This window comes from Salarias fasciatus, chromosome 8, assembly GCF_902148845.1.
Source record: "Salarias fasciatus chromosome 8, fSalaFa1.1, whole genome shotgun sequence".
NCBI classification, from domain to species: Eukaryota; Metazoa; Chordata; class Actinopteri; order Blenniiformes; family Blenniidae; genus Salarias; species Salarias fasciatus.
In genome coordinates this window covers 17,377,681-17,643,705 of record NC_043752.1, presented here as the reverse complement: position 1 = coordinate 17,643,705, position 266,025 = coordinate 17,377,681, and the positions used below count along the sequence as shown (strand labels likewise).

The window sequence follows — 266,025 nt, the reverse complement described above, 5'->3', positions numbered from 1 at the left end:
AGTTAAAAAAAAAATAGCTACAGTTAAAGAATGGCATTTCTAACAAAATTTATGCAAAAATCATGTTTTGTTTTGTTTTTTTAAATAGATGTTTCAATGTACCTGCTAGCACCAAAATATAACATAAAATAAATCCAAGGGTTTCTCTGCATTAGGTCTTGGAACGATTCTGTTTCACTGAGTGGAATTCACTAATAGATTGGACATTAAATGTTAGGGTTTTTACTGTTTTTCTCAATCTTTTTTCATTTGTTTTGATTGTTCAATGTTTTCCTCTGGATCATAACACTCAAACTGTTCATGTAAAAATCATGTACATGTGAAAATATTGTAAAATAAAACCTAGAGCTGATGATTCCTGTACAGTACAGATGCCTGTGTTTTGATATAAGGTTTGCACGTACTGGAAGCTATACGTACCGGAACGGAAACATTCTTTTGTTTTTGCAACTTCCGCATCCTTCCTGCTTCATGCATGATTCAAGTACGATCTAAGCTCTTTAGAGCGTCTGACATTGAGGCGTCATATTACTCCTAATGCTGTACTCTCCAGACAGCTTATTGATCACTGAGGTAAAGTATGACGAGCCTGGAAATAAAGACGGGAAAATAGATTTTCCTGGCACCAGGAAAAAAAAGAAAAACTCTCGCAACAGAGGTTCAGAAATTCACCGAAACCGCTCTGGTCTCCAAAATCAATGGATCATCTGCTGGTAAGAGAGGGAGAAGAGGCGAAGAGGAGCATGAAAAGGGAGAAAAGCAAATCCACTGGTGATATTTGATCATGCAGCAGCAACACATCCGTGTTGTGTGTTGAATGCAAACTGTCAGTGCTCTGCTTTCTATTGTAAATCCCATCTTGTGCACATCAGCCATCAATCTATTATTAGACTCCACATAACTGGAAAGAATGTACAAACAATCCATATAAAGCATATTAAACTGTATCTCTATGGAAAGCTAATAATGATAACACAGAAAGCGCTCTCTTTTCAACTGACAAATTTAAAGAATCACAATAATGAACATTACTGTTGTTTAAGGTTTGTTATGAATGCCTGGATTCTGCCTTCAGGATTGATCCTCAGGAACAGAGAGTTCGTCTTAACAGGCGTTTTCACGGCTCAGTCACATTCCTGATTCAGACGCGTCTCTGGAGGAAACCTGTGCAAAGCAGACAAGTCGCAGCATGGACCGAGATTGAACCCCTGCCTCGAAGAACTCTCCCCGAACAGTAAATTATGGTGTGTTCAACATTTTCAAATTTAAAAATAGTAGCTATCTCCAGAAGTCCTGGGTGAAACAGAAAAACTATATTTTGGCTTGAAATTAAACCTCTCCCATCATGAGCTCAATCAAATGTCAGAATTAATAGTTTTATCCACTACACAACAGACATGTGTCAGAGTAAAGGAGGATTATTACTATTATAAATAAACTTCATTTATGTGTATTCTAGACGTTATTGACATCTTGAGCAAAACATTGTGTGGGGAGGATTGTTATTATTATTATATTATTAGGGACCGAGCCCCGGAGGGCAAGGTGGCCGCAGGCCACCTTGCCCGGAGGGCAAGGTCTCTATTGTTATTCGTTCGTTTGTCGTTCTCCTCTATTATTATTAGGGACCGAGCCCGAGGGCGAGGTGGCCTCAACTGAGGCCACCTTGCCTGAGGGCAAGGCCTCTATTGTTCTTCGTCCGTTTGTTTCCCCTATTATTATTATTTTACTGACGCACTCGAGCACTAATTTGACCCCCTAAACGTGCACGAAAACTCACCAAATTTGGCACGGACATCCGGACCGGTGGACCACTTGATATAATGAAAAAATTAACCCCATAACCCCATTTGCTCTCTAGCGCCACCTAGAAACAGTAAAATAGCCACAGCAACCATTAGGAATGTCGCAGAGACACCAAATCGATGTGGATGCGTTCGTCTCCTCGAGATCTAAAAATCTCTCATTGACAAAAATGTCCTAAACTCAACAGGAAGTCCACTATTTCCCTTTCAGTGTAAAATTTGGCAAAAAATGACTCCTCCTTTAAAAATTATCTGCTCCGAGACCGCTTGTCGTGGAGACGTCAGGGTGGTGCCAAATAAAAGAGGACAAGTGTCTCTCACAAAGTTGTTAAAAACTTTTTCAAAAGTCTCAGGGTGTGGATTTTATTAACCCTTAAAGTTTGAAGTCTGAAAACGCACTTGCAACACTACAATGGACAGTGCGACCCGCATGAATGTCGCAGAGAAATAAAATCAACATGGATGAGTTCGTCTCATCGAGCTCTAAAATTTACCAAGAGACATACCTATACCTAAATCCAACAGGAAGTCCGTTATTTCCTGTCAAATCAAATGTGCCTCAAAACACTTTTCACTCAAAAACCACTAATATGGACTGTTTCACCCTTCACAGTGTGGTACAGAGAAAAGAAACATATGCACGCGTTTGTCTCATCGAGATCTACAACTTACTCACTCCTACCCATGACCTAAATCAAACAGGAAGTCCATCATTCACACTTTCTGCTCAAAATTTTGCTCAAATTTTGCTCAAAAATCTCACCTTCTTCATCAATTAAGCCTCCCGTTTCAAAACTATAAGTCTGACTGCTCTGAAAAGCTCTACAGTGAAAGACAACTAAATTTCCTATCACTTTCTGACATTGTTTGCTCACTTTGGTCCACGGAAATGCATTTCCCCAGCTGTTTTGACCAAAGAGAAACTGTGTGTCTGCCGAGTCACACTCTAACATCATGTGACCTACTTATGCCATATATGGGCATTGAGCCTCAGGGCTGATCTGAGAGCTGCTGTAAAACATTCTGCATGTTGTCCCTGCTTTCCACAGTAGATGGCGCTCCGTGACCATAAATCACACGAGTGATGGATTGCTGCTCAAACAGGCAAATGAATGTATGGAATCACACTCACATGGATATATTGTGTTTGTAATGATCTAAATAGATGTCTCACCCTGCAGAAATATCTCTTCACACACAGCAGACACTTGAAATCAGTCTTTCAGCAGGTCACATGGGTCATGATCCATACTACAGTTTCACAACACAACCTTATTTAACTCAGATCACTTTGAAATGACCTTGAACACAATCAAAATGTTTTATTCCCCAGTTTGACTAAATGAACATCTTTAAGGTCAGAGAACATCAACATTCCGTTCCAGCTGTGAATACAGGAAATCATCTTCCTTTGTCAGGAACAAGTACATAATGGAACAGCATCTATGGAGAATGGTTCACTCAAACTGTCCTCAGTGAAGTACCAGAACTGTAAGCTGACCTGAGCTCCACGACAGAGGAAACGCCTCATTGATTTATAGACAGACAACATTTTACAGTCAACACTTAACACTTTATTGATCATCACAGGTTACCTCATCACAATGATTTATCTAAAAACTAACACACATTGTGAGTTAGATTAAATTCATTAGCTTAATTATAAATTGAAAGTTCAACTGAAAATTGAGAGGTAATCAGTAATCAAACTTTACTGTGTTTACATTCAGAAAGTAACCTACCCACACACCTAAAAAATCTTGTGTTGAAAATGTCAGTAAATTTAAGACTTTATACAATGCCCTGGAAACAATGCTCTCTAGCAACATCAAAGTAGTGGTGTGTCCTCCACAGTGCCCATGTCCAGGAAATAATGTCCACCAGGAACATCAAAGTGGTAGTGTGTCCTCCACAGTGCTATCAGCTGGACACACAGCAGCATCTTCAACCAGAAGGTTCACCTGGAGAGAACAAAGCAAACAGACACCTGCAGTAAACACCTTCACTGATTCTCCATTCAGGAGATTCAATGACACAGATTAGAGACACACAAGAGGAGAACAGAGGAGAGAGTCTGCTTGGCTGCTCAGATATGACCAATGTTTAAAACATGATGAAAACACCTCAGATTCACATTTTCTTCTCACTCCACCATCGCCATCTCAGAGACTCCATCAACAGTGAGCTCAGAGCACCAGTGATCATCATTGGTGTTTTCTTTTAAACTGGCATGCCTGAGACTGTCGGGCAGAGAGAGAGAGAGAGAGAGAGACAGAGAGAGAGAGAGAGAGAGAGAGAGAGAGAGAGAGAGAGAGAGAGAGAGACAGAGAGAGAGACAGAGACAGAGACAGAGACAGAGAACACAGCAACATTTGTACAAACAACATCTATAATATAACTACACGTCAGGCCAATCAAAACAACATTGTGTCAAATAACATATTTACAGTTCAGTTATTGCACTGAAACTCTTCCTGATCCTGATGTGTTCATTCAGAACATGTTGGAGATGAAAATTAATGTCTCATCAGTGACTGACTGTAAATCCTTTAAAAGACTGGAGTTCAATAACATTTTACACATCAAACCTCAGTGAAGACTGATGAACTCTGAAGCAAAACATCAGGAAGAAAAGAAGAAAAGGTGGATCACAGAGCACAGCTGGGACTGGCAAACAGAGACTGACATCTGGAACCAGGGAACCTGCAGCTGGAGACACATCTGGAACCACAGAGCACCAACTACAACACAGAGCCAAGCCTAGAACCACATTTGGAACCAAAGTTACACCTACAACCACAAAGACCAGGTCCAGGACCACAGAGGCACACCTGGAACAACACAGAAACAGAACCACAGAGAGACACCAAGAACTGCAGACAGTACAGAGCCATGATTCCACTGACATTAATTAATACATGATTTCATTGATCAAACGATATTCTCCACAGGTTCAACCTGGAACTTGTCAATAAGTTAAATATCAAAATATCTACAAGACCATCTCGTAATTCATACACAATAACTCATTTCATGTCATATCACAACAAATTTGTTAAAAAAAATTCAATAAATACACATGATACATAACAACAAGATTTGGAGTGGTAGACAAAGTGCTTTAACGGAAAACCCTCAACAGCAGCAGCGCCGCACAATGACTCAGTTTCCTGTATAAACCAGCTGATCAACAACAACAAACAGAAACAGTTGCTTCGGCCCACTGACACGTAGCTCAGTTTGACTCAATCAGTCCAATTCGTCCTCAAACATCCCCTCAACATCCTCAAACTCCACATCATCTAGCTCAAACCACCTGTCCAGCTCCTCCAGCTGCCCCTGGTCACCTCTAGCTCTGAAACTACACAGAATTCCTTCATGATCACTGAAGTACGTGGGCATCACTGCACATTCCACATCAAACCGTCTGCTTCTCACATAAACGTGATCAATCAGAGTCCCCTTCTCTGTGCTCGCTTGTGTCACCAGCTGATCAAATCCTTTGCTTCCCATTAATTTGCTGATTGATGACCCTGTTAAAATGTTCTCATTAAAATCTCCCATGACTACAATGGTGTCACTGATTGGATTAAGCCAATGCAGCAACCGCTGCAGGTTGTGTTTGAAGAGGGAATTTGGGTAACGTGGTGGACGATAAATTACTGCCATCACCATGTTGAATTTGTTCCACAGGCACACCAAACACTCCAGATCCAAATCACGTGCCTGCAGGATGTCACAGTCCGAATCTGCTAGCTTGTACAAACCAACTCCACCATGTTCTAAAGCCTGCAGCTCTAACAGTTTGGGGTGACTGCTGCTGTAACACAGAGCACGAGGGCGGCTGTGGAAAGAGTAGCCGTCAATCTGGACGCCGTCTAGTGAGGACTGTTCAGTGAGCCACGTCTCTGTGACAGCAATGCAGGTTGGCTGCAAATGCTGTGTGCAGGACACCAAATCTACCAGGTGGCGACTTAAATTTTGAACGTTCATTAGATACACCGACAGAGTGGGCGTGTCTAATGAAGGTTGTGGCTGTTCAATCAAAAATGGAGGCATCCTGTCCAAGGCCTCCTTGATGGTGTCCTTGCAGTAAATGGACTTCTCTTTAAAGTTCATGATGATGAGTCCAGACAAATCCCTCACACGACTCAGAGCTACGTAGGCCTGGCCAGGCGCAAACACCTTCTCCAAACACACCACGGCCCGGTCCACCGTCAGGCCCTGCACCTTATGGACGGTACACGCCCAGGCCAACTTCAGAGGGAACTGACGACGCAAACCTCCACGCTTGGTGGCCTTCTCCTCCACCGGATCGATGGCAGTAGAAAGCCGGCAGGCCACTGGAGCATGTGAGCGCTTTTTCCTCCTCTGGGAACCAATTTTCTCATCATCGAATTTGACATAAACTGTCTGAGGAAAGCTGTCACCCTGTCTCAACTGGATATGAGTGACTGTGCCACATGCTCCGTTGACCAGACCATCTTCCACGTCCACGTTCTTACACAGCATCACACGGGCATCCGGACCCAGACTCAGAGTCTCCTCTAAGGATGTGTCCAACGCCGCACTGTGATGCCCAGCCATCAACTCCAGCTTCCCCGTGCTCCTGTTGTTCATGAAGTCCTGAGCTTCAATGGTCACAGGATCGGGACACGTCCGACACAGCTGCTTCAAGTTGTGCTCATTCACTTTACGGTTAGTGGGGAAAATGTGCAAGGCTGAGCTCTCCTCGCCCGTCTCACAGCTCTTCAGGATGTGGACGTCACTCTCTAACATGGGGGTATCTCTGGAACGCACTCTCAACCTGTTGAGCAACTCAGCAAACACGCTGTCCTTCTGCCTCACCACCGTGGTCAGCTGCACCACACTGAAGTGGCACCATAGGTCCACACCCACCTGACTGCTATACAGAGGCTTCCCTTTAACGGGAGGCAACTGGTAGAAGTCTCCCACAGCGATCACACTGACGTTACCAAACGGGGAAAAGTCTCCAGTCTGCTTGATCTGCCTCAAGCGGCCATGGACATACGCCAACAGAAGGTGATCCACCATACTGATCTCATCAATGACTAGAATTTGGAGGTGACGGAATTTAGCGCGCAGAGAGTTTAGTTTATCTTCACCCAGAGGGATGTAAGGTAAACTACACTGTTTGCCGATGCTCAATGTGTGGTGAATTGTTGCTGCGTTTAAATTGTACGCAGCTATTCCAGTCGGAGCCGTTAACAAAACACAGATCTCGTCTGGTTGATCACAAAGTGTTGACAGCAGCCTCCCTGCCTCGTACTGGATGGCCCTGATTAAATGCGTTTTCCCCGACCCCGCCCCCCCAGTCAGAAAGACATGCAGAGGTGGTGGGTTTTCACCCCTCACCTTCTGCAGACACCACTGCCTCACCTGGTAGAAAACAGCCTGCTGTGTCTCATTCAGAGACCTAACTAGAGCTAAGCCCTCAGCACGAGACAACACCAGCCTGTTTCTCTCTAACTGGGCCACCTGTCGGCCACGTTCCTGCAGATCTGGAACGTTCTCCAGACCCTCCACCAACTGCTCACCTGCTATCTCTGTTGCCTGTTGCTCTCTCAACTCTTCAGCACACTCGTCGCGTTCCAGCTCCTGTTCAGGACACAGGTCCCCCCAAGCGTCTTCCTCAAGGCCGTGGACATGGTGTGCGATCTCCTCAGCACGCTCCAGGTTCTCAGGATCGATCTCAAACTGGGCCCTGTTCTCATCCACCACCACCTTGACTCTATGAACAGAGCCGTCGCCAAACGTCACCTCACCGTCGTTATAGAACTGTTCAAAGAGCTGGAAGCCCTCGGGCTTCAGCTCTGAGTCACTTCTATAAGGAAGGAACAACTGAAGCACACCCTGAAAATAAGCCTCCCGTTGTTTGTCCAAGTTGAAACGCATGTAGCGGACAACTGCAAACTGAGATCGTGTTCTCCTCAAGATGAAGCCCAATTCGTTCTTCAACTGGATTCTGTTTGGAGAAATTTCGTTCTTGGTGAGAACACGATACTCCGAGGCAAACGTGGCCATACACATGCCGTCAAACACACCACCATCAGGCCTGTTCCAGTACCTGTCCACTATGCTGGTCATCCACATGTCATCTGAGCTCAGATCATGTGATGACGCCCTCTCCTTCAGGACATGGAGGGGTAAACTCATCCTCACGATGTTGTCCCCTGTTGGAACAAACACCACCTTCCTGGAACACTCCTTCAGATGCATGTTGGTTAGCCTATACACCGCCTCCTGGGCACAAACGTCCCTGTTGTGTAAATATACACTGCCCAGCTTCTTCAGGGCTTCTCGAGCAGAGAGGTTTCCTTCTTTGGAGGCTTCTTTTTGGGCGTTGTTCAATAGTAGGCCAATTTCTCTCTCTGCTTTTGTAATATAGGAAATGATGTAAACAATTACAGCGTAGGCATCGGTGACAAAGCTAAGGTCCATGTTAGCGTTCCAGCACTTCAACAACTTCTTGCTATACTGGTTTACCCACACCTCCTTCAAGCCTCTCCTATACACAACCTTGGTCTTCTTCTCTAACCTCCTGTAGGCCGTTTCAAAGATATCCTGGTTGATGTGTTGACTGGCAAACAACTCCTCTACACTGTCAAACGGCTCCTCCTCCCTGATAGCTTTGCTCACAGACGCCAAAATCTCCTTTGCGACCTCCTTCTTCATCGGGTGATCCTTCTCAAAGCACTTACAGACCAGCTTGTTTTCTGAATCAGGATTCTTCTGGGCCTCCATCAGCTTCTGTTTGTCACAGCGACATTCCTTCATCTTACAGAGGAATGTACGCATAGTAGCAGGTTTTGGAAAATGGAAACGACATGTTGTTTTGTTCTTCCGACAAGACTTTGAGTGTCGTTTGGAATGTGTTTGAACCGACGACACAATGTCCAATAATGTGTCGTCGTCTGAGGGCAGCTCACACGTTACATACTTATCAATAAACTCGACCACCTCCTCATCTGTGTTCTGGTCAATTTTAGGAGCGCCCTCGATCCAGAACAAGCAGTGAACATGAGGAGAACCGCGCTGCTGAAACTCAACACGGTAGAAGTGATCGATGATTCTGCCAATTGGCTCAGAAGGAGACATGAGAACCTCTTTCAGAAAACAATGCCACCTGTAATCAAACATCCTGGCCGCAGTCACAGGATTACGCCTCAACAACTCACACCTGTCTGCCCACTCCAAATCCTCCACCGTCTGCACTCTGCCTTCCTGTTTCAGGATGCTGGTCAGAAGGTTCTGCCAGCGCAGATCTGCAGACGAAAACGAACAGAACCACGTCGGGATGCCTAACTGACGGACACAGGCAAAGATGTCCTTCTGCACAGACTGCCAGAACGCAGGAGTCCCTCTAATAGGCTTCAGAAACCGGAAACCATTGTCAAACTGCAACAACTGCTTCAGAGACTCCTCGTCCTGCAACATACTCTGGCTAATCTGCACCGAACCCTGATCACCTTTTCCCTTACGCAGCGCAACGGAAACACTGGACACCACCCTGTCCATCTCAGACATGAACTGAGCAAAAAAGATATACTCAACATTCTGAGAAAAACGGCCATCAGCGTGCATGATCCGGTTATTAAAATAACGCGACAACGTCAAAGCATGACTCCGCACATGATGGAAGGTCTTCTGTCCTAAAGGAAACAACACGGGGAAACACTTAGCTTCATTTGAATCATCAGAAAGCATCCGGACTGGACTGTTCCCCTCTGCAGGCGCTACATTGACTATGTCCTCAAAATACTGGTCTAGAGCCTCCTGACCAATATCAACAGGCATAAGACAAGTGTCCTGAAACATGCAGTGTTGCTGTCTGTCATGTAACATTTCATCTTGAATTATGTCTGCTGATTCCTCCTCAACAACAACTGCAGGCCTTTTATGAACCTCACCACCTTCCTGATGGGCTGCCTCGCCCTCTACAACAACCTGAACGTCAACCTTCTCCTTCACTGCCTCATCCTCACTGTCTGACTCAACCTCTTCCTCTTCCCCATCTTCCTGCCTACAAAATTCATTGACCCAGTCGTCATTGAACTCAATGTCTTTATAATAAACATTGGTTCTCTTTAAATAGTCTAGCGCCTGCCGGACACGTAGAGTATCCACAAACTGATACTCATAGTGTCCCTTGTAGGTCAACTTTCTCTTCAGCTTGACCTGTAAGAGAGAGCCTTCCATACTCGACCGCGGCAACACGTTCGTGGTCTGAACAATGTTGGCTGGAACACAGGTGACCGGTCCATGTACTCCATTCTGCCCTCCTTTTGGCAGTGCCAACATCTTCATAAACGGAATATGCAACGCAATCAGGTGCTGCTCTAAACTATGCAAGCATCCCAGTTCAGGTGGAATGGGATCAAGCTGCAGGTCATTGATCCAGCACTCAGCTGGAGTCTCACCTTTACTGATCTTAGAATGGCAGGTGTAGCAAATCCAAAGGTGTCCTCTAGAAGGAACCAGCTGACAGGGCTCAGCACACTCCTCACTGGCCTCTTTAACCTTGTCCCTGTGCTGCACGTCTTCTTGATATTTACGAACACTGGCCTCTTTAACCTTGTCCCTGTGCTGCACGTCTTCTTGATATTTACGAACACTGGCCTCTTTAACCTTGTCCCTGTGCTGCACGTCTTCTTGATATTTACGAACACTGGCCTCTTTAACCTTGTCCCTGTAAGATATATTTTTACTATAATGTTCAACAAGCCTAGAAATTTCCTTCTCTTTGAAAATCACATCTTCATGAAATCTCTTCCTGTAATGTACTCTCCGTTTCTTCTTGAGCAATTTACCAGTCTTCTCCTTTTTCCATTGTTCCTGCTTCTGACACTTTGACTCAAATGGTCTACCCTCATCAGAAACGCTTCTGTCATAAACCTCACATCCAACTCGTGAGCTATCGACATCCAAAACTAAAGCCTCCACCATCCTCGACCTCATGCTGTAACCAGTCACCTCACTCACTTTACAGTAGCCATAACAGCTCTCCAGTCCAGGCTCACAAACACAGACAACATTCTCAAAATGAGTCCCACCAATATTCTCCAAATAAATACACTGTGGCGACAACTGCTTCCTGCTACAACCGTACTTCAACCAGCGTCCATCGGTGAAGGTACACACACTAACTCCTAACCAGTCAGCTGTAACCTGAATTTCCACCTCTGTGGCCCAACTACCCACAAACCTCATCCTAGACTGCTGAATGTACTGGGAGACAGAGGAGAACTCAGATCTCAACAAGCCCTGGTACTGAGCTGCCTCTTTCTCCAGCTGTTTACAGACAGCCAGTCTGATCTTACGATGGTGCTTCTGAGAGCCACTCACAGCCTGAGAGATGGCTCTGAAGAAGCAGTTCCCATCAGCCACTACCTTCTCCTTCCTGCAAGGAACACCCAGCAAACCAACCCGGCTTGACGCAGAAGCACTGATCCGCTCAAAGTCAACATCAAACCTGCTACACAAAGTCCGACAAACATCAACATCAAGAGGACAGAAGACCAGCTCCTCGGTCCTCACAGCAGCTACAAACTCCACATCAGCGTTGAGCTCAGGAGCATCGTAGCGCTTTGATTTCTTTAACAAACGAGTGTAACGAGAAGTCCTACGCCTCCTGCCATCAGTAACAGTTGTTTCTGCAGTTGAACCACTGCTCACAACACTGGCAACAGTCTGAACAGAAACTCCAGACAGTGCTGGACTGGCAGCAACACCACTCTCAAAGACACAAGTGTCTACAGTAGCCTCAGCCAATGTTTTGCTCTCAGTTGCCTCAGGGGAATCTGGTGCTGGAGCAGAACTCGTCCCAGCGACGTAACTCTCCACAGAAACTTCAGACAGTGCTGGACTGGCAGCAACATCACTCTCAAAGACACAAGTACCTACATCACTCTCAAAGACACAAGTACCTGCAGGAGCCTGAGCCACAGTCCTGCACTCAGTTACCTCAGGGGACTGTGGTGCTGGAGCAGAACTCATCTCAGTGACGTGACTCTCCACAGAAACTTCAGACAGTGCTGGACTGGCAGCAACATCACTCTCAAAGACACAAGTACCTACAGGAGCCTCAGCCACAGTCCTGGACTCGGTGATCTCAGGGGACTGTGGTGGTGGAGAAGAACTCATCACAGTGACGTGACTCTCCACAGAAACACCAGACAGTGCTGGACTGGCAGCAACACCAACATCACTCTCAGACACACAAGAGCCTGCAGGAGCCTCAGCCGGTGATTTGCTCTCAGATGCCTCAGGAGACTGTGGTGCTGGAGCAGAACTCGTCTCAGCGACGTGACTCACCAGAGGACCAACAGACAGGGCTGGACCTGCACCCCCACCAATATGAATGCCACACAGCTCAAAGTACGGCTGGCCTGACCCTGAACTTAGGCTGTCAAACAACTGAGAGATGTAGTGTTCCAGGTCCTCAAAACTTGTAAACTGCAGAAGCACGCTGGTGCCTCTGGGGTCAAACAAGCCAACACCACTCCGTGGATGGCTGTCCACCACAGCAAAACGTCCGTCCTCGAAGATGATGGCAGACGTGTTGGAACACATTGTAAGCAGACATGCACTGTGTCCACGTTTAACAAAGACCTCCTTTAGTCCATCCGGCAGAGTGTACAACACACTGTTATCAACGCAGGCACCTTCAGACGTGTAATCACCTTCAGACATGTGCATACAACCTGACGCAGTGAAGCCAATAGTAAATTTCAGCACCTGACCATCCACCTTGATCTGATCTGGCAGGTCAGTCACAGACAGATAAGATGACCAAGGCTTGAAGCCAGGGCGGCTCATGACCCACTTGTAGAAACAATCACCCGAAACCAAAGCATCATCAAGCTCCTGCCTCCCCCACGAGAACACACTGCTCAAAGTGTGTCTGGCTAAGCTCAACCCCGCGATCGCCATGCACTGCTGCCCACCATCGATAAACCTCGAGCTGCCCTGATGGAAGGATCCCTGCACAGCCTTCAGAAGCCTGATCCCAGTCCTGACATCAACCACTGCTGCTGGCCTCGCTGCGCTCACACGAACCCCTGACTGGCCTGACCCGGAACTCTCAAGAACGGCACACTTAGCTTCGGGGATGAGGCGTCGCTCCGTCGGCACAGCAGGGCACGCTGCAGGAACCTCCTCCCCGACCGCCGCTGGAACCGGGCCTGCAGTCGGGGGCAACACCTCCTCCACCACCTCCTGGGTTGGTGCTTCCACCTGACACAAAAAGGAAGCAGAAAGTTTTACAGCGTATTCAAACTGAGAACCAATAAAGCAGGTCATCTACAAATAAGCTATTCAGTCTATAAAACCAAGAACCAACCTGGGGGACTGGTGGGCTGGGGCAAGAAGCAGACATGGGCTCACAAGCAGGTGAAGGAGTTGCCAACACCTGCAAAGTAAAGGACAACAGCTGTCAGTTAAGTTACTCTCTTTTTTTAATTTCAAAATGTCCAGCTTAAATGTCACAACCAATTCTACATCAAAGACACAAACATTCTACCCACCTTCTGCCTTCCCCCCCTGTGCCTCCTGCCAACACCTGCTGGCCGACGCACCACACGGGAGGTCTGAAGAAGAAGGAAAAAAAAACTCCTTTTCAACAACTGTCTTCCTGCTTGGTTAACCAGTGTCATCATGGAATAAGTGTGAAAGTTACCTGGCCAGCTGGCGGGACAGCAGGGCCGCCGTCAGAGCCAGAAGAAGGGGACACCTTCTCCATGGCGTCCAACATGGGCCCCCTGAACCACACCGGGTTGGGAGGGATCGCAGAGGATCCCTCCGCCGGGCGTGCAGCCTATGAAAAACAACACCAGACACAATTGATTAGAATTGCTTTGGGACTTGAGAAAACATGGCAAAAACTTTAAACAACACATGAACTCAGAAACACCTTACCTTGCCCCCCTGTCCAACCACACTCCACTCCCAGGGGTTCCTGTGACGGGGCACGGGGACGTGTCCCGTCACCACCAGCCTGGGAGCAACCCTGGCACGCTTTGGCGCAGGGGGACGCACCGGTGCCTGGGATGGAGGAGGCACCAGCTGCTGGAAAGCAGCCTCCCACAGCAGCTGGACCAAAACCTCCATCCCATGCGAGTCACTCAAGTGCACCTGAAAATGGAGCAAAGGAGACATTTTAGTCAACCAGTGTATCTAACTAAAAAGACCACAGAGTGGTCTGCATCACAGAACAACAAAACATGCTCTGCTTACCTGGTCAGGGCACCACAGCTCCAACCGGTGCAGGGGAAAGTGCTCTGCCACAGACACGTACGGGACACCTGAAGAGTGAGAACAGAACACACACCTTCAGTTATCAAATGTCGATTCAGAAAAAAACATTTGTGATGACTGACCACCATTACAACCACACACACCAACAAAACCTTAACATACCCATACGTGCTGCGACACGATGGTATTCCTGACGCAGCAGCTCCTGAAGGCCAGGCTCAATGTTCAGGCGTGGAGGGAAGTCCAGCACGAACACCTACAAAGACACATTTAGCCATGAAGTCAAATGGAGTGATGGAGAACAAGCTGCAGAAAAAACAGTCTCTTCACAGCAGCTGTGCATTCACAACAACAACAACACCAACACAACCAGCGAGAGCCTCCGTTTCCTGCCTGAAACCACGAGACAACGCTCTTGGTGTGAAGACAGGCCTGGGCCATCTGCAGTTCGACTTCTTCAGTACAGCATACCAGATGTACTGTGCTTTCACACGCCTGGGATGCTGCACTAAAGAAGTCAAACTGCAGATTGCACTGTTCTCCCACTTCCATTAGTGGGAAAATAGCGCCAAAACCTGTATAAATTAGCTGACAAGACACGCCACAGCAACATCATGTGACCAACAGTCTGAGGAAGATGGCTGACAGCCTATGAAACCGTCAAGTAAACAAATACCACACTAGTCTGTTTAAAAGAATTTCGTTTTGAATCCTCACGGCTGTAAACAGTCACACTTTAACAACCGTTCAGTTCTTCTTTTTAATGAAAAAAACGGTGCATCGCAAGATTTTATTATCTTGGTGCTAGATTTTTTTTCCCCCTTTTACTGCACTGTTAAGTTAAATTGTTCTTGTATTTTTCTAAGTTTACATTATTTAATTGCACTGCTATTTACTTGGTTTGTTCATAAAATATTAAACTATTCCATAGTTTTATTTTTCAGTACAGATGCTTTAAAACTGGTTTAAAAACAATATAACATGTCGTGATTATAATTGAAATACAATGATATGAAAAAAAAAATGTAATCACATTTATTGCTATTTCGCCCAGTCCTAGCTGAAACAACATTCATCAGCCTCCATCTTTAAACCCAAACTTCCTCCCCGTGGCTTCACAACATAAAGAGCTAATTTCTGCATCACTACTGACAACCACAAGTAGAAAATCAACCCACCTTGGGCCAGAAGCTGCAGGCCGTGGTCAAGAGAGCACTGAAGTCGAGACCTGCACTGTCCACAGTCCGGGACACAAGGTCGTTGCTGGGGGCGCACACACACACAGCATCTGGGGTCCAGGGCAGGTCAGCATGCAGGAGCTCCGTCCTCAGCTGGGAGCCCCCTGCACCTGGAACACACAGATAGGAGAAGCACAGAGGTCCCTCGGGCACAGCTACATACCCGTCCACCATGGCCCTCAGGTGCGAGTCTCCAACGACGAACACCATCTGCATTCACAGAGACATTGCTTTAGGTTAGAGACACCAGCTGTGAGTCCTTCCAGCAATTGCTGTCTGCATAAAAAAAATAACAACTCATACCTTCTTCTCCGGATCCCGGGCAGGAGTGACCAACTTGCGGGACTTCCCAGTCAGGACAGAAGTTGGCCATCTCCGCACACGGTGCCGAAAGCCTGTGCCACGCCCTGTTTAGGACAAAGGAAATAGACAGTGTTTGTCACTACATCACGTTTAACAAGTTTCATGGTGAAAAACATCACTCTTCAACTCTTTCTCCTCAATCTGGCAACGTTGCCACACAACACAACAACAGAGTCAAAGGTCAACAGTTAAACATCTCAGAACATTCTGACACTCACGGGCCACAAACTCCGGAACAGCAGGTGCAGGACTCCAGTCCTGGGGCTGCGCCAGCCTGCGTCTCGCCGCCTTAGCACGCCGATGACCCCGGGCTCTCGGCATCTGAAGAACAGAAAAAACCCAATTAGTTCAACAAAGACACCACAGTCAATGACCAGTGACGATTAATGATATTAAACCTGCGAAACCAGTGAATCCACTGATATTGATGATTCAACTTACCTTAGCAGCAGGAAAACCACTGAGCAGCGGTGTGAGAGTCTGTGTGTGTGTGTGTGTGTGTGTGTGTGTGTGCTGGAATATACACGTAAATGTGTTTAGATATGTTTGTGTAGTGTTCGATGTTGGGTGCAGCAGCAGATGATACTCAAATGCAAGAGAACCAGGAGAAGAACAAGCAGGAGAACCGTCTTCAGAACCAGCAAATCACACCAGACCGCGAAGTTGAGACCTGAAAAATAAGGACAGATTTCATTAAAATATTGTATATGCACTTTTTGTACATGTCAAACATTTTGCAAGTTTTACACAAACCCTTTACTGCACCATTTATTCTGTATTATTTACTTTATTTTCTCCTCTTTACATTTTTATGTTTAGTTTGGTTACACTACTGATCATTTTGTTCTTGTTCATAAAATATGTTCATAACTGCAACGCTGTATTTGTTACAAGACACTTCATTTCAACAAACACCAAAAAATATAAATACATTACAGTGTGTTTATTTAAAAAATAGTGGGCACGCTATTCCCCCTGACCCGTCCCGACCCGCGTCCACGCGCTCTGAAGCCGCTACGCCCCCACCCCCGGCCGATCTGCGGTGGGCTCCTCCAGCAGTCTAACCACCACGCTTAGCAAACCCTGAACACGGTTAACCGATAAGCTAACACCGCGAGCGGTTAGGAAGCCAGCTGGCCAGACGAAATATAGTAACCGATTGGGTTGCAAACGCCGGTAGCCGCTACAAAAACAAAAACAAACAAACACCGGAACCAGCCGGGAAGCTAACAACGCCATCGAACGAGAAGCTAATGCTAGCAAAACACGAGGAACGGACGGAGAGAAGCCGCAGCTCCCCGCGAGAGAACAACACGAGTGGCCGGTACTGCTGGCTAGGAAGATATCCAAGATACGTGTGGGCACGCCGCACGCGCTAAATTGTACAGCGCCCGGACAACGGAGAGGAGAGAAAGAAAAAAAAACTCTCCTACAGTCCGAAAACACCAGCGGAGTGAGCCGCGTTAGCAGAGACACCACACGCCCCCCGCCCCCAAGCAGGAGCACACCAGACTCCATTCATTTCATCAAGCTACACTGAAGATCTGATGAAATAAGTGGAGTTTGGTGTTCTCCTGCCTGTTTGGAACGAAAACCTGCAGCCACTCGGTCCTTTCTGACACGATTTCGACACCCTTGAGCTACATAAAGCTTAAATTAGGAATTACAATACGAACGGACTCGTCTTACCTCCAGCACAGTGCGAAATGGCGATTTCCTTCTTCTTCTTCTTCTTCTTCTTGTGGAGTTTTACTGGCGGTTGGCAAACAACTTTGAGGTGCACTACCGCCACCAACTGATAAGGAGTGTGAACATGGAACAGCTAAACTAAATCTGAATAAGGAAAGATAAACTTAAATCCGACGGACTAAACCCGTATCAATCAAAAACTGAAATAAAACTTTAAAACTACGGTTACTCGGATGCTGTTGTAAAAGTTCTATTAAATTAAATTCCATTTTGAGATTGCAGATGCTGTCTAACATATTCTTCCGTTCATAATCATATCTCTCACATTCCATGAATATGTGTTCTATTGTTTCTGGCTGTCCACAATAATCACAATTGCCTGAAATGTGTTTTCCAATCTTGAACAATGAAATATTTAATCCTGTATGCCCAAACCTTAACCTAGAGCAAACTGAATCAAACCTCCTATTTCCACATGTGCTCCTCATTGGCCCCACCTTCCCCTTAACCCTGTGGAACCACCGACCTCTTCTCTCTCTGTCCCATTCAGCCTGCCACTTCTCCTTTATTTTTAACTTAGCAATTGACTTTGCCTCCATCTTACTCAAGTTCATCTCAACATCCACCATAGATTTCCTAACCGATTGTTTTGCATGGTTATCCGCAGTCTCATTCCCTCTAACCCCTATGTGTGCCGGAACCCATAGGAACACCACCACTAGTCCCATCCCGATCACTCTGTACAATGCCTGTCGAAGTTCAATTAGAAGATCTGGTCTACTATCTGAATGACCACTTTTCAAACTGAGTAATACTGAACTTGAATCGGTGCATACTACTGCTCGCAGTGGTCGGTTCTCCTCAATCCATTCGATTGCTAACAAAATTGCCAACATTTCCCCCGTGTACACAGACACAAAATCACTAATCCTTTTCCCAATTTTAACATTAAACTCTGGAATTACAACAGCCACTCCCACTTTACCATTCACAATTTTGGAAGCATCAGTATATATTTGAACATGCCCCAAGTAGCTGTCTATATGATTTTGAACTGAATGCCTATTACATACAAAATCTTTATCATGTTTTCTTTCCATCAGATAATCATCTATATTGGCCTCAGGACAGACCCACGGAGGAAAGGTTGGCAAATGAAACACTGGACTAATCTGGATATCTCCTACCTGAAATTCTGCAGCAGATCGCAGGATATTCCACCCAAAACTCTTTGTCTGACTCTTCTCTTTCTCCCAACACGGCTCAAGAACCCCGAGTGTAGGATGATCACGCTTTTGCCCTTGTAAATTAAACAAATAAGTTAATGACAGTTGTTTCCTTCTTAAGTCAAGAGGCAACTGATCCATTTCAACTTGTAGTGCTGCCGTCGGGGTAGACTTAAAAGCCCCTGTGCATAATCTCAATGCTCGAGCTTGAACAACATCCAACTTTTTCAGATTTGTAACAGCCGCAGATCCATATACAACACTCCCATAGTCTAGCGTGGACCTAACCATTCCTGTATAAACTGCACTTAATGCCTTCCTATCAGCTCCCCAGTCATTTCCAGCTAGACACTGCATTACATTAACAACTTTTTTACACTTATCTACAACCTTTTTAATATGAGTAACCCATGTTATCCTCTCATCAAACCAGACCCCCAAATACTTAAAACTGCTTACTCTTTCCAGCTCTTGATTATAAAGTTTTAATTTAACATCTCCTACAATTTTTTTCCTTGTAAAAACCATAGTTTTGGTTTTCTCAACCGAAAATTTAAAGCCCCATTTGTATGACCACTCCTCTATCCTATCAACAGCTCCTTGTAGTTTCTTTACCAAAAAATCAATGTTCCTCCCCCTACTCCATATTGCTCCATCATCAGCGAAAAGTGAAAACCCCATACCATGATCCAGGTGCTTAAAAACATCATTTATTAAGACTGAAAACAATAATGGACTGACTATACTTCCCTGAGGGGTACCATTTTCAACCTCGAATACTTTAGAATACTTGTCACCAATTCGTACTTGAATTTTCCTCCCCGTTAAAAAATCTCTTATCCATCTGAACATTCTTCCACATACTCCCATTTTTCTTAGCTTAATAAGAAGTCCATCCACCCACATCATATCATAAGCTTTCTCAATATCAAAGAAAACTGCCACCACAGTTTCTTTATTGACTTGCGCTTTACGGATCTCATGCTCTAGACAAACAACTGGGTCCATTGAAGTCCTGCCCCTTCTAAATCCACTCTGGTAATTTGCAAGGAATCCTTTACTTTCCATATAATACATCAGTCTACTATTCACCATTTTCTCCATAGCTTTACAAACATTAGAAGTCAGTGCAATTGGCCTATAACTATCAGGCTTTGTGGGATCTTTTCCTGGTTTACAAATAGGAATCACCACAGCTGATTTCCAGTCCTTTGGAATATTCCCTTCGCTCCAAACTTTATTATATAACTCCAGCAAAACCTCTTTCGATTTCTCACTGAGATGTTCTAACATAGTATAACTCACATCATCCTTGCCTGGTGCCGATTTTTTTGCTGTTCGTAGGGCAAGATTAAGCTCTGCTTTAGTAAAAGGCATGTTTAGCAAGTCATCTTGATCTTCTTCAATCATGAGCAGCTCTCTATATTGATCTACTGTAGATTCCCTCCCAGACTTGCCAAGTTCATTAATATTTCCTGAACTATGAATTCTAGCAAATGCCTCTACGATTAAATCTGCTTTAAGCTGATCCTCCATTGCCACTATCACTCCATTATCAATTACAGGATAAGTAAAACTTTTCTTAACACCATTCATTCGCTTTATCATTGTCCATATCCTGTCAACTCGAGTTTCCCTGCCCACTGTATTGCAAAAGCTCCTCCAATACTCTTTCCGAACAGTTTTAATCACTCTCCTCACCTCTGCTTGTGTCCTTTGGTAACACACTAAATTCTGGAAACTATAATTCCTCTTCAATCGCCTAAATGCCTTGTTCCGTTCTTTAATTGCTGCACTGCACTCTTTTGACCACCAAGGCACAATTTTCTTTCTCTTGGGCATTCCCCCATATTTGCGCACAGAGATCCTAGCTGCATCAGTGACAGCCGTACACACAGAATCATTTAACTGGTCAACATCCACATTCAAATTAATTTCTGCCATCCCCTGATCAGAGATACACTTAAACTTCACCCAATCAGCTGATTTAAAAGACCACTTTTTAATACCATTAAAACAATTCATTTCCATATTAAAGCCAATCTCAATAAAAATAGGATAATGATCACTCCCAACTGAAGAGCCCTTAATTACTTCCCAATTACATACAGCAGCAAGATCATCCGACACAAGAGTTAAATCAATTACAGATTCTGATCCATTCCTTACATTTACTCGTGTACCAGAACCATTGTTAATGCACACCAATTTCTTATTTTCCATTATTTCCTCTATCACTAACCCATTATCATCAGTAAAATCTCCCCACACAGCACTATGGGCATTAAAATCCCCACACCACACCACCCTTCCAGTAAGAAGCACAGCCAATTCCTCTAGCGTTTCCACAGACAATTTCCTACAAGGATTATAAAAATTAATTATCTTAATGCGTTCCTCCCTTCCCCAAACCTCAACCATTATAAATTCTAAATCTGAACCTTTATTTAAACACCTATATTGTACTCCACCTTTAATAAATATTGCACATCCTCCACCTGTTCCACCAGCCCTATCCCTTCTCACACTATCGTAACCTTGAATAACAAAATCTAACTGTGGTTTCAGCCATGTTTCCTGGATGCAAATTATGTCAGGTTTATCCTCAAGCTCATTAACAAAGCCCTTAAATTCATGCCCGTTTGCCAATAAACTTCGAGCGTTCCACTGTAGAATGATCATCCATTACTTGGTCCAGCTGCATTCCCATCCTCCTCCAACTTTTTGTAAATATAATCCCAAGATACCCCCTTTGTGCCTAGATATTTTTCAGCCCCTTTGCACACTATCCTAACTCTTTCCGTTCTATTTTTCGCCTGACTCGCACAATTAATGACATATGCCATAAAAAGAAGCATGTTTTCACTAGATATCAGCACTTTATCTTTACCCAGGATTTGGTTGAGATCAGGACCTACTCCAGCCCTACTTCCTTGCCCGGCGTCCTGTTCTGACCTCGTTACCTGCACTTTCTTCACTGCTTCAGCATAACTGATGTTATTGAGAGTTTTCACATGCTGAATCTGAATAGCTCTCTTCCTGACTTCACATCCACTAAAAGTCACAGGGTGATCCCCACCACAGTTGCAACACTTGTGCTGTACATCTTTTGCACACTGCTCATAAGTGTGATTATCTCCACACTTAGGGCACCTCTGATTCCCTTTGCATGCTGCTGCTATGTGCCCGTACCGTTGACACTTGTAGCACCGAAGCGGAGGAGGCACATACGGCCTTACGGGGAAACTCATACATCCTATTTTAACTCGTTCTGGAATGACACTCTCTTTAAACTCAATCAAAATAGACAGACTTTCCATCCTTTGACCATCAACGGATCTCATTAACCTTCTCAATCTCTCCACTGTCCCACCCGTGATATTCTGTTTAAGTTTATCCAGATTCTCCCCAACAGGAACGCCAGTAATCACTCCTCGTGTCACTCGATCCGTACCCATCAATTTTCGCTCCACCACTGTCCTGCCACAAATGCTCTCAATGCGTAACGCTTTGTTCTTTTGCTCCACGGATTTACAGACAATCAACAAGCTTCCGTCTCTTAAGGTTTTAGCCATCTCCACATCATTAAGTTTCTTTTTTAACGCGCTCGACAAAGCAATCGGGCTAATATCAACACGTTCTCCCTCCGGAAACTTTAACAGAACCCTAAATTCGCCTTGCTCTATCCTTCTCCGAACTACTCTCTCCTCTTCCTCTGCACTGCTCTCTTCCAGATTCCTCTTACTAGTCTGATTACTGTCCCTTTTCCCACTCCTCTTCCCCACATTCCCACTTACTGGCGACCAATCTATTTCCTCATCCTCCTCATCCCCTACCTGAGACGCCATTCCAGTTCAGTCACAAATCAGTTTATGCCAACCGCCAGAAATATCGGGGAAAATCAGGGAAAAAAGACGAAAACAAAGTTTGAATCTGCCGCGTCTCGCACCACCTCCACCGAACTCCGTCGCTCCGTGACGTCATCCAGTACCTCGGAACCTACCCAATGGCGATTTCTTCTTCGTGGTTGGTGTTTGAAACGTGATTCTTCTTCGTCGGACCTTAACGGCAGCTTACCTCGCAGGCTGTTGCACTACTGCCACCTGCTGGTCATTTTTTCAGACCCTTACCAAGTCAGTACAGGAACACGGACTTAAACACAATGCCGATAAAAATGACAAAACATGAACTAGTGTTAGTGCGTCCCGTTTACAGTTTAGCAGTGACGTTTATTTTAATAAAAGTTTGGTTTCTACCTCGCGTGAAAGCAGATCATTACGGCGGAAATAAAACTGACTGAAAAAAATGCAGGCAGGACCGTTTTAAGAGACAGACAAACGCTAACAGTGGAAAGAGAAAAAAAGCTTTAAAAGTCTATAAAAAAGAGCAGAAACACACGAATCACCTCTTTTGTAACATGAAGTGGTCAATAAAGTCCACATATTTCTGTTTTTCTTGTTCTTTGTGTGGATTATTATCGTGATACTGGTATTCTTTGCAGCTAAAGTGATAATGTTCCTTAAATCCCTTATAAAAACCTTTAGTAAATAGTTCAAATTAAGTAAACAGCGCAGATAATCCAGCAAAAACTGCCACAGTCCAAACGTATGCATCCAGGCAAAGCTAGAAAGTACAGCATTTTGTCCAAAACATGTCTTGAAATAAGCAAATAATCCAAAATTAGACGCGCCACCGCGCGCGCACGCGGCGCGTCTCTCCGCGTGCGCGTCCGATAATAATCCATTTTTTTATCAGATAAAAACATCCAGACCGCTCACACCTCGCTGAGGATATCCAATATGGCGACTGATCGGTTTCCGTTGCTTATTCGTCATATTTCAACCAATCAAGTGACTCATCCCTCCCTCCGATGGCTAACCAGCCAACCGCTGCCGAAACTGATGGACCACGTCATCGGTCGTCATCACTCGTAATCAACGTATTCTGAGCCAATCACGTTGGTAGAAACGTTTGACTGACAGGGCTGGTAGCCAATGAGCTTGCTGAATGGCTGGCTGGCCCGCCAGCGGGGTTTTGGGACTTCTCAGACATCTGCTGAGGGATGCAGCTGCTGTCTGTCCCTGCTCCTCTCAATCTGAGGGCCTTATCCCACACTGAAGCCTATCTGAAGTGATTTTTTGAGTATTTTATGAGTTTTGGGAGTGAAAATAATGTAAAAACGGGCCAAAAACCAACATATACCATTGTACAGAGGGCATCCAGAGGGTATACAGAGGATGTCCAAAATTGACCCCGCCAGGGCATAATAGTACAAATACATGTGTGAAACACTCATTTCTTGTAGTACTGCTCTGACATTTTCACCTGAACTATGTAAGACCCCAGGCTTTAGCAAAATTGTGTTTTCAAGCTCGCACAGTGCTTCCACACTTATTTCCAGGTGTTTTATGAGGGAAAAAATTCAGGCGAGAATGAAATTCATCTTAATTCAGTGTGCTGCAACATAAATAAATCTGTGGCAGTAGCACCTAGAGTAATTCTGACTGCAATGGCCCCGAGCTTAAAGAGTTAAACATTTCACCAAATACAATTATATTGGTTACATTACATCAATTCAAAACACGAAAAACTGGGATAATTCATATTAAAGTGTAGTAACCAATTTTCACCACACGATGGCGTCGACTGCTTGCAAGCAGCATTATCTGCTGTGTAAACCCTTCCACAATGGTAAAGGACCACAGTGACAATGATGCTTGCCAAAGTGGAGCAGACATGACTATCAAAATAAGAGCCTCACACCCCTTCAAAATAAAAGTCACATTTTTGCTAAATATGACATTTTTAACAAAACACACAGATATTTTCAGGGTCAGCAGTGTTCATGGAAGCACATGTACAACTTTTCCAAAATAAAAGCGCAAAATTCCTTCGAGAGAAAAGCCCGTTTACAACAGAAAATGAGGTCAAGTCATGAAAATGAATGTTTATGTACTAACAAGGTTCCCAATGACTGAGACTTCAATGCTAACAGCTAAATGTTAGTGTATGAGAGATGCTAACAGCTACATGTCAGCGGATGACAGATGCTAACACCTTCATGTTAGTGTATGACAGATGCTAATATCTACATGTTAATGGATTGGAGATGCTAATAACTCCATGTTAGTGGGTGACAGATGCTAACAGCTACATGTTAGTGGATGGGACATACTAACAACTCCATGTTCGGTGACAGGGTGCTGGAAGTCTATGGAGGAGCAAGGTTCCCAGTGACCTGGACTTCGGTCATCAATGTACAAGGACGACCTCAGTCAGGCCACCTTGCCAGAGGGCGAGGTCCCGTCCAATGCCGCTTGCGGCTTTAATTATTATACTAACGCCCAAATAAACGCCAATTTGACCCCCTGAACATGCACGAAAACTCACCAAATTTGGCACGCATATCGTGACCGGCGAAAAATTTTATAAAATACAAAAACGAAAACCATCAGCTCTCTAGCGCCACCTATATCCCGAAAAACGTCTAAAACAGTCGCTACGGCCCGCAGGAATGTCGCAGAGAGATCAAACCAACACTCACGCGTTCGTCTCATCGAGATCTAAAATTCACGCGCTGACACCCCTCACCTAAATCCAACAGGAAGTCCGCCATTTCCGTTTCAAAGTAAAATTTTGATCAAAATCACTCCTCACGAAAAAATTATCTCCTCCGAGACCGTTTGTCGTGCAGACATAAGAGTCACACGACATGAAAGAGGACAAATTTCTCTACAAAAGTTGTGAACAACTTTGTCAAAAGTCTGACGGTGTGGATTTTATTAGCGTTCAAAGTTGGAAGTCTGAAATCCTGCCTTGCTCCGGCCCTCATCCGTTATAATGGGGAAAAAAGGAAAAAAGTCGCCTTTTTTCAGCACCTCGAACAAGTGGCGACTGCGGCTAAACCGTGACTCCTATCAACAAACCGAGCACACGTAAAGTTCCAGCAGGTTCTCCTGAACAAGATGATGTAACATAAGTGGGGAAAATATCATGTTATATGTATGTTTTCACAGGTATAAGTAGGTGTGCGCTCAGCATTTTTTTTGCTCTCAGTTATAATGGAGCCGGATGGGGAAAAATCTCGCGCTTCTCACAAACTGAGGCCGCTGCGGTCCAAACTAAAAGTCTGAATGCTCTGAAAGCCTCACCAACTGAAAGACAACTAATTTTCCTATCAAACATGATATTTTTTGTTCAGTTTTGCCAAACAGCAAAGGAACAAGGAGCAGTTGTTTCCCCAAAAAAGACTTTTATTTTATCCTCTCTCCACTCTAACTGAAATTACCATATATGGGCATACAATGCAGTTACACAGCTGACAGCAGCTGTCAATCAAACTCTGACACTCAGTGCCTTCATTCAGTGACTGTCAAAAGCAGATGGGAGAAGCTAACTACTCCTTGTTAGTGGATGGGAGATGCTAACAACTCCATGTTAGTGGATGGAACATGCTAACAACTCCATGTAAGTGGATGACTGATGCCACCAGCTACATGTTAATGGATGGAACATGCTAAGAACTCCATGTTAGTGGATGGGAGATGCTAACTACTCCATGTTAGTGGATGGGAGATGCTAGCTACTCCATGTTAGTGGATGGGAGATGCTAACTACACCATGTTAGTGGATGGGAGATGCTAACAGCTCCATGTTAGTGGATGGGAGATGCTAAGTACTCCATGTTAGTGGATGGGAGATGCTAACTACTCCATGTTAGTAGATGGCAGATGCTAACAACTCCATGTTAGTGGATGGGAGATGCTAACTACTCCATGTTAGTGGATGGGAGATGCTAACAACTACTTGTTAGTGGATGGGAGATGCTAACTACTCCATGTTAGTGGATGGGAGATGCTAACAACTCCATGTTAGTGGATGGGAGATGCTAACAACTCCATGTTAGTGGATGGAACATGCTAACAACTCCATGTTAGTGGATGGGAGATGCTAACTACTCCATGTTAGTGGATAGGAGATGCTAACAACTCCATGTTAGAGGATGGGAGATGCTAACTACTCCATGTTAGTGGATGGGAGATGCTAACAACTCCATGTTAGTGGATGGGAGATGCTAACAACTCCATGTTAGTGGATGGAACATGCTAACAACTCCATGTTAGTGGATGGGAGATGCTAACTACTCCATGTTAGTGGATGGGAGATGCTAACTACTCCATGTTAGTGGATGGGAGATGCTAACTACTCCATGTTAGTGGATGGGACATGCTAACTACTCCATGTTAGTGGATGGGAGATGCTAACAACTCTGTGTTAATGGAAGACAGATTCTAAAAGCTGCATGTTAGTGGGTGGACGTCTCAGTCGCTGGCTGGCGGGGAGGCTCGGTCCCGACCAATGCCGCTTGCGGCTTTAATTATTATTATTATTATTATTATTAGGGACCGAGCCCCGGAGGGCATGGTGGCCGCAGGCCACCATGCCCGTAGGGCAAGGTCTCTATTGTATTTCGTTCGTTTCTTCTTATTAGGGACCGAGCCCCGGAGGGCAAGGTGGCCGCAGGCCACCTTGCCCGTAGGGCAAGGTCTCTATTGTTATTCGTTCGTTTGTCGTTCTCCTCTATTATTATTATACTAACGCCCAAATAAACGCCAATTTGACCCCCTGAACATGCACGAAAACTCACCAAATTTGGCACGCACATCGTGACCGGCGAAAAATTTTATAAAATACAAAAACGAAAACCATCAGCTCTCTAGCGCCACCTATATCCCGAAAAACGTCTAAAACAGTCGCTACGGCCCGCAGGAATGTCGTAGAGAGATCAAACCAACACTCACGCGTTCGTCTCATCGAGATCTAAAATTCACACGCTCAGACCCCTCACCTAAATCCAACAGGAAGTCCGCCATTTCCCTTTCAAAGTAAAATTTTGATCAAAATCACTCCTCACGAAAAAATTATCTCCTCCGAGACCGTTTGTCGTGCAGACATAAGAGTCACACGACGTGAAAGAGGACAAATTTCTCTACAAAAGTTGTGAACAACTTTGTCAAAAGTCTAACGGTGTGGATTTTATTAGCGTTCAAAGTTGGAAGTCTGAAATCCTGCCTTGCACCGGCCCTCATCCGTTATAATGGGGAAAAAAGGAAAAAAGTCGCCTTTTTTCAGCACCTCGAACAAGTGGCGACTGCGGCTAAACTGTGACTCCTATCAACAAACCGAGCACACGTAAAGTTCCAGCATGTTGTCCTGAACAAGATGATGTAACATAAGTGGGGAAATATGATGATATATGCATGTTGACACAGGTAAGAATTGGGGTGCGCTTTGCATTTTTTTTGCTCTCAGTTATAATGGAGCCGGATGGGGAAAAATCTTGCGCTTCTCACAAACTGAGGCCTCTACGGTCCAAACTAAAAGTCTGACTGCTCTGAAAGCCTCACCAACTGAAAGACAACAAATTTTCCTATCAAACGTGATATTTTTTGTTCAGTTATGCCAAACAGCAAAGGAACAAGGAGCAGTTGTTTCCCCAAAAAAGACTTATATTTTCTCCTCTCTCCACTCTAACTCACATTACCATATATGGGCATGCATTGCAGTTACACAGCTGACAGCAGCTGTCAATCAAACTCTGACACTGATTGCCTTCATTCAGTGACTCTCAAAAGCAGATGGGAGAAGCTAACAAGTCCATGTAAGTGGATGGAACATGCTAACAACTCCATGTTAGTGGATGACTGATGCCACCAGCTCCATGTTAATGGATAGAACATGCTAAGAACTCCATGTTAGTGGATGGGAGATGCTAACTACTCCATGTTAATGGATGGGAGATGCTAACTACTCCATGTTAGTGGATGGGAGATGCTAACTACTCCATGTTTGTGGATGGGAGATGCTAACTACTCCGTGTTAGTGGATGGGAGATGCTAACTACTCCATGTTTGTGGATGGGAGATGCTAACTACCCCGTGTTAGTGGATGGGACATGCTAACAACTCCATCTTAGTGGATGGGACATGCTAACAGCTCCATGTTAGTGGATGGGAGATGCTAACAACTCATTGTTAGTGGATGGGAGATGCTAACTACTCCAAGTTAGCGGATGGAAGATGCTAACAATTCCATGTTAGTGGATGGGACATGCTAACTACTCAATGTTAGTGGATGGGAGATGCTAACAACTCCATGTTAGTGGATGGGAGATGCTAACAACTCCATGTTAGTGGATTACAGATGCTAACAGCTACATGTTAGTGAATGGGACATGCTAAAAACTCCATGTTAGTGGATGACAGATGCTAACAGCTCCATGTTAGTGGACTGGGCATGTAACAACTCCATTTTAGTGGATGACAGAAGCTAACAACTCCCATGTTAGTGTATGGACGTCTCAGTCGTGGGCTGGCGTGGAGGCTCGGTCCCGACCAATGCCGCTTGCGGCTTTAATTATTATACTAACGCCCAAATAAACGCCAATTTGACCCCCTGAACATGCACGAAAACTCACCAAATTTGGCACGCACATCGTGACCGGCGAAAAATTTTATAAAATACAAAAACGAAAACCATCAGCTCTCTAGCGCCACCTATATCCCGAAAAACGTCTAAAACAGTCGCTACGGCCCGCAGGAATGTCGTAGAGAGATCAAACCAACACTCACGCGTTCGTCTCATCGAGATCTAAAATTCACGCGCTCAGAACCCTCACCTAAATCCAACAGGAAGTCCGCTATTTCCCTTTCAAAGTAAAATTTTGATCAAAATCACTCCTCACGAAAAAATTATCTCCTCCGAGACCGTTTGTCGTGCAGACATAAGAGTCACACGACGTGAAAGAGGACAAATTTCTCTACAAAAGTTGTGAACAACTTTGTCAAAAGTCTGACGGTGTGGATTTTATTAGCGTTCAAAGTTGGAAGTCTGAAATCCTGCCTTGCTCCGGCCCCCATCCGTTACAATGGGGAAAAAAGGAAAAAAGTCGCCTTTTTTCAGCACCTCGAACAAGTGGCAACTGCGGCTAAACCGTGACTCCTATCAACAAACCGAGCACACGTAAAGTTCCAGCAGGTTCTCCTGAACAAGATGATGTAACATAAGTGGGGAAATATGATGATATATGCATGTTGACACAGGTAAGAATTGGGGTGCGCTCTGCATTTTTTTTGCTCTCAGTTATAATGGAGCCGGATGGGGAAAAATCTCGAGCTTCTCACAAACTGAGGCCTCTGCGGTCCAAACTAAAAGTCTGAATGCTCTGAAAGCCTCACCAACTGAAAGACAACTAATTTTCCTATCAAACGTGATATTTTTTGTTCAGTTTTGCCAAACAGGAAAGGTACAAGGAGCAGTTGTTTCGCAGAAGGAAACTGTAATTTTCTCCTCTCTCCACTCTAACTGAAATGACCATATATGGACATGCAGAGCAGTTACACAGCTGACAGCAGCTGTCAATCAAACTCTGACACTCAATGACTTCATTCAGTGACTCAGGAAAGCAGATGGCAAAAGCTAACTACTCCTTGTTAATGGATGGGAGATGCTAACGACTCCATATTAGTGGATGGAACATGCTAACAACTCCATGTTAGTGGATGACTGAAGCCACCAGCTCCATGTTAATGGATGGAACATGCTAAGAACTCCATGTTAGTGGATGGGAAATGCTAACTCCTCCATGTAGGGCAAGGTCTCTATTGTTATTCGTGTGTTTCTCCTTCTTCATTATTATACTGACCTACCAAGCAAACGCAAATTTGACCCCCTAAACATGCACGAAAACTCACCAAATTTGGCACACACATCGTGACCGGCGAAAAATTTTATAAAATACAAAAACGAAAACCATCGGCTCTCTAGCGCCACCTATATCTCAAAAAACGTCTATAACAGTCGCTACGGCCCACAGGAATGTCGTAGAGAGATCAAACCAACACTCACGCGTTCGTCTCATCAAGATCTACATTTCACACGCTGACACCTCTGACCTAAATCCAACAGGAAGTCCGCTATTTCCCTTTCAAAGTAAAATTTAGCTCAAAATCACTCCTCACGAAAAAATTATCTCCTCCGAGACCGTTTGTCGTACAGACATAAGAGTCACACGACATGAAAGAGGACAAATTTCTCTACAAAAGTTGTGAACAACTTTGTCAAAAGTCTAACGGTGTGGATTTTATTAGCGTTCAAAGTTGGAAGTCTGAAATCCTGCCTTGCTCCGGCCCTCATCCGTTATAATGGGGAAAAAAGGAAAAAAGTCGCCTTTTTTCAGCACCTCGAACAAGTGGCGACTGCGACTAAACCGTGACTCCTATCAACAAACCGAGCACATGGAAAGTTCCAGCAGGTTCTCCCGAACAAGATGATGTAACATAAGTGGGGAAAATATCATGTTATATGTATGTTTTCACAGGTAAGAAAAGGTGTGCGCTCTGCATTTTTTTTGTTCTCAGTTATAATGGAGCCGGATGGGGAAAAATCTCGCGCTTCTCACAAACTGAGGCCTCTGCGGTCCAAACTAAACGTCTGACTGCTCTGAAAGCCTCACCAAGTGAAAGAAAACAAATTTTCCTATCAAACGTGATATTTTTTGTTCAGTTTTGCCAAACAGCAAAGGAACAAGGACCAGTTGTTTCCCCAAAAAAGACTTTTATTTTCTCCTCTCTCCACTCTAACTGAAATGACCATATATGGGCATACATTGCAGTTACACAGCTGACAGCAGCTGTCAATCAAACTCTGACACTCAATGACTTCATTCAGTGACTGTCAAAAGCAGCTGGGAGAAGCTAACAACTCCATGTTAGTGGATGACTGATGCCACCAGCTCCATGTTAATGGATGGAACATGCTAACAACTCAATGTTAGTGGATGGGAGACGCTAACTACTCCATGTTAGTGGATGGGAGATGCTAAGTCCTCCATGTTAGTGGATGGGAGATGCTAACAGCTCCATGTTAGTGGATGGGAGATGCTAACTACTCCATGTTAGTGGATGGGAGATGCTAACAACTCCATGTAAGTGGATGGCAGACGCTAACTACTCCATGTTAGTGGATGGGAGAAGCTAACAACTGCATGTTAGTGGATGGGAGATGCTAACTACTCCATGTTAGCGGATGGAAGATGCTAAAAATTCCATGTTAGTGGATGGGAGATGCTAACTACTCAATGTTAGTGGATGGGAGATGCTAACTACTCCTTGTTAGCGGATGGAAGATGCTAACAATTCCATGTTAGTGGATGGGAGATGCTAACTACTCCATGTTAGTGGATGGGAGAAGCTAACAACTCCATGTTAGTGGATGGGAGATGCTAACTACTGCATGTTAGTGGATGGGAGATGCTAACTACTCCATGTTAGTGGATGGGACATGCTAACTACTCCATGTTAGTGGATGGGAGATGCTAACTACTCCATGTTAGTGGATGGGAGATGCTAACTACTCCATGTTAGTGGATGGGAGATGCTAACAGCTCCATGTTAGTGGATGGGAGATGCTAACTTCTCCATGTCAGTGGGTGGATGTCTCAGTCGCTGGCCGGCGGGGAGGCTCGGTCCCGACCAATGCCGCTTGCGGCTTTAATTATTATACTAACGTCCAAATAAACGCGAATTTGACCCCCTAAAGATGCACGAAAACTCACCAAATTTGGCACGCACATCATGACCGGCGAAAAATTTTATAAAATGGAAAAATTGACCCCATCTGCTCTCTAGCGCCACCTAGAAACAGTAAAATAGGCGCCACGGCCCGCAGGAATGTCGTAGAGAGATCAAACCAACACTCACGCGTTCGTCTCATCAAGATCAACATTTCACGCGCTGACACCCCTGACCTAAATCCAACAGGAAGTCCGCTATTTCCCTTTCAATGTAAAATTTGGCTCAAAATCACTCCTCACGAAAAAATTATCTCCTCCAAGACCGTTTGTCGCACAGACATAAGAGTCACACGACGTGAAAGAGGACAAATTTCTCTACAAAAGTTGTGAACAACTTTGTCAAAAGTCTAACGGTGTGGATTTTATTAGCATTCAAAGTTGGAAGTCTGAAATCCTGCCTTGCTCCGGCCCTCATCCGTTATAATGGGGAAAAAAGGAAAAAAGTCGCCTTTTTTCAGCACCTCGAACAAGTGGCGACTGAGGCTAAACCGTGACTCCTATCAACAAACCGAGCACATGGAAAGTTCCAGCAGGTTCTCCCGAACAAGATGATGTAACATAAGTGGGGAAAATATCATGTTATATGTATGTTTTCACAGGTAAGAAAAGGTGTGCGCTCTGCACTTTTTTTGTTCTCAGTTATAATGGAGCCGGATGGGGAAAAATCTCGCGCTTCTCACAAACTGAGGCCTCTGCGGTCCAAACTAAACGTCTGACTTCTCTGAAAGCCTCACCAACTGAAAGAAAACAAATTTTCCTATCAAACGTGATATTTTTTGTTCAGTTTTGCCAAACAGGAAAGGTACAAGGAGCAGTTGTTTCGCAGAAGGAAACTGTAATTTTCTCCTCTCTCCACTCTAACTGAAATGGCCATATATGGGCATGCAGAGCAGTTACACAGCTGACAGCAGCTGTCAATCAAACACTCAATGACTTCATTCAGTGACTCAGGAAAGCAGATGGCAAAAGCTAACTACTCCTTGTTAATGGATGGGAGATGCTAACGACTCCATGTTGGTGGATGGAACATGCTAACAACTCCATGTTAGCGGATGACTGAAGCCACCAGCTCCATGTTAATGGATGGAACATGCTTAGAACTCCATGTTAGTGGATGGGAGATGCTAACTCCTCCATGTTAGTGGATGACAGATGCTAGCTACTCTATGTTAGTGGATGGGAGATGCTAACTACTCCATGTTAGTGGATGGGAGATGCTAGCTACTCCATGTTAGTGGATGGGAGATGCTAACTACTCCATGTTAGTGGATGGGAGATGCTAACTCCTCCATGTTAGTGGATGACAGATGCTAGCTACTCTATGTTAGTGGATGGGAGATGCTAACTACTCCATGTTAGTGGATGGGAGATGCTAGCTACTCCATGTTAGTGGATGGGAGATGCTAACTACTCCATGTTAGTGGATGGGAGATGCTAACTACTCCATGTTAGTGGATGGGAGACACTAACTACTCCATGTTTGTGGATGGGAGACGCTAACTACTCCATGTTAGTGGATGGGAGATGCTAACTACTCCATGTTAGTGGATGGGAGATGCTAACAACTCCATGTTAGTGGATGGGAGATGCTAACTACTCAATGTTAGTGGATGGGAGATGCTAACTACTCCATGTTAGCGGATGGAAGATGCTAACAACTCCATGTTAGTGGATGGGAGATGCTAACTACTCCATGTTAGTGGATGGGAGATGCTAACAACTCCATGTTAGTGGATTACAGATGCTAACAGCTACATGTTAGTGAATGGGACATGCTAAAAACTCCATGTTAGTGGATGACAGATGCTAACAGCTCCATGTTAGTGGACTGGGCATGCTAACAACTCCATGTCAGTGGATGACAGATGCTAATAACAACTCCCATGTTAGTGTATGGACGTCTCAGTCGTGGGCTGGCGCGGAGGCTCGGTCCCGACCAATGCCGCTTGCGGCTTTAATTATTATTATTATTATTATTATTATTATAAATAAACTTGATATGTGTGTTAAACGTGAATGGATGTATGTGTATTTAGGTAGGTGTGTGTGGAGGAAACATGCTTCAATTTCTGGCAGAATCCTTCATGATGATGAACAGATGATGAACAGAATTTGCAGTTGAACTTCAAACTGGTTTACATGGTTTTGAACGTAATGGGTGGATTGTTCTCCCAGACCTGGCAACCCGGAAGTAGATCTTGCAGCCTTTGGAAATGGACTTCCTTTGCTTTTTCTTTTTTCTTTTCTTTTTTTCTTTTTTAATTCCTGCCTTCTGCTTTTAACTGTGGACAGGCTGTTTTTCGGGAGTTGTTTAAGTTAGACACCAATCTAAGTGAAGTTTGAGGGTTTTCTGCTGTTCAGAGAGATTACCTGAAGAGGTAGGCAACCAAACTTTGTTCCTTCAGCTTTTCTCAACATACCTTTATCTCATTCCTTTTTATTGCTTTTGAGGTGTTGACTAGAGTAACCATTAAACAGAATTTGTTAATAAAAATGAATGGGGTTAATAACAGAAAGCAAGTGCAACAAAGATTTATTTCAACACACAGGAGCAGAAATATTTACTTCACAATATATAATATATACAGTACAACAAGTATGAATAAACTCTTTAATATATAGAAAAGATAGCTTATAAGTGAAGGGATCAATTTATATAGTACAAAGCATGTTTTCGGGATGGATGGAAGTAAAGAATATATTGATAATATTGAAGCAAATGAATATAAAGCCCACCTAAAACATTATCACTTGTGTTTGACTTACAATTTTAATTAAGTTTTATGACTTTTTTCACGATATTCGGTCCAAATTCACATTTCTCCCCATTAAAGGAATATCAGATATTAAATTAATATGAAATTAGTGGGTTTCCTCTTACACACACACACACAGAGACACAGGTATATATATATGTATATATATATATATATATATATATATATGTGTGTGTGTGTGTGTGTGTGTGTATGTATGTATGTATATATTATCCCCAAATATGCTTATTTCCATTTTCAAAATACACTGTTTGCTGCACAGAAAAAAATGCTTTTTGTCCAGAACATTTCTGAGAAAGTTGCTGGTGTGTGAGTGGATGTGGTTACATTAGTTTGTGAATCTGCAAGGCAGAATATCAGTGGCAAAAGTCACATGACAGCGGTAAGAGCAGTTGCAGAATTGTTTTTGAACTGAAAAGCTTTTAGTTTGCGCTTGTGAAGGATATTTCTTTCTGTATTGAAGAAACATGTCTATTGGTTTGTGTAAAGTATGTATTTGTATTTGTTTCCGACCCATAATGTATTTATATATCTTACAGATTTGTTTCTAATTTGCAAAGCAAAATGCATTAGTTTGATAATGATGTTTAGTATTTTCAAACCACACTGAGTTTTTTTGTGAATGGTTGGGTGTGAGTAACTGATTACTGTTGCAAAGATGCAAAGCTCGTTAATTTTGACCCAATCAGAATGTAATCTAGTTTTGTATGGAAGTAAATCTGTGCCATCTGATTTTGAATTTGAATTTTTAGACCTGAATTATTTTTGCATCGAAATCTGACTTTGAATTTTAAAAGCGTTTGAATTTCCAGCACTGATTTCTTTTAACTGTGTAAAAAAATTCATTGCAAAAAAATTCAATGTCTAAAAAAATTCAGTGCAAAAAAAATTCAATGTCTAAAAAAATTCAGTGCAAAAAAATTCGACGTCTCGAAAAATTCGGTGTAAAAAAATTCGACGTCTCAAATTCAGTGTCCAAAATTCGGAGTCAGAAATTCGCAGGCAACATCCGGGTAACTACGTCCCTACGGAAGCCCTAAAAGGACAAGATTGATTTTTTTTTTTTTTTTCGGCGAACCGGAAATCACGGGCTTTCGCCAGACAGCGACGCTCCGCTGCCCCGGACCGCAGACAGAGGTGAGTTTGTGCTGTTAATGAGTTATTTTGTGCTGTTGCCCTTTCCTGAATAACTTATATGATGCACGCAAATCAAAACTATCTGTCCAGAATCTGCACAGTGCAGTAGCCATATTTTGCCTCCTAATACACGGACCTGTGTGTTCTCTTGCTGTTGTCTGTGTTTTAGAGCAGGACGAGCTGCAGCCTTCCAAAGAACGGCAACAACCTCACCAAATTCACCAGGTAGCTTTATGTAAATACTACTGTTTCCATGCTGTTTGATACATGCAGACAGACGTGGGACATGCGAGAAAAATAGTTGAGCAGTGATTTAAAAGCTGATGGTGACTATATCAAAGACAGCAAGCAAACTACTGGAGAAACTTGTTCCAGGAGTTCTAATCAGTGTTAAACTTCAGTGGAGACATGGTTGACAAAGGTTTCCTTCAGTTCTGCTTTCTTTTGTTGTCAGAGGAGGGTTATACCATGGATCCAGCTGAGGTAGCACCTGTCCAAGCCCTCAAGGATAAACCACCATCCACAGTGGGAGAACTGAGCAGAGTCCTCGGCTTCCTCTCCTACTACAGGGTTTATATCCCAGATTTCTCTAAAGTGGCAAAGCCATTGTACCAGCTACTCACCCTGCCTCCAGACAGAACCACACCACCTGCATCAAAACCAAAAGGAAAAAGGGTTAGTGCAAAGCATAAGGGCCGTCCACCACCCAGCTCACCCATCAGTTGGACTCAGAGCCACCAGGATGCTCTAAACAACTTGATCGACTGCCTGACTGAACCACCTATTTTGGGCTATCCTGATTTTTCTGAGCCATTCATCCTCCACTGTGATGCCTCTCAAGAGGGCCTGGGGGCTGTGTTATATCAGCCAAAAGAAGGCAAGATGAAAGTGATTGCATATGGTTCAAGAACATTAACACCCTCTGAAAAAAATTATCATATGCACTCTGGGAAGCTGGAATTTTTGGCCTTGAAGTGGTCAATTTGTGAGCGCTTCAGAGATTACCTTTATTACGCGCCACATTTCTTTGTGTACACGGACAATAACCCCCTAACTTATGTCCTCACAACAGCCAGACTGAATGCAACAGGCCATAGGTGGGTGGGTGAATTGGCGGACTTCAATTTCACAATCAGATACCGACCAGGCAAAAAGAATGCAGATGCTGATGGCCTCTCCCGACTACCCCTCGACATCAACAGGTACATGGCACAGTGCACAGCAGAAGTAAAGCAGGATGTAATCAGGGCTGCTGTAGAGAGTACAGTGTTGCAGAGAGAGAGCTCAGCTTGTGAGCTCACTGTTGTCAATCAGAGTGCCATCAGTCTTGTTCAAGATCCCACAGCGCTGTCTGCAGGAAAATCTCTCTCACCAGAAGAAATCAGGGTGAGCCAGGAAAAAGATGCTGTAATTGGTCGTGTTCTGCAAATCAAACAAAATGGCCTTCTGCCAAAAGGTCGTGCTTTGAAAACGGAACCACCTGAGGTCAGAATCCTGCTGCGACAATGGAGCAGATTGCATGTGGATAAGGATGGAGTTTTATACAGGAGCACCAATGGAAGGGATCAGCTCCTGCTCCCTAAAGAATACCATGACATTGTGTTCACAGAGCTCCACAAGGAAATGGGACATTTGGGAGTAGAGAGAACTCTAGGGCTGATCAGAGACCGGTTCTACTGGCCGAGAATGCAAAATGATGTTGAACACTTTGTGATGCACGCCTGTGAATGCCTAAAGAGAAAGCGGCCAAGCAAGACCACCAGAGCGCCACTGACTTCCATTACCACTACTTACCCTTTTGAACTGGTGTCTATTGACTTTTTACATCTTGAGACCTGCAAACATGGGTACGAGTACATCTTAGTGGTAATGGATCACTTTACACGCTTTGCACAGGCTTATGCAACTACAAACAAATCAGCAAAAACAGTGGTGGATAAGGTGTTCAACCATTTTGCTCTCAACTTTGGTTTTCCTGTCAGGATCCATCATGACATGGGAAGAGAATTTGAGAATCAGCTGTTCTCCCAACTGCAAAAGGTCTGTGGTATGCGTGGCTCTCACACAACTCCATACCATCCGCAAGGTAACGGACAAGTGGAACGCTTCAACAGAACCCTTTTGTCAATGCTGAGAACGCTGACTGATGCTGAAAAAGCAGATTGGAAGAACTCACTGAACAAAGTAGTCCACGCCTACAACTGCACTCGAAGCGAGGCTACTGGGTTCTCTCCTTACTATCTGTTGTTTGGCCGCACACCCAGACTCCCTGTGGACATTCTGTTCAACTTGACATCACAGGAACAGCAAATGAGCTATGAGGACTATGTGATGAAGTGGCAGTCCAGGATGAAAGAGGCCTATGAGATTGCATCAGCAGCAGCTCAAAAAGAAGCATCTCGAGGTAAAAGACACTATGACCAAAAGGTCTACGGAACCGAACTTCTTCCTGGCAACAGGGTTCTGCTCCGCAATCTCACTGAGAGAGGAGGGCCTGGAAAGCTTCGTTCACACTGGGAGGATGCAGTGTATGTGGTAGTGAGTCAAAAGAGCCCAGAAATCCCTGTGTATGACATCAAACCAGAGAGAGGTGGAAGAAGCCGCACAGTCCACAGAAACCTGCTGCTCCCATGTGACAGCTTACCTGTGACAGAAACAGAGAGAAAACAGCAGAACAAAAGAGAAAGAGGATTGAAACAAGACAAACGCAGAACCCAGCAACAGTCACAGTCTCAGGACACAAACAGTGAAAGTGAGGATGAAGGTGAAATCATGTGGACGTTTTCACACCGTCATAACCAGGGAAGTGAAGTGGATGCCCCAACTGTTGCAACTGAAGCCTCTGAACAAGTGGTGGGAGAACAGCAGGCAAGAGACTGTGAACCAGAGCTGCAGGATGTGAGAGGAGAGGAGGAGCTGGAGCTGCAAGCATCTCAAGATCATCATGACCTCCAGGAGCAACCAAGAGAGCAAACATCTGGTCAGGAGGCGCAGCATCAACCAATGGGAGACTCTGATACTGACCCAGAATCACCACCTCGTGCACAACACATCCATCCTCAGAGAGTGCGACGGCAGCCAAAGACACTGACCTATGATGAGTTGGGACGGCCTACCCTAAGACAAGTGGGTATAGACAGCGTTGAGGTGAGCGAACCAGTACACTGTTTCCAGAGTCTGTGGAGACCATGGACGCTCTCAGACATACCCACATTCTCATAACTCAAGCAGCAACTGTTAACAGACCAGAGACTGAGATTGGAAACTAGAAAAAGAATGTGGAAAAAAATGTAATAATACTCCTGAAGTGCATGTTGTAGTATTTATGAATGTAATGAACATTGTGGCGTTTGAAACTGTAAAGAGGAGGATAATGTGGTAGCAGACCAGAGTAAAATGTTGGCCGAAGATGGGGTCTGTTTACAGGAGTTAAGATATCCCAGCAGGGGAATGTTATTTACAGACATTGAAAACAAATGTTGGGTTTTCCTACACAAAATGTGTCATGGTCTATCAATTGTGCAGTACTTTGAGCAAATGTTATTAACATTAAATGTACTGTCAAGAATGTTTTTTGTATGGGCAAGGACCATCAGTGTGTGTGGAACCATAGTGATTTTCAAGAAGAGACACCAGTGCTGCAACAAAATATGCTTATGGAGTATTTAAAAAAAATGTATCAGCATTTTTTTTTCTTTTTGTAAGTAGGGAGGGGTGTGGCACCCTGGACATTCAGTTTGTTATTTTGATGTCCAGATTTGTAGTTTTGTTGATTGTCTTGCCCCCCCCACTTTTATTTTATTGCAATTGATTTCATTGTAAGCCTTGTGTCACTGCTCACCTGCTTGCTGTGGATCTCGGGCAATACTCAAATCTGCCAGTAGGAGGCAGCATGAGTATTCTTAGAGGAAAGTGGTGCTGTTGCTCAAACCCACAAAGAAGCCAGAACAGGAGCGGACTCGGGGCAGAGAGCAGCATATATGTTCCAAACATTTATTGTTTGTATTGCGTTTGCAGGTGAGTTAAGTGCACAAGTGCCATAGATATGTTTTGAGGAAGTCTACCCTTGCTTCACAGTGTTGTGTGTTATGTAGTTAATGTGTTTGAGATCAGTAGAGGGAGACTATCACTAGCATCAAGTGCTGATCTGGCCGTGTGTTATGTGTTTTCATGTTATGCTTTGTAGTATTATTGTTTAGTTTTGCATTATTTGTGTTAGAAAACTGAAAAAACCCACAAAGAAGCCAGAACAGGAGCGGACTCGGGGCAGAGAGCAGCATATATGTTCCAAACATTTATTGTTTGTATTGCGTTTGCAGAACCCCTGTATAAAAATAAATTCCATTGGCACGTGGACATCCGGTGTCATCCTTGTGCACGTGCAACACACATACAATAAGCATCAACAACTTAATAAAACATCAATATTATTTAGGAAAAGAGGAACATTTTACTCACCAAAATCCCGATTATTTGTAAACAAAATCAATCCTCCTTTCCTTCCTGAAAAAGAGTTCAATTGCTCTGTCTTATAGATTATCCGTGCATTTCAGTTCCATCAGCAGATCCTTCTCTATTGCCATCAAAGCCAGGGCTGAAATTCCAGCTTGCCCTGTGGTATTTCTGGCATAAGTTTTAATTCTCTTCAGGGCTTCTTCTTCCTCTTCTTCTTCTTCTTCTTCTTTGGAATAATTATAGGTGGCGACCAACAACTTAGGTGCATACCGCCACCTACTGCATCTCTTGGTGAATGTAAATCAGAAGCCCTGGATATGCTGTTGTCAGCTAGAAGGCGCTGAGTCGCCAACTCGAAATCTGATTCTCGACCATGGACATCCGGGGAACTAAGCACATTCGGGTATGCGCAGTCGTTAGCAACCAGTGTGAGGGGGCAAACAATCACAGACAGTGCTGCAAGCGAAGGGTTTCTGTGGTTTGTTCTTGCTCAGTATTTGTTACAGATTGAGAGATATAGATATATAAAAGATGGTGAATTGTTGTGCGTTAAATTGCACCAACAATGTAGTTCGACAGCCTCACTTGTCCTTTTATATGATACCAAGCGAGGCTACTGAACCAGAGAGGAGGAGAAAGCGGCTGTTATAAACAGAACCTCCGACAGCAAAACACCAGGAAAACTGTGGCTAAATCGGACTACACATATGTTTGTTCTGCACACTTTGTAACAGGTAAGAAAGGAAAGTTTAGAGCTGCCATTTCCATTTCTAGACTATATGGGTGGATGTGAGCTGAGCCTGTTAGCCTGTTAGCCTAGCATGCAGGACTGACTTTATGTATTACACACATATAAAGACATAAAGAGATACGTGTTTCCCCAAGTATCTCTGCCCATGGAGAGACAGTCTGGCGTGAGGATATGAGCCTGTTCCTTTAAGTGTGGTAACAAACAAGCGCTGGCAGGCGAGCTAACGCGAGCTTGTTAGCGTCCTCATTTTAATCAAACTGCGTTCGTCAAATAGATTTTTTTAAATAAACACCTTTTATAGCAACATTTGTACTTACCCAGAGCTTTTGATGAGGTAGTGGTTCACATCTGGGTACCCCAGACGAGGCCATTGTTTTGGATTATTTAGCCAGGAGCCAGCTGTGTGCTTGTATGGACACAAATCCAGTCCACGTTATAATCCGCACATTCACTACGCTGTGAAATATTAATGCAAAATTACCAGATTGAGTTATTTATGCGAAGATTGCTAAGATGGAACTACTTACTAAACATGGCGTCTGGGCGTAGTGATTTCAAAAGAAAAAGTAGTTCCTAGTATTTGCTTCAGTGTCGTAACGCTACAATATTATTTGTTGGTGTTCCACAGCGTGGTGAACGTGCGGATTATAACGTGTCCACCAAAGTGTTTTGGGGTTGTTGGATTGTGTATTTGATGAGTTTGACGAGGGGGAACAAAAATACCATCCACTTCCATTGTGTCCGTCCCGAAAACCTTCCCCGACTCACCTCTGAAAAAACAACAGCTCGCCCTCACAAAAAAAGTAAGTATGCTGTTCGAAATGACTAAGGAATTGCACTAAATGGGCCAATTTGCCAAAATGTTGAAGTATCACTTTAAACTTTGCCTTATATCTTGCTAAAAGCTTCAGGCTTCAGCCCATCCTGATACTGGTAAGCCATACCTGGCACCAGTGACCAATAATTAACTTGTACTGCAACACAACAGAACGCTAAAAGTTTTAATAACTGTGCAAGCCCTTACGGTCGCTACGGTCCCTTTCACGTTGTTTGCCCCTCCGGCCTGGTAACGAAGGAAGATCACGTGGTGCGTGACGTCACGCCGATATCAAGAATTAGTTGAAGCAACTGCCTGTTTGACACTTCACTTGACTTTACTGCGCCATCAGGAACAGACAGTGAAGGCCTCAGGCAGATTTCTTTGATCCTGGCAACAGATGATGCCTGAAATCTGATTGCTTAAATGATTTAATATGAAAAAAACATGTCTGGAAGCAGCGCAACCACGGGAAAACTATGAAAGGAACTGGAACATACCGTTTGGAATCATTTATTAAGTATCCATGGACAAAATAGAATTGACATCAGTCCGTAATTCAGATACTTTTTAGGCCAGCAGAGAAGGCCTTGCATGCCCTGACGGCCCACCACTGGTTAGATGTTCCTTTAGCACTGCATGCCCCCACCCCAGCCCCCCCACCCCCCAGATGCCCCCTCCATACTCGGAGTGTGGTAAACACCCTCCTTCATCCCCTCTGCCTTCAGTGCCTCATTTTCGCTGCCTTTACTCCCTGAGGTCGGCTGGTTTGGGTGAAGGGTTTCGTACTCGTTCTCCTTGCCGCGGCCTCCTCACATGGTCTCACACGGCGACCTCAGCACCACATCCTCATTGATTGACCCTAATGAAAGAGCCAAATGTGACTCGGTGTGAGAGCAGCGGCCTTCGGTTCATGCTGCAAAAGTGCCGAACGAGAGCGGATGTCTCACCCATCGCACTTCTTCTTCTGTACCACACGATGAACGCCACACAGCCAATCACAGTCCCAATCAGCAGCAGCACGACAACGACTGGAATTAAAACCGTCGAGGACTGAGCCAATAGGTCTGAAACAGAAGCATGTGAAAGGTTCCTCGAGTAAGTAAGATTTCCTTTTGGTTGACTGCCCTTGTCACAGGTGATACGGTGATGAGTAAAGGAATGATGGACTGAAACAGGCGCTCACAGACAGGTCTGCTGAGGAACGTTCTGCTGCCCCTCCCCACAGCTTGACAGCGGTACGTCCCGCTCTCCTCCGGCGTCTGACCAGGGCCCAGACGTTCCCACAACTGGCCGTTCCTCCTGTAGTACCGATAGGACATGCCGCTGGGACACAGCGGACAAGAGCAGGACATGTCTGGAGAGAGGTCCGCGGCTCTGGCACTGACTGAGACCGAAGGAAAGCGATCAGACTGACTTCACCGATACATCAAACATAGTACTGTGAAGAGTTGACCAAGCATAAATACCAGTCAGCAGATCTTGAGCATCCGAGGTTTCGCGGTAAGGCTCACCAGTGCCAGCCTTATATGTGAACGTTGCCTGACACTTGTAGCTTCCCTCTTTAGAATCTGTAATGTTCAAGATTTCAATGGTGTTGCTGTTGCCTTCTGCGATCACTTCGTCCCCTCGGTAGAAAAGGGTGCGGCTGATCTGCTTGGTGCCCCAGACGAGACACCGCAGAGTCACGTCTTGTCCGACGACGGCAGGCAGATGATAGATTTCCAGAGACACCTTCTTTTCTGAAAAGCGAGGCATTAAGTTGAATAGATACAGTTTGGCAGTGTGGCAGAGCTAGACGTCACAGAGAGCCGGCCCACCTGAGGTCCTCACGGTGATCTGGTTGCTTCTGCTCTCTTCGCTCTGGTCTGTACACCAGAACGTGGTCTCGAGTTCGAGCAGACCTCTGGGTTGAAACGTCAGACTGACGTCGTTTTCCCCCTCCAGCTTCAGGGGGATGATGTTCACCTTGTCCCCCCTGTAGACACGGCAGCTCCAGCCCCGCAGGCCGTCCTCGTGTTCGAGCTGCAGGATGACGCTGCTGTGCCTCTGCGCCACAGGCTGACCCGTCTTGATGCTGAGCGACGCCGTGGGGAGCAACTCTGAGACACAAACGCATCAGACCAATGACGTTAAACACGACCAATGAATGTTTTTAAGAGTTCTCACTCAGAGTTTTGTGATCTATTCACCCTGAACATGGACTTGCAGACCGTCACTCCTCTGCCCGTTGACCTCACATCGATAGGAGCCCGAGTTCTGGGGTTTGGCAGCTGGAATCTTCCAGAATTTCTTTGTCCATGTTTGTTCTTCATCGTTCATATACCACTTCACTGAGTTGTGGCTGCTGCTGCCGTCACACTGCAGATAAAACAGGTCCCCGGTGAAGACCTGCTTTAACGGGGGTGACATCGACACTGAAAAGGCAGGAAAACAAGATGGAGATATTTAGATGTTATCACCTAAAGTAACTCAAGAGTCTTGAGTTTCGTTGAGTTTCAGTTGGTGGGATTAAAATTTACCTTCTGGCTTCTGACATTTGACCAGGACTGTGATCGCTGCAAGACAAGAGGTTATTATTAAAATTCAACAAAGTTCATTATGGGGCCGAATAGAACACCAATAACAACATTATAGGTTCTAATATTGATTTTTGATTTATCGCTTTTGTTAGTAAACAGGCTTGTTTTGCTATTTAAATCCATCTCTATTAAACCTAAAACAAACTCAGTAAAAAAGATAGTTTTAACAATATGATTATTAGTTTTACCCATTGATTAAATCTTTTATCTTGTTATCATTATTAATTTCTCAAAAGTTGAAGATCAAATTAACATGGTGAGAATTCTACATATGGTCCACGGTTTGTCGTTTCCAAAGACATGATTTGATTTTTGAAGACAGTTTTTATTCTAACATTCAGATTATATGTGCCCTTTTTTTTTATGAGTTTGCTTTATTGCGTAATTTGAATTGTATCAGTGTTGCATGCACGCTCAAAATTTGATGAAACACAAATACTTGGTTTGATAAACTCCTCCTGTGGTGTTTACTTTAAATAATTATGAAAAAAATGCTTTTATGTGAAGTGAAATGTACATGAACAGTTAAAACCAATTTGACAAAGAAAAATAGAACTGCTACAGTCTAAAAGTTCAGCTGTAAGTTTATAAAACCAGAGTTGAGTCTGTCTTACCGGCCAGAAGAACCAGATGTTTTCCTCCCAACATCATCCAAAGTCGCTCGTCCAAAACAAAGTACGCAACAACTCATGCAAGAAGGAGTGGAGCACCAGAAGCTCGCTGCCAGTTTCTATTATCGAGGCATGTTGGGAAATATAGAGGCGGAGAATGATATAATGACGTAAGTGACATAATGCTTCCTCTCAGTGTCGGCCCAACAATCCCAGTGGCTCTCTGCAGTGTTTGATTCTGGCGCCCGCCCTCCTTCCCAACGCCTCAGTGTCATCTGAGCAGTGCTGGAGTTCTGTGTACAAATATCCCACTCAGTATCAGCTGCTTTATTTACGCCTTATATCTTTTGTTAAATCTTTCATATTTACTGAACTTGTCCAGGAAAAGTAACAAAATACAGCAGCAGGCACTGACTCAGTCAACCAGTAGGCCCGTTTAATGGATTTTACTTTGTGACTCAGCAAAAAATGGAAGAAGTGCAGATGTGCAGTAAAGGAGGTTTGGAAGAGGCTCTATGCAGCTGGTTTGTCGTGAACATGGAGCCGGCCCTGCTTCCTCTCTTCAGTCACACATCTCCTTCATGTCCTCTTGCAAGACAACCGAAGTGACGTTCACCGAGTGTTTCTTTGACTCTTTTCTTGGAACGAGAAGTGACTCGGCTTTCTCAAAACATCGATTCCACGAAACCAGGGAAGTCATTATGTATACTGAAGTACGGTAACATACTGCCAAGTTTGCCATCCACACCGATTGTTATGATGACTTTACAAAGAATTAAAAACTAAAAGTAAAGCTTTTAATGGCTGTTCTTCCCTTAAAAGTCCAATTTTACATTCTGCTGGGTGATTTGGGACTAACAGCTCTTTAGACTTTATAAGTTAAAAGAATGATTCTCTAAATTCTGTTCTGGGTTTAACAGGAATCCAGTGAAGAGAAGCCGATGTTGGTGCTGCTTACTGTGACTAACTCTCACATTTTCAACAAACTGAAGACTGTTCAGACAGCCTGATAACAGGGGATTACAACAATCTGCTCAGGAGGTAACACATGCATGGATTCATTTTCCAGCGTCATTCTGACTCGACATATTCCCGAGTTTAGAAATATTTTTCAGGTGAAAAATCCCAGTCCTGCAGACCTGTTTAATGTTTAAATTGAAGGATAATTTAGGGAAAACTCATTCAAGCCCCTGTTGAGTTCTTTCCATGTTGGACTAGTTGGAGGGTGAGTGACTGAAGTAGTGCCGGTCACTAAAATACACAGCATAAAACTAATAAAATAACTTAATGCTCCCAGAGTGGTTGAGATTAAAGACGGGATTTTTAGCACTTTTGCACCTTCGGGTCTTGGCTGGGACCGTAAAGGCGAAAAGGCCGATGGAAGACGTTCCAACTGAAAGTGAGGAACAGATCTGTGAAAGAGGAGTCCTCCAGACACCCCAATATGTAATGACATGTCAAGAAACTATGGGCCCAAGTGTGTGGGACGTGTGAGAGAACTGAGTGAGCGGTTTGGGTTCCCACAGGGGGAAGTTTGAGCGACTGGGCTCCTCCCCTACTAAGATGCATCCAACCACCACGGCCTCTGCTCTATACTACTCCCGCCCTCTCTGAAGTGTCGAACTCCACCTCTGCATCAGCTTCCCGCTGAAGGAGCGGTCTGTCAGACACTCCCAACACATCGGCGCTGGAGGGCACTACCTCCTGGATGAATGATGGAAGTGAAAACGGAACCAACAACCCGGCACCATCATTCACCCTCATTCTTCCAAAGCAACTCTCCTCAGGGCTCAAGCTACAAGCACCACCCTGAAGGGAACAGAGGATGGCAGGGTGAGGCTGGTGGACGGAGTGGACACTGGGTCCGTAGTTCCCACGTAAGGACTGTGGACATGGACGATGGCGTGGAGAGCCCTGCAGAGGAGCAGAGGGAAGGGGGAAATGGACACCAGGTCCCTCTGAATTCTCATCCGACTGATGGAGGAAGTACTGACTGACAGGGAGTCCATATGATTCACCAGATTTCACACCAAAACCGCTCACCAAGAAACAGGTTGTCTCATTCCCGGGAATGTGTTCCTGCTGTCAACAGTTTATTCCAAGTTATTGTGATTTTTATGGTCCCATTAGTTCTCTGACTCTGGACAGGTCTCTGACTGCATGTTTCCAGGTTTCCTGGACTCCAGATGCACTGGAAGCATCCCAGGCCCTGCAGTCTTTGTCCACTTTTCTGTCTCTCAACCTGTCGTTTCATTGGTTCTGATATTGATCAAACCGTGATGTTGTGGTTCTGATTGTTGTGGTAAAATGAAATACCAATGTTTTTTTGTGTTGACAGTTAAATGTTCTTTTCATATTAGCAGCTTGCTTCTTGATGCACTGTTTTGACCACCAGGCTCAGGTTGATTGGGATTCACGCCGAGAAAATGAATGGAGTTGAAGGTCAGGCTGATAACATGCAGCTTGTGGTTGGGGTTGTTTTCATAGCATCGTCTCTTCAGACTGTGCAGCCCCTCCTTTACACTCTCAGCAACTTTCCGAAGAATAAAAACAGTTTTTATCTCCTGCTCCAAGCTTCAATTAACAAACTATCCCATTCTGATGTGTTGAAGTCTCGGTGTATGTGCGTGTATGGTGTGTCTGAAGGGGGAATGGTACAGAATAATCCCTGAGATCAGCTCCTGTGTGAGGTAGTCCACCCTCCACCAGGCAACCGTGAAGATGTTCCTGCTCCTGATGATGCTGCTGCCCCAAATCACAGTGTGTCAGGTTCTTTCCCTTAAATAGTTAAACAAAATAGGAAAGGAACACAGAATGATTTAGGCAGAGTCTAAATTACTTGCAAAGAGAGGAAAACCCGTTTGTTCAATATAGCTCAATTCTTTTCCTCTGTCTTAATGCAGTTTCTCACAGCTTTTATTCAACAGATAAAGGGTGGGACTTACATATTTTTCCTTGGTAAAGATTGGTTTCAACATCCTGTTTTGGATGGAGACAATACAAGGAAAAGGACAAGACACTTCCTGTCATCATAGATAAGACAAACCCAATCATAATATCTCTAACACAGTGGCCCGCCGCTTCATCGCAGACACATCGTGGACCTGGCAAGACCCCAGGACAGCCTGTGGTGGAGAGCTGACCATGCGGTAACTGGAGGGTTACATGATGCCAGTTGTAGCGTTTGTGCTTTAATGCCTTATGCTAACCCCACTAACACTTTACTAATCCTTGTTCCTGTTCCTCTCCCGGTTTCTCTCTACACATTTCTGCGTGCAGGCAGGAATAGCACTGACACAGAGCTGCCACATCCTAATGCTTCTCCCTCTAACCCTGACCCTTAGCCTTAGCCTTAGCCTTAGCCTTAGCGTCTCCTTTTCAGCAGCATTCTGAGGAGGTGTCTTCCCTTAGCATGGTATCATTCTTAACCAGCATGAGATCCTCAAACTCTGAGGTCTTTTTGGGGTGCAGGGGCCACTCCTGAAGACTTTCTATGACTCTGTATTGGCCTCAGCCATTTTCTATGGAGTGGTCTGCTGGGGCAGCAGCATCTCAGCTGCTGACAGGAGGAAGCTCTGTCCTGGAGTGACCACTGGACACAGTGGGGGTGCTGGGAGGAAGGAGGATATTTTCATCCGTACTGGACAGGGTCTCCCTCCCCATGCAGGACACCCTGAGGGCCTTGGAGAGCTGTGTGAGTGACAGACATTCCAGGTGTGTGAAGGAGTGTTACCGAACGTCCTTCCTCCCTGCTGCCATCAGACTCAACAACCAGCAAGACCAAACACACTACACACTCGACCAGATGTCAATACAATCTTCACCTTAATTTATCACATGCAATCATCCATCATCCATTCAGCTCTGTGAAACTCTTGTGTATATATATTTTTGTTTCTCACATTTTTCTATTATATTGTACATATGTGTCTGTCTTAAATGTGTATTTAAATTATATTTAATTTATACCTGTCAGTGCATATGTTATTTATTTAATTATATCTGTCTTACATTAATATTTAAATTATATTTAATTCTGTCTGCTATTTATATCTGTTACTTAATTATATCTGTCCTAAATTTATATTTAAATTATATTTAATTTTTCTGTGTATGGTTGGGCTTTGAAGATTTTCACATTTCACATTTCTAATCTGTTTACACTTCTTTTTCTGTGCTGCTTTACGCATGCGCAATGCTCCGCGGAAGGATATACCGGAGCACAGCAGCAGAAGCCATAGACTCAGTCGCTGTGCGCCGGTATATCCTTCCGCGAGGCACTATGCTTGTGCACATCTGTGTGTATCAAAACGTTATTTTAACAGATTGAAAAGAAAACACGTCTTTTAAAATATTTTATAACCATTTGGATTTACTTCACGTGCTAATACGCCATCATCTGGACCACTGGAAGAAGTATTTTGCCCACTTTCGTCAGTCCGGCTCTGTCTCCTCTTCACCTCCAGCAGCTGAGCTAAGCTAACTACGATGCTAACAGCTGGGATCCAGCCGCTGGACACACAGACACAAAAAAGGTATTTATGAGCTTATCTCACTTTGTAAATGATAGGGATAGGGCGTGGGTCCAAAATCTTCAGAGTATTCTTTTAAGACGTAGGCAACCAAACTTTGTTCCTTTAACTTTTCTCAACATACCTTTATCTCATTCCTTTTTATTGTTTTTGATGTGTTGACGAGAGTAACCGTTAAACAGAATTTGTTAATAAACATGAATGGATTTAATAACAGAAAGCAAGTGCAACAAAGATTTATTTCAACACAAAGGAGCAGAAATATTTGCACAAGACAAACAGATGGACAAGTGCTTTTGCACTGTGCATTTATATTTTAATGACGACAGACAGAAACACATCTCAAAATACAGAATAATGAGTCAACTTCATGTCTGCAATTGTTTTAAGTTTAAAAAGTATGCATAAAAATGCTATTCAGAATCTCTGTACATTAACTTCACAATATATAATATATACAATCAGTGTGAATAAACTCTATAATATATAGAAAAGATAGCATTTAATGTGGAGGGATCAATTTATATAGTACAAAGCATGTTTTCAGGATGGATGGAAGTAAAGAATACATTGATAATATTGAAGCAAATGAATATAAAGCCCACCTAAAACATTATCACTTCTGTTTAACTTACATTTTTAATTAAGTTTTATGCTCGTTTTATTCTGGATATTCTGTCCGAATTCATATTTCTCCTCATTAAAGAAATATCAGATATTAAATTAATATAAAATTAGTGGGTTTCCTCATACACATGTATTTTTTTTAATCCCCAAATATATTTATTTCCATTTTCAAAATACACACTTTGCTGCAAAGATAAAAAAGGTTTTTGTCCAGAACATTTCTGAGAAAGTTTGCTGGTGTGTGAGTGGATGTGGTTACCTTAGTTTGTGAATCTGCAAGGCGGAATGTCAGTGCCAAAAGTCACACGACAGCGGTTAGAGCATGCTAAAAGTAGTGGCAGAATAGGTTTTGAACTGAAAATATTTTAGTTTGCACTTGTGAAGGATATTTTTTTGAAATATGTTTATTGGTTTGTGTAAAGCATGTATTTGTTTCTGACCCAGGATGCATTTATTTTACAGGTTTGTTTCTGCAAAGCAAAATGCATTAGTTTGAGAATGATGTTTAATATTTTCAAACCACACTGAGTTTTTTTGTGAATGGTTGGGTGTGAGTAACTGATTACTGTTGCAAAGATGCAAAGCTGGTTAATTTTGACCCAATCAGAATGTAATCTAGTTTTGTCACTGAGGCAGCTCATCGGGCTGACTGTCTGTTTTTCTTTGTGGTTTCAAGGCTCAGTCCGTTTGGTTCTTTCATTTGTTTCTGTCCTTCCTTCTCACCCTGGTCCCTCTCCTCCTGCTGCCCCATGCTTTTGTAGAGTGTGGCATTGACTCAGGATGCACCGGTACCGATTCCAGTCTGGGGTATCGGGTGTGATTTGATAAAAACGTGGAATCGGTGCATCGTTAGATGTTCTTCTAGCGCTTCACGTCGCCCTCCTCTCCCGATGCCCCCTCCGTACTGAGACTGTGGTAGATCCCCTCCTTCATTCCCTCTTTCTTCAGCGCTTCATACCCACCATCTGCTACGTTCTCAGCCTTCAGATCTTCCTGTGCGTCTCTTTCCCTTGATGCTTTACCCTGCCCCCCCACTCCCGATGCCCCCTCCATACCCAGAGTGTGGTAAACACCCTCCTTCATTCCCTCTCTCTTCAGCGCTTCATACCCACCATCTGCTACGTTCTCAGCCTTCAGATCTTCCTGTGCGTCTCTTTCCCTTGATGCTTCACCCTGGCCCCCCCCTCCCGATGCCCCCTCCATACTCAGAGTGTGGTAAACACCCTCCTTCATCCCCTCTGCCTTCAGTGCCTCATATTCGCCGCCTTTGCTCCCCGGGGCCGGCTGGTTTGGGTGAAGGGTTTCGTACTCGTCTTCCTTGCCGCGGACTCCCCGCATGGTCTCACACGGCGACCTCAGCGCCACGTCCTCATAGATTGACCCTAATGAAAGAGCCAAATGTGAATCGGCGTAAGAGCAACGGCCTTTGGTTCACAATTCAAAAGTGCCGAACAAGAGCGGATGACTCACCCATCGCACTTCTCCTTCTGTACCACATGATGAACGCCACACAGCCAATCACAATCCCAATCAGCAGCAGCACCACTACGACTGGAATTAAAACTGTCGAGGGCTGAGCCAATAGGTCTGAAACAGAAGCATGTGAAAGGTTCCTCGAGTAAGTAAGATTTCCTTTTGGTTGACTGCCCTTGTCACAGGTGATACGGTGATGAGTAAAGGGATGATGGACTGAAACAGGCGCTCACAGACAGGTCTGCTGAGGAACGTTCTGCTGCCCCTCCACACAGCTTGACAGCGGTACGTCCCGCTCTCCTCCGGCGTCTGACCAGGGCCCAGACGTTCCCACGACTGGCCGTTCTTCCTGTAGTACCGATAGGACATGCCGCTGGGACACAGCGGACAAGAGCAGGACATGTCTGGAGAGAGGTCCGCGGCTCTGGCACTGACTGAGACCAAAGGAAAGCGATCAGACTGACTTCACCGATACATCAAACATAGTACTGTGAAGAGTTGACCAAGCATAAATACCAGTCAGCAGATCTTGAGCATCAGAGGTTTCGCGGTAAGGCTCACCAGTGCCAGCCTTATATGTGAACGTTGCGTGACACTTGTATCTTCCCTCTTTAGAATCTGTAATGTTCAAGATTTCAATGGTGTTGCTGTTGCCTTCTGCGATCACTTCGTCCCCTCGGTAGAAGACGGTGCGGATGATCTGCTTGGTGCCCCAGACGAGACACCGCAGAGTCACGTCTTGTCCGACGACAGCAGGCAGATGATAGATTTCCAGAGACACCTTCTTTACTGAAAAGCGAGGCATTAAGTTGAATAGATACAGTTTGGCAGCGTGGCAGAGCTAGACGTCACAGAGAGCCGGCCCACCTGAGGTCCTCACGGTGATCTGGTTGCTTCTGCTCTCTTCGCTCTCGTCTGTACACCAGAACGTGGTCTCGAGTTCGAGCAGACTTCTGGGTTGAAACGTCAGACTGGCATCGTTTTCCCCCTCCAGGTTCAGGGTGATGATGTTCACCTTGTCCCCCCTGTAGACGCGGCAGCTCCAGCCCCGCAGGCCGTCCTCGTGTTCGAGCTGCAGGATGACGCTGCTGTGCCTCTGCGCCACAGGCTGACCCGTCTTGATGCTGAGCGACGCCGTGGGGAGCAACTCTGAGACACAAACGCATCACATGACCTTAAACACGACCGATGAATGTTTTAAAGAGTTCTAACTCAGAGTTCTGTGATATATTCACCCTGAACATGGACTTGCAGACCGTCACTCCTCTGCCCGTTGACCTCACATCGATAGGAGCCCGAGTTCTGGGGTTTGGCAGCCGGAATCTTCCAGGATTTCTTTGTCCATGCTTGTTCTTCATCGTTCATATACCACTTCACTGAGTTGTGGCTGCCGCTGGCATGACACTGCAGATAAAACAGGTCCCCGGTGAAGACCTGCTTTAACGGGGGTGACATCGACACTGAAAAGGCAGGAAAACAAGATGGAGATATTTAGATGTTATCACCTAAAGTAACTCAAGAGTCTTGAGTTTCGTTGAGTTTCAGTTGGTGGGATTAAAATTACCTTCTGGCTTCTGACATTTGACCAGGACTGTGATCGCTGCAAGACAAGAGGTTATTATTAAAATTCAACAAAGTTCATTATGGGGCCGACTAGAACACCAATAACAACATTATAGGTTCTAATATTGATTTTTGATTTATCGCTATTTTTAGTAAACAGGCTTGTTTTGCTATTTAAATCCATCTCTATTAAACCTAAAACAAACTCAGTAAAAAAGATAGTTTTAACAATGTGATAATTAGTTTTACCCATTGATTAAATCTTTTATCTTGTTCTCATTATTGATTTCTCAAAAGTTGAAAATCGAAGTAAAATGGTGATAATTCTACATATGGTCCACGGTTTGTCGTTTCCAAAGACATGATTAAAGTATGGATTTTTGAAGACAATTTTTATTCTAACATACAGATTATATGTGCCTTTTTTGTCAGTTTTCTTTATTCTGTAATTTGAATTGTGTCAGTGTTGCATGCACACTCAAATTTGATGAAACACAAATATTTGGTTTGATAAACTCCTCCTGTGGTGTTTACTTTAAATAATTATGAAAAAAATGCTTTTATGTGAATTGAAATGTACATGAACAGTTAAAACCACTTTGTCAAAGAAAAATAGAAGTGCTGCAGTCTAAAAGTTCAGCTGTAAGTTTATAAAACCCTGCAGAGGTGAGTCCGTCTTACCGGCCAGAAGAACCAGATGTTTTCCTCCCAACATCATCCAAAGTCGCTCGTCCAAAACAAAGTACGCAACAACTCATGCAAGAAGGAGTGGAGCACCAGAAGCTCGCAGCCAGTGTCTATTATCGAGGCATGTTGGGGAAGTTGGAGGCGGAGAGTGACAGCGGCAACATGAAGTTGCGAGAGTGAAACCCTTGATATAGCTTTTCTTCAGCGCGTAATGCTTCCTCTCAGTGTCGGCCCAACAATCCCAGTGGCTCTATGCAGTGTTTGATTCTGGCGCCCGCCCTCCTTCCCAACGCCTCAGTGTCATCTGAGCAGTGCTGGAGTTCTGTGTACAAACATCCCACTCAGTATCAGCTGCTTTATTTACGCCTTATATCTTTTGTTAAGCTTTCATATTGAACTTGTCCAGGAAAAGTAACAAAGTACAGCAGCAGACACTGACTCAGTCAACCCGTAGGCCCGTTTAATGGATTTTACTTTGTGACTCAGCAAAAAATGGAAGAAGTGCAGATGTGCAGTAAACGAGGTTTGGAAGAGGCTCTATGCAGCTGGTTTGTCGTGAACATGGAGCCGGCCCTGCTTCCTCTCTTCAGTCACACATCTCCTTCATGTCCTCTTGCAAGACAACCGAAGTGACGTTCACTGAGTGTTTCTTTGACTCTTTTCTTGGAACGAGAAGTGACTCGGCTTTCTCAAAAGATCGATTCCACTAAACCAGGGAAGTCATTATGTATACTGAAGTAATATACTGCCAGGTTTACCGTCCACACCGATTGTTATGATGACTTTACAAAGAATTAAAAACTAAAAGTAAAGCTTTTAATGGCTGTTCTTCCCTTAAAAGTCCAATTTTACGTTCTGCTGGGTGATTTGGGACTAACAGCTCTTTAGACTTTATAAGTTAAAAGAATGATTCTGTAATTTCTATTCAGGGTTTAACAAGAATCCAGTGAAGAGAAGCTAATGTTGGTGCTGCTTCCTGTGACTAACTCTCACATTTTCAACAAACTGAAGACTGTTCAGACAGCCTGATAACAGGGGATTACAATAGTCTGCTCAGGAGGGAACAGATGCATGGATTCACTTTCCAGCGTTATTCTGAGTCGACATATTCCCGAGTTTAGATATTCTTCTGGTGAAAAATCCCCGTCCTGCAGACCTGTTTAATGTTGGAGTTGAAGACTAAGTCCTGGTCCAAAGTAGGTTCCCAGTTCATCTCATTTGTCCTTACATGAGAATGGCCGAAGTTCCCAGAAACTAAATAACCTGAGTAGTTTGTTTGACTAATGGACAGTTTCTCCGATTAAAGCCGTTTTTAAAAGAGAGTAAACACAAAGCTCAACTTGAACTTCCTCATTTCCAAAGTGTGTTTTGCTGTGTCCTGTGTGTGAGGGAAACTTTAACGCTGACTGACTTTTTCTGCTTGTACATGACAGGTTGCAGGAGGAGTGTGTGTTTACACTGCTGCATGCTTCGACACACTGACTGCAATGAGCATCTCAGCATCAGGTTTTCTGCAGCGCACAGCCTTTACATTCAGGGTGTGGCCCGGTTCAGCCCTGAACGGCCTCTGGTGATTCTCGATTGTACGGCGCGTCTTGACCGTTTGTCAAATCATTGTACTCTCTAGGAATTTTCTTGAAATTCTTAAAACACTCCCACATAAACAAAACGCCTGAAGATTGCTTTATGTTATTGTGAAACTTGTTTTGCAATTGTTTTTAGAAACGGGTCATGGGTTCATCTTTGGGTTTTCAAAGAAAAAGGGCAGGAGATGCTTCATGAGAAATGAAAAAGAAGCCATTCGAGTCGCTCAGATCATCGGAAAGGCCTGGTGCAGGCACCAGGATGGGCTGGGTCCAGCTGTTGGTGGCTGTACTGGCGAAACGTGTGACTGAAAGAGGAAATAGCTGTTTGGTTTGAACGAGATATGTGGGAGCATTTTGTCAGCACACAGATGACTGTGATATCTTCACGCCATCAGACTCGTGTCTCCGTGTCATTCTTCACAGCCATTTATGAACACGCACGCCTTTTTGAGGGCGCCGAGACTTTCGCCATATGTGTTAAATGAGAGCCGAAGCAAACTTGTTTTGTGGTTCGTTGCTTCTCGTTTTTGCAGTTTGGGGTAAAAGCAGAACTTCAGAAGTGTATAAACTGTGAGCATCAGGCTCATAGTCTTCTGTTTCTAAAATAAGGAAACGGTTTCATTTTGAGAAAAACTCTGACTCAACATTCTCAGCAGCGCTGAATAAATGAGCTCTAATCCTCTTTCTGGATATGTTTTAGCTTTTTCTTCCTTTTTTTCTTAAGACGGTGTTCTTGCGCTGGTTATTCCTCTGCTCTCACTGAAATAATATCCACGGTTGCAGCCTTGGGGGGGCTTTCTTTCAGAGTTTAGATGCTTTCCTCGCAGTCCGCTGGGACTCTGAGTTTAATGAAGCATTATAGGAAACAGATGGATGAATAAATGGTTTGTGGAATCGCTGGAGCTGAATCACTTCCTCCAGTTGGCCACCAGAGCCCAGCATTGCATTGATTTTTCCGGATGGAACGGGCCGCGATGCCTTGAGTCTGTTTTCCGTTTAGGATCTTTACTGTAAGCAGATGTTTGATTGCACACCATAAGATCCATACGCACTTTTATTTAAAGATGGAATCAGAGCTGCACACATTACAGCAATGCTTCAGTCTGTGAACGCAGCTCTCACAAAGCCAGAGTCCTGAATGAATTGATCATAAGCATTGAAACATGTATGCGCTTCATGCTATAGTTGGGTTTATCGCAGTCCTTTGTGCTCCGCTGATTCAAACTCACAAATCAATACTTCCCCTCTTCGTCTCTTATCTCCTGCTTTGGTTTTTCTTTTGGATCCTGTCGATACCTCACCTAAAGCAAAGGGGCTGGAGGCTCCGGAGCACACGGAGAGGGGGAATAAAAGCGTGTTCCAGTATATTCTCATTACGGTTCGCTCCGCCTGCCCATTGACCCACTTTTCTCCTCTCGCCTTTGGCGGGGAAGGGGTTAATGCAGAAAGCAAGGAAGAAAGCAGGTTTCTCAGGGGGGGAAAAAAAGGACATTGGGCAGCAAAAGGAGTGAAAGAGCCAAGGTGGGATGAAAGTGCTGTGAAAATATACAGCATGGAGTGGTGCAGCATTAAAGGAGAACACCTACTGGAGCTCTTATCAAGAGTTGCAGTGCAGGTGTCACGTTATCCTTCAGAGGCTGATTATGGGAGGATTCATTTGCATCTCCTTTTAGCGGAGAGCGCCGTTGTGTGCATTAATGCATTTTAGCTGAAGCCTCCCTTCCTCCATCCGTCTCTTCGATGGGCCCTAAAAGCTGCCGTGAAGCAAGCATAAGGACGGATTTCTTTCCACTCAAACACTCCAGCTGGGCCGACCGGAGCAGAGATGTTATATAAACTCACCGGGATCCTCACAGACACCCAGCGTTCGAGGACGAGATATTCCACCTGCTGAGTGATTATTCCAGCGTTTCTACGTCAACATGTTGACCTTGTGGTTTAGCTTTTTAAATGTTGGAGTGTAGGATGGTTCACCTCTATGCTGACGACTTGCCGCTGCTCCACTTTCAGGTTTCACCTCTCCTCGTCTCGCAACTCGCCCTTCGCAGCGCACGCCATAACTTGTTTTACTAGTTTGGCCCATTGGGATGCAGACGGCGACGCCGTCGCTCCCCCTGCAATCAGGCTTCAGCAGGATTTATCAGAACAGGTGTTGAGGAGTCAGAGAGAGCGGGTTTCAATCACAAGACAAAGCAGGAGCCACGACACATGCATGCAGCTACAGCGGTGAAGAGCAGTCCACTGCAACACCACAGAAAAGTGGCAGCAATCATGGATGGATGGAAGTGTTTCCAGCCTGACATAACTTTGCAAATCGTTCCATAATCAAGGAGAAAAGTATGAAGAGGCAGTTTTTTCCAAAAGCGTTCAAACATTTGCTGCATTAGAAGGAAACTACTTGGAGAAGCGCCGATAGAGAATATAAACACACGAGGAGAGGAGGGTACTTTGGAAGTGATATTATTTTGTAAATGCAGGGGTGTCAAACTCATTTTACTATTTTAGATTCAGTCCAGTTTACTCTCGATTCATCCAGACAGCAAAATGAAAGAATAATACACTGAGGAATATTTGTTTTATTTGCACATAAAAAAGTGGAAATTCTGCATTCTGCTGTCTCTTTAGTTAGCTGTCCAGGAGAATCTGGCCTGGGAGTCGTCCACTCAGATCAGGGCTTGTTTGAATTCAGTTCTTGAATTAATGCAGGAGGCAGAACGGTCTGCACACGTTGATGGACGGCACTTCACATTTGTTCAGCTAAAGAACGCAAATGCGATTATAAATTCGCCACTGTGCAGACATCTGAGGCTTCTCTCTGCTGTAATATTTCACCGTCTGACTTTTGCCTTTGTGGAAAAATCTTAGTTTGATGAAGTGCAGAGGGACCTTGCTCTCGTCTCTCTCATCAGGAGCCGTAACTGTGTTGTATAAAAGTTCTCCTGTGAAACACTGCATCCCAGAAATGTCTCGCTTGTCTTTGAATTAAGCATCTATATGTCTCACTTTACTGTTTTTGTATTAACCCCAGCTCTGGTGCTCATAGAAAGAAGGCGTTTGTATCGTTTTAACCAGCAAAGCTGCTTGATTTACTGAACTAAACCTCGTGACGTTTCCATTCCTGTTTGATCATTTATCTCATTTTCAGATGTAAAACAGCAGATGAAGTTGAACTCATTCTGTTTATTCTCTAGTTGACTTTTGAACCAGCAAATATTGAACAGCTTGACGATGTAAAACACTGAAACAATAACGTTTCGTCTGTTAACATCTCAGTTTCAGAGGTAAACTCTGTCCTGCGGTGCGTATTGATGCTGTAATTCTCTGGCCATGTCTTTATTTAAGTGATATGAGCTCCGAGATACAAAGCAATTCCGATAACAGCTTGAACTAAATGAAATTATGTCAAGTAAATTAAATTTTATCCACATTATGAGCTTTAAAGTCACACGAGGCTCGAGTCTGTGTTCTTTCATGATGGCAGATATTTAGTTTTTATCATAGCCTTAATGTTTTACCATCTGCAGCAGTAATGTAATGGTCTTTCAGTCGCTCGCTTGATGTTTTTATGCGAAGCCGCTCTCGAGGTCATCAGAATTTATCGTCGGCGTGCAATCGGGGATTGTCAATTAGATTTATCGCGGTGGCATTACTGCCACGTAAAGTCACAAGGATTTAAACTTGATTATGTTTCACTCTCGTCATTAGAGGGTCTGTGGTTGTAAATCATGATGAATTGATGTGATTTGACTGGAGATGCTGAAAATAATTGTTGTTTTAACCATAATTTAACCAGCAGAAAGTGTGTCTGGTAAAGCAGCAAATATAACTAAAGCAATCAGACCAGAATGCATCAGTCACTGACAATGGATGGATTCATAGCTGCCACACCCGTCACCGTTTATCCCCCCTGCGCTGATAAATGATACATCAGTGGGGAAAGTCCCCACAGACTTCTGTTGTTTTTTTAATGGCGACCTGCCCGCATCAAGGAGAAAAAAAAGGGGGGACAGTAAGGTGGTCGCACGTCCACATCCACCCCGGCTCTGTGGGAATCGCACCGGAGCACCGGTGTGAGAGCGCCTGATTGATGCCGCGGCTGAAATAATGAACCGGAGAGCCCGGGATGCGGCGGAGCACCGAAAAGACAAAAAGACAGAGGGAGAGAAAGTAATGAAGAAAATTGGGGATAATTGAATAGGAGAGCACTTGGGCGCGAAAAAAAAAAAAGAGAGCAACTGACAGATGGATGGCGAAGAGTCAGTACACAGAGAGAGAGAGAGAGAGAGAGAGAGAGAGAGGGGGGGGGGGGGACGGGTGTGAAACAGAGAGAGGGAGGTAGAGGAGGAGAGAGAGGAGCTATACCAGGGCACAGAGTAGGTGAAAGTGTGTGTGAATGAAAACGAGAAACAGAGGCTGCACAGTGCGGCGGCTCAGGCTGCCTCCTGCCGATCCGCCCCGAACAAACGAGAAGGCTTCAAAATGTGATTCTAAAGGGGAAAGAGAAGCCAATCACTTTTTTTCTTTTCTTCATCTATAATTTATCAGCTGGATCTTTCTCTCATTTTTTTTTAAAGAAAAACAAAAAACAAAAAAAAAAAAAAAACAGATTTATTTTTTATGCTCTTTCTGGTTCATGAAGGAGGTCACTGCGGATACAACCAGGAGCAGCACAGCCTGATCTGCACTCTTCAAGGTATATTCCACTTTTTATTTCATGTTAATCAGTTGAATGAACTTGTCTTGCAGTCAATGTCATGTGAACTGTTCCTGATGCAGAAAAGAGGTGGAACCTCTGAACTTCAATTAAAGGAGAGTGGAGGGAAAGTGTGGTGCAGGTAGAGAAGGAATAAATGATGAGGAGCAAGGTGGAAATCACAGCTCTTGACAACAACACAAAAAAGTGTGAGAGAGACGGAGCCAGGGGGGAGTGTGTCCTCCGAGGTCTGATTCACATGTTTTATGTAGGTGGGGAGCAAGAGCAAAGTGGGACAGAATGAAAAAAAAAAGAAGAATCCAAAGACTGGAGTCTTCACAGAGAAGTCCTCAGTGCTGAATTTTACTACAGAGCAGCTTTCATGCTGGAAACTTAGCGCAGACAGCTGATGCACATAAGCTTTTTCTTATTTAAATCCCCCAGCATCTCTATTAAAGGATATGCTAATTTATTTTTCTTGTATGTAAATCAGGCCAATTATTTGTGGAAATGTGTTTGGATGCGATTCCTACTCAGAGTAACGCTGCTACACTTTTTTTTTTATTTTTTTGCCACAATGGGAGGCGATGCTGGACACGTTCATTCCTCTAAATGAGTTTTCATGCTGAATCCGGCTTTATGTCCATAATTGAATCCCTCGTGGCTAGTTTAGACTCTGGTTCATGTAGATTATTCCGTCTTCATTATGAATCTCAATTCTACGCTTGAGCGTTTTCCGGCTGCCTCCCTCACGGCCATGGAGCAGGTTCTGACCTGTTGTGTGGTTTGCGTGGAAGAAAACCTGCATTAATTAATGCAGATAACAAAAGTTTGAACTCACCTGTGAGTTTGGAGTCAAACCCCATTATGTGCTTATGTAAAGAGCACGTTTATATAATATCTATAATTAAACTGCCACCATAGTTTCAGCATTGTGCTGGAAGGGCTGAGAAGGTGAGCAGAGTCAAACGGGGGGCTAATCAACACCTCCGTTTCACACACGTCTTCTGCTGTGACTTGTCAAAATCATTATCTGCTCACAGCATTTACGGCGTGAAGCAGCAAAGCAGCAAAGAAGCGGAGACCCTCACATGGTGCCGGCACGCCCCAAAACCTCCTAATGTATTCCAGGCCCGGCTGAGAGAGAGGAGGGCTTCGCGGCCTCGCTCCAGCGCCGTGCTCAGCCTCTGTGCAGCTTCATCCTATACATCCACCGTAATTGACTCTGCACAGTTCTCCAAAGACAAGCCCCACACACACACACACACACACACACACACACACACACCACACACACACTCGCACTATGTAATGCACAATAAGCAATACTGGCTTAAAAGCATATTTGTTTCTATTGGAAAAATGCGCTGAAGGGATTTCATTTGGAAGAGGAATAAACGAAGAGAACGGGCAATTTGCAGCCGTGTGGGACCAGTAAGATTAATGGCTTCTTCAAAACACAAAAACAATTGATTACAGTGGAACAAAGGGAGCTGGATGACGTTATCGGTGCCAGAGAGGGACTGAGAGATTATGCGTAATGTGTGGGTAACGCCAGAAGAGAACGCGATCATGAAACAACTGAGTTAAAGATGAAACAAGTGAAATACACTGAAGTGAGCCGACAGCTTGTGTGTGTGTCAGAGGCTCTCTGATTCAGAGAAATCCCAAACAAAGCTGTCCACTCTTCTCCTTGCAGCATTGTGTTTCACTCCCTGCTCCTTCCTGCCTGTTCGGTCCTCTCCCGTCTCCGCAGGAGGAGCAGGAGTCGATGAACAGGCCGGTCGCTGTGGCAGATGTGACAGGACTGTGCAGGCCGGCGATTCTCCAGGGCTTCGCTACAGAGCGACCGTAGGACGAAAACCAGACGCGCTGAGAGAATATGTTCAGTGACAGCTCCGCTGCCGTGCAGGAATACTTCTATTAGCTGCAGGGCTGCAGCTGGAACGCTGAGGGAGAAATGCAGAAAACCCACAACAGAAACGTCCTTTAAATCAGCCCCACGGGAGTTTTAAACTGGGCTACTGCTGGAAGCAGCCCAGAAAACCCCAATATGAGCAAAACACACAAGTGTGCACCGACGTACACACACATGAACACACACACACACATATATTCATCAGCTCGTAATTTATGGACAAACAGCAAAATCCTTGAATTGATTTTATACAGACTTCCTCTCTCTGTTGTTTAGTTATGTGATAGAAAAAAAATCCTCGATAGGTAATGTTTGAATAATAATGTACATTACCATAATGAACTTTTGATTGTTTGTGAGTCTGATAGAGCCTCGTTGCTCTGCTCATTAAGAGGGATCTTAAGAGAAAAGCCGTTTCCCCTGACTCTGCAGGCTTTTCATTATTACATACAGGGAGATTTTCCCCCCAGGGGAAAGATCTGGAGAATCGCCGTAAGCCATGAAAAACAGGAGCCAGCACACTGCAACACATCCTCCGTTATGAAAAACTCCATCACCTTCAGCCACGCAATTTTCTGAGCGCCGGTTCAAATTAATGACTGAAAAATTCCGAGGCACTTTTCCTGCACAGATGGCTCTGCGAGCGGCGGCTGGATTTGAGACGCACTGATTAGAGGGACTTTATAAGAAAACATTACTGTGTGCTCGGCAGCTGTTCAGGCAGAACACAACTTTAAGTCGTGTAAATCCACCTTATCACATAATAACCAAAGCAATCCATCCTGCGATGAGGGAGACAAGAGAGAAGTTGACGATGGCTCGCCCTCAGGTCCCCGTATGACTCTTTCAACACATTAACGTCACTGTTTACCGATGTTATCCCACCTGGAACCCTTCAGCTGAGGATTTTTGGCTCACTTCAGGATGATAATGAGTTGCCGTGGATGTAATTACATCCAAACAGAAACGGGGGGAATAGAGAGTGCATATTGGATCCATTTGATAGCAATGATTTATAAAGAAGCTGCAGGTATTTTCAACCTATCTGCAGTGTTTCTAATGAGATTTGTTACAAAACTCTGTATTGGAAGTATAGAACTTTACCTCACAGTGTAAAAGTGAAAGTCTATAATTAAGATTGAATGGTTTTCCAGTCTGGGGAGCCGATTACACTCAATTACACGGACAGTGGACTCGCTGTAATTGGGCCCGACAGGCGTCGACATGGTCTTCACTCTGTCAGCCATGTCTAACAGCATTTATTAGTGTCTTGTTGACTTTTGTCTCTCAGTGTTACCTTTGTGTCACTGGATGTGCAAGGTAAGTGAAACTGTCAGTTGTCGAGAATCTATTTGTGGTTGTTTACCTGCAGTGGAATCCACCCCGGAGCTGTAAGCTTTGCGCTCATCTGCGTGTCTGTGGCCTGCTTTCATTGTACCCGAGGCCCGAGGCGTGTTTGGACACACATGAAAAGAAGACGATGCCCTTTGGAAAGCTACCTGACATGTGGAAGTGTGTGAATGTTGCATTCTGTTGGAAATGTTCTGACCTTGTGTCTCGTGTGCCTCCTCTTCCCTCCCTTTTTTCAGTCGTTGGAAACAGAGAGGAAAGCTGCTGCCTCTGAAATGTCTGTTTTTATCTGAGTGCGCTCGCTGTCCTGTCTCGCTGTCGCTGGTTCAAGACCCATTTATGTGACAAACTTAGGTTGTTTTTGAAAATTCATCGATTTTCTGTTTAGATGTTGCGTTTTTGTAGCAGATTCGTGTATTGGACTTGATTTTGGTCTGGTCACGTTGTGTCAGGTTATCCATATTTTGAGTTCTGAAAAGAGGAGGCTTCAGGATATTTAACCCTTCAGAGGACATTCAAGTCTCTTTCACTTTTAGACTGAAATCAGAGTCTTTCTTTACCTCTTATGTATAAAACAATGTTTTAAAAAATATATTACTGAATGAAATAATACAAAGTTCACAATTTAAAGATAAAAGATTTGATGGATTTCTAATTACATTTGTTGAAAAGTGTCATGTTTGCAACAGAGGAGCCTAAATGTGACTTACTTATGGTCACTGCTGCTTCTACCGGACTACAAATATGGAAGCTTTACCTTCATAAAGAGTTCGATGATACTTCAAAGCATGGTTGTAAGTATTAAAATGCTTTCTATGTATAGAAAATCAAATGTATAAACAGAATTATAGATCTCTTCTGAAACCTTTATGATCAAATGAATCATTGTAATGATCCAGGTTGGAAATGGGGACGTTTTTCCTCAGTTCGTTTTAAACTAACTCTTGTTCTTCAGTATTTTGTGGGAGATTGGCAGCAGGTTTCCAGGTCTGAGAGACGAAACTGACAGAATTCAAAACCACGTGCAATCCTCATTAGGTTCAACCGTTTTACAAGTCTTTTATAGTATTTACAGAATTGTGCTTCAAAAGCGTTTTTCCCCAAAGCAGTTCTTTGAACTGACTCGAATTAAGGCTTTCTGTAATAATGTACATCAAACAAAGCTTTACTGACGTGCCAGACTTTCAAATGATCCGTAGTGAGATGTTTAAGGAAACAGGCTGATCATCCGCATAGAATTCTTACTTCATTGGTAGATTTTCAATTTTATCAATGTAAAACTTGACTTGGCAGGAATTAATACGTTTTTATGTGATTTTAGAGAGTGTATTGATTGGTGTGGTACAGTGTGGCTCGCTGTGAACTCATCAGATGGTTAAAATCACACCACCGCATCGGGTTTCAGGGCGAGGGGGAAAGTCTGGAAGCGAGCAGAGGGGATGTTCACTCCTGAATCTGTGCTACATAGAGGCCTCCAAGTTTAGCCCGAGCGAGGCCCTCGGTGCTCGCTCCACCTGACCCAGTTCCACCCGCTCTGGGGGGGAAAGACAGCCCACTTTGATCTGCAGCAGCCCACCAGCCAGGCCCGGACTGACAGGTCTGGCACCTGACCGCGCTTCCCGCCGCAACCGCCTTTTCCAGGGAGGTTTTTTTTTTTTTTCTCTCGCCACACATGTAACGCACACGTGTTGTGAACGCCAGGCGAGCAGTGTGTGTAACCTGTGACGGGTCCCCCCTCTTAGAAATCAGATTAATAACGGGGGCCGTAGCGAGGTGGTGCTGTTAGCAGGGTTCGCAGATCAAAAGACGGGGATAATAGACGTGAAACGCAGAGCTGGAGATAATTATTTTAATCATCCTCTTACTAACTGATTAGCAGGGTTATCATTTTTGGTTTGATTAGCCTCAGATATGGAATTGATTAAAAAGCATCTGTCTGTGGCGGATAGGGGCGTTTTTGCCCCCGCTGAGGATTCTCCGAGCGCGCAGAGAATGGATTTACCTCCAGTATTGTTATCGTCCTGTAGAGTTAATCAAGGACCCCGTGATTGTCAATCAGGCGTTTGCATTTCATATGATTTTATCAGTCACAGATTTAATTACCGCCTGTCAAAGCAAATCTGGACCCGATGAATAATCCAGAGCCCCTCGATGCACAGCGAGTTTAATAAGCTTGTTTTCAATCAGAGAATGTAAACACTCAAATTTGAGATTTGCTTGTTAATATCCCCCTTCAGGCTTTAGTGCTGATGCTATATGAAACAGGGCAACACTTATTACCCTCCTGCGTCAGCGCACCGCCCCCACCCCAAGACCGAAACACCGCCGTTGCACCATTCATATAAAAGCAAGCGAGTCCCCTCTCCCCCCCATTAGTGACTCATCCCGTCCCTCTTATGCTGGAGCGGGACTCGAGTGCTCCTCGCTGTAACTTGTCACCGGCTGTTTGAACGAGGCTGAAGGGTGGAGACCCAGTCAAAGAGAGGGAGATAGAGGACACAACTTGGCCGCTCCACTTTTCGCAGGACGCAAAAGTGGGACAATCTGTTCCTTGGATGATCTCCAATTCTACTTTCCGGGGACCGATACACTGAAAATATATCTATACACATGCTCTGTCCTACATAGGAGGAGAGTGAGTGACTGAGCGAGAGAGAGAGAGAGGGAGGGAGAGAGAGAGAGAGAGGAGTAGAATCATGACATTTCTGGGTTTGTGATATAGTGTTTATTTGTTCATAATGAGTCTTACCAAAAAGCTGATAATTAGACTACACGTGCATAATTGCTTGTTTCCAAGCATAACAATCCAATTAAGCCACAAATAGAATGTACAAAAGTACCTGAGAGGGAGAAAAGACGAATGGAGGTGAGCGTGTTCACTGACCTCTCCGTTCAAACCTTTCCATCCATCCTTTCCTGCTTTCCAGGTGACGGAGGAGGCCATCCGTCTCTGTCCTCGTTATCGTGATTAATCAGTTCCCGATTCTTCATCTGAGTCTCACTCCATTTCCTTACTGTCAGCGGACCCACTTCTGACCAGATCCACTGAAATACTCCCTTCACGGCTTCTAATCATGAGACGTCGAGCTGCCGTGTCGGCTTCCCGGGGGCCGGCCGGCTCGCCACGCTGCTGTTTCTAATCTACGTCTGGAGGCCGCTGAAGTCCTCAATAAAGGAAAAATATTAATATTAAATCAATGAATTGTGGAGGCAGGGTTTCTCCCACAGTTCAGAAACGTGTGAGCGTGAACTTGCCTGTCTGTCTCTCCACATTTGTCCTGTGATGGACTAGTGATTCGTCCATGGCTTCACCTTTACTGAGCCTCGCTCGCCTCCCCCATAACCTTTGGCTGGAAGACGGGATGGATGGATGGACGCTCTGACGGGAGTCCTCTGGCCTCACAGTGTGAGACAGAAGACCTGGAGACACACAAGTCGTATTGAATCACGCTTTAAGTGAGTGTCAGACAGAGAGCCGGACAGAACTGTTGAGTCTGGAGGGTGAAATTCGTCCCTCTCTTCCTCCACGGTGCCCCCGACTCGCCCAGAGTCCGGCGCGGAGGCGACGGCCAGCGCAGGGAAGGGAAGCGCCAAGCAGCTGGCGAGGAGAGCCGGCGGAGTCTGAGCCTCACATTGTTGTCTCGGAGTGTAGGAGTTGAGTGGCGTGACGGGAGGGAGAAGACGAGACGGGCTTGACAGCCATCATGCCTGAGAAAACAAGATTCGGGAGGTGTGACTGGGTTGCCACCGCTATAATTCATTTAACACAAAACACTATTTGTCTTTTTTTATTTAACTTCTATCCTTACGTGACAGTATTTTTCTTTTTCAGGGGGGTTTCATTGTGAACCCTTCTCCCAGTCCTGATCCTCCCACCGCCCATCCTTCCCCTCGTTTTGATTACTCTGCTTTATGCAAACGGCGGCTCTCTCTCCTTCCCTCTTGTGTATTCCCCTTTTGCTTTTACATCCCAATTAGTTGGCTCCTGTCTCCTCTCCGCCTGTACTTCTCGCTCCTTACCTCGCGGAGTGCCGACTCAATGTTGTTCAATATTTGATGAGACTTTGTTCATAAATCACCCTCCTCTATTCCCCCCCCTGCTGTACTTGAATAACGGTTTTAATCTGAAAAAGCACGTGGCCGTTAACGCGCCGCTGTTTATCAGCTTTAGATTAACGAAGCTTTGGGCGCACTCTGAGCAGCGACAGGGGGCTGGTCCCGGCCTGTGCTGCACCTGCCATTAAATATATGCTGAATATGGATCTCAGACCGTTTTAAAATTAAACTCCTGAACTCTCCTACGGCTATAGATAAAAACTAATACCTTTGTGCATGTTGCCAGCAGTCGGAACATTTAAGGAAAAAACATTGTCTTCAGTTATATAGAAAATTATAGCAGCCAACCTGTAAAATATGTTCAAAAATGTCAAGACAGAAGGAACTTCAAAGACATTTTGCTTAGTTTTAAGACAAAACAGTCCTGAAGAACGACTCAGCCTGTTTGCTGATCTCTAATCACTTTGCTTGCTGTTGTGTCTCCCTGTGCGAGGCACTAATCGTAAAGTTGTATTCTCGTGGATATGCTCTTGATGAAGTGTTTGTTGGATGTGTGGCTGTTGGTCAGCTTCCTCATCTCTACATCATTATTATCTGTGTCACTTGCAGGCCACTGTACGCTGTGCCAGACACCTGTCGATGTCCTTGGTCCCCACTAGAGGTTGATAAGTCCAGTCTTAGATTGCTCATGCCTCCTTTAACCTTCACCTAGCGCCATGTTCTCTCACATCCTAATGATAAAAGCCTGGAGCCTCTGCATGTCGGCGATCTGTGACTGGAAAACTTTGGGTCCGTGTCCTGGTTTGAGTGGCGTCTCCATCAGTCCCATCTGCCCACCCCAGCGTCCTGACGCCCGCCACACTCCCGCCTCTGAGGCGAGGGGTGGGGATTCCCCGCGCCGTTCACCTTCACTGTTGCGGCAGTTGGCAAATGGTTCCGGTCTGCGTGGTGGCGAAGCCGCCGCGGCCAGACTTCACCGCAGTGACCGAACATACGGAGGCTCCACTTTGCCAAATCTGACACACAGTGAACCGACTGAACAACTTAAAGCAAAAATCCACCCTGAACACTTGTTTTTCAAAGCTCCTGCTGTTACTCTTGGTGTATTTTGTGTTTTTTTTTTAATTCTCCTGAAAGTGACGAACCCAGAGGCCTAATGTCAATATCGTATCGATCAAGATATTTTTCCTCTGAAAGTCACTCACGCAGCGGTAGTTATTCTGTTTCAGTGTCTTGATCTGAGGATCAGAGAGGCAGGGCTGCTTCTGAGTTTTTACCTCCTTTCAGGAGGGAAGTGATTGATTTCTTTAGAGGGAATATTTCTCTTAAAAAGACCCACAATCCTCTTTTTTTTTTTTTTTCGCCCTCCTCTCTGCGCTCGTCTCGCCTCAGCCAGTTACAGCAGACGGCTGCTCACACTGAGTCTGCATCTGTTGGAGGGTTTCTTCCCGTTAAAAGAAATTCTTCCCTCCAAACTGGTGCAAAGGTGCTGGAAATCCAACAAATGTTCTGTATGCACGGCCAAATTAAATATATTTTAATCTCGGGAAAAAAAACTAACTTAAATCAAATGTTTCCCAAACTCTGTAAAAACTAGAAAATCTATAAATTTGCTGTGCATTTGTGATGTTATACCTGAAATCCAAGTTTAATTTGCACAGTGTTATTCAAACCAATCATTATTCGGTGAATCATGCGGGAACGAGGGCCAGCTGAGGACACCTGCAACACCAGCTGGATGGCGATAAACAAGTGGCAGCAGCCAGCGGTGGACTTTTCCTTTAAGACGTTCACATTTAGCCGTTAGCCCTGGGCTGCACCTCAAACTGGGCTCCGCTCCATTATCGCAAAGTGGCAATGATCTTGACCTCATGTGACGCTGAAGCGCTCGTCCGACTCGCTCGCTCTTCTGCACGGAACCTGTGATGCCAATTCACAGGGTTTATATTTAGCCCGTCTTTCATCAGCCTGCTATTCCCCCATGCATTCCCAGTGGCTAAATCGAAAATGTGGACCAGCTCTGTGCTAATTCACACATGTGGACTTATTAGCATTGCCAGTGGCTAGAGTTTCTATTATTGCACGTGTCTTTTACATACTTGAATCTCACGCAGTTTAAGTGTAAAGTTGACTCTTGATGGAATAAGTGACCAAATGACCAAAGTTTACTCCCTTCTCTGCCTGTTTCCCACAGCATGGCTCTGAGGAGGAGGCCAGTCTCATGGGATAGCCATGTTTTGTCTCCATGACAGCTATATCACTCAGCCCTCACTGCAGTGACCCCTGCACAGCTAAGGATGCTGGGAAATAATGAGCACTTTTATCCCGGTCAGGATGACAAAGATGGGGAGGATGAGGAGGAGGAAGAGGAGCAGGGAACAGAGAACAGGAATGAAGAGGAAGGTGGACGTGAAACGGAGAATGGAGAGTTAGAGGGTCTGGAGGAGAAGGACATGACGGGAGGACGACAATCCTGGGAAGGGAAGGGCGGCGAGGTGATGAAGCCGGCCGCCATCGTGGTGGGACGGCAGAGGGTGGACCGGCCGCTGAGGCCGGGGAACCTGGCCAACCGGGGCATCAATTACATATCCAACCTGGCGTCGCTGCATCACCAGGCCGCCGCCAAGCAGCAGCAGCAGCAGCACCTCCTGGCGGCGAAGAGGCGAGCGCTGATGGAGCGCAGCATGACCACCGTCGCTCCGCTGGAGGAGAACTTCCTCACCATGATGGTGTTTCGCATCGGGATCCCCGACATCAAGCAAACAGTAAGTGCGGCGTCTTTCACATCACACGAAACCTTCTGCTCCAACACAACTGAATTCAGTCAACGTGTTAAAATGAAGCTCTGCAGAAAGACAGAAGAAGAAGAAGAATCACTTTAAAAGCAGCGTATCGTAACCAAGCCTCGCAAACAGATCGCAGACCGTCCGGATGAGGAAGCGGTTCAAGAAAAGTCCGTCTCAGAAAGAGAAAGCTTCAGTTTGACAAGTACAACTTCAGATAAAATCAAGTTTCACACCAGTCAAACACTTACAGTAGTCATGAAGGGACTTCATTATGTACTTTATTTATTCCTGTGTTTGTACAAGAAGGATGAGTTAAGATAGGATTTTCTCATATGCCATTTCTTACATATTTATGCAATCTTCCTAAAAGCAGCTCTCATGAGGAGCAAATCCTGATGATTTGTTTCCACGTTTACAGTCAGAGCCCCCCTTCGTGTTCCTGCTCTATTCAGCCTTTCTTTGCTCCCTTTGTGTCTTCAGGCCTGATTTACCTTTTCTCATAAATACTGAGAGCTGAATGCCCTCCAAACCATTTGAATGGTTGATTTTCTGTTTTTCAAATTAGTCCCTGAAGAAAGAGTGCTTCTTTATATTTGTGGTCTCACACATCCGGTGGAACAAGCCGATCCCCTTCATAAAAAGTGTTTTGTGTGAAATACCCGCCTGGTCCAGGCGAGAGTCCCCAGAGGACGGAGGAAAGCAGGCAGGCTTGTGAGGTATAACCTGCAGGTATTCAGTCAGACGGCAGCGTGCGTCTCTGTGCCCGAGGTCAGGCCGATCGTAATTAGTTTCCAAACCTGAAGTTTGTGTCAATTCGCACAGCTGCCGTCGGCTCGGCGGCGGCGGCGGCGGCAGCAAGGTGAGAATTGGCCGTCCCACACACGGCGCGTCCAGGTGAGAATGGGTGCCCACTGTAACGCCTCCCCCATCCCCGTTTCTGCGCTGCCAACTCCCTGAACATGGCCGACTGTTCTACATGTCAGCTAATCTGCCCTCAATACAGCAGTAATTGCTAATTATCTAATAGGGCTTTAATGAGTTTGGGGAGAGCTGCGGAAGAAGTCGGAGACTCTGGAAAAGGAAGGAGTGTGTGTAAGGCGTCTGTGTTGTTCTCGGGTCCCCGTCGGCCGCCGGCATCACCGACAGGCGCTCGGCGTCCCAAACCTCGCAGCCGAATTCTTACTGAGCGCAGTCAAAGGGAGGGCGTGAGCAGCCGGCGCCAGTTAGACAAACCGAGGGGCGAAATTAACGTGGCGGGGGGAGAGAGGTGGGGAACGAAGAAACAAAGAGGGGAATGAACGTCGCATAAATTCTTAATCCCGCTCAGTGAAGGTCTGAATGTTTCTCCTGAGCGGGGACGGGCGCTGCCGCAGCGATCCTGGGAAATCCCAGATTGTGTGAACCCAAACATTGGGGGGAGAAGTGTCACTGTAATATACAGTTTACATTACATTACACTGCCTTCCCAGGGAACAGCCTCTCCATCTCTTTCACACACACACACATGCACTTATTCACATCATATGGTTTACCTCCGCGGGACCACCAAGACATTGCTACGGCAACGGGTGCCTGCCTCCACTAATGAACCGGTTGCCATGCCAATACAGTTGGCTACACTATCAAATAGAGCATCCTGGTGGGGGTTAGGGGAGGGAGGGAGGGGAAGGGCGGGGGGGCTGCTGAGCTGTGCAATTTTAGGTACGGTCCTGTGAGAGACGGAACAAAAGCAGGGAGGCATGCATCCCGTTCGGTTAGCGGACAGAATCTCCACGCCGCCACAGCAACGGGAGAGAGAACGGAGAGAGACGAGGGCGCCGCGTGGAAGTGGAGGGAAACGGAAAGATATCTGGAAGCTTTCTGTGTACACAAATCACTGTGAAATCTAGTTTGGCGTGGCGCGTGCGCGCGGATAATACGTCAGAGGTATTTCTTTTCTTTGTGATCATTGAGCCACCAGAGAGAGTAACACACGCACACACACACACACACACACACACACACACACACCAATTTAAGACGCTGAATGAGTTTCCCCTGCAGACTAGTTACTTCATTTTCCTGTGGCTTATGATGCAAGTTTTAACATTTTCATCGAGAAAATGGAGAAAAGATAAATGTTTCCTCTTTAGGAGGGTTTTAAAAATATATGTTAGCTCTGCCCTGCGATCTCACAGCGAAGAAAGACTAAAGAGGCACATATGTCATCTTATTTCCATGCATGTGGCGGGTGATAAATTATTTAAAAGTGATGAATTCATATTCTGCTCACACCACTTTCTCATGCATCCATCACTCATCCCACATGACGGATCCTTGATAGTGAAATACAGTTGCAGGTAAATTCAACCAAAGTGACAAACCAGGCTCACTAACTCTTTAAAAGCAAAGTTTGAGTTAGACATGGTGAATATGTGGGTGAGTGTCTGATCTCCCGGTGGTGTGTGTGTGTGTGTGTGTGTGTGTGTGTGTGTGTGTGTGTGTGTGTGTGTGTGTGTGTGTGTGTGTGTGTGTGTGTGTGTGTGTGTCAGAGGTGTCTCCAGTTTGACCAGGACTGCACAGTGTGGAACGCCAAGCAGCAGATCATCTGCTCCCTCGGCGAGTCGCTGTGGGACGCGTACAACTACGGCCTCTTCCAGCCGGCCGGGGAAGGGCGCGATGCCAAGTTCCTGGAGGAGGAGCGGCCGCTGCGAGACTACTCGCAGTCCTTCGAGAAAGGGGTTCCTTACTTGGAGGTATGGTGGGGCCGAATGTGACTCAGTGCAGCATTACTCACTCTGGGAATTTAATATTCCATTAAAAATCCAGACTGTCGCAACAGTGAAGGTCAGATATGTTCAGATTTTCCCCCAAGGCCGATCACGGCCCAAGGTCAGACTTTCTGTGAACCATGCTTCGGTCCTAAATTTTATGTTTTTGGCACACGCACACAAAAAAAAGCACAATCTAATCAGACTTTTGCTGTCTTGATAGATATTCTCCAAGTAGAAAACTGCATTTACAGTTATTATGGCTAGTTTTCGAAACTTTGTTATGTGAAATCGAATAGTTATCAGGTACCTAAAGATTTTTTTTATTGCTCTGATTAAAAGCTGTTATCACTTCTGCCCTCCTACATCAAATCCAGCCCTCATCGACAGAGATACAAGTAGAAGCTGAAATGACCGCAGCAGTCTAATTAAGTTCAGAAAAAAAAATTCCCATTAAAGATTATTTTGCCTCAGCAGAGACAATAACTGCGACACTGTCTCTAACTCATTCTTAACTGAGTTAAACCACCTAAAAAAGGATTGGCTTGCAGAGAAACGGATCAAAAGTTTTGCCTTCATTAAAATCCCCTTGCTCAACACAGCAAATGAACTCTGTAAATGAAATCTTTACAAAACTGGATGGACTTAATTGCATTTTGTTCATTATGTAACCAGCAAATTGCATTATATTCCTCCTATCTTGGGTGATGGAGTTGTGAGATGGCAGGAAGTTCTCCTTGCTGTAATATGATTATCTCACAGTGCCCCCTGGTGGCCAGCCGCTGCCACTGCTGCCCGGCTGGGTGGGGCTGGAAAAACTATTCTGCACTCAAGAGTTTGGCTTGAAATCAAGAGTGTTTGCATTTTTGGCAGCGTTCCAGATGAGAGCATGTCTGTGTACTCGTGAGGCCTTGTAACTAAATCTCGCTTCGCAGCTGAACGTACAGCATGTGCAAACGGCCACGGACAGGGAAGTCGAGAGGACTTTCAAAAATAAGACCGTGACTGATTTGCATGAGTTAACATGTCAGAAAAAGACTGAAGCAGCTCCTCATCTGACCTGTCGTTGCCTTAAATAGCACAGCAGCAGCTTTTCTCCGGTATTCGTTCTTGGCTGGAGTTTGGACGTCTTGGTTTTTGAAGGCGATCCAAACATTTTCCAGAACATTTCCACGGTTCACGTCTGAGTTTGGGTCATCCGGTCGAACGGTTGCGGCGGACTCCATGCTGCTCTTGTCAAAAATAATTTCACTCCCGCCGGACACGTCTGTAATGCAAAGACTGATAAGAATCAAAACTTTTGATTGCCTGAAACTTTTTGGGCTCGAAGTTTCATTCTCGTTCCTTCACAACTGCCTGCATTTTTCACATAAGTGCTGCCATCTGCATCATTTCTGAATCCGTAATGTGGGGATACGCTTGGCTCGTTGTGTGTTGTAGTTTTTTATTGTCTGCATCGAGGGTTATTACTCTAATACCCGGGCCAATAAATCTCTCTGTGTTCCTGGGAAAATTAAGTCTCTCCCTTGACGTCTGAGACATGATGCAAGTCTCAGCTCTGCTTCTGGCAGCTGGAACCTCCACTTCCCCGTTTCCTCATTGTTCATCTCTTGATTTATATGCGATCACGATATTGTCCTGATGTGTAGACTACACATCCAGTCAGTCTGAACCACTTGAACTGAAGTACGCTCATTTTTTAAAAATGGATTACATTTCAGAACTCATCAGTTTGGACAAACAGCAGCATTAGTGATTTTTTTTTTTTTTTTTCATTTTAACAGCTGTTTTTTTTTAAATACTGTCAAAATAAAGTTTGTGAAATATTTACTAATAAGACACATTTGCCCTTTGGGTCACTGTACTTCCTAAGTAAGAATAACATTTACAGAAAGATAAAGTACTGCAATAAATACACATTTTTTAATAACTATCATATGAAACCTGCTTTCCCTGCTAAACGTCTTTATATCAGCCAGACTGGATGTCGTATCTGTGAAACGTATTTTGTATGTAGGAGTGAGCTGTACGTAGGCTCCCGCGGTGTAAATCGCCTTGTATGGACATGAAACGGTTTGCTGGGATTAAAATAAAACTGAACAAATATAAATATATATAAACGAGTTGATACACAGTCATTAGTTACCCAATACACAATCGTTAATATTTTATATTAGACTGGTGAAAAAGACCCATACAACAAACCGTCACTGTTATGTAGAAGCACTCACCACTACAGCAATGTGACCTGAATGTTCGGTCTCCTGCCCTATTATTATTCCTGTCATATTTATTTTCATACATCTTTTTCTGGTCTGCAGTTCAGGTATAAAACCAGAGTGTATAAACAGACCAACCTGGATGAAAAGGCTCTGTCCAAACTCAGCACAAAGGTACCGTTTTCCCACCTTATTGAACGCCGCGGTCTGTCGCCGTGTGATATTTCGCTCTATTCACCGACTGATTCCCATCTTTCGCTCACATTCAGGCCAGTCTGAAGAAATTTCTGGAGTATATTCAGACCGGAGCGGTGGAGAAAATAGTTAAAGTCCTCGATAAAGGTCTTGATCCAAATTTCCATGACCCTGACAGCGGAGGTGAGCTTCCTGATTTTCATCTCCTCAGATTCGTGACGAGCGGTTTTGGCTGATAATGTGAAATAACCTCCGCGTGTGTTCTCCCCCCCCCGTGCTCGACCCCGCCCTGCGGGTCAGAGACCCCGCTGTGCGTGGCCGTGCAGTCGGGCCTGTCGGCCGAGGGCATCAGGGTGCTGGTTCAGGGCGGCGCCCACCTGGACTTCAGGAGCAGGGACGGCTTCACCGCCGTGCACAAGGCTGTGCGCGCTCACAACCACGCTGGCCTGCTGGTAATAACCCCTCGACGTAACTGCGTTGGTATCATGTATGTTTTTCTGCTGAACCTTAGCAGATATTGACGGACATGAGCTTCGTTTCTCTGCCTCCCGCGTGTTTGCCAGACCCTGCTGTCCCTCGGCGCCTCTCCAGACTACAAGGACCGCTGTGGCCTGACGCCGCTGTACCACACTGTGCTGACCGGGGGCGACACCACCTGCTGTGAGACCCTGCTCTACTACCGGGCCAGGCTGGGGACGAGGGACGAGGCCGGCTGGGACGAGTCCCATCAGGTACTTCGTGTGTCTTTAACTCGCTATCTGCCCGTCCAGCGGCTGTGTCCTCTCATGTTTTCGTGTCGACCCTGAGCCTTTTCTCACGTCTGCCTTCCTCCATGTTCCCTCCTTCCTCCCCTCCTCCTCTCTTTCCATAGCACAGAGATGAAGAGGAGTTTGGAATGGAGGAAATCCATAAGGTACCCTCCACCTCTCCACCCCTCCACCTTTACCCGCCTCTCGCTGTAATGTTAATTATCGGAGGCGACTGGCCGCCTTGTTTTGCACAAACGTGAAGCCTGAGTCATCTGGAGACGAGTCCGGCTCAGAGGGAGCGTGGACTCGGCCTCTCTCCGTCTGTAGATCTGAGCGCGTTGCCTACATTATGTCTCTGTGACATTCTGGGAAATTTGCGTTTGTGCTTCGAGCCGGTTGTCATGGCATTTTATTTTGGTTTCGCCGTGCTCTGTGTTTTCCATCTTTACTTTGTATGGATCCTGTGATATTTTAGACCTTGCAGAGAAAATATGAGAAAACCTCTCAGACGGCTGAAAGCTTGTTGTTTACAGTTGGGTTGTTTTTTTTTTTATTTGCATCTTTCTCACCTCACTGCAGCATTTTCAGCCTAAAGAGTAACACTAAATTTATATGTGGATGTAAAAACAAACTCTTTAATTCCTTTTTAATTTCTTTTTCCACTTCATAATCTTTCACTACACCATCACCAACCACCATGTCTTTTTTTGAGCTGTGGAATACTAACTATTTGTGAATAAATCCCTTACTCTCTTGGCGTTACAAGGCCTGCCAGAATGGCTTTGCACAGCACTTGGAGCATCTGCTGTTTTATGGCGCAGACACCACTTCTCAGAATGCCTCAGGGAACACGGCGCTTCACATCTCTGCCCTGTACAACAAGGTGAGGCTGCTGTCCCGATTAAACCTGATCACCGCGCTAATGGCGGCTGTCTTTTCAGAGTTGTAACCGGTCACATGTCCCCCCTTTAATGACCAGGAAAGCTGCGTCCGCGTGCTTCTCTACAGGGGAGCGAACAAGGAGGCGAAGAACAAGCATGGCCAGACGCCCTTTCAGGTAAAGTGAACTCAAAATCACGGGAAATGAACTTTGAGAAGGGTTGTCCCCTTTTTGAAGAATGAAGAATTCGTTTGCTTGATTCCAGCTGGCTGTCATGTCGGGCCACTTTGAACTCGGGGAAATAATCAAAAACCACAAAGATTCAGACGTAGGTACGTTTTCCTCCAAGCCTGTGTCTCCTGAATGGGTGTGGTTTGTTCAGGTTTTTTTTTTTTTTCTCCAAAACATACCAATGTCCTTTTTCTTCACCTGCCATGCTTCCTAATTCTCCCTTTCTTCTGTCCCATCACATCGCCCCTCACCGTTTGACCTTTCACCTTGACCTCCTCCGCCGCCGCTCTCGTCCTCAGTGCCCTTTTTGGAATCGCCAAAGTTTGTCCCCAAGCGAAAAGAGAGTTCCCACACGCTGCCCCTCCCCGCGCTGCACTCCCACCCCCTCCTGCGCGCTAACAGCGATAACATCATGACCCAGTCCGACCCTCTGGTCCTGCCCAACAAGGCTGCCACCAATCCCCACCCGGGACAGGTACCGCCGGCCGCCGGCCGCCTGCTGAGCATCAGATGGGTTTTCCTCATGTTTCTGATGTGCTATCACACTCTGTCCCTGCAGGGTCAGCGCAGGGCCTCCATCGGTGTGAGAAGCTCCAGCAGCCCCAGGACTCGGACTCGCTCCCCCTCCAGAGGACGAGGAGGCCAGAGCGACACGGAGGAGCGGCACCGGCAGCCCCGCGGCCGGCAGGGGTGAGGCTGGAAGCTGAATATGGAGGGAGGCTCGCTCTGTGTGCGGAGGTCCTGTAAGGACATCACGAACGAACGCATCTCCAGTTACCATCAGCTGCACGCAAAGAGACGGCTATTTGTGTATCGGCCGCACACTGTCAACTACTGTAACGCCGGTAGGGTGTGAATGTGCTTTGTTTTGCACAACAAAGGAAAATCAAGGCGATATTCGCAGCCAGATATAAGATTTACAAATGTCAGGCGGAGGTGTAATCGCTCCGTGGCTTTAACTCGGTGATAAACGATACGAGTCCTCGGCTGCACCTGCCTCTCTGTGGCACTGCCGTCCGGCTCCGGCCTGCTTTCAGCTAAATGCCACTGTCAGCATGTTAGCAATCATACGGCGGGAAATGTGTGGATGTCTGCTGCGTTCGTTGTGTTTACTGTGTAATCCTGCGTTCTGCTGAATATAAAACCAAATACGAAGGGCACCTGAATCCATTTAGTTCATGATAATCATATAAGAACATCCCGGCGTTTGAGCCAGGACCCTTCATCACGTGACAAACAGGGCTAACCACTACACCACTGTGCAGCTGTGAAGGTCCAGTATTGGAATCGTTAGTGTCCAACATGCTGAATGCGAGACACTGAGTAAACACGCGCCTGCAGCGGGCTTCCTTACTGTCGAAGTGACTGATTGTCATGACTCAGACACAGACGGTCTCCGATGGAGCCTGACAGGCAGGACGTCGTCTTCCCGTGTTCAGCTGATCTGACGGTTCCTGTAAGACGCTCCTGTCCTCCTTCCTTCTCCCTCCGCAGCGCGACCTCCGCGGGCGGCGCCGGAGGTCAGATGAAGCGTATGTACAGCGCCGTACCGGGCCGGGTGTACGTGGCCACTCGTGCCCACTCGGCCAGCGGGGACAGAGAGCTCTCACTGAGCAAAGGAGACAAGGTTAAAGGTCAGGGACTTCTGCATGTCGTATAAAACTGTAAACAGAGTGATAAGAAGTAGAACAATGTAATCACCAGACTGTGTGTTTCCTCAGTGCTGAGTGTGGGAGAGGGGGGATACTGGGAGGGGACGGTGAAAGGACGCACCGGCTGGTTCCCCTCAGACTGTGTGCAGGAGGTGGCAGCTCCCGGCAAAGACAATCGATCAGGTGAGGCAACACCTCCACCGGCTGCACCCCGGCGTCGTGCTTCAGACTTCCTCTCCAGCACGTTTCTTCCTGGATTTATTTCATTTGCTCATTCTTGTGTGAAGGTGTTAGATAATGAGCTACCATTAGTTTTGCATACGCGATGTCAAAAGGTGTGTTAATGAGACACATATAAATATAGCACGCGGAGCGGAAGACAGGGCGCGCACGAAAATGGGTTACATATTTCCCGAGGCTGAAATTATCCTTTAAAAACGCTGTAACACCCGGCACATGTCACACTCGTGTTTACCAGCAGGCCCTTGCCTTCGGTTTTCACAGCTGCACCGTTCACGCACCGAGCAAACCATATGCCGCGCCGAGGACACAAAAACAGGGTGTAAATATATTTGATCCGTTTGCACGACGCGCCGAGGACCCAACACTTCTGCTCGGAGACAGGGAAGGTGTCATGACGGAAGCTGAGATCTTAAACCAGACATATGGTTTGCCTCCATGCCCCTTGCAGAGATGCGCAGCGAGAAAGCCAAACGGAAGCTTTTCCGGAACGTCACGGTCGGAGCGTACGACGGCACCGACGGCCCCAGGTAGGAAAACCTCTCACAGCCCCTGATCCATGGAAACGTGAGCGTGAGTCCTGCTACTCCACTGCTGCACTAAATCCAATGCCTCCAAGTGAAACTGTGTCCTCCTGAGTATAAAATGCAGTTTGTTCTGAGCTCTCTTCCACTTCTCCACATTTCTCCTTCTGGGATTAGAGATTATATTAATAAAAGATAGATAGCGAGACTGAATCTGATTGGCTGAGGCCGCTGATGTAGTTGTAGTTGTGGTCTGCTCTGTGTTTGGTACTGTCAGGCAGACGGAGTGGGCCGCCGTCGTCCCGTGGATAACAGGAGGCTCCTCTGTGTGCGAGCCCACTTGTTTCACCTTTTCCACTCTCGTGTACGCGCCTGCTTTCTGCTGATCCCGGGCGCCGCTTGTTCTCCATTGTTGTGCCCCAAAAAAAACCCACGTCAGCGCTTAAAAAAACACAAAGAGCAGCCATGTCATTTTCAGCTCTGCCCCTTTTGACTCCGCCAGACAGATGCACTTGTCTCTTTGATACTTCCGTCCTCTCTCTTCTCTTTTTTCTTGTGTACTCTGAGCACAATAACGCTGTAATGGAAGGAGGAGGGAGTTTCTCCTGCACTTTGGCGCTATCCGTGTGATGCTGCAGCCCAGCTCAGTGCCATGATGATATGCATGTTTTAGGGTTTGGCTCTTGTTTTTTTTTTGGTAAATGTTTGTGTCTTTGCATGTAGGTACATTATCCTGCTGATGAGTCACGAACAGACTGAAGCACCATTTGCAATCCCCTGGCTTTACAGTCTCTCGCACGCTATAGCTGGCGTTGCCCCCGTGGCGAGGGGCTTTTTGGCGTTAATGCATCTGTGTTCCACATGCAGATGGCGGCCGCTGGGGCTGGATTACCTGCGCTAAGTTGGCTAAGCGTGATCGCGGCGTGGTCGTGAAGAGCTCCTCAATTAAGAGCAAGGTGATCAGATGCGGGCTCTGCCGCTGCGGCGAGGCTTTTGGGAGAATGTCAACGACTGTTTCAGTGAGCGTGGAGTGTTGGCGGCCCTGTTTTTAGAGGAGAGGAGGGAGTGCGAGCCAAAGTTGGCAGATACGTATGCCTGTGCGTAGATCCAGGGTGGGAATCAGCTGTTAGCATATCTGTGATATACCGAGCGGTTGGGTACACGCCGCCTCTGTCTCCCTGTGCAGACTCACATTCATACCCATCCCCCGCCCGGCACATTCAGCTCTCCGTCTCCCCGTTTTTGCAATCAAGCCCTCCTTCTCTTATCCACCGACTCACACACCATTCACCCCCCCCCTCCCTCCCTCCATCTTTCTTTTGCATTGTCTTTCTCTTGTCTTGAAGTGTGTGCGCTGCAGACCGTCACCCTCTCTCTCCCTCTCGCTCCCCACCTCTCTCTCTCATGCCTCGCGCTCGCTCGCTCTCCTCCACTCTCGCGGCTCTCTCCGACTGAGCTCTCGCTGGAAGACCTAGAGGAGGAGGAGGAGGAGGAGGAGGAGGAGGAGGAGGAGGGAGGTGGTGGTGGTGGTGGAGAGCGCGTGAGAGAGAGAGGAGGGGGGGACATGGCAATGGGGGGATGCGGAGAGAGAGATTTCTCTCTCTCCCTCTCTTCTTCGTGGCCGTCACTGGGCCCCAGAAACAGGAGCGTGTGGTTCATTTACAGGTAGCGGCTGTTTCCTCATTCATTGGCTGGCTATGGATGTGAGGAGAGGACAATGGAGAGAGGGGAGAGGTAGATGATGCTATTGAGAGGCCGTGCCTTTTCAAAGACAGACTAATAAGCTATGTATTCTCTGCGTGCGTGTGTCTGTGTGTGCGAACGTCTTTCTGAAATGGGTATTTTTTCTCCTTTGCATGTGCATCTCTGTGGTACGGAAGTAGCTCTTGAATGGAGACTCTGCAGCATGTTTATTTCTGTGTCTTCCTCCCGTGTTTTTGAATGCAGTATAAGTGTGTGTGTATGTGTGTATGTGTGTATGTGTGTGTGTGTGTGTGTGTGTGTGTGTTAGTGCATGAAAGAGAGCACATATTGATGCATTTCAGTCAGACAGTGTGGGTGTATTTCGTTCTCTTTGAGTCATGATTTCTTTAAGCAGATATTTTTAATTCATCAGGACTTCCCATTTATCCCTGTCTTTTTTCTTTTTTTTTTTTTTTTTTTGAAAAATGCTTTTCTGTCCTGTGTCATATTTCTTGATGTATCTCCCTGTATCATTAAAAAATTGTGTGGTATTCTGACTGTGCAAAAGGATGAAAGTGAATATGTCAGTAAGTGGAAAGAGTGTGGTTTATGGATTTCTGTTGAGCTTTAATTTAAGACACCAGCCGTATATCTGCATCTGTCTGTCTGTACAAGCATTTATCTTGTCGTGTATTTGCATGCGACTCTACACTAAATAAAATATATGTGCCTCCCCACATCTGTGTGTGTGTCATAGTGCTTGACGAGGGAGTGTCTCTGCACTACATGTATTTTTTTTTTTTTTTTTTTTTTTGCCATCAGTCTTTTGCTCACATCTCCATCCACAACGTGCATCACTAACATCTGTCAAGTGCTGGACTAGTGATGTGTGGGTAGCGTCCCCACATCGCCGGTCTGTCCGCATGCCACGTTCAGCAGGTGAACAGTTAAAAAGCTGCCTTTTTTTTTTTTTTTTTTTTTTTTTTCCCAGTGATTGTGGTTAGAGGAGAGGATGACTCAGGAGGGTACATAATAACTCGAGTCTCTAGTAGGCTTACAGCTTCATTGCAGCCAGTTCAGAGAGAGCAGATCCTGCCAGCCAGCAGCGATTAACCAGAGACGTTTACGCATTTTCTGGCCCCCCTCGGCCGGGCTGAGGTGGGCCCTGGAGTGGCAGGGGAGGGAAGACGCTTCACGTGTGCAGAGGAAATCAGGTGTTATACTGTAAACCAGCCCTGAAAGTTGGCTGCCCCCCGAGGACTAACAGGGTGGCCATGTTTCCCCCTCGTACGAGTAGATGGATGACGAGCCCGATGGATCTGTCCTCCCACTCTGTGGTACTTTGATCCTCAGAGAGGGAAAGCATGATGGAGGACAGGGTGAGAGAAAAAGGAATGAGGTGTGAGGAGCAGATGGCTGGAAGGCGGTTGTGCGTTGGCGAAACAGTAACATTGATGGAGAACACACAAGGGACGGACCTCGGCTGGGGAAACTAGTGATCGTCTGTTCAGCGCTAAAGTTGCGGCTTGTCGTTGAAGTCTGGGTCTCAGGTCTGGAGGCCGCCGCTCGTGACTCTGTTGTTCGCCTGTGATTCCGCTGCCCAGATCCCTCTATTATGTGACCTGTTGGAGTAATTACACAAGCAGTGCCTGGCTCTGGAACCTCATTTTGTTCAGTGGTGGTTATTTTATTACCATCAGGGGTTCTAGAGGTGGCTGAGACCGAATGCAAGTTGGAGTGATGGTTTCTTTGCAACATATTTCAAAAGAAGTCTACCTATGCTCGCTGAAACCTTGAAGTGAACTGAAAGGTTTTTTGTGTTTCTGTTAGCCAGACAAAAGCCTGACTGCAGACCTCATAGCAAGGCGCTCAGTCCAAAGTTTAGCTGTATGGTACAGTGCATCCTGGACTTAGCGCCACTATTGGAGTTGTGGGTCGACTGACTCAAGCAGCGAAGGTAGAATCTGTGTGCAGCTTTGCAGCGAGCAATGCCTGGCACATTTAAGCCAGAGCCAAAAAAATCCCACTTACAGTTTCTACTTCTCACAAATGTCCTGGTTTGAATGCACATATAATTTAGCCAAATGTTATATTTAGAAGAGGGAAAAGTGACAGAAAAAAAACCTATCCCTTTGCAGTCTGTTCTTCAGTAAACCATAAGCAGCTGTTGTTTTAGTATTCAGACTTTCACTGTATATAAAGGAAATTTCTTGATTGGGCAACTCGTCCTGTTCGCTCACAGTGTAGTGCTTCTAGGAAATCCAGTGCTTTGAGTCGATTGCTGCTGGAGTGGCAGTTTGTGTTAATGGGAGCAGCACAAACCAGCTCAGGAATGAGCTGTCTACGAGAGAAATATCTGGAATTTCTCTCCAACCGTGCAGCATTGCTGAGGCCCCGGGCTCTCTCGCATCGGCATGGTGAATTGACATTGCTAGAAAGTCAAGTCCAGAAATGAGTCATGGATGTGGAGTCTATTTAACCAAGGCCTCTATTAGTGAGCAGCTTGGTCAGAAGTCTCAGACATGGTCACTGAATGATGGACGCAGCTTGTTTTGCAGCTTTTCCAGTGGTCTAAGATCTCCCCGAGCATTAGTCTCTGATTGTTGTTTCTAGTATCTGAGCAAGTAAAGCTGCTCGTGGGGGGAGATTAGAGGCCCGTCCAACTTCCTCCCGAACATAATTTGAAGTGTCATGTATGACCGGCAGTGGGGCGCAGGAGTGGGTGAAGCCATATTCTCGCGAACGCTGCCAGAGGCGGTGAACGCTAATGTGGCGATTTAGGTGCATTTGGAAGTTTCAGTGCATGTGCACATTTTTTTTCTAATGTGCTGCTCCTCCAGCCCTGGCACTCGTCAGCCGGAGCTGGATTAGTCCATAGTACGCCATGCCATCTCATTTACAATTCCTCCTGTTGTCACACTAACTGTATCCCTGCCATCGACCCCTTTGTGCACCGGCACTTTCTTTGCATGACTTTCTCCAGCCAGCCCATCTTTTGCTGCAGTGTGATTTCATAATGTGATGCAGTGTGGCTGTTTTCTACATTTAGAAAAAATGTATTATTTGCATGTCAATAAGACCGTTTTTGTTGTTGTTGTTGTTGCTGCTGCTGCTTGTGAAGTAATGCAGCTCTCCTCCTCTCCATTTGGCTCTCTTTTTTTACTCTGTCTTTCTTCATCCCCATTTTCTCTTCTCGTCTGCTCCCTCTTTACTCTCTAAGTGACTACATCATTAAGGAGAAGACAGTGCTCCTACAGAAGAAAGACAATGAGGGCTTTGGCTTCGTGCTTAGAGGAGCCAAAGGTGAGAATCTACTGCAAAATTCAGTCACGTCTCACCTCTGATCTTAAATGTCTTGTATCTGTTGTCCTAAACGTCCGTCGCCGTCCAGCTTCACCCACTGCCTTCCCTTTCTTCTGCAGCTCAAACTCCGATAGAGGAGTTCACTCCGACGCCAGCCTTCCCCGCGCTGCAGTACCTGGAGTCTGTGGATGAGGGGGGCGTGGCTTGGAGAGCAGGCCTGAGGATGGGGGATTTCCTCATCGAGGTCGGTGCACGGCGCACACGAACACACCGGCTAAACTAATGCTCCCATTATCAAAAGCAGAAAAACAAACGTTTCTCATCCATTGTTCCTCCTGGTTGCGGTGTGTGTTACTCATTTCCCTTGGTCGGACCGCTGGTTACAAAGTTTGGAAAACATCTCAGGAAGCAGTGCAGCATGTTTAGCCTCCTTTGCCTCCTTTAGAAGTGACTTTGCAAAAGTAGGAAAATAATGAAGATGTAAATCAGACAGGATGAATATAATGGTTTGCACCACATTTATTTACCCAAGAATATGATACTGATTCATGCCTGCCGTGGTTTTCCAGGTTATGATGCGAAGATTGTTTCATTGTAAATACTCTTTGTTCAAGAGTTAGATCCCAGTTCTGATCCAGAGAAGCGGTTCACCAGCAGTTCAAGCTGCAGCTCCTTTTTTCATTTTGTACCTTTAAAGCTTCCTGCATGCTGCTTGGAAAGCTTACTTCTGAAAGTGGTGATTGTCAAACCTCTGTTAGAGCTGACACATACTGCTAATTGGTATTCAACCTAATATGAGTCACTTATGGAGCTGCCTGAGCTTTTGTAACTGTGATTTACCTAAGTTTCTGCCTGACTCGCTGCTGCACCAGGTGCAAACCCAATAAAATAACATATATTTCGAATTAAACCTTCCAAAATATACCAAAAAGAGGAAAGCTGCATTGTTAAATGTGAACGAGGAGGGTCCAGATGATGTGTTTTTCTGGAAAGGCGTCCACTATTTGCAGTTTGAGTGGATTATTGCAGCACTTCTCGCCCTGCATTCAGTCCTTCTGCCTCTCGCCGTCCGTCAGGTGAACGGCCAGAACGTGGTGAAGGTTGGTCACCGGCAGGTGGTCAACATGATCCGACAGGGCGGCAACAGCCTCATGGTGAAAGTTGTGATGGTTGCCCGGAACCCTGAGCTGGAGGACACTGCTCGTAAAAGAGGTAGAAGTCAAACTTTCCTCCTATGTCATTTCCATCCTGTGTTTATGGTGTGACGATAAAGTTGATTGCGTGTTTACTTCACCCTAAAAGCCTGTTGCAGTGTGGTTGTCATTGGTGACTGCATGTTTATACAAGAATCTCAAACATTAAGTCTGCATTTGGCCGGCTTCCCTTGGCAGCTCCGCAGCAGACTAAAAGACTGACTCCTCCTGCCATTGCCCTGCGCTCCAAGTCCATGACATCAGAGCTGGAGGACATGGGTAAGAGGATACATTACACAAAAGCCTGAAACCCAACGCCTTTATCTGTTTATATTCACATCCCTGCAGCTATTCATTCCTGGGAGCCACACTGAAAAAGATTCTTATATTCTAAAAGATGTGACAATCTTGTGAGACGATTTGAGAAATGTTGCAGACGATCTCTCGCAAACTGCCTTGTGTTTGTCTTTTCACCAAATGTGCTGCGGACAGTGGACAAAGGTGGGAGCGTCATGGGTTTCTGTGGTCTCATGATCATTTCAGTCCCCCATCACCACCCCCTTCCTCACATCTGCATTCACACCATCACATGTGTCTGAGTATGTATTTCATCCTTTCATCTGCTCTCCATACTTCAGTGTGTAGTATTCCTGGTTACATCTAATTTCTGTTTCTCAAATTATGTATGCAACAGCTGCCTCTCCCTGGAAAAAGAAAGCAGGTGAATATTTTCCTTTATCGTTACCCTTATCAGCCCCTGAGCTTTAATTAAAAGTCAGCCTGTTTGATGCTCTTTTTTTTCTCCAATTGTTCCAGAATATGAGTCCGCTCAGGGTGCTGATAAGAAGAGGACAGTCTATCAGATGGCGTTAAGTAAGAAATCACTCTCTCTCCACTCTTGTCACATTTCAAGAGGGTGTTTAAACCTGGAGGGTACAGGAGGAGGCTCACCAAATTCCTCCTTTCATGTTTCTTAATTGTGCTTCATTTGACTACCTCTGTCTCTTAATGCCCTCTCTCTCTCTCTCTCTCTCTCTCTCTCTTCTCTGTCTCTGTTTCAGATAAACTGGATGAAATCTTGGCTGCTGCCCAGCACACCATTACACCAGACAACCAGGGCCAGAGAGGTCACGGCGGCAAGAGGGACCGGAGCAAGAGTATTGTTCCCAACCTCCCCAACGAGGTAGTACAGGAAATGCATGGAGTTGAAACAGCAGAAACTGTGGTTTGTGTTTGCACTGCAGACAGAATTACTGTATATTTTACAATATATCAGCAAATATGAAACAGCAGTTGATGACCCTCCATGTAATGAAGTGCAGATCAACATATTCAACAGAGGTACTCAGACGCTTTAGGACGGAGAATATTTATGTCCAGGATATGACTAATCCCAGAAAATATGTAGCTTTTGATAAAGAAACTTGAAGTCTACCTATTTTAGCTATGTTTCCTTCCCTCGCAATGCTTTAGAGAAAACTGACTGACAATGGACCACCCACACTCACCATTTGTCGAGCTGTGAGTCAGGTTGTGTCCATTCATGCCCTGCTGATACACAATCATGCTTACTGCTTATATCTATATGATATTTTTGTAGCTTGAGAGCTTTCATCAGTTAGATTACTTATTGGTAAATGCTTCGTCTTTTCTCTTTACTCTGCGTTTGCACACCTGTTAGCAACCATATGAGCAGCAGTCAGTGAGTCTGGTGCAGCCCGGACCCGGATTCGGCTACAACCAAGCTCACTTTCAACCAGGCCACGGTCCTCAGCATGCAGTCATGATGCGTCAAAAATCTATAGGTAACAGCCGGTTTCTGTGTAGAATCTGTGCAGGCTCAATGTTTCTGTCATTCTTCAAGAGGAGTTTTGACTGCTTATGTTTTGTGTTCAGGTGTAACAGAGGAGGAAAGGCAGTACCTTCACCCACCTGCCATGAAGTTGGCTCGCAGTCTGTCTGTACCAGGACCTGAAGAAATCCCCCCTCCCCCGAACACATCCGCCCCAGAGCCACCGTTATCCGCAGGTCCTCATCCTGGAAGAGGGCCCGCTATGCCCATACCACCTGTATCACAAACCCACTACCAGCTCCATTCTCAGCCGGGACATCCCACTCAAGCTGGGTGGGAGATCAGTGGACCCAGTGGGATGAATCAACCGGTCATGGTCCCCACCCTCCGCAGACAATCGGACGGACTGTGCATTCGAGAACCAGATGTGCCCAGAAGAGGTGGTGGCAAGATGGGAGGGTTGAGGAGAGGCTACAGCAGTGCCACACCGCCAACAAGTGCTAAGCCTAAGGCCCAACAAGCTCCCCAGCATCATCCACATGTGCCCAACCGGGAGCAGGCTGCAGCTGTGGGCAGGGGAATGGCGAGGAGGGGGGGTCGCGGGGCTTTGATGAAGCAGTCAAAAGTCGAAGATGGGCTGAGGCAACCTCGAGGAAAAGGAGGTGCAAACAAGGAGAAGAGCTCCATCCCAATCCCCACCATTATTGTCAAAGCACCCTCCACTAGCAGCAGTGGCCGAAGCAGCCAGGGTAGCAGCATGGAGGCTGAAGCATCGCAGGATCTGGAAGAGCACACACCTGAAGAGGCGAACGCAGACAGCCCCAACGCCAGCCTTCCATCACCGCTCAGCTCCGTGCCGCCTCAGCCCCCCACGTCCAGTACCTTGCCTCCAGCAAGTGTTGCTCCTTCTGTTTCCTCCCAGCAAAACCTCGACAATTTGGATTATACCTCAACCTATGGCACTGCGTTTGGAGGAGGGGGAGGAGGTGGAGGAGGAGCACGCAGAGAAAGGGAGCGTTTCAAAGAAATGAGGAGAAAGAGTGCGTCTTTCTACCTCTCCTCTGAGGAGGACATCCAAGGCGAGGCAGGGGGAGGAGCCGGAGAGGGAAGCCTACCTCCAGGAGTAAGAATTCAACCTTTGCAAGGCTCACAAATGGAAGTGCCAACTCCTCGACTTCGGCCTTCAAAGTCCATCGATGAAGGCATGTTTTCTGGAGACAACTACGTGAACTACTCCAGCAGCATGCCCCCCGCCTTCGGTTTGCCCGAGTATTCCTCCCCTGCATTCAGTCAGGATGGCCAGCCCAAATCGGCTCCTTCAATGTACGGCTCCCAGCCCACTACCACCTTTATCCACCCACTGACAGGGAAGGTTCTAGACCCATCGTCCCCACTTGGCTTGGCCCTTGCTGCGAGAGAGCGGGCACTTAAAGATGACCGCAGGACACGAAGAGACGAAAGACATTTTGGGCGGCAGATGTCCACAGCGGGAGCTTTTCCCACTCCTGTTCAGACCCCCACGCCTTCGCTTTTTGCCACACCAACACAATCAACCTACACCTCTCCGGTGTCACTCCACCTAACCTCCCCCACTACAACCACATCGCCGGCATCTCTTAGCCGGCCGCAGTCGCCCAGGATATTACGTTTGGGAGGAGGAGGTGGGGAGAGGATTGAAAGAGACAAGGAAGCAGGACCCAGAGAGGGTCTTAGAGTTCGCTTTTCCGAGGACAGAAACAGCCAGTATTCCTCTCAGTATTACCCACAAAGCCCCAGGGAGAGAGAAAAGGACATGTATGACAGCAGACCCGCTCCACCCATACAGCCCCCTCCCCCACCAGCTCAACCAGCCCCTCGCAGGCCTTCTTTTCTGCAGATGGACAGCGCTCCTAACACCAGCTACATTCCACAGTACACTGTCCCCACGGCCCCAGCACACACACACGAAGCTATGGGAGAAATGGGAGCTGGGGAGGGTGGAGGCCTGGGACTGATGGTTTTACCTCCACCAGCTCCCTCAATAGACGCAGATGACGAGTTTGTCTTTGCAGATCCATTACCTCCTCCTTTACAGTTTGCAAATGGTAAGAAGGATAGAGTCAAGGAGTTTGCTCAGCATCATCAACACCACAGTCAACATTCTACTTCTGCTGCTCCGCCTCCTGCACCACCTCTTGTGTCGTCCAAGTCCCCGAATGTCCCCCAGTCCTCATCACAGGGTGGAGACTCTGCTGCTTCGAGCCTTACTTCTTATGATAGTGAGGTGGCAAACCTCACACAGTCTGCCCTCTCGCCTTCTTACCCATCCCCACAGATATTCCCTCCTTCCTCCACCACCACCTCCACGACCTCTGCTGCTGCTCTGCCTGCCTCGTCGTTACACAGACCCCAGCCAATATCCCAGTCACAGTCCTTTTACGGTAATTCTGACCCCTCAGGAGGTGTTCACTCCGCAGCCCAGGACAGAGGTACGGCTGCTCTCACCACCACCATGACCTACGCCACCACCACTATGACCGCAAGTGCAGCTGCTACCACCACCACGACCTCTCCGGCTTCCTCCGACTACAGCGTGACCACAGCAGGGCCTAAATTTGCTCCCAGTACAGGGGGAAGGACCGCTGACCCCACTGCACATTACTCCGCTGTTACGTCCAAGAGCGGAGACTGGCAAGATGCCGTTGTGGACTCGGGGATTGAGGAGCTGGACAGTCATAGCAGCAGTGACCATCATTTAGAAATGCTGGGACTGAGTGGGTTGAGAGGAGAGAGGGGAGGGGCTGGAGGAGACGGCCGAGGCTGTGAAGCTGAGAGAAACAGCGAACATCAGGACCCGTGCACAACCTACTCAGGTGGGCAAACAGCTGAGGTTCACGCCACCAAAATGGCAAATCCTGTGTTTCCAAAGATGACTCACTACAAGGACGCGGGAGGGAGGGTCCCGCCTGTTGCACTTCGTAGGCAGAACAGCACCAATCCCGCACCTTTGCAGTTACACAGACAAAGTCTCCCAGAAGACCCGGGTTTTGACGGAGCTCTTATAGAAGAGAGGAAGCACAAGCAGAGCCGATCCAGAATGGAGGATGGCTTCAGCACTGCCCTCGCCGCCTGTTTAGAGAGACCCATGGACAATCGGTCCATCGGCTGGGGTGAGATGGAGGACCATGACCAGGGCCAGAGAGGGACTATAGTTGTGGAAGGCCGCAGGCTCCACTCACCTCTTTCGGGTGTTAAAGCTAGTATTATCAATGAGCTAAGCTCCAAGCTTCAACAAATGAGTGGCATGAAAAGCATGGATGACTGGAGCCACAGTCCAAAGTCACCAACCATGCACAGGTTTGTATGTTTTCATCATGACGTCCAAATAAAAGTTTCTATCTGGCTGCATCTTTCAACTCTTTCTTTATAATACAGATGCGTATTAAAGACCATCTCTTTTTTGTGTCTTTCAGATATTCAGCCGATTACACGGATGCGTTCAGCAGCCCCCCGACGGGCCGCTCCACCTCTCCCCTCCCCACCTCTTCCCCTCAGCATCGTCAGGTCCTCACCCCCAACCTGTCCGCCACCCCGTCCGTCTCGCCGTCTCCTCAAGTGCAGCGCAGCTGGACTCGATCCCCGTCTCCACAGATGCCTTCCTCTCCAGTTCATTCACATCCTCCCCACTCTCCGACCTACTGCCCGTACCCGACGTCACCAAAGCATCGGTCCAAGTTTCGCAGGCAGACTTTTGATTTTCAGTGCAGTCCCACGAAGGAGATGCGATCTTCAGTGTCCCGTCGCCGGGCTCCCAGCCCCCTGATCTATAACACTGAACAGCCAAACCCCAGTCCTCCCCGACCTTCCTCTCTCCCCATCCTACCCAGCACCCCGTCCTACAGCAACCCCTTTGAGTTTCCGGGGCCCCTCACTCCTCCGTCTCCTGGCCTGCCTTTAGGAGATGCCTACAAATCTTCAACCCCTCCTCTGTTTTCCCCATCGGGTATGACCAGTCCGAACCCCCTGCTAGTTTCTCGCTCTCTTTCTCCCACTCATTTTCTCTCTGGAGCCTCATCTCCGATGCATTTACCCCCAAGTCCTTCCTGTCTCAACTATCCCCACCTCAATCCTCCTCCACCCGCAAAACCATTCGCCATTAAGCCGCTGCCCTACTGGACCAAGTACGACGTGGCTGACTGGCTAGCTTATCTGAACCTGGGTGAACACAGAGAGCGTTTTATAGACAATGAGATCGATGGATCGCACCTGCCTTCGCTTACTAAGGACGACTTCTTGGACCTGGGAGTGACACGCGTGGGACATCGAATGAACATCGAGAGGGCGCTGAAGAAACTCACTGACAGGTGAGGGAGGACTAATAGACTCTGGAACATCTCAAGGCAATGGAGTCGGAAGGTCAAAGAGAAACCCCAGAATGATCGAGAGAGTCAAAGTGACTCATTACGTCAATCCAAGTTAGCTCAGTCACCCTCCTCCTCCATTAATCACATAGAGTTTGATAAGTTGACTCATCTTCCCTTCACCCCTTTCTCCTCCCCCTTATTAACCTCTCTTTTATCAACCCTGTTTAGTTTGCTTCATCTTTTCTTAATTTTCACTTGTTCTCATTCTTTGATTTGGCCTCCTTTTCTCCCCAGGCGATTCTCCTCTCCTTTGCATGTCACTACTTCTCCCCGAGACACAGACTGAGGGAGTGAAGGGGGGATTCAAAGATGAGAGAAAGGGGGACAAACAAATTGACAGAGATGAACTTTAACAGAAGACTGACGAGAGAAGAAAAGTGGACATCAACAGGCCGCATTGAACTAGCACTAAGGGATTCCTACGTGCAAAACTGGTTTGCAAATGTTGTTTTCCATGTAGAGGAAGCTGGTAAGAAAGTGATGGGATGACGATTGATCAAGAAAAAGCACGAGGAGAAAGCAAGAATTTCTAAAGATCACACGCTTGAACTGAAAATGTACTTTATAACTTTTCATGGACAGGCATTTAATTAACACCGTTTTGTGCTGTAAAAGAATAAACACACTTACACTCATATTCTCATACACACACACACACACACATTGACAGATGGATTATCACACCATCTGCTGCTTAGCAGCAATGAGAAAACTCAAGTCTGACTTCAAAGACAAGTTGAAATGTTGCTGCTTTTAAAGGGTGAGGCCCAAATAAATGTTACCGATTGTGGCTGCACCAGGAAGTCTGGTGAAGACGGCGCCTTAAGGGCCGCGTCCTAACGTCAGTCTTGTAGCTTTAAGCTGATCTGAGTATCGAGCGGCTGTGAGTCCCAGAGCCAAAGTCCAAAAGGATTTTGTTTGTAAATGACAATAGAAGAAAATGATAGACAATAGAATTGTTTTTTTTATATATATATTTGCCATATTCCCCAAAAGAATGCCCCAATAAGCTTTGTATGTATGTACTTTGCGAGCGCTTAATATATCTTACATGTTAAACGGGATTCACTATTAGTAGAACCATTTGTTTTGTACTAAGTGCTGATCGCAATCACTCATTCCAAACTGGTCAGGGTATTTATAATTGTTGAAATCAAGTTGTGAATAATGAGGATTTAAAAATATTAAGAAAATATTGTGAACTGAACCTTTGTTTTTCTTGACTATTCTAAAAAAGGGAGAGAAAATATTAAGAGTGGAATTGAAAAAGAGCATGTCATTTGAGATCATCTTTTCTTAGGCTTTATTGGTGTTTATGGCCACAGCAGAGGTGGAGGGATGGCTGCATCCTCTTTAACGCCATAATGTTGACGGCTCTCTCTCACACAGCAGGTGCAGTGATCAAAAAGGGCTTTTTACTGCTTCTCTGTCTGCCTGACTTCCTCAACCTTCAGCCTCTGTGAGTCAGTGTGTCTGATTTTGTGCGTGTGCGTCCGTCAGCCTGCCTTGGTAGTCAAATGCTTTTCCCCCGACTTACACCTTCCTCTTTCTAATGCCTTTTCCAAAACACATTTATAATAGCGAGAAAACTTATTTTTCCCCCCCAACAAGGTGACAATCCCAGTGTTTCAGTTTCACACTAACTCACAAAAAGAAATGCTCTGACCCACTTATAAAGATTTTGTTTTTTATTTTTCTGTGATAAAATTGCTGTTTTCGTTATGGACAGGTGAACATGAGCATCCTGGTTGGGTTTTTTTTTTTCTTTTAACATGCAACTTTAGCCATTTCCTGCAGTGAATTCAACTGTTAGGTAAAACACATCATATATAGCTCTGTATGTCATGATGATGATGATGGTGGTGATGATGATGACAATGATAACATAAAAATTATAGTATAATAAAGATTCTAATATTAAGTATGTAAAACATTTTTAAGAATCTCCGTCTTCCAACTAGTAATGGCAAATCCTTTGAAGCAATGTTTACTTTGGTTTTTCCTTTTGGGTTTTCTGTAAATGCTTTCTATACTGCTCGCCCTGTGGTGACCTCGGTGAAACTGACACTTAAGTTAATGCATATTTTTCACATGTGTGTTTCAGATTATGACCATTTATTCTCATGCTGAGCTGCCTCAGTGCTATCTCATGATGGATGATATTCAGGGAAGTGGAAGGACTGAGCAGTAGTGTAGAAAGCATTATTTACTATGATTTAAAAGAGTATTTTAGGTCTAGTGAATTGCATATTGAAAATGACTACATACAGTATAAGTATGCAGAAATAAAATACATATATAAATAAATCTATATATATATATATATATAAAAGATATATAAATTTGTTTAAAATAAATACAGTATTTACGAATAAACTATGATAGAGGTACAACTAAGGTGTTGAAATAAATGCTAAAATAAACTATGGCCCTGTCGTGATTCTCGTTTCTCCTTTAATTCCCTCGTCTGACAAATTCGCGTAATGATCCAATTCAAAGTGCTGTGTTTGAATTGAGTCATTTGGCAGCGGCTCGTCTCAGCCCTGCAGTGGTTTGAAGGCAACATTGTTTTTCGGGTCCTGAATTGTTTTCCCATCAGGCTCGGTGAGCTAATAGGACAAAAGTTTGGCGCTCTCGGGTAGGAAGAAGATGAGATGGCTTAATTCAAAGCAAGCAGTGGCTGCATTCATGCAGCAAACCGAAAGACGCCTGTGAGGCACCGGGAACAATGGAAAAACAAGTTGGATCAAGATGAATGTCAGGCCGTTTGCTGGCGCTGCGACAGCTTTAATGTTCAGGGGAGAAATTTGTAAATGTAATGCTGTTTTGGGCTGGAGCCATTTCCCCAGCTTTCCCAGTCCTTGTGTTGGGTTCTGCTAGTACTTAGCAGAATTACAAATGTCTGAGAACTATTTTCTTTGAGGAGATGAAATCACAAGCATGGAGAATAAAAATGGTGTAGATTATTTACGGAGAGGTTTAGCATCCTGCGGCGTCACGGTGAAGGAGGGGTCGGAGTGTAAACCGGTTTTTATTATCGGTCGCTGTCATGGTATTGGAGGAGGTCGCTGTTCGAACACTTTGAACACACGGGTGGTCCTGGGAAGAGGCTCACTGCCATACAGCGTCTAACTATGCTTCAATCACTTCTTTGTACTTGGAAAGTCTCCACATCTCCGCACAGAATAGTAGTAATTTACAGTAAATGGGATGAAAAAGGACAGATTAATAATAAAATATTAAATATGGAAGTTATATAATATAGTATAGAACATTAAACAGAGTGTTATATACATGTTAAAGCTTAGAAATAAATGCATTTCGCATTTATGATGAGAAGGACTTGATTATTAGAAAATCCTTTTGATGGATCCTGGAAAAAGCCTCCTGAATGGGCAGCTGATTCATAAAACAACAGTTATCCTTTAATTAAATATTAAAATGTGGTTTCAAGTGATGTGAGAACCACAGATTGTTTGGGGATGGCAGCAGAATTGAATCAGACAATTAAGCTCTGCGTCTGCCTTCACATAGAACAAATGTAACTGAAACTGGCCATGGAGCCGAGTTGATCATGTGATGGGATCAAACGCTTTATAGCTTTGTTATTCACACCCTTGATCACTCTATATTATATCTTAGCATGCAAACAGTGACGGAGTTGTGGTTTGTGCCTCATGTAATGAAGGGTTTTGTTGATGGTGACCAGAACGGTAGCAGGTCGGCGGCCCGGTTCTGAATGAGGGACGATGCTCCTGCCGGTTCGGTGATTCTCTCTTTAGGAGCTGCTGTGTCATCACTGTGTTCAACACCTTGTTTCCTCTGCTCCCAGAGGCCTGCGAGAGCAGACAGAGCCGGCAGTAAACAGACTGCGGCTCCGGATGACTCCGGCGATCTGCTTTAACTTCGGGCTCGCATCCAGCAGCGTTTACAGGGCAGAACAAGTAAACAGTGTGTGGGTGAGCGCGTGCACGCTCCACTGTCTCTCCAGGCCTTGAGAATGGCAGGTGACGGAGGAAGGACTGAAGAGGGAGTTCACGGGACGCCCCACCTCACACTAACTCACTAATAAGCTGACAGGACGGTGTGCCACGCTGACACGATTCTGCGAGCGGCGAGCCGTCCAAGTGAAGGTCCAGCATCTCATTAGCACCATATTGAGAGAGCCGGAGGGAGGGGAGGGCCGGGCAGCCGGGGGGAAGGAGGGCGACTCTTCCAGCTGTTTGTCTAATAACAGAGTGCAGCGAAAGTGAGAGGGTGATAGTCACCGAGAGCTACAAGAGCTCAACAACCTGATAGGGGGGAAGCAGGGGAGCGAGAGAGGAGCGAGGGATGGGGTTAAAGTGAAGGAACAGAGGGGAAAAGAGGAAGAGGAGCTCAGCCTGGCATGACTGCAAACTAGAACCACAGCTGAGAGGGGGAGGAGAGCGAGAAAGGTAAGTTTCTTCCTCCTCCTATGTTTTGCCCTCAAGCCAATTGGAATCAATGCGATTACCACGCAGAAAGCTCTTGTTTGTTTCTATCCTCTGCCGCCGCCGGCGCGAGTTGCCTCGGCGTCTCACGCCTACTTCGACATCAGCCAACTTATGTGCATGTAACTTTAAATGCCAGGGGAGAAGTGGGTCAGCGAGAGGGGAGAGAGGAGCATGTGTTAGAGGAGGAGAGGGGCAGACAGACATGGAGAGAAGCCCTCAGCAGCCCTCGATCTGCAGTAACAAGTGGTCACTTGAGTAATCACTGCTGATTCAGAGACTAATGTAAGTGCTGGTTCTCCCAGGCATGACTGCTCTGCTGCCACTTTTTTTTTTTTTTTTGTTTGTTTCTTTGGCTTGTGAATGAAGTTTTTTTGGGGAATAAAAAAATCCTTTGATGTGAATGCGTTTAAGCGTTGAGCTGGATCTGGTCTGAACGTGGCTCACGCTCGCTTCCCCTCCTCTCCTCTGCACGGACAGATAGAGTCAAACACTGTGACTGTGTAAGTTCTACTTTCAGGATCTAATCAAAAGTGAGAATTTGTAGAATAAGTTTGATAATAAGGGCAAGAGGACGGGCTGTAGCCGAGGGAAACGGATCCCGAGATGAGCCTGGCTCTCAGTCATGCTCGGTCTTGTGATGAGGCGTGGTTAGTCACTTTCATATTACTCAGCAGGCAATGTGACAACATGTTAGCCAGACAGAAATAGGCCTGAATGTCACCGTCCTCTGCAAGTTCGTGCGTGCATCCCTCTTCTTTTGTTCGGCTTCGGCTTGCCGTCTCCCCTCCGGTGCGTGCCGCACGCCTTGATCGACACGCCGAGCAAAAAAATACCTGCTACGTGAACTGCTCATTTCCACCGCAGTCGCCCATTTGTTGTCAGTTCAGAAATCTGCCTCCGCTGCACTCCTGCGGTCATAATGCCTGAAAAGGACAAAAGTAAGAGTCTGAGTGGGAGACAGTTGTTTCTAGCGGGCCTTGTGTTAGTCAGAGCAAAGGGAAAGATGACCTTTCGCTGCTGTTTATTTTGGGAAAGCAACAGGAAGAATGCTGGAGCAGCTGTTCTATTCCTGCTGGCAGATCCCACCCCTCGTGAATTCCAGTCTGCCACTGGGACGACACTCCCCTTTACTCATGCGGGAGGGCTCTGGGCATTGTGCGCCGTAAATAACACCTCGTCCGAATAACCTGAGTTGCGATGGCGATGGACTCAAACAACACGTATATACACTGCAAGGTTGCAATAATTTACACTTAACCTGCCGTGCAGACGTCTGCCTGCCGAGAGAAAACCGCCATTCCTGGCTTGTTGTGCATGAGAACCAGTCTAGCAACTACCAGCTGCATGACACACAGGCATCTCCTGCTCTCTGACGACAGACACCTTCCTAAAAATGGCCAGCCTCCCCAAAGAGCCGCCCGAGGATGCCAAGAAGCAGAGCTTCTGGATGGTGAGGACCAAACACGCCAAGAACTCTCCGACCCCCAAATACAATAGTGGGGCGTGTTTCGGAGAGACTGACGGCTGTTTTTCCTCGCCCGCTCCCAGCCCAGGAACTATGTGCGAACGGTGCGCAGAACCGATCAGTCCTTCCAGGCGTGCAACGACATCGTGGCCTGCTTCAGGGAGCGAGCGAAGGTGGAGGAGCAGTACGCCAAGCAGCTCAGCCAGTGGAGCAGCAAGTGGAAGTCCAAGGTGGATTCTCGTGAGTATGACGCACTGCATTGTGGGGCTGAAGAGTAGATGTACGTCCAGACCCCATCGATCATCTCCAAGGCGATTTCTTTCTCGCTAAATGAGAACATCTGAAGTTTCTCCTCTGGACAAATGAAGGTCGCTGCTTCTGACTCACCGCCGCTCGCTGTGCTCCGTCACTCATCGGCCTCTCTCTCCTGCATCCCCAGGGCCGCTGTACGGCTCCCTCATGAGGGCGTGGCAGTGCTTCTTCACCTCCACCGAGCGCCTGTCCGAGCTCCACCTGTCCGTCTCTCAGTCGCTCGTCGGCGAGGAGGGCAGCCGGGTCAAGACCTGGCAGAAGGAGACGTTTCCCAAGAGGCTCCTCTGTGGCTTCAAGGAGAGCCACGACAACAGCACAAGTTTTTCACGTGCGCAGAAACCTTGGTCCAAAAAGCTGAAGAAGGTCCAGCTCACATATGTCATTGGCACTCACACACATGTCCTGCACATATTAACACCATCATTAACAAACGAATTGAAGTGAAGACAGATGATCTTTTACCGACGGTTTTTCCAGCAGGTGCATTTCAAGGCTCATGGAAGAAGCTCAGAATACCTGTGATGTTTTGTTTTTTTTTTCTTCTTCTCCCGCCTGGAGGCAGTTTTAACACAGACACTTGGCAGGAAATAAACAGAGAAGCAGCCAGCTTTTGTCCAGACATAACAGAATTTGACAACCAGCAGCTCCAAAGCACACAAATTAACATGTTGCGCCACATTTCTCAAATCCTTGTGATGTAGCGTTGTTGTTTTGTTTTTTTCTAACCAGTGGGTAATCGCTTTCAGATAAATGCTTCATGTTTTATGAACAATAGAGGTGCAAGAGTGGTATTGATTTTCTCACCTCGCTCTCAGCGAGAAATCAAATGAGCTCATATCTGTCAAAACAGCATGCTACTGTTTCTCCTCCTGTTTTAAGATTAAGCAACTTGGTGCTGGAGACTGGTCAGTGTGTGAAATTGATGGATGGGAATATAAAAAAAAAGGTTTGAAGGGTAATTTTTGATTTATTGACACCAGCCATGAAAATATAATGTCCAATATTGATCCAAAAAAAGAAACACGATTCCATTTACAAAAGAAATCTGTTGTGTTGTTACATGAACTTATGTTCCACACATTTTTGTCAAATAATACTGAAGAATCTTCAGTGTTACTGGATCCAAGATCAAAAAAAATACCGAACAAGCTTAGTATGCTAAGATATTTTCTCACAGCATATTCAATTTCCATTTCACTGTAAATACAAATGTGATTTTTTTTTTTTTTTCCTGCAGTTGGAGAAAGTCCGAGCTGATTACCACAAGTCCTGTCAGAGGGAGCAGGCGGCGGTGGACAAAGAGAAGCAGGCCAACGAAAACTCTGAGATGAGCGACGAGAAGAAGCAGAAGTTCGGCGAGGCCAGAGAGAAGGCCTCGGAGGAGAAGGAGAAGGTGAGGGGAGAGGCGTTCACACACTGCAGCGCTTCACTCCAAATGAACCAGCAGAGAGGGTAACGTTATGGGAGAAGTGGAGAGTCAGGGGGACGTCTTTTCCCAGCATCATTTACTTTTTTTTTTTTCTTTTTTTTCGGGAAAAAATGACAGAAGGGTAAATTTAATGTGGAGTTAAAAAAAAGAAAAAAAAGCACCAAACTGGCTCAAAACAAGCTTTCCCGATGGCCTAAACCAATATTACCTAATAAGGTGGAAAGTCTGTGGTGTGAGCATCGCGAGGAAAACAGTGATTCTAGTTCACTGACAGGACTCATCCACCCGCACTTTAAAAACCCTTATAAAGTATCTTTTTTTTTTTTTTTTTACCTTTCATGAGTCATTCCATTCAGAAGAGTCAAAAATGTTGCGTTCAGAGTTCCGTGGGCCTCGGCTGTTTATTCACTGGGGAAACTATCAGCTGTAAACATGAGCTCCGTCCTGAAGCATCTGCTCCCAGCACTTCCCATGTATGGCCATTTGTTATCATGACTCCGCTCAGTGTTTACCGAGCCCAGCATGGGAACGACGGCGGGCGCACGGTGACTGACACAGATTTGATTTCAGCCCAGCGGGGGCTCTTCCTGCAGGTGCCACCCATTTTCTAAAAATGCTTTGTCTCAATCCTGCTGCAGCATAGAGACCGATACGAGAAGATGCTGGAGGACGTGTCGTCCTACACGCCTCGCTACATGGAGGAGATGGAAGCCATCTTTGAAAACGCCCAGGAGGAGGAGAGGAAGAGGATCAGCTTCCTGAAGCAGACCTTCCTCTCCATCCACAGACATTTGGACATCACCAATAATGAAAGGTGGGCAGCCGGCTGCCTGTTTGCGTCCGCACTCGGCTGTTTCCCCAGACGGCTGACTTGTCTGCTCTGTGACAGCGTGAAGGCCGTCTACAGCGAGCTCCACCAAACCCTGATGGCCATCAATGAACAAGACGATCTGAAGTGGTGGAAGAACAATCACGGGCCCGGCATGCCCACCGACTGGCCCAAGATTGAGGTAGAGAGCAGTGGAGATGTGCCAAGTTCTGTTTCCAGTCTCAGGTTCTGCTAATTCTGACTTTATACAGAAGGGTCATCATAAACCTATGTTCTGTGAGAAATTAGATAAAAATAATTTCTTTCCAATTCAAGCTTTTAAAAACACACCTTATAAGATTTAATCTATTAAATGAACACTTTTCATCCAGTGATATAAATATCCTAAACACCAGTATGTGTATTCATAAAGTCACATAAGGATCATTTATGTAGAAATAGGAGCAAAAAATCTTAATGATTTCTTAATGTGATGGGGAAAAAATGGATGTATATGAAAATATTGATATTTTTACTCAATTAAAAAAAAAAACAACCATTTGTAGTATTAAAAGTGTATGATATTTTTGGTTTGAAGGTGTCTTTTCTCCTCTTTTCAGGAATGGGTCCCACCTGTAAAGAAACTGAATAGAAAGAAGAGAGAGCAGAAGAATCTGGGAAACAGACCGTAGGTTCAGCCTGCAGCTGATGAGGGAAAAAAAACATTAAAACACTGAGATAAACCTGACATATAATCAATGTTTTTCACCTGTCCTCTCTGATCAGAGTCATGATCGGCGGCGTGAAGGTGCGAGCGCTGTACGACTACGTGGGAGAGGAGGGGGACGAGCTGTCCTTCAAAGCAGGTGACAGCAGGTTTTTTTATTTACATTTCTATAGACTCCAGCTCTCAGCCTGGATAAACCAGATTTAGATGAATACAAGTTTTATTCCAAGATTTTTTCCCCCTTGTTTCTGTATCTTCAGTAAAAAACGTTAAGGCCTTAAAATCCTCACAGGATGAGAATTTTCTTGCCTCACAGCACCAGTACTGCAGGTTTTAGTGTGGAGTGTTTCTCTCGTTCCCACAGTCCAGACATGCTTCGCCCGTTGAATCGGTGACTCTTGATTTGATGCAGGAGTGATTGTGTGGGGGTGACAGACTGTCAACCTGTCTGGATATTTCCAGCCCTTTGCCAAATGTTCGCTCGGATAAGCTCCAGCTCCCCCCTGGAAGCGAGAATGGGAACTGAATCGTGTTTTCACCTGTTTGGATTGAGTTCTTCTGTACTGCTGACTTGGGCGGAGTGCTTTATATATCTGACAGGCCGTCCAAAGATCAGGGGCGTGTCCACATGCAGACGTATAGCCTTACAATCTGAGGTGATTCATTGGTTTCTGGATACAAGGAAAGCAGAACTTCAGTCTCCACAATCAGCAGCAGTAAACTCCTCTGGTTTGAATTCAACATCACTCAGATTTACTGAAGTCCAAACATCTTTTGCTAAGTGGGGAAGATATTTCGCCAGTCAAACTATGCTCATAGCTGTCTCTTCCAGTTGGTGTGATATGCCGGAGCGCTCGTATCTCGCAGTACAAAATGAGACATGGCAGCTGCAGGGTTTCTACGGGGATGTTTTGAGGCCTGGATTTATCTCTTGGATCGAATCCAATTGTTTGAAAGCCAGGAAACCCTTATGCGGACAACTGGATGACGCTGGGGTGAATGTAGCGAGCAGCAGCGATCACAGTCAATTAAGGCGAACAGAACATCCAAAGGCAAAGCACGTCTCCAAATGTTATCCCCCAAACCGACAACATCCATCCTAACTTACGTCAAATGAGCGAAGTTGAATTAAATGTAGGTGGTTTGTTGAGAGGAGGGGTGAACATTTATTTTCACTGTGAAGCCTCTTGGAAAAAAAATCATCTTAAATAAATTCGAGTGTTTTACTGAAAAAAAAAACAAAAACCAGTATGATGGTTAGTTTTGACATACCTTGGGTTCCTGCAACAGTCAGGTTCTGGTGTTACTTAACGTGTTTTGTCTGATCATGGAGATTCCAATCGCGACCTTTCAACTCAGCAAAGAGAAGTGACCATGCATGACCTTCCTACACTGGAAAAAGAAGCTGTGACCACCAGAAAAAGAAAAGCAATGCAATTATACTGCATGCATGATGTAAGGTCATTTTCGTTTGATTAATAACTACTTTTGGATTTCTGTTAGAAAGTGAAGCTTGAAGTCAGAAGTACAGCGGAGCGCCGAGAGCGACGTCTGCGCCGCTGTGTCGACTTGCAGTCAAGGACGGCCGCCGTCATGCATGACTTACAGTGAATGCGGGCCTCCTCCAACGCACCTATTTGTTATGAGCGGCTTGCCGTCAGGGTTTCTGCCCAGTTTGATTTTGACACACTTGCTGTATGCCGGCGTCTTGGAGCAGCAGAAACACGTGAGATCCAGGTTTAGACGGCACAGGTCGGCCGGGCCGAGGCTGGGGTCAAGGCTGTTTCTGTGTCTTATGACCAGATACTAAATCTAAATCACTGCTGCAACTGGGTTCTCTGTAACATCAAGGGCTGAATCACGGAAGGGAAGTGTTCTTTTTGTGTTGGAAGATGACTCAACGGAAGTTTTCTCTTCTCTTCGTTCTGACGCCAGGTGAAGTGTTCCTGAAGGTGGAGGAGGAGGACGACCAAGGCTGGTGTCGGGGCGTGCTGAGCGGAGGGAAGGAGGGTTTCTATCCTGCCAATTATGTTGAAGTTGTCGAGTGACGTCAAACCGTACGAAGCGTCACGTCCTGAACTTATTTCCCGCAGCTGGTTTTTAAACTCCTCCGAGAATAACAAGTATTATCAGTTAGTGTCTGAGATGTTGTCACACTGAGTCTGAGTTGATGTTTGATCAAATCTGTACGCCGCCTTTTTTAAATGTACAATTTCTGAGGCCTTAATATTCTAACCTGTGAGGTTTGAGTACATCTGCAATTAACTTATGAAAGATTAGAGTGCAGCGTTTGTACTGAATGTGAATGTGTGTTTGTGTGTTTGCATGCATTGTGCACGTTATTGCAGAAGAGAAGATATTTATTTACTGCCGTCCTGTCTGAGTCATGAAGCCACTGCGATGAGGACGGATTGAATTTACCCCGGCAACGGTTTACAATGCTGTGCGCACGTCAGGTTAATGTTTACTCCTTCATTGATATGTGGAAGCACACAAAAGCTACTTTGATTGAGGTAAAGGATTTTCAAAATAAAGCTATATCTGTGTTGGCTCCAGCTCTTCCTTTATTTTTTCAAACTTTCCTCTTTCCTTTTGCTTTGTTGATCAGTCGAACGTTTGGCCTTTAGATCCTCTTGTTGAGGAGGAAGCACATGACTTTGACTCTCTTGGAATCTAAAACCGACCCATGAAAGCCCATCTAGAGAGTTCAGAGTGACTTACTATAACTGACGCCTTTGGATTGAGCGTCCACACCCAGTCCGCTGCACTGTGATCTGGTGGAATCTCTGGTTTTACTGGCTTTGGCAATACGAGGGAAACTCAAACCTCCGGGATAATTATGTTTTAATGAGAGATAATTGTATATGTACACCAATTTTTACAATCAATTTAATTACCTCTATAAGTATGTGACAATAACACATGACTGACAAACACATCTTGGGTTTATCATTAATAGGTCAACAAATATGGTTGAGCTTGACAAATATGTGGCACAAAGTATGTTAACATGAAGGCCGCGGTCAGAGGTGAACAAACCCTGAAAATCGTTCAAGGAAACTATGAATTTACAGAAAGAACCCAGCCTTGATTGATAACAGACATTTGTTTGATGTGAACCATTAGCACATGATGCGGATCAGTTAATATTTAATAGACAATGCTTGAAAATGTGATTGTGTTTTCAGGTTATCTCACTTTGAATCACCTCTGGCCTGATTCTCAGGTCTGCTCTGCTCAACCCACCCACTTTATTTGGAGCTCTGAAATGTTTAACCAGAGTTGGGCAACGTGCAGTAAATATCAGATTAACAACGCTAAGAGCATAACACTGATCTCTTTGCGCTCACTGGACGGACGGGGGATTCTGTAAGAGGGAAACCTGTTGGTTGGGATGTTTGCTCTGAAACTTGTGAACGGCGTGACGTCGGCTGGCAGCTGAAGCATCGCTCAGACTTCAGGAGATTTCATGTTTATTGCAGAACTCAACTTTCCCAGGGCTTCTCATGTGTGAGTACGTTTCAGATATATTCTAATGCAGCTTGGTTCAAGTTGTGTTGATCTCAGGAGAGAATGTGAGTTTCAGGCCCAACCGGTGCGTGTCAGGAATCTTTGTAATGCTGATGACTTTGTACTGAAGCTGTGAGAGGTTATTGTTCCCTCTTTTTTGCTTTTTAACGAGTCGAAGCGTGTCCTTTTGGTCACCGGCAGGAAACGATGGAATTCGCCTGTGGCTTTGTGTATGTGCCGCCGTCGCTGAGTCAGAGGGACGGCGGACGATCTCCAGCCAAAGTGACGGGATTCTCAGGTGTGATCCCGACCAAACGCAGAGTTAGGACACAAACACCCATTCACCAAACGATGAATGGCACATCTACGTGCTTAGATGTATTTTTCCCTCAGTTCCACGGTTCAATGAGCAGACTCCCGGGCGCTTCTCTGTTTCACTGAAGTTTGATAAAAGAAACTATTTCGGCTTTCCAGAGCAACAACATGAAACTGCAGATTTTACTGTCAGTCACAGATTCAAATAGCCTCTTTGATGACTCACCAGTTTAAAGGAATCCATCAAAGCGGCACAAAGCCGTTGCTTTTTGTAATGTCTGTCAAAGGAAATCCAGGGGAAAGCAGGAAGTTGTTATAATGTCAGGACACGACATAAATAAGATTAAAGTTACGCTTCAGAATTTATATTTTCCTCCAATATGAAAGACTGATGATGCATAACTATGTAAAAGTATCTGTAGGTGGATTTTCCCTTTCATCTGAGCTTCCTGAGTTACTGTTTGGTCAAGCACCATTATCCATTATGTAATCGGTGACACACACACACACACACACACACACACTGAGCCTTTCCTGGCTGTCTTAGAAAGACGAGACATTCCTTTCACATACTTTTCTTCACTCAGTAAAAGCCATCTGCCACCTGAGTCACATTTTCTTCACAGCACAAAGGTCGTCGCTGCACCGGTTGTTTTGTCTCCGCTCACTGCTGAAAAACCACTCTTCAATTAACAGGCCATGCTTATTACGTTTTTTTTGTGTCCTTTTTTCCATTCCCCTCTTTTTTCAGCCCTTCTTCCTCCCGCTAAGCCGCTCCGTCCTCGCAGTCCTCCTCCTCCACCCCCGACATACCCAGCAAAATCCCACAATTCTGTCTCCAAGATTACTGAACAGCTGGAAAACAGCAAGGACGCGAAGAAAGTCACAAAGCCTGGTCCTTTCTACCGAAATGGAGAGTTTCATAAAAAACTGCAGGGCTCTTCCTCCATCAGTGTCACTCCTCAGCCGACTCCGCCTCCCCGAAGATCAGGTACGGCGAACGTTGCGTCAGTGTATTTATTATATAACCTTCATGTCTCACGCCATAACTCCTGGCTCCTCCTCCTCCTTATTGACATAAATCAACCTCTTCAGAAATCGCTCCCTTGATAAGGAAACTCTGGCTCCTGTTAAGTGACAGGTTCAAGCTGAAGGTTTTCCAGAGCATCAGCGTGTGTTTGACAACTGGACAATCTGCTCTTCCACCAAGACTCGTTAGGTTTTCATTAACTCTGTTTCCATCCAGCCAGGCATGTGGTTTAGATCTTATTTGTAAACTTGCTCAGTAAACTCTACAGAAGAGCCAGCTTCCTGTTTGTTGATGCCACGTTCATTCTATGTCCCTGGGACTGGAATCAATATACAGCTGATTGGTTTATAACAGTTTTCTCCGACCTGCCAAATGACGAGCCAGATTTAAAACTCAGACGACGCCGGGGGTGACATCTTCCCTCTGATCAAATCACCACAGCGTCTTGTGTTTTCATCTTGAACGATCCAGCTCCAGTTCCAGATCTCCCGCCAAGACCTGCGTTCATGAGACTGATGCCAGAGTACGTGATGGTGTTACCCTCATCCCCCTCCTCCCCATCCTCCCCCTCCTCTCAGAAATCTTCCACAGGTCAGCCACCTGTCACATCTACCGAGAAAGGTAATTTCAAACTTTCCTTCCGATATTTAAAAATTGAGGATACGATAAAAATGTAACTTTGACTGGTCTGAACTCATGATCAGTTGATAAGGGTCCTCTGCTGGGAAATCCAAACGTGGTCCTCGTCAGTTTAGGAAAACTCCTGTCAGATGAAAAGAGTGAGTAAGATTTCACTGTCCCAGCATGCCTCTTTGTGTCATTATCAGCCTCTTCATGTTTCTAATGATGCTTTCTTCCAGAGGATGTGATGACAGGGGAGCCCTGCTGCTGCTCCCGGTGTGGCTCCGTGCTGGACACATTTTACAACAATCAGGTACCATCTGAGTTTAGTCTTTACACTGATAAGCAGCACGGCATAAAGGACCTAATGATTACTGATATCTATCATAGTGATGGACTTCTAGAGGCAATCTAACCTGGATAATTTTCCATTTGCTGTGTTTCAGTTCAATGCGTGTTACTTCTGCAAGGACTTGGATTCAAAAAGCAGTCCTGCCGTACAGGAGGGTCAGCCTAAAGGTTACAGGGACAGCCTCTTTCTCCTCAACCCCGGCGACAAACCCACCAGCGCCACTAACGCCATGCTGATCTTCTGCATCGACGTCTCCGGCTCCATGAGCATCACCTCGCAGGTGCACCATGACTCTGCATTCACTCCCGGTGTAACGAGGCCAGAACGACCAGCTGGAACAGATCGATACAGGCTGCCGTGTTAAAAATGATCAATCTGAATTGTTTCAAGGTGTCGGAGGGAGATCATATTTCCTACGGATCACGTCTACAGGTTGGTATTTTCATGTAATTTAAGTTTTAACACTCTGAGGCTCCACTTTGACCTCACTTCAACACATTACAATCATGATTTTATTGAAATATATGTGTTCGAACTAGTTTGTCCAGGAAGCTGTGATACAGTGTGTCCAGAGACTCAGTCAACAACAACCTGGCATCCGAGTGGGACTCATCAGCTTCAACTTTCAGGTACAAACTCAGCTGTAGATGCCAATTCTCACCATGTCTGAGTGACAGTCATGTGACTTGGACATAAATCTCAAGTGAAAACTTTTTTTTTTTTGACACTCCAGGTGACAATGCATGGATATAAGGACGTCACGTCACGCGTCTTAAGAGATGCAGAGTTAATAGAGAGCAGCTATCTGAAGAAGGCTGCAGCCACTTTCCCAACTCCTCCTCCACTGTCACAAACCAGAGACTACCTAAAGAAACAAGTCACAGAGTAAGGAGACGCCGAATTCGATGTGCACTGACCGGTATTTGTCTTTCACGACACATGATCGCATTGTATTCTGTATGTTTAATGAGAACAAATATTGTGATTGCAAAGGTTGTCTGCGAGCGGAACCACGGCTCTGGGTCCAGCGGCTCTCCTAGCGATTGAAGTGGCGTCCAGACAGTCAGGCTCCAAGGTGGGTTTCATCGAACATGGACGGTTCTTATGATTGCTGGATAAATTTAAAAACCATCCAGTATCAAATGATTTAACCATCAGTCTTTGGAAAAATGGTAACAAGATGGATATTGTTGTTTCCATTTGAGTTTTTTCTTGATCTGTACGATACAGTCCTGATCCGCTGTTCCTGTTGATCTCGAAGGTGATTATCTGTACAGATGGGAAGGCCAACACAGCGCTGGGGAACCTGGAAGTGGAGGATAATGATGCTCGGACGCTGCTTTCGTCCACCATCTTCTACGAGGAGCTGGGAGAGTATGCAGCTAACCAGGGGTCAGCACCTTTCCTCAGATCAATTGTTAAAAGATATTCAGTGTACCAGAAAGGCAGGAGACAGAGACGATAAGGCATCCGCTGGAAGCTGAAGGACAGCCGCTGCTGAATGATGTGGATGTGCTGTGACGCGGGTCATTCTGATAAATCATCCTCTCATCAGCGTGACAGTGTCCGTGCTGTCCATCGAGGGAACTGACTGCAGGCTGGATGAGCTGGGAAGACTCGCCGATCGCACCAGAGGGACGGTAAGTGACCGTGTGGCGTGGAGACGCGTGTCGGATTCGATTGTCGTGCCTGCTAACTGCGCGTGTGTGTCGTGTGTTGTCATTTCGTGCTGCCCTCTGGCCTCTAGGTGGTCATAGCCAGCCCCGATCGGCTACACCCGGAGTTCGAGCAGATCATTGAAAACCGCACCATCGCGACACAGTGCACTGTGACATTACTGCTGCCCAAATCACTGTAAGCCCCGAACACCAACTCCCATAATGCTATTCTTTGCTTCACGGACTGCTCTCGGGAGGTTCTTAGCACATGAAAGGATTTTTAAGCACTTTAAAATTACATTAATAACACACGCAGCCCACAGCGCTGACTCATGTTCCGCCGTGCTGCAGGCGCGTGAGAGGAGAGAGGGAGGCGGGACACAAGGCCAGCAGGGCGGTGGGGAACGTGGACCCGGACACAGAGATCACCTTCCAGTTTGGAGCCCATGCACCGGACACCAGAGGTGAGAGAGAACCGGTGGGCCGATCGAACGCCAGGCAGTGGGAATGTTTTGGTCTTTCCAGGTGTGCTATCGCTTCACGAGAGACCTGCAAGGGGTGTTCAGTATTTCTTGATCCCAGCAACCAAGAAAATCTCAAATCACACAGAAACAGACAAAAACATTGTAAAATGAGTCATTTCTTTCAAACACAACTAGACCACTGACAACTGGGAAATATTTAAAAGGAATAAATGAATCATGTAGAAACAGTTAAGCTACAACAGAGGTTCATGTTTCGCCACTTCCAAGACAGAAAAGTGTCCATCTGGATGCATCAGTCTGTTGATTGTTGCTGCTGCAGAAACTGTGTGAAAATACAAGAAAGCAAAAACATTTAAGTAGCTATCAGGGTGTTATTAGAAAATATGATTTATAGTCATAACTGTAAATGCCGATTGAGCGTGCCCGTCTCTCCTGTGAGAACATGCACGTTCTTCAAGGGCGGAAACTTGACCCACAGCCAAAATGTTTGGAAACCATCTTTACTGAGGAATTTCAATGATGAAATTTTGCTCAGATATTTATTCCCCCATCAAATCTCAACAAATTGTCAGGCTTTTGTTTGGATTTTCACTGAAGACTGCTGACTTAGCTTCAGCCAGTCACCCAGATTTAGGTCCTGAGCTACAACAGATTGCTGATATTAAAAATACATCTGAAATTTCTACATGCCAAGTGGCTGCAGAGTTGTTGACATCTGCATTTTAACAGAATTATTATATTCAGTTGTAGTTTGAAGTGTCATTTTGCAGTTGTATTTTGAAGGCCTAAACAGAAGGGGCATTTTATTACATGAATATTTCTTCTAAAGTTATTTTTGGTACCGTCGATTGTTGAATAGAGATGAATAGAGATTATTCTGAGCATAACGCAGCATGTTGAGTAACCAGCTCAAGGGCGGACCAAGTGCCCTATTTTTGTAAATAACAATATGGCCACCCCAGAGTAAAGAGACCAGAAAGGGGTCATTTGAGCCGGTCTGACCGCTGAGTCATCACACATACGTTTGGTGTTTGTTTGTAGTGCCGGCTCCGGGCCCCGGCAGCCGCGTCTCCATCCAGCTGCAGCTCAGGTACAAGAAGAGAAACGGACAGCGGATGCTCCGGGTCTTCACCGCAGAGCGAGAGGTCACCGACGACAGGTGAAGGACGCCGCCGCCACCATCACCGCCCTTCGTTCAGCTTTGAAGACTTCTCCGGATAGTTGCAGCGAACTATCCACACGCCTATGGCCGCTCGCATAATCTGAAATAAGTCATTATCGTCTGACATCTTTAATCACTTTCACCCCTCAGGATAACATTTGATTGGATGTAATGTTTTATACTAATCTCAGGAGCTGGAGGCAAAGTGGTTTGGAAATCCAAGGAGACTGCCTGTTGCTGAGAAACTGGAGGTTTCATGCATAAATGATTGCGCCGTGCAAATAGGTTTTCATCCATTCGAACATTTAGTTACACAGTAAATGAAGCACTCAGCCTGATCGGCCTGCTTTATATACTGAATGAAGGTCACACGATTCATCGTCGGAGCACAAAGTGGCCCCCGGGCGTGTTTGTGCCGCGGCATAATGGCGAGTTTGATGCTGTAAACGCTGAAAAGCGCTCCTGCGATAACGGCGCGTCTTCCTCCGGCAGCGCGGCGGCCCTGTCCTCCCTCTCCGTGGCCATCGTCCAGCTGAACTCGGCGCAGGCCAGCGCCGCCCTGGCCGTCAGAGGACGCCTCCTGGACGCCAGAGGGGAAGGGGAGCTGCAGAGGAAGCTCATTGAGAGAGCGCTGTGAGTAACGGGGGGGCGCCTCCGACTGACGACAGCAACGGTGTGTGGGCAACGTGTGAAAGAGGAGAGACGCTCCGAGCTCGAGTCTCATGAAAGCTTTATAGGAAAAAAAATAAAAAAGAAGAAACACTTGGCATCAAAGGGGATTATAAAACATCAGATTTTAGAAGACAAATACAACAACACTTTGTAGTTTTTGCTTTTAAAAATCAATAATCTTGTTATCTGGTGAACATTTCCTTCTAAATATTTATATAAAATCATCCCAAACCTGATTTTTTTTTTTTTTTAATGGATGCAGATTTTTTTGTTTGCTAAAATCAATTCCTAAAGATAAGATATGCTTTAGTGATCATTCTGAGTGGACATTTGAACGTGACTGCAGCACGTAATGATGATATTATTAGAGGACATTCAAATAAAAGGTCAAACTGATGGGTGAGAATAACCTGGTCCGGAGCTGGATGTCGTCAGGTCAGACTGCTGCTGCTGTTCATCTGAATCACTCGCTTCTGCACCTCTGTAGGATGATTCAGCGGCTGAATGACGAGTCCATTAACCACAGTTCATCATGCATTTAAATCTGCTTTTATATAACTCATGATCGACTTGCAGCTAAGAGTATACATAATATTAACAGCATCACTGGAGAAATGTTGTTGCTCAATTGGCCTCACAGATAATGAATGCGGATATTTACTTGCAGAGAGCATAATCGCAATGCAGAGGACAAAGAGACGTACCGGGAATGGGTTAAAACCATGGAGCCCATATACAACAACATACAGAACTTCACAAGAGTGAGTGTTTGCACTGTTTTTCATTAGATTCCGTCTCGCCTGAGAATCTCAGCACTCAAACATTAATTTGTTTTCTTTCCAGAGAAAAGCCGGCGTGTCTGACGCACAGGTAATTTTTGCCCTTTTCACTTTAAAATGTTGCATCTTCTCTGAAAAGTCATATCTGAGTCTCCCTGTTGATTTCTCGTCCCAGCGGCCTCTCTCAGACGCAGCTGCGGCGCTGCTCTACGCTATGAAGCACAGCAACAGGAAGTCCATGAAGAATAAACACAGTTTGTAGCCAAGTATCCCACTCCGCCTTTCGCCTCTTTGGAAGCAGATCAAGTCAGACGAGGCTGAATGGATTCCGTCTGAACAGTCCACAATGTAAATAATGCATTGCTGTACAGCACACGGCGCGTTTCTCAGATTGAGGCCGTTACCGTTGTTACGTTGGGAAACTGCTGAGACAGTGTACAGTAAACAGAGGTGTGTTCTTCACACTGCGCCTGTGGTACATTTTGTGCTTGTGCACTGACCAAAAACACACAGAAAACCCTGATTCAGAAACACTGTCATGCAGCTCACACTCAGAGCTTTTTACTGTCAGCAAAAAAAAACATAAAAACAAAACGGCTCTCACAGCATACGTACCGCCACGAAGCAAGAATTCAAACGCCAAGGCAGGAAAGAGACTGGAGGCTTTTGCTTTAGGATTATATCCAACTGTGAATCCGTGTTTTAACACATGCAGCTTTCACAAAGACTCACTGCAACACATCAATAATCAGGTGGCAGCAAAGACAATCAATTCCACCATTTAGAGAAGACAGAGGTAGTGAGCAATGGAGTATAAACAGAACAAGACTGAGCAAACGATGATCAAACCCGAAATGGAGGACAGAGCGTAAATAGACATGCGTTTCTCCGGGGCGGCCCTCACAACACAGAAAACGCCCGGGGAGCATCTGTACGGGTCGCTGCCGAGAGCCGGCAGGTTCCAGGAGAGGAGAACATACATGAAGCAGGCCTCAGCCGCGATACGCAGAACGATGCTGAGCAGGTAGAAGGCCAGGGCGCCCCGGTCTTTGTGGAGATCTATGAATGACCTGACGTTGGGGTCGGGGGCCGCGGCGCGGGCCTGCTCCAGCTCCACGTCCGCCGCCACCGCCGCCGCCCTGGAGCGCCTCTTCTGGGCCGCGGACAGGAGGTGGGAGGTGAAGAGCTCCATGAGCAGCACGGTGAGGACCACCAGGACGAAGATGAAGTTCCACGCCATCATCATGGGCTTGTGGAAGTGTCTGTTGAAGCACTGCCGGCTGTCCGCCGTGCCGTTGCAGCTGAAGTCCGCGTCCAGCTTGGTGAAGGGCAGCTCGCCGAGGAAGAGGATGACGAGGCGGACGCACAGCAGGCCGAACCACATGGTGCGGGCCTTGTAGGAGGCGGTGGCGTCCACCGCCGTCCTCAGGATGGGGATGAGGCCCGTCACTATGGCTGCCATCACTACCGCTGCTGGGACTTTCAACAAAAAGAGACTGGACGGAAAGTTTTCACAGCTAAAGTTATGCATAAATCTTGAATATTAAACTAAGACTGAACACATCTGAACATGTTCTTAAGTAAATTATTTTTTTATACAGTGTAAAATAAACAGTTGCAAATGTTTTCTACATAAATCTGAACTGCAGACGCACCAACTATAAACCCTCCAGAGCTTGTGTAACATGTCACATACTGTATCAACCAATTATACAAAAGTGTGACACCTTTCAGTACTAAAATGCCCCATGCAGACATTTACAAATGTCACAACAAATATACATATATACACAGCTTCTCCTGTGTGTGTGTGTGTGTGTGTGTGTGTGTGTTGTAACCACTCACCTCTGAGTGCTGCAGCAAGCTAATGGAACAGAATTACCCCGCTTTGCATTCGGACATTTATGGAGGCCAGAAATGTCACCGTCATCAATATATATGTTACAGTTTCACACCAAGTGATGTGCTGACATGGTGATGCGCCTTTTTGTGTTTATCTCACTTTGGAGCACAAAGTGTCATACGCAGCACAGTGGTTCACACACAATGAGTTCTTAGAACACATTTTATTAGTATAAAACAGTTAAAAACAACAAATTATATGAGAGAAACATGTTACAATGGAATGTAAATTCAACAGAGACGAGCTGAATTTTAAAAACATTTAGTTTTAATCACAACAGTTCATTTTATTGATTTACAGTGGTTATTTTATATCTTGCAGCACAATTTATGAGTGATTACAACAGATAAGACACAAATCATGAGACAACATGTACAGCATAATATAATATGAGCAAGACAAGTAACAATACAAAACAATGACACCGATTCATAATTTACATGACACTGATGCAAGACCATTTTTTGGGGGAAGTGATTTGGAAAAAACAACAAAACAGACCAATGATCTAAAAAGATTTAAGGCCACTGGCGAAATATGATTAAAAGGGGAAAACAGATGTAAAAAACAAAGGGCTTAAAGAACTTCCTCCTTGACTAAGTACTCTGGCAGCGTCTGGAAAGCCGTCACCGGCACCGTCAGAGATATGGTGCTGGGTTCCACCGTGGGGGGCGGGGCCTCGCTGGGCGGGGGAGGGGGAGGGGAGGGCAGCGGGTCCGTGTGGAGGATGTTTATGTCGGTGATTTGCGCGGCGGCCGGCGCGACGTCCGCGTGAGTCCGTAAGTGCTTGCGAAGGTAGGCGGCGAACAGGAAGGCCTTGCCGCAGTGCGGGCAGCAGTGCGGCTTGCTGCTGGAGTGGATCTTCTGGTGCTTGCGCAGCCCCGACTTGTTGAGGAAGGCCTTGCCGCAGCTGTCGCAGACGTGCGGCCGCGGCTTGGGGTGCTGCTTCTCGTGCTCCTGCAGCTCCGCCAGCTGTGCGAACTCCGCCGGGCAGCTCTCGCTGGCGTGGGAACCCAGCGGCATGACCTTGGTGACGGAGGAAGCGGTCGAGTCAATGGAGTGCAGGCTTTCGTGGGCCTGAACTTCATCCCAGGTACCGAAAGTAGCGTCGCAGTGAGTACAGGAGAACTGAGGAAGGGTTGTGTGGGCGGTAAAGCCCGAGGCTGATCCAGCCTCCGTCTCCGTCTCCTGCTGCTGCTGCTGCTGCTGCTGCTCAGACTGCTCCGCTAGGTGAGTCCTTTCATGTTTGCGTAGGCTTGACGACACGACGAATGACTTCAAGCACTCCTCGCACTTGAAAGGCCTCTCTCCGGAGTGCACGCGCCGGTGTTTGTTGAGGCTCGAGCGCTCGGCGAAGGATTTGTCGCACTCGGTGCACGAGAAGGGCCTGAGGCCTGTGTGAACGAGCATGTGGCGCCGCAGATCCCAGGACGCCACGAAGGCTTTGTCGCAGCTCTGGCATTTGTAGGGCCTCTCCCCGGAGTGAACGCGCTCGTGCACGGCCAGATCGGCCGGCTGCCGAAACCGCTTGGAGCACTTGTCGCAGGGATACGGTTTGAAGCCCAAGTGGGCTCGCTGGTGGCGGCGGAAACTAGACGGGTCTGAAAACATCTTGCCGCACTGCGGGCAGAGGAAGGGCTTCTCACCGGAGTGAGTGCGGAGATGAGACTGGTAGGAGGACAGCTGAGTGAAGCCTTTGCCACACTGCTCGCACTGATACGGCTTATTCTGGGAGTGGATGCGCTGATGGCAGGCCAGCGACGAGGAGCGCGAGAAGGCCTTGCCGCAGTCCGAGCACAGATAGGGCTTCTCCCCGGTGTGCGAGCGCTCGTGGTTCTTCAAGTCCTTCAGCTCCGTGTACGTCTTCCCGCATTCGTCGCAGGCGTACGGCCGGTGACCCTGGTGATTCCGTCGGTGTTTTCGAAACACCGACGGATCGGCGAAGCTCTTGCCGCACTCGGCACAGAAATACGGCTTCTCTCCGGTGTGCGAGCGCATGTGCACCTTCAGCTTGGACAGGGTGGGGTAGCTCTTTGAGCACTGGCGGCAGGAGTAGGGCCGCTCGCCGCTGTGCTGCGTCATGTGGATCCTCAGGCAGATGGCCTGCATGAAGGCCTTGCCGCAGTCCATGCACACAAAGGGCTTCTCGCCGGTGTGGGAGCGGCTGTGGTTGCGCAGCTCCGTGGGGGTCTTATAGGCCTTGTGACAGTCGGGGCACTGAAAGGGCCGCTGGGCCGAGTGCGTGCGCTCGTGCTTGGAGAGCTGAGCTTTACTGGAGAAGGTTTTGCTGCACTCGGAGCAGGAGTGCTGCTGCGGGCGCTCCTTCACGTGCGCAGAGACCTTGTGGCTCCGCAGCGCCGACAGACTTTTGAAAGACTCCGTGCACGTGCTGCACTTGAAGACGGGCTTGGCTTTAGGAGGCCGGCCTCTGCCACGTTTTTTCGCAGGCTGTTCCCTCGCCGCGGCGTCCTCCTCCTGCTGGCCCTCTTCATCCGGTGCATCAGGGGTGTACTGCTCTGCTAGAGGCGGACTGCCAGGCTGAGGAGAGGCCATGTTCGTGTCTGCAGAGAGAGCGCGTTAAAAAGACACTTTAGAAAGCAGCAGAAATAGCTGGACCTTACACTCCCTCATTTCTCCCAGTCAACACGACAACAAACCCTAAGCTGCTTCCAGTGGTCTGAGAGGACTCATTATCATTGTGCGTGAATTGTTGAATATAAAACATGCTGAGACTGCTCAATTTCAATGTCTTGTCTGAGGACAGATGGACAGGGCGAGATGGGGGAATCAAACCACCAACCTCCAAACTGGAAGACAACCCAGTCTGAGTCAAAAGTGCATTCTCAAACTGGCATCATCCCCAAAGTCTCTGCTCAGAAAAACAAGACGTTCCAGAGATGTTGTAGGACTAAACAAAGGTTACGTGCTTGTAACTCGCTCCAGCTGTGCCTTATGAGGTATCAAGTCTGTACCATTTTAAATTCTAAACTTTTGTTACCAGAGGGACAAAGTGTTCTTCCAGAGGTACAGACAGGAAGGTAGAAACGTACCACCGTTCAAAGGTTCAGTGCTTCCACTAGAGATGCACTGATCTGATATATATTAAAATAGATGGATCGATGGATCGAGTATCTGAAAATGTGACCTGAGGTGATCCAGTCTGTTTAAATTTATTGCGAAGTGAGATACATCATACATATTTAACATTTTATTGCTGCTACAAGTAGTTCATTGATTGTATTAATGTTCCTGATCTTGATAAATAATTATCTTGATCACTCTTCCTACATTTCCCCACAGTGTAGTTTAGGCTGGAATATTTGTACTTTTGTTCTTTAAACGCTTTACATCCTCCTAATGTACTTGAATTTAAATGCTGGTACATAATTCTTCACTGCTGCTGTTGTGCAATAATTTATTTTTGTGAAAAATAAATACATCATTGCATGAATCTGTTTCATCTTGTTTCATTTTATCTTAGAAACGCAGTGTGTGACCATCAGTCCCTGATGTCTCTAATCTTCTGTCCATGTAAAGCTACATAGTTTTCTAGGTCAGCCATGGCATCTGTTTGGTGTCGGCTTCAGGACTGGTACCAAAACTGAAAAACCTCCATCGGTGCATCTCAGCATGGGTTGGTAGAGTGGCCGACTCTTGACTGGAAGTTTGCAAGTTTAATTCCTCATGCCACAGTTTCCTTGAGCAAGACACAGAAACCAGTTTGTGCTCTCAGTGGATGGACTGAGCGTCTTGCATGGCAGTGTGAATGGGTGAATGTGACTGACACTGTCAACCCCTTTCAGGCTGCTCGAGCACAAATAAAATCCATTCACATTTCCGGATTTGACTCACTCCTGGCGCACGCCGTCAGGAATGTGGATTTCTTTTGTATCACACCTCACACTCATGTGTTGTAGATTACTGAGTGCAGTGAAGAGAAGTGATGGAATCAGACAGCAAAGTTCCCATCCCTCTGATTCAGCCAGGAGGAGCCTGGCATCTGCAGGTTGTTTTAACACAGCTGTTCCACAGAGGAGGCTGGGGTTTTGATCAGACAGAAGCAATGAAACACAGTTTAGAGAACATTTCCCTGTCTGGGCTGTCATCGCAGAGCTGTCACACAGAAAGAGAAATATGTGGGTGTGCATTAATCACAAAATGGCTGGCATTAGGACCTCAGGGACAATAAGCTAACCGCCCTGGTGCCAGGGGAAGTTAGATGCCACAGATCACAGACATGTGCCCGGCCGGAGACAAAGATCAGGGATCGCGGCTCGGACCGGTCCTCGCTGAGTCTGGATCGCACGGCCCCCGCATGCAGGTAGAGGCTTCCTGCTCGCCCCTCCGGCTCCTGACATGTTTTTAGTCGCTCACTCAAAATGGCTGGCTTTAGGACCGGCTGCAGCTAGCGCTGCCTTCTTCTTCTTCATCATCATCACCATGACCGCAAATACACGGGACGGATTTAGCCGCCGTTTGCAACATGTGCGCCTCTTTTAGAGAAACAAAAGCGGTTCTTACCAGAGTGGGGACATTAACGGGAGCTCGGTAAATCCTCGGTGCGCCTGTTTTTTTTTTTCTTTCTTTTTTTTTTTTTCCCTGAGAGTCGGTGATTGCTGTTGACTGGCTGCGAGCTGCAGGGGGACGGCTTTAGGACCATGATGACGACAGCCTTCACAGAGCCAAGACGGCGCAACGTGTTCATGCATTTGATGGGGGAAAAATATCAGTCCAGCACATATAATAACAATAAAAAGTGCAAAAGTTGCGGTGAAACTGTTTCCCAAGTGATGCGCATAATATTCACGGCGATCCTCCAGTCAGTACGCTAACCGGCTAACGGAGGCCACCTTCGTGTAGTTTGAGAGAGCCGCACTGCTTTGGTAAATGTTACTGGTGTCCGTAGTTTCGTTTTCGTCCCATAACCGGAGATCTGTTCACAGTGTTCCCCGTGAGTTAAAGATCATCAGCTAAACCATTTAGTTGAAGTGGGCTAGTCGTCAGAGGGGGAAGTATTTCACTGCTGCACATTTCCTGTTTCCTAGCAACAAGAGCAATGTGGAAATGAGGATGGAATAAAAAAAGACAATTGGAGAGAAGGGGGTTGCCCTTTTCCACTCAAAAACAACATTCCTCAAATGATGAATGGATATATACGCCAGCGGGACTTATTCTGAATGGGCAAAGCTTCAGGTATTGCGTTTTCAAGCATTTAGTCTCGTCTCCGTGACTTTTGGGTGCAATGTTTGTTTAGCTATCTGTGAGGATGCTAGCTCATAGCCGGCTAGCGTTAGCTCGCTGATGCTTTATCGATATTATCAGTTCACCCCTCCTCTCTCCCCGAAACCCCCGACCATATGACACGTGGGCATTGTTGTTTGGCCTATCTTAAGCAATGCAGAGGTTTTCACGCTGACAGTTTATTCGGAATCATACACATTATAAGGCCGGTTTATTGACATAGCTAGTGATGTTAGCCAGCTAATGCTAAGACTAGCGCAACATGTCTGTTTACCGCCCACTAAATTATAATTATTATTGTCTGTATAATTTATGTTTGCGCTCCATTCTACAAAATTGGATATAACAAAGTAAAATGAGCGAAACTATTGCATTTATTTATATTTTCGATCCAGTATTTTTACTGAATTGCACATTTCAGACTTCAATTTGTGTCTCTATGAAAGTTAAAATGTAATATATAATTATCGTCCATCGTTGATATTTTGTATTAAAGCATCAGTGGCTCTTATCAACCATGTAGCCTCTAACATTCAATGTAAAATGAATGACTTCTTTCTAAATATAACCATTATGTAAGAGTCATTTTCACTGTTTCATAAAAAGTGACTTGTTTATAATTCCTGCATTTTCGTTCCATTCTAAAAATAATTGAAATCTTTTATTTTTATGTTAATATTAATCACCTGATTATAGAATATCGAATTAAAAGCTTGAATATAGTCTGTCCATTTCTCACCCAAACCAAAAGTCTGTTTCCCACAGTGACTCACTGGTATGCAGGATTATTCATCCCACAGTTAGAGAGGCATGCTTTCAAAACCTTTGGTTTCATTTCGATACATGAACCTTTCCTCCTTTGTAATTAATTGTTTCAGTCCAGATGGATGAAATGTTAGCAACACTTCAATAATTTGTGACCCCTTCACAGGAAAAATGAACTTAACCTATTCTGACAGAACGTTTTAACTATTATGTTCCAAAATTGATGCTTTTACTGTTGCTAAAAACAATTTTCAGAAAACAGAATTTCAGTTACAGGACAGCTGAAAATAAGGCCTTTTGTTTACATTTTGCCCTCATCACACCTGAGACATCCTGTAATGATTGAGATTATTCACTCTATGAAATTGAATGTTGTTTTCTGTTGTTATTATTCTTTGAAGTAATTAGCAGCTCTAACTAATCTCTTTTTTCTGTTCTCCACAGCTGAACTCACACACTTCTCCCAAACTGAAGTCACTCTGCTAAACCTGGACCTCAATGTTTTTGTTTTTTCACTTCACTGGACTTTCCTTGGACCTTATCATCGACTACTGTCTCCTTTTTATACAAACAACAAAGTCATCTAATGCATTTCTGTCTCGCACATTCCCACACTTTGTGTCTTGTGCACCTGATCCCATCATCATCTTCTAATGGCAGTGCAAGACCCTAGCACAGCAGCAGGATTCCCCTGCAAACAATGTGGCATGGTCCTACTGGATATGTCCAGTCTGCTGGAGCACATGGACGCTCATCTTCAACAAGAGGACGAACGAAAATTTAAATGTGACGAGTGTGGTCGCTGTTACCGGCATGCAGGGAGCCTCGCAAACCACAAAAAGACTCATGAAGTAGGTCTGTTTGAGTGTGACATCTGCGGTAAAGAAAACTCCAACGCCTTGGCCCTGAAAAGTCATCTTCGAATCCACACTTCACAAAAGAAATACTCCTGCGCAGAATGTGGGAAAGCTTTTCGTCTGGCAACGCAGCTGGCTACACATGAGAGGGTTCATCTTGGCAGGAGAGGAAAGCGACAGTTATTTAGGAAAGTAGATTTGGACAGGTCGGCGGATGAAAACAGACATGAGGTGGAAGATGACCATTCACAGTTTCAGAGTGAGCATGTGGACCAACTTGGGATTTCTACAGAATACAGTCCATCTGATGACAAGACCGAGGGCGTTTATAACACACAGTCTGAGGCGTCTGACGATGATGCTAATCGACCATTCAAATGTGACTTATGTGACAAAGCATACATTCATTATCGAAGCCTGACCAATCATAAAAAGACTCACCAAGTTGGAAAGTTTGAATGCAGCGTATGCTTCAAACTTTTCAATAACATGGCCGCTCTCTACAGCCACCAGAGGACACACAAAGGTAAAAGCGGGACCGATCTCAGTTCACAAGACGAGTCAAACACGGAGCCAGCACTGGACCAGTTTTCCCCTCAGAACCAGGATGCTGCCGTCAACTTTTGTCACCTGTGTCAGATCCTCTACACCAGTGACCAGGAGTTCCAGGAGCACATCCAAATGCACAACTGTTCATCTTTGACGTTTGAGCCTGAAGATAGCTTGCTAGAGAACCACAATGAATCGTATCACAGTCGTATTCCTTCCCCTGAGTCGAATTTTTATGTGTCGCCCATAGACAATATTCCCTCTGTTTCATCAATAGATCAGCATGGAAACTATGAACGCCCGCAGGAGGCAATTGGAGGGAATGGACACACTTACTCAGACTACTTCAATCATCAAACCTCATCCTCCAATAGCTCTCAGGGAGAAACCCAAAACATGGACACAAACACGCTCAGTCCCAACCTGATTCCCACGCAAAACACTGAGAATGCTACTGAGATGGAAGAGACTTCAGCCGCCGACTCTGATGACCGTCCCTTCAAGTGTCAGATCTGCGGTAAAAGCTACAGGCACTCAGGGAGCCTCATCAACCACAAAAGGTCACATCAGGTCGGGATCTACCAGTGCTCCATCTGCAGAAAGAGTTATCCTCACTTAGCCGCTCTCAAAAGTCATCTTCGCCTCCACAAATCTCAGCCGTCATCTTTTGGCCTGGACACTGAGGGAGACTGGCTCTCCTCAGAGCCGCTGACTCTGGAGACCCAGCAGGGCGGATTCTCTCCCGAGGAGCATTTCAGTCAAGAGGTGAAGGAGGAGGAGGAGCAGGAGGAGGACCGTGGGCTTGGCATGGACGAGGAGAACAACATTGACCACAGCAATGGTACGCTTTACCACGAGCAGTTTAATCAGGGCTTTTCCCAGGATATGACTCTGGATCTACCTCACGATGAGCACCTGCTGCAGAGGCACATGTGTGCCGACTGCGGTGAGACATTTGCAGACATTGCAGGGATTAAGTCTCACAGCTGTCCGCTGCTCCAGCAGCAGCACGACGCCACCAGTGGCAACTATGAAAACAGGTTAAACTACCAGGTTACCGACAGTAATCGTGCGGCTGGAAACCCAGAAGGGGACGTAGAGTCCTACGGTCTGAACGGGAGCCACGACCAAAGTTACTTTGACGAGAATTTCCACGAAAATGCGAGCAGTGATCAGCTTAACGGTAGAGGAGGAGACGAGGATGCAGACGAGGAAGACGACGACGACGACGGAGATCTGTATCAGTGTTCTATATGTGGCAATAGCTACACAAGCATGAGGGCTCTCCGGAGCCATCTGCGAGGGCACACACACTCACATGGCACTCCCCCCAGCTCAGGGCCTTCTTCTATGTCCTCCCACGAAGAAGCGAAAGATGATGAGCCTGTTGAGATAATAATCTGCAGTACGTGTGGGGAGAGTTTTGCGAATAGGCAGGACATGAACGCTCATCAGCTTCTCCACAGCAGTGAGCAGGTAGACAGCATGAACTCGTTAGTTACGGACATTGATGTTCCGAAAACCAAGGAGGAAGAGGAGAACATCATCTGCGGCAGCTGTGGGATCTTCTGCACGAGCTCCCATCACCTGCAGAACCACGGCTGCCCGGCGGAGAGGAACCAAGAGCCGATGCACGGTGAAGAGGAGGCCAGAGTGGATGATGCAGCTCGGATCGAAGACAGCACTCCGGTCAAACAGTCAGCTCACGCAGAAGGTCGTCAGTACAAATGTGACCAGTGTGGGAGGTCCTACAGGCATCCCGGTTCACTCCTCAACCATAAAAAGTCCCACAAAACCGGCGTATTCAGATGTCTCGTCTGCCAGAAACGCTTCTACAATTTGTTGGCTCTTAAAAACCATCAGAGGTCCCACTTTGACATTAAGAGGTAGGTAAACACAAAAACGCACATATCTCCACCTCCTCTATTGACTGTTGTGTTTCAGATTGATGTTTTTAGGTATTTAATGTCAGTTCTGATCGATGTGCTTTTGTGCCACTGTTGAGTTTTTCAAATACAGATTTCACTATGTGCATTGTCTCCTCCTCCAGGCATACTTGCCATGAGTGTGGGAAAGCCTTCAAGATTCAGAAGCAGCTATTGACTCACTTGAGGCGGCACAAAGAAAACCAAGCCAAAATCCAGGAACTAAATAACCAGATTCAGGCCCTCATGCAGATGAATGGGACTCGGCCAGATGGAGGAATGCAGCCCTTAACTTCAGACGCCAATCAGGCTTTCACCTCTCCTCGGCGGCGCGCACAGCGCCAACAACAAAAGGCCCGCGCGATCAAAGAGGAGACCCCGGTTAAGCTGGAAGACACGGGCGATCAGCGTCCGTTCGCTTGTGACCAGTGTGGGCGCACGTACCGCCACGCAGGAAGCCTGGTCAACCACAAGAACTCCCATAAAACAGGCGAATATTACTGTTCGGTTTGTAACAACACGTATTCTAATCAGCTCGCGATGAAGAACCACATGCGCACCCACTTTGCATTCAAAAGACACTCGTGCCAGAACTGTGGGAAGAGGTTCAGAGGGAAGAAGCAGCTACTGGCTCACGTCTGTGGAAGCCTCAGAAAGGACCGAGCAGGAGGAAGGCGGGCGCTGAAACCCAGGTCCTTCAAGTGTAAGGAATGCAGGCGGGTGTTCCTGTCCAGCGACCAGCTGGCCGAGCACACCTGTGACGGGCCTTCAGCCGGCGAGGACGCGTCTCCCAGCAAGGAGGAGCGGCCTTTCACCTGCAACATCTGCAACCGCTCCTACCGCCACGCAGGCTCGCTCCTAAACCACAAGAACACCCACAAGACGGGACACTTCATCTGCACCTTCTGCTCCAAGCCCTTCACCAACCCCATGGCGTTACGCAACCACACGCGCATCCACACGCAGAAGAAGAAGTTTGTGTGTCTCACGTGCGGGAAGGCCTTCCGCCTCGCCAGCATCCTGCACAACCACCAGAAGGTCCACAACCGCGCCGCCAGCCACCTGAGCTGCGCCGAGTGCGGCAAGAGCTTCCTGGGCCGGTCGGGCCTGAAGAGGCACCGCTGCCGCCGAGGTCAGGAGAACGGCGCGCAGTCCGGAGCCCCGCAGGCCGACCGCGGAGACAAGTGCTTCATGTGAGTCGTTAAGAACTGAGACATACAGCAGTACAAACATAACAATCTCTTAAGGTGTCAGTCTGAATCTCTGTCATTCCCAGTTGTGGTTCTGTTAGGAAGTGTCTGAACTTGCTGTCTGTACTGCAGGTGTGACCTGTGCGGGCGCTCGTACCGCCACGCCGGCTCCCTCCTCAACCACAAGAAGACGCACTCCGAGAACCTCCACCACTGCGCCCTGTGCCTCCAGACGTTCCCCGACGCGCTCACCCTGCAGATTCACTCCCAGATGAGGCGCCAGTGCTGCCCGGAGTGCGGGAAGACCTTCTGCCTGCTGTCCCACCTGCAGAGCCACATGGAGGTGCACTCCAAGGACCGGGCCGCCGCCAGCTTCCAGGAGCAGCACCACGTGGCCGACGGGACTCCGGGTCGCTACCCGGACGATGCGGAGGAGCCCCTTCACGACGGCCTCTGCTGGGACCCGGCCGTGACGCCGTTGATGGACGTGGACGGGATGCGCGGCGACGTCCCGCCGCCTCTGTCGCACATCCCCGGGAACGTCGGCGACTCGCCGAGGGCCGACGACGCCCCGGGCGCCGAGCAGAAGAGCCACGTCTGCGAGCACTGCGGCCGCACCTACCGCCACGCCGGCTCGCTCCTCAACCACAAGAACAGCCACAAGACGGGCTCCTTCTTCTGCTCCGTGTGCCAGAAGGAGTTCACCAACCTCATGGCGCTCAAGAACCACCGGCGCATCCACACCGAGCCCAAGCGCTACCAGTGCCAGGAGTGCGGCAAGGCGTTCCGCGTGTCCACGCAGCTCATCTGCCACCGGAGGATACACACCAAAGAGAAGCCCTTCGCCTGCATGCTGTGTGACAAGAGCTTTTCCAGCAAGTCCAACCTGCGGCACCACCAGAGGATGCACCAGAACTCCCAGAGCTTCGACTCCGCCTTCAGCATGGACGCCAACGCCTTCATGGACCTGGACATGGCCTCCTTCCTATAAAGCTCCGTCTCCACATCGCCCCTCTATCAGTAATTGTAAAGCAGTATTTTATTTTCCTCCAAGTGTTCTCGACTGAACTGAAGGTCCTTTTTTTTTTCTTTTTGAGAAGATGCACATTTATTTTCTGACTAATAGTCTTACCTCCACAGCAGAAGGCAAAAACATCGCTCTGCTTTTTTTAACCAGGCCTGAATGTTTCCCACGAGCAGCGCGGCAGCGGGACGCTGGGCGAAGCGACTCGTCTCTGCTCATTCCTCCGCGACGTCCCGGCCAACCAAAGCAGAAGGTGCAGCCCAGGTTTCTGTCCCCACACCAAGTCTGAGACGTTTTGTAAAACAAAACTCTAACAACTCAAACTATTTATAATTGTGTTCAGTGCCTCTGTAAGCAAAATATACATCTATATTTATCTCAGTCATTTTTTTTTTGTTCACTTTGCCGTCAGTATTGAAGGACTACTCACCTTTCTGTGAGATTTCATAGGGCAAGCCTGTTATTCTTCTGTCAGATCCCTCTGGCAGAGTCATTTAGTGAAATATTAATAGGTAAATAGTTGTACTGCTAATAATATTCAACTTCACGCCGAGTGACATTGTATTCTGCTGAAATGGATGTATTTATTAATTTATTCCTCTTTCACATGCACATTTTATCAGAAAAAAAAAGAACTATGAATGTTGTTTTAGAAAGGAAAAAGTCTTCTTGAACTCATGTAGCCTTTAAGGAACTTCTCATCCGTGGGTCATCGGGAGGGGACGCCGTCGGCAGCACTCAGGGGGAAAAAAACCTTCAAAAGGAGCGTACCTGACGTGTGAGACATTGTGGGTAATCGGTTTCTCTCGCCCCGCTCATGCCATTTTGACACTTTTCATGGTTTAAACCGCGGCCCTCTGCAGCAGATCCGCTTTGATCCGGCGAGAAACATCAGTTACGTTGAAGTGCCAGTGCCTAAAATTTAAGTAGATTGTAGCATTTTAATGTGAACAGACCTCGTCTCGCTGAGCTCGTCATACTGTAAACCACTGAGCTGAAAAGAAAAGGAAAAGATCTTCAGGTCTGTGCATCTTTCTTAGTCACTCTGAAAATGGGTTCTCTTCGGTTTTCGTCTCCATGGAAACGTTTCCTCAGAAAGTCTATATAAATCAGGCGCTATGTCTCATATATGCTAAGCACAAATGTCAACACGAACTACTCAGAGATTTATTTACAAAGGAAGAAACTGTTTCATCGCCACCGTGCGACTCCATTAACCACTTCATCTTCTGTTCAGAAATGTGCAATTACTGGGAAAAAAACATGAATTAACCCCTTTTTGTTTTTCTTTTTTGCCAAGTTCTGTAACGTAACGTGCCTGCAGAAGTGGACACGCAGCCTTTTGTTTCTGGAACCGTTCCGCCCCGTACCCCCCCCCCCCTCTTTCCACGCCTTACACACTGCGTTTCACGTTTGTTCGGCACTGGTTTAAAACAAAAGTATGAAATACCTCAAAAGCCCTGCCTACCTAGCAACTGCTTCTTAATGCCTCATGCAGCTTAATTGTAGGGAATACACTGTTAATCAAGCAAATGAATCACGGAGAGAAGTGCGGAGCGTTCGTTTAATTTGATATATTAAAGGTTGAGCGTTTCTCCTGTTGGTTTTTTTTGGTGGACCGTTTGTTTCTATTTGCACATGCGTGGACGCCACCTGTAGCCCACGGAGGACGGGACGTCCGGAACGATCCACTGGCCTGATGCTCTCACCTCAGCCGAGTTATTTGCGGGTTCTGATATTTTAAAGCAATACGTTGGATTCACAGCATGAACACTCGTTTTTTTTTGGGGGGAAAGTGTCCCGACGTGCCATTTTGTTACATTATTTTCACTCTGTAAACCGTTTAAACATCGTCGCTGTATGTAAATGTTTCAAAAAAAAAAAAAAAGAAAATCCTTCATCCCTGTGTCATCTCCGTCGTCTCTGGACTCACACTCCCGCCTCCCTGATCTCAGAGCTCTGTACATACTAGAACACCTCGGTTGGATCTCTGTACATTTAACAGCAGGATTTTCCCTCAGCTGGAGAAAACTGCTAGATTAGCTATTGTATAATAAAAAAAAAAACCCAACATATACCACATTTTCTGATTTTTTTTTGGAGCGGGAGGGGGGGATTTTCAGTGCTTAAAAATGATCTGTCAAGTATTTAATTCATATTTATATAACTATTTTGTCACTCTATTTTGTTAGAACTTAGTGTAGGCTATAAGAACGTTATTTAAAATAGTTGAATCTAATTAAAAACACTTGGAAACGACAGTGTGCTTGTTTTTTGTTCACATTCGTTCGTCTGATACCGATACAGATTTTCATTTCCGAGACCAAAAGATTTTTAAAAAAAAAAACAGTTTTATTAGGATAAATCTTGGAATGTTTGTTATTCTATGGAAATCTTTTCCAGATCAACAACAGATTTCGTGATAATCCAAGTTGTCAGTTTTTATTGTGAAAATACATTTGGTACAAAGCAGTTAATAGGATTGCGTCGAGTAAAAAGAAGCCAGTGTATGTACAGTATTTACAACAGGAGAAGGAGGAAGCAGAACGTGTTAGTTATTGCTGGCTGGCCTGGTGGAGGTTTGAGAGAAATCTTCACTGGAGTCCCTTTAAAACATGTGCTTGTTCCTCACAGTCGCTGCACTGTGAGATACTTAAACAAAAAATAAATACTATAAACATCTCTGGAAGAAACTAACAAAAAAAAAAAAAGAAGAAGAAGAAGCTCTGTGTGTGAAATGATTCCTGTGAAGGCAAGAGTCAAAAGGTGATCTAAGATGTCGGTGAATTCTTCTTCACATCTGTCGAACAATGACGGAGAAACGAGCAGAACAAAGAGTTAAAACGAGTTATTGTTGGTCTGAGGTACAACAACACAGTTTCTGTCTGCAGATGGAAACCCTAAGAGGAAAAAACATCCATTGTTTTTACAAATAACAGTAAAAAAAAAAAAAAAAAAAAAAATCACTGAATTGATTTAGTTAACGTTCTAAAAGCAGACTATCTTATATTTCTGAGGTACGTTTTTTTAAGGCATTTTATGTTGTTTTTTTTTTAATGAGTGCAGGACATTCCCATGCAGACCTGAACTCCTGGGTTAGAGTGGATCTGCACCTCAGACAGGTTGTTTCCCTCCCTACAGTACATTCCACCCGGCATTCCCACATGTTAGCAGTTTGAGATCGTGTGTCTAGTGTTTCAAGCATCCTGTCCTTCCAGCACCAGAACAAACATGTGACTTCAGGGCCTGCAGCAGGCAAAAAAAACAAAAAACTGAGCAACGCTAGAGCCTGTGCTGCAGCGGAGGGTCCGTGTTGGTCCGAGGAGACCCCGTAACAGTGCATGAGTTCAATACGTACACAGAGTTACCGGCAGGGACGAAGGCGAAGGAGTACGATTCCCTAATTCCACCTAAAGTAGCTACATTCAAACGGCCTTAATGTGCCGAACAGTACGTCACACTCACATGTGATAAATGACCATGAGCTTGTCTAAAACCGCCCCCTGCTGTGGAGGGGATCAAACCGTGTTACATTCACTGGAGTCCGTCTGAGAGAAGCGGCGCGGCGTTTCTGAATCGGGCCGATGGAGGCCTCCCAGACGTTCACCATCGACGGAGTGGAATAGAAAGGCACACTAAGACGATACCGCTGGTTATAATGCTGTTACAGTCCCTACGCGGGCGGGGAGGGGGCGCTCTCCGCAGCTCACCGCCGGGTCTGCACGGAGAGCGTGAGAACTCCACCATCTAATAAATTAAAATGGTTCGATATGTGGTCGAGGTGCAGCCCGGCGGCCAGAGTCCACAACCCACGGTCCAGAGAGTCCTCGTCCGGGCGGCGAAACCAGCTGCTGCTTCGGTCCGTCACATCTGGTTTTCCAGAGGAAGATGAGGCTGCGGGGGTCAAAACGACACAATCACATCCCTGCTTCTGTTTTTTTTTTTTTTTTTTTTTTTTTTAAAGATGTTGAACTTGATTAAGTGCAGAAAAAGTTCATCCTGACTGGGCCGAACCGGGAAAATAGAGCCATGACAGCCAAATGTCTATAATTTTAACAAAACCAAACAGTTACTGCTGAAAATGACTCTAACCTCAACATAAAGTCAATTTTAAAGAAAACTTCTGGTGCAAAATACAGTGAAATGTCACAAAAAGCTGTTGCATTATGGGCATGAGTATTACGGCTTTGATATCTCAGCTCAGATCTCAGTGCACTGTTGTGTCTGCTGCTCTTAAGAAATTTATTTTTTTTAAAAATCAATGTTTTCTTTGAAACTTTCACCATTTTCTTGGTGGTTTGGCCAGACTGGAGCCTCTTTTGGGCCGGATTAGGTCCACAGGCCTCATGTTTGACAGCCCTGTTTTTTTTTTTTTTTGACAAAATAAATCCGTGTGTGTGTGTGTGCGCGCGCGCGCTAATTCAACCACAGATTACTCTTCTGATAAATCAGATCAACACATGAAAGCTGATACTCACTGAACTGTTTAAGCTTGATAAAGAGGCCCCGCTGTTTCCTCAATAGGCTCTGCGGAAAAAAGAAATAAAGACAAATAAACGTGTGTCCTTCCAGTCAAGCTTTCTGTCGTAAACTTTTTATTTGTGAAGTGCAGGTGTTTCTAATAAAGCACGACCAGCCGATGGAACTCTGCCGTCAGCGTTTCACCCTTCAGCAGCGGTGTGTTTCCATCTGCGACACGCTGCAGCGGATTCACACCGTTTCAGTCATTTCTAAGCTGAAACACGCCAGAGGCGGCGGAGGAATCGTATTTTCACAGAGAGGCGCGAGCCGAGGCGTCCGGCCAGCTCTACCTCGTAGAGGTCGCTTGTGTGACTTCCGCCGGTGCACCATGACCCCGATGATGAGCGCCGCCCCCACCAGGACGACGGCCAGCACGGAGAAGCTGGTGATGGCCGCCAGCTTCCACACGTCGTGCGTCTCCTCCACCGAGTTACCTGAAGAAGCCAACCACACAGGAGAGGTCAGCTGGCGGAGAGCAGGGAGGCCGGGGTGACCCCTGAGGTCAACGCTGTTTCAAACATGGTTCTTTGACTCGGGGTCTCACATGTGTTGCAGGACGGGGTCTTGGGGTACTGCTTGCACGACGAACAGGACACGCAGACGTCCAGGTCCGAGTTCCAGAACTCTGTGATGCCACACTGACCTGCAAACAGGAGGACAACGTGGATCAGAAATCCGAAGAAATATTTCTTCTTATGAAAGAAAAAAGCTGAATTTATCAGCGTGACGTTCCTTCTGTTCCTGTAAAGAGCAGGATGCGCCGTCACAACGTGCTTCCTCTGAATTGTTTTGCTGTGCATGTGCCACTTCCACAGAATGAAAGTGTGTTTCTGCGAAGGAGAAGCCGCCGCCGCCGCCACCGCCGCCACCGCCGCCGGCAGCAGGGCTCGCACAGACAGTCTCCCCCCTTGTGGATACAATAGAAAGCTTCATCTCTTTTTATGGTCGCAGGACAGCTGAACAATTAAAGCTGTGCACTTCCTCTACGATATGTGACCAAACCCAGCCCGGGCTGTAGACGCCGTGCGGGTTTTCTCTCTGCAGGTTTAACAGATCCTGTTTCAGAGATCGTGCACGGAGGGGTGATATTACAGCCTAAACAACGCAAAGACAGTCGAACAACTGAGTGAATTAATGCCAGACATGACGGCCCTGCAGGACAGAGTTCACATTATGTTCATTCTTCCCTTTCACTGCAGCCAGTAGAAGTTATTTCTCCTTCGCAGTGATAATAGAAAACTAACCCCAGCCTGCACTGACTCATCACTTGTGGCATCTTTCATGTTCAGACTGGGAGCTTCAGTCACTACTGAAAGCAAAAGACGTAAAACCAAAGTGGTTGAATGACTGAGCAGGAAGCTGCGACCGCTTCGCCGACAGCATGAATATTGTAACATCGAGCCCAAGAAAAGAGAAGCGAAAACCGGTGGAGCACGTAAACAGAAACTGGAAAGTACAGCGGCGGACGTGATGAGTTTACGGACAAGTGAAACAATGAAATTAAAGCATCAGAGGCTGCAGACACACTCCTGTGTGTCAGGGCTGTGCAGGGAGTGACATGCAGCAGTGGACCAGGTGTGTGGAGGGACGAGAAGGTGAACATCCTGCCTGCAGCACACACAAGGATGAGCTGGAAAGGGGAGAGTATGGGGACGCGTCAGTGTGAAGAGAAAGATGATCGGTCAAAAAAGAAGCAGAGTCACACAGAATGAGGCTTCTTTTGAAGCGACGGACAGAATTAGAGCTGAACGCTTCTTCTGGATGGAAGTTTGACACCGGGCAAGCTGAAGGGACACCAGTCCAAAGAACGCCAACGACTTTATCCTCAGAGGAAAGGAACTCATCGCTACTGAATATAAAAGACGCTGTGTGTACCCAAAGTTTGGGTATTAGCAGTAAACATGTTTCCTGAGGCCATGTTTAACCTCCTCCAGAGCTCAAAGTTCTCCTTGGCGTTGATTCCTGAAGAGTTTGTCCTCTGATGGTCTCCAGCAGACCAGTGTGACTCTTTCTCCACGCAGCTCATTAATGAAGCCACCTGCTGGAGGAGTCATGTTTGAGTCATTCTGACCTCCGACTCTGCGGTTACGTTCCAGCCACTCGCCGGGGCCCCCGGGGAGTCGCTCCGTCCTCCTCGCTTGACTCATTTCAGAGGCCTGGTCACAGTAAAGAATGTGTCACGGTCCCTGTAAACATTTCTCCTGATGATTTCAGCGCTGCATCACCCTGCTGGCCTCTCCGGCTCTGGAGGCTCGGAGAGTATCGAGGAGGAACTGAACCTTGACCGCTGGCTGACCTCTGCGGCCAGCTCTCGTTCAAAACCACAGATAGTAAAAACAATAACAGAACTAAGCACTTTGAATGTGTTCTCCTGTGATTCTCCATGTTTAACCTGCTGTTTTGATGTGGTTTTTTTAAGCAGAATATGGGAACGACTGGAAGTCTGCAGCTCATGATTAGAGGGCCCAGAAAACCTCAGCACTGACTCCAACAAAGGGTGTTTTTGGGTGTGGGGGTGCTCTGTTTTGTCATGAAATGGAAGGGGGTGGGTGGATCAGCAGCTGATGGCCAGATGTAGGGAATGCTTCACACAGAGAGCCCAGATCAAACATGTTTTCACTTTACTTCGTAAAAAAAAAAAACGCACTTAGTGACTTTAACGCCCGAGGAAATGATCCCAGCCTTTCTAATTACACGAGAATGTGTGTTCCTGGTGCAATCCGAGTCTGGTGGGATGGGATTAAATCCAGACTCCGAGGGGCCGTGGAAACACGGCGAAGTGCTCCTCTTTGAATGCGTGAAGAGTGTGGAAAAGGGGAGCGGGTCGGTGCGCTCTTTCCATGCGGAGCGCAGCGCGGCTGGACGGGGTGAAATAAGGCGATCGGAATGCGGAACCGGTGAGAAACGCAGCTGGTAAAGGAAGCGGTCCTGTAAGCAGAGCCGTTATCTGACTCCATTAGAGGTGGGGGGTGGGGGGGGGGGGGGGGGGGGGGATCGCACCGGACACTTTCATCCATGTTATCCATAAACCGCACAGTTTTATCCAAATCCATAAAAAAAACAACCAAAAACAACACTTTGTTTCAGCTGAGTTGACAAAGCAAGAAACCAGCACGCGCTCAGTCCTTCGCGGTGTGGTAAAAAGTTGATTAAAAAGAGAAAAAAAAAGGCGTAAAGAACGGAGTTCGACTTACTTTTCTGCGCGCTGACGCCGTGCAGGCTGCTGACGGCCGCCAGGATCAGTCCGCAGAGCGCGCACGCGGAGCTAGGAGAAGCCACCATGTCTGCTCGCGATTCCCGAAAAGTTCATGTGAATCAAACAAGGCGAGGGGCTGGTTTGGAGCCTGGAAAAGCGAGCATCAGAGCGGAGTGAGTCACACGGAGGAGTCTGCGCCTTGTTTTAATAGCGCGCACACCCACGCGAGCAGTTCAGCTCCGATGAGTCATTTCCTATGTACTGTACTGCCCGCGTTCACAGGAAACTCCGCCGCTTCAGTGAAAGTTTCAATCACACACGCTTCAGGTGTGAGAATCTTCTTTTTTTTTTTTTTAAATAGTCACGTCCTTAAAGGATTTCTTTTTATGCGCAAGTATTTTTTTATTTTATTTTTTATTTTAAATTCTTTTAGCGCGCAGTCTGGAGTTAATAGTGTTCTCATTGTTATTACCACGCCTGTGCGCGTCATTCCCCACCGCCTGCCAAGAAACACAAGCTTCCTGGCACGAGCCGGCCAGAGAGGGTCCCGATCAGGAGAAAACACATGACATTCCCCAGGAAAAACGAAAAACTATCTGCTCGCTCGGAGCCTTCTGGGGGGGAAAGAGAGAGAGAGAGACAGAGAGAGAGAGAGAGACAGAGAGAGAGATAAGCTCTGGAAACACGGCCGTGATGGAGCCGCCGCTCTGCGGAGAGGGGTGGTGTTATTAGTGTCTGGGGCTGGGTGTAGCCCGCTGCTGCAGGACAAATATGCAATAACAAAGCCAGCGGACAAACTGGAGAGGGGTCACACACACACACACACACACACATGCAGCAGGATCCAGCGGTTACTGCAACATCTGGGCACTGTGGCGCACAAACCAGGGCTCAGGTGCTGTTACCTATCAAGTCATTCCTGCTACATTACTGCTCCCGAATGTCTGATAAAACTCTTTCTCTGCAGCCTGGAACTACTTTTTTCCTTTTTTTTTTTTTTTTAATGTGTGCCTTACATGGTGTGAACTGCCTTTCCCACCAGAGCTAACGTCAAACAGACGTGAACCAACCTCCCAGTAAATAGTTCACATCATCACATCAGAGCGGGGAGCGGAGGAGGAGGGGGGAGAGTGGGTTTCGTTGGCTCAATTAGGCTGAGAGCGTGTTGTTAAGACAGATGTTTTTGTACTCTGCTGTCACGGCTAACCTTTAGGAGAGCCGGGCGGCGAGGACCTGGAGCGGCTCGGCCCACTAAGGACACCCATATGAGCCGACTTTCCACTGGAGTGATTTCATCAGTAATGAGGCACTATAAGCTGCAGATGTTGTGTCAGGCTCTCCAGCGGGAACCATGGCAACGGGATGAACACACACACACATACACTCTCACTCACTCACTCTCAGGACCTTGCCCAAGGTGATCCAAACACTCCTGTATGTACTGAGCGGGTGCCAGACGAGCTGATGTCTCTCAGGCATTGTTAATACTATAGCCTAAGCAAAGACGTCAGAGCGCTCTGGACTCCGCAGATTAAAAACACGTTCCGTTTTTAAAGCAACGGCTCGAAGAAGGACGGCTTCGTTTCGTCCGGATGTTTAAAATTAAGCTTCAACGGTTTTATGGCATCCTTTTTTTTTTTAAAACCAGCAGGACAAAACAGTTACAATAAACACTCCAAGATGATCAGCCACACCTCACTGTGCAGATCCAAGTTGTTTTCACTCTATTACAAAAAAAACAAGTTTAAAACCGGGTCCAGTTTGTTGGAAGAGAAGATCTTTGACATGAACTAGACGAGCAAACAATTCAAAACAAGAAAAAAAAAAAAAAAAAGAAAGACAGTGCAGAGCAGCTCGACATGTAAGAATATCACTGTGTGCACAAAGAAAAGTTTTATTAACTACAGCACAACACTCTCAGTCAGATGTGTCACTATCTGTTTGGTCACTGAAACAACCGCCGAGCGGCGCCGGCGCGGGAAAACCAGTCTTCTGGAAGAGTTCCGGACTGGGAGGGACGCTCCTGTGATTCCCCCGGAACGTCTCGCTTCTCAGAGTCCACCTCCAGCCCCTCGCTCTCTCCTTTGGCCGCCCTCTAGGTGATGTAGATGCGGTGGAAGTCGTTGGCGCCGAAGGCACAGTTGCACTTGGGGCACTTCCTCTGCCGCGTGTCGTAGCGCATCTTCAGGCACTCGTAGCAGAAGACGTGGAAACACTTGGTGAGCACCGTCTCCTTGTCCCGGGTGTTGCAGCAGGGGCAGCGCAGCTTGGCCTGAACACACACACACATACACACACACGTTTCCAGATAATCAAGCGGCGGCATTTCAGCATCACGACAGGTTACGGGGGATTAAAGCCGCGGATCTTCTCCCACCTTGTACTGATTGATCTCCTCCTGCAGGATCTCGTCTGCGTCCGAGTACACCTCCACCTTCTTCTGCTTCTCCAGCTTCCGCCTCAGCCGGGACAGATCCTCCTGGAAAGGCGAGCAGAAGCGTTTGAACGCCGAGGCCTGGCGCGGCGGCGCAGCGGGACGCGGGTCGTCCGGTACCTGGGCTCTCTTCAGGTTGCTGCTCTCTCTCTCCCGGGCGGTGCGGTTCTCGGCCACAGACACCTGGATCTCCTTCAGCTTGGCCTGCGTGTGCTCCAGCTGCACCTTCAGGTCCTCCGCCAGCTGCGCCGCCTCCACCGCCTGCAGCGCGGGAAGGAAGCGGCGGGCGCACGGAATTAAAACACACCGCTACCTGACGGCGGGATTCCTGAGCCGGGCTAGCGAGCGCGGGCGGAAACGGCGTTTACCCGTCCGCTCCGCCTGTTTACTGCCTGCTGTGTAAATGTTCCACATCTGACAGCGCAGCAGTTTCCACGGCGTCTCGCAGGCCTGCTCGGCTGCCAGCGCTCCGGTTCAGACGGGGGAAAACATGAGCTGCGTCTTGTTCTGCCGCTCTGCGTTGCTCACTCGACCTGCTGCCCTGCAGAGGTCGTGTTCCCGAACGCAAACCTCAACACAGAGCTGCGCCAAGAGGAGAACGCAACCCTGCCGCTAATTCCGGCTCCGCGCTGAATCTGTTTACCTCCAGTAATGGTCTTCAGCTGCACAGCACAATGTTCACCTTTGTCTTTCCTCCTGAAAGCTGAGATGCTTCGCTGGTGATAATTGTTTACAGTAGTCTGCTGTCTTCATCTGTCTGCTATACGGTTACTCTGGGTACTCTGCCGTCCATACGTCTCTCAGATCACTTAATGTTTTAGGTTGCGTAATTAAAATGGCATGGAGTCTAAAATCCCATACCGTCTTCTGTTTACGTGGAGCTGTATTGTTATGGTTACTGTAGCGTGTGAAAAAGCAAACATCAAAGGTCAAGACAGACGGATTACTCACGTAAACAACAGGACGACCCAATTAGCTGGGTCTCTGTGCCTTCTCCCACACATCTGCAGCCCCTGAGCGCTGGTCGCAATTACCACAGACCTCACAGGAGCGGGAGGCACACAGCGCTCCCCAGAACCCCCAAAACACACACACACACACACACACGTTCCTCTCTCTCCTCACCTTCCTCTTGTTGAGTTCCAGTGCTTGCGTCCGGACGGCCAGCTCCTTCTCCAGAGCGGCCAGCGTGCTCTGCAGCACTCCCTCCTTCTCCTCCAGCTTCTGCACCACCAGCAGCTGGGCGTCCACCTGGAAGAGGCCGCGGCAGTGAGGAGCCGCTCGCCCGCCGCCGCCGCCGGCGTGCCGACAGCCGCCGCGCCGGAGCCTCACCTGGGTCTTGAAGGTGAGGACCTGGTCGGCCAGCTCCTCCTTCTCCTCCTTCAGCAGCTTGTAGATCTGGTTGGACTTGATGCGCTCGCTCATGAGCTTGAAGTTGGCGTCGTCCTTCTCGCGGAGCTGCTGCAGCAGCCGGCTGTTCTGCTCCTGCATGTCTTCGAAGGCCTGCCCGGTAACGTCCATCTCGCTCAGCAGGGCCTCCTCCTCCTCAAGAGAAACACGTCAGCGGTTAAAGACCAGTTAGTTTTTTTTTTTTATTGTAATGATTGCAGGCATTAAGTATTAAGCATAAATAAGTTACATAACAGAACAACTACAGTGGATTGACAGGCTGCAAAAGCTTCAACATCTCAGTGTTTTTCTATGCAAATCAAAAGCAGTGGAGTGTTTGGAAGTGTTTCAGCAGTCTGACACCCGGCGTCCCGCCGCACTCATCTCAGCTCCAGAATCGCCGCGACATCCCGGGACTGCCAGAGCTTCACACACTTCGCGGTTCGGAGCCACACATCTCGAGATGCAGACGCTCCTCCTCGGCTCTCTGTTCTCCGTCTGACTGGGCCGAGTTTGGACCCGTCGGCCATTTATGAACCGACGGCGAGCCGATAAACCGAAGTCAGATAAACCCACGAGCTGTGAATTCTGGCAGCCGAGAACTGGAGGGAACAAATTACACACATCTGACTCCAATCAGGTTTAGCTGCAGCGCTTCAACGTCAGATATAAGAGCACAAGTAACACGCTGAAGAAGTCATTATCAGCTCAGACTCTGTTAATTTGGTTCTACAAGACCTCCCAAGCATGAGCGGCTTCGGGGTATCAGATCGCAACATCTGCTGCAGCCGAACCCAAATGAGTAAAACCTCAACTCTCCCACGTCGAGCGGGGGGAAGTTAATATGTTTATTATAAACTAGTCAGCCTCACAGAGCGACGGCACCAGAAACAACAGCTGAGTAAATTTCATAGCGACATGGGAGCGCTGAGATTTCTGAGGTGGGTAGATCCACGATCAGAGCGAAACTGACATTACTGAGCCAGCATCTGACCCCGCACAGATCCCGGCCAAGGATTTTACACCTCGCAAACTCCTCTAAATTTTCTGACTAAACGAATCGTGCTGTAAGGGAAGCGGCTTTTAACACGCTGAAAATCGAGAGAGGCCGCAATGAGGAGAGGATCTGGTGGAGGTATCGCTCTGAGTAACGATGTCGGCTCCAAACACCGAGAGCCGGCGAGCAGCAGCCGAGGCGGCAGACTGAAGCGTGGACTCTCACTTCCTCCTCAGAGGGACGACATGAGGAGGATCCCCTCAGCAGGCAAATCAACCGTCTGCGCACAGCTGGCCGAGTATTTTTATCCCCGGTGCCTTCCCAAAAGACTGAACTATGACTGAGCCGAGGGGTCAAAATTAACATTTTTTTTTAGATTACTGACCATGACTGCATCACTGGTCGGGTCAGGCATCGATTTACTAATTTACTCAAGTACTGAGTTCAAAATTTAGAAAAATCTTTTCTCCAGGTCTGAAAGCCTGCTGTTGAGAACTGGACTGATGTATTGATCAGTGCGTCACACACGGGTACCTGCTTGGTGGCGGCCAGCTTCTTCTGCAGATGCTCGATGGTCTCTTCCGCCACGCGGATCTTCCTCAGGGCGTCTTCGTCCGCCAGCTTCTTGCTCTCCTTCCTCTCCCTCTCCTCCAGGTCTCGCACGCGCATCCTCAGCTCGTCCACCTGCACAGTGCGAGGCAGGGATCGACCACTGAGCCATCGGCGCACGTGAAGACCCAGAAAACCGAGCAGCGGAATAATCTCGTTTACAGACCTCAGCTTTTGACTTGCGCTCAGCCGCCATCAGCTGCACTTTGTCTCTCTGCTCCTTCGGTGCCGACTTGTACATGTCCAGAAGGAGCTTCATCTCTTTCTGAGACTCCTGCGCTTTCCTGGTGAGAGTTACAGCAGATCCAGAACGGAGATTCAGTTTATTTCACCAAACACCAGCGCTACACAATTCCATACATTGTGTAAGAAACATTCAACTGTATTTATATAATAGTGGCAAATACAACAGTCATTTCACGTTTACAGCAACAATTCCGAAAGTGTGAAAGACTTGGACTTGAAGTCTGTTGAAAGTAATTTTTGCTGCATTTTTACTGAAAACACCACTTTCTCAGAACGGCTTTCACCCTTTTTGAAAACGTTGAGGCTCTGTTGCCATGTAAACAAGGAAAACAACACTTTGTGGAAACTTGACCCGAGGCGATCAGCGGAGGGACGTACTTTAATTCCACTCTGAGCATCTTCAGCGTGTCGGAGTCCTTCCTCTTCAGCTCGTCGCTGCGCTGCCTCTCTCTCTCGCGCTCCCTCTCCCGCTCTCGCTCGGCCTCCCGCTCCCTCTCTCTCTCCCGGGCTCGCTGCCTCTCCAGCTCCTTCCTCCGCTCCTCCTCCTCCTCCTGGTCTTCGTCCTCCTCTTTCTTCACGTCGATGCCGTCGCTCGTCGTCTCCTCCAGGATCAGAACCAGCGAGTCGCCGCTCTGACTGCGTAGCTGTCAGAAACGGCGGCGGGCCGTTAGCCGACACGGACCTTTAGAACCAACCACGGATTCTCGGGGAGTGACCGACCTTATTGATCTCCATCTGCGTCTCCCGCAGCTTCCTCTTGTAGCGCTGCACGTCACCTTTCAGCTGCAGGTTGTGGTTCTGCAGGCTGCTGATTAAGTGCCTCATCTCCCTGTTGATTGGCCCTGAGCGAGCGGAGACAGGAGACAGAAGGCCAGACAGAGAGCGCCGCGGTCATAACGAGATTCGCTGCAGTCAGTCAAACACCAGGCAGCTGAATTAATCTGTGAATGATTAACCCAATTAGGCTGTAATGGCATCATGATCCAATACGCAGTGATAAAAATAGCCCTCGACTCTGGTTACTGCGCTACTTAACATTCAGGTGTCATCCTGTGAAACAATAACTGTTTTAAAGAGCCTCAAACACACACACACAGCTGAACTGGAGAGTGTGTTTGAACGCTACCTGCTTGCTCGTTGGCCGCCAGGTTCTGCTCGAACTCGATGCGCAGCATTTCGTACTCCTTGCGGACCTGAGCCAGCGTGTCCTCCAGCTGGATGACTTCGGTCCGGAGCTTCTTCTGGAGCGACAGCTCGTCGCTCTGGACGGAGGAAGGCCGTAAAATGTTATAGACCGTGTTGCTAAGCAGGCACAATAACAAGCTTTCAGAGCGATGCTGTCACCTCCATGTGCTCAATCTGCCGGAGGTGAGCGTTCTTCGCGGTGAGCAGCAGAGCCCGGGCCTCGTCCAGCTGAGTTTTAACCCCGAGAGACTCGTTGTACAGCAGCGAGAACTGAGACTGGAGACATTTGTACTCCAGCGTTTCCTTCACGACCTCTTCTGGAATATTGCGCAGGTCCATCTGAAACGTCGGTTGAGCGTGACATTGAGCTGACAGCGACAATCTGCGATGATGACCAACAGCAGGCCCGGTTGGCTCGGTAACAAAACATGTGGCTCACTTTGAGCTTCTCGCTCTCCCGCACGGCCTCCTGGAGCTCCACCTGCAGCTTCTCCAGCTCGGCCATGCGGCTGTTCGCCAGCTCCTGGTTGTGCTCCAGCTCCGCGTTCAGACTCTCAAACTGAAAGAACGGCGAGACGGCGTGAGTCAGCCGAGATGTGGAATGAAGAAGGTCTCCCGTTTCCCTCTCACCTTCTGGATGTTGAGTGTAATCTGGCCTCCGGGAAGCCCGCCTGAGCTGCCGGTGCTGCTGTATCCAGACTTCAGCTGCAGAGAGAAAACACACGGAAATGCATCGAAAGCACAAAACGACACTGAAAGAAAAAACGACAGTCATCTCTTTTATATGAATTCTTTTCATTTCCAGATTTCTATTCACTGCACTGAAACCTTGAGCTAATAAAATAAACTGACAAGCTAATGGCTTTCAGCAGCGCTGGTCGGAGTTGATCATTGAGACATTAACAGTGCAGCTCGAGCCCCGAGGCCGATGACGTCAGCCGACGCTAACTGGACTCAGACGGTCAAAATACTGGAATCCAAACATTAATACCGGACTGGAGGTGTTGGTTACAGCTACTTTGCTTAACTGAAACACTTTGCAATTTGCAATTGACAACATCTGCTGGCCTGAGTCATTCCCCAACAACAGAATCCCCAGAAGACATAGCAACGCAGACGATAGATTTACACCAAGTTTAGCAGAGTTTGAAGTTTAGATAAACGAAAAACAGCAATACTTGTTTTTGATCAGTTTGTGCAGAAGAGAAGATCATGAACCTTGTCATGTCACCGTACAAACACAGCCGGGGTCGGTAACAAGACATGAAAACAGATGTGGAGAACAGCTGACGAGACAAATTCCTGCTGCAAACCAAATCAGTCTCGACAAGAGTCTCGCAACCAAGTCCAGAAAGCAGAAAGCGCACCTGCTCCATGGCCTCCGCCAGGTGTTTGTTGAGCTTCTGCTCTCTGTTGCGGAGTTTCTCGATGTCCCACTGCAGGTCCTCCACCGTCGTCTCCATCTCAGACACTTTGGTCTCGGAACTGGTCACCTTGTCCACCAACTCGTTGTACTGTGGAACGAGACGCAACGACAAGCCTCAGGAGACGCTCTCTCCTCTTCACACACACACACACAGACAGAGGCATGGCACCGCCACACACACTCTACCTCCATGGACATCTTGTGGTGCCGACCCTGCAGGACGGTGGTGAGGTCCCGCAGCCGACTGTTCTCCTCCAGCAGGGTGTGGTTCATGCTGCTGATTTCAGACTGGCTGTCGTTCTCACACGCTGCCAAAGAAAACCAAATCACCGCTTGTACACAAACGCCTGGCCAAAGTCTCATGTCAGACATATTAGCTGTGACATAGGGGAATAAAACTTAGTGACTCTGAGGTTACCTGTATCCTGGACCAGCTTGCACATGTCATTGATGCGGCTGTGCAGCCGGTCGAAGACACACACCAGGCAGCCGATGGCTCCTTTGCTGAACTGCATGCGGTCTTGGAGCTGCAGGGTGAGTTCCTCCTCGCTGCTCTGCTCCAGTGTGGTCAGGAAATCCTTGGCTTTTTCACTCAGCGGAGGAGGAGGCGATGTTGCATCTGCACATATTTGGAAATGGAATATTTTTTAAGATTACCGTACAGATCCTTATTTAAATCCAAAAACTGAAAACTGCATGCCCCATCACATTATTTAAGCTGGTGTTTCAGGTTTGTATAGACAAGTGCTCATATGGACAGATCACAATCCAAACTTCTATCATGAGATTCATAAACAAAACTAAAAAACAGCTAGATAAAGATTGCAAGATTAGGCTTGTTTAACATGTTATCTGAAACTCTGCCACACTTTGACCTGGAGAAAAATCCATCATGTCTCTGTTTTTACTCATCAATCTGATAAGATTTTAAAAAAGTATCTGAGGAAAACATTACAGCCACAGAGGACAAGAACAGCAGTGAGATAACAGAGTCCACTCGGTAACTTGGCATTTACTTGCAAGAAATAGATTGACATGCGTAGTAGCAGTGTGTCAGAAAAGCTGCATTTTCTCTGGAAACAGTGTTTTCTGAAAGTTCCACCTTCGGAGTCATACTCAAAAAGTTGTATTTCCAGCAGCTCCGATAGTCATTATAGTGTAAAATAGGTTTTGTGCAAACCTGTTTTAAAATCTGCGGGTGGCTCTGCTGGTGTCGCTGCCTCCTCCGGCCCGGTGGGAGGGGGAGGCTGCTGCTGCTCCTCTTGCTGCTCCTCCTGACGCTGCTGCTGCTCCTCGCCTTCCTGTTTCTGCTGCTCCATCTGCTCACCGTCACTCTGAGCCTCAGGCAGAGGAGGAGGAGGCACGGCGGACGATGGAGGAGCCAGGTCGACACCGTCCTCCTCCATGGGTGTGGGGTCGGGGAGCGGCGCTGAGGGCGGGGCAGGGGTGGGTGTGGTCGGGGCCTCGGGTTCGATGCGCTTACGGAGAACGCGCACATTCTCTTCCAGCTGCAAGTCAGAGGCACGCAAATTTGAAAGTGTTAAATCTCAAAACAAAACCTGGAGGTAATTCATGTATATGTACTCAGTCTTATTGAGTCTATTCAGCTCTAACATTCCTGTAACTTTCAATATCATTTCAACTATAAATACTATCAATTGCTTCTAAAAAGTGATCTTACAACTAACACAAATACAAGTAAATGACTTAAGGGGCTTGCAGTACATTTAAGTTTCCCTTTATGTCCTCAATAAGACAAGCAAGAATAATCACATTGTGAAATTATTTGAAAAGTCATCATATTGTACTGGACAGAATTACAGTGGGAAGAGAAGATTTACTGACCCAAACTAACAAGAAGTGAAAGCACAGCAGTTCCCTAATAATTTTTTACACAAAAGGTACGGGGAAACTAGTTTGCTTTGCTTTTCTGTAGGATAACAAAGCCTTTTCAGGACAGTTTTCCACAGAGATGAAGCAAAGAAATGTCTCACAGCCTCAACTGGGAAGACAACAACAAAAAAATGACTGTCGACAAAGATATGTGACCTTCCTTATTTCACTTGAAAAAGAAAATGCTCTTCCTTAACAAAATCCAAATAAAATATGGTAGTTTGATTTAAGGAGGAAAGGGTTGATTTTAATCACATCTTGGGGCACTTGAGAGGGCAGTAAGAGTAAGGTTACAGGGTATTTTGACATCCACTCATACCTGTGACCAGTAGCGATTGACAATCAGCAGGGTGGTGTCATCGGTTGCTTGTCTCTTCTCCAGCTTTTCGATTTTCTCTCGCAGCTCATCTTCCATCGCCTGCCTCTGCTCCAGGCGCTCGCACAGCTTCTTGTTCTTGAACTGGAGCACCTTCATGTCCATTTCCTCCTGCACAGAACCAAAACATACGCAGCATGCGAGGGACATTAGACAACTGGAAGGTGGTTAGGTTAAAACACTCAAAGATCTACAGAGAAATGAGGGATGTGAGTAAACACCAAAATACTGACCGTCGAGGAGACTCCAGCTATTCGTATCGGTTCAATGAGTGTGGTGGTGGTCTTCTCCTCTTTTTTGCTCTTCTTCTCAGGTGGGCCAGGGGGGCTGTCCCCTCCTTGGGGACGCTTACCTCCCCCTGCACCCGACATCTTTCCTTCTCCTGCAAGAGAAATAAAACAATTAAAAAAAAGGAAATGGAAAAAATTCAATTATTTTCATGACAGCTAGAAGCAGCATTAGCATGGCATTAAACCGGCTCAGTTCTGACAAGTTTCGCTGCATTTCTAGCCTTTAGATACATCCCTTACTGCCCATGTATACCTCATCCAGAATAAACTTCATTCAGATTTCCAAAAAGCAGTTTTTAATTCGATATATGGCTCACGCTTCACGGACTTTGGCGAGCTTGCTAATGCTAGCTGAGCTAATGCTAACGCCTCATCTCTCAGTGGGCAGACCGGCTCTTTGTCCACAGATTAGTGCTCGGGCTATTTGTTTTATTTCGCCGGTCAAACACGATTCGGCTTTTCTGTAAACAGACGCCACGCAGAGAGAAATGCATGTAGTTTTCGGAAATGTTTTCACGGTACAAACCTTTGCAAGGAGCGACTGAGAATGGAACTCCAGCAGGAAGTCTCGGCGGTGATTCTTCTTCGTGTGAAGCGTGAACCAGTGAGCGCTACCCCCGCCTGCTGGCCACAACGTGAGGGATCGTTTCCTATGAGGAGACAAATAAAGAAATAAAATATTACTGATCAAAGTAATTAAGCAATAATTTAAGCTAGAAAATAGATTGTACAACTTTAATTCTAAAAAAAAGCACAATCTTTAAAAGGTGCATTATCCATTTTGACCACATGGGGGCGCTGCCGCGCTGCATTTACTGTCAACAAGCGCTGGGAAAAGTTGAGGAAATTCACTATATAAACATGAAATTAATTTATTTGTTGTAATAACACAAATTTTCAAAACGAACATGCAGTATTTCGGTAAGAATAAAAATTGATGGAGAAGGCAATTCAAATGTATTGACACCATTCTTTGTTTGACAGATGTTGAACAATGGCAATTTTGTTGACTGTAAATTTAGTCATTCTTTTTTGGAAAAACTTGCAAAGATGATTGTTCTGCAGATTTGAAATTCAATATAAGATGTTTTATTTGATGTACTTGTCAAAACAGTTTCCATTACTTGGAAATTCTACATATATAAAAATAAAACCCAAATATTCACTGTTGTCATTAGGAACTAAATCACATATTTTTGATCTTTGAAATGCATGGAGAGAAAGAATTATGCAAAACTGTAATAGAGGACTTTAGACTTGTAAAGACGCCCTGGCATTTGTTCTCATTTAGGCTCATACCTATTTATTTATTCTACCCTTCTCCTTCTCTATCTTTTTGTATTCTAATTATTCTCTCCTCTCTCTCTCTCTCTCTCTCTCCTCTCTCTCTCTCTCTCTCTCTCTCTATATATATATATATATATATATATATATATATATATATATATATATATATATATATATATATATATGTGTGTGTGTGTGTGTGTGTGTGTTTGTGTGTGTGTATATATATATGTATATATGTATATATATATATATATATATATGTGTGTGTGTGTGTGTGTGTGTGTGTTTGTGTGTGTGTGTATATATATATATATATATATATATATATATATATATATATATATATATATATATATATATAATCATTATCTCGTTCTTTGTGACGCTTGTCTACTGCCAAACAGAAAATGTAAAATAAGGTTACTGACTGCAATTTTGTTCAACTAAAATAATTCTTCGGCACCATTCGGGCTCTTCACAGTGCTTTACAAAGAAGTTAAGGAAATACTTCTAAAAAGGCGACTGAGAATCTTTATCTAAGAGATTAAAATTATGAAAAACAGTAAAACAAAGCAACTGGGAAAGCATAAAAAGGAGAGTAAATATTTTATTAAGATAATGCAAACATGCAAACTCCACGCAGAGGAGTGAAGCAGGGTGAAGTGTCAGACTGCAGCCTGCAGAGGGCGGTGTTTCTCTCCTGCAGGCTGCAGACAGGAGCAGAAGAAGAGCAGAGGCTCGCGTTGCTTCGCTCTGGGTCGGCTTGGTTTGGAGGAATGCGAGCAGAATGTAAACACAGCTCGGGTCCAGGTTTCAGCCTCGCGCCGGACTGTAGACCATTTCCAGTCTGAATCTCGCGCACTGATGGCTCCGTGACAGACCTGCCGAGCCCGGGCCGCCGCAGAGGAGAGCGTCTCCGTCCTTCCCGTCGTTTCAGCGCCTTGATGGTGAGTAGCGGCTTTTCTGCTTCCTGTTCGGGTCAGTGAACCTGCTCGAACCGGACCGAGGCTCCGGTTATCTAACCGTCTGGACTCACTGACCGCCGGCAGGAGAAAAGCTCGTGTAGCGCCAAAATGACTACAATGGTGTGTAGGGCAGGGAAAGTGGAAGCACACTCTGTTCCATGTCTATACAGCAGTTCCTGGAATCTGAGTCACGTGACTGGCCCTCCTCTTATTGATGTTGTTACTCTTGTTGTTGTTGAAGGTTTCTGTGCTGCCGTCATGACTAAAGACATTGTTGTTGGGGAGGAATTACCCGACTGGGTCGGAGCCAAGGAGTTTTACCAGAAGTATGATCCGAAAGAGGTGATTGGAAGGTGAGTCCAGAAAGATGAAGAACTGTCAGTGTCCTGTTGCATTCAGCCTGTTTCAGTTCAATTCCGTTTTCTTTGGTGATACATACAACGCAGTTATTTCAAGGCAGAGAAACACCCAACAATTCCACATGAGCACGTAGAGGATATGGTAGAGAGGAAGGATTTCTTTTTAACAATAAGAAACCTGCTGAACCAGATTCTGAGGACGATGCTTTCTGCTGTTACGGCTGCAGTTGAGTCGCTGTGCTTGTGCATGTCCACACTTTCCTGGATCTGATCTTGTGTGGATGTCCTTGGAAGGGGTGTGAGCAGCGTGGTGCGCAGGTGTGTGCACAGGCACACGGGTCAGGAGCTGGCGGTGAAGATCATTGAGATCACCGCGGAGAAGATGACGGCCCAGCAGCTGGAGGAGGTGAAGACATCCACGCTGAAAGAGATCCAAGTGCTCAACATGGTGAAGGGACACTCCTCCATCAGTACGTCACCCTTCACCGCTCCGTTTGGAACGGGACAATCTTTGATTTTCTGTTTCTGGTAGTTCAAAACTGACACTGATTTGCTGTTGTCTCTCCCTTCAGTCACTCTCATCGACTCCTATGAATCTGCAACCTTCATATTTTTGGTGTTTGACCTGTAAGTATGAATGAAACGGGCGTTATTCAGTTTCCTTTCTGTTGTACTGACGGTGACGGTGTGTGTTTACAGCATGAGGCGAGGAGAGCTGTTCGACTACCTCACTGAAAAGGTTACGTTAAGTGAAAAGGAGACCAGGTGAGCCCCGGCATCAAACCCTAGTACGCTTTATTAAAAGCGACTCGGCGTCAGTCGTTTTCACCCTCGTCTCCAGGTGCATGGTGCGAGCGCTGCTCGAGGCCGTGCAGTACCTCCACTCCCTGAACATCGTGCATCGAGACCTGAAGCCGGAGAACATCCTCCTTGATGACCAGGGACACATCAAACTGTCCGACTTCGGTTTCTCAGTGCAGCTACAGCCAGGGGAGAAGCTCAGAGGTGTGGAAGCCTGGAGCCGTGGAAATGGTTTTAATTTGTTTCAACAGAAAATAAATGTTTTGGTTTTGTTTTGTTTTTTTCTCATTAGAGCTTTGTGGGACGCCCGGTTATTTAGCTCCTGAAATTCTGAAGTGTTCCATGGATGAAATGCACCCGGGCTACGGAAAGGAAGTCGATCTGTAAGCTTTGTGACAGATTAACAGTCAATAACCCGTCGAGTCTTCCCTGTCTGGTTTTAATGCTGGTATTGTGTGTGTGTTGGGAAGCTGGGCCTGTGGCGTCATCCTCTTCACCTTGCTGGCCGGATCGCCGCCTTTCTGGCATCGCAAGCAGATGCTGATGCTGAGGATGATCATGGAGGGCCGCTACAAGTTCAGCTCCCCGGAGTGGGACGACCGGTCCGACACTGTCAAAGACCTGGTGAGCCGGGATTCTGTAACAGCTTCTTCATCCCTGAAATGGTTCCAGCTTTCCACTTTAACATCATCCTTCTTTTAAGATTTTTTTTTAATGCAGATTGAAGATATGTGAGTTTAACTCGCCATCTGTAGTCTGATGGAATCTAAATTTTTATTTCCCGTGTAAAGAAAAAAATGGACCATATTCTGATCTTTGTGCCTCTGAAAGCTTGTTTCCATGAATCCTCAGATATCCAGACTGCTGGTGGTGGACCCAGCCGTCCGTCTCACCGCTGAGCAGGCCTTAGCACACCCCTTCTTCAGGCAGTACCAGAAAGACGACGTGCGGCTGTTCAGTCCCAGGAAAACATTCAGGGTGAGCTCAGCGTTTATTCCGCTCTTGTGAAGGATTAAAACTGGACTGCATGGGGTGATCGTCGTCTGCGCTGCTCGCCCTGCAGGTCCTGATCGTCAGCGTCCTGGCCTGTATCCGGATGTACAGCCGCTACCGCCGGGCCCGGCCGCTGACGCGGGAGGTGCTGGCCAGGGATCCGTACTCCCTCCGCGGCGTGCGCAAGCTCATCGACGGCTGCGCCTTCCGCATCTACGGCCACTGGGTGAAGAAAGGGGAGCAGCAGAACCGCGCGGCGCTCTTCCAGAACACAGCTAAGATCATGCTGCTGGAGCTGGAGGACTTCGAACCATAACCAGTCGACCTCTGTCCCCCCCCCCGCCGTTCTTATTTAACCGTTTGTTTCCATGTGGATGTTCGTCTTGTGGCGTGGCGGTTTAATTGGGAGATTAAGATTGCAGGGATCAGGACTTCTGTGTGCCTTAATGCGCACCGCGACTGCGAGGCCAAGATAAGCATGCACAGCGTGATAATCCTTATCGTTGTTCTGATCCAACTTTGTGGCCGTGTGAAGCCCTTCTTGTCAGCTCATCGTGTTTCCAGTGCACTTTGCAGTACAGCAAACATTGCACAATTATGCACACGCACACACGTATATAAATATTATATATATATATACACACAGACATTACATAAACTGTTCTGAGCATGGGTGGAGGAAGCAAAAATTAAAACACTGAAAAGCTGTTTAACAGATTCTTAGACATATTTTATTGTCAGTTTTGACAAAAAAAAACAAGCATGCAAAGAGTGAAATGTCTGCAGTGTGTTTGAACATTCCTGTAGCTCTCATGCATGCAAACATTCCTCAGTGGGAAACCAATACAAACTAACTGTGAAGGTCCATGTTACTGTATCACTTATTAAACTAACAGCGTGTCTCGACAGAAGACAGACGGAGGATTTCTGATAGCAGGATTGACGTGTGTCTACACAGGAGATGTTTTCTGTTAGTGGAGGTCGCAGAGATCAATACTCACGTTTGTAAAAAGAAATAGACTCAAAGCCTGAAAAATATGCTTTGCCTTGTCAAGTTTTGTACATACTCAACAGGTACGGTTGTGTGAGTATTAACACAGAAGCCTGTTCTTCCATCAGGAACACATGAGAGAGACGACTGAAGAAAACTGAAGTGCTCTCTGAGCAGACCTCCGTCGATTCCATTCCCAGTTATTTCATTCCTCAGCGTGGCGAGAAGCACTTCTCTGAAAGTGCCTCTTTGAGAAATGTACAGTAATTATAGAAGTAAAGATTTATATATTACTGTGTAAGACAAGATGTTATTGACAATAAAAAGATATTTTATTTGTTTTAATTTGAAATTAATTTAACAGACCATGTAAATAAAAAAAAAAAAAAAGTGACCAAAAAAAGCCCTTCTCTTTTATTTTTTGGTTTTGTGGTTGGACTGAGAAGAATCGGACGTGTTGTTGTGTTGAAAAGCCATTTCTTTCATCCGCTGATCCAGCTGTCCAGAAACAAGAGCCATCTGCTGTCGGACTTCTTGCTCGATCAAGGCCTTGAGTTCTGACGGAGAACCTGAAATGGAGAACATTAAGCAGTTCCACACAGCCGGCGGATGATTTCTGACCTCACTGAGAGCAGCTCCTCCCTCCTCCCTCCTCCCTCCCTCCCTCCCTCCTCACCTGTGACAGACGCCTCATGTGCTTCGGTTGACCCGTCTGCAGCGACATTAAAGCCGCAGGAAAAAAACAAAGTTTTTCAAACTTGTCAAGTTCTTCTTTCAAATATTTTGTCTTTGTTGTTCTCAGAAATATGAATAACATCCATGAAGTATTTAAAGCATGTCGGCCTTGATCTTTACACAAGAAAAACACAGAAATATTCACCTGACAAGGAGGAATCGTTTGTGATACTTGTTTTCTCTTCAGTCAGCCCAGCAGAATATGTTACAGACAAATCAAGTTGAACCTTAAAAAAAAAAAAAAAAAAGGTTAAACAACACTTAAAAATACTTTTATTCTCACACCTCAACACAGATATTTACTGGAGAAAAAAATGCAACGGATCAAGTTTGCATTTCTTTCTCACCTGAGGGGTGAAGACGTATCTGTAGAGTTTGTAGTGTCTCATGTAGCTGCTGTGGATGTATTTCAAGACCCAGTTCACCTCCTCGAAGCTGAACAGATTAATACTGAAGGGCGGCCGCTGCAACATCGAGGAACATGTCAGAATGTAACTTATTTATAGACATGAATGGACTTTAAAGTAAAACACACCCTGACTGAGTGACAGAGCAGCAGCTCCCGACAGTGTCTGAAACACGCCTCGATGTTGTCAAGTGGAGTTCCTGCAGGTAAAGAGAGTCAAACATCTCAGACATCAAATCCCACATTAGTCCAGAGAACATGTGACACTGGAAATTTGCCCTGACTACTGATTTAAAGCAGGCTATCAAACACATTTTCATTCATTCAGCCCAATTTCATCTTGAGTGGGGCCAAACTGGTAAAATAGAGTCATCATAACTCTTATTTTAAATTTCTAAGCTTTTTCTTGTTTTGGCACAGAACTATGCATGACATCCTATTCTAATTTGTTCGCTGGGCCGGATTGGAGCCTCTTGTGGGTTGATTTTCGCCCACGGACCTTATGTTTGACACCTGTAACTTGATGGACGGACTGATTGACTGACTGGACTACACACAGTGGCCATAATGATTACAGCACCCACCAACATTGGCCTCATGGATGGATTTGAGGATGGACAGGAGAGCAGAAGTCTGCTCTTTTCTAAAATGGTGCTCTCTGCAGAAGAGGACAGCCTGGACATACAGCTCCAGCAGGACTCCTCTCTTGGGTTCAGGGAGGTCAACTGCAAACACAGAGGTCAGAACACTGAAACAGAGAGAGGTCAGACTGAGGAACAGGGAGCTTCAAGTGTTTTCTGATCAAGAACAGGGACAGAAACCTCTCCAAATCAGGGATGGACTGCATTTTGTCAATCTCGTCCATGTCGTGGTAGCTTACGTCTGTCCTGAATTCAGAGAAAGACACAGCATAAAGTCAAATACGTTCATAGTAATCTATAATGGACTCTGTACGAAGCTCTCACCATAGCATTAGCTTAGCTTTGAGGACCTGTGGTGCCTTCAAGAGGAAAAAACAACAACATCTGCATCATGCATAATGTGATAAAACTCAAGAAACTGTTATGGAAGCTGATTTAGGACTCTTTATATTTCAAATACAACAGAACAGAAGAGCTGGAAGTAAAGACTTGTGAGAATGCCGAGAGGAGTCGAACCTTGATATTCGTATCCATGGTGTTTTATCCTCCGACTATCAGGACAATAACTAAATAAAACTGTCAAAGTCCACGCCTGAATAAAGACTGTGTAACTGATACACTTAGCACACCTGTCAAAAGCAGTTAAATAAACTTATCTAAAGTATTTTAAGCTCCATTTTGATCAGGAGTGTTGCTGGACAGCTTCCTGTTTACGGGCTGTATCCTAGCAACAAGCCCTTTTTTCATTTCCGGTTAAGACACTCGCTTTTTTGAAAACTCTTTCTTAAAAAGAAAAATAAATACTACAGATGATTATCAACGCCGACTCGTGAACACGGTAAAAGTTTAACTTGAAACGTTTTTTTTTTTTTGTGTGAATGAAACATTTATCCAACATGATTGAATGATTATTTCTAAATTCTATCATTTTATTTTCTATTTGGTTGGCAAATCTAATTCTCATAAATAATATACATGTTGAGAATAAATACTTTCTCACAGAATAAAAACAAAGAAACAGCTCATCCTCAGTCTCTCCATCACTCCATGGTGACCGTAACCATGGCAACAGGATACACGCGGTGTCCCGCTGACAGCCAGGCTCTGCCCGCCCGATTTGTTTGTTTCCTTGAGGCGTTTTGAGAAATGATAGTGAATGAGAAACAAAATGAGATGCAGAGAGTGAGACTTTTTTTAGGATGATTTTGCGCTGAATGTTTCACCGTGGGTCGTCCAGACCTCCATCAGGCCGGTCCTGATACCTGCACCACCACCGTCCTGTTTATGTGGAACCAGCAGGCCCCAGCATCTCCATAAAGCACTCATGAGAAGCTTGTTGAAGAGAGCGGCCGTCCACTCTGACTGTAGTTTAAGAACATTATCCCCCTGTAATCCACTTTGCCTTCTGCTGCATGCAGGTGGACAGACGGGCAGATGGAGCTGGGGAGCACTATCAACACGTTCATGCTTCGTTCTTCCCCCTATTTTTCTCTCCTCTGGACATAATAAAACAATTTTTGCAAGCTTTTCATATTGGACTATCAGTCTGGCTTTAAATCAGCTTCTCCTGGTTTTCAACTGATTGTTTTTCAATAAGCTGGGAGTCTTCATTCTGACATGGAGGACCCCGATATACGACAACAGAAGCTGGACAACCAGGTAAGCAATCAGTACATGATTCAGGAAATAATGTAAATATAGTTCCACTTATTTCATCCTGGTCAAGATTCACAGTGCAAACTTTGATTTTCAGCTGTAAAAAACCAAACATACTTGTAGGGGGAAAGCTACTGACGAAGACAAATTATGTGCTTAACCATTTTCAACAAAACAAAGGCAGACATTCACAAATAAAAGAGCTTTTTGGGCTCTCACAAGGTCATGGCAACCTGTGTCAAAACCACCTGCTGTTGAGAGCTGTTGTTCAAAGTTTAAGCCTCCGTCTTGTTTGTACTATTCAGTGTTTGAGCTTCTGATTTTGATCTAATTATGCACAAAAACAGAATAATCCAGTTAAAATATACTTTCTTAGAATTACTTTTTATCACAATACACATGCAGTAATAGATTGTGATTAAAAAAACATGGCTCATGATGCCGGCGAGGCTAATCTAATGTTTAAATTATTCTAATTGTGTGCATGTTCAGTAAATGCAGTCATTAGTTCAGACTTTACTAAAACTCTCTGGATTTTATCAGACAGATTACTTAACAGACAAACCCACTGGAAGAAGGCCGCCGCTTTTCTTCTACATAATGAGAAACAGAAAACTTTTTATTTGGGAACAGTGAGTTTGGATGAAACGTGACCTTGTCGCCCTGCAGAGAACCCTTCTGATCAAAAAGCAGCAGAAGAAGAGAGCCGACTCTCAAATGGTCGTGGCCAATCGGGACGCTCGCCAAAAGAACCGAAAGCACAAAGCCCGCTCCGACGAGACGCCTCTGCTCATCAGCCAGTCCCTCAGCAGCACTTCTCTGAGCGGTCAGTGGTGGAACAGGGAAATATAATCCCAGTGTGTGGCACTGGTCTGTGTGTTTCACAGTAAATGGTTTATTTGTGGTGTGTAGATCAAGTGGAGCACGCTCACGATAACCCTCTGGATGAGATCACTCTGGGTGAAAGTGACGTGACCACGGACGTGACGCTGGTCGAGCTGCCTTCAGAGATTCCCGCCACTCCAAAGAAAATGAACCTGGAAATAGACCATGAGCCCGAGGCCAACCGAGAGGAGGAGAACGAAGCCCGGGCGGACGTGAAAAAGACAAAGAAGAAAGAGGGGAAAAAAGAAAAAGCCAAACGTAAGAGATAAACGGTCACCTTTTGGATTGTTTCTATAAATGTCTTACGCAAAAACAGAATGTGCTTCAACACCGGTGTCTGTCTTTTCAGAGGTGGAACAGGCGGAGGAAGAAGATAAAGAAAAGGACAAAGACAAGGAGAAGAAGGAGAAAAAAACAAAGAAGAAAGATAAAGTCAAAGAATGTGGAGACACACAGAAGACAAACAAGACAACCAAGCAAGACCGGAAAAGTAGCCTCATAAATACATCAACGGCTTTTTTCACCAGACCCCCGTGGTTTTCTGATTCACCTCAACTCTCTCCGTTATCGCAGAGAAACACACACAGGAGGCTCCGGCCCCGGAGGCCGATTCAGTGTTTGAGGAGGCGAGTCCCAAGGAGAACAAGGACGATGAAGGTGATGAGGAAGAGGAGGGGAAGCCCCAGAGGCCCGCTCCTCAATCACCCAAGAAGAAGAAGCAGCTCGACACTAGTGAGTGATAATCTGGCTGGGTGCGCTGCGTCATCAACAGTTGTGTTAAAGCTAAACGCCGTGTGCGTTCGTCTCCACAGCCAGGTGCCAAATCAGCGACGAGAGCAAAGACGACGAAGCCCAAGAGAAGGAGAAGAAGGAAAAGAAGTCCAGCAAGGCGGAGAAAACCACACAAAGTCTGGCTTCTCTCAACTCCAACTACAGGGAAAGTTCATCCGCCAGCAGCGAATCTAACGACAGAGTGAGACGTCGCAGTAAATACACACATCTGGAACGCTGTCAGTTAAAAGAAGAGGATCAGTGAAGGCTGCGTTTTTCTCGTTGCAGTCGACGTCTCCACTGTCGGTGGAGGATCTGGAGAAGTTCGCCCTGCGTCCTGCTCCCAGAGACGTGACCGTCCAGTGCAGGGTGACCAGGGACAGGAGGGGCATGGAGAAGGGGCTCTACCCGACTTACTACCTCCACATGGAGAAGGAGGACGGCAAAAAGGTTGGCGCCTCGGGAAACGTTAAAAACACAAGCCAGCTTCATCGAACAAGTCTCTCTGATAATCTGCTCTTTGATGTGTGTCCTCTCAGGTCTTTCTGATGGCGGGCAGGAAACGGAAAAAGTGCAAAACATCCAACTATCTCATTTCCACTGACCCTACAAATCTGTCCAAAGACACAACCTGTTACATCGGAAAACTCAGGCAAGTTTTTATTTCAGTTTCATTTCCAGGCAAGGTTCTTTTTTTCCTGTTTTTTTTTTTTCTTTAACTCCGAGATTGTTCAATACTGTATCAGATCATTAACAGGTTAAAGGTCAGCAGGTCAGAACTGTCTTTACCTGCTCATTTCACGTTCCGTCTAATAGAATTGTTTTATTGCAAACCAGAGCATGAGTCCATCTAACAGGTAGTTTTGTAAATGTTCTGAATCAATAAAAACTGTATTTTTGCATCAAACCTGTGGACACTGAGGCACGTTCAACAGATCAGTCTAAAGTCATGACTGGCGTGTTTCAGGTCCAATGTTCTGGGTACCAAATTCACCGTGTACGACGGAGGGGAAAACCCAGAGAAAAAACCCTTCGTCAAAGAGAGTGAGTCGGTGCGGCAGGAGCTGGCAGCGATCTGCTACGTGAGTCGAGCGTAAACGTTTCATTTTACACCAGAGACACTAAAAAAACCACAAGACATGTAATATGTAATCCCTCATTTCCAGGAGACCAACGTGCTGGGATTCAAGGGTCCCAGGAAAATGACGGTGATCATTCCCGGCATGCTGGAGAATGACGAGAGAGTAGAGATCCACCCTAAGAACGTACGTCCAAAAAGATCAAACGTTCATAACCTGTGATCGTTTCAGATGAAGCAACGGTTCTTCCTCTCCTTCCAGGATCTGGAGACGCTGCTGATGCGCCACGCCAACGGAAACACGGACAAGCTGGTGACCCTGGTCAACAAGTCGCCGAGCTGGAACGACCAGACCCAGTCGTACGTGCTCAACTTCCACGGCCGCGTCACCAAGGCCTCGGTGAAGAACTTCCAGATCATTCACCCCGATAACGGTAAGCCGGCCTCCTCTCCTCCGTGACCCCTGAACCTCGTCCTCACCGTCTGGCCGGTGTGTTCCCGCAGAGGACTACATCGTGATGCAGTTCGGCCGGCTCGCCGAGGACGTGTTCTCCATGGATTACAGCTTCCCCATGTGTGCCCTGCAAGCCTTCGCCATCACCCTCTCGTCCTTCGACGGCAAGCTGGCCTGTGAGTGACCCAAGTGCTTCACCAGATCCCCCGTGTGGGCAGAAATCTGTAGTTTCACTTGAAAAACTTTACCCATAATGCTCTTCTGGATCATTTCCTGGATCCTGGTGGATTCGTAGCACTTTGAAAACATGAATATGGAATTAAAAAATATGCCACAGCCTTCAGATTCCTTTATAGGTAATGTAATGGAAGCAGAGTAATGTAATTTAAGGATTTTCTCGTCTTTTTTTTTTTTTTTTTCAATTGTGTGAAATAAATCGTGCAATCAATACTCTTTGTGTACACACTCCGGCGAATTGTGAAATAAAGACACTCTGAATAAATGTGCGTGACTTCTCTTCTCCATGGTGAACTGGCCTGGTGCTGCGTGTTCTTTTGAGGGTTTTAGTTTCTTTTTAAGTTTCAAAGAGCAACTGATAAAGAACTTCTCCACAAAAGTGATCGTTTCTGCGTTTTGACGCTGCAGCCGAACCCTCAGATCTTATCAGAGCGAATGTCAGCTTGATGTGCAGATTCTTATCATCCTGATGTCTTTATCGCAAAAAAAAAAGTGACTCTTTTTTAAGCTTTTTTGGGGTTAAAAAGTAGATATGTAGTCAAATCAGATGTAAACGCAAGAGATATCAACGCGGCTTCTGCTCTTGAGTAACATGTAAAACATTTATTTGTAATTTCAGCATATTTTTAAGAAGTTTTTTTCATCATTACGATTTTTTTCATTTCAAACGTCAAACTAATGCATTGTGAAAATATATTTACACAAAATACATAATCGATGTTCGAGTGTTCCCACCCCTATATGTGATATGTCTAATTTAACAAGCCTGAAAGGGGGGGGGGGGGACCAGACGTTCACAAAGTCTCAGAGCAGAGGCAAAACGTCTTTCAGGTTTGTACATTTAAAAATAGGCCTTTGTGAACTTTGTGGCGAACTGAGACGATCAGACGTGCACAAGTGCTTTTTTTTTAATAGATGGAGCTAAATTCAGCTCCAGCAACATGTCTGAGAGATATTATCGTGAATCTTCTAGAGAGAATGCTGCACTGAACGTGGGGCCTTGTGAGAAACATGACAGTGGCCGAAGATGTGTTTGAAACAAACACTGCAGGAATATACATTTATTCTCAAATCACAGTAAACTCCAGCTGAGAAACAAAATAGATGGACTCACACAGTAATATTGGGAATATAGGCTTGTTTAGAGCGAAAGCCGTCAGACTGAGAGGAAGTGATTGATCTTGCTGGCTGCCGCTTATCTTCTTAAGATTCACTGCGAAAAACAACTGAAAGTGTGCGTATCCGCTGCCAGCGCCGCTGTGCTCGTGGCACAGACGTAAACATGCCCTCCTGGGTCGGTGCGTTTCACAGCTGGCTTTCAAAACGTGAGGAGATCACGGTGCGCTCTGGACAAAAGAGCAGTAATAGTGACATAAAGGTTGGTTTCATCTTCAGGCCCTTCAAGCCACAAACCAGACGGACTAAAACGGAGACTCTGGTCGATTTCGTCTGTTCAAACTGCAGCCGTACGTTTTGACTCTGGAGGACGTCCTCCCCGCCACAGGCATGTGGGTGAGATTATCATCACCAAACGAGAGAGACGGCCGCCCCACTCTCTCAGCCCTGCTTCACTGTCGGGTGTCTCAGAGCGGCGAGGGCTCTGGGGGGGGGCCGCTCAGATGGACGGGGGTCCCACGCCGAGGACCAGGACGCTGCTGCTCGTGGTGTTTCTGTTCACCTGCACAGACTGGCTGCATGGAAGCCAAATCTCAGGTAGGATCTCTTTAGTTTCAGCTTCTTTTTTTAGTATCCAATCAGGCAAATCATAATAAACAGGAAATTCATGAGAACAAGGTGAAAATCTAGAGCGAGAGGAGTGAGTCTCGTGGGGAAAGCTGGACCCTGTGTGTTTGTTTTCCAGACGTGGACCGCCGTCTTCGCTGTGTCAATGACTACCTGTTCACTGTCAGCTGCACTCTGAGCCTCACAGCAGGGAACCTCAGCTCCTACTGGCTCCACTTCACTGAAACATTCGACGAGTGAGGCCTTCTTCTCTAATGTCCTCAAAGTAACTGAAGTCCTGAGTCTTATGGAGGCCTCTCTTCTTCTTCTGACAGGAGACACTATGAGTGCCAGCTGACCAAAACCAACAGTGATTATTTCTGTACCTTTCAAACGCCAAACGACTTGGACACGTTTTCAGAAACCGACACTTACGAGATCTCGCTTTGCGCCGACCGAGAGGACGAGTCCCTCGAGTGTGAGCTGCTGGACGACGACTACGTGCCCAAGGAGAACAGTAATGGCCAGACACGGGGAGGGACAGGCGCCATCGCCAGGGAGCGTCTGCCCGTCTGAAACGCTTTGCTTGCCCTCCTCAGTCCGGCCGAACGCGCCCTGCTGCCTCGCAGTGAGCCACAACTCCAGCCGCTACCACTTCACCTGGAGCAGCACCTACGAGGACGAGAGCCCGTACAGCGACCTGCCGGCCGACCTGCAGTACGAGCTCCGGCTCAGCGAGGGGGCGGACAAGGTGAGATGAGAATAAGAAGCGTTCTCACACATGCTAATTATATCAGTGTGGATGAAACCTGTGGTTCGGCGTCGTGGAGACGAGAAGCTGCTTGTGAACTGAAAGTTAAGTGCCTGGTCTTAACCGACCTCCTCTCATCAGCAGGTTTTCACACAGAAGCCATTGTTTGGATATGATTTCAACCTATTCTGTTTTAAAGAAATATGTATTTTGTGAGTGATTTTATCGATATATCTGACATTTTCTCTGTCTTTGCATGTCGCTCCAGGTGATTTGGCATAATCTCAGCTCCGATCGGACACACGTCTCGGTGCTGGACGAGAGGTTTGTGGCGGGAGCCGAGTACAGCGCCAGAGTGAGGAGCAGCCCCAGCCAGTTCATCTACATGGGACAGTGGAGCGACTGGTCCCCCGAGCTCCACTGGAGGGCCGCGAAGAGCGCTGCTCCTTCAGAAGGTCAGGAGTAAAACAATGACATGGTTTTGTGTCATCTAAGGTTTAAACTGTGTAGAAACAGCTCTGCTCCAGGGGAAAACCAGGAGAGCTTAGGGATTTATGGCTTTATTTCTGCGACTGAAACACTTTATGTCAGGTACAGAGTAGACTGTGATCTGAGGATATTGTTCAGATCCTCCAGGAGGCGAGTTTCTCTCCGACCTGGGGAAGAAGGTGTTCATTCCGCTGAGTGTGATCGTGCTCCTCGTCCTGCTCCTCGGCTGCGCTCCTGTTAAAAAGTGAGGCGCTCCTCCAGTTTATACCCCTCAAATACCATCTAGAAAATAACCTTCTTGTTTTAACCCGGCGTCGTGTCGACCGTCTTCGCAGGTGGAGGCGCAGCGTCTTCATCCCGACCCCGGCGCCGTACTTTGACACCCTGTACAGCGAATGTAAAGGAGACTTTAAGGTGAGTCCTGCTGGTCAGTGGAAGCGGCTCTGAGGGCGTGTGTGTGTGTGTGTGTGTGTGTGTGTGTGTGTGTGTGTGTGAGCTGATGGGGCCTGTGGTTGCAGAGCTGGGCGGTGGTCCCGGACAGCCCGGCGGACCTGCTGAAAGCAGAGGAAACGCTCCACATCGACACCGTCGTCAAGTGTGTGGACGCCCGGGTCGTGGAGGACGCTCCGTGTCTGTACCTCCAGCCGCTGGAGGAGGAGGTGGAGGAGGAGGTGGAGGAGGTGCACACATACAACAACGTGAGCGTGGCGGCGCGCGACGCAGCTCTGCTGGGCCTGCCGTACGCCGTGAGCAGCATGGCTCCTCAGGGCGGTTCGGAGCCGGCCGCCGGGGACCCGGGGAGCCGGCCGTACAGCAACGTGCCGGGGGAGCCGGGCCCCCCCTGGTACTGCAACGAGTACTGCACCCTGAGCAGCTTCCAGCAGCCGGGCGGCGGCCTGGCGGAGCAGCACCGCAGCTTCTGAGCCACACCCCCACACAGCTGCTGTTTCCTATGATACAAAGAGTTTTTTTCTGTTCAGTAGGGCCAGATTGGAGCCTCATGCAGGCCAGTTTTGGAACACAGGCCTTATATTTGACACCGCTTCTTGTTCGTGCTTTGAAAAAAAAGGGAAAAAACCCCCCCCAAAATGCTCACAAATGTCAGTGTTGCTTTTGTTGCTGCAGCCACAGGGACTTCCTGACCAGTATCTGAACATCTCTGGTAGAAAGATAAACATCTTCCCCTTCAGGAGGAAAAAACAAGACTGCTGCATCTGTGATGTTTCATAATTGTCTGACTGTATGAAACACTGTTCTGCCTTCTTCGATAATCAGCTGGGACGTCTGCAGCACCACCCTCTCAATAAAACACTTCAGATTATGGTTAGTCTAGCTGCTGATTTCATATTAAAGGTATGTAGTAGATAAGAAACTGCATTATCATGCAATAATTGACATCGTTTCCTTTATCTGACATTCTGTGAGGCATTTGGAGCTCAAACTGCATCTAAAAACACCACAGAACAAATAACATTTTGTAGAAATTTTATTATTAAGCCAACACATACATGAACAAAGCACCATATAACCTTAAAGTCTGATACAGAAGTAAGCCTACCTGCCTCAGTCACTGTGGCCATTTTTATTTATTCCATAGCAAACACTCTGAATAACAAAATGACAGCCAAGGCAGCATAATCTATGGTATATTACAGCATGCTGAATAGAAAACCTGGGAAAGAATTAGACAGGACAATCTAGAGACACTAGTGAGATACAACAGTATAAAAGTGCCATTCATTATACAGCAGTTGAAATACTGACAATGAAATAAGCTAATTTTACATTAAATTTATGGAAAAATAAAGAGATGGGGAGGAGAGAGGGGGGGGGGACAAAGGAACAGACCCTGTGAGGGAGCAAAATAAAACGTGACACTTCTTTCCTTGAACATTGAAGACAGCCTGCTTGCGTGGCGCGGATGAGACCGGTACCGAGCGGAGTCCTTTTGCACCACATAAGACAATTAAATGTTTTAAAAGAAACGGCCGGGGCGCTCGGGCGCCCGTCCCCTCTCGGCAAAACGCGCCAACCGGCAATTAAGTGGGGGAAGGAGGAGGAGGAGGAGGAGGAGGAGGAAAAATACAAATAAAAAAATAAAGTTGGAGGGGAGCGGATGGCACAGAATGTGTGGAGTTTAAATAGAAGTCTTTAAGCGAGTCCCGATGTGAGAGGAGCACATTCATTGAGAGACCGAGTGGGGAGGTGATTCTTGTTAAACCCATTCCTTCTGCCGCAGCGGAGCCGGCCCCCGCCTTACGAGGGGGAGAACTTTTTGGCTTGTGCTCGAACTCTTTTTTCATATTCTACTCTGTTTTGGCTGAAAAGGGATTTAAAAATAGTTACTATGGCGTCCTTGGATCTTCCACAAGTTTCTATTTAAAGACTACAGTGAATAGCTTCTACCAAATATATGGAAAACCAAGGAAGGAAAGCGTCTCACCAGTAGATCGTGTAAGCCTCTGCTTGGGCTGGATCCTGGATATTTGGCTCATTTAGGAGTTCCTGGATACCTAATAAGATCTGGAGGATCGATCAGCCAACAGAAAGTTCGTCAGTCAACATTTCTTCAAATGATTTTAAACAATTCTGCAAAGATCCAGAGGTTCATTGTGAAACCTGCTAATGCTGATACTGTTAATGTTAAATTAAAGACCACTCGTGCATTTTTCTAAGTGAGTATGGATAAAAGCACCAAATCATCAAGCAGAATCGGATTCGTAAAAACTCGAGGGAAAACCCATCTGAAAGGGGAAACTGGGGATTATTCAAATTTTTTATCAAAATGAAACCAAGCGAAGGCGACACTGAAAACCAGGTAAAACAGCACAGGATGAAAAGTGAAATAAAATATACATATTTAAGTAGTTAGGAGGTAACAGGAGTGAAACTTTAAGAGATGGTCTTCAAGGTGAGTTCAAGTGTAGTGCTACGAGCGGCTCCTAGTCCAAACCTGCTTTATTGTGATAGCTGGTCTCCAGTCCTTGTCCTCCTCTAGAATAGATAGGCATACTGTGCCTGATGGATACACGTTTGGATGGAAGAGTGGGGGCTCAAATTTACCTGAAACAGAAGGAAACACTGAGTGAAAACCGTGCTTCAGACCACATGAGCGGCGTTCGGCTTTGACCGAGCCGGACGGAGCAGCTGGTGTTGGTCACACCAACGCCGACACCACATCAAATCTAACATCTCATCAGACGTCTGGAGACGGGGTTTGTATCTGTTATTTAACCACGAGATGTCGGGCAGATCCCAGGGTTCAGCGTTAATGTTAAAACTCTGGTTACTGCTGGTCTGGAGCTACGCTCGTCTTCATCAAAACGATGCGTCCACAGGTTGAATAAAGCCGTTTTACTCCGTGATTCAAATGAGACACTGCGTCATGCAGCTTCAGACTAAACCTTCACAGAAGTGTGTTAAGTGTGTCTGTGCCTGTGCACGCTCAAGGACTGTTATTAAACTCACAAGAAATAAGAAAACATTAAATTACCTTTGATGGACTGTCATATTTGGGAAAAAACCACAACAAAACACCTTGCACTGAATCTCTTGAACTAAATAATCTAAGCACTCTAACAGATCACTATCATCTGGATCAGTTCACACTCAACACGTTTGATCCAGTAACTCACATTTCGGAGGTGAAGACGGATAGTCGTCTTTGAACAACATGCGCAGTTTGAACAGGCCTCCTTCCCACGGAGTCTGTAAAAACACGTCATTACACGGTTATACTCACAGCGGGCATTTTTAAACACATCCACATGAAACCTGTGGAGTTATATTAATAACAACATTCCAGACCTAATTGATTTCCTTCATGAGATAGTGCCTAGGTTTTCATTTCTGTACTTAATATGCAAAGTAAATAGTTCATGAGAAGCATTACCCCCTTTTTTCCAGGAATAGCGCATTCCCAATTCATGAGATTCATGGTTCCATCGGGGTTTTTCGTAGGTACAGCAACAAATCCCTGTGAACAGTTCAAATACCGGCATTTAGTCAAAAAAACTAATGAAAGCTCGAGGCAACGTTAAACTGAGAAAGGCCAACAAGTGGATTTGCTGAGATGCTACTTACAAAAGGATGGTCCTTCCGCCAAGCCTTGCGCTCCTGGGCAAGACGGCTCAATGCAATGCCTGACATGATGTGTGGACTCCTGCAACGAAGAGTACAGCTTGAATATTGTGATGGCAACACAGGACAAACTCATCAAATATATTCTTCTGGTACATTCTGAATTTGTTAATTTTAATTTAATGAAGCTGGAGATTGATTATGATGAAGACAGTTTCATTTGTGCCTAAAAAGTGTCAGGATAAGCATTTGTAATCGTTTCAGAGCGTTCTTTAGACTTCAGATTAAATGGCTTTACACATTGATCTATTTCCATTCATAGCTTGGAACAAGACGTGAATCAGTCCATCTTTAATTACTGTTTGGAGGCCAAACTGTAACCTCACTGCATGATGCCAGACAACTTCTGACCAAAGAAGGCTGGCTTTATTTAAGTGTGAAACACATTAAACATTACCTAACTTCATTAAAGTTCACATCCTAACATCACACTTACAGTTTGATTGATGGTTATTTCTACACATGTCTGGAAACAGGGAATTTCTGCACCGATTTATAAGGAATAATTTACGCAAACTATTTAGAGAGCAGCCGTGATTCTGATGTGGGATTAAACTGTAAGGTAAATAGAGAGGTGGCTGATTGTGGTTTCTAATTAAGAGGCTCCAAAGGAATGTCCATTGAAAGGATCTCTATAGCAACAGAGCGCTAAAAGGCAGCAGCAGCCAACTAATGCTACTGATCACCAGCAGCAACATACAACTACCCGCTAAGTGTCTGGCTACTGAAGAGGAAGCAGATGGATCACGAACTGTGCGATTTCAAAACAATTTGCTTCCGCCTTTGAGGATATATCTGCTCTGAACACAACACGTCTGGGAAGCTAAAGAGAGCTAGCCAAGCTAACCGGTGGTGATCCAGGTCCGCGGAAAAATGCTTTCCTGTCGTTTACCCGCCCGCTTTCAAATCGAAATGTGGCCCCGCGCACCTCACCTCAGCCCAGTTTGTCCCTTAAATGTTCCAGAAGCTTCGGGGAGAACTTGTTGTCAGAGTGATAGCTCATCTAAGTCCGTGCTACTTGTTAAGCGAGCTACCCGGTTAGCTCGACGCGCTAACTCATGTGCGCCAGAACGCTGCTCGAGCCAAACAGGCGCTGGCGCTGTTAGCGTCCGCCACGGCCTGGTGCAGCACTAAAATGCGCAATTGCACTTGATTTGGACACAATTTCGAATGGGAGAAGTGGTAGATTTCGCCCGAGTCTTAATGATTTCTCTCGTGGATCAACAATCAGAGATGTGAAACATTTGGCAGGAATTATGAATCCCCCAGACCATTAAAGCGCAGAGACAAAGAACGGCAGAGCTAAAAGGCGCACATTTATGCATTACCAAACTAGCGAAAATGGCGCAAACTGAAGCGGGTAAAAATATTGCAATACGCGACAAATTTTTGGGTCTCCGCGATCGCGGCGTTCTCCTACCTTTCAGTATGGCTGCACTGTCGCTGGTAATTAAGCGAAATGAATTAATCGTGCACAAATCCCGTTAAACCTTGTAAAGTTTCCCTCCTGAAAAACCGCCCGCTCCGATCCGAGCCAGACGCAGCGAAGCGAGATGCATCCCCCTCCCGCACTTCCGCCTTTGCTTAAAAGCACGTAGGAAGCTCCGACTGCGCAGTTACCTGTGAAACGGCGTTTATGCTCCAAACTAGTCATTAGAGTGAACAAATGAATAAACTGTGTAATTTATCCACTCCCGTTGTCCAAATAAACATTGTAGGCGATGGTTGATATGATTTTCACTCTGAGGCAGTTCCTTGCGGTGAACATCTGTTACGTCTTAACAAATAGAATTAAAAATAAGACGGGGTCGTTCTGAAAGTCAATAAGTACATAGACAAAATGCTTCTGTTCGTTTACGGTTTGTATGAATGGTATAAATACTTTAAAAGTAACTCTGTTTCCAGCCATGGAGAGCGAAGTACAACAGACTGATATATCTTTTCTTGTGTATCATCTTTGACCAGGGGGCTAAAAACCCTTAACCCAATCGTGCCCAACATATCAAATAAGGTTTTGTGCAAAATTATAAATCGGTGTCTGCCGACCGGCAATAACATACTTGTCTGCAAGTCATATATGTCTGGACACGGGCTACTAGAGAGAAAAAACTGATTAATGATAAAAATAAATAAATAAATCCTCGTCAACTTTTAAACAGGCATTACTTTAGACTACTCAGTTATTGAAACAAGTTTGGCGGCGGCAACACACGAGGACGCTGTTTATCAAATATCACGTTGGTCATTTCTGCTTTAGTTCACTCTACATAACATTTGCCAAGGCGTTTTTTATTTAATAATTACTCGAAGTTCAGCTTTAAAGATATCGGGTAAAAATACAAAAGAAAGGTGACATCTGGCAACCAAACGGTGAGTCCAAAATAAATGCACACAGAGATGAATGACAACATTTTTATTGGGTTTACCTTATGCAAGACCATTTAGATCTATCCCCTTAACCATCATACTTAGTTTGTACATTTTAAACATTGCATAAGATCATATAGAAGTGATCTATGTAGTGATATGAGAACCTTATTAATGTAATTGTTAGATTGAGGAAAAATGACACATTCATTCCCTCTGATTACAAGTGTGATCATCATCAATCATGCATTACAGTGGTCTGTGGTTGAATGACTCAAATGTAGAAACAAACTGGGCACTTAAAAGTATTAGGCTACAGATTAGATACGCTTGTCCATCACATAAAAGATCATCAGTGCCAGATAATCGACCAGACAACCAGCTTGTGAGGGGCAGTAAAATGTAACGTAGCTGCTAAAACTAGAGGGGTTAAAACACCTCAGACCAGAGAATGTCAAACAAGGTTACAACTGAACCAGGCAAGTAAATCACAAATAACACTTTATATCACAAAAAAAGAATCTCGAAAGATTATTCAAATAAATCTTAGCTCTGAGCCAACAAAGGTAGGTTAGTCCTATTATAAAAGTGAGTATTGCGGCCATCAAAAATCGGGAAGCGAGATTGTCTGCAACGCTCAAGCATCGGCTGTTAGAAATGAAAGATATTAAAAGTCAGTCAAGATGTTGGTGTCGTTATCAGCTCGTGGGGAGTGCTAGTTGCCATCGGTGCAGTCACACACAGTAGGTTAATGTGTGAGGGAGTGCAAGACAGTACATAATTGGAAGGCTTCAGAATACTATAGCAAATGTAAACATAGCCTAGCTCTGGCAGGAAACCCAATCTACTCTGATTAAACCTCTTCGCACATCTCCACTTTTGCACTTTGAAAGCCCTTGTGTATGTGGTGTGTGTGTGTGTGTGTGTTTGTATATCTGAGTGATATAGCTATAAATGTGTCGAGTTCAAAAACATGCATCCATACTTGTTTCTCCAACAATATAAAAACTGTTTTAGTCAAGTGTATATGTGTGTACATGTGAGTAAATGGAGATTTGTGTGTCAATAACAAGTCTCTATATACAAACTGTGTGCCAGCATTAAGAAAAAGTTTTACTCATCCCTGACACTAAGATCGATGTGTACAATACACATAAGACATTGGATTTTGGTCACTGGGAAAAAAAGGCAACACTAAATGATTATTTGTGAATGAAATATTCAACCTATCAAAACCACACATCAAACCTGAAAACAAAGGTCTACTTTTTCTTTAGAAAAAAAAAAAGTGTTCTAAAATGTATTTACATCTAAGACATTACAGGCTGTAAGCAATGTGCACAGTGTTTCCCACTGTAGTGCTTGTAATGCTGTGTACAAAATCTACACAATTCAAAATGCTAGGAAGAATCTATCTGCACTGCAAAAGAGAAAAAAAAAATACAGGTCTTTTCTTCTTTTTTTTTTTTTAATTAATAATGTAACAGTCAACTTCATAGCCAGCCAAGTATAGCTTTGTTATTGGTTTATCAAAACATGTTCCAGGCATGTTCTCAGTGAAAGACACCGTATTCAGCATTCAGCTGTTTCTCTCAAACCGCAGCTCAGAAATCTCTGGTCCTGTACAAACAATGCAAAACAAGAAGTTAACATTGTCAAGAGTTTCTCGTTTTCAAAGATCCAGTATAAACAACTTCCATCTGAAAGCTGTGTTTTCTATACAGTGTACAAAACGTGCAGTTTTCGTAAGAGTTAAATATTAATATTGGATTTGGATTATTTACATGAAAACAGAATCCTCTTTTTTTTTATTTAGTCATTTGATATGAACAGAAAGTCCTTCACCGCCTCTTTTAAATCAACAGTTCCAGTCCAAGAAAAACCAAATACTTCCTCCCTCAAATGACAAGATCAAGACCAAGAAGAAGAAAAAAAAAAAATCCCTCAAACGTAAGAAGTAAAAGAATTAAAGAGAACTCAGATGTCTGTGGGGAGGAAAAAAAAACTGTCTTAAGGACGGCTTTTCAAAAAAAGAAACAGGGCAGTGATGGAGGACGTTTAAAAAAAAAATGTTACTGTATGACAAAATTCACATTTCAAAGAGTTGATGTTTTCTGGGCAGTTAACTTCAGATTTTTGAACATGAGGACGTCACAAATTGGAAGCTGAGAAAACTGAAGGAATGTTCTGTAAACTCACTTCAGAGGAACATTTTGGTTTTGATCACGACTACAAATCCTTGTCTGGAGACACAGCTACTTTTTTAATGTCTTTTCTGACCAACACTACAGCACAGGGATGTGAAAGTTTACTTCTTGACATGATTTATTTTGCTTTATAACAAGTGGAGGGTCAAACTATGAGTCTCAGGACTGGAAGTTATTAGAAATGTAATAGAGAGTAATTGACAAAGTTTTTGTGCAAAACTGCATCAGTTACAGTTCCAGACTTGTAACTTACCAGATATTTCAATCCATCCTGTCACATTTTTTATTGTACTTTCAGTAGTTTTGGGGGTGAAAAACAAAACAAAACACACAAATTGGGGTAGATATTTGTTGCAAATGTTGCTTTAGGCGAACAACCTTTAACACAAGAAGAGATACTTGTTAGTTTTGATATCTAATGCCCGTTAAAATCAATCAAATCACAGTGACACTAAAGATTTCCTTGTACTCCGACTGTAGTTGATCTCGCTGATTCAATATTCACTGGGAAACACGATTCTCAGATGGAAACGATTGCTGAAACATCTTGAAAAATATAATAACGTGTGGTTGTAGTCGAGATCCTCATGATCACAAATCTCAGTAAAACTGAAATCTTTGGATGCGTTCCGTATGTTTTTTTGGGGGCGGTGGAGGTGGGGGGTTGTATCGGATAGCCTGACTCTTTAACATGTGCCGAGTAAGAGCACAATTCCCTTCTTAATATCTGTGAAGAATGACATGTTTGATACTCGGAGTGATGAAGACCGTGCTGATCCCTTACTAGACCCTTGAGTTGGAGGATATAAGGATTAACTCATCAGATGACCCTGAGTGAATCGTTGGCCTTAAATGATGTCGGCCGTATCTCATAGCACAAAACATTTGAAGATTACAGTTCCTCACTTTAAGTTAGAAAAAACAAAATCGCCGCTGATTCGGAAAAAAAAAAAATAAAGGTCCAGTTTAAATGTACAGGCACAAATTGTCAGTAAACAGACTTATTTACATTGAGAAATAAAAACAAAAAAGGTGGAGGGAAAATAAACAAACGTTAAAGAAATGCACACCCCCCCTTTAAAATCTCCACTGTGCCAAACGATCTTCTACAAAGATGATATGTTTGCATCTTAACACCTGGAGCTCATAATACTGAGTCCTGTTCACATGCGGGAGCCCCTCTCCTGGAGGATCTGCAGGAAGAGAAAACACACACAATAAACAACAAAACTCATCACGCAGCTGAGAGGCAGTTCAGTGCACAAAACCTGACAGCCTGCTGCGGCTTATTTCCTTAAAGTACGCATTCTTGTTCCGGTATTGACACATTTAGCCTGCAGGGCGGCTGAAAAGGACACGGCGGGAGGGTGGAGACTGGGGAGAGGCTGGAGGAGTGACAGCAGACATTATCCAGGCTCTGCTAAAAACACTACGCATGACAGGAGGGGTCAGCCGTGACACCGGGAAGACACGCTGCTGCACTATCTGCCACCTTTCCAGACCCCCAGTGCACACGGTGCACAGTCAGTGTGTGTCTCAGGCCACACACACACACCCCAACACACACATACAAGAGAGAGAAAATGATGGAGGGTGATTTCCACTGAATCTGAGAAATTAATGGAGAATTATGGATTAGGATTTCAATCCTGCTGAGTGCTGGGTTTAATTTTGATGCACTGTGGGATGAATGAAGATATTTTCTCTGAAACTGCGAGAGCTGATTTTTTTTTTTTTTTTTTTCCCACTTTCTGATCTTTGCTTCACATCTGCTATTTTTAGCTGTCGTAGGGTAGCTGTGAACACTTCACATACACACTCAGTGGCTGCAGGACCGCCTCGCCGGCAGGTGTGACAGCAATAAAACACAGGTTTGAGCTAAAAAGGCTCCTGGACTCCAATCAAACAGGTTATCGAGTGCCAATTTGTATTTTGTGAACAAAGATATATCTTGATGATCACTTTTCTGAGGAGTCTGAAATCAGTCCTTGATACTGGATCCTGATGTCTTTGAAAGCAAATGGGAACTTTACATTTTTAAATGCATCAACGGGAATGGAAGAGGAAGGAGGACACACTACAGGGAGCGTTGGAGGGACTACGAGCAGTTGGGTGCTCACCGGTGAGTCACAAGTGCTCAGCCCTAATCAGAGTCATTCATTTCATAATCCGTCTCTTCGTCCTCGCTCTGAGCAACATGCAGCATGCAGACAGCACAGAAGAAGACAAGAAAGGCATGTCGTAAAATAATGAGACTGGATGAAGGTGTTAAAGAGCACTGGAGAGGAGAAGAAGGTGGAAAACAAGTTTGCCGAGGTCAGTTTTTAATAACAGATGTAAAACAATGTGATGCCATAAATATAAGTAACAGAAGAAAAAAGAAAAAAAGAAAGTCCCCCTCCTCTTTTCCTGAATGTCTCGTTTCTGGGAGTTATTTCCCCCGACCGATGAGCCCCATGTCCACAAAGTGCTCCTTCATGAGGATTCCTCATATTAACCCCGAGGCGCTCTCCGCTCCCTTGAGGCACGTCCATAAAAGCAACACATTCAGAAACTCGCGGCACAGGCCATCTTTCACCGGTTCTCAACGGGGCTCTCCACACACTCACCTTGGCCTTCTCACTGGGCTCACTGTTCGTCCCGTACGACTGGTTGTGCAGCTCCTTGGAGACTACACACAGGAACTCGGCTTGGTCTTCGTTTCCATAGTTGTAAGAGGAGCCGATGCTGACCAGCTGAGGAGACGACAGGCAAGAGCACACGGGAAGAGGTGGCTTTAGAGCGGTGAAGCACAGGTACAACGTTTGGTGGAATACAAGGAAATGAATGGAATGGGACCCGAAAAATGGAAAAAGAGGTCAAAAGGTCCAAAACACTAGAGCGAGAGAGAGTCCTGCAACTTCAGTAGGAGCAAAGGTCAATCACGGCTGTGGAGCTGAGCTAATTAGACATCCCACTAAACAGGACAATCTAGAATAACTCTGGATTCTTGACCTCACGTTTGGTGGAGACGACACAGAACACATAATTATACGATGCACTGAGGGCAATGGGAAGGCAGCACACCTACAAACTGCATGAGCAAACCGTTTCCACTCTCCAAAATCTGTCATTTGACATAATTATACTTATTAAAAAATTACCAAACTGTATTTTTAGGACCAGCAGACACTGAACCAAAAATAAATCATTCAGGATCACAAATAAATAAAAAAACTGAATTAAGAAAATCAAAAACTGTGGTGCAAAATGGAAAAAGTGACTTAAAAATAAGCTGAAATACACTGCCTAGTACAAAGTTACTGACAGAGTACAAGAGCAGGGATTGACCACAGGAAGCAAACATGCTGGTTTCAAATCTACGGGGAAACGGTGACTGGACAGGACCAGGCTTGTCTGGAGAGTAAAGGTGAAACTGAGGCTTTGAAAACTGCAGTGTCCACGGCTAAGCACAAACCAAACACAACAACTTACTTTCAACAATTTTTACACTCTCTGAATGAAGTTTTGTCTGTCAGCATGACGCTGAATTTTTCTCCAGTGCTTCTCTTGCCTAATTATTTGGGAACGATACTATCACAACCCCATCCCTACACATTACACCTTTGACAATGCACACAATGTTTCTTCACATCAGTCTAGCTGAAAATCCACAATACACACAAATGGATGGGAAATGTACCAGTGAGATCCTTCCTTAAAACAAACCCAAAGTAAATAAATAAATAAATAAATAACCACAGCATGCAGAACAGAAACAAAACGGCACTTTTGTGTTCCTGCCTTGCCTTTGCTGCATGTGTACTGCAGGCTACATGTATACCATGTGTACCCAGGTGTGCGTGTTCAGACATGCACCGCCTCATTAGCCGCTGCTGCCACAGACTTGTTGTTGTGGAGCGGTCGCTCTGTAACACCCAATAATATCAACTGGCTACCCTCGGATTGCACGTGTGGAGGTGCTACATGTATCCAGATGACTTTCCCTGGAAAGTTCAGCTTTTATGTGATGCAGAGAGTGATGGAAGCATTTTTTTTTCTCTGATGGTTCACAGCCTATGATAGCATTTTTATTTATTTCTCTTTGTCTTTTTATTTTTTACATATCATATATACATCTTACCCCCCCCCCCCCCCACACACACACAGCAAACCAACAAACAAAGGGCCACATCGAAGCAAAACCAGCAAAGCGTACAAACTGTGAATGCATAAAAATAAAAGATATGAAAGAAAATCACAGAGAGGAACAGAAGGTGTCAGGCTGTCTGAGCCTCACTGGTGAGCAGGCAGCACGAATGAAACACTGAAAACAACACAGTCAGAAAAACAACTGAAAGCTACCAGTCTACTCCAGACAAACAATGGCTGACGGGGTGTGTGTATGGACAACATGGGGACCATGCAGTGACCAGCCCATGGACAGAAGTTTGTGGGACACACCTCTCCGCTGTTGTTTGGCAAAGCAGACTCCTCTCCCTTCACCTCCCTTGACACAATCAGCAGAAACTCTGACTGGTGGGCCCGCCCGTAACCTATACTGACAAGCTGCAACAACCAATCAGAGCACAGAAGGGACGCCCGGATCATGTATGCGGACATTGAGAAAAATGCGATTTACTGTTTGAATTCTTCTTTTTCCTCCTCTTCTTCTTCTCCTTTTTTTTTTTTTTTTTTTTTTTTAATATATATATATATCCAGTAATGAGGATTGGAGTTTCTGGTCAACGTGAGCATAGCGGGGTGGGTGAAGCACATGAAAGGAGGACTGCTGCTGCGACGCTGCAGGAGGAGCTTTACCTGTTCAAACTTCCAGCCGTCGGACATGGTAGAAACCATCTGAGTCAGCTCCTCCTCCTGACACTGTAGCACCCGGTACACATGCTTCACTGGAACCTGCAGCGGAGAGCAGACGCATGAGAGAAACACGGGAAAATATCACTTCCGTATAAATCAGCATGACTGAATCTGTCCGAGCTGTGCGTACCTGTGATGTTTTGCAGTCGCGTTCCCTGATCTTGTCCTTGATGAGTTTTATTAATGACGTGATGTTGTAGAATTCGGCTTCTTCCAACACGCCTACAAACAGGGAGACAGGAAGCGGACTTCAAATAAAACCTGTGGACTTTATTAACTTTTACTATAGTCTTCAATGATTGCTGTTGATTAGACGTTGAGTTATTAATAAACACAGGAATATATGCAAATGTGCTTTTGAAAAAACAAAAGTTCTGAGGTATTACCTTCTTCAGCCAAATCCCTGTTGAGCACCAGTTTGCCATGCCTCAGGTAGTTCAGCACTGGCCCAAAGTACGTGGGATCTCTGTCTATGAGATAGGCACCAGTTTCATCCTGAAAAGCACAAACAGGAGAAGATTATTACATGAAGTAGATTTCTTCTGGATCTAACCTAAACTTGCGATTATGCTTCTGTTTTTTTCTCTTATTCACTCTGGAATATGACGATAGACTGAAAGGTTTTGAATGCAACTCAATCAATGAGCGCTCGGGTGTGCGCCTCAATAGCAATCTAATGTGTGCTGGGCGCTGTGCACGGGGGAGCAAAACCCAAGGGATGAGAATTATCAGGTCAGCTCCTGTGCGGCTCATCTCCACGGCGGTGGGTTCAGAAGACATGCGCACGAGGAGCCACACACAGAACCGCCCAGGGAGATCACTCCTCTATTCCCACAGGCCCTGGGTCTGATCCCGATTCCTTCACAACCGCTGGGTGTTCCCCTATTTCTGTAAGTACTGCGATTAGACTGTCTTTGTCTCGTGGGGAAGAGGAGGATGAAACAATTAGAGCAGAACAGAAAAAGATTTGGAACAGCAGGCTGAATTCACCGAGGGGACCGAGAGAGAGAGAGAGAGAGAGAGAGAGCACCTTGGCTTACAACCAACAATTAGCCTCGTCTGTCTGTCACAACGCCGGTCCCACTCACAAACGGAAAAGTCCGTTGATGCAGCTGTCCGGCGAAACTTTACACGGAAACGCTATTAAATACAATGTGACATTTCGTGACTCAACCATGCGCGACATTTAGTAAAATACTCTGCACACAGGAGAGGCCCTAAGCAAATTTTGTACTAATGCTGCAGGATGTTTGACTCTGCGTCGGGTGAGTATACGGCTTCAGGAGCAATCCTGGCAAATTAGCGGCGGTGCTGGTTCATGCAACTTGTGATGTTATTTACTTAGGAACACAACCATGTTGTCACACACCTCAGGCCATGGCCGGAAACAAACAAGCCCTCCCTGACAGACACGTGCACGGATTGGGCTGGAGTGATGGCTTCAACTCGAAACGCATTAATCTTCTCCAATAATGAGAAAATGCCCCAGTGTGTTCCTTTTGGTAATGAATCGGTAAGCCCCTCTTGGCAGGTTGACCTCTTTTTCACAGCGAAAATACTCCACCGGAGCCCAGCGGAGCTCTATTCTAGTCTCAGTGCCCTGTGTCACTTTCTTACACTTTTACTGTGGGTGTAGTTTGAGAAAAACGTATGGATGGACCTGCATGGAGGAGGCAGTCGAGGCCGAAACTGACTTTAAAAACTCAGTGTTTACCTTTACAGGTTACTCTCCAGCCCACTCACTATCAAAGAGGCCTGTGTACGTGGCCCCTCAAGTAAGACTGGTTTGACAACTCTGCTTTACACACTTGGGTTTTTTTTTTCTTTGACGATCCAACACTGCCATAAGCTGTTCTTCTTCTTCAAGAGCTTTTTTTTTATATACTTGACAAAACAAAGCAAAACAAAACCTCTTCGAGCGAGACCACGACTTCTCTCTACTGGATCAGAATGACTCAAAGCACAACTGCACATTACTGAATCAACAATGCCTCCATTCAAACTGCATGTTGCCATTGGGTAATTTGGTTTTGTGGCATAATCCGAAAACATGCATTTGAGGCTAATTGGTGACTTAAAACCTGCTTTCGGCGTGATTGTGAGTGTGTGTGATCGAGTGTTTCTTCCAGTTTGCAGTGTGATGGACTGACTCACTTTAACCAGCCAATAAGAGGACTCTGCCACAAAAACCTAAGAGAGACTGTTTGAACTTCACAAGCTCACAGGTAAGGATGCATATCACAAACCAACGCCAGCACTCGCAGCAGGCCGTCGATGTGCACGGCGTGAGCAGTACATTCACTGTTAACCACATGATGAGATATTTCCTCATTAAGGAGGAAGTGTGGACGGCTGCACGCAATTAATAAAGGCTGAATTACAGCTCTGTGACACCACCTGTGCAAGTTCAACTTTCTGCTTTAAAAAGGTCAAATGGCCGGTGTAAATAAAGCTGAAGGGTGAAACAAACTCCTGCCGATGTCGACTGAATTTAAAGACACTGATCATGTTCTTTACACGTCTATCCTTGTGAAATTCTGCTGCAGGCTGAGCTGCAGCATTACTAAGCCAGTTGCACAGGTCCTGTGGGAGAACATGTATGAATGGGGGACCTGGGGTGACGCTGACCCAGTTCAGACAGACGATCGTGGGGGCTTCGACGGGGGTCCACGAACACAAAGAGGACAGTGTTTTTAATTAAAGACAAAAGGCTGCGTCTCTGGGGGCACAGGCTGGGGAGCACTGGGCAACAAACAGAGGGATGGGGACAGCGAGGGAGCAGGAGGACGGCTGCTGCTTCTGCTGGGATGTACTGCAGTGAGACACTCACTGAGTTATAAAACTGTCTGGAAAAAAAAAAAAAAAAGTTCCCATTTAGGAGTAGTGCCACAGTCACGATGAGCCAAAATCAAGCGAACACATACGAGCAGGGAGGGAACATTTCTACTTCGCAGCAAAAAGCGACCGAGCTCATTCATGCTTTATTGATGCTTAATTAAATAAAAATGCGAGCAACCACTTTAACCAGAGACCACATGATTCAGACAAAACACACTGACGAGCAGCATCGCTACCTACAGCACCCAGCAGGAATGGGTCAGTCTGCTCCATGTCCTGCAGGCTACATGCTGAAAGGAAGCATTCTAACTGGAACTATGGCGAAGGCAAAGCAGGCCACGACGAGATTCAAACTACAGACAAGCTGAAATTTCAGTAAACACAAACAATCAGATGGTATAAGGCTTCAGAGCAGAGGGAAGTGTTTTGTATCAACCTTATCTTTCTTCTCTTAGGCACAATACATATCCTCCCCACAGGAAATACCACGGTGACCCACCCTTCAAGCGCATGGTGTCCAACAAGGCTTTCTGCAGAAACACTGATGCTGAAAGTCAATCCTTAATTCAACAACAACAAAAAAGAACAAGCTGCTGCATGTCAAGCGAGAGACAACAACAGCGGGCGTGCATGAAAACTTGGGATCCGAGTGAAGATGAGGCACTTAGAGCAAGATTTCAGTGGATTTATACCAAATAAGCGAGGTGATTACTGTCAAATAATGAGAAGGCAATGCAGACGAAGCCAAAAGGGAAGTCAATTCACACACTCATGTAAAATTAGCTCAGGTTTCTCAGTCCAACGATAAAAAAAAAAAAAAAAAAAAAAAAAAAAAGAGCATACACATCGAATGCGTCTCTGTTGACCAGCCCAGTAGGAGCCCCCAGCAGAAAACGGGCTTAAAGATGTTGCAGTAGATCTACTGCGTCACATGACTGTGGCTACTTAGCCAAGTGGAAGTCTGATCCTTGTAGAGTCGGAGCCAGGAGTCCCTCCGGAGTACAAGTAGTAATGGCATAGTCAGAGCGGCCTCCATCTTTTAAATAATACACACCGCAGCTTTATTATGTGAAACTCTCTCACGCTTCAAAATATCTGACACCGACATTTGAATGCGAGTTACAACCTTTCAGCACGGCGGGGAGGAACTTCTCGCCTCTTCAGTTTTCAGTTCTGCGAGGCAACGCCATCAGTGCTTCTTGCCGCAGAACAATTCATGACTGAGTGTTTTTTGGCACCGTGTGATGAGCAGCTCCTTTGAAGTCCCCTAAAAGCTGTGCTGCCACGGCGAGAGGCAGCCATGCTGGCAAACCAGCAAGGCACAGCAACCTGGAGCTTTCTGGAGAAAGAACTGTGTGGCGTAAAAGAGGAAAAAAAAAAAAAAAAAGAAGAAAAAGCTCGAGGGTGAAAGATTAGTCGTGGTGACTCACTTTGGTGCAAAGAACAATACCATCCGGGAGCACTCTCATCTACTGCACAGCCAGGCATTTATCAGTTCAGGTGTCTGACTTTTCACCAGCAAAGATAATCAAATAAGACTTCAGTTGCACATATTCTGTCAATAGCATTTCTGAAATGTCCTATTGAGCACTTAGTGTGAGAAGACGGTGCAGCAGGAGCTGGTATCACCGTTAAATATTTACATAGCTTCCCACAGTGTGCTCAGGCATCACGTACAACCTGGATCTGGCATTAAATGCAGCCATATTTCTCTCCCGCATGCCGCAGAGAGAAATTCTTCAGGCAGTAAATGGATATGAATATGAAAAGAATAAGATGTTTAAAAAAAAAAAAAAAAAAAAAACAAGGATCCTTTGTGATGGGTTGCTTGAAAAATTGATGCAGCTCTCAGAGCTGGAAAGCTTGGTCTCTACTTGAGTGGCCCTGAGCTGAGTAGTTTGAAAGCAGGAGTCCACCACAGGGATAGATCCCCACTGAAGTGTGTCTCTCGGCTCACTGACAAGGCAAATGTACCGAGAGCCACTTCTGATAGCAATTGGGCCAACGTCAGTTGGAAATGTCAATCTTGCACAAACAGGACAACACTGGTTAGCATCGGCAATTCTTGGGGGATCAGTTTAAGCAGATGATAGATAAATATAGGAATACCTGCTGGTATGGCTTTAAAAAGGGACAGCACTTTCTTTCTGGTCCGCCCCAATGTGCAAAAACAAGCTCCAGTCAACAACATGAATAATGCAGTTCTCCTCAAGAGTCCTGCTGAAGCACGTCAGCCTGCGTGACTGAGAACTGAACCACTCATTTCCTTGGCTCCGAAACACAATACTGCACTCGTCCAAAAGCAGAGCTCTGTCAGTCTGCCGGGTTTCCTACTCACATGCACAGTTGTGTGACCAAAAAAAAAAAAAAAAAAAATACATAAAAAAATTGCATTGCTCATGGCTCACTTACAAATTAGGTGAAATCGTGTCAACATATAGGGTTTCATACGAAGATGCAAGCGATATGAGATCTAATCATGATGTGCACGGGAAGGGGAGCGATATGGAAATCCTGCTGGAGAGCTGTAAAAGAGATGGATGGAGAGTGTGATGCACTCTTAAGACGGGAGGATTGAGATGGGCTGATCCGATGCTCACGCAGGATAAACTGAGAAAAAAGCAAGCTGATTATTCAGTGATTAAGATATTTGCATGAAAATACCAGATGAGCCATGGTCTCAGCTTAGCTTGAGGGGTTTGAGGGGGACAGAGGTGAGGATTAAAACATGCAGGTTGACACGAACAATGGACACTGGGACAGTAACATGAACAAAGAAAACCATAGCGCAGTGTAATCAGTTAGTAAATAGAGTTGGTCAGTGCTGGGGGGGCCTTGAAGTACACAGGCTATGTTGGTTAATGCAACAAACAGGAAGGAGAAGCCTGTTTCTGGAGGGTCAATCAAGGAAATGAAGGACTTCGTCCTGTGCTCTGTTGTCAACAATACTTTACTCCACCTGGCATAGACTTGTGGATTTATTACCAGTGACTAATGTGGCAGAAAAAAATACAAATGAAGTTATAAACCCAGAGAACAGCAGTACGAACATGACTGAGAATCATGATCCCAATGAAATGGATCTTAGATCAAAGACTGATAACATCCAGTAGAATTTATAGAGAATCGCGGTCTGAAGTTTATTCGATATTTACCTGCCTCATCCATAGTATCTGACGCTATAAAAGTTCAATAATACCGGAGTAAATAAAGACATGAGTCGGCCACTGTTTGACATCTGACACCTTCTGACTGCAACGCAATGCAAACGGCCTCGGATGGGGGAAAGTTTCCAACTACTGGGGCGACTTGACGTTTTCTGCACACAGCCTGCCAAAGCTGTCAGCTACCGCATCGCGCTGTTTATTCCATTATAATAGCAAAAGTCCCGTTTACAAAAAAAAAAAAACAAAAAAATAGATACAACAAGAGGAGCTAGCAGAAAGATCGGATGTCATGTGGTGACTGTCGGAATCTAGTTAGCTTAGCAAGCTAATGCTAGTTAGCCGCAAAAGAAAAACCCGAGTTGGTAGAAACATGTTATGACTAGTAATAGACACGACAATACGGGGTTTATTACTAGTTTAATCTGCTGTCGTCCTGATGCAGTGGTTTGTAGGTGCGTGCGGCTCCCGGCTGTGCCGGAGTTGCCTGAACTCCACTAGCTTGTAGCAGTTACCTTGTCGGAGTCGAGCTCGGGGTCAGCTTGGCTCAGTCTGTACAGAAATGATTTGGGATCCCGGCACAGCGTCTGCCTCGTCGTTAGGAAGTACGTTCCCCCGACGTTCAGTCGGATCCATTTCGACGCCCCGACGCTTCTGTCCGCCGGAGAATGGGCCAAACACCTCCGGTGGACGGAGCCGCTGGTGTCGGAGCTGTTCTCGGCCATCCCTCCCTCTCTCTCTCCCTCGCGCTCTCTCTCCTCCTCCGCCCTCGGTCGGCTCGGCTCGGCTCGGCTCGGCTCGCAGGAAATATCGAAGCTGCAGCCGCTCGCCTCGGCTCGGGAGTCCACGATTCATGCAAAGCAGGCTGCCAGCCAGCTCCTCAGCCACTCCTACTGACGGAGCCTCTCCAGCACTTGCATAAATTATTCCAGAGGAGAGAGGCCGCCCTCTTCCTCCTCCTCCTCCTCTCCAACATGGAGAAGGAGACCAGCCTGTCAGAACCACGCCAGCTACATCTTATTGAACTATTTATACCGTCTTCAAATATTCAACACCTGCCTGCTCGGTGTATTCTCCAAATTAATTTCCAGGACACACACACTCACACACACGCGGATTATGGGCCGGTACTTTATTTACATGCTGCAAATAGTGAGACGCCATTGCCACTGAATGCTGCCATGACTGTTGGCTTGTTAACAGAAGACAGGACACATGGCTTTATTTGTATGCCTAAATCCCTACATGCTTTAATCACTGGACTACCAAGCATTAAGTGGAAAATTCATCATTCAACATCTACTGACCTAGCGCACAAATAATCAGAGAGAGAATGAACAGGTTCATTAAATTATCAGAATATGATTAAATCACTGAGCAAATAGAAAATGTATGATATAGTAAGAAAAAAAGCTGTAAAATATTATAGTTTACAATAATTATTCACATTCAAAGGCTTTACATCTCAATACATACACAACATGGCCCCTGAACATGACTTCAATCCAAATATGATTCATATATTAGAATTTAAATAACACAGAATGAACTATAGGCTAAACAATAGCCATCAAATAACCTTATACAAGAATAAAAATACAAAAACTGTATCCTAATATCATTGCATTACTTGCTTCAGATTTTAATAATACATCATCTGTACATCACAGTTCTAGTCAGTTACAAGCCAGGTAGAGTAATCCATACACAATGTAACCGACTGCCATCACCTTGATTCAAACTATTTTTCTAACTAGAGGAGGAACACTTGTCTGGCGTCTCCTCGACTTTATAGACAGATACAGCAATTTCTTCGGTTATTTGGATCAAATAGATATCCTTTGAACTGACATCCAACCACATGGAGCCCTGGGCCGGAGGGTCCCGGTCACACACTGCACACACAGACTCAGCTGAAGGAAGAGGACCTTTGGAAAGGACCTTAAGGTACTATGTCCAAAATTAAAAGCATTATGATCATACATATTGCTAAAACAAGAGCACAAGGTAAATCAATCGCTTTAATTTCTATTGGGCCAAACATCAGAATGAATGAGAAGGAAATAAAAAAACAAAACAAAAAAATAAACAAAATAGAATAAAATATTGGGCCGATCGGCCGATGAGGCAGTTCTGCCATCTTGTCCAGGGACAACAGCTTTACTGTGATTGCTTCTGAGGATGATAGTGTATCTATGTGTGAGTGTATATCTCTGTTGATGAAGGATTTCTGTTCAGCATGGGGTGGTCAGCACATAAGATTCTGTTTTCAATAAGGACGTGCTGAGGATGAGGTGACTAGGTCACCAAAAGGAAAAAAAAAAAAAGTCGAAAAAATTCACACCACAAAGAAATAGCCAGTGAATGGTACAGAACAACCAAATCATCCAATAATATTCGCTATGGTTGCCAATGCAGTCAAAAATACCCACCTTTAAACTTGAATAAACTATATCTCCAGTGCCCTGGGAGAGAGAAGCGCACAAGGCTGAGCTACGAAACTGGCCATGCAGGAAAGATAAGCAAGTTCTGATTAGGAAGTACAAGCTAGTGGCATGTTTACCCGCCCCCTGTTAGCAAAACATCCTCAGTAACGGCTATGGAAGGCTCACACTTACACAGAGACTGGATCGGACCCATGTCTCACTGCAGACCGGCACTCTGCCGTGTTACGTGGAGACCTTAACTGGTTGCAACAAGCAAGTACCAAGAAACCAAAAAACAAAACACACACAAAAACAAAACAAAAACAAAACTTGAATGTGTAGAAATTTTTGGGCTCCGACAAAAAAAAAAAGAATATATAAAAAAAATAAAACCTTATGCAGGATCTGAGTGAGACTGAATGGGTTTACAGCATCTGTTACAATTCTAGAGTATATGCACTGGAAGTGGGGCTTGACTACTGCTTGCATGTAAGATGTAGGATTAGGATATGGTTTAATGAAGATATCATGACAGGCTCCGGTTCAGACCAGCTAGATTCTGAGTTATCGTTGAAGCAGGAAACCAGTCCTTGCGTTTTGAGATAGTCCTAGCGGGTACCCAAGCTTGTGTCATTCAATAAGACAAGCTTGCCCTTCTCTTCCCCCTTGCAGAATGTACAAAAAGCAGATGTGCATGGTGGAAGTCTTATCATTCATACATGGGAAAAAAAAATGCAATAGAAGCCTCACAGAGAGCACAAAGAACAAGCAAAGCAACCCTGAATCCAAAGTTGTATTTTTCCCATGATTTTACTCAGGATAACAAACAAGGTCTAGATGCCAGCGTCTCTAAGAGTTTGTTTACATTGCGGTGATGAAGGGCACTAAAGAGGGTGTTACTCTGCTCAGTGATTGGCCTCGGAGCTAAAGAGAAGTGGGCACAGGATGAGCTGTGCTCCTATAGGCCGGGGTTTTGGTGCCTTTGATAGATCTTTCTCCACACTTCCTGGATCTTCTTGCACCATCTGTCCGCGTTTCCGCTGGGGTCCATCAAATAATATGTCCGGTTAGGCTGCAAAATGTCACAGGAAACGAAAAAGACGACGTCAGAGGTGAAGGAATGAGGAAACATGAAAAGGTGTTGCTGCTGGTCAGAGATGAGTTGTGGCCTACCGTGTGAACAAAGAAGGTTTTGAAGTTCTTGGCTTCGGGGCGTAGCTCTAAGGACCAAGGAATCTCCCCTTTCAGGACCCTGTTGACAGGGTCCACATAGTACAGGTGTGGTCCTTCAGTGAGGAGCAGCTGTCTCCGTCGAGCAAACAGACCCTGCACAGGAATGCACACGTCTCAATTATCAGTTCACCAACAGAGGGCGCTGTGAGGCCAGCGCCGCCTCGCACCACCACTGGGAATTCCCCTTCACTTCCTCCTAGAAACTAGCAGTCAGAGCAATGTCATGGGAAGTGGATTCACTTCTGTGGAGCCAGCTCAGCGCCGCACAATGACACGGAGGGCTTAAAAAAAATTAAAGGTTCACATTATTGATGAGTGTAAATGTGCCCACCTTCCGTTTATCCACTGGACCCATTTTCAAGATCAGGTTATTTTCCACAAACTGATGCCTGCGAAGGAACAACAGCGAGTCAGCGACATCCTCAAACTAATGCGTGTCTATCAAATGTACGAGCTCCAGCTTCTTTACCAGGGGTTTCCAGAGGTCTGTTTGTCCAGCAATAGCCGCTTCTCCTCCTCGGTGAACTGCAGGTCCAGCTCGAAGGAGTTGTTGTCCAGGTCGTGGATGTACTGCTCGATGTTGCTGCTGGACCTCTGCGGCGGCGTGGAGTCGTGCGGCGACAGGGAGTGTGAGGAGCTGGACTGGGCCACCTGCATGTTGCTGAACTGGCTCAGGAGGTCGTCGTACTGCCCGCCGTATGAGAAGTAGAGGTGACACAAACAAACAAACAAGCAAACAAAAGCACTGTGATATTTAGATGTGAATTTGCTTGACGGTTGATCAGTGAGCTACAGATTCCTGAAGTCCCTCACGTTGCCGTAGCAGTCCTCGTCGTCTTCGGACATGGCTGGCAGGTAGGGCGTGAGTTTGGGGGGAGTTTGTAGGTGGAGGTTGCTCCAGGAGATGCTGTCGAAGAATGGGTGTTGTTTCAGTGGGTTGTACCCGCCCATCTCTTCACAGCCGAGCCGCTTGGAAGGGTCCAGTGACTGAAATGGAAGAGATAAGTCTTTGAGCAGAAAGAAAGAAAAAAACTCCACCTCTGCATATAACTGGTCACTTTCTCTCCAGATAATACAGAACCGTACATGTGCTGCAGTGTGTGACCTACCAAAAGCTGTTCAACAAGATCCTTGGCTTTGGGGAAGAATTTCTCTGGAAATTCGTACTCCAGCTTTATTATCTTCTGGAATATTAGGTACTCGTTTCTACGTCACACACGAGAAAAGAAAGAACGTGAAAAACTTTCTAAAAGAGGAAATCTCAAGTGAATGATGTCCTCGCGGTATACTCACGCAGCTCTGAACGGTGGTAAACCAGCCACCAGCTGATAGATAATACATCCCAAGGCCCACAGGTCCGAGCTGAAGAGGGGAAAGGGAGAGCAGAACTCATGAAGTCAAAGGAAAGATCAACATCTGGTGAGTCAGCTAAAAAACTCATTTTATACCTCTTGCAGGCTGATTTCTCTGTTAGCAGCTCTGGAGAAACGTACTGCGCTGTTCCCACAAACGAGTTCGCTCTCGCTACAAGACAGGAAGAAAAACAAGGGGGGGAGGGGTTAAGAGATATTGATTTGGTGTTTTTAAATACGAGTCCAACAAATAAGATCAGCACGGCTATCATTACCTTGTTTACTGTCAGATGATAACTGTTTTGCCGTCCCAAAATCTGTGATCTGAATGTGCATGTCTTCACTCAGAAGAATATTTTCTGGTTTTAGGTCTCTGAATGAGAGAGAGAGAGAGAGAAAAAAAAGGATTTTCAACATTTACATATTGAGATTTGCAGAAAACAGAAACTGACAGGAGAATGAGACGAGGCCGTACCTGTGTATTATCCCCTTATTGTGTAAGTATTCTAGAGCACAAACTATTTCAGCGGAGTAGAATCTCGTGCAGGTCTCATCAAATGAACCAATTTTGCGAATGTATTTCAGGAGCTCGCCATTTTTAGCGTAGCTGAGACCAAAATCTGAGAGAAGTCAGTTAAGGAAGAACTGTTTTAAACGGGGAATTCCCCAACAAACACATTTTTAATAAACAACATGACTTGATAAAGTTTCCAGACAAAGGATACACAACTTCTCGTCATCTTGAAATGTGAAGTAGAGCTTGACGAAGAATGGGTGATCTAGATTTGACATCAAATCCCTTTCTCTTTTCACGTACTGGGCTTTCTTCTCCTTCATAATATGGTGCTTCTCTAATATCTTAACTGGAGGTGGAGAAAAGAAGAGTTAACATATCAGTCGAAGGATCCCGAGCAAGTTTTCCGTATGAATAGATTGTAAGTGAAAGGAGTTAAATTATTACTCACTTGCATACTCTTTCCCTGTTACTTGCTCTTTTGCCAGGACAACCTTAATCATAAAACATTAGAAGAGAACAGAACATGGCATGTTACCAACTTGGAAGAGGATTTAATGATTCTTTGGGCTCTCCATTTTCAATTCACCTTAAATGAACTGAAGATGACTCATTCAAGCACATTAATCAAAAGAATGCTAGCATGCAGCAACAGCTACCTGGGTGGAATTCGGAGGGTTACGTACCGTTGAGAAGGAGCCCTCTCCGAGGATTTTGCCAAACTTGAAGTCCTCTGGCTTCTTCTTGCGTGGCTGTGGGGCCTGGACGGCTTGCTGTGCGCGGAGCTCGGAGCCCTGGCCACTGGCGGACGCTCCGACGGCGCGAGCCTCTGAGGCCGGGGCCGAGCCCTCCATGCTAGGGCAGTGGCTGCTGCTTGCGCCTGGGATAGCAAGTGGCGAGCAGGAGTCAGGGTGGTTTCTTACCATTGATGGATGCGAGCAGGAACAGATGACAACGCTGGGCTGAATGGGCACAACATCATACTGAAACGAGAGAGGAAGTATTGAGTGACTAACAGTTCGCTGCCTCATCCAATTATAGTTTGCCGTTCATTCAATAACAATAATAAAACAGAAAAACCTGTGCACATGAACCTTGTAATGCACTCAAATACTATTATGACAGGATGCTTTCTGTCATTGTGCAAACTATTAATATCCTGGTATGATTGTAGAAGAATAAAACAGGCGTATAATTATAAGAACATCAAAACTCTGGACTTCTGTTTCCAAAATGATATAATAAAAGAAGTATCTGCCTCTCTTCATTCAGAAAAAAAAGGTATATTACAGGGAAATGTTCTGAAATGAAGTTTCCAATGTCTGATAGTTATTTAATTTAAAAGAATAAAGGTAAATCAGTCATGGTTAAAGTCTCCTGGAGCTCCCACATTCCTGTGTTCAAGTGGTTCAAACTAAGTCAAAGTCACTGCTTTCATGTGAGAGCAGCAATTGCTCATCTTGTTAGTATGTACACGATCAAATTACATGGCAGGTTCAGTTTGGATCACACCTTCCACCAAGTCGATTTACGGTAAACTTCAAAACACAGTCAAAAGACAACGACCAAATTCAGATTTCGAAACCGAGAGTTTGATCAAAGTAAATAAAACCAAAGCTGCTATGTGGCAGATCCGCTCAACTATCTGATCATTTCGATACATAAGGAGTATTTTAAGGAGAAACCAGCCTGATGAAGATTCAAAGACAGCGACAGGTTGCGCTTTCCCGGCCGAGCTGCTGTTTATTCTTTATAGCTTTTGAACTTCTGTCACAATCAGAATATTGTTCGGCTCACACTTTAGTTGACGATACTTCAGTTGGCCTAGCTTCTTCTCATTCAAAACCAAGGTGTGGCCATTTAGCTGTCTATTCCGGAGTTGATTGCAAGGTTGCCAACTAGCCACATAGCTATTTTCTGAGCCATTACCATTAGTCAACGATGTTCCAGTTGTGGGAAAACGTCGGCTAATGTTATCCTAACCCCGAGTACTCTGGTAACAACAGGCCTGTGCAAACTTTCTTTGCTAACTAACGCCAGCTAGCAGGCTAACGCTAGCCGCCGCTGCCTTGTCAAACAGTGCCGGCCGTCGCTGACAGCGAGTTACAAACTTAACGCTAACAGCCAAGGCAATTAGCAAGCGTTAGCAAAACCAGGTAGCAGAAGTAACTTCAAAACCACCAGCTCGTTTCACAAAACCTCATTCAACCGTGTTCAAAGTCAGCGCAGGGATATCAGACTTCAACTAGTAATAATGAGCTGACAGCCGAGCAGCTCAACGTTATGTTTAAAAACTCTCCTCCGACGAAAGGTGGGACGCAACACGGCTAACGCTAGCCCCGAAAGCGCGAACCTGTTCTGCTACCATTAGCCAACACTTACTAGTCAACAAATAGTACTCACACATCTCCGAAAACCAACAAAAGGAACCGGTGATAATCAAATGGGATTCCAGCCTTTTGAGACACCTCTCAGGGTGAATTAAATCAGGCGTGGGACAACTGCAATTAACAAACATTGGGTGTTGTGTTAGCCAACATTAGCATGCTAACGCCGCTGGACGATCTTTTGCGGCTAGCATAGCTCTTCCAATGAAGGCCCGACCTAACTATTTATTGTCACACAGCTACCACACTGTACGTGTCGAGAACCGGCTTCGAACCGACATCCGTGTAAAAGTTGCAACGCTTACCAGCTGACTTGTAGCTCTTGCCATGGGAGTTTTCCGCGAGTATTTATTTGGAATAAAATAATTAGAGAAGCTCCAGTAATGGCTGCCTCTGCGCCTTCATTTTCGAGCTGTGACGTCGTTCCACAACAATGTTACCGCAGGACAGCAGAGGAGAGTCCCGCTGTGTCCGCCCCCTCGACACATTAACAACCTCCTCAACTAACTTCATCTCCCCGATCCGCCTGCAGGCTTCATATTCACACACCGCGCTGAACGTGGCCCACAAACAACTATCTTTACGGTTCTTTCTTTCTTTTTTTTTGGTGGACTAATGATGAACCGCAGCGAGGCCCATCTACAGGTCCAACTCATCTGTTTACTTTAAGATCATCTATTATATCACATCTGGTAAATCCTCATTTAAAAATTCATGTCTGCACATGTTCTGACCAGAAGTGATTCTGGGAGCACCCAAGTCTAAATAAAGCAACTTAAATGTGCTTTGTAAGATTTTCCCTTTGCATGATTTACTGTCATCTTTACACACATTAATTAATCAACCACTTCTGTAGAATATATAGAAACAAACAAAATAAAGTCTTTGGATCATACAAACCAGAAAACACAGGTTTTAGTTCAGTTTATCAGTTACAATTTTGTATATATTAAAATATCCATCTTCCATACCACTTAATCCTGTTCAGGGTTGCTGGTTCCAGGGCAGGAAAGATCCTGGCTTGCTCACCTGGCCGTACATTTTTCTGTATATTAAAATATCCATCAAACCAATTTATTTTCACAAAAAATAAAAACATTGTAAAACTGTATTTATTTGCAATAAAAGAAAAATATTGCATGTTTCCACCAGTTCATGAAAATGATCCACATTTGGGATAAACTTTATTAAACAGCCTTCTGATCAGTCGTCATCCTCTTCATCGTGATGCGAGGCCGTTCTTGACTCATCGTCACTTCCCGTTTTTTCATCTTCGTCATCATCTGATGTGTCGGTATCCTCACTGGATTCATCCTCTTCAGGTACGCTGCAGACATTAATGATCGTTAAAAGTCCCAATAGTTGCAGCAAATACATGCTTGAAATGGTGCTTCTTTTAGCTCGATGTCAAGATTCTGTGTAAATGCAAATTCTACGTTTAAAACCTTCGTTCATATTCAAACTGCTTACCATGGACGTCTGTTCAGATTCATACATTCTAACCCGGAGTTGACGTCAAAAGGATCTGTGGACACGAAGCACAAATATCTTTCAATAATCACATCATTCCCTTCAACAGCAGAGCAACAAAACACACGAGGCGACGCTGCAGTAATTAGTGTGGATCCAGACTTCTGATTCATCTGCTCAGCGATTCGAACGGAGTTCAATGACTCAAAATCAAATGAAGGAAATGAAACAGAATGACAGTTCTGCCCGATCATCAGGCGGGATACAACACAGGCAGCACTCACAACACTGCTTGTAGAGTTATGACTCACAACTCGGTGACATTTATTTTTTTGATGCATTATATTACGCATGACTAATTCATAAGCTCCAAAGCAGTAATGAGGATAACCCTATTTCTCAAAATGACAAATTTGAAAGGATGAAAGACGACACATTTTGCACCTGAAATTGTTTTGTGGATTAAAATGAACAAAAAATAAAACAAAAACCCACATTAAAGTGAACCCCAGTTTATTTTTCCCCATTTTACCCAATTCCTCCTCCTCGGGTTTGGATGAGAGAAAGTCCTTCTCCACAGTCAGCAGCTCCTCCTCGCTCTGACACGCAGCGTAGCGGTCAAGAAGAACTCTGTTGAGTTCCAGGAAGACTCTCCCCCATTTGAATTTCTTTAACAAGAGCACGGCCAGTTCCTCAAAACCTGAAATGTCAGAATAGGAAGTTACGCTTTCATTGCTGTGACTCAGTATGTGTGAAAAATAGCTGACGGGAGCTTCACCCTCACCGACGATGCAGAATGTGGCGGCAAAAGCCTCCACGCACGATAACTTGCACGGCTTGCCGTAGTTGACGGGATTTGCCGCGACGAGGTAGGGCAGCAACCTGGGATGACTCCCGACCATCTTATTGAAGGGAGTCTCCTCCAGTTTGGCCCAGGAACAATCGATGACTGCTAACCCGCTCTGGGCCACAATCTCTCTGTATGACGGGGTGTAAAAAACATAGTTTTAACATTTTAATACAGTGAGAGGATTTTAGTAGAATAAAAAATTCAAATACAGTTTTTCATCAAGACGCAAAACAACAATAAGGATCTTGTGGGATTTAACCACACATAGCAATAAGGTGCTTATTTATAAGGGGTCACAGAGTTTGAATAGATGAGTTGTAATGGAAACAAGGCAACAAACCTGTCTGCCGGCGTCACATACTTCGTCCCCATTGGACTCAATATGAGCCCATTAAATCTCTGACTGAGACGCAGGTTGCGTACAAAGCCCTTTCGGACCAACTTTCTGCCGGTGCAGCGTTTGGGATCGCAGTGACCCAACTCCCACATGGCGAGCGGACACGGCAGTTTCACCTGCGCAGCCTCTGCTCCCTCCTCCACATGAAGACTGGCTGAAAGACACAGAGACATTGAACAAACCTCAGGGCGAGAATTCTTTGTTCAACCTTTTTTGACTCCCTTGTTGGGCTCCGTCAGCTGCTAAATGATGTGCTGTGCTCACTAATGTGTATCTAGTCATGAAAACATCAGCTTTATCCATGAGATTTTCTCTGAAGCACTTTAAAAATCCTTTGACAGGAGTGGATAAGCCACTGATTCAAGGTCTGGGCCTTTCTGTGGGGAGTTTACATGTTCTCCCTGTGTCTATGTGGGTTTCCTCCCACAGTCCAGAAACATGCATGTGATGTTATTGGTGACCCTATACAGCCTCTAGGAGTGAATGTGAGTGTGTGTGGCATTTGTCCTGTGATGGACTGGAGACTTGTCCAGGGTGAATCCTGTGCAGCAGAGAAGATGGATGGATAAAGGTGCAGAAATAGTAAACTAAATGTATTACTCGCCCACAAAGAGGGTCTTTTTGTTTCAGTAATTCAGCAGACAAAGAATTTCAATAACTGAATTCCAGCTTTGGTAGTGTTAGTGTACTATTACACAGAAATAAAACCGACCAATAAAACCTTTAACTAAACAGCTGAAAGACACTTTGAGTTGAATAGAAATGAATTACCTTCAAAAGCAGAGTGCATTTCTTCCGTGAAGGCCTCTAAAGACTTCCCTTTGGTTTTATGCCGCTTATCCTTGCCCTTGTTGTCAGGACGCACAAACTTGCCTTGTTTCTTTCGCCCCATGTTGTTTCTCAGTTAGTTTGATCCAGGGGTTAAATAAACTGAGCTGACATTAGCCAGCTAGCTTTCACAGTGACACCTGCGTGTGCGCACCACGGGAAAACTTCACCACACGGCTCCTGTCTGTGCGTACGACGTCAACGACTTCAAACATCTAGTCTCAATTCAGCTATTGCCATTTTATGCTTGTTATATAGTAGTTTTATAGATTTAAAAACCGAGATGAAAGAGTATTTACTTGTCGTATCGTGGGACGCGTGCAACGCCGTCTGCACACGGCGCATGCGCACTGTTTGTTTTCATCACGTGACCGGTCACCTGACAAAGAGTAAAACAGGAAATGAGACGATAAATGTCAGTAGAAATCAACAATGTTGTCTTTCTGGAAGAAAATGTCTGGAATATTAAGCGTGTGGACGGTGTGTTTGTGTCTCTTGAGTAAGTATTTTGCAGTCAGAGTTAAATAAACGACATTTTGCGCTGCGGTTTCTCTCTAATCCATGTTTTTAACAGTAAACAACGTGTTCGCCGGTAAAATGAAGATTGTTGAAGAGCCAAACACTTTCGGGTACGTCGATTAAAAGCCATCCCCTTAAATTATAAAAGCTATTGAACCTATAACTCTTTGTGACTGATATTCTCTGTGCTCAGGTTGAATAATGCATTTGTGGCTCAAGGAAGCAGATTACAAGCTAGAGTGAACCCATCACCAGTGTCTGGTAAATGAACTCATTCATTTGCTTATGGAGACCAACTATAGCAGCTTGTTGCAATCATCCACTGAACTCACAATATCAATATTATTGTCCTCAAGGTCCAAAGCATCTTCATCGGCTGGCTGGGAAGTGTTTCAGTCTCACAGAGTCTATGTAAGTATTTAGAATGAAATTAAAATATCATTCTATCTCCATGTTGCATTGATGTATGTTTAATCATCCGGCATTATTCATTTGCAGGTACAAATATGAATTCTGTCCATTCCACAACATCACTCAACATGAGCAGTCCTTTCGGTGGAACGCTTACAGTGGGATACTGGGGTAAGACAACAACCATATCAAGAAATACTTCTGCTGCAACTCATTTTTAATCCACACAGTGTCTATTCAAAGGACTGTGAGTGAGCTTATTTAAGCAGAACGGCTTTGTGTGTTCCGGTTCAGGGTCTGGCAGGAGTGGGAAATAGCAAACAACACTTTCACTGGTATGTGGATGAGAGACGGTGATGCTTGTGGGAGCAGAAACAGAGAAACAAAGGTAAAACAATATATATAATTAAAAATAATAGAATTCAGTAACTCCAATCGGCTACTTTTAGATAATATTCACACAGATAGTGTTGGTCAAAGGTAAAAAGGTGATCACATTCATCATGTTGGTCATCAACTTAATATGAATATCAAGATTTATTTAATAGTGTGCGCTCTAAACGTGGCGTGTCCTTCCTCTGGATTTCTCAGGTGATTCTGGTGTGTGGCACAACCAGCAAGCTTTCCCAAGTCTCCGAGCCCAGCACCTGTGTGTACTCACTGACCTTTGAGACTCCACTTGTTTGCCATCCACATTCTCTTTTAGGTGAGGCGAAAGATAAAAGCTTTGGTCAGGTGGGTATGTCGGCGGCAGTCGTAACCCTCTGACACTTGCATGTTGTTTTTAAGTGTACCCAACTCTGAACGAGCAACTACAAGAGGAGTGGGACGAAGCAGAGCAGGCTCGCTATGAAGGTCTTATAACTGATCAGGTGAGAACTTATTTGAGGAATAAGACAGTACCGACTGGTTTGAATGTTGTCATTTTATGAGATGCCACTTTAAAAGTTATTTATTGTAGTTGTGCGGTCATCTAAACACTATTTCATTAGTGTATTTGTATACTGTTGTTTGATCCCAAACTAAGACAATTTTCTGTCTTCGCTGTAGGGATATAACAATCTACTGAGGGATATTTTTGGCGATGCCGGACTACTGAAGAGCCAAAAAGTGAAAGTCGATGAACCAGAAGCTGCAGGAGATGCAGAAAAGCATACCTCATTACAGAAATGTACAGAGGTTTGTATTTTAATCCAGCAAAGTTTTGTCTTAAAATCAAACCGAAAAAGGTGAAGTTATATATTTGTATTCTTTCATATGTATTTTTCTGCAGGATTACCAGAAACAAAGTGAAGAGATTAAGAGGCTACGTGCTCTCCTTACTCAGCACAATATTCCTTACACTACAAAGCCAAGTAAGTAAACTACATTCATGTAAGTCCCAAACACTTTAGGCATTGTGTGTTAACATTTGTGCTTGTTGCATGTGACAGATGAAGAGAAAGGCGCTGTGAGCGTGACAGTGAAGGATCAACACTTGAGAGGAGACACCGGTCTTTTTGATCAGCTGTGAAAATCACCAGGACCAAGTTACAATCTCGTACAGATCACCGACTTGAATGTGAGAATTGTGACAGACCCTGATGGGATGAAAACTGCTGTGACTGAGTCTGATGGGACCACATCTTATATTCAGTATGAAGAACACTTTTTTGAGAACACTTTTTACCAAAAACAATCAATTCGTTTTGCATGGATCATGTGGGGTTATTAAAATTTTGGATATAATGTGCTACTTATTAAAAGTCTTTTCCTTTCTATTCCTACTTATTTTTTTATAAAAAACTATTATTTTGCAGTGTATGAACGTGCAGGGCTGCATGAAAAGTACCTCCACCTACTCAATGTCAATACATTTTCAAGGAAATGAAAAGTTGGACATTTCTGAAGCAAAAAAGTTTTTGTTAGATCGATAAAGTGTTTGGTGCCAGAGGGGAAGCACAACATGCACGATCAGGCGATGGGTGACACATCTGGCAGAACGGATCAATGTAAAGCTGCTCAGATGAGCACAGCCTGGCACGCTGGCAGGACAGGACTGATGGGGCTTCGGTTGAAGTTCAGTCCTTTATATTTGGCTGCATTTATTGAGGAAGTGAAGTCATTGGCATTCACTTCATTTTCCTTCCTCTGCGTTTGTAACCTGGAATTTATTTCAAAACATTTTCATTGATATTATACTCAGACACAGCTACCCAATTCTGTTTAAATCTTTACCTTCCTGTGACATCGGGGATGCGACCCCTGAACAACTGGAGCGATACAACATTTATAAAAATATGTGAAAGTTGAATTCTGTGCACAATCGCAGTACTCACTGTGTTTCAAAAACAAAAAAAGCTGTACAAAATGATTCAGACAAATCAACAGTTAGGAGCATATATATATATATATATATATATATATATATATATATATATATATATATATATATATAAAGCATGTCTGGGACATGAACGGGTCGTTTACATTGTGTTTTTGTCAAAACAAAACATGCTCCTCTGGATTACAGCGGGAGTGGATGGGAAAAGGTCTTCACTTCAGGGACTGCTCTCACTCTGGGCCTCGACACGCACAAACATGTCTCGACTACAAACATTCCTGAGACTTACCTCCAGAGGTCTCCTGGCTTCCCGTTTCACCTTGAGGAACCACATTTGCCTTAAAATATCAGTATGTGTAACATTAAAACTGGACTGCTGCACATTTCAGTGTGGTGGAATGGGGGAAAGTTGTAAAAAGCAGTTTGACTTTGAAGAGAGACTGACCCTGGATGATTGCTCACCTTTATTAGATGACCTATCTGCCTACTTACCAGGCACCGATATGAAAAATATCAACCTGCACAGTTTATTTAACATGTGAGTTTCCCATAAAACTTTGAGTCCAGGCTGGAGGAGTTGAGGGTCAGGAGAAGAGCTGGATCACTTCTCTGGCTCTGTGCGCCCTCTGCTGGACGGCTGTGTCCTCTGGCGCCTGTCCCGACTCCTCCACCAGCTTCAACCCCTTCTGCACGGTGGTGTCTTTCGCTCCTCCACGAAGCCCCTCCAGATACTGCAGCAGGATGGAGAACTTCTCATCTGGAACCTACAAAGAAGAATATAAATTCATCTCATGGCAACTACAGTCATGTCAAATGAAAGATGAATTTCCCCACAACTTGTCATATAAAGACTCACTACAGGTATTTAATCAGGAGCTGAGGAGTTAAGCTCTTTACTATCAGGCAACTCTGAAGGTTAGTTTTACCTTTTCACAGTCGAACATGTGCTGCAGTAGCCAGGTCTGCCGGGTCTTCTGAAATCTCCACGCCGAACGGTTATCAGCCCAACTGCACAGAAAACAACGTGGGAAGGTTGTTGGAGGTTCTTTACTCCACACAGCAGACACTTTTTAAGGGGCTAAAATATAAATAAAGTGGAAATAGTCACAACAGCCCAGAAAATGCTTCCCCAAACAATATCACACCGCCTCTGTTTGACTTGCTCACTGTACTTTGTCCTCATCAAGTCATCACAGGAATCCTCCTCGTCATGTGATCCGGGACCTTGAACAGAGGCTCTTCCTACCATGTCAGGTAATCCAAGGCCTGCTGGGATGCACTGGTTCCTTCGGTCCTCTGAGGCGTTTCTCCTGCTTCTTTAAGCCTCTTCTTCTCCTCCTTCTTCAGAATCTTCTTCATCTTCCTCTCCAGGACCCGCCTCTCCTCGGGGCTCAGGTCCTCTTCCTCTGCCTCATCAGGCTCCTGAGGAGCGCTGGGCGGATCTGAAATCTGTCACACCAACGCAACAGCTCGGTTATTTTTAATCTGACCTTCCATTTTATTCTTTCAGAAAAAAAAAAAAAAAAAAAAAAAAAAAAAAAATCACACAGTGACTAATAATAATACTTATTTGGGGATTTTTCTATAAACTGATTTCGACTAAATGTTTAGCTAGTGAGTTAAACTGCTCAGTTTCTTTATGATCTTAAACATTTTTGGAAAAGAAACAAATTAAAGTTTGCTGTTTCTAAAAAAAAATCTGCTCTAATAGGTTAAAATGAGACGTTAACTTCCCCTTGGTGAAAAGAAGCAAAAGTGAAATGCATCTTCTAGGTCTGAATGGCTTCCTGTCGCTCAGCCGCTCGGAGGGACGTTTCCTGTATTTGCAGGCTAATCGGGGCACCCTCCTCACAACCAGAGCAGCAAACGTCACCATGCTGCTGGTTTCCTCAGTGCAATCACACGCAAGAAATAACACGCAACACTTCCACAAAGCTGGGTGAAACTTGTTAAAAACAGCTTTTATCTTCCAATTTGTCAAAAGAATAATTAATGTTTTGCAAATAATTCCTTAAAGCCTGCTCCAGGGAGAGCTGTTGAGCAAAATGAAAGCCGTCACCCGGCTGGAGACTGAAACCACAGACACACCTAAAGGCTATTTTCTCTCTCAGGGGAAGTTTGACAAGGGGCGCAGTATACTCAGGTTTAACGGACCTCGGCTCCACTGATGTAAAAAAGAAAAAGAAAAAAAAGAGAGAGGGAGGGGAGGAAAGGGTTTTGATCACATGGTCAACGAAGTCATTGTGAAGGCATGCCATCAGGGCAGTGCCCACACAGACCGGAGGAGCTGCTGAGGCGAGGAGCTGCTGAGGCGAGGAGCCGCGTCCATGCAGGCAGCATCACTCTCGGGGTTTGGAGTCGATCAGGATCGCCGGGCCCGAGGAAACAAAAACACACCGGCGAGTGGGTGACGAGGGCAGAAATGGTAAGTGGAAACATGTGTTTGCCCCGAGCAGGCAGTTCCTCAAAGCGGAGCGGAGGAAAACTTAACGGCCGCAGAACTGCTGAAAGACCTGAGGTCTGAAGTTTTTCTCTCAGCTGTGAAGTTACTTGAGGAGGGGGATGTATACTGAATGACTGATTCAAGCTGAACTGTGATCAAAGCAACATAAAAACAGCTGATTGTGAAGTTTCCACAGTTTGTTTTGTCCACAGGAACAGCAGCAGATGACAGAACCGAGATAACGTGACTGACAGGATTGAAGTGTTTAAATATTAATCAGGGGCTGTTTTCTGTTTTCATTTCCAGTCGGTTCACAGCACCAGCTCGCCTCCCACACACATCAACGTCACACCGTGGGATGCCTCCACCGCGGCAGACATCAACTCCACCGCGGCGAACACCTCCACGCCTGCTTCCTCTGCGCTGGAGGAGATCGGAGCGAACAACATCATCTCCAGGTGCAACAACGTGTACAGCCTGATCGCCGCCGTGGGCCTGCTGGCCGGCTGCTTCCTGCTCTACAGCTTCATCCAGACCTACCGGGCGCACCGGCGGCTGGCGTGGCTGGACTGCCTCCTCTGGGTCTTCTGCGGCGTCCAGCTGCTGCTGCTGCTGCTCTCGCTGCACGCCGTGGCCCACAGGCCCTACTACCTGAGGGCCGGCGCTCTGGGCTGCGCCGCCCTCTCCTTCGCCGTCAACGTGGCGTCCCTGTGCGGCCTGCTGGTCCTGGTGCTCATGGCGTACGTCCTGACCCTCGACCCGCCGTCCCACGCCCTGCTCAGGAAGCCCCGGGTGTGTGCGGCGGGGGTCGTTCTGACCTCGGTGCTGATCTCCCTGCTGCTGGCGGGGCTCCGTGGGCCCAGCGCTGGCTTGGAGGAAATAATCAACTGTTCAGTGGATCCGGTCCAAGCCGGCGTTTCATACGCAGCTGCTAAGCTGTGCACGGTGTTTCTGGTTCCCTACATCTTCCAGCTGGGACTGCTGGTCAGCGGCTGCGTCCGGCAGTGGCGGTCTAACGGACGCTTCCTGTCGGGCTCTGAGGAGGGTCCCATGTTCCTGACGGTCACTGCGGTCATGTTCCTCTGCCTGCTCTTCCACAGCGTGGTGCTGGTGAGCGCAGCCCAGCAGGGGGGCGGCGGCGAGCCCAGCCACGGCCAGCGGGCGCTGCTGAGCGTGGCCGAGTCGGCGCTGTTCTCGGGGAGCGCCGTCAGCCTGGTGCTGGTGCTGCTCATGCACCGGCCGTGTCGGGAGAGTCTGCACGGCGTGCTGAGGCAGCTGAGGGACTGCTGCCGGAGCCCCGGCCGCACGCAGACTCACAGGAACATCATCGCCCCGCACATCGAGATCACGGACACTCTGCAGGACATCGAATCCTAGAGCTCCGGGGAACCTCGGACTGCGCACAAATTCCCTCAGAATGCTTTTTTGTTGGTGTAAATATTCTCACCGACGAGCATTTTCCTTCTACTACAGTGACTCCTTTTTATCTTAATCAACTAAACAGAAAAACGCTGTATATCGCTCAGAGACCTCATTGTCACTACAATAAAAGTAGTTCCAAGTAGGATGGTTATTGTTGCTATGTATTCAAAATAGAACAAGATTCTTATATAAAGAATATTGGCACAACTTCACATTATTCTGTTTGAGTTGCTTTTACCTTGTAAAAGCAGAAATTCCTATTTGATCACTGCACACCTCTGTGACTACAGTTATTCCACTTCTGGACGTCTCAGATCCGTTACTGGACACACCTCTTGGAAAAAGCCTCTGCTTGCATTTACACAAAAGACCATTGAGACAAAATCCCTGGAAAAACCTCATCGAGTCCCAGAAAGCCCAATAGGAAACACTGAGTGGAGGAAATTAAAGTCTTTTTTTTGCTGCTTTTAGGCCCAACACTGTCAAAAATATTCCCGCAATCACTTTAAATGCCAGTTAACAAACAAAAAGACAATGCAAGGTGCAAGAGGCAACTCTCGAGCTGGCAGGCAGACGTGCTCAAAACCACAAACCAAGCCGAGCTGCACAAGATGTTGAATGCCGGAACCTGATTCACCCTTGTACCCATTACCCCAGATTTCAAACAGCGCTGATGCCTGACGGGATGAATATGATAGAAAACCCACACCGATCAGATCAGCGTTGGGAATGGTTCAGACTGCACAAATCCTGACAAGTCATACCCAACAAATCTGAAAATGGAAGTTATTGACCTGGAAATGGCAAAAAAATTGTTGTTAACTGCCAAAATATTTCAATATTTATTATCATTCATGATTAACTGTGCAAGTATAAATGTTCAGAAGGTTTGTAACAAAAGCTTAAAGACCCCCAGTCACCGTTCAGCAGGTGTTTACTATAGGTGACTTTTAAATCGTTGGCTATTTTGGAAAATATCAATAATTTCTAAGACCATCAGGGTTTCATAATTAATTTTCAGGAAGCTGTGAAGCCTGAGTGCTGCCTGCAGGGACGTGGTAGCAGCAGGGCATGTTTCTAAAAGCAGCGGGCAATTACAACAATATTCTTTTAAAATAAACGTCATCGATTTCCTCAGAAGACATCATTAACAAGATCATATGTACAAAAAAAACAAAGACAACTCTGTTCTCATTCATTCAGAACAATCAAGAAAGATATTCACACACTGAGATGCATTCACTGACTATCAAATGTTGAATCTACGCCTCTTTACGTATGTCCTGCATTTCTTGCAATGGCAAATTTGACAGTTTTGCTCTTTGCCAATGAGTGAAATCAGGAGAAGAGGACATCACTCTGAAAGAGGAAATGAATGAAACAATAGGAACTAAGATCTATAGCAACGTAGAGGTTGAATAATGCCAACATCAGCTGAAAAAGAAACTGAATAAAAGACAAACATGTTCGCACGCTCCACAATTCTTGTTGCTAATAACTCCAGTGAACTCCAAAATGACAGTCTGCCACGGCTATCTGCAAATCATTTCAAAGAACATCTTTTCTTGAAGAACGGAAATTACATTTTCAAAACTCAAAGATTATCTGGAAAAACAGTTTTACAGTTCACTACAACACTGCAAAAGCTCACATCTCTTCCAGAATAGTTCACTCAGGCCTCAAAACTAAATGCCTTTCCCACATAAACAGTCAGTGCCCTCAAAATGCATCCTTCCTTCGGCATTGTTTAAGCACTGCGAGCCAAAATATTTACATGGTTTCAATGGCAGAAGACGTCAAAATGTCCCTTTCTCAGTCTCAGTCCAGTCCTTCATTCACACTGGTTACTGTGCTCATTTCAAACAGAAAACAATTGTGTATAAAACTGAAGGGAAAAAAGGATTTTCCAGTAAGTTTCAAGAAAAGAGCCAAACCAATGGAGAAAACCGGTAATACAGATTCCTCTACAGCTCCTGTACCAGATTCGTTTCCCCCGTATGTTTCATATCAGAAAAGAGAGACCAATAAATCTCATGCATGGATCCTCTGCAAAGGAATTTCTACATCCAAGAACAGTCTGCACATTTACTCCTTACCTTTCTCCCACAGGCATTTAGACTCTTCTTAAATAAACAATGCACAGACTCAAAATACTGTTCACATTGTATGATCAGGCTCATTTTGATAATTAAATGAAGGAAATCTCAATAAAATGCAGGTCTAAAGAGGGTTTAGCACCCTGTTAAAGGTCACAAAATCATTTATTATGCAAAACAAGCTTTTATTGATCTGAGCAAAGAATATTCTTTATGAAAGTTTATAAGTCGCACCACAGCCGTCTAATCACAAAAACTATCCTCATGACATCCAGTCATTTTTATTACCAGTCCATGACAGGTCCAATACATGGTGTATACACACACACACACACACACACACACACACACACACACACACACACACACACACACAAAATTTGGAGAGAAGAATTTTTTGAACTTTGTGAATGAATTGAGGAACCCGGAGAAAGCCCAGGGAGGAACAGGGACACTGCAGAGACTCGATCTGGGAAATTTTCACTGTGATGTGAAAACACTAACCACTACACCACCATGTGGCCTTCCTGATAAAATCTGATACAAACAGAATATTCATCAGTTGATATTCATACCTCTACTTCTGCTTCCTGTGTCTCCTCAGTCTTCTGCTTTTTCCTGCGCTTCTTTCCATTTTTCTGTTTTGTGTCATCTTCTGCAGTATTTACAGGTGGAATCTGCACTGGTGCCTCCTGGATGAAACACAGAGTGATGGTGTGAGCGTTTTCAGGAAAAGTTGATTCAAAAAACAGGTGTGGGTGTTGAAGGTTGTGTTACTGTTGCTACAAACCTCTATGTCTATCTTTTTCCTCTTCTTCCTCACTTTATGGTCTGTTGTTTCTTCGACTGGAATCTGAGCTTCTTGTGACTTCAGCTTCTTCTTAGGTGGAACATTTAAATGTGACTTCGAAGATTTGTCCTTGGCCATTAGGTCCTGTGTTTTACCTGTGAAGTGAACATTAACTGGTTGTAATTATTTGTGGGGAATAACAGAGAGATAGCAACAAAGAGATAGTGACATTAAAGAGTGAAACATGGAGATTGAGGAAGAGAAGAAGCTCAGTGTGGAGAGCAGGTTTCACATAAAATCAGCTTAGTAGCAGAAAGGTCTGCCTCATCAACACAGCACTGACACAGGCACAATGTTTACTAGAAAAGCTACATCTGCTGCACGAGCTCTCGTGTCCCATGCCGCCCATGCGGTGAATAAATAGAGAAACACACAATAAAACTGTTTTTTATGCTGTCACGCAAAACCAATAAAGCACTAAAACAAACTGGTGAATAAATCGGGATTTCTAAAGGGTTGGTCTTTCTTATAATGTTAAACTGACCTGAACAGGAATAAAAACGTGCACAAGCATTGGAACTCCACCCGGAAGTGTGCGCGCTGAGGTGACGTGTGATTGGATAAAAATATCAGTGTTGTTTCTGATTGGCCAGCGAAAGAGACTACTTCAGGGACCGTCGGTGAAAAAAGGTAAAATTGTAAGCACAGTCCGGAAATAGTTAGATTTTCTCCATTAACTTGTCTGTTTCGGGAAACAGAAATTAAATTCTCAAGACAACAGGGACAAACTTCCAAAGTGCTTGATAAATTCTTCCCAACAGAAATGAATTTCTCTTTCATTTCATCAAATTGCAAATGTATCACTAAACTTCACAATGTCTCAAAACATCTTCATTCCATAGTTAGATTATTTGATATATTCTATATATTTGACAGGGCGTTATTTAAATAAAGTGAAAATATTTTTCACTGTAATTTTGCTGAAGCGGAACATATCTTCGTTCCGCTGTTGCGCCGGAAGAAGATCGGCGTTGCACCACGATGTGTTACATGACCTGACGATCAAGGATCTTTCCCCCAGAAAACTTGTCTTTCTTCGACCTGCTGCTGTTTTGTTGTAAAATGACCAGTTGACCAGAGATGTCGGTATCGATAGGACGCGTTTTCGGCGGCGTGAGACGAGCGGGACTGTTCCTCCAGAGCGCCTCAGCAGCCGGGAGGTGAGAGTGAATCATGCTGGATTAAAGAAACATGTTGACTGGAGCTGTGGCTCTGTGGACTACAGCCACTGCAATCTGATACTGTAGCTTATAAAAAACATTTTATGGTTACATAATTGATCCTGAGATACATGAACTGGGTGTGTGAAACTTTTTATGATATTAAAGGGTTGAATTGATTACTGATTACTTAGAGTACTGTCTTCGGGATCTGTCTCGAGATGGCATAATCTCAGGGTTCTATCTGTATAATGTGCTCGTTAGGTTAACTGGTGACTGTAAATTGCCCTTAGTTGCTATCAGTCTTATTTATCCAAGTGAGCTGATTTTAATATTTTATCAGTGACACTGTCGATTCTTCTTTTTGGCAGAACTCTCCAAAATGCCCGGTCTCTAGCAGTGACCTCTCACATGTCAGCCCGTTCCAAGGCACCTGCAGATGAGGAGGAGCAGCAGCAGCTGGACGAGCCCATCAAGTTCTCCACAAGCAAAGCCAGCCACAGGACCTGGAGGGTGGACAGATCCATGGGGAGCCAGTACGAGCGGCCCTGGTGGAAAGTGCTCCCCATCAGCCTGGTTTTCACTGGCTTCATTCTCTGGTGCGTGTTCAGAGACGAGACTGATGTTGATTCACAGCTGGAGAAGGAGCTGTATGACCATATACCCGGCCTGCTCTCAGACGAAGAGGAGGCGCAACTCCAGAATAAACCCTCTTAACTCTTGGAACTTCACATGTATATAGTCAACTTGTATTTATTGTGAAATGCGTCTCTAAACAAAGTAATTCTGAATGTATGGAGATGAAAGCAGTGCACACTGCTTTTTATTAAATGTCCATTGTAATTAAATATGGAGCTGAACATGCATTTCAATATTTGATTACATTTGAGGGCTAACTTTAGAAATGCTAATACAGTGCAATTGGCACAAGAAGCTATGGCACCTGGTTGGCAACAGCTGATTTACAGCCCATTTTAACTTCAAACAAAAATCGACAACTGTTTGAGGTAGCGGAAAGTTTATTTACAGCACAGGAAATCCTATGACATGCACACACAGGATTGAATGGTACAGATCCACATGAGGCAGAGGAGTATAAATGAGGGGCATTGCAGCCACAGCCCGGTGTCTGGGAGGAATCTTTAGAAGACTCTCCCAAACCTGAACCCTGTCAGTAATAACTGACCCAATTTCAGACAAGCCCCTCAAACACAATGTGGAAACCTGAGAAAGGGAAGTGGAATAGTCCGATTTGAGCATTTACAGAAATATGAAGCTCTACAATGAACAGGATAGGACAAATCATGTGAAATGGTAAAGTACAAAAAGAAAATTCCAGATTCTACAAATAAATCAAGTGGAACACATGCTGGTAATTCGAGATCTACAAAACAAAAACCCCCAGTCATTCCCACATCCCCCCACTAAAAAGATAAAACCCCTAATTAGCATTTATGCACGCTCTCCCCTGATTCGCCTGGCCAGCTGGATGTCCTTGGGCATGATGGTGACCCTCTTAGCATGGATAGCGCACAGGTTGGTGTCCTCAAACAGTCCAACCAAGTAGGCTTCACTGGCTTCCTGCAAAGTTGGAAAGAAAACTTTAGCAAGATGCCCAAAAACTCTCAAATTGCACATTACAAAGTATAAGAGCTCTAACCTGGAGAGCACCAATGGCTGCACTCTGGAAACGCAGATCTGTCTTGAAGTCCTGGGCGATTTCCCTGACAAGACGCTGGAAGGGCAGCTTCCTGATCAGCAGCTCAGTGGACTTCTGGTACCGACGGATCTCACGCAAAGCAACAGTACCAGGCCTGAAAACAAAGTCGTAATTAAACATAAGGGGGAGGAATAGAAAATAAAATCCTGATCTGTGACTTAGTTTCCAGTCAGTCCTCCTGAGCAGGACCAGCAATGTGATGCGCCTACCTGTATCTGTGGGGCTTCTTCACTCCGCCTGTGGAGGGCGCACTCTTCCTGGCCGCCTTGGTGGCCAGCTGCTTCCTCGGCGCCTTTCCTCCGGTGGATTTACGAGCGGTCTGCTTGGTACGAGCCATTTTTCAACTAAAGATCTGGAGGGAAAAAAGAAAAAAGGACCAAAAGTCATCAAACGAGTCTCTTGAGCTTAATGCCAGGCTGTAATGGCTGAGCGGCATCAGGGAAACAATTCAGCCTGCTGCCGCCCAAACAGACCCATCACCCACTCCCCATCAACATGGAGGGGAAATGTGAGAGGAATCGCACTGAATCCGGATGAAAATAAATCTACGCCAGATCGCGGCATAGCTCACTTTTCAGCAGTGAATCGGTCTACGGGGAACTCCACTGACCGGCCTCCGCGCCGCCGGCCGTGTGAATGAGTCAAAAGTGAACACGGTGTGCGTGTGTATACAAACGGCTGTAAAGCCGCGCCTCCATTAAGCTTCAGGGCACACACACGTTTCTGTCTCTAATTTAAAGCTAGCATCGTCGGCTGCAAAATGGCGCCAGCGTTTCCCCCCACAGCCGACAAACCAAAACAAAGGCAAAGAACAATTTCAAAAATATCCCCAATCGCCGATTTACACTGGCTAAGCGTCACTATATGATGAAAATGTTTAATCAAGTTCGCATAAACTCGGCTAACAGTTAGCTCGTGGCTATGGCGCGCTCGGTTTTGTTACCATAAAACATTTGGCACCAAACGAAAATTTTAACGTTTTTACTTACTCCTAAATACGATGAAATACGTCGTCGAACTCATTAAGATCCAAACTAAGTCTATCAGACTACATAAATAAGTGAAAAAACAAAAATCGTACCTTTTGTAGTCTCTTGGAAACCCCGATGAAGCTCTGTCCCGTGCTATTTCGTTAGTGAGCCGGAGGGAGGAGGCTCCTCTATTTATAAGCGGAGTATAAGTCCCGCCCTACAGCTCACGTGATTGGTCTGACGCATATTTCTGGTCAGATGTGATTGGTTCAGAAAAGAAGGCGGACTCTCTGCCTCTACGTTTGAAGTGGAAAGAAGCAGAAGGGGAATTTAACAAATGTAGTTTGCGCGAAATCTACGCGCCTAAAACGACCCCCAACACCAACGTTTGGGCCCATTCCCTTAATGTTAACCAAATGTTTCACCTTGTACGCTGAGTAATTTATTATCGCCTGATAAAACAGGCAAAACATCCTTTAAGGATTGTCTCATTTTATTATAACAAGGAAGAAATCATCATCACATGCCGTGTTCGCTCCATTAAAATACAGAAAATAGACGGTTGAAACGATTCGAAAGAATCCTACACGTCCCTCGTGTTATTTTTAAGCAATGTGTCAATTATTTTCCTAAATACAACGCTTTTTGTATTTCTAAGTCACCTAGACACATCTTTATTGTAATCTCAAAAGTCAGTGGATATTCAGTCTTAAGTATTCTTCGTTTGTAAGCGTTTTCATATCCCATTGTTTGTTTTATTTATTTTATTTCATTTTTTCGAGTAGTTGACGTCAGAGTGCGTGGAACTTCCGGACGTTGGTAAATGTGTTCTAGACGGAATGAATTTCGGGTGGCACAGGTGGTGAGTCGCTTGTAACATATTTTGGAAACTGACTTGAACTAGAAAAGGAATTTTAACATGTTAGAGAGTTCACGGTGAACGTCTTCAAACTTTTTTGGGTCTTAGGTAAACCGAAAGGAGAATTTCCAGCATGTCTCAGAGTCTGTAACCGATTTGGAGCCTTTCAGGTTAAACCTCGCAGAATCAGCATGAACGAGCAGAAACTGATGTTTATAGGTACTTTTTCACGTTTTGCACGCTTAAATCTGAATTACTTACTTTTAGAAGTCCCTGGCTAAACTCAATGAAGGGTTGTTTTGATTATTTACAGCTGTATGTCAGCATTTGTCCACAATATTTGTGTATCTGTAAGAGACACTCCTCCTGTGATTCCTTCTGTATTCAACAGACATTGAACCTAAATCCAATCCCCCGGCTTCAGCTGAAGGTGGAGCAGAGAGGCGACTCTGGAATCGCAGCGACAACACCTTCAGATTTAACTTCTTCACCGACAGCTCTCCAGCACCTCTTGAGAAAACCCCTCCGTCTGACAGGATCGAGCAAAACACAAGCCGGATATCTTTCACAGGGCAGGGCTCTTCTTTCGCCTTCAACTTTCAAATCCCTGCTGAGACGTCGGAAGAAAATATGGACACAGCCGAGAGTGCCCCTTCTTCTGGCAGCCAACAGAAAGTTCAGGAGGAGAAACCTTTTCCGCAGGAGGGAACCTCTCCATCTTCATCTGTACAATCAAAAGCAAAGAAGAAGAAGAAATCTGGAAAGAAAAAGCCATCGAGTCCAGAGCTGCAGAAGAAGCCGTCTGAGGAGTGTGAAGCCACTGAAGAGCCAGTAAGTGTTGAATGGAGTCCTTTATGTGGTGTCAGAGGACGGATCTTAATCATTATCCTTGCTGAATGTCTTTCAGAGTGCAGAGGAGCAGCTGAACAGGCAGCTCGACTGGTGCATCGAACAGCTGGAACTGGGACTGAGGTCTCAGAAGGCCACACCGAAACAAAGTGAGAGTTTTAACCTCATGCAGCAAACAGCATTTTGACATCTCACGAGCCAGCCTGTAGCTCCGGATGAAAGATGTGTGAATGTGAAAATGTGTGTGTTGCAGAGGAGGAGGCTTCCCGCGCTCTGAAGACGCTGCGCAGCTCCAAGGCCCCTCTGGTCAAGAAAAGACAGCTGATGAGAGCGATGACCGGAGACTACCGAAAAAAGATGGAGGAAGAGAAGAGCAAGCAGTTCAAGCTCATTCAGAGTGGTGAGTGGCTTCTGGCTTGTGCCCATTTCCGAAATAAAAACCTTTTAAAAGTGTTGCTTTTCATCTTATCGAGTGTGTGCTGAATCTGTGACTGACAGCCTTTCCTGTCCCTGACAGAAATGGCCTCAGCTCATGTCAAAGTTGCCTCAGATTCACCGAAGAAGTCAGTCTTCCACAGAAAGGCCGAGGTCAAAGGTCAGGCAGCAGGCGCAGAGGAGAGCGTGCAGACCGCTGCAGCGCCGACGCCGCAGACTGACGAGCAGACGCCGGACTTTGTCTTTGTTCCATCGAAGGAGGAGTTTCAGTTCAATTTTCTGTGATTTGCCTCCCTGAAGGAAAACGTCTGATGAAGCGGTTTGCTGGAATCCGTCTGATATGAACTGTATGCTGGTCACTGCTTTGCAGACACAAACCAACTGCATCAAAGATATCTGAAGAAAAACCATCAAACCAAAATAGTAAAACCTTCTATTACTTTTCTGGATTAACTTCTTTTAATAAAATGTTTTTTTGACGCTTTTGCTTGGAATGTGTTTTCTGTTCACTAATACACTTTCTTTTCAGTGGTTAATAGTTTTCCAGTGAAAGTGTAATTTCTCCTTCAGTTGCTGTTAATCTTTTTAATCTGGTGTTTCTTTCAAACAGAAAGTGATTTGATGGAAGAAGCCTGATAAATATTAAAATATCAGCAGTGAAAATTAGTTTTACTGATCACCCAAACACCAAAGACCTGCTGATAGATGTTAAGATGTATCGCGCTTCATCAGTTAAATGAAACTTCGGACTGACATGTATAATCATGGACACGTTCTGAAACATCCACCTTTTAAATGACACCCCGACTGCTTCAAAACCTTCGAACTGGACGAGACTGAACGGTCACAAACATTATGACTATTTGTTCAAAGTGTTAAGATTTTATGCAATGTCACTTTGTGGATATTTTGTGTATTTAATGCTGTTTTTGGTTTCATTATGTTTGGTTAAAAGCCTGGTTTTTGCTCCTTTCTGCCATCATTCAGTTGATGTGACTTACTTGCATCTCAAATTTGAGTTTTGTGTCCATCTCCGGGGTATTTATCATATGTTTAGGATTAGTTTTGCTTTCATTTCTCTCATTGTAGTTTTTCTTCATAGCTTTCATGTCACTCCTCCTCTCTGAGGAGTCAGGATCTCTGACTGTGAAACTGGAATATGTTATCTGAAATGTCTGCTGCTACTCAGATTTCTCTCTGATCTCAGTTTGTTGGTTGCTTTCTGTTTCTGTCCTTTGTTCTCTGAATCTGTATCTCCCAATTGAAGAAGCAGAAAGATACATCCTGTAATCAGTGCTTGCTCGTGTGGAAATGAATTGTTTTCTCTGTAAAGGTGCACCGAGGACTTTGACAAGAATCTTCAACCTCATCTCTGGAATGCTGGACGTCAGTACAAATATCAGTGACTGGTGGGATTAATATCTTAAAAATGAACATTCTTCCTAAATTCTGACATTCATTTTGTTGTCTATGTAAAAAATTGTTCATCAATTTTATCTTACAAACAAACAAAAAAAAAAAAATCCCAAGATTAGGTCTTATGTAAGTTTTACATCGTCATTTCAAAGCCATTCTTTGGACATATTGATTACTTCCTCATTGGAGACAGCAATGCCATTGTTATGACGAAGGTTTCTTTTTCCTTCCTGTGTGATTTATTTGTATTTGGGTCTGATGAACACAAGCTGAGACTGTGGATGGATGATAAAGGTGACGAAATATCAGTACAAGACTGGAAGGGGCCACAAAAGAAAGCTCAGAAACAAATAACAGCAATCTGAAGCTTATTCAGTACATGCTCTCATATATAACCCATCAAAAAAAGAAAGAGAAAATTTAAAAAGACAATAAATTTGTAAAAAAAAAGTGCTCTGAAGTCTCATTGTTGTAACTGATGCTTTATATGTAAAAGACCATGGAACTGCATTATCTGTCCCATGTTTCTGAATTCTATAAGTAAGTATATTTATATGCATAAATTAAATATAAGTTGAGATACATATTCATCTAAACAGAAATATGAATATAGGTTAAGTTTAACTTTGAGTTTACATTCAAGTATAAGCAAACTGTAAGTATAAGTTGACTATGGGTAAAGTATGATTTAAGTTTCAGTATAATTTTAAGTATGAGTCTAACAGAACCAAAATGAAATGCTCCCAGAAGAAATTCTTTAAAATAAAAGTATAAGTACGAATATAAGTTCAGTATGAGGATTCTAAAGATTTCCAGGATTAAAGTCAAATATATGGAATGAAAACATTAAATTCCATGTGGTTCATGCATCTCTCACTGCAACCAGTTTCTGGTGGGAGGTTTTCCCAACAGGAACGGGCGGGGTGAGGTTCCACACGAACACTTTTGAATGTGACACACTGAAGGAGAAAAGTTTCGGCTGGACAAAACAAACTTACCTTCAAACTGTGAGATTTTTAAAAACTCATTACATCTGACAACACTGCTAAATATATGTATTTTAGTTATTTTTGTCGCCGTTCTATAAGCTTCGCGACTTTATATAATTCTTGGCTCGTTTTCTTGTGTTACATAGCATTGAAAAGTTGGACCCGTTATCTCGCTAAACTAGCTTAGCACAGGATAGAAAACAACGGGTAAAAGTGAGCAAATTAAACTAGCAGTGGATTTAAAGTAATTTAGAAACCGGTATTAGCCCGGATTAATTGCTACCAAAATAACTGTGACATTCACTTCAGCGCTGTCTGATGGTCAAATAACGTGAGAAGTTTATCAGTTGATGGTGTTTTGGATTAACTGGTTCCCCTGTTAATTAGTGACCCGCTTCCTGTAGCGTCCGTCGTTGCTGCTAGTAACATCAGATGTTTAAACAAGGCACATAAGGTACGACTCTTAACAACTTTATTGTAAAAGGCGCTGCTACAATTTACTGTTAGACTTTTAACATTTGCAGCAGCGGTGGACGCCAGAGGAAGTTGGTCTCCAGTTAACATGGAAACCAGTCAATCCGTAACTGCGTTGTCTCCTCCAGGTGTGAGGAGGAAAGCAGACATGTCTGAGTTGAGTGACGAGGCCAGTGAGTCTGAGCAGCTGGGTGCCAGCCTGTCCCTGTGGCTGGGGGACTCCCTGGTCCGGCCGGAGGAGCTGGACGTGCCTCTGGACCTGCACACCGCCTGCTCCATCGGGCAGTACGACGTGGTGGCTGAGTGCATCAAAAAGTGTGCACCTCCTCACACACTCATCTTGTTGGTGTTTATTTCGCAGCTGACACGTGTCTGTCTGCAGGCGTCAGGTGGACCTGAATGGAAAGAACATCGGCGGATGGACCCCTCTGATGTATGCCTCCTATATCGGACATGACAACATAGTGAACCTGCTGCTGGAAGCTGGTGTGAACGTCAATGCCACCACACCCAAAGGACTCACTCCTCTGATGCTGGCAGCAAGCTGTGGGAATGAGAGCATTGCTTATTTTCTGCTTCAGGTAATGACACTTAAACTTGATGAGGCACATTGTGAGATGCAGTGTTTAACTTTCAAGCTTGCTGACAATGCACACAACTGGAAAAGCATAATTGTGTATTTGCACTCTTATGCTGGATTTTCTTATTTTTTTTCTGTCCAGCAAGGTGCCGAGTTGGAGCTGAAGGACTCTCGAGGCTGGACGGCTCTGTTCCACTGTACGAGCACGGGCCACCAGCAGATGGTGAAGTTCCTGCTGGACAACAATGCTGACACCAACGTCAAGTGAGTGTCGTTAAAACTGGGAGAGTTCAGTCAGATCATCTTGTATCTTTCAGTTTCTTGTCCCTCCGTCTGCAGGGAGCCGGGGTCGGGGTTCACTCCTCTAATGGAGGCTGCTGCTTCTGGTCATGAAATCATTGTGCAGTACCTCCTCGATCATGTGAGTAGGTGACTGCCTGCAAACGTTATCACTCCAGTTCAACATCTGAGTTGTACTCAAAGTTCGAACTTGATGTTAGTCCGAAGATGCTGCAGGTTTTTCCTCTTTCTGCTTTCTAAATGCTCTCAAGATTACTTTACGTAATCCTTTATTTGTCCCACAATATTGTTGCAGCAGCGAGCGAGCAGTAATAAAGAATACAGACAATCATAATAGTCATCCATAAAGATGGAAGCTTTGCAGAAAAACTGCCTTTAATACTTATGAAGTCTCATGACAGAAACATTTGTTTCCAGAAGGTAAAAGCAGACGACCGTAACGCTAAAGGAGAGAGCGCCCGTGCCTTGGCCATGATGTATGGCTACACAAAGATCGTCAGCCTCATTGACTCACGATCTCCGAGAGTAAAATCAGGTGACTTCCCTTAAAATTTCTTTATTATTTGGAAAAAATAAACCGAGATCTCGACGTTGTGGATAATTTTCCTGATGGGAGTCGTCTGTGCTCAGGGCACTTTGAGGACCTGAGCTCCTCTGAGGACTCGGACAGCGCGCCGCCGAGGACCAGGCCCAATCGAAACCGAGCCAAAGGCGTCAGCATCCACGACGGGCCTCAGGCCATCGCCAAGTTCCGAGTAGGAGGCCCCAGCAAACTGTGTGGTAGCGTCACATAACACATCCACACCTGTCTCCATGCTGAGCCACAGAAGTGACCGAGTGGTTTTTGCAGGAATTGTACTCTCGGTTAACATGGCCGTGGGGTTAGCAACAGCAGCAGAGTGGTTAATAAACGACAGTCTGCTCCTCGCAGAGCCTTCCGCTGCGCCGCCGGGCTACATGACATTCCGCGACATCGGAGAACAGAGCGAGGACATCTGCTACCGCGACGTGACCTCGCCCATCAACGAGCTGGACGGCCAGAGCAACAGCAGCAGAGGTGACAGTCACACACACGCGCCACCGAAACGGTTACACGCAGCCGGAGTGACTGTTTTCCTGATAACTTGACAGACGACAGTCCGTTCTTTGACAACGACATGCCCACCATGAGGAGGAGCAGCAGCAGCAGCGAAGGCCTGCCGCACGTCGCCGGCCTCAACTGGGAGGGCTCCGTGGAGAGCAACGAGGTGAACGCCGCTTCCAGACCTCTGTTTCTGTTTCTTCTGTTCGTGGTGACGGGACAGTCGTATCTCTCCGCTCCAGGACTCCGACCAGTGCAAGAGGAGCAGCTCTCGCCGAGTCAACAAGGCCCACCACTCGAAATGCAAGAGTCGCCACGGTAACAATGGTGCGGCTCACTCCAGCGGGACGGCGAACTGTGGAACGCACACGCACGTTGGTCCTCTGCCCTCCTACAAAGGTCCAAAGGCATGTCTGACTCACTTGTGGACCACGGAAGGCCACTTCACCGTCTGTCTGCTTCACGCTTCCTAACTTGGCTTTGAATCCGTCATTCCTCCAGGATCTGGCAGAATTCTTGGAGCAAATCGGCTTCTCGAAGTATCTCCCCTTACTGGAAGAGCAAGACATTGACCTGCGGATATTCCTCACTCTGACAGAAAACGACCTCAAGGAAATCGGGATCACGTAAGATGGGGGGGGAATTTGGGAATCGCTTTCTCGTGATTGTTCATTCTGATGGGACGAACTGCTGAAGACAGTCTTGTCGTCCAGGTTGTTTGGACCAAAGCGTAAGATGACGTCCGCCATCGCGCGGTGGCACAGCAGCGCCCGGCCACCGGGGGACGCTCTGGAGCAGGCGTACGCCGACCAGCTTGAAGCGGAGATGCAGGAGATGGCGATCCAGCTGCACAAGGTACCGACGACACCCCCCTCGCCTCCATGTGAGCCTGCTGGCGTTTCTGACGCTGACCCAGAGCGATCTGCCCGCAGCGCTGCGAGGAGGTGGAGAGCTTGCAGAGCCAGGTGTCCCAGGAGAAGGAGCTGCGCACCGTGATGGAGGGCTGTCTGATGGAGGACAAAATGGCCTGGAAGAGGGTCCACTCCGAGCTGGTGGAGGACCACCGCCTGGCTCAGGACATGAACGCCGCCCTGCTGAAGGCCAGAGCCTGTCGCGCTGAGCTGCTGTCCTGTCTCACTGCCGACGGCAGCAGCAGCTCCTCCACAGGTGAGTCCAGGTCCAGGAAGGCGGGGAACGCCTCCTGTCCTTTTAGAATGACCGGACATCTTCTTGTAGGTGGAGACGGATCGACTTGTTCCAGTCCTGCAGATCTCATGAGGAAGCTGGACTCCTACGACGACGAACTGGGTAAGAGGGCGCCGCGCTCGGCGGTGAAGCAGTGGCTCCGGCGGCTTCAGGCTGACGCTGTTGGTTTCCACTCTGCAGCAGAGACTCTGCAGACCATCCTGCAGAGTCTGAGGCGACTCAGTGCACCCGAGAAGGTCTCCGACAGCTGGGAGCGGCCTTAAGCTTTTCAGGGTGAGAAAAACTTCAGATGGAGACGGTGGAGGAAGTCTTCAGCGACTAAAACAAGCGACCCTGACGTGCCTTTTGAAAACTGTTTTGAAGGGGCGTTTGCCAAAATCGACGGAGGGTGATCTAACCACCCGGAATAATCTGGCAGAAACGGGAGAAGGCCGAAGACGAGGCCAGGCGGCGCCGGACCGGACCGGCGAAGTGAAGCAGACCAGTCTGGGATCGGCCGAGGGACCGGAGCTCGCCGTGCGAGGACGGGCCGAGGGCGGCACAGCTGCTGCAGAACAACAAAAAACCAACAGACAAGCAGGCAGAAGAGGGACCCGACCCCCACGCCTGTGCTGGAGGACGCTGCTCAGAGGAGGCGGGCCTGGAAGTGGATCAGAGGCTGTAAAATACTGTGATGTGTTTCTACAAAGCTGTACTCTCTGAAATGAAATGCCTTTAAGTTATGTTGTCGCTATCAGGCAGAGGTGTATCCTGCAGTAGTTCTTAGAGTGTGTTCTGCACCGTAACTCTTATCCTTTCCTTTAAATGACGTCCTGCTGGATGAGAGAAATGTGAGAAGCTTGTCAGCCGTTATTCTTCACAGAGGGGAAAAAAACCTTTTCAGTCCATCATGCTGCAACTCTGCGCATCACACACGGACAGCTTCAGAAATATCCGACGGCTTTAGTTTCCCATTTCACTCCGTGGTAACTAACTCTTCAGAAATCCTTCAAATTCTACAGGGTTGTATGAAATCTGGATGAATAAAACCTGCCTGGAAATTCATGGTCTGAGCTTCAGGATTCATTTGAAAATAACAGATGAACTGAAATCTACAGGATATTTCAGGAGCATTTAAAAAACAAAATTGTGAAAAAGTATTTTTAAATCTCAATTTGTCAAACATAAATTCAGAATGCGCTTCAAGTGTTAAAGCAGAGTGCAGACTGGTCAGAGAATCCCCCTCCTGATTGTTGGTATCTTCTCATGTGGAGTACATCTGAAAATCCTCCATTGTGCTCAGAGTTTCTGGCAGTTCGTCAATGCGATGGCGGTTAGTGAGCAGTAACAGGCCTGGCACGACGAGGACGCCGGCTGAGCTCAGCTCCAGCAGCTGATCCGCCGTCCTCTGTCCTCCAGAATCACGCCTCATGACGAGAGGAGCGTCTTTTTTTTAATCTTTCATCTTAAAACCTTCCTGATGCCTCTGATATCAGACTCGACGAGAGGCGGAAGACAAACGCTGGTGAAGCACCGAAACGCGCCGCAGTCTGGACGCAGCTTCCCCGCCGAGCGGAGAACACTGTGTGTAATTGCTGGACTGCAGGCCAGACGAGTTGGCCGGTCGCCAGCCGGGGCTTCTGGGCCCTCCAGAGTCTGCTATTGTGAGGTAAAATGAATAAGTACTGTTGTTTCTCTCCACAGCGCCTTCAGGCTGGAGTGTTTACTCACAGTAACTCAGAGACGGGAGGAAAGAAGCGAAGTCTTGAAGACAAAACGGACCAATCAGGAGCCGGACGACTCCAGAGTTCAACCTGTATTGCTTTAATCAAGAGCGGTTTCTCTTCAGAATATAAATTATTGCAGCATGATCTACAGTACTTTAAAAATATTCAATATGTACAAACATTAACAATCTCTTTAGTAAAACCAAGAAGGGGAGAAATACAGGAAAATACACTCTGAAACGTCTCCCTGCACATTCACACCCGGCATTAAATGCATGTCTGATTCAAGTTAGAACGAGACGAAGCCACAACTTCAAATTTGACGATTTCACTCCAGAAAAAACACAACCTCTGCTTACGATGTTTCTCTTCACAAAGAGTCTTTCAAACCTTGTGGGAAGTGCTTCGGCCAATCAGATCTGCCCTGACTGTCAAGCTTTATCTGATTGCGAAGCATCCGACTGCAGGTGTGAATGAGGTTAGTAGTTCCACAAAAAGAAACGGCTAAACTTCAAATCTGGATGAACATGATTGTATTTGCCCTTGAGTATCGGTCCAGGAGAGGCTCTGTAAACCTTCTCTTCCACAGCGGCAGGCAGACGGTGGCGATGCCGGGCCGGGGCGAGGACTCTTGCTTCCCGCTCCAGCAGGGGGAGGCGGCGGTGGCTCAGGTGTACTCGCACAGGTGGCCGCAGCCGGCCGGGCAGTGGGCGCTGCTCTTCAGCCAGTTCATCACGTGCTCCAGGTGTCCGCCGTGGCTGCAGCCCTGGCACCACACGAACATCCCCTTCACCACGTGGTGGCACACGGCGCACACGCTGGCGCACTGGTGGCACCTGCAAGACAGACACACGGGTGGGTGTCAAACAAATTCTTTTCTTGTTTTTAGTTGAACACACACGCGTGTTGGTGAGCAGAGTCCACACCTGTCACAGATCCAGCCCTTGTTGCTCATGGGCCTCTTGCAGTTGCTGCAGTTGATGTGCAGCGTTGTGGAGGTCTGGTTCAGGCAGGTGATGGCGCTGCACGTGCTCAACTTGATGACCTCGTTGGACACGTTCCACAGCTCGAACCGCTGCAGCAGGTCTATGTAGGACATGTACCAGTGCTCCTAAAACAAAAACAAACAGATTTCAGCCTTCATGAACAGAGCCGGATCCATGCAGCCTCAGTTACAGCCTCACCTGCGTCAGGTCGTCGATCTCTTTGCGGATCCGATCGCCCAGCACGATGAGCACCGACACGGCCATCTGCACGTCGCCCTTCTCGGCGTAGTAGGTCAGCATCTCCCGCACGATGGGGCAGAAGAAGCTGGCGGGCAGGTGCGGGCTGTACAGCGGCTGCGAGATGGAGATGAGCGAGAAGGACTCGATGGGCGTGAGGCAGGTGACCTCCGCCTCGTTGCCGCTGACGTGCGGCGAGTCGGCCTTGTCCTGCTGCAGGTGCTCCGGGGCCGACGGGTGGTCCATGATCTCGTGGCGCAGCTGGAAGGCCTCCTGGGGCAGAGTGTACTCCTGCTCCTCTGTAGGGACAAGACACGACGAGAGAAGGCTGGTATGAAAGAGGCAGATATAAACAGCGGTGGGCGAGGAGGCTGTGAGTGACCTGTTTGGTTGTCGTGCTCCATGGAATACAGGTCGTCGTCGTCTAGCTCCGCGTCTCCAAACATGTACTCAGCCTGGCCCTCGCTGCCTTCTGTCTCCTCGTTTTCTAAGAATGAATCAATCAGTACCAGTTACAGATCCATTTATATGTTGAAAATAAGCGCAAGAGCTCCGATCTCATTGTGTTTCGTGCCAACCTTCGTTATTATTGCTGATGTGCGAGTTCCCCGGCTCCAGGTGGATGATGTCCTGCCTGTTCTCGCCTTTACTGCGCTCCAGCCTGCCCTCCGTCCCCAATCCGGAGCCCATCTCCTTCAAACTGAAGCTGAAAACACAGAAATGCTCAATAAGAACATGTTCATCCTGTGTATTTTCCTAACGGCGCCCTGTGAAGCCTGTTTACCTGTTCATTAGAGGCAGCGTGCCGAGTTTACTGAAGCTCTGGTTCAGGCCAGGTGTGCTGAGGTTCGCTGGGTCTGAGAACATAATTCTCAGCATGGTCCATGTAGTGGAAACCTTCAAATTAGACGGAAAAAAAGTACTGATTATCCACCACACTAAAAAAAAGAATACCTGACTACATTTACAAGTAGATAAGAGTCAAGCACCTGTGCTTTTCCTGCAACTCTATTTTCTCCCAGTGCCATTAAGGCACTTCATTCACTGATCTCTGGATAAAGTAAACACTCTTTAATGCATTTCTCCTGCTATGTGTCTCGCTGTCTGAATACCCTGTGTGTTTATCACATTTATATATATTTTTTTCAAATGGGAAGTCCTGTTTATATTTTAATCTGCTCACTTATCTACCTTTTTCTTGAAACTGACAGAGCAATAAGCAAATTTAATGTTCGTATTTACTCCATAAAAATAATTTTTGCTATTCATTTTCCTGTTACGATTTTTTCCACGTGCGCTACCTGAAAGAGCAAGACACACATTGTAAAACTTCCACTAATATCAAACCTAATTATCTAGTAGAAACTAAAGAAACCGGTTTCCAGACCCGTCCCCTCTGACCTGCGGCCTCTTCAGCTCCCGCGCCACCTTGGCGTTGTGATCACACAGCTCGGCGAACGGCTTCCCGCTGAGGAGGTAGAGTTGAGCCGTCTTCACAAACCAGTCCATGCGGTTGCTGTCCAGGTCCGTCTCGAAGACGCTGAGCACGCTGGACACGTGCGCGAACTGCTCTGTGGGGTCGGGCTTTTTGAAGAAGAAGATGGGGTAGCGGCGGTCGCCGCCCGGGTACGGCTTTCTGTTGGCGTCGCTGCTGATCAGGCTCTCTTTGGCCGCGAAGGCCAAGTCGCCCAGCAGTCCGAAGCACAGGCCCTCGGGGTTGGCCTTGTCCACGGGGCGCGTGGCGTCTCGAAACATGTGCTGGTAGAGGGTGCTGTCTTTGGAGCCAGACAGCAGGAAGTGGGGGTCGTGCTGGTGGCGCCACACGATCCCCGTGGTCACGTCCTTGTGCTCCTCGAAGGTGGCGAAGGGAATGAAAGGCCGGCGCACGTCCCACACGTAGATGTTGTGGTCCACCATCATGGAGCAGGTGGCCAGGTGGAACTTCCTCTCGGGCCGCCATTTGACTCGCGCCACGGACGCGATGGTTTGGACGCAGTAGATCTCCTTGGCTCGGTTCGTGGTCATGTCCCAAACCTTCACCATCTTGTCCCTGCCGCCCGTGGCCAACCAGCCCCTGAAAGGCAGACACGGCGTGAAGCGGGAGCGTCAGGGGCTCGTCGCGCCGCACGGCTCCCGCTCCCCTCTCACCTGTCGTCGGGATGCCAGTCGCAGCAGAACACCGGGCCGGTGTGAGCCGTGAACATCCTCTCGTAGCGGTCCGGCCGTCTGATGTCCCACAGCTGCACGTTGCCGTTTTCAAACGAGGCGGCGAACGTGAAATAGTCCTTCATACTGAACTGCACGTCTCTCACGCTCTCCGACTGGCCTGGAAGAATCAGACAGCCCATCAGTGCATGAAACTGAAACGAGGAAACACGTGTGAGTTGTATCTTTAAACCGCGGTACCTGAGAAGGTGCTGACCGACTCCTTCTTGCGCAGATCGAAGCACTTCATGAAGCCGTCCTGCGAGCCGCTCAGCAGCATGTAAACTTCGGTGGGGTGGAAGCACACCTTGTTGACGGTGCGCTTGTGCTCGGTGAACAGCTGGTCCTGCTTGTTGCGGGACGGCTTCCCCAGGTTCCAGGTGACCACGGCGCCGTTGGTGGCCGCCGTGGCCAGCAGGTTCTCCTCCATCTGATGCCACATGACGTCGGCGCAGCTGAAGTTCAGCGACGGCTTGCGGCCCACTCGGAGGTTCAGCTTCTCCACGAACTGCTCCTCCTCCAGCGCGTAGATCTTGAAGATGTTGCGCCCGGCCACCACCACCTGCGTGGCGTCACGGCACACGCTGATGGCGTTGGCGGGCGCGTCCAGGTGGCAGAACATCGTCCGGCCGGTGATGGCGCTGCTGCTGAGGGCGGTGGTGACCCGGGACATTTTCTCCATGTTGCTAGGGCAAACAGGAGGTAAAGATTTTATTAAAACATGGTTCACTTCTTTCTCATCTCACAGAGAATCGAACATTTTGCAGATGCAATTATGCACAAGCTGTTTTTACTTTTCACCAGCAGGTGGCCCTCCAGTTCAGTGAGAGGTGAGATTTGTCCTTGGTGCAGGGGGTCAGGAGAGGTGGCATGTTTAACAAATCAGCTAATGAACAACATTACATGTCATAATGAAACAGCTGCAACACTCACCGGATGAGGAACCGACGGGCCCGTCAGTGTCTGCAGCTGGACAGACACCTCTTCTCGTGCTCCCATGAGAAACAACCTGCTGGGGAGAGAAACGCGCCAGAAACACAGCAGCAACATGAGGGATTGTACTTCTCACAGAGAACGGAAACAAACAATAAGACTGGGGATGAAACACTTCTTCCTGTGAGATAAACTCTGGTAATCCCAGTCATGACTCCTTTAACCAAGAAAACATTAATAAACGAGATCATTTGGCCTCAAATTAAGTGTAGTTGTTCTAGTTTTGTGTTGTTCAGTCTGTGTTAAACTGAGGCAGCGGAAAAAGTTTGACTTTTTCTTTCAAGAAAATGGCTGCTTCATACAGTCTGATATCAGTATTACACAGTTCACCCACAAACACTAAGAGAGCTGAAGTTACTTCATCCTCTGCTTATTTTTCCACTGCACCCGGGTCACACTTCCCACAGGATTGATTATAGTTATTGAGAATATACTCTAGACCTTTTATGGGACACTTCAAACCCAACCTTTTTGTTAAGATAATAGAGTTACTTTACATTCTCCTCGACACACTTGTTTTAAGTTAGTAAAATGTGTTTTTAGGCTTTCAATATAAAATGAAGTCTGCCTTAAAGAGTTAAAATGTGCAAAATGACAGTTATTTCAATTCAAGAAATAAAATGCCATGTGATGCATTTCTTGCTAGATTTTAGTGGAGGATTACTGAGTACCAAAGTCCAATAAGTGTTGTTTTACGTCACTGGGACTAACGGGACTAAGTAAGATAAGTAAGAGATACCGATGTCAACACAAAGAGAGATTAAGAGAAGTTTAAAGGACAAATAGTCTGCATTTTGATAAATATTCAAAAGTACACCTCTTTCTATGTACTGCACATTGATCATGCATACATTCAATATTAACAATGGTGGTGCAGTGGATTGCACTGTTGTCTCTCAATAAGAAGGTCATGGGTTTGCATTTTCTCCCTGTTTGACTGCTTCCTCCCACAGTGTAAAAACATGCATGAGAGGTGAACTGCTGGCCTCTCGGTGTGAGTGTGTGACTGTGGTTGTCTGTCCCTGAAGCTGGGATGGATGGATTGAAAGTAGATGCATGGATGAAGAAGAATAATTAGATTGATGACTAGATAGAGGATGGATGCAAACAGGAATTTATAATCCTGTGAAATCATACATTGCTTTAATTTACAAGTATTGAAAACTAAAACCTCTAAATGATGAAAATAGGGACACTGGCCAAACTTCTCTTCATTACTGACAGGATGAAGTGATGAAAACACGCAGAGAGAATAGTTTGACATTAGCTTCAGGATTCCGATCACATTGTTCTCTGGAACACTAAATTGTTTGGTTTGTTTGTTTGTTATTGATGGATCAGGAGCTGATTGGTGGGAATGATGAACTCCTCCAGCATGTGCACAAACAAGCTGTCAGGTGGAAGCAAGCCCTCTAAACACTCATTTAACTCTTCGTTATTGTCTCAATCGACTCCCTTTAGTGTGTGTTTGTGCGTGTGGCAGCTGGCTGACTTTTGGTGCTCACTTTGTGTTTCCCAGGATCTTCAAAACAGCCTAAACTCCGCTCATCATAAACACGGCTGGAGTGTGATGCTAATGCTAACATGCTAACTTAGCTATCGAGCAGTTCTGCAAAGACGAAACACTCGAACCCCGAGGCTATTCCTCACACACATGTATACAAGTAACACGGACATACTCCACTGGCTAAATGTGCTCGAAGTGTAATCATAAAGTATTAAAAGAGACAAACCCGTTCTTAAGCGGCTAACTGCTTGCGGCAAAGGAAGTGTGCTGAAATCTCGCGAGAACTTGAGTAACGGAAGCGCCTCTGCTCCACACTGCTGGCTTCTCTTTTTGCTTGCCTCCAAACTGAATGTTCATTGAGTAATATCCACACGGTTGAAGGTGAAACTCCTAAATGCATCTAATGCCGCCTTGCTCTGGTTTTATTCCTGTTAAATCGATGCTTTTGTTGCGTGTGTCTGCAGGTGATGTGAGCTGCTGTCATGAGCAGCATGTCTCTGTTCGCCTGCGAGGATCCAGACCGCTGGAGGAGAGTGTATGATCGGTACTGGGATGTGGTGGAGGCCAGGGCTCAGGGGAAGAAGGCTGGGAAGCTGCTCCACCTCGACAAGTGGTAATCCTGACGATTCCCCCCTCCTGACAGCTGAAAACACAAGAGGAGAGGGATGCTCTCCAACAGCAATCCACTTATTAGTACTTTTCTAATAACTTTTTAATCACAGTAACCACATTGTGAAGTCATGTTTCACAGATTTCACTGTGGGACAGTTGTACCTGACACGTGTCAGTAACATTTGATAATTTCTTACACAAATCTGAATCCAATGGCACATTCTTGGATTAGTTATTTTGCTTTTGTGATTTCAGAAAGTCAAAGTTCAAATATCTCGGTTAATGTTTAAGTGGCACCATCAGGGGCCTCACACCTTCTCAAGAATAAGTTCACCAACAGTGAAGTGGTCAGATATTCCTTCTTTTGGGAAAAAATAAGAAAAAAAGGGGCTTAAGCTGTGGTTAAACACACACAGGACAACAGCTGAAGCCTGCAGGAGCTGAAAGCCACACTTTAGAGTGTCTTGAGTTGTTAAGGACAGCTCACTGCTTTGACTTGTATTCAGTATTATTCTCCATTCACTTTTTTTTTTATTTGACATATATTACAAACACGACACAGTGTGTTGAACAGCTGAGATTGAATAAATCAAATCAAAACCTAAAGAGGAGTTGAGTTTAGTCCTTATTTTCAGCTGTTTCAGTATGTGCAGCTTTTGTACAACTTATTGTACAAAACTTGAAGAAAATGCATCCACAGCTGCCGTTTTATCTGTAATTCCTCAGCCTGTAATTGGTAATAATCTTGTTAACGGACCGCAGGATCGGCCCGATTCCTTCTGCTGGGCTGCTTACTGTATCCATCCATCGTTTGTGCCACTTTATCAGCTCGCTCTTATCACTTAACAGAATAACAGTGAATAAAGGTTTAAATCTTCATTCATCATTATGAATAATCAATATATCCACAGCTCCGCAGGGCTCAATATTAAAGATTGTCCGGACAAGTTAAAGTATGCCAATCGATTTATCTGACAAGTAGTGTTGTTCCTCTCCTTTTGACATCTGGGCTGCAGAGGGATCTGTGTTTTTATGATCGCTGAAAGTGTTTATGACACCAAAAACAGACCTCGAGTAATAGTCGTAGGTATTTTCCAGATGATTTTAGATCCTAATAATTCTGCCTCTTTTATAAATCTGTGATCAGGTACCAGCAGGAGCTTCCTGAACTGATTCTAAGTCGACCTGATAAACACGTCACTCTGCCAGAGATGGTGAAGCTGATGGAGTGGAAGCTCACTGTAAAGTTCCTCTGCCTCTCGCTCTGTACTTCAGTCATGTGACTGTGAAGGTGCGCTCTTCTGCATCAGCTGTGGTGTTTCGTGCAGAGGGGGAAGTTCAGGCCGAGGCTGCAGCAGCTGGTGGCGTCCAACAGCGAGGACACGGTGCAGAAATGCTCCAGGAAGGCTTTCAGCTGCCTGCCGGACGTGCAGGCGGCCGTCGCCGAGCTCAGCACCCTGAGGGGAATCGGACCGGCCACCGCGTCAGGTTGATCCCGGGACTCTTCGTTGTTTCAGGTCGTTTGCGTCCAGCTCGTCTCGTGTCTGACTGTCCATTTCGCTCCAGCTGTTCTGGCTGCAGGAGCTCCAGAACTCGCAGCCTTCATGTCTGACGAAGCCACGGAGAGCGTCCCGGGACTGAAGCCAGTGCAGTACACAGCCAAGCACTACGGCCTGTACCTGGACAAGATGGCCGAGCGAGCTCAACAACTAAACCAAGGTGGGAGAAACCACAGTTTGTGCCTTTCTTTTTTAATTTATTTCTTCTTTTCATGTTGAATTGTGAACGCCATCCTCAGCGGACCCGCAGCGGGACTGGACGCCCCACCGGCTGGAGCTGTGTCTGTGGGCCGTGGCCACGGACACACAGCAGCAGCTCCGACTTCTGAAGGACGTGGACGTGAGCGGCGGCGGCAGCGCCGCCGACAGCAAGCGGCGCTCAGATCCAGACGCTCAGCAGAGGCCCACAAAGAAGCTCAAGACTGTATGAAACCAAAGCTCCAACATATTACATGAAAGATGCTTTCATCTTTTGCAGCTGTTTAATGTTTTTCACATATTATTAAAACCTTTATATGAAAGAGAATCTGCTGTAGCTTTATTTAACGGCTCACTAAAATACTTCAAAGTGAAGCAGGTGTATTAAGATTCCCTTTTTACCTGAGATTATTGGAAATCGCATCAGCTCAAAAAACATTACCGTTCATTTCAAAGTAAATCTGTTGAAATTGTACACATTTCACGCTTGATAACTTCAAAATGTCCAAAACTGAAAGACTTTCCAGCTAGATTTGTATAAGAGGTTATAATTGTCATTATTTACACAAATTCTAAAACTCCTTCACAACTATTTCTACCAGCAGCTCGACTCTTCGTTTTCCAAATACGAACCGAGCCTTGAGATGTTGCCACAGTATTGTTCTTTATTTATATTGTTTCTAAATCAAAGCAAAGTACAATGAACAGTACAAAATAAAACAAAATATATTCATATATATACAATATAAAATGGTTCCGTTCAGAACATTTAAAAAGTACAATAGATTGTGAAATAATTAATGAGGACTTTGATATAAATTATCCATATGTAAATTTAGTTTTTCCTTTAGTTTCCTCTTGACCGAGAGAAAAAAATAGCTTCTTCTGCTTTTTCTTTTTTGTAAACGCTGTGTTGGTCCAACCTCTTGTCTGGTCTGAGAGGCTGAACCTCGTAAGCTTGGCACCATTGTATCGATACGAGTAAGCAGCTCATGTAAAACCAGCGCAGCAGCACAGATGTGAGACTCGAGCTTTCCGGAGCCGCCGGGAGGGAAGTGACTCTCGCTTCGAAGACACCGCCGGTGACGTCTGCACAAACGGTAAGTGGCTCAGTATTTGTGACGGTGGAAACAATATGCTACGAAACCGAGGAAAAAAAAAAACAAAAACCAAGACCTCAGCAAACACTACAGAACTGAAAACGCTCCCTCGTCTTCAGGGGAAAGAAAAACTCCTTTTCTTTACGTCTGTGCTCTGCTGCAGACTGACCGTGCGGATTCAGGTCTGCAGCTCGCGTTTGATCGTTTGGGAGCTTGGGGCTCAAAAACCTTAGAAACCCTTCTCTCACCGGGCTGCTACAGAGAAAACGTGCACATCAGCAGCGAAGTCCAGCTGGAGTTTGCTCGCATGTTGCACGATTCTCGGACAGAAGCACACGTGACTCAGCCCGGTCCTGGAATCAGTTTCTCACTGATCAGTCCAAATCCAAACCGGTGCTGGATGAGGAACTCAACCTGGACAAGACGGCGGATTTCAGACTCCCTATCAGATTACATGCCGCCACCCAGTGAGTTGGCGGCTGAAATCTTCCCTGCATCCCAGACGGGCTGCGTTAAAGTCGTGTCACTGAGCTTCCAGTGGCTCTGGTTCACGAACGCGCTTCCTTCTCAGGAGCTACAGTTGCCTGCTGCACACAGTCCTTCAAGTGAGAGGAACCGACATCTGAGAGTGAACTAAAAGGTGGAGAAAAGGCAACCTGGCCGGCTTGTTGGCACACAGCGGATCGGAGCAGCTGCAGGAGGTGTTGGGTTGACGTCCAACGCCGCACAGCGGCCCTCCTGCTCTGCGCTTTAGCGTCGGCCGCTCGCACACAACAAGGCATAACAGCACGATGGATTAGCATAGGGAGGTACAAAAGCGTCAGAGAATTACTGTTATGGCAGTAGAGAATTTGGCACACAGGAAACTACATCATATGAAGAAGTGCAAAGAAAGAAATTCCCACTTATGACCGCGATCTCGCACTGCAGCCACGACCAATTAATAGGAGAGACGCAGATTATCCGGAGTGATGGATCGCATGTTATTGATGGGATGCTCCGATTCAAGCTCATGTCATCCCCGCTGAAAACAAATATGTCACTCAGCGGCGGCAATTAAATTAACATCACACTGCCTGTCGGGCCCACTTATTAATGGACGATATCCTGTTTACGGTCTCGATCTGGACTCTGGTGTATATCCCCGCAAGAAGCCATGCATCATCCTGACACTGGGGGGTGGGGCGGGGGGACGGAGGAGCGGTACGCTGCTGAGGTGTTCGGGAGGAGTGCCGGCGCTGTTCTCTCAGGCGTCTCTCTGTGGCCTCACACACCAAAGACGTCCGGCAGATCGCTCGGACCGCTTCACCGGAGCAGACCTGGACTTCAGCACTCTGTCGCTCTCGGTTTCAGGGCCACGGAGGACTCGCGCGCCCGCACCGACTTCCAGGAGGGGGTTATATTCACAGTTAATGTGTTCTACAAAAACATAGCCATTTACTAGCCCTTTTACAACCCTTCTGGGTTCCTATGAATCTTGAGCTAAAGAGGCACATTAACCTCCTCTCAGACATCCTCTTTATCTTCATTATAGGCTAACGGATTATGTATGCATTATTCATCAACGCATCTTTGCTGTCCCAAGCAATAATAACTCTCGGTATACACAAGAGCTTCCATCAAGGGTACACCGCTTCCCCACGCTGGATGATCTCCACTTGTTTAAATGTATCTGAAACATAGTATTATGGCTATTTCATACTTAACATGAATCTTCTGTTACTGCTGACAGTTTCATGTGAAAGCAAATGCTGAGAACTGTCGACCGTCAAGACAACTTGCAGATGCAAGATTTTTTTTTTTTTTCCCCCCCTCAGGCAGCCAGTGGACATTCAAATGAATTATTGATTGAAAGTCTGAAAAATGGAACATAACATTGAGTAAATGTAATTGCTATCCTCGCCTCAACTTTTCCAAAAGCTCGAATCACTCCCGAGATAATATGTGACAGAAGCACCCCTCGTCCGTAATTTGTTATTTGCAGGCGGAGGGATGGCGGCAGAACGGTCTGCACGCTGCGGGGGAGTCTGGAGATTTAGCAAAAAATAAAAAATAAAATAAAATAAAATAAGCTGCGTCTTCTTTTGCCAACAAGTGGTAAAAATGAGTCCAGCTACATGAAAACGTGTCAAACAGTCCGGGGTTTCACAGGCTTGTACTCGCACAGTTTGCCTTCTTTTCTTTTCTCCTGCTTGAATATTCACAAAGAAGAAGTCATTTTTGATCACGCACACAAACAAATGAATATCGACCGCAGCTTCCAGCCCGCAGGTTTCAAACCAGCGCTCTGCTCCCTTTGCTTTTGCCCCTCTCCAATCGGTTCTTTCTATGGCTTATTCTGTAAAGCACTGAAGATTTATAAAATCAAGTGAGCTCAACTTGTTGGTGTTTGTCTAACAAAATAGGGGAATTTGCCTCACTGTTTTTCAGAGGATCAAAAAGCCGTAGAGGAGTTATCAGAAGGACAACAATCATAGCATTAAAGTTTGCACCATTTGAAACTTTTTCCTCCTTCAGGGAGGAACAAAAAAATACAAATAAATATACTCTTGGTTATGAACATACAATATACACATCCACTATCAAATGAAAACGGGGACAACTTAATAACACTCTTGTTTTCTTTATAGGTACATTCCTTTACAAATGTGTACAGTCCCTAAGAATGAGAAGCTGAGGTATTGACCGGGCCCGACTCAGGAGGCCCCAATGCCCTCTGGGACACGACGGTCACATCCGCGCCCTCCCCAGTTCAGTCTGTCAGAGCGAGAACAGGCTATGTGTGTGTGTCTGTGAGTGTGTGTGTGTGTGTGTGTGTGTGTGCTTGTCTCGCTGAGAGCCACAGAGCATGACATGGCATATTTTACATGGTGTGCCGATCGAGTTCGCTTGCTGAGCCGACGTCCGTCCAGGAAACTTCAGCGCTCTTTTTTTCTTCTTCTTCTTCTTCTTCAATCTCCTGTAGCATCGTCACTTCAACTTTCTGTCTTCACGACCTTTTTGTGTGTGTGTGTGTGAGCGTGTGAGCGTTAGCTATGCTTCTGTATCCACAGTGTAGGTATAACGTCAAATCAACGATGCCGAAACACGAGACGTCCTCCACGAAGTGAGAATCATCTTTCTAACCTTAAGGTACTCCTTGGAAAATAAAGCTAGAAGAATTGGCGTGAAGCGTTCCTCCGCTCTCTCTGGGGAGGGGTCTCTTTAATCGCTTTGCACTCAGGGCGTCACAGCAGCTGAAACATCCTGCTGGCTGTTGCAGCTTTTCACTCGCTCGTCCAGGAATTTGGCACAGCACCACAGTGACCCCCGAGAGTCACACCAGGGCTGCAAGACTGGAAAAAAATTGATATTTCATTGGTGCTTTCGTGTTCTTCTTTATTACTGGTTCAACGCCGCGGCGGTTTAAGGAGAGCCGCTGCAGCTCATCCCCATCCTGCACCTCTTATTCCTTTAATTCATTTGCCTTTTCAGCGGAGACGCACACGTCTCGACTCTTGTAATTTGAGGTTTCAGGTGAAATGAAAGATGCACTCAGCGAAACGACTTTTTTTGGAAAAAAAAAAAAAAAAGGCTTTTCAAAAGAAGGAGCGAGATGGCGACATGCTCACAGAACGGTTAGTGCTGGTAATGCGGATGAAATTCAACAAATATAAAAAGATATAATGCTCCTCAATATGGATCTGAGGAACTTTCACCTGTACTTGTTGCTACTGTAATCCCTCTTTAATAAAAGAGACATAATTCTTTGATTTGCAAAGTTATCTGTAAAAAAAGGATTCTTGGTCGACTTTTTTTGTTGTTTTTTTTTTAAGTTTGAGTGATTTCATATCCTTTCTTTTGGGTCTAATATGAGAGGAAATGGAGAGATAACTATATTCAAAGGGGGAACCTTTGTTAAAAGCAGGGTTTGAGTCAGTGTTGTAAATGGGGAACGCCTGCTGGAGGAGGGGGGGTGGGGCGGGGGGGGGGGGGGGGGGGCCTTCATCAGGGGGGCGGGGGGATCTGTACTCCGAGGAGCTCGTACGCGAAGATGTTCCAGAAGATGGCGAAGAGGAGGAAGGTGATGAAGGAGAAGACGATGACCCACCAGGAGCACTGCTTCTGCAGGCTCTCCTCGTAGCTGCGCAGGATCAGCAGCCCCATGCTGATGCCCACCACGGCGCCCGACAGGTGCGCCATGAAGCTGGGCTGCGGCCCCGAGGAGGGCAGCGGCGGCGAGAAGCGCAGCCAGACGGCACGGCCCACCTCTGAACTCACTGCAAGACAACGAGAATCCCGGTTATAACGTTCAGTTCTGAGCAAAGCAGAGTGAGCCGACGTCTCTGCGAGGTGAGGTTTTATCAAAGTCTGGATTTAAACGTGGCTCGCGGGAGAATTTAATCAAATCTTTGTCGTAAAAAGTGCTCTCAGATGTGATTATTGCTGCTCCTTCACAGTCTCCTCAGCTGAATAAATAGCTGGCCCTGATACTGTACACCCAGAGACACTCAGCATTTGGTTTTCACAGTAGCGCACACACACACATAAAAAAAAAAAAAAATTATGTGTCACATTTTATTTGGAAATATCTTGTCTCTGTTTGTTGATCGCTGAGGAGAAATATAAGATTCCAGCAGAGACTCGCTGCTCTCTCAGCTCGGGGGCGGCTTGCTTAGGACAGATGGAGGGAACATATTGCTCACTAATGAAAGTCACAGTGTATCGGCCTTCGTGTGGAGAAAAAGGACAAGTAGTAGGACTCAAAGGCTTTGAAAACAAAGCAAGACGTCCACTCGGGGACAAGAGAACCGAAGACCACAACAATGACAGCTTAAGCAGCGTGTCTGAGACCTAACAGGTTTTAAAACAGCAGCCAGATGATACATGCAGTGGCATCACGGCGAACTGCGAGCAAGCGTTGAGAAAACAGAGGAGCACAGAGTCAATATATATATATATATACCGACTGCACCGACAGCACAGAAAAACCTGAGAGTTAGGTGTGTGGAACTTACTGCAAACTAATGCCAGGATCATGCGGAGCAGCTTGTAGGGACAACGCATCCCGGCCCAGTTCTGCAACGGAGAGAGCAAAAAAGTGTATCGTCAGCGTAAAAAAAACCATCGTGACACAAACAACCTGCTCCACGCAGAAACCCTGCGCTTTTTATCCCCGGGACGTATTTAGACCGCGGAGAGGGGACAGTCCTCATCCGCGCGAGAGAGAAGGCAGCGCTTACGCAAGACGGAGACGCGATTATACACCTGGCTGCTCTCCACTTACTGGTTCCAGCCCAGTGGCACTCTATTAATTAGAGCTAAGATAATTTAAGGGGAGTGGGAGAGCGGGCCGGTGAATAGCCTGCGCGATTGTCTGGGGAATAAAGAACAATGGCATCCGGACTTAGAATAACACATTTACTCCCCGGGATGAATAATTGCACCAGTCCCGTCGTTCCTCAAGTCCCAGGCTGCTGGAATATGACCCAGCGACAGCGCTTCCCTTTCAGTCTCGCAGCGGAAAAACCAAATCCAGAGAGCCATGTAAAATTCAAGAGAGACGTATATAAATAGATTCTGCTGCGACCGTCCATTTAAGACAAGCAAAGAGCGGCAACGCAGGTAATGTTCTCAAATTTTTCCTACAGCTAAATGATTAATACAGTGGCGGGGGGGGGGGGGGGGTCAGCCGAGCAGAGCGGGAGCGGAGGTCTGGGCTGGGAGTGATGCTGCTGCTGCTCTCTGATGGGAGGCAATTTGCTCTGACGGGCCTCCTCGCTTACAGCAGGAAAAGGGCGCAATCTCCAGCCAAAGCACGGCCAATCCATTCTGTCTGCTACAGATCTCGTTATCACACTCAGGACACTGAAATAGAAAACTAATGAGGGACTCTGACACACGCCTGTGTGTGTGAGTGTGTGTGTGAGTGTGTGTTTATTACTGCTGTGGGGACTGAGATCTGTTTGTACCTCACATGACGAGACATTTCTTAAAAATCGTGTCTCATGTTAGACTAAAATCAGATGAAGCCAATAGATTTGGGAACCTCTCTGCTTGGAGTTTGCATGTTCTTTCCACGGTCTAAAAACACGCATTCGAGGCTGACTATAAATTGCCTGATGTTTTTTCTGCAGTAAAATGAAAATAAATGAATATATACAACAGAAGATACGAAAACACAACGAGAGCCAATCTAAATTATGGAGCAAAAATACAGAGTTCTGCAAAGTTTTATAAGCTCTTCAGGGTTTATTTGGGGATGTGGTTATAGGAACTGTGATGTTTTAATGAGTTATGTTCAAGAGCCTGAAGCTGACACTTGGAAGAAGAGAAAGAAGTCAGAATTTGATTCTTTTTTTAATCTCCTCCTCTGATTAATTGGAGAGGCTGTTCTTTTTTAAACTTGTGTGGAAAAGTTACATCCATTTCAAAACAAAAAAAAATGTATTCTTGCCACCTTCTATTTTTTTTATCTCGAGCAATAATAAAAGGAAAAGATTATCGTGTCAGATCCAGAGTTGGATTTCTACGCTACATGCCTCGGAGATGTATTCTGACACTTGAACCAGAGCTGCGTGACTTCCAGGGAGTCAGGTACACGGTGGAGCTCCAATCCTCACTGAGCCTGAAAATATCTCCAGAGCAGACCGCATGATGACGGATCGCAATTCGCCAGGTCAAGGCCAGACGTTTCAAGGTTTTCTTGAAACAAGAGGAAAACAAAAGAAAACACAAAAAAAAAAAAAAAAAAAACCCCTGAAAAGCCGGCAAAAATTCATCCGAGCAGAACTAAGAGGTGCCTTAAAGGATTTCCCAAACAACAAACAGCCGTCAAGCGTAGCAGACCAAACAAAGCGCTGGCTGCTGCTACAGACTCTGTGCTTTGGGTTTGTCAGCACGCTTTGATTTCCATTCCCGCTGTCGTCTGCGCGGCCCGCAGTGAGCGGCGACATTAGTTAAAGCGATCCGTCAGATGTTGGGAGCGGCGGAGAAGGTGGAAGACCGCGTGACGGATCGGGGCCGGGAAAACTCCACCAGCATCGGGAGAATTGCAAATATACACAGCTTCAATAATTGATCAGCGGCTGGGAAACGTCGGTTTGCCCGGGATTCATTTAGGTAGCGATAACAAGGGGACGCAGTCGCAGGAAGATTAAGAAAAAAACACCCTCAGGGAACAGAAAGTACCTGTTTACACCCCGCTGGGGCACGAAAACCCAGACGCCGGTTTGAGGAGACTCTGACATTTGGTTTCTATTCAAGACCGTTTTCAGACGCAACAATGGAGGCGATGATGGTGATGGTGATGGTGATGGTGATGGTGATGGCGGCAGTTACCATGACGACATTGGCCAGATGTGCTGAGCACAGAGCGTAGACCCCCCCGGAGCCCCCCACCACTGGAGCACGCATGTCGGTGATGGACACTGTCAGCGAGCCTGAGGGGGACAGAGAGAGAGACGCAGACATGTTAGGAGTGCAGATGTAAAGAGAAGGCAGAGGGTGTGTGTGTGTGTGTGTGCGTGTGTGTGTGCGTGTGTGTGTGTGTGGAACAGGGAGAGTGAGAGCAAAGGACAGCAATTCTGAGCAGAGGCAAAAACAAAGGCAGAGTCAGATTACTCGTCACGCAGCAGCACCAGTCACCTTCCTCGCAGCATTTTCCCAAAATTCTCAGTGAGAGGGAAACAAAAAATAACGGCCTGCGTTCACATCACGAGCCGAACCATCAGCTGACCTTCACGTGACCTTTCACGCTTTAACCACACTCACACACACATGCATGTAGCATTTCTTTCTCGGCTTAAGTACTGAATTTAAACCGACAGGAGTTTTAATTTAGGAGGCTGAAATTAAAAAAACAAAAAAAAACAAAGTCCGTCTTTAAATGCGCTCTGATCAGAGAAGTGTCGGCCAAGTGGGCCGAGGAGGATAACGACCAGTTTGTACGCTGCAAACATGCTTCGTGTTTTGTCCATAAGCAACATCGGATCTGCCATATGCGGATGTGGAATGAAGCCAAATGTGTCTGAAAGGACAGGAGACGAGGAAGAGCGGCGTCCAGTGAGCATCACGGCACAAGACTGGAAGCTTCTCCCCTCAGATTTGTCCAATATACTTAGCACCTCAATTTACTTTGCTTGCTTTGTTACTGTTTGTTCATCTTCAATGGAGATGAAAGAAATAAACAATACTTTGCGTCACCTCGTAATATTCTAATCTCCTGAAAGCCAATAGACGGCGACTTAACAGAGGGTGAAAGAACTAATTTCATGGATGCTGGCGGGCCGCGACGCCGACACTCAGCCACCAGTTTTCCAGCCACGGCAAACTGTTGCGGGGCTTTACATGCAAACACGCATTGTTTTTGTAATTACTCTGACTGCAGCCAGAAAAAAATGAGAAAAACAATCCACGATCCAGGTTTGAAATTGGATTCTGGATTCATGATTCAGCGTCGGGGCCGGCGGAGGAGCGTTTTCCAGCCGCGGCGCTCGCTGTCATGTTTGTGCTTCTTTTCACCAATCACGACTTTTGCCTGTGTTCAAAAAGCTTTGACTCAAAATCAGCGACAAATAGAAAAACTGATGGGAATGGGGTTGTTTTGTTGATTTGCAGCCAGACGGTGGGACACACTGAGCCAGAACGCTGGTCCTATGGACCTGAATCCATAGCATAGAAGGAGACTCTGGGATGTAGGACGGGACTGGAAGCTGGAGACGTCGCTGTGCCGCGAGGACGCGTCCGCCTCAGTTAATTATGCAAATGAGCTGATAAGGGAAGCGGAGAGGACTGATAAAACAAAACAGCCTGTTTTTAATCACAGCTGGGGTTTGCTGGAGTTGTGATCTCAGATCTATAATGCATGTTGGAACGTTCGTAATGCTGTATGAGAGTGTGTGTGTGTGTGTGTGTGGGTGTGTGTGCGCGCTCTGGGACTAGACAGAGTAAACATCATCTTTAAGAAGGCCGTGGCAGTCCGCGGCGCTGGCGATGATCATGGAAAGACAGATGGTAATCAGAGAGCGCTCCGGATCGTTCCTCTCGCCCCGCTCAGACACCTATGGGTTATTTCATGTGGATTTATGGGGCATCTGAAGGTTGGTCGCCTCGGCGAAAGATTTCAGAAGATTCACGGCGTCCCATTTTTGTAGTTCCACCAAATTGCAATTACACAGTGTGGCGTACAGTACGCGGCCTCTGATGTCTTCAAAGTAAAGGGAAAAATTGAACTGGAGCAACTTCAGTGGCGTCAACATCTGAGTGTCTCTTTTCAAGTTTTTTTTTTTTCTTTTTTTTTGACTGTGTAACATTTTTGCTTTTAAATTTTGACCTTTAATGTTGCGGCGTTGTGTGATGCACTGGTGAGGGAGGTGTCAGGCATCGCAGTGTTTTTATGGTCACATGCAATTTTGCATCGGCTTTCGAGACTTTTTAACAAGAATGAATCGGATTTCAAAGATTTTCAATGACATTTGGCAGGCTTGCAAGAGACTTTCAAGAAAAGTGAGGATTTTTCTCAGTATATCTTTCACAACTGTGCATCATTAATAATTATTTGACACTGTTTCTTTTTGGTCCAAACTAAAAGCAAACTATGTTTCTGTGTGAGAACTAAGTCTGTCAGCTCTGAAATGGCTTTGGCTGGATGTGTTTGCCAGCTGCTGGGTGTCTGGCAGGTAGCGTACAGTTCATTTTAGAGGCCTGAGAGGAACTATTTCTATTTTAAAAGCAGCTCACATTCCCTATTAGTGGGTGAACGATACTCTCTGTACATACTGACTAGAGTGGAATTCTGATTCAAACTCAAGACACTATTTGACATAGATTGACTTTTAAAACTGAGCACATAAAAACCTCAATTTTTTCAAGTGATTCCCTCAAAAGTATCACCAAATGCTTGAACATGTATCTACTCAAAGTCTAATATTTTAAAAATATAGGTGACATCCCGCTTTAGGAGTGACGGCTGCTTGCTAAAAGCATCCAAAGAGGTTGACGAGATGTCTTTGTGCGGGGAACGTGTCGGGGATGTGATTCCGCCGTGTGTAGGTGAGGAAGAGGAGAGAACCTGAGACCTCCGGCTCAGAGGAAGAGACGAGGCTCCACAGGGAGGATGTGAACCGCTCGCTTCTCCCGCTCGCTCCCAAATACAGTATGCATACTAAACAGGCCTGTCATGTGGGCTCTCCTGCTCGAGGGGATTTAAGATTTAGGATTCTTGCACTCAGCAGGAGCCGAGACGCGCGGCGTGCGATTATTTCAGCGGCGGGCTGACACCTTCCATCTCACGCACACATTATTTATTGTTCCCGTCCTCGAGTCATCATCGGCATCCTCAAATCTTCCTGTGAGCTCGCAACGTCCACAAACTGCACTGCGGCGTCGACAGTCAAAGTGAGCGCGAGGGGAATCTGCATTCCGAGCCACGCGCCGTCTGGTTCCCACTGCAGCGACCTGCAGAGACCTGAGCCACCGCGCTCACGTTCTCCAGGCTGCCCTGGAGCTATGGGTCAGCCCTGTACACTCCGTCTCGCAGGAACAAGGTGCAGACGGGAGGCGGCGCGTGGATCCGAGGCCAGAGTTTGACGGAGCCTGAGGCGGCGCCGCTCTGCAGCCTCTCCGGTGGTAGGCTGCGTCAGGGAACGGGAAATGCTCTAATCCCTGGAAAACACGGCGTATCCTGCTGCCAGGCTTTCCTCTGTCCGCAGACGCTGAATATTCGAGGAGCTTTCCAGACATAATTACTCCAAAAAAATCGATTCTATAAGTCAGAATGCCTGTTTGGGCGAATAGTGTGGAATTAATATATTAAAGGAAAGTTAATAGACTTCAATGTTTCAGAGTCAAATCAACATGCAGGTTCAAGAGAGATTGGAATAATTATCATATAAATCTGTGTATTTACTGGCGGCTTTAAACAATAATGACTGTGTTTTTTTTTTCTTTTTTCATTTTTTCTGTCATGGAGAGCAACACACAGGCTGGCAAACACTTCCTGCTTACAAACCTGAAATAACAAATATTTTAGAGGGTGATTATTCATCCAGTACACACAGAGGGGCACTAGAAATAATTGAGACTCTTCAAACAACGCATCAAAGCTAACTCCAACATTCACTCTCTTTATAACTCTGTGTTTCTATCGGCTCTGGAGGGAAATATCTGGCGGCCCGGACACTAAACGCTCCAACAAAATCTGAACTTTCTGACAACACTGAGTCTATTCAGACTGCAGACATGATTTACTGTCTTAAAAACTCAAGTTAGGTTAGGAGCATTAATCATGCACTGAATTAGACAATTAAAAAGCAGCGTTTATTCATTATTTAGCTCGTCTTCCTCTCTGATTCGGCGCTGAAGCTGTAAAGAACGATCGCCTCACACTCGTCTGATGTGCCTCATGAAGGCGGTTGTGAGACGGCATTTTGTCGAGTCGGTGAGAGATACCAGCGAGTAATTTCCATTGCTCATAAAAAATGTAAAGGCGTCTCAATAGAAACGCAGCGCTCAGCCCACCTGGAAGGGAGAACCTCTCTCTCCTGCGATGCCGTTGCCTTTCGGGTTGACGCTAACTCGATCTGTACACACATTACAGGCATTACATTCCAGAGATCTGCTGCAGTCAGCGGCTCGCAGTCGCACTGCCGCCTCCGTCGGCTAATAAACGGAGGAAATGCTAAATCAGATTTATTTACTAAGCACAGACACGAGGAGACGGGGACTGACGGGAGGAGGAATCACACACAACGGCTGCAATTACACTAACGGACACAAAAGTTCGGCTGCTCTAAAAAAAGATGAGGCAATATTTGAACTCTCTGCTATAAGGGATGGAGTCAGATAAACTATTGTTTCACGTCAGTTACTGAACAGCAAATCATTGTTTTGAAAACTAACAGCACATTTGATAAGATATTAATAAGATTAGACAGATGTATTGTGGTCGACGGCGCTTGGCCGAGTTTTCTCCCAAATAAACCCAACCAGCTTTCTAGAGCCAAGCCTGGAACAGCGTTCTAAAACACTTCATGGACTCTTTGGAAGCGAGGTTTTGGACAGTCTAAACTGTTCACATCAGACAGGAACCCTTAATACAGCCGGTAAAATGGTAGCAGTAAAACAAAGATCAATTCAGAGCCTGACAGCCTTAATAACTAGAGGACAGGATCCAACTTTCAACTGTCAAGCAAATGTCGAGAGAAACCTGATGACTTTTTCAGGAAATGTTGGGTCTGTTTCTTAGATATCAAATCCTGAAAACCTTTTACAGCTCAGCCAGGATAAGATGGAAGTTTCAGTCATCGGTCCTGAGGCTGAGAGAGAGAATCACCTGGTAAAACCACATTACTGTCCATTAATACATCTGAACAATTCAGAAACCTGGATGCTATTTTTGACTCTTTCCTCCAGTTTGTGACTTTTGTGATAAATTCTGATGTTGAAATGATTCAAATCTTATATTAAAGGTTTCCAGGAGAACAACTTTTCGATTATGTGGACAAAAATTGTGACGACGCCTGCAGTAAAAGCACGCAGACGTCGAGGCGGCTCAGTGGGAGGCGGCCCATCTGTTAGCTCTATTTCACAACCGTTTAGAAAACTCATAGTTTCAAATATCATCTACCTGAGCAGTGTCCATTTGGCTGTAATGGTTCTGTCACAATGCAGGAGCTGTGGGAGGGAGGGAAATGGCGGGGGCCAGACAGAGAGATGAGTTAAACGTCAGCCGTGTCGCCGGCGCTTCCCTTCAAGTGGAGGAGCGGGGCCCGTCCGGCGGCGTGTGGGCGTGAAGCGAGGGAACAGACGGAGGCTGTAAAGTTTGGAGGTGTCTGCCGAGCGCCGCTGTTTTTGTCAAAGTGACAACCTGCCACGCAGTCAGGAACCACTTCAACAAAACAAACAGGAATACGAATCCAGATCGTGTCTGCACACACGAACACAAAAAGAAAAGGAAAAAAAAAAACTAAACAGAGAAGAACACGGAGCGCGGCGTCGATCTCTCGCTCTGGCCTGGAGGAACTGCTACAACTCCTCACCTCGGCTGAGAGCGAGCTCCGTCCCTGTAAACACTCCGCGCCCTTTGCTTCCTGAGAGACTTCACAGTTTTCTACCCTGTCCAGAATCTCCACAAGGGGAAAATATGATAATATTTATGCTGCCCAGGAGCCCAGAGGGCATCAGGAAAATCAATAGACTCCACGAGCAGCATCCTGCGAGCTGCAGCGAGGAGGCAACTCAGCACCCAGAAAACACAATCCTATCTGATGGGGGCGACGCGCAGGCTTCACCAGACAAAGGCTCCAAATTAGAGCCAGCGCAAAGAATTCTGCTGAGCGCGCCGAAAAATAAAACAAAACACTGTTTGTTGCGTCAGAAGAGCGTCGAATTTTTCAGCCTCTCCCGACGGCTCTCCATCCGACGCGCTCGACGGCCGACCTTGGACGGAAATGACAAGTTCCTGAAACATCCGAGCGAAAAAGCACACAGAAGCCACCGAGCGTGGCCGGCCGGCGTTATCAGGCCACAGAGCGTGATGAGCTTCTTCACTGCTAGACCTTGAAAATAAACCACCGGAGTAAATGTTGGGAGAAACGGCGTTTCTCGGTCTCCTGCAGCGTGACTGACAAACGCTGCTGTCCTGGATTGGCGCCGCGCAGCGGACGCCAATAGACGGATCTGCGGCGAATGAGGCTGCTTAAAGTGAGACGGCGGGAGAGGAAGTGAGCTCGGCGTCACCTCGGAAGAGTTGAGTCGGGGGTGGGACGTGGGTGGGGGGAGGGGGAGTTGGGAATTACCATAATTGCACGGGCAGGCTCTGCACCGCGCCAAGGTCACCCTGCTCCCCGAGTCCCGGTTCAGCCGAGCGCCGGGGGAGAACATCAGAAGCACGGGACCGGGCGCTTCAGACGGCGCCGCCAGCAGCTAAATCTGGCAGCAAGAGGCGGAGACCGGAGCCCTGATAACGCCGCACGGTGCGGCCGAGTTACACCGCCAACGCCACAGCGCTCCACAGACAGTCCGTCACTGAAACGCCACCACCTCCACATCAGAGCGCTTCACAGATGTCTGAACACCGGCGCTGCGTTTGGCTGCTGATGCACAACAAAAGAGGTGGCAGCGAGGGTTCATCTCAAGTTTACCCCCCACCAAACAATGAGTGCTACCCCCCCCTTAACTCCCATGATGCTCTGCTGATGGTAAATCTATTGATCCAGAGTAGAATCAATTCCACATTGAATGAAAGGTATGGCGCCGTGTGTTGGACAGAATAGCCAGAAAGAACTGTAGTTCATATAAATATATGGTTTACGGACTGATTGTTCCTGAGCTTTAATAAATTAATAATTAGTTATTTGTAATGAAAATCAAGTGAAAGAGTTAAAAACGGAGTGAGAGCTCAGGAAACACATCTGAGAAAACCTTAATTTCAATCAGACAGCTTCATGTACTCATCTTATATCAGGAAAGTTAATCCTTTGTTTTATATCTTAAACAGTGAAGTAAATCAACCCGATAAACTGAATCTGTCCGTAAATTTTAAATCTCTGCTAAAAGCAGTACAGCTCTCTTTGTGTTTGTTGCAACTGCACAGCGGACGTATTGATTTTAATCTCCTAATTCACGAGCCGGAGCTGCGTGTTCGGGCTGCCGTGGATTTCAGTCCACTGGCGTGACTCGCAGCTCGTGTGCCTCGGCCAAACACTGAACATCAGCGAAATGGACGATGGACGGAGTCTCTTCTGGCCTCAGAACAGAGCCTTTAGTTCAGCTGTGTGCGCCATCAGTCGGTTATATAACAGGAACGTAAACACTGTAGTGCAACAGACAGAAAAAGATTAAGTCCGAGACCTCAGTCATTTGCAGAGCCGATAGGTATTTATTAACCGGAGGGGGGGGAAGCAGAAACAATCAGCGTGCTAAATTTAGACTGACAGTATAGCGATTCTCACCACGGCGGCAGGAGTGTGCCGCAGTCCCGCTCCATATCAGGACAACATTAATCAATCCCTGGAAAGATTAAACACTACACGTAACGCGGCACGTTGATTTCTAACTAATGACAGCATTAACCGGCTTCTAACAAAGAGGCGACAGCCGCTACATGCAGCCATTCATCATATTTCCATTACGCTTCGCCGTCAGGCCGCGGCTGACGTCGGGCCTCGCGTCTTTTCTCTCCTGGTGACGGAGGATGAAAGCTATGCGGCGTGAGCGCCGCGCTCCCTCACGCCCAGCGTCCCGGTGATTTACGGTAAACAGTATTTCTTATTTACAGGCACAACATCGGGGCAGGAGCGTCCTGCATGGCTCAGCCCATATATAGGAGAGACAGGGTGGAGGCGGAACGGGCGACTGCTTCTGGATATTCTCTTCTGATCGATCAAACCACACTTTGATTAAACCTCTTCTGGATTCAAATGAGCTTAAAATCCTTTATGCTGCATGCGTGTCGCGCCCTACGGGGAGGGTTTGCTGAAGCAGAGAGAAAACCCTGCATGCTGCAGAGCGGAGCAGCACGCCGTCGCCTTCACAGCTCAGCTTAATTGTTGACAATCCGAGTTGTAAATGAAGTGATTCGGGAGTCAGCTGTCACGTTGGGCAAACCCCCCGTTTTATGAAGATGATACACGATGCGCGCCACCGGCTGCTCGGAAAAGGCCCTCCAGCCGCTCGGTGAGGATTTCTGCCCCCGCAGCGGACCAGCGTCTCCAATCAGACTGCAGCACACTGAGTGGCAGCATGTTGATTCCACAAGGACGTTCGATGAGATCTCAATCAAGAGTGTGTTTGAAAAACTAACTTCGTCTTCTGATGCCTTGACGAGAATCAGATCTTAGAACTATTATCAGCTGGATCCTCTTTAAATCTTTGCATGTGTGTCGTATTTGTGTGTACAGTGTGTTCAAGTATCATAAATCATCAAAATTTTGTTTTCAAAGTATATTTTTTTGACAACAAACAAAAGAAACAAGGTAAAAGAGATCGTGAACAAACTCTATGCTTGATTATAACTCTCTCTCTTTGCAGTCCCGATCAGGTTTGTTGAAAGAGAAAAGACTATAAAGCCCACTGCTTTAACCAAATTTGAATACTTTTTGATGAAAAGGCTTAAAAATAAACTCATATAATGTTGAAGGCTTTGAATTGAGGAACAGGAGTTTTTTTTTTAATGTGCATTTAGACACAAATGAGCTGACAGTAAAACAAAACCCTTTGATGGATTAAAGCCAAACTTTAAACCGAGATCTGAGTTCTGCCGCTGCAATGATAAACATTAGAAAAAAAAAAAATCTCTTATTGAACGAGTTGTGTTTGAGAGAAGAGGCTGGGATTGTCTGGAAAGAGGAGGCAGACGCCCAGAGGCTCACACGGCGCTGCCGGAGAAAAACACGCTGCTCTGGCACCTGTTGGCGTCTCGGAGCCGCCGTCGGCCCGAGGGAAAGTAGAGCCAAAACAGAAAGAGAGAAAGCGAAGTGGAAAAAGGAGCCATGCTGCTTTTCTTTAATGTAGAGCTGGGCGATTTTTTTTTTTTTTTTCCATTCATCTCTTCAACATATGAAATTCTGACTGTTCAAATTTCCCAACTCCAAACTGAGGAGGAGCGTGAGGAATTACTGAGAAGATGCAAAGCGAACAAGGACAAGGACTCAGGTCTGAACCGTGGAGTCAGAAAATAATTACAGAATTGTTCCTTTTGTCAGCAGACGTCCAAGGGCGCAGCGCACAAAGTCACGCTTTTTGTTTTTTTTTGTTTCTCAGATCGTGCACTAAAGGACCAGAGAAACACGGTCAAAACCCGGTGATACCAACAGCGCGGCAACTCTGATTAAAATATTCATGATAAACCTCAAGGTAGCGAGGATCTGCATTCATGCATGTTAAATCTGTGTAACTGTGAAAACAATTTACCACTTTCGCCGCACGTGAGGCTTCTGCAGAGAAAGAGATCCTTCCTTTGGCTTTGAAAGCAAAGCCCTGCAGCGCAGACATGTTTCCAGTGTGCGCCGGCAAACACACAACGGCACGATACCAGACGCAGCCATTAAGAGCGGCGCAGGCCAGAAACCTCTTCTGCTACACCAAAATACCAGACAACATGCGTGCACAGTCGACACGACTGAACACTGGATGAGTATACACATAAAACGGTCATGAGCAACAACATGGAGAGGGAAGACAGAAATCCAGATTTCCATGAGACAATATGAAGTTCTGGATCATTTCCAACATCAACAAATAGGAGTGTATAAAAAAAAAGATACAGAAATGAATCCAATGCATATATTAGTCATTTAAAAAGTACTTATCCAGATTTTCCATGTATTTATCCCTGATTGTTTTGTATGTTCCAGACAGCATTATAAGTCAATATGCTGATATTCAGCAGTGCTGCAGGAACGAGCCTCTAAACCTGGAGATAAATGACAATTTTCTGCCCCCTTTTTCCATGCTGTGAATGTGATCTGAGATCAGAGTTGTGTTTAATTCATTAAAATCAAGATAGTGTCTCTTTTACAGAGGTCACAAGTCAAAGAATCCTCGGTTTTTTTTGTAAGGTGTTATGTTTTAAGAGTATTACAAAAGCAACGTGACGAATCAGACTGTGAGCTGGAGCTTACAACTATTGCTAATAACTTTACAAATTTGAAATAATATACTGTCATTTCTCAAAAGCCTTCTTTTTCTTTTTCCCGGTACATTAAACCACATTGAGAAGCTTTATCATTGCTTTTATGGCATTTAGCAGAAGCATCGAGTAATGTAAACACCTGCAGTATTCCAAATATTTCGAGACAAATCGCAGTTATCCGACCAGCTGGTGAGATCAGCTGAGATTTCTCAGAAAGCTGAATGAGAGTAGCTCAGGTCGACTTCGCACCGTGTCAGATTCAGCCCGTGTTACACTGAATCACTTCTCGATCGCGGCGTGACACGAATGCGGAACTCAAAGCGAGGCGGCGCTCGACTCCGGCGGCTCCAGGCACACAGATCCTCCCTGCTTCACCCCGGGTTCTGATTCCGTCTGCAGCTTAAATCTCCAAACAGCATCTCAAACTGCACTTAGGCTGATTCTCCAGGGAGGAACCCTGCATTACTCTCCCATTTTTCCTCCTCTGAGTCCCGGTGCTCGCTCGCTCTCTCTCTCTCTCTCTCTCTCTCTCTCTCTGTCATCATTGCTAAAATAAATCAAAGCTACAATAATTCATGAGTGTTAAGAGTGTGTGTGTGTGTGTGTGTGTGTGTGTGTGGGTATAGGAAGGAGTCTTTTTATGGAGCACGAGGATTTCCGAGCAGCTTTAACTCCTGTTTCGCCGTCTGCAGAGAGAGGACCGAAACAAATACACCGTTTGGATTTTCAGTCGCACAAACAAGAATCCAATAATAAATCAATCAATGTGAATTTGAATTTTGCTGCAATCAGTAATCAAATAGAAGATTTCTAAGATTCAGCACGGCGTCTGTTTCAGGGAAGATGAAAGGAAAAAGAGTTTAACGCAGCGGTTTTGATGTGAGCGCTGCAAATGCAACGTTTTTAAAAAGTAAAAGAAAACTCGGTGCAGATTTAATGTTTCCAAACTGGCTTGAATGAGAGTGAAAGCTAGTGAGGTTTCTGTCGACAGACTGAGGAGCGCTGCAGTCTGACCCCTTTGGCACGGTGACTCACTCTGCTGCTCTCTGCTCGGGTTCCGGTCTGTTTGGGAGAACATGCAAACTGCATTCGCTGACTACTACACCACAAAAACACAACAACAAGACCAGAAATGGCAGCAACTTCAACAATCAACTGAATATATAATCAGAGGAAATGCTAAACAGTTACATCTTAGGTGAGAATGTCATGAATGATTTTATTTATACTTTTATTCAGTATTGAATAAAATCCACCATTTAATGAGGAGAAAATCGACTTAGTCACACATAAATCACCTGATAAAGCTTTCATGGTGTAAAGATCAGATACATTTATCCTAAAGATTAAGACGTGTGCATTCTCATCCTTTCAGCATCCTAAATTATAATACGGTAACGGAAGAAAGACGAATGGATTCAATTTATTCTCTTAGTCTATTAAATTTTACCAGTTACACAAAAACTAAATACATGTAGGTTGTTATGTAGAATTTTCACCTGAAAACATGTCGTGTGTGTACATATAGCTTCTCATAACAACTTCTGCATGCACACACGCACACACACACTTACCAGCCAGAACCCCCGCCATGTAAAGGAGACTTATCCGTAGGATGCCGTGGACCATCTCTAAAGGAACGCCAATCATCAGCTGCAGCAGAGCGTTGAATCCCAGCTGCTCTAAGCTGCAGACGAGGACCAGAGGAAACAGGACTGACGTTGGATTTGACGCTTCTGAGGAATCTCGGCAAGAAAAAGAAAAAGAAAAACCTGCGGCGAACGTACCCCACGTGCATGAACATGTAGCTGAAGAAGCGCCACACCTGCGCCCGGTGGCCGGGGTGGTAGACCAGCGGGCTCTTCATGAAGTCGGGCTGGTAGGTCTGCAGGACCCACTTGTTCAGCATGATGCCGTAGCACATGAAGACGATGATCTGGGAGGGAACGGCACAGCTGTGAGCGCTCAAGTCACCCCGCTAAAAACAAGAGACGCCGCGCTTTATGGGAAACGAGCGACATCTCCCTCCCTTCACTGTATCGCTCAGCTGACGCTCATTAGAGTTGAGGAAACAATTACTGCTTGCAGAAAGAAAGAAAAAAAAAAACACACAGCACATCTGGTTCAATTCCATTAATTTCCTTTCATAGAATAATGACTCATTGTCTCGGAGAATTAAAAGGAATGTGAACTGTTATTATCATATTCTCATTGTCATTACAGGCCATTCAGCGCCATTTGAAGGCTTTATAGGAGCACTTGGCTTTTTTGCTAAGAATGATGATGATTTCAGGGGGAACGATGCTTCGGGGAGAAGCTGCCGGTTATTTTCTGGCTTAATCTCCAACTGTTCAGCCACGGCGTTGTGCTTCCTTTTCCGTTTCAAATGAACATAATGGGTCAATTAATGCCACTGCGGTGGGCAGGGTGCACACTGACCTGGTTTCCAAGTTGTGTGGAAAGAGAGAAATCTCGCATGCGGCTCCGACGGAGAGCCTGAGCTTGAAGGGATGGCATTAAATGCACCCACTAAGCCCCTGACTCCCAAATGGGTTACCAGCTCATATCGAGCTCGCAGTAAAAGCGTGTGATCAAAGGCAGAAAATCTTTTTAGTGGGTCTACAGCGAAAGACTGAGCCAACCGAGCAGTCTGGAGTCGGTTTTAGGGTTTGCAGCACCGACTTCTGCAGTCTCAAGTCGAATATCGCAGAATTATTCTCCTTTCAAAGGATCAATCAGTCGTGACTGACGAGGATTCCTGACCTGGACGATGGTCACGATGGCGATGAAGACGGGCGGGGGACACAGGCGGTTCTGGTGGAAGTACCAGCGCCGGTCGGTCTCGCAGGGCAGGATCTCGTACGCCACGTAGCGGACGAAGCGCTTGTACAGGCCCAGCCCCGTCTCGTCCAGCAGGATCTCCCTCTGCAGCGTGCGGCGGCCATTGGCGATGGCCCGGCGGAAACTGCTGGAGCGCTTGCTGCTCATCTGAGGAGGCGATGAAAAAAACATCCGTTCATCAATACTCTCACACTCATTTGCTGTTTGTTTTTTTGACATGAAAACTTTTCTGAAACAAAAAAGAAACTTGTTCCTCGTTCGTTTTAACGAGCTTTACCGGGACGAACAAATCTCTTCATCGCCTTGCTGCTGAATTTCTTATTCCAGCAATTAAATCCCAGACTTCCCTCACAATAAGAGGATCAAACATCAGGAGAGGAGTTCGCTCGCACATAATCTGAGAGAAGCTCATCAGTGTGACTAATCACCCTAAATATGGACCAACTAACATTCACCAAGTGCTGATTTCACAGGGGATAGCGGGATAAAGGCAATGACTCCTGGCATGTGTGGATGAAGGAGGACGTGATGAAGAGCACCTCAAAGCAAACCGGGAGCAGAAATGACAGTTTGTCACCGGTTTGATTAATCAGCATCTTAAAGCGTCTCAAATGGGTTTTCCTCAACGCGTCCACAGCCTGCCCGCAATGCAGAGACGGAAACAAAAGCACAGTGTGATGTAGGAATCTCATTCAAACGCTGACGTGAATCCAGCCGTCGAAAGAAAGCTGGTGGCAATTCTGTCAAACTGGATTCACAGCTACATTTTCTGACTGCTTGCATATTTCAGTAGCGACTGAAAAACCTTTATCTCACAGCCATGTTACATGTCTGAAACCAGCGATGAGGGTGCTGAATATTGATGAAGGCAAGAAACTTAATGTACGAGTGTTTCTTTTTTTTTTTTTAATATTTCACGCAAAAATGTCAGCGTGACTGAAGGAAGGACCGATTCCTGCAAAGACATCTTCACAAATGTGCTGCTGAAGTGAATCTGCCCTTGAAAAGCAAATCTTCGTCTCTGAAAAGACAGAACTGCGCGCGCGCGTGTGTGTGTGTGTGTGTGTGTGTGTGTAGGTTTGTGTGTGTTCATTTTATTTATCACGGGCTCCAGGTTTGCTCAGTGTGCGGCGGCTCTGCAGCCCGACGCCACCCGCTCACACTGAGGATGAAAACTATGAAATACAACATGCATTAAAATATAGAATCAAAATATGTGTTTAATATTCGCCTCTTATGAAAATGAGCTGCTGGGAAACACTACACAGGAGGGGGGGTGGGGGGTTATGGGCAGCAGCTGCTACTTTTGCTTGTATAAACCCACAACAGTCGACCTTCTGTGTTCGGTTTCCTTTAATAGTAACCACGGACAATACGGCAGCTTCGTGCAAAGTGTAATGAAAACCTCTGGAGGGGGTTCCTATAGGAAGCACGACCCGCCATTAAAAGCACACCATTCGTAATTCATTAGCCCGGTCCTGCTGCCTGTAGACTCATTATAAGCAGACACAGCGGGGGGTATAGTGAACCAAGCTGTAGGTCAATATCTATAAAAGCTAATGAGCTAAACACAGTGGAGGACAGAGGCTATAAATAAATTAGCAAATAAGGAGGAACCAGAAATGGAACAGAAGCTTTTTTTTTTCTTGTTAAAAAAAAAAAAAAACAAACTCAGTACAGGAACAAGGAAAAGTGCTAATCCCTTTTGGAAGTTAGCAGAGCAGGGTGTGGTAACTACCCTAACCGAGGGTAATTATGACAGCGGTGGTTGAACAGTGAGGGTGAGAGGGCCTGTTGCACGGCGATAACGAGAATAATGCGGCGCTGGGCTGCTGGCTCGCCCCACAGTGAGAGGAACTCATGTTTGGTATGGAAATCAGGCCGAGAAGATGCAATTCTACTATAGTTGAAGCAGGGGGTAAACACAAGAGAGGAGAGCAGAGGAAAGACATTAGAAGACGGACAGCGAGAATTAGGACGTGCAGATGAGGCGTCTGCCTTGGAGAGCTTGATTTGCAGATTGAGGAGGTGGACAGGAAAGGTGAGACACACCTGTTCTTCAAGTTATAATTTCTGCCTCTATATATGACACCTTTTTAATCCTTTGGCAACTGCAGGATCGTACTCTCGTACTCTCGTATTCTCCGTTCCTCTGTGAAGACGCGGCAAAGCGCGGCTGTCGCCGCGCCTCACCTCCTCTGACGCGCAGGGCCGCCGCCTCCAAAGCGAGCATTAGCGGCCTTTTGAAGTGGCGACAGGAGGGAGACGGCAAACAGACAATGAGGAGCGCACAAGACTCCAGATAACACGCTGAGGCGAGGCGCTCTGACGATCGCGTCACGGCGGTGAAATGTCAGAGGAAGGGGGAAAGCCTCTGACTTGTGCAGCAGAGGGGACGTCTGGCAGGAAATGAAATGATGCCGAGGCCAAAGGCACAAATATAAAGATAGTACTCCCCTTTAGGGACGGCTGAACGGGCCAAGCTGACAACCGTGTGTGTGTGTGTGAGTGTGTGTGAAACAGCAAGCGCCTTTCCTCCTCCTCCCGGTAGCCGCATGTATCCTGGTGAACATGCTGCTCTCCGCTCCAGTCAATTGTCCTTGATGGATTAATTAGCCGCACCACATGGCCCATGCATCACAGCTCAATACTAATTAGTAATAACAATTCAAAAAAATGTGCCATAAAGGCCGTTCAGGTGTCCGCACTGCAGCGCAGGAATTCATGAATCATTCTGATGTGGTTTCAGCCGTCTTCGGATCACTCTGGACGCGGCATGCGATAAAAAATTTAATAATAAAAAAAAAAAAAAATTAAATGATCGTGGGTGAAAAATTAGAAAGCCAAACCAATTACTGAAGCTCACATTCACCACCAGCAGGCTAACAGAGTCACTATTCCCATTTACTATATCATTTGATGCAGATAACCAAATCCTCCCTCTCTCTCTCTCTCTCTCTCTCTCTCTCTCTCTCTCGCTCCCTCTCTCTCTATAAATCACTGCAGATCTCCGCCTGGCTGATTCTACCCTGACCCACATACTCAGGTTCTTTCTTGTTCAAATCCTTTTAAAATGAGAGTCCACCTTATTTTTTTTTTCCCCTCAGCAGTTTGTGGTCACAACCCGTCTTCATGGTTTAATCATTGCCGAGCTAAAAAGTCCAAAGAGACGGAGCCTTCACTGGAGGACACTCAGGGAAAGTGCATCACTTTTAGTGCCTAATCCATCTGAAACAGAACGTCTGCACTGGAGTTCGCTGCGACTTTGATCTGTGTCGCACTGCGAGCACTTAGCGTGAAAATTCAAAGATATATATCTATCAAACACTTAGAAAGTGTAACTGACATTTCGGGTCTCAAACATTAAAAAATAACTCAACCAGAAGTCAAATGTTTCTGCAACTCCACCTGCTGGGAGAAAAGGACATTTGAGCAAAAGAGGAGCCACAAAGCTGCGATTCCTCGACTTGAGCAAATCTTTCAAAGACACCTTCTACACTTGTAATTAACCATGAATGGCAGCCATTTTGGATCTCAGGCGAGCGTGAGCCAAATTACCACCTGCAGGGGAGCAACGGCGAACTCCATACTTCATTTACACGGCAGGAACCTGATCGCGGTGAAACACTCCACCGGTGTGATTAAACACCGAGGAACACGTCAGACTGGAGGGTGACCGGACTTCACCCGTCGAAAAAAACAAAACAAAACATGGAAGCTCGTCTATCACGGATTTGTTGCCTCCGGATGTGTTAACATCGGCGGCGGCGGCGGCGGCGTCTCTCAGCCTGCTTTTACACTGACGGGAGACAGAAAGTGAGAAAATGTGTAGCAGCATGTATAATGTGTGTGTGGTTTGGTGCATGAGGTATTGTGCTGAGTAGCAGTCAGATACAGACCAATACTCTGAGAGCATATGTATGAGCGTGTGTGTGTGTGTGTGTGTGTGTGTGTGTGAGTGTGTCTGCTTCCCCAAGGGAGACTTTAGCAGAGTGTTACTTATTCACCCCTCTGGCTGAACTGATGGAGTTTTCTGGCTAAGATCGCCCGGCATGAAAGATGGTTCGAACGCGAACGATGCGTGAGGCAAGTCTTGTTGTTGAACACGCACGCACGCACACACGCCCACACACACACACACACACACACACACACACACACACACACACACAGACAGCGGAGAAGCTGTTGCCTAACGGCGCGATGCAAACGCATTTACACCCACCGGGGTCGGGAGAGGCGGCGTGTATCCACTGAGTGCGTGTAGAACAACACATCAGAAACACATCTCGCCAGCCTGCGAGCCGAAAACATCGAAAAAGGACGGAGCCGGCGCGAGGACAGGGATTTGGCGCCTCGCGGTGTTGCTGGTAATGTAGGCGGGTGTCGCAGTTTCCGCTGAGACCAGACCACGAATCAATACGCGCCGACATTTGGCAGAGGTTATGATATGATGACACCGCTGGAAATACGACAGTGTCAAGACGCTTATCACCGTCACACTGCCAATACCACACAGTTACAATCATACGGACAGCTACGAATCACTAATGTATGTTTTTACTCTTGAAACCCGATCGTGGGGGATACACACACCATCGGTTCATTCTGTCCGTGTTGTGATATTTGAACTGTCTGCCGCCTTTTCAGCTGATTGCAGTGTTCTAGTTCTGTATGCGTGTCCTTGTTCGCTCTCAGTCTCCGGCGCCCTGCGACCCCAAGTCGGATAAAGCTTTATCAGAGACGGAGGGAAGGATCCCTCCTTATTAGAGGAATGATCCGTGCAGACATCTGGTCACACGCAAGGTTAAGTGGAATATTATCAAGTGGCAATTACTGAGACAGGGCATGAGGAGATGCAGCGAGGAAATGAAAACTTGACGTGCTAACACACTTTTCACAGGAATCAAGAAGGAAAGGAACACCTTAGTTTTTAAAATTAAAGTTTAAAATGACTGAATAACAAGTCTCACTATCAATACCATCTTTAATATAAAGATATAAATAAGAGGCAGGAAAATTTGAGAAAGCAATGACCGTAGATTTTCAATCAGGGATCTACTAGATTAAAAAGATGAAACTTGAAAAGCAGAAGGCAGCCGAGTGAGGAGAGGAAAAAAGGGCTGAAGGTATTCGCTGATGACCTGGTTGAAAAAGTCACAGTCGGCGCCGCACTCTGTCCCCGTGGCGGTCTGGATCCCGTCCAGGAGAACAGAGACCCGCGGAGCTCACGCTTCACCTGCCGCGCGGCGAAGGGGGCCAGATTCACATCAACATTCATACATCCCCCCAAAATTACTCAGCAAATCTGCGCCGGCAGTGCTCATGCGTATGAATGAGAGTCTGTCTGCGTTCGAGACGGCATCGGGGAGAGGAGGCAGCGGTGAGACAGACAAAGAGGAAGCGGGTGGCGGCATTAATTAATGATAGACTCCTTCAAAGCGTCTGGATGTATGCAAATGGTGGACGGCATTCCGTATGCATTCACATGTGTCTATCAGGCCGATCTTTAAAACCAGACCTGGGGGGTCGATATCTGCGTGGGGCTGGGCGCTCTCAAATTACCAGAGATTACTTCCTGCTCCGACCAGCGTTGGGCTAATCGAAGGTTATTTGCATTTGGCTGATGGGCAATTTTAAAAGTGGCGCCCCTGAAGCCGCTACAGGAGAGGCGGCTTCGTCTTCTCTTCACCGAACAGATGCTCACAAGGAACAAACGCCGAGGAGGAGAGGAGAGGACGAGAGTAGATTCTGGAGCTGAAGGGAGGAAGGGGGAGGACGCATTTGGAGAGCGATGGAGGAAGAGGGCCGTATCCTTCCGAGGAGGCGAGGCGCCGCTGTGGGAGCAGCACCTCTACAGTTATTACTGTGTAGTGCCACAGACCTCGGCAGCGGGCCCAGCTCCAAATGAAGTGGCCTGATGCGGCCTTCATTACAAACTATGGGTGACATAAGAGGAGAGAAGAGAGCGCGATAAGAGAGAAAATAGGGAAGACAGATGAATGACGGGAGAAAGCAAGAGGAGGTGCAAATGAGCCCAAGGAAGTGAAAATATGCCGGGGATTGCATTGCATGGAATTAATCACGGTGCTTACAGTCGTACGGTGCCAGGAGCCAAAGAGAGGTGCTCATTTAGAGCTCGGAGACAATCCACCTTTCACACACCGGGCTCATTTCAAATGGAAACACAACGCTGAACACAGAGAGGTGAAGAATCAGGGGTAGAAATAAACTCTAAACAGAATGATGAGTCCAGAGAGGAAGCAAGGAACAAAACGATGCTTGTCTACTACAATATACCGTAATCATCTGAGGTTTTTTTTAATGCCAGTAAAGAAACCAATTATTTTGCACAGTGTCCGTTTTTGGAACAATCAGACATTACCTTCACAAATGAGTTGTGTTTAATGAATTTCTGAACCAATCGTACGCAGCAACACTGAATTTTATTCATCACAGCCCCCGGGACGCAAACGTATTCAGACATATGAAATAAAATCCACAGCTTTGATGCCGCGCTCCGTCGGCTCGGTGTGGGTGTTTTCCACTACTCGCTCTGCGCAGCTTGTGAGGCTAAGCGTGAGGATTTACCGACACATTAACTGGAAAGATTGATCCTCCTTTTGTAGGACAACGACCTGAATGGTCGAGTCAATTTTCGCCACTGCAGAGCTTGCCGGCTCCGTCTGAATCAATTCTGTAACCTTTCTTAAATCCAGTAAAAAATTTGTGTTTTGTGGTGCATATAAAACATCTTGTACGTGTGTGTGTGTGTGTGTGTGTGTGTGTGCACTCACCAGCTCGATGAGCTCCTGGTAGCACACCTGTCCATCCTCGTTGCTCTGGACGAGGGCTAACAGCATGTCCAGCTTGGATGGGTCCAGCTGCAGCTCATGGTGCTCCACCAAACTGGTGAAGTTCTCCACTGCGATGAAACCGGTGTTCTCTGGGTCCAGCTGCGGGGAGACAGCAGTCACTGCTCAGACCTCGGAAAAACAAAACTGTTTGCGCTGCCCTGCCGTGCATCCTGATTTCGTTTAACAGGCGGCACTGCAGAGACGAAGTGTGAGTTCTCCGTCAGTAACAGACGGCTGAGACACGACGGCAGACAGGAGATCGTCAGCGGCGAAGGAGAGCTGCCTGGGATTACGCCATAAGCCTCGCACAGTGACACCGGCATTAATTAAACGGTGATTCCTGTTCAAAGGCTTCGGGAGAACCGAACCTGCCTTTAAAAGAAAAGCGCCGTTCATCCACATAAAAGAGCAGGTCTGTCAAAACGCAGCCGCGGGAGAGTTATTGATGATGCTGGGAGCGGCCGCGGCTGACAGGTGAGCGTGTCATTCCAATACAAAGTGACCTGCAGCTTCTCTGGAAAACTAAACATCAAGTGAGGCTGACTTCTGGAGTGTGCGATTGCTTCACGTCCCCGGTGAGTGTGTTCGCGTGTTTTTAAATGTGATCACCGCTCGCTCTGAAACCAGCAGGCCACTGGGTGATTACTACCCATGCCGGGATGCCAGTGCTTCTGCTCATAATTGATCTGAGGAGGAGTGTGTCATAAACATGGCTGCCAGCAGCTGGCTAAAATAGAGGCGAGTTAAAAATGGCACGTAAAGTATAGGGTGTGTTTCTGCACTTCGTTTATGTATTGTTGGATTTTTTTTTTTTTTTTGGCTTCAGTTTATGTACTTATCACTTGATTTCCTTCCCCATCTTATCCATTTAAATGCAATTCAATTGCTCCCCAATGGGGTGTTAATTTCTCATGCCAGCCATCAGACTGTCTTTGTGAAAATGTGCCGGAGGACAATCTGAAGCAGCACGAAAGAAGGCCACATGGGAAGAGTCCTCGCTGCTTCTCATTTTACTGTTTCCTGACTGCGAGCGCAGCCTCATTAGGTTCAGGACGGTAAACCAACAGCCTCTGGTTGCCTGGGGGAGGACCGAGCTTTCGGATATTGCGTCAGTGTTTAGTCAGTCATGCTGGATCATTGTTGTCCATGTCATGAGTCCAACGAGAAGAATCCCGTCCTCGGCTGCCTTAGTCCGGTCGCAATCTGGCTCTGACAGGACGAGACAAAGACGTTACAGCGGCTGCACGAGGCTGACGGCGTTGAACTGGGATGCGTCGCGTCAGTCTCTGCAGCAGGAGGCTCGAAGCTGAAAGCCATGCTGCTCGACAGCGGCACAAAGACGATCAATCAGGGAATCCATTAGTGTGAGGGCATTTTGGTGCTTCTCTGTGTGCTGTATATGAGCTATGTCACACTTTCAGGTGTTTCAAAGTCAGAAATCTTTTAATTCTATTGAGTCATTTGTGTTTTGTTTTTTTTTCCCACTGAACACTCATGTCTTTATTCACCCGGGAGAGCAGAGTACAGCCAGGAACTAATGGGTTAGATTTGATGGTGCTTGACTCAGAACAAGTGTCTCCCCACAGCTGGTTTATGTAGTGAGAGGATTTATGATACTTTTACAATCCTGCATGAACTCTCACCAGCTCCAACCAGCGGCAGGGAAATCCTGCACACACCAACCAGCCGACTTCATTTACTGACTGTGCACACATCAGGGAAAAAAAATCCAAAGCCCAGCTCCTTCCTGGTCTTTGTCCCGCACACGTCTCACAGTAATCTCAACGCACAGCTTATAGCTAGTCGGCCGAACTCAACCACCAGCGTCAAAAAGCGTGTAAAACCAAATTTGCGAACAAAAAACGAAGTAAGATGGGGAAATAAAGCAGGCCCAGGTCTATTTTTAGATAATCCCCTTAACTCGGTGCTCCACGGATGTTTGTTAAAACACGGCCCCCTTCTTCCCTTGAGGAGAATGGAGTGGAATGGTTCAGATACCTCCGGTGTTTGTGATGTGTAGTGTAACAGGATGACATGAGGGGAATACGGTGGGGGGGGGGGGGGACAAAAGAGAGACGGCAGAGAGGCAAGACGTAGAAAATGAGACAAGGAGAGGGGTGGTGGGTGGTTTGTGGCTTGATAACATGAAAGGACTGGAAAAATGATGAAATTAAAGTGGAAGGAGGAGATGGTGTGAGAAGAACAGAGCTAAGAGGCTCAAAGAGTGAAAACGCCGTGCCAGTGCCTGGTGCACGCTCGCTCGCCTGACCCAGCGGTCCGCCAGAGGATCCTCTTCTTCTCCTCGCTGTAAGAGGGCTGTGACACACTCCGGCGCTCTGCATCCATTTGCCACAGAGGAGAGATAGATCAGATTCTAATGTGCTCCTGGCTCGGCCCGGGCTGACAGGGGGAACAGAGCGCCGCACAGGGGACGTCTGATTACTGTCAGCCTCCATATGTCAGCACATCACTACACTTACACACACACACAGCAGACGCCGGGCCACACTGTATACGGCCGCACGCATTTACGCGAACCGAGCGCCGCCGCCGAGCCGTCACACTGCACAGATACGACCCCCTCCGCGGTCTGACCTTACTGAGGAGGAACGCCACGCGGGGGAGGTCGTCTGCAGGGGATACACGGAGGTGGAGGATGGGCTCTTGTCGCCAATTAGGGTTATCAATTACCGAGATGAGGTACACGGGGACGAATGAGTGCTGGCGAGACAGGCAGATTCTTTTAGTTTGTTTTTTTTTCCTCCTCCCGCCTCGGACGGGCTGGCGGCGTTCAGCGGCAGATCAACAGCGAGAGGAAGGTTGAAAGACGGAGGGAAAACGCACCGAGAGGGAAGCGGTTATTGAAGCGATCCAACACTGGTGAGGGCAACACTTTGACAAGCTGCATGCGTTTCCATGGTTACCAGTCGCCTGTGTGTCATCCTTTTCTTGCATTTTCCCCCGGTTTTTTTCCCCCCCTCTGCCATCGCATTGGCATTCAAGAGGCGAAGCAACAACACAAAAGAGGACGGAGGGAAACAGATGATGAAAGGAAGGAAGAGTTGAGATGAGCGAGTGAAGCAGGGGAAGAAAAAGAAAAAGCAGCTGGATGGAAAGAGACCAGCGAGATGAGAAAGGGGGAGGTGGCGGGGTGAAGCCAGGTAGGCGGGGTGTTACAGGGGGAAGGTGGAGGTTTGCAGACACTTGAACTTGGCTGGCTCAAGAGCAAGCTGGAAGCGACTGAAAGCATATCAGATGGGAATGTATGCATGAGCCTGAGGAAGAGGAAGAGGAGGAGGAGGAGTGGAATGCTGACGGCAGGGGAATGATCTCAGTGTTAACCCCCGGGACCTCCATTACCTTCGGCGCAGCGACTCCCCCTGACCCCAGCCAGCGACGGACTTATCAGTGTGTACCGCGGCGGCTCGGGACTGAACCCTCCAGCCGACGGACGCCGCCACGCGCTGGAGCCACGACGCTAACAGACGCAGCGAGTATCTCTGCAAGCAGCAGACAGGAAGCCAGCAGGACGGAGCACTCATGCATCGAAAGTCACATCTAGAGGCAGAAAGTGGACGAGATGCGAACGAGCGACAACTTCCACGAGCCCGTCCAAACTCAAGATTGCTTAATTTCACCGGATGTATGTAAATTTTCCTTCAGGTAAGGTAGAGATAAACAAAACCTTAAACTTTATTGTAGATTAAATAATGTTATGGCTACCACAGTTCCAGAAGACAGCATCATGGCTAACACTGACTGAGACAATGTTGTGGTAAAGCAGTAATAGCAATTGTTTCAATCATGTTGTTGAAGAAATATTGAGAAAAGTGTTTGCTTTTGACGTCATTTTGTCAATATCCTGGTTGCAGAGCATCGTGCGGTTGTGAAGTGAGATGAAACAAACATCTGCAGTCACACTTAGCAAAAATATTCCATAAATAATCATTAATAATTAAAAAAAAATTGTAATCATTGACTAATTTGGATTTGATTTCAGTTGTGTTCTTTCTTGAGTTGTGTTTTTTCAACCAAATGACAGTGACTGTGTGAAACAGAACCAAAAATACAAACTACTCTGGTCTAATTAGAGCTGTGTATCCACACAGGCGAAGTGTGTGTTTGTGTGGCATCAGATCAAAACCCTTTGCTTTGTCCCTGCTGCCCTCAGGAGGAGTCAGGTGACTCTAATTATCACAGAGCATGTTCTCCTGCTCTCTGACGGCGACTGTACTGATATTCACGTTCTGTAATTACCATAAAGCATGTTCTCCTGCACTCTTAACGATTATTGTATTCATATTTTTCCCACTGTGGCCCTGTCCCCCGATCCCAGCCGCTCACTCTCATCAAGTGGACGCCCCTGAGGGGAAAGACACGTCCAATAAATGCTTCCCTAATGCAAACAACCCTCTAACTAAACTCACTGAGGCAAGTACAAACAGCCAGAGGCCTTTTTTTTTTAAGAAGCTCTCTGCAAATCGACTTTAAAAATGAAGAAAAGTAGTATACAAATAGTTTTATTCTCTCTACTAGGCATGAACATGTCAAAACAGCAGCAGAAAGCCCATGTCCTTATGGACGAGATATAAATAAACCTGATAAGAACTCTGTGAGATGTTCGGACAGTTCAGGGGCCGGCGGTGCCTCCCATCCAGTTGTCTTATCAGCGGCCCTGCGAAAGGAGGGGGAACCAGAGGAGCTGTGTTTCTGTGCGTGCACGTTTTGATGATGAGCATATGTGTGAGGCTGCACAGGCCAGAAATAGCCTGAGCTCAGCATTGCAACCTCTCGCAGACAAAGACTAATAAACTCACTCGTGTTGCCACTGTTGCGTTCTCTTCTTCTCCTCCCTGCAGCATTTTCAGATGGTTCGGCGTGACAGCCTCGCAATATCCCTTTCTCTCATTTAGACCTGCGGCGCTCATGTGGATTTGGCACATCCGGGCGGATGAGGAGTTTTCAAAAGAACCTTGGAAGACTGCAGTCGAGTCCAGTCACTTAAAATCTTACATAGTCTTGACTGAAAGAATATCGCTCCCTGGATTTAATGGAACATGCATTTGTGGGATGAATACTCAAGCAAAGTATAAAGAATACTGAGAAGAAGGATCGTTGCAATAGTCAAGCATAAATTCCTTTACATTTGTGCAAGGAAGTGCAAGATTGCAGACGGAAAAATGACAAATTAGTACACAGAGAATACCATGACCTCCAAAGCTTTTGTGGATTTGTTCGGCGGCTGGTGGGAAACTGTGGCCACCGAGGATCGGCTCCGCTGAACGTGACAACATCAGCGTGGAGGGCAGAGCGGCAACAACAACAAGGCATGCCCTGCACAGCCTTTACCCGGATAGAGATGAGAAAAACCTGGCCGATATTTAAACAGGCAGCAGGGTTTGTTCAAAAAAAGAAAAAAGAAAAAAAAAAACATGCTTGCCTGTTCGCTGTCCAAAAGCTATTGGCAGATTTCACTTCATTCTGGTTCAATTAGAAAGACCTTTCCGCAAATCAAAGGCCGCTGCATGGAGTCCCAAAGGTGGAAAAAGGCCCGTCGTCAGCCAGCGTGAGTGATTTGCTCCAGACTTGAGCTTAATGGGACCGAGGCCTGCTCAACTGTGGCCTTTCAAACGCTCTATGTGAACATACTGGCACAAGCAAAATAAACCCCGCAATCAATAAAACAACCAGCCATTTAAAATGTGGAAGCGCTGGCTTCATCTGTAGCCCGAGGACCCGCCACATGGAAACGGATATTGACACAAGATGAGTCAGCCGTTTTGAAAGCACATTAAAAATCTGTCTGAGGAGGAAAAACGTATTGTTGAGGCATCAGCGAGTAGTTAGCGCTGAAGTGCTTCCACAGTAAGTGACTCACTGGTGTGACCACAGAGCATCTTCTCACTCGGCCCACACAGGCTTCCTCCACTTGGTATGAAAACACACACACACACACATTCATAAAATGCAACTGTACACTACATGGCAGACACACACACACATGCCTCTTCACCCTCCCGAGTCAGGTGATTGATGTGTTGCTGATGGGCCACTCGTGACCCCTAAACCCTGCAGCAGGTAATCAATTTCTCCCTCTTGGACAAAATCACAGCACAATCTATCTGTCAATCAGACCAACCCCCCCCCCCCCTTCAAAAGGCCAGCGCACTCTCACAATCAGCACACAGACAAGTGGAGCAAAGTTTTCAGGAAGCACAGCACAAATGTATACATGGTTTGTGGCTCAATCTGCCCTCGGACCATTGTGGTTTGTTAATTTTGGAGATGGTAGACCAAAAAAATGAGACGGACTGGAGGTTAAATGTTGCTGAAGCAGTCAAAGAAACCAGATGTCGAGAGAAATGTGCCTGACTTTTCTAAATACGGTAACCAGGACTGTTTTGCAGATTGAAGAATCCAGCCCTTAATAACAGCTTCTGTTTAAAGTGACGGCCACGGAATGAGCTGGCTGACCAGATCGTCTTGTAATCTTTGGTTCTTGTGACAGAGAGATGATTTGACTGGGTGTGAGGAAGGAACAGAAAACACAGCTACATCCATGCACATACAGGGCGCCTGCTGCATGTTACTACAGCAAGAAAAAAGGGCAGATTTAATCATTTTGCACATAAAAATCCATACAGTGCATCCATCCGTCAGTGCAGGCATGCCTTCAATCATCTGTCCTGTAAACCGCGGCGTGACGGTCCTCCTCTCGCACCGTGGTTCACGATCTGACCTCACATCCTTGGGGCCAATATGGCTCCGCGATGCTCACATCTGGGCATCTGTCACCAACGTGTCCCTGCGAACCAGTCCTAACATCGGCGCTCAGCCCCGGTCTCCGCGTCCCTGGATAGACAGGCGAGGTGGCCCGGAGCCTGTAACCATAGAAACCTGCACCGCTGCTCGCTTACCTGCTCTTGTATGAGCTGAAACAGGGAGCTTCTATCCATATACTGGCCAGGGAGGTGAGAGGAGCCGCCGAGGACAAGGGCATAGGGAGGAGCGAGAGGGGAGCGGTGGTGGTGGTGGTGTTGGAGAGGACGTGATAGAGTGGATGAGGGGTCTGATCTGGGAGCAGCTGCTGCCTAAATGGTAGCGCGTGCCGGGCCGCTCCGCTCCGTCGCCGCCGCCGCCGCTGCCGCTGCTGCTGCTGCTGCGTCCCCCCTCTGCCACCGCCGAGCCTGGTCCCTGGTTTTCCTCTGGTGTCGCCGGAGTTAAGAGCCGGTGCGGTGTGTTGCGTTGTGGTGCAAAACGAGCCGTGACTCCGCTGTGTGCCAGTGCAGCGTGGCGCGGCGGCAGAACCCAGCTTCAGGCAGACGACGGGCGAAGGCAGGTCCAGCAAGCTCTCATTCACTCGCCTCCTCCTCCTCCTCGCTCTCCTCTATCCCATTGCACTGACTGCTCCCTCTCTCTCTCTCTCTCTCTCTCTCTCTCTCTCTCTCTCTCTCTCTCCCTTCCTTCTCCTCTCTCACACACACACACACACACACACACACACACACACACACACACACACACACACACACACACACACACACACACACACACACACACACACACACACACTGCGCCGCCTGCATACCAATGAGGCAGGGGAGGGAGGTGGCCTCTCTCTTCCAATTGCAGGAGGCGGAGGAGTGGCCGGGGGCTGCGGCTCCTCGCGTCTCTACAAGTGAGGCGTCTGAGGGGGGCGGCGGAGGATGGCTTCCACTGCGGCGCTGCGCTTTACTACTGGCACAGACGAGCCCACCCCCCGCCCCCCATACACATGTCTCGTCTGTTACTGACAGTCACACACACAGAAACCCACACACTGTAAACAAGACAAAAGCCACCAACACACAGACATACGGCAGAATCGCAGCGTTAATATTAACAGTGTGTGAGTGGGGATGAATGGCACCAGATGACACTGATGATGCTGCCGCCGGTCCCTAAAGAAAACTGCTGTGCAGCCCTCCCTATCTGTGTGTGTGTGTGTGTGTGTACGCACTGACACATCGGCACACTGCATGGACTGCTGCAGTGATCAAACGCACTCCCTCCACGCGCACACATGCACTAATCTAACACTGAACAGGACGGTTCAGATGGCCGGATTATCAACAACACACAACGACGACGACGCCGCAGCGCCAGGATCCTCAGCACAGTCACTCATCACAGGTACTACTGGGACAAAGTATCGCTTTATGTTAATGCGATGCATAATAAGCAGGCGTCACGCTGAGAACAAGGCGGTTACACCACGCACATGATGGAGAGCCAGATTGTCTGGGTTTACGTGGGCGGCAGTATTTTTTGAGAGCCTGCTAAATAAGGTGTTTTCTTTCTGCACAAATCCGCAATGACCCCTCCTCCTCAGGACAATGACAATAAGGGAGGGGGGGTTGAAAGGAGGCATAAATCTCAATTCACATCAGCGCCTTAAATGCTCTCTCGTCGCAGCTGAGGATGCTGTGACCCGACAGCGACTTCAACTAGTCAACGAGGAGACACGCTTGAAGCAGGGGCTTCTTTTCATCCGCGCTGCTTCCCCAGGGACCCCCGATCAGCAGTTTCACTCAGGCTCTGAATCACAGACAAACAGCACCTCGGCCCGTTTCAACCTTCATTCGCTGTAAGAAAGCAGATTCCGATGAATTGATGAATTCATGTTAAATATCTGAGCTTCATCCACTTTGAATACAACGAACTTCCCAGAATTCCCTTTTGTCACCTTTCAAAAGGCTGAATTAACACACACTGTTTGAAGAAAACCTTAATAACGACCCACAAAATCAATAGGAACTGCAAGACTCTCCTTTCTGTGTGGAAAGACTGAAGTCGCTGTGTGGGGTCCTTTATTCCACGACTAATCAATGTTAAGAATTAATTTGCCTCCAATACTCTGCAGTTGTGCGCATGAATAAGACGAATCTAATTATAAGGTCACTGCTGGAGGATTTGGAAACCGCAATAAGTGAGACAGATTGAAAAGAACTGCAGAAATAAAGCTGGATTCGACTGTTGCCTTGGTAACCTCAGAGGACTCCCATCAAACAATGATAGAAAGTACCATGAACTGGGAAAAAAAGAACCCACTTACACTCAGCAATAAGAAAAATAAGCACAAAGCCCCCTTCAGAAAACCATCCAGGCTTCAGCATACGTTAGAAAATCAAAGAAAACTGACTTGTGTGAAGCGGACACTGCTGAAACACATCGCACGACATGAAAATGACAGACGTCCTAAAAACAGACAAACCAGCTGTCGGCAGCGGTTCACAATATACGAGGGCGAAGCGCGGTGGGGTCACGGCTCCACCAAAGGTCACAGCAGGGCCACTGTTTCCGTTACACTGCCACCAAGCGACATTACACAGATGACTAACCGGGGGAGATATCGCTGCTGTAATGTTGTCTCTGCAGCCTGGAGCGTCCCCGGCTGAGCGGCCGCTCTCGAGCCTGACTGAACCCTTCACGTTCCATCCACCTCTGCTGGACGGACCCGGGCGGCGGGACAGACCCGGCCGGACTTTAACGAGGCCCGAGAGCGGCGGGCGAAGCGCCGGCGTGCGAGCGGGGCGTGAATAACAAGGCCCGGACCAGAGGCAGGAATGCACATTAATTAGATGGCCGGTCTGCCTCCTCCCGGCGCTTCGCCTCCATCTTAATGACCTCCAGGTTTATGCGGCAGGTATTTAAGTGCTGTTGTCTGCCAGCGAGACAAAGGCGAGAAACAGATTTAGTTTCCTGCCCTGCAGGTCTGAATTCAGCGAGGCTTAATTACACCATGAAGATGATGCTTCACACGTGTGTTAATTTGCACCATGTTTGCTGGATTTGGACAATTTTTGGACAAATCAAATAAAAACAACAGTAACTTCAAAACTTTAGTATCTGTGTCCATCAAACACGCCATAAAAAAAGTGGACTCAGACTCCTGTATGCTCAGCTAAGAGCTGTTATCATTCCCCAGGCAACACAACTATACAGACATAAAGCGCTTTTGCAATCATGGTGTGCTGAGGAGGATTTTCCTTTTGTTTTATTGCACCATGTATCGGCACCTGAGGAGCCACTATGTGAAAGAGAAATGTATGTGGATGAGGTTCTTATTCTGCTAAGAGCGTTCAGCAACAAAAGTTGCAGGACTTCAGCGAAAAAGATCTTTTTATATGTTGCTGGTGGAACTGTTTGGTTGTTTTCCTTGTCTGGAGTCTTGAAGGCTCTTGTGGGCCGACTACCATTTCTTGCAGGACCTTTAAATAATTCAGGTAATCAATCACAGAGTCCTAAACAGTGAGCCATATTTGCATTAAAATGCAAATTGCTACTCCAAGGTGCAGATTTTGAACTTCTGCACTACTTTATAATCAGAAAAATGTACAGGCAGATTGAATGTATTTTCCCTTTAGGGGAGGCTATAAGTTGTGCTGCAGAAGGCAATAAGAAGAAATTACCTCATTAAATCTTAATTAAAGTGGTTGTTGTGGTGGACCGGTGGGAGCGAGCCACATCAGAACCTGATGATACGTCTGTGTGGACATTAAAGCCACTTGGAAATCAGTCTGAGGAGCATTATTTTAGCAGAGAAGAGCTACAGTTGGAGGTAAATATGACTAAAATGTAAACACAGTTACCAAGAGGTAACTGTCTGTTAAAGCATATTGATCATGTCCGCTGATGCTCTGCTGTCCTGTCAGTTCTCGTTCTTCTGGAACCTTCCTGAATCATGAGAATGAACACAGATGGTTCTTCAGTCCTGAGCCAGTGAGTGTGTAACACTGGGAATCACCCGCACTATGAAAAACGGCAGAAAAACGAATCAGGTCACTGAGTGACACAGTTATGATCCAAACTGCTCTACTTAGAAGATCTCTCGGGGACATAACACGGAGGAGGAGAGGAAGAGGAAGAGGAAGAGGAAGGAGGCTGGAATCGAAGAGCTTTAAGGGGAGAACACAAAGCAACGTGGGAAATTTATAATGATGAACGCAGTTTAAATATTAGCAGTTCTACAACCACTAATTTCCAATATGGGGCCACTGTGTCAGCGGCGGTGTCTCAATCCATTCATCACACAGCAGCCGACAGGGTTTCAGTGCCTCTTCTTACGAGTTGAGCTCAGGTTTTCAGAGGATGTGTGATCACGGAGAGACCTCTGGTGTTTACCGCTGCAGCTGCACCGTCTCAGCCTGGCATGGACAGAGCAGCCGCTATTACTACATTTAAACCCAGATTAATTCTGCAGACTAGTCAGAGATTCCTCAGACTACACCGATATACTTTTTTCTTCCTTTTTTAGGCCTTATAATATCAGATTACACAGGATTACATGTTAGCAGCCAAATGTGTGCCTGTATCTCCCTACACACAGCACTGTTTCTAATTCATTCCAATGTGATGAATTAAATATTTGACAAATGTCCTGTTTTGGCCGAGGCAATGAAGAGCAAACGGCACAGAACACCAAGCTGCCACTGCCCTCTGTTGGTGAAGCTCAAACCAGAAGTCTGCATCACCCTGGGATACCTCGAATATTCCCAGAACTCCTAAAAAAAAGGCTTCAGTGAAAGAACACACAGAGACTTTTAAACGACATGTTAAACTGATATGAGAGGAAGAAAACACGTCACCATTCAAGGACTTTCTCTGTCATTTGACACAAAATAAGATGAAATTTTCAGAAAGACATTTTAAATGAAATCAAACATGCAAAATACTGAATGTCTATTGGTTGGTATCGTAGCGTGTTAAAGGGGCAGAGGTTAAAGTCAGGATTAACTAAATGTAATTGCTGTTCTAACTGATCATCAGTGAGATCTTCACAATGGTTCGGATGTCTTTCGATGGACGGACTCAGCTGTGAAGTGACGGCAGTCGGAGGCGTCTGACTGACGGCTCACAGCTGCTCTGACGGACCGTCATGTGAGAGGCGCTCTGACAGCTGACATTGTGGAAATAGTTACCTGCTCTACATGCAGAGACGAGAGGCGGATGTTTCTGAGTGAGGACGGTCGGACGTCCTCACAGCGAGTCGGACTGATGGGCCTCTGTTCTGGAACAGCCAACGCACCACTTGGTCTCGGACACCTGCTGGAGACGACCAGCTGTCTGAAGGCCGACGGAGACACATGTACTCACTCACAGAGTCAGAGTTCGCCACGGATCCAATCAATAGGAGATAGACGGCTCCTGATTGTGTCAGGGCGGTGGGCAGCTGCGCCTAATCACGTCCAACTCATGACCGCAGCCGGCGTCCTGAAAACCGCACAGAGGGACTCTCCTGCAGAAGAATCTGGGGTTTCAGCGGCGCTGAAGCTCACGGCTCATGGTTCTAGGTGGAGTCGCGTTTTGATTCGTGGCATTCGTGTCACAGTCAGCTGCCGACGGTCTGAACTGACTCACTCCACCATCACAACAGAGATACAGCACCACGCTTGATGCAAAAAAAGAAAACTTATCGATTATCGTATTTTTAAAACCTCTTTACAAAACATGCTTTCTGCTTTAAATGGGTTTTTTTTCTGTGTGTTTTGGAGTGAATCATTGGGTTTTCTATTTTTAAGGCTCATCAGGGTTTCCTGCATTCTGTGGTGAAACCGCCAAGGACACAGTCATCGAGCTTTGTTTTCATTGTGCGAATGGAAGCGTGTGCAAGAGAGTCGTCAAGAGGTTCAATACAGCCCGGAAAGACATTTTCCTTTCTCATGCAGATGATATTCTGCTCATAACCAACGCTCATGGTGTGTGGCCCATGATTCCAAGCGGCTCCAAAGCTAAATTTAGATTTTTTTCAGCTCCTCTCAGTTGTCTGGACATTTTTTGTCTTCACTAATTGTTGTATTTATACATTTTAGCTCCAATGCTGTCTCTCACTTGAAAATAAATCGGTCTAAAGCTGCTTGAATTTAACCCGGTTCTGCTTTTTAAAGCCTAAATGGCCCACAGTCTTAAAATGAAAGCAGCCCAGAAAGAATGCTTTGACCGTAACACAATGTGATGGAGCGCCGGATAGCGCCGGGCCCTTTGAAAACTGATCCACGGTCCTGATAGGGAGCACACTGAAGCCCTCACAAGTGAAATGGAGGGTGATGTTACCCACAATGCTCTGGGCGCAGGGACAGGACAAGACTTGAGAGAGTTTTGGAGCGCTAAATTTACAAACTGGCATCAGATAAATTTAGCGGTGCGTTGCTAAAAGGCACACGGCGGCGTAGCTGTCGTCTGTAAATACAGACGTAATGTAACTGGCACTGGAAAGAAAAAAAAACCCACGCTGGGTCGGGAGTTATGCAAAGGAGAAGAGATCTACTGATCAGACATGGCCGTGATGAGGGATAATTAAGACAATGACAGCAGAGAAACGGGACGAGCTGCCTGCTCGAAAGCTTTACAGCCACAAATGAAACACGTACCGCGAAACAACCGAGCACTTCGGTTTAGCTCATAAGATTTTCACACAAAACACAACATGGCTCATTCATCTTCTATACCAGTTTATCCAACTGTGTGTTTGGACGACTGGAGCCAATAACAGCTGACTGTGGAAGACAAAGACACTCTGGTCTCCACAGATCGAATGTCCATCACAGGGCAAAGGCAGAGAGACCATCCCATTCAGAAAGTACCCTGGAGGTCAGAGTCACAAATCAACCTCAAAGGCCTGTTTTTGGACTTGAATAAAACCTTTGCACGCACAGGGAGAACATGCAAACTCCACACAGAAAGGCCCACAATGTAACCACGACCATTACAATCTCATTTTATATCACTGTGTTATGAAAATGACCACATGTCTTAATGGGCAGAGCATTGTCACGCTACAATCATGCATTGTTCACTGCTGTGCTGTGTCTTCTGTAGAAGGGATTAAATTAATTACTCCTCTTTTGCTTTAAGGATTAATCACCTGATTTAAGCATGAGGTGACATTACTAAATTGGCTATTTTTGTAATTCAATGTTCCTATAATGTAAAAGAAAGAAAGGAAGCGACACATGAGCTGTGCATTATGAGAAACATTTCAGAAAGACATTAGTTGTAGACAAAAGAATGGAAAGTAAACATGTAGTTTGAGGATATTAAAGTCTTTTCTGTGTAATTCCAGTTAACACAGTTTAAGGTTGTAGGTTAAAATTCACAGTGACATTATGAAATGGACTAATTATGCAATTCATGTGTTCAACCGTGTGAAATTCAGAGAAGCAGACAATGATGTGTGGGTGATGAACGCAGAACCAGACTGTTTTGAGGTTAATAAATCTGGTGGACAGAATGAAATGGAAACCACAAGACAGATAATGGTGGATAAAAAACACTTACTCTTACACTTCTGAGGCATTTTGAAATAAAAAATGTATGCATATATTTTTTTTTTTTCATTTTTGTAGGTATATTTGTATTTTGGATGTTTACGACATGTCTGGAATTAATTACAAAAAAGTAATACAAAAACTGGCTGGCTTGTGAGTTTCAATGTTTTTGTGTAATCTGATGATTTTTGCACTATTTTTATGTTACTTTCCGCTCAAGGAGGCGTTCTGAAATTATAGAGTTTACATGCCAGAAAAGGAAAGACTGTGTAACCGGATTATTTTGAGGTCCAGTATTATCATATTAAAAACTCACCAAAAAAATGTCAAATAAAGATTTGATTTGAAAATTTTGAATATTCTTTTTATTGACGATGCTTTTTGCACATTATTGTTGTTTTCTGTAGCCCAAGGTGACACTGATCAGTGGTTTCTTCGTTAAAATCAATGTAAAATGCGAACAAAGAAAAAAAATCTGGAGTGATTTTGGCGTCTCAATCGATACCCAAAAAAAAAAAAAAAATCAAAATGGCTTCTACTAATTGACTATTCAACTAATCTGAGGAGCTGCGTCTCCACAAGGACACCAAACCCGAGCAAAAAACACGCAGCGGACAATAAATCTGGAGGATTTCAGACAATCCGACGGATAGTTTTAGATTTCATGCAGCAATCAGGCGCCTGC

General features: G+C 46.1%; 29 protein-coding genes across 42 annotated transcripts; 13 read left to right on the top strand and 16 right to left on the bottom strand.

Annotated features, from left to right (window-relative positions):
* Nucleotides 1-3,273: 3,273 nt before the first annotated feature.
* On the bottom strand, nucleotides 3,274-16,348 carry LOC115393324 (uncharacterized). Of its 3 annotated transcripts, none has more exons than XM_030098277.1 (11): nucleotides 15,901-16,348; nucleotides 15,623-15,726; nucleotides 15,260-15,529; nucleotides 14,244-14,337; nucleotides 14,061-14,128; nucleotides 13,743-13,958; nucleotides 13,504-13,641; nucleotides 13,352-13,414; nucleotides 13,168-13,236; nucleotides 10,401-13,061; nucleotides 3,274-10,346 (listed from the first exon to the last, which is right to left on the bottom strand). In XM_030098277.1, exons 1-11 carry the CDS (start codon nucleotides 16,001-16,003, stop codon nucleotides 5,055-5,057), a joined length of 9,078 nt encoding a protein of 3,025 aa, XP_029954137.1. In that variant the 5' UTR covers nucleotides 16,004-16,348; the 3' UTR covers nucleotides 3,274-5,054. The 3 variants fall into 3 exon arrangements, with proteins under 3 accessions (XP_029954137.1, XP_029954136.1, XP_029954135.1); XM_030098276.1 differs by having other exon boundaries at nucleotides 3,274-10,454; nucleotides 10,509-13,061; XM_030098275.1 differs by having other exon boundaries at nucleotides 3,274-13,061.
* A 26,503-nt stretch (nucleotides 16,349-42,851) lies between these two features.
* On the bottom strand, nucleotides 42,852-45,481 carry LOC115393352 (uncharacterized). Its single transcript, XM_030098328.1, has 8 exons — nucleotides 45,364-45,481; nucleotides 44,690-44,725; nucleotides 44,360-44,584; nucleotides 43,988-44,269; nucleotides 43,637-43,909; nucleotides 43,354-43,554; nucleotides 43,118-43,234; nucleotides 42,852-43,029 (listed from the first exon to the last, which is right to left on the bottom strand). The coding sequence occupies exons 1-8, from the start codon at nucleotides 45,398-45,400 to the stop codon at nucleotides 42,980-42,982; spliced, it is 1,221 nt and encodes a 406-aa protein (XP_029954188.1). The 5' UTR covers nucleotides 45,401-45,481; the 3' UTR covers nucleotides 42,852-42,979.
* A 5,556-nt stretch (nucleotides 45,482-51,037) lies between these two features.
* LOC115393345 (uncharacterized) lies at nucleotides 51,038-54,374 on the bottom strand. The gene is made up of 8 exons (XM_030098315.1): nucleotides 54,237-54,374; nucleotides 53,557-53,592; nucleotides 53,228-53,452; nucleotides 52,860-53,141; nucleotides 52,509-52,781; nucleotides 52,226-52,426; nucleotides 51,990-52,106; nucleotides 51,038-51,901 (listed from the first exon to the last, which is right to left on the bottom strand). The coding sequence occupies exons 1-8, from the start codon at nucleotides 54,271-54,273 to the stop codon at nucleotides 51,381-51,383; spliced, it is 1,692 nt and encodes a 563-aa protein (XP_029954175.1). The 5' UTR covers nucleotides 54,274-54,374; the 3' UTR covers nucleotides 51,038-51,380.
* Nucleotides 54,375-68,418: 14,044 nt separating this feature from the next.
* On the top strand, nucleotides 68,419-93,253 carry LOC115393325 (SH3 and multiple ankyrin repeat domains protein 1-like). Its single transcript, XM_030098278.1, has 28 exons — nucleotides 68,419-68,506; nucleotides 70,040-70,610; nucleotides 73,163-73,366; nucleotides 75,703-75,774; nucleotides 75,870-75,978; nucleotides 76,096-76,247; nucleotides 76,359-76,526; nucleotides 76,667-76,708; nucleotides 77,311-77,427; nucleotides 77,524-77,601; nucleotides 77,690-77,756; nucleotides 77,955-78,130; nucleotides 78,215-78,345; nucleotides 79,150-79,289; nucleotides 79,377-79,490; nucleotides 79,999-80,077; nucleotides 84,975-85,057; nucleotides 85,177-85,301; nucleotides 86,134-86,269; nucleotides 86,449-86,529; nucleotides 86,743-86,751; nucleotides 86,945-86,971; nucleotides 87,067-87,123; nucleotides 87,312-87,433; nucleotides 87,932-88,055; nucleotides 88,147-91,378; nucleotides 91,495-92,385; nucleotides 92,680-93,253. The coding sequence occupies exons 2-28, from the start codon at nucleotides 70,143-70,145 to the stop codon at nucleotides 92,729-92,731; spliced, it is 7,056 nt and encodes a 2,351-aa protein (XP_029954138.1). The 5' UTR covers nucleotides 68,419-68,506; nucleotides 70,040-70,142; the 3' UTR covers nucleotides 92,732-93,253.
* A 3,415-nt stretch (nucleotides 93,254-96,668) lies between these two features.
* LOC115393354 (protein kinase C and casein kinase substrate in neurons 2 protein-like) lies at nucleotides 96,669-104,231 on the top strand. Of its 2 annotated transcripts, none has more exons than XM_030098331.1 (10): nucleotides 96,669-96,881; nucleotides 98,300-98,370; nucleotides 98,469-98,625; nucleotides 98,825-99,060; nucleotides 99,935-100,090; nucleotides 100,765-100,940; nucleotides 101,016-101,136; nucleotides 101,555-101,622; nucleotides 101,721-101,800; nucleotides 103,597-104,231. In XM_030098331.1, the coding sequence occupies exons 2-10, from the start codon at nucleotides 98,314-98,316 to the stop codon at nucleotides 103,707-103,709; spliced, it is 1,164 nt and encodes a 387-aa protein (XP_029954191.1). In that variant the 5' UTR covers nucleotides 96,669-96,881; nucleotides 98,300-98,313; the 3' UTR covers nucleotides 103,710-104,231. The 2 variants fall into 2 exon arrangements, with proteins under 2 accessions (XP_029954191.1, XP_029954192.1); XM_030098332.1 differs by lacking the exon at nucleotides 96,669-96,881 and adding an exon at nucleotides 97,060-97,202.
* Nucleotides 104,232-104,958: 727 nt separating this feature from the next.
* On the top strand, nucleotides 104,959-112,889 carry LOC115393338 (circularly permutated Ras protein 1-like). The gene is made up of 20 exons (XM_030098304.1): nucleotides 104,959-105,171; nucleotides 105,373-105,469; nucleotides 106,238-106,477; nucleotides 106,988-107,137; nucleotides 107,221-107,295; nucleotides 107,377-107,450; nucleotides 107,584-107,769; nucleotides 107,880-107,921; nucleotides 108,029-108,118; nucleotides 108,223-108,374; nucleotides 108,483-108,564; nucleotides 108,751-108,881; nucleotides 109,045-109,129; nucleotides 109,237-109,343; nucleotides 109,499-109,611; nucleotides 110,674-110,791; nucleotides 111,287-111,427; nucleotides 112,134-112,227; nucleotides 112,310-112,336; nucleotides 112,421-112,889. Exons 2-20 carry the CDS (start codon nucleotides 105,379-105,381, stop codon nucleotides 112,505-112,507), a joined length of 2,085 nt encoding a protein of 694 aa, XP_029954164.1. The 5' UTR covers nucleotides 104,959-105,171; nucleotides 105,373-105,378; the 3' UTR covers nucleotides 112,508-112,889.
* Nucleotides 112,782-114,108, bottom strand: gjz1 (gap junction protein zeta 1). The gene has a single exon (XM_030098351.1). It carries the CDS (start codon nucleotides 113,774-113,776, stop codon nucleotides 113,027-113,029), a length of 750 nt encoding a protein of 249 aa, XP_029954211.1. The 5' UTR covers nucleotides 113,777-114,108; the 3' UTR covers nucleotides 112,782-113,026.
* Nucleotides 114,109-114,302: 194 nt separating this feature from the next.
* znf668 (zinc finger protein 668) lies at nucleotides 114,303-118,790 on the bottom strand. The gene is made up of 2 exons (XM_030098308.1): nucleotides 118,670-118,790; nucleotides 114,303-116,709 (listed from the first exon to the last, which is right to left on the bottom strand). The coding sequence occupies exon 2, from the start codon at nucleotides 116,699-116,701 to the stop codon at nucleotides 114,725-114,727; it is 1,977 nt and encodes a 658-aa protein (XP_029954168.1). The 5' UTR covers nucleotides 116,702-116,709; nucleotides 118,670-118,790; the 3' UTR covers nucleotides 114,303-114,724.
* Nucleotides 118,381-127,640, top strand: znf646 (zinc finger protein 646). Of its 4 annotated transcripts, none has more exons than XR_003931944.1 (5): nucleotides 119,153-119,341; nucleotides 120,599-123,446; nucleotides 123,611-124,678; nucleotides 124,808-125,749; nucleotides 125,853-127,640. XR_003931944.1 is itself a non-coding variant. In XM_030098290.1 (5 exons), the coding sequence occupies exons 2-4, from the start codon at nucleotides 120,808-120,810 to the stop codon at nucleotides 125,664-125,666; spliced, it is 4,566 nt and encodes a 1,521-aa protein (XP_029954150.1). In that variant the 5' UTR covers nucleotides 119,153-119,341; nucleotides 120,599-120,807; the 3' UTR covers nucleotides 125,667-125,701; nucleotides 125,853-127,640. The 4 variants fall into 4 exon arrangements, 3 of the variants coding, with proteins under 3 accessions (XP_029954149.1, XP_029954150.1, XP_029954148.1); XM_030098290.1 differs by having other exon boundaries at nucleotides 124,808-125,701; XM_030098289.1 differs by lacking the exon at nucleotides 119,153-119,341 and adding an exon at nucleotides 118,381-118,469 and having other exon boundaries at nucleotides 124,808-127,640.
* Nucleotides 127,641-128,685: 1,045 nt separating this feature from the next.
* si:rp71-1c10.7 (tumor necrosis factor receptor superfamily member 12A) lies at nucleotides 128,686-133,966 on the bottom strand. The gene is made up of 5 exons (XM_030098361.1): nucleotides 133,415-133,966; nucleotides 130,765-130,863; nucleotides 130,511-130,654; nucleotides 130,178-130,226; nucleotides 128,686-129,593 (listed from the first exon to the last, which is right to left on the bottom strand). The coding sequence occupies exons 1-4, from the start codon at nucleotides 133,500-133,502 to the stop codon at nucleotides 130,186-130,188; spliced, it is 372 nt and encodes a 123-aa protein (XP_029954221.1). The 5' UTR covers nucleotides 133,503-133,966; the 3' UTR covers nucleotides 128,686-129,593; nucleotides 130,178-130,185.
* A 1,091-nt stretch (nucleotides 133,967-135,057) lies between these two features.
* On the bottom strand, nucleotides 135,058-144,836 carry rnf40 (ring finger protein 40). Of its 4 annotated transcripts, none has more exons than XM_030098295.1 (20): nucleotides 144,788-144,836; nucleotides 144,205-144,353; nucleotides 143,915-144,082; nucleotides 142,883-143,210; nucleotides 142,121-142,321; nucleotides 141,889-142,010; nucleotides 141,644-141,790; nucleotides 140,907-140,981; nucleotides 140,716-140,835; nucleotides 140,436-140,615; nucleotides 140,218-140,353; nucleotides 139,812-139,933; nucleotides 139,470-139,735; nucleotides 139,012-139,129; nucleotides 138,771-138,920; nucleotides 137,183-137,395; nucleotides 136,976-137,101; nucleotides 135,971-136,111; nucleotides 135,794-135,895; nucleotides 135,058-135,688 (listed from the first exon to the last, which is right to left on the bottom strand). In XM_030098295.1, the coding sequence occupies exons 2-20, from the start codon at nucleotides 144,340-144,342 to the stop codon at nucleotides 135,512-135,514; spliced, it is 3,030 nt and encodes a 1,009-aa protein (XP_029954155.1). In that variant the 5' UTR covers nucleotides 144,343-144,353; nucleotides 144,788-144,836; the 3' UTR covers nucleotides 135,058-135,511. The 4 variants fall into 4 exon arrangements, with proteins under 4 accessions (XP_029954155.1, XP_029954156.1, XP_029954153.1 ...); XM_030098296.1 differs by having other exon boundaries at nucleotides 137,183-137,392; XM_030098293.1 differs by having other exon boundaries at nucleotides 136,976-137,395.
* Nucleotides 144,837-146,269: 1,433 nt separating this feature from the next.
* phkg2 (phosphorylase kinase, gamma 2 (testis)) lies at nucleotides 146,270-149,496 on the top strand. The gene is made up of 10 exons (XM_030098329.1): nucleotides 146,270-146,498; nucleotides 146,758-146,869; nucleotides 147,170-147,345; nucleotides 147,448-147,502; nucleotides 147,575-147,640; nucleotides 147,717-147,880; nucleotides 147,969-148,059; nucleotides 148,147-148,300; nucleotides 148,529-148,654; nucleotides 148,740-149,496. The coding sequence occupies exons 2-10, from the start codon at nucleotides 146,775-146,777 to the stop codon at nucleotides 148,983-148,985; spliced, it is 1,173 nt and encodes a 390-aa protein (XP_029954189.1). The 5' UTR covers nucleotides 146,270-146,498; nucleotides 146,758-146,774; the 3' UTR covers nucleotides 148,986-149,496.
* A 553-nt stretch (nucleotides 149,497-150,049) lies between these two features.
* Nucleotides 150,050-152,125, bottom strand: cfap119 (cilia and flagella associated protein 119). The gene is made up of 9 exons (XM_030098352.1): nucleotides 151,959-152,125; nucleotides 151,767-151,801; nucleotides 151,623-151,688; nucleotides 151,386-151,549; nucleotides 150,931-151,001; nucleotides 150,743-150,859; nucleotides 150,541-150,622; nucleotides 150,337-150,372; nucleotides 150,050-150,229 (listed from the first exon to the last, which is right to left on the bottom strand). Exons 1-9 carry the CDS (start codon nucleotides 151,974-151,976, stop codon nucleotides 150,075-150,077), a joined length of 744 nt encoding a protein of 247 aa, XP_029954212.1. The 5' UTR covers nucleotides 151,977-152,125; the 3' UTR covers nucleotides 150,050-150,074.
* A 779-nt stretch (nucleotides 152,126-152,904) lies between these two features.
* LOC115393381 (tubby protein) lies at nucleotides 152,905-156,471 on the top strand. Its single transcript, XM_030098366.1, has 12 exons — nucleotides 152,905-153,101; nucleotides 153,768-153,924; nucleotides 154,011-154,241; nucleotides 154,333-154,473; nucleotides 154,557-154,715; nucleotides 154,796-154,956; nucleotides 155,043-155,204; nucleotides 155,294-155,406; nucleotides 155,722-155,836; nucleotides 155,921-156,019; nucleotides 156,095-156,266; nucleotides 156,337-156,471. The coding sequence occupies exons 1-12, from the start codon at nucleotides 153,060-153,062 to the stop codon at nucleotides 156,468-156,470; spliced, it is 1,686 nt and encodes a 561-aa protein (XP_029954226.1). The 5' UTR covers nucleotides 152,905-153,059; the 3' UTR covers nucleotide 156,471.
* Nucleotides 156,472-157,962: 1,491 nt separating this feature from the next.
* LOC115393348 (interleukin-21 receptor) lies at nucleotides 157,963-160,965 on the top strand. Its single transcript, XM_030098325.1, has 8 exons — nucleotides 157,963-158,236; nucleotides 158,385-158,502; nucleotides 158,581-158,762; nucleotides 158,845-158,996; nucleotides 159,265-159,451; nucleotides 159,624-159,729; nucleotides 159,821-159,899; nucleotides 160,004-160,965. The coding sequence occupies exons 1-8, from the start codon at nucleotides 158,143-158,145 to the stop codon at nucleotides 160,406-160,408; spliced, it is 1,323 nt and encodes a 440-aa protein (XP_029954185.1). The 5' UTR covers nucleotides 157,963-158,142; the 3' UTR covers nucleotides 160,409-160,965.
* Nucleotides 160,966-160,983: 18 nt separating this feature from the next.
* Nucleotides 160,984-165,189, bottom strand: ube2ib (ubiquitin-conjugating enzyme E2Ib). The gene is made up of 7 exons (XM_030098358.1): nucleotides 165,046-165,189; nucleotides 163,569-163,647; nucleotides 163,378-163,461; nucleotides 163,121-163,193; nucleotides 162,439-162,548; nucleotides 161,929-162,008; nucleotides 160,984-161,805 (listed from the first exon to the last, which is right to left on the bottom strand). Exons 2-7 carry the CDS (start codon nucleotides 163,632-163,634, stop codon nucleotides 161,742-161,744), a joined length of 477 nt encoding a protein of 158 aa, XP_029954218.1. The 5' UTR covers nucleotides 163,635-163,647; nucleotides 165,046-165,189; the 3' UTR covers nucleotides 160,984-161,741.
* Nucleotides 165,190-166,023: 834 nt separating this feature from the next.
* kctd5b (potassium channel tetramerization domain containing 5b) lies at nucleotides 166,024-179,936 on the bottom strand. Of its 2 annotated transcripts, XM_030098349.1 has the most exons (7): nucleotides 179,574-179,936; nucleotides 173,443-173,551; nucleotides 173,187-173,278; nucleotides 173,000-173,095; nucleotides 172,643-172,747; nucleotides 170,809-170,934; nucleotides 166,024-169,392 (listed from the first exon to the last, which is right to left on the bottom strand). In XM_030098349.1, the coding sequence occupies exons 1-7, from the start codon at nucleotides 179,781-179,783 to the stop codon at nucleotides 169,363-169,365; spliced, it is 768 nt and encodes a 255-aa protein (XP_029954209.1). In that variant the 5' UTR covers nucleotides 179,784-179,936; the 3' UTR covers nucleotides 166,024-169,362. The 2 variants fall into 2 exon arrangements, with proteins under 2 accessions (XP_029954209.1, XP_029954210.1); XM_030098350.1 differs by lacking the exon at nucleotides 172,643-172,747 and having other exon boundaries at nucleotides 179,574-179,783.
* Nucleotides 179,937-180,278: 342 nt separating this feature from the next.
* Nucleotides 180,279-187,474, bottom strand: pdpk1b (3-phosphoinositide dependent protein kinase 1b). Its single transcript, XM_030098312.1, has 14 exons — nucleotides 187,276-187,474; nucleotides 185,270-185,566; nucleotides 185,035-185,077; nucleotides 184,795-184,932; nucleotides 184,545-184,689; nucleotides 184,345-184,442; nucleotides 184,166-184,241; nucleotides 184,011-184,079; nucleotides 183,827-183,923; nucleotides 183,531-183,704; nucleotides 183,187-183,404; nucleotides 183,049-183,106; nucleotides 182,658-182,810; nucleotides 180,279-182,556 (listed from the first exon to the last, which is right to left on the bottom strand). Exons 1-14 carry the CDS (start codon nucleotides 187,297-187,299, stop codon nucleotides 182,443-182,445), a joined length of 1,704 nt encoding a protein of 567 aa, XP_029954172.1. The 5' UTR covers nucleotides 187,300-187,474; the 3' UTR covers nucleotides 180,279-182,442.
* Nucleotides 187,475-188,064: 590 nt separating this feature from the next.
* Nucleotides 188,065-190,853, bottom strand: tsr3 (TSR3 ribosome maturation factor). Its single transcript, XM_030098344.1, has 6 exons — nucleotides 190,459-190,853; nucleotides 189,631-189,841; nucleotides 189,225-189,418; nucleotides 188,973-189,140; nucleotides 188,441-188,495; nucleotides 188,065-188,297 (listed from the first exon to the last, which is right to left on the bottom strand). Exons 1-6 carry the CDS (start codon nucleotides 190,577-190,579, stop codon nucleotides 188,174-188,176), a joined length of 873 nt encoding a protein of 290 aa, XP_029954204.1. The 5' UTR covers nucleotides 190,580-190,853; the 3' UTR covers nucleotides 188,065-188,173.
* A 41-nt stretch (nucleotides 190,854-190,894) lies between these two features.
* Nucleotides 190,895-193,205, top strand: gnptg (N-acetylglucosamine-1-phosphate transferase subunit gamma). Its single transcript, XM_030098340.1, has 11 exons — nucleotides 190,895-191,014; nucleotides 191,090-191,144; nucleotides 191,228-191,295; nucleotides 191,391-191,445; nucleotides 191,533-191,616; nucleotides 191,740-191,833; nucleotides 192,037-192,151; nucleotides 192,235-192,317; nucleotides 192,496-192,624; nucleotides 192,719-192,800; nucleotides 192,879-193,205. Exons 1-11 carry the CDS (start codon nucleotides 190,948-190,950, stop codon nucleotides 192,956-192,958), a joined length of 912 nt encoding a protein of 303 aa, XP_029954200.1. The 5' UTR covers nucleotides 190,895-190,947; the 3' UTR covers nucleotides 192,959-193,205.
* Nucleotides 193,206-193,896: 691 nt separating this feature from the next.
* chlsn (cholesin) lies at nucleotides 193,897-201,105 on the bottom strand. Its single transcript, XM_030098356.1, has 6 exons — nucleotides 201,064-201,105; nucleotides 200,520-200,674; nucleotides 200,305-200,421; nucleotides 195,015-195,217; nucleotides 194,695-194,776; nucleotides 193,897-194,532 (listed from the first exon to the last, which is right to left on the bottom strand). Exons 2-6 carry the CDS (start codon nucleotides 200,655-200,657, stop codon nucleotides 194,353-194,355), a joined length of 720 nt encoding a protein of 239 aa, XP_029954216.1. The 5' UTR covers nucleotides 200,658-200,674; nucleotides 201,064-201,105; the 3' UTR covers nucleotides 193,897-194,352.
* On the top strand, nucleotides 195,846-197,813 carry LOC115393351 (uncharacterized). The gene is made up of 2 exons (XM_030098327.1): nucleotides 195,846-196,193; nucleotides 196,518-197,813. Exons 1-2 carry the CDS (start codon nucleotides 196,020-196,022, stop codon nucleotides 197,586-197,588), a joined length of 1,245 nt encoding a protein of 414 aa, XP_029954187.1. The 5' UTR covers nucleotides 195,846-196,019; the 3' UTR covers nucleotides 197,589-197,813.
* A 423-nt stretch (nucleotides 201,106-201,528) lies between the features above and the next one.
* Nucleotides 201,529-202,605, top strand: uqcc4 (ubiquinol-cytochrome c reductase complex assembly factor 4). The gene is made up of 2 exons (XM_030098359.1): nucleotides 201,529-201,739; nucleotides 202,111-202,605. Exons 1-2 carry the CDS (start codon nucleotides 201,660-201,662, stop codon nucleotides 202,454-202,456), a joined length of 426 nt encoding a protein of 141 aa, XP_029954219.1. The 5' UTR covers nucleotides 201,529-201,659; the 3' UTR covers nucleotides 202,457-202,605.
* Nucleotides 202,606-202,740: 135 nt separating this feature from the next.
* Nucleotides 202,741-204,597, bottom strand: h3f3d (H3 histone, family 3D). Its single transcript, XM_030098360.1, has 4 exons — nucleotides 204,541-204,597; nucleotides 203,669-203,811; nucleotides 203,400-203,553; nucleotides 202,741-203,320 (listed from the first exon to the last, which is right to left on the bottom strand). Exons 2-4 carry the CDS (start codon nucleotides 203,794-203,796, stop codon nucleotides 203,192-203,194), a joined length of 411 nt encoding a protein of 136 aa, XP_029954220.1. The 5' UTR covers nucleotides 203,797-203,811; nucleotides 204,541-204,597; the 3' UTR covers nucleotides 202,741-203,191.
* Nucleotides 204,598-205,290: 693 nt separating this feature from the next.
* Nucleotides 205,291-207,166, top strand: c8h8orf33 (chromosome 8 C8orf33 homolog). 2 transcript variants are annotated; one of them, XM_030098342.1, is made up of 5 exons: nucleotides 205,291-205,508; nucleotides 205,714-206,120; nucleotides 206,197-206,287; nucleotides 206,392-206,538; nucleotides 206,656-207,166. In XM_030098342.1, the coding sequence occupies exons 1-5, from the start codon at nucleotides 205,481-205,483 to the stop codon at nucleotides 206,856-206,858; spliced, it is 876 nt and encodes a 291-aa protein (XP_029954202.1). In that variant the 5' UTR covers nucleotides 205,291-205,480; the 3' UTR covers nucleotides 206,859-207,166. The 2 variants fall into 2 exon arrangements, with proteins under 2 accessions (XP_029954202.1, XP_029954201.1); XM_030098341.1 differs by having other exon boundaries at nucleotides 205,681-206,120; nucleotides 206,656-207,163.
* A 1,778-nt stretch (nucleotides 207,167-208,944) lies between these two features.
* Nucleotides 208,945-213,653, top strand: anks3 (ankyrin repeat and sterile alpha motif domain containing 3). 2 transcript variants are annotated; one of them, XM_030098309.1, is made up of 15 exons: nucleotides 208,945-208,996; nucleotides 209,581-209,767; nucleotides 209,835-210,033; nucleotides 210,175-210,296; nucleotides 210,372-210,453; nucleotides 210,750-210,867; nucleotides 210,963-211,112; nucleotides 211,264-211,389; nucleotides 211,464-211,579; nucleotides 211,656-211,820; nucleotides 211,915-212,039; nucleotides 212,127-212,268; nucleotides 212,346-212,721; nucleotides 212,800-212,892; nucleotides 212,983-213,653. In XM_030098309.1, exons 2-14 carry the CDS (start codon nucleotides 209,601-209,603, stop codon nucleotides 212,880-212,882), a joined length of 1,971 nt encoding a protein of 656 aa, XP_029954169.1. In that variant the 5' UTR covers nucleotides 208,945-208,996; nucleotides 209,581-209,600; the 3' UTR covers nucleotides 212,883-212,892; nucleotides 212,983-213,653. The 2 variants fall into 2 exon arrangements, with proteins under 2 accessions (XP_029954169.1, XP_029954170.1); XM_030098310.1 differs by lacking the exon at nucleotides 208,945-208,996 and having other exon boundaries at nucleotides 209,601-209,767; nucleotides 212,346-212,580; nucleotides 212,650-212,721.
* A 753-nt stretch (nucleotides 213,654-214,406) lies between these two features.
* Nucleotides 214,407-220,533, bottom strand: wdr24 (WD repeat domain 24). 2 transcript variants are annotated; one of them, XM_030098301.1, is made up of 11 exons: nucleotides 220,480-220,533; nucleotides 218,687-218,765; nucleotides 217,955-218,439; nucleotides 217,697-217,874; nucleotides 216,950-217,622; nucleotides 216,333-216,445; nucleotides 216,127-216,254; nucleotides 215,931-216,035; nucleotides 215,510-215,847; nucleotides 215,252-215,436; nucleotides 214,407-215,161 (listed from the first exon to the last, which is right to left on the bottom strand). In XM_030098301.1, the coding sequence occupies exons 3-11, from the start codon at nucleotides 218,433-218,435 to the stop codon at nucleotides 214,993-214,995; spliced, it is 2,370 nt and encodes a 789-aa protein (XP_029954161.1). In that variant the 5' UTR covers nucleotides 218,436-218,439; nucleotides 218,687-218,765; nucleotides 220,480-220,533; the 3' UTR covers nucleotides 214,407-214,992. The 2 variants fall into 2 exon arrangements, with proteins under 2 accessions (XP_029954161.1, XP_029954162.1); XM_030098302.1 differs by having other exon boundaries at nucleotides 218,687-218,762.
* On the top strand, nucleotides 220,530-222,944 carry LOC115393370 (uncharacterized). The gene is made up of 6 exons (XM_030098353.1): nucleotides 220,530-220,634; nucleotides 220,718-220,866; nucleotides 222,013-222,106; nucleotides 222,194-222,353; nucleotides 222,432-222,584; nucleotides 222,664-222,944. The coding sequence occupies exons 2-6, from the start codon at nucleotides 220,736-220,738 to the stop codon at nucleotides 222,852-222,854; spliced, it is 729 nt and encodes a 242-aa protein (XP_029954213.1). The 5' UTR covers nucleotides 220,530-220,634; nucleotides 220,718-220,735; the 3' UTR covers nucleotides 222,855-222,944.
* Nucleotides 222,945-227,709: 4,765 nt separating this feature from the next.
* On the bottom strand, nucleotides 227,710-258,125 carry rhbdl1 (rhomboid, veinlet-like 1 (Drosophila)). Its single transcript, XM_030098333.1, has 8 exons — nucleotides 257,952-258,125; nucleotides 250,975-251,133; nucleotides 244,100-244,324; nucleotides 243,124-243,272; nucleotides 242,911-243,023; nucleotides 231,043-231,143; nucleotides 228,720-228,780; nucleotides 227,710-227,981 (listed from the first exon to the last, which is right to left on the bottom strand). The coding sequence occupies exons 1-8, from the start codon at nucleotides 257,988-257,990 to the stop codon at nucleotides 227,710-227,712; spliced, it is 1,119 nt and encodes a 372-aa protein (XP_029954193.1). The 5' UTR covers nucleotides 257,991-258,125.
* Between the last annotated feature and the right edge of the window lie 7,900 nt (nucleotides 258,126-266,025).

What these genes read in the sequence shown, in the direction of transcription:
- LOC115393324 (XM_030098275.1), bottom strand. Translation starts at nt 16,003, where the DNA reads ATGCCGAGAGCCCGGGGTCATCGGCGTGCTAAGGCGGCGAGACGCAGG. An exon ending in AGCTGTGGTGCCCTGACCAG is followed by an intron (nt 13,959 to 14,060) that starts GTAAGCAGAGCA and finishes CTCCATTTTCAG; the next exon opens with GTGCACTTGAGTGACTCGCA. An exon ending in ACAGGGGGGGAAGGCAGAAG is followed by an intron (nt 13,237 to 13,351) that starts GTGGGTAGAATG and finishes TTTACTTTGCAG; the next exon opens with GTGTTGGCAACTCCTTCACC.
- LOC115393352 (XM_030098328.1), bottom strand. Translation starts at nt 45,400, where the DNA reads ATGATGTTGGGAGGAAAACATCTGGTTCTTCTGGCCG. An exon ending in GATCACCGTGAGGACCTCAG is followed by an intron (nt 43,910 to 43,987) that starts GTGGGCCGGCTC and finishes CTCGCTTTTCAG; the next exon opens with AAAAGAAGGTGTCTCTGGAA. An exon ending in CAGAAGAAGAAGTGCGATGG is followed by an intron (nt 43,030 to 43,117) that starts GTGAGACATCCG and finishes CTCTTTCATTAG; the next exon opens with GGTCAATCAATGAGGATGTG.
- LOC115393345 (XM_030098315.1), bottom strand. Translation starts at nt 54,273, where the DNA reads ATGATGTTGGGAGGAAAACATCTGGTTCTTCTGGCCG. An exon ending in TGCTCAAGATCTGCTGACTG is followed by an intron (nt 52,427 to 52,508) that starts GTATTTATGCTT and finishes CTTTGGTCTCAG; the next exon opens with TCAGTGCCAGAGCCGCGGAC. An exon ending in GTTCCTCAGCAGACCTGTCT is followed by an intron (nt 52,107 to 52,225) that starts GTGAGCGCCTGT and finishes CTTCTGTTTCAG; the next exon opens with ACCTATTGGCTCAGCCCTCG.
- LOC115393325 (XM_030098278.1), top strand. Translation starts at nt 70,143, where the DNA reads ATGCTGGGAAATAATGAGCACTTTTATCCCGGTCAGGATGACAAAGAT. An exon ending in GAATGGAGGAAATCCATAAG is followed by an intron (nt 76,709 to 77,310) that starts GTACCCTCCACC and finishes TGGCGTTACAAG; the next exon opens with GCCTGCCAGAATGGCTTTGC. An exon ending in CTGAAGAAACTCACTGACAG is followed by an intron (nt 92,386 to 92,679) that starts GTGAGGGAGGAC and finishes TTTTCTCCCCAG; the next exon opens with GCGATTCTCCTCTCCTTTGC.
- LOC115393354 (XM_030098331.1), top strand. Translation starts at nt 98,314, where the DNA reads ATGGCCAGCCTCCCCAAAGAGCCGCCCGAGGATGCCAAGAAGCAGAGC. An exon ending in GAAGTCCAAGGTGGATTCTC is followed by an intron (nt 98,626 to 98,824) that starts GTGAGTATGACG and finishes CTGCATCCCCAG; the next exon opens with GGCCGCTGTACGGCTCCCTC. An exon ending in CGAGCTGTCCTTCAAAGCAG is followed by an intron (nt 101,801 to 103,596) that starts GTGACAGCAGGT and finishes TTCTGACGCCAG; the next exon opens with GTGAAGTGTTCCTGAAGGTG.
- LOC115393338 (XM_030098304.1), top strand. Translation starts at nt 105,379, where the DNA reads ATGGAATTCGCCTGTGGCTTTGTGTATGTGCCGCCGTCGCTGAGTCAG. An exon ending in TCCGCCTCCCCGAAGATCAG is followed by an intron (nt 106,478 to 106,987) that starts GTACGGCGAACG and finishes TGAACGATCCAG; the next exon opens with CTCCAGTTCCAGATCTCCCG. An exon ending in ACTCCTGTCAGATGAAAAGA is followed by an intron (nt 107,296 to 107,376) that starts GTGAGTAAGATT and finishes GCTTTCTTCCAG; the next exon opens with AGGATGTGATGACAGGGGAG.
- gjz1 (XM_030098351.1), bottom strand. Translation starts at nt 113,776, where the DNA reads ATGCATAACTTTAGCTGTGAAAACTTTCCGTCCAGTCTCTTTTTGTTG.
- znf668 (XM_030098308.1), bottom strand. Translation starts at nt 116,701, where the DNA reads ATGGCCTCTCCTCAGCCTGGCAGTCCGCCTCTAGCAGAGCAGTACACC.
- znf646 (XM_030098289.1), top strand. Translation starts at nt 120,808, where the DNA reads ATGGCAGTGCAAGACCCTAGCACAGCAGCAGGATTCCCCTGCAAACAA. An exon ending in TCCCACTTTGACATTAAGAG is followed by an intron (nt 123,447 to 123,610) that starts GTAGGTAAACAC and finishes CTCCTCCTCCAG; the next exon opens with GCATACTTGCCATGAGTGTG. An exon ending in CGCGGAGACAAGTGCTTCAT is followed by an intron (nt 124,679 to 124,807) that starts GTGAGTCGTTAA and finishes TCTGTACTGCAG; the next exon opens with GTGTGACCTGTGCGGGCGCT.
- si:rp71-1c10.7 (XM_030098361.1), bottom strand. Translation starts at nt 133,502, where the DNA reads ATGGTGGCTTCTCCTAGCTCCGCGTGCGCGCTCTGCGGACTGATCCTG. An exon ending in CGGCGTCAGCGCGCAGAAAA is followed by an intron (nt 130,864 to 133,414) that starts GTAAGTCGAACT and finishes TCCTGTTTGCAG; the next exon opens with GTCAGTGTGGCATCACAGAG. An exon ending in GACCCCGTCCTGCAACACAT is followed by an intron (nt 130,655 to 130,764) that starts GTGAGACCCCGA and finishes TGGCTTCTTCAG; the next exon opens with GTAACTCGGTGGAGGAGACG.
- rnf40 (XM_030098293.1), bottom strand. Translation starts at nt 144,342, where the DNA reads ATGTCGGGTGCAGGGGGAGGTAAGCGTCCCCAAGGAGGGGACAGCCCC. An exon ending in CGCAGATGGAGATCAATAAG is followed by an intron (nt 139,736 to 139,811) that starts GTCGGTCACTCC and finishes CGTTTCTGACAG; the next exon opens with CTACGCAGTCAGAGCGGCGA. An exon ending in AGCGCAAGTCAAAAGCTGAG is followed by an intron (nt 138,921 to 139,011) that starts GTCTGTAAACGA and finishes CGCACTGTGCAG; the next exon opens with GTGGACGAGCTGAGGATGCG.
- phkg2 (XM_030098329.1), top strand. Translation starts at nt 146,775, where the DNA reads ATGACTAAAGACATTGTTGTTGGGGAGGAATTACCCGACTGGGTCGGA. An exon ending in CCGAAAGAGGTGATTGGAAG is followed by an intron (nt 146,870 to 147,169) that starts GTGAGTCCAGAA and finishes TGTCCTTGGAAG; the next exon opens with GGGTGTGAGCAGCGTGGTGC. An exon ending in TACGGAAAGGAAGTCGATCT is followed by an intron (nt 148,060 to 148,146) that starts GTAAGCTTTGTG and finishes TGTGTTGGGAAG; the next exon opens with CTGGGCCTGTGGCGTCATCC.
- cfap119 (XM_030098352.1), bottom strand. An exon ending in AAAGCTAAGCTAATGCTATG is followed by an intron (nt 151,689 to 151,766) that starts GTGAGAGCTTCG and finishes CTCTGAATTCAG; the next exon opens with GACAGACGTAAGCTACCACG. An exon ending in CATCCATGAGGCCAATGTTG is followed by an intron (nt 151,002 to 151,385) that starts GTGGGTGCTGTA and finishes CTTTACCTGCAG; the next exon opens with GAACTCCACTTGACAACATC.
- LOC115393381 (XM_030098366.1), top strand. Translation starts at nt 153,060, where the DNA reads ATGGAGGACCCCGATATACGACAACAGAAGCTGGACAACCAG. An exon ending in AACAGAAGCTGGACAACCAG is followed by an intron (nt 153,102 to 153,767) that starts GTAAGCAATCAG and finishes GTCGCCCTGCAG; the next exon opens with AGAACCCTTCTGATCAAAAA. An exon ending in TAGAGATCCACCCTAAGAAC is followed by an intron (nt 156,020 to 156,094) that starts GTACGTCCAAAA and finishes CTCTCCTTCCAG; the next exon opens with GATCTGGAGACGCTGCTGAT.
- LOC115393348 (XM_030098325.1), top strand. Translation starts at nt 158,143, where the DNA reads ATGGACGGGGGTCCCACGCCGAGGACCAGGACGCTGCTGCTCGTGGTG. An exon ending in GAGCGCTGCTCCTTCAGAAG is followed by an intron (nt 159,452 to 159,623) that starts GTCAGGAGTAAA and finishes GATATTGTTCAG; the next exon opens with ATCCTCCAGGAGGCGAGTTT. An exon ending in AATGTAAAGGAGACTTTAAG is followed by an intron (nt 159,900 to 160,003) that starts GTGAGTCCTGCT and finishes CTGTGGTTGCAG; the next exon opens with AGCTGGGCGGTGGTCCCGGA.
- ube2ib (XM_030098358.1), bottom strand. Translation starts at nt 163,634, where the DNA reads ATGTCAGGCATTGCATTGAGCCGTCTTGCCCAGGAGCGCAAGGCTTGG. An exon ending in CTATTCCTGGAAAAAAGGGG is followed by an intron (nt 163,194 to 163,377) that starts GTAATGCTTCTC and finishes GTGTTTTTACAG; the next exon opens with ACTCCGTGGGAAGGAGGCCT. An exon ending in GAGGCTTACACGATCTACTG is followed by an intron (nt 161,806 to 161,928) that starts GTGAGACGCTTT and finishes ATCCCTTTTCAG; the next exon opens with CCAAAACAGAGTAGAATATG.
- kctd5b (XM_030098349.1), bottom strand. Translation starts at nt 179,783, where the DNA reads ATGGCCGAGAACAGCTCCGACACCAGCGGCTCCGTCCACCGGAGGTGT. An exon ending in CAGGGATTTGGCTGAAGAAG is followed by an intron (nt 173,279 to 173,442) that starts GTAATACCTCAG and finishes CCCTGTTTGTAG; the next exon opens with GCGTGTTGGAAGAAGCCGAA. An exon ending in ACGGCTGGAAGTTTGAACAG is followed by an intron (nt 172,748 to 172,999) that starts GTAAAGCTCCTC and finishes TGGTTGTTGCAG; the next exon opens with CTTGTCAGTATAGGTTACGG.
- pdpk1b (XM_030098312.1), bottom strand. Translation starts at nt 187,299, where the DNA reads ATGGCAAGAGCTACAAGTCAGCTG. An exon ending in ATCATCTGACAGTAAACAAG is followed by an intron (nt 184,242 to 184,344) that starts GTAATGATAGCC and finishes CCTGTCTTGTAG; the next exon opens with CGAGAGCGAACTCGTTTGTG. An exon ending in GAGAAATCAGCCTGCAAGAG is followed by an intron (nt 184,080 to 184,165) that starts GTATAAAATGAG and finishes TCCCCTCTTCAG; the next exon opens with CTCGGACCTGTGGGCCTTGG.
- tsr3 (XM_030098344.1), bottom strand. Translation starts at nt 190,579, where the DNA reads ATGGGGCGAAAGAAACAAGGCAAGTTTGTGCGTCCTGACAACAAGGGC. An exon ending in TATGTGACGCCGGCAGACAG is followed by an intron (nt 189,419 to 189,630) that starts GTTTGTTGCCTT and finishes CCCGTCATACAG; the next exon opens with AGAGATTGTGGCCCAGAGCG. An exon ending in ACCCGAGGAGGAGGAATTGG is followed by an intron (nt 188,496 to 188,972) that starts GTAAAATGGGGA and finishes TCGTGTCCACAG; the next exon opens with ATCCTTTTGACGTCAACTCC.
- gnptg (XM_030098340.1), top strand. Translation starts at nt 190,948, where the DNA reads ATGTTGTCTTTCTGGAAGAAAATGTCTGGAATATTAAGCGTGTGGACG. An exon ending in GCTTACAGTGGGATACTGGG is followed by an intron (nt 191,617 to 191,739) that starts GTAAGACAACAA and finishes GTTCCGGTTCAG; the next exon opens with GGTCTGGCAGGAGTGGGAAA. An exon ending in TCCTTACACTACAAAGCCAA is followed by an intron (nt 192,801 to 192,878) that starts GTAAGTAAACTA and finishes TGCATGTGACAG; the next exon opens with ATGAAGAGAAAGGCGCTGTG.
- LOC115393351 (XM_030098327.1), top strand. Translation starts at nt 196,020, where the DNA reads ATGCCATCAGGGCAGTGCCCACACAGACCGGAGGAGCTGCTGAGGCGA. An exon ending in GGGTGACGAGGGCAGAAATG is followed by an intron (nt 196,194 to 196,517) that starts GTAAGTGGAAAC and finishes TTTCATTTCCAG; the next exon opens with TCGGTTCACAGCACCAGCTC.
- chlsn (XM_030098356.1), bottom strand. Translation starts at nt 200,657, where the DNA reads ATGGCCAAGGACAAATCTTCGAAGTCACATTTAAATGTTCCACCTAAG. An exon ending in GGAAAAAGATAGACATAGAG is followed by an intron (nt 200,422 to 200,519) that starts GTTTGTAGCAAC and finishes TGTTTCATCCAG; the next exon opens with GAGGCACCAGTGCAGATTCC. An exon ending in CACAGGAAGCAGAAGTAGAG is followed by an intron (nt 195,218 to 200,304) that starts GTATGAATATCA and finishes TTGGTGTGACAG; the next exon opens with ATTTCAGATCCGCCCAGCGC.
- uqcc4 (XM_030098359.1), top strand. Translation starts at nt 201,660, where the DNA reads ATGTCGGTATCGATAGGACGCGTTTTCGGCGGCGTGAGACGAGCGGGA. An exon ending in AGCGCCTCAGCAGCCGGGAG is followed by an intron (nt 201,740 to 202,110) that starts GTGAGAGTGAAT and finishes TCTTTTTGGCAG; the next exon opens with AACTCTCCAAAATGCCCGGT.
- h3f3d (XM_030098360.1), bottom strand. Translation starts at nt 203,796, where the DNA reads ATGGCTCGTACCAAGCAGACCGCTCGTAAATCCACCGGAGGAAAGGCG. An exon ending in AAGAAGCCCCACAGATACAG is followed by an intron (nt 203,554 to 203,668) that starts GTAGGCGCATCA and finishes CTTTGTTTTCAG; the next exon opens with GCCTGGTACTGTTGCTTTGC. An exon ending in CAGCCATTGGTGCTCTCCAG is followed by an intron (nt 203,321 to 203,399) that starts GTTAGAGCTCTT and finishes CCAACTTTGCAG; the next exon opens with GAAGCCAGTGAAGCCTACTT.
- c8h8orf33 (XM_030098341.1), top strand. Translation starts at nt 205,481, where the DNA reads ATGAACGAGCAGAAACTGATGTTTATAG. An exon ending in GCAGAAACTGATGTTTATAG is followed by an intron (nt 205,509 to 205,680) that starts GTACTTTTTCAC and finishes TGTATTCAACAG; the next exon opens with ACATTGAACCTAAATCCAAT. An exon ending in GAAGGCCACACCGAAACAAA is followed by an intron (nt 206,288 to 206,391) that starts GTGAGAGTTTTA and finishes TGTGTGTTGCAG; the next exon opens with AGGAGGAGGCTTCCCGCGCT.
- anks3 (XM_030098309.1), top strand. Translation starts at nt 209,601, where the DNA reads ATGTCTGAGTTGAGTGACGAGGCCAGTGAGTCTGAGCAGCTGGGTGCC. An exon ending in GCTCCGTGGAGAGCAACGAG is followed by an intron (nt 211,580 to 211,655) that starts GTGAACGCCGCT and finishes TCTCCGCTCCAG; the next exon opens with GACTCCGACCAGTGCAAGAG. An exon ending in CTCAAGGAAATCGGGATCAC is followed by an intron (nt 212,040 to 212,126) that starts GTAAGATGGGGG and finishes CTTGTCGTCCAG; the next exon opens with GTTGTTTGGACCAAAGCGTA.
- wdr24 (XM_030098301.1), bottom strand. Translation starts at nt 218,435, where the DNA reads ATGGAGAAAATGTCCCGGGTCACCACCGCCCTCAGCAGCAGCGCCATC. An exon ending in GTCGGTCAGCACCTTCTCAG is followed by an intron (nt 217,875 to 217,954) that starts GTACCGCGGTTT and finishes TGATTCTTCCAG; the next exon opens with GCCAGTCGGAGAGCGTGAGA. An exon ending in CATCAGCAATAATAACGAAG is followed by an intron (nt 216,036 to 216,126) that starts GTTGGCACGAAA and finishes ATTCATTCTTAG; the next exon opens with AAAACGAGGAGACAGAAGGC.
- LOC115393370 (XM_030098353.1), top strand. Translation starts at nt 220,736, where the DNA reads ATGAGCAGCATGTCTCTGTTCGCCTGCGAGGATCCAGACCGCTGGAGG. An exon ending in CTGCTCCACCTCGACAAGTG is followed by an intron (nt 220,867 to 222,012) that starts GTAATCCTGACG and finishes ATCTGTGATCAG; the next exon opens with GTACCAGCAGGAGCTTCCTG. An exon ending in AGCTCAACAACTAAACCAAG is followed by an intron (nt 222,585 to 222,663) that starts GTGGGAGAAACC and finishes CGCCATCCTCAG; the next exon opens with CGGACCCGCAGCGGGACTGG.
- rhbdl1 (XM_030098333.1), bottom strand. Translation starts at nt 257,990, where the DNA reads ATGGATAGAAGCTCCCTGTTTCAGCTCATACAAGAGCAG. An exon ending in ACCAGGAGCTCATCGAGCTG is followed by an intron (nt 244,325 to 250,974) that starts GTGAGTGCACAC and finishes TCGCCTCCTCAG; the next exon opens with ATGAGCAGCAAGCGCTCCAG. An exon ending in ATCTGGCCAATGTCGTCATG is followed by an intron (nt 228,781 to 231,042) that starts GTAACTGCCGCC and finishes TCTCCGTTGCAG; the next exon opens with AACTGGGCCGGGATGCGTTG.